Below are 215,539 nucleotides of genomic sequence, written 5' to 3'. Positions count from 1 at the left end.
TATATATATATTCAGACAGTTAGTGGCAACTGGTATGGATGAAGTAGAGTGTACAGTATTTGTTAATGATAGCTGAGAGGACTGATCCATTGATCACAGTTTGACTCCCGCTTGCCACTGTGGTATCGATCAGGACGTAACATGCACAGTGCCACAGACCGATCCATACTGTATATGCTCTATTATAGAAATCTAGTGAAGTGAAAGACTGAGAGTGATGAAATAATAAAGAAATTGATTTCGGAGTGCATACATGTGTGCCTATCAGCCTAGTCATTCTAGTTTTGTGTCAGACCCAGTGAGCACCATCCACTACAAAATCCACTTTCTCACCCGGGATTAGGCAGCTCTAACCCAACAGACATGATGCACATATTACTTATATTAAAGACAGCACCATATTAGAGGTTTCAGCCAGTGACTCTCATATCCCTTTTCTCTCGCTGACATTTCTTTACAAATACCAGCTTCTATTCACTCTGTTATTGCCTTCTTCTATTCAGCAATTCTCTGATTAAACAAGCTCCTGAAAAGACCAGGCACTGCTATCTGCCATTTGGCTTTTATTGGAAAACCACCCCTTTAATTAAATTGGCTGTATTACAGAAATATCAGGGATATTTTACCAGTATATCGGATAAAAGAGCACAATGGGTGAAAAAAATGGAACGTTGGGCTTTATGAGATGTTTTGAATGCAATTCGGTGGTGAAATGAGATAAATAATGTTGAGGAAGGGGCGATGTTTGGTCTTTTTGTTGAAGCCAATCTCAACGAGTCTCATCACAAAATGTGCGTCACAGCTGAAACTCCCAGTGTAAAAAAAAAAAAAACAAAATTCCTGAAGAACTTGATTTATTTTTCACTCCCTCCGTCTCCTTCAGCTCCATTTCAACCCCACACCTTTACTGCCATGCTTTTCTTTTCCCGCCTTATTACTGTGAAAGACATGGGATTGAGGTTGCCGTGGTAACCGGCCCAGTTTTGATTGCGGGAGACAGCTGCATGGTGAGAGGTTAGAAGAATGCTGCTCATGCCTCACAATGCGCCACGATTGATTTCCAGTCCTTCACAATTACTGGGCCCAGTTGGCTACAGCAGGTTACGGAAAAAATGTGTATAAAGACGAGGGATGTGTGTTGCTGTGTGTGTGTGTGTGTGTGTGTGGGGGGGGGGGGTTTTACCAAAATGCTTACACTTCAGCCAACATACTGTTATTGTCTTTCTTTTTTCCACCCGCTTAAGTGGAGGTGTTTGTCTGAAAAGAGATTCTTTTAGTTGTTGCCAGAGCTTTAACCTCTCCGGCATCCTATAGCTTGAGCTGGAGACAAGTTTGACAGGTGAGACACAGAACCTAATGTTATATGTTCTCCACACCGCTCCAAACCGTTTCCTTTGTTCAGGCCTTGAAACGCTGTTTGTCGGCTGTTTTTTCTCATCCGGCTGAAGAGGTGTCAGCAAATGAGAGGTGTTGTCAGACTTTGAATAACTGCTGTCCTTTGTAAAGACTTCATGGGGATCAATTCAAGTAGCGTTAGACACTTATAGTGCACATGCACGACGATGAAATGCTCCAACTTGCACATTCCCACACACATGTACCTACTCCCCTTTTGGAGTCATATGCCTATACTTTTCTCTCTCCAGTGCTGTTTCCCACTTCTCATTTCTTCTGTCGTCCCTCAGCCAACTTGGCATTGTATATGTGAGAAGCCAAGCAGTGAGCCTAATTGGAGTGTGTGGCTTCATCGGTGACAGTCGCCATTCTGTTTCTGCACGCAGCACACACTCCTGGAGCTCTCTAGCTAATTGAATAGTCTTTTATTAAACTGTGTTAATGTGAACTGGAACTGGCTGCTGGTGAATTGAATTAGACCCCCCACCCCTACTGCCAACCATACACATAAACATGTGCAGATCAGTGAAGAAACTGGATGGATGGAGGCTCAGCATGTAGAGAGGAAGCAGAGTGAGAGGTAGGTTTTTATTTTTTCACAATCATTGTAACATATGAACATTAGAAGATCTGCACTCAGTGTTGGAAAGTGAAGGTTCTATAAGCTGTTCTACAAATTCTGCAAAAATCTCATCATTTGAAGTTTAAATTTCTGTGATGAGATACAGTCAAGTGTGTGATTGAAACAAAATAAAAAGCTCTGACAGAACCAGATTCACGTGTTTCTTAAACCGTGCAATCAAGCAAATAAATCTGCAGCTATCTGAGTGACTTGAGTTTGCAGGGAGCGACGGGGATCATCAAGTCCAGCGGCAGCAGGAACAAAGAACCTGCTGCGATGTTCAACAAGCCTATAGCTGAAGGTGCTTCTCAGGGAGCAGCACATTTACCTGATCACCTTCATCAGCTGGAAACCATCCAACGTTATAAGCGAGTCAGGAGTGAGTTAACAAGGCCATGTTCTTTATTCTGATAACTCTTCCAAATTACTTTGGAGAGATCTGAAGTCTGGAACAACACCTAGAAGAGCTGTTAAAGAAGAAAGTTTTAATGTGTGAACACCTGATATAACGTGCTCAACTTGCCTTTATGTTGTTTTTTTGTATGTACATTGTCTAATTATTGCTTTGTTTTGGAAGAAGGAAGTTGGTGTGTTAGGGTGTCAAGAGAGGGGGCACGGTAGAGGTTCAAAAATCAAGAGGTCCTTCATGGGGCCTTTGTGCTGGCTATGATGTATTTGGGGTTTGCACAGGACTTTGCACCACCTTCAGCTGGAAGCATGAATTGGGATTTACCTTCCCCATGAGAACAGATAGCAGCGAGTCACATTACTTCCTGTCTTACTACGTAATGGTTTACTGGGCCAATTGAAGAAATCCTCACGCAACATGTGAAATGCTGATCTGTAGAAAGTGGTTAAATCAAAAAACAACTTACTGTCGTAGTAAGATACTACGAGCAAATGAGAAATGAGGGAATTTAAAGAGGGTGTAGAGATAACACGAGGGTCCTGACGCAGCAGGAGACCTGACCCAAGTGTCTGGTGCGAGGGTGGAGCAGTTTGTGAACTCTGCACTGTCATGGCGGGCAATGAACGAGGAGAAGAGCCACAAAGAGAGAGACAGAAGAACTCGTCAGTGAAGAGAATAAAGGAAAGAGGTCAAGGTTATACAGGACAGAGGGTGGGGAGAGACATGGGGATGGGTGAAGTTAGGATGGTAAAGAAAGTCCACTGAGGCCTGTCGGGGGAGCTTGAAGCACACAGCCCCGTCCTTTTTTGCTTTATTATATTACACTGGTGAAGAAAAGGAACGTGACACCCTCTAAAGTCATTACAAACCAGTAAGACTAGCTGAGAGGACAACGCAGCTCCTTAACCCCTCTCAGCACATCCATGAGTGTGTGTGTGTCTCTAAGGGTGTGCACACATCTGACCGGCTGAGCTGTTTGTGAGCGTGTGTGTGTGTGTATGCATGCACACATTTGCAAACCAAAGCGGCACGTCCCTTAATCCTCCCCCAGTAACTAGCATAAGCTACCAGCCTTATCTGTCCCTCTTCTCCCCCCACCCCACTCCTTCTCTCACTCTTTCTTTTCCTCGGGAAACTATTGTCCCTCTTCCCGTCGTGCACTTCACACCCCGAAGCTCCCTCCCTCTTTCATTCATGTTATTAACCTCCTCAGCCCCAGACTTTGATGCCTCATTATTCTGTGTTTAGGGTCTGGGATCTTCTCCTGCGACGGCAGCAGGGGATAACACGGATTTCACATTTCTTTGCTTCTTTATTGCCAGGCTGTGCACGGGATTTCAGAGCAGCTTTTCTGGGAGAAGAAAGATTGCTGCACTCGACGTTCACGCTGCCGGCTCCTGGCAAGGTGTGATATTGTGATATTATGCCAGTAAGTGTCACAACTACAGCCGCTGGGAACAGTGCAACAGGTCGGAGTGTGTCTGAGGTTGTGTTCAGTAAATGTGGGAGCACAGGAAACGATACTTCAGTAAGGACCTTAACCTTTAACTTCCTGCGTTTGAATATGTTGATAGGTTGGCTCACTTCCTGTTCAGTTGCTGTAAGTTGAACTATGTACTCCAACAATCCAATACAATGCAATTGTAACCCTGTACAAAGCAGTGTTTCAGTGAGCCCTTACCAAACTTTCTTCTTTCTTTGATTGAGTTTTGCACAATTTGTGCAGCTCCTAGTTATAGAGAGGAAACGTGTCCACAGCCTCTGTCATTAATACACTGGCTGAGCGAGGGACGTCGTGATTTATCGAACAAACGCTGTTAAAGGTTCACGATTTAAAGGAGTCTGTTGTTGAAGGTATTCATCAGCTTGAGAAAAGTAGTTGGTGCTTCACTTAATGTCTACTCTCACTTTGGGGAAGTTGTACTCATCGTTTGACACGACTAACAAACAGACTCACTTGTCCACCTCCATACATACATACCCTCTCTCTCTCTCTCTCTCTCTCTCTCTCTCTCTCTCTCTCTCTCTCTCTCTCTCTCTCTCTCTCTCTTGTCACCCAGGCCCTCAAACACAAACGTAGTGTCAATAATGGCAGGGTGCTGTTTGTATAATGATCTTATCTTCCCAGATAGAAGTGGTGCTATCAGCTTTGTCTGCCACACAAAGAGAAGAGAGGCAGCATGAGTACAAGTGGATCACCTCCCCCTCAACACACACACACACACACACCTCCACCTTAGTGTCGCCCTACAGACTTAACCCGTGACAGGCACTGGTTGTATCACTTGGACTGTGTGGTGAACTGACAGCAGTGAAGTGTTGTGGTACAGCACAAATTGAATATTTGATTTTAATACATCAAATGTTTCTCAGTTCTCCTGTCAACCCTGCTACTTTGTTTTTCCCGTCCTTGTTTGCGATTAATACGCTAAAAGAAATGCAGAATAAAAACAAACTCCACATGTGCCAACTCTCATCTTGTACCTGTAACCAGAAACCATCCGGAGAGTATAAATTAAATGCAGCCAATTTCCTTCCACACTGACAGTGTGATTTTACCTTAAACTTCCCATTAGCTGCTTTCACTTTAGCTATCAGTCACTCTCCAGAAAGGCTTTCTCTGGCCGCCGCCTGATGTGCATCAGCCTCACTGTGATCAATTTTACTCTGATGATAGGCATGTGGGCTGTATCCATCAAACCCGGCTAGTTATGACAGCAAGGGGAAATTAATATTTAGCTGCTTTCATGTACACGGCCGGATGAGACGTGATGTCGGTGAGTGCACAGGAGTTTGTGGATGCGGCGTGTGTGTGTGTGTGTGTGTGTGTGCGTGCGCTCACTCCCCTGAAGGCAGTGAGTATAGTGTGTTTGTGTGTGTGTGTTTAGTAGCAGATTAGTGACGGGGTGAGGGACCTCTGAATGATGTCCTCTGCCTCTTTACCTGCTGGCAGGGTGTCTGCCAGGTGAGAAGATGGCCAGTGCCAACAGGCCAACTGAATGCCAATCAGCACTGGCCTGGAGGTCATGTGTGGTCAACTTTTGTTAGGAGAGGGGTGGGGGGGATGATAAGCTGTTTTAATGAGCCATGTTTGTGTGCAGCTCCATATAAGATGTATGTGGGACCACGTTGACCTGGTTCTGGTTTAGGCAAGAGTCTGATTTTGATGCACTGTGCTCAGGTAGAAGGGAAGGTGGACCATTGTTTGCGGTTATTGGAGATGCTTTCGGCTGCCTATAGATGGCAGCATTACACTCAGAGTCCTGTGTCACACACCCTCTTAACTACAGTTTCACTGCAGCACGTAAAGAACTTCTCTGTGACACTGTTGATCCCTGAAGGAGGAGTCTCTTTTCACTCCGTGAGGAGATCAACACAGCTTGTAGCCTCTTGGAACTGGAGTCGCTGGAGTCTCATTTTCTTGCTTAAGGACACTACAGCAGGCCGGGTTTCCTGCTACCATGGATATGTCCAAAAACAAGGTCACATTTTTGAGCTGGTGTAAGCCTTTACGTTAGGCAGTTTAAAGAGACAGAGGACAGAGGACAAAGTCATTTTGTCTGTTAAGGCTTAGTTCAGTCTGTAAGATTATTCAAGTTGCACGAGAGGGATGAAAAGTATCACCAGCAGATACAGATATAGAAAAACAAGAGGCACATGTGTAACTACGGTGCTATGATTTCCTGTAGGAATTAAAACAGCAAGAACATTCAGTTTGTCGCGTTGGTTTCTGCAAATTCATCGAGCAAGACATAATGTGTTTATAAGTGAGCTTCAGAGTGGCTGGTTGTTTCCCTTTGTTTCCAGTCTTTGTGCTAAGCTAAGCTCGCCAGCTGCCGGCTGCAGCTCCATAATAAACTGCGTGTACCCACACACTTAAGAGAGGCATCAGTCCACCCATCTCACTTTTAGCCAGACAGCGAATACGCATTTCCAAAATGTCTAACTACTCCTTTAAACCAAAGGCCTGACTGATTGGCACACATCCCAGCACATAGCCCGCATAAACTAGGTCACACAATCTGTCGTACAGATGCCTCTACATTCTGTTTACTATCACCACCCATGAAATTGATTCTTTTTATCTGTATGTTTGTGAGTGTTTTTCTCAGCGTGACACAGGTTGCTCTCCCTCTTTCCCTCCATGCCTTCACCATACACTACCTGCTACGTCTATGTTGCGCCACAGATACTCATTTCATGCTTCATTTGTCGCCTCAGAAGCTCCGTTAATAAACAAGACCCTTTGTTGCAGACACATCTCTGCGTGCATGTGTCGGCTGTCAGACGACTTGTCTTTGGGTGCTTTGGGGGGGATTAGGTGAGGATGCATGCTCGTCAGCATCATGCTGTCGTGTTGATGGAGAGGAAAAATAATGTCAAGTTCATTACCAACTTCACCCATTAAGGGATTAGAACTCTTCCCATCAACAAATCAGTAAATCTCATTGTTCTCGGTCTGCAACAGTGGAGTTTTGAATACCACAAATCGTGTCGTTTATATGAGCGTAATCATGGGAAGCAGCTGAACTGCTATTATTTGTGTGTTATCTGCCCCTCTGTGTGTTTCTGTTTCGACATAAAGGAAGAAAAACATTACATAAGAGCTACTCAAGACGAGGGTTCACCTTCCATCTGCCCTAACACCTGAAGTGCACACAAAGGAAAGCCCATTTTTCCATTCAGCCGCTCCTCTCCTGGCACTTTACGCGTCTCAAGGACCGCGGCGCGGCTGCAGCAGTCACATTTTCTTAGCATTTCTCTTAGACTTTCTGTAAGATTATGCTCTTTCGTGGCACATTCACAGCTGGCTTTGTAAAGGACACACAATAACGCAGCTGAAATAAATGTGTCTATAATAATGGCCTTGATGATTTTCAGTAAGTAATGTAGGGTTTTGTTTTGTTTTTTAAAACATGTTTTTCGAAACAGTTTAATAAACTAAAGCAGACAAATAAATGATTATGAAGAGGATATCAGTAATTCATGCTGCTTTCTCTATTAGAAAGCAGTTTCCTTGGAGTCTAACAGTGAATTTTGAGTTTATTTTCTCCACTCAGACAGCATGAAGGAGCGTTTATATGTTGTGTTATTAAAAGGGAGGGAGCTGAGACAGTGACTAATCTATTTCCTTTCACACACAGCCGCCAGTAGTCAGCGCTCTATGGAGCTGCTCACTCATCTGTCCATAATGTTATCAAGACACATTATCTGTGTGTGTTTGCTCAAGCACTTGTGTGAATTTTAGGGGCTGGTGTTAAAAAATATTTGTGAACACTCTGGTGCGCTCCAGAGTGCACATTTGTGTTTCTCAGGATTGAAGATTGTGTGTTTGTGTGTGTGTTTGTGTGTCAGAGCTCCATCCATGCTGAAGAGCTGAATGCAACACGTTTTCCCTGCAGCCTGTGGTTCGATCTCACATTGTCAGCCAGCGGAGGTCAGACGCTAATGTGTGAACACTGGTCTCTCCTCTGAAGCCTGAAAAGCAGCGAAGCTTCTTGCTTGGACACGGCTGCACATCTCACAGCTGTTTTTTTTTTTTTAAATAATGTCATGCTATCTTTGCTTCCGTCATTTGTTTAATATATTAGTATATTCATTCATTCATTCATTCAGTGTTTGCAGTGAAATGCATGCTACAGGCAGCTAAATATGTCAAGCCTGTGCAACATTTACTAGCCAGAAATACATTTGGCCACAACTTGTTTCTACATCAATTAAATGTAAACTAATGCAATGAAAAATAAAAAGATTGAATTTCCCCCAAAGTCAAATCACTTTTTCTGGTGGGCACATATTTCAGTTAGATATTTCATCCTTGTGAGTGTGTTAAGACCCCTGACCTCAACCCCTACGTGACCCCAGCTCTGTTTTACTACCTTCAGCCTGCTTCCACCTACACCCGTCATCACCCATTAGACAGTGTGGTACACAGATGCCACAGGATGCGTTCTCCGTCGCCCTTTGACCTTTGTTTCACTAACATAATACACACATGGTATAGAAGAAACAGCAAGCCTCTGCTCAGCAGCTGCACTGACATGGCTGGAGGGGGACCACATCGCACATGTTAAACCTACTAACGAACTCAGTTAATGATGTGAAACGGGGAACAGATCACACACATTATCAAACTTTTCTGCAGTTTGTTTCACAGCTTGCTGCATATGTCAGATGTGATGCATGAGTAAGACATGGATTATGTAACCCTTGTCCAATAATAGGAATTTTGTCAGACAAAACATATTTCAAACAGGGTAGCAGCAGTAGGCAGGTCTTAGGTAAGGTGGAGAAATATTTGGGTGAGTGGTGAGTCATATGGCGCAGGTTCTTCTGCAGCTCCTCTCTGGATATTGGAAAGTAGCCTGCGCGCCTTGACTCATTCCTTTCTCGCCGGGGAGTCCTCTCTGTCAGACTCCGGGGGAAATTGACCTGTGAGTAAAGCGAGCATTTTTGGGAATGGTTATTTATTGAACTGCTAGAGAGGAGACTTGATGATTCACTGACAGGTTCAGTCACACACACACACACACACACACACCTCCACACATACAAGTGTTCTTTCACTGTGAGGGAACTTTTATGAAGAAAGAGTTGAAGGATCAAGGTAACTTGCCATTTTTCTTTCTGCAGTCAGGAGCGTTTTCTTTGTCTTCATCTTTTTTTTTTTATATATATATATTTCTCATCATGTGCTTATTCTCTGATTCGTAATGAACATTTCTGTAGTTACAACATGATCCGGTCTAGTCAGTACGGCTGCTTCTCAGGCCTCTTTAATAAGATTTTACCAACCTTTCTTTGATTTAACTTCATTTTGTTGCTGTCAGATGAAAGCACCGTGTTGCCTTTCAGGACCTAAGAAACACATTATTTGAATTTATCCAGTGGGGCTTGAAAGCAATGGATGGAAAATGTTTATGAGCCGGAGAAGACAAAGTAATTTAGTTTTTAATACCCGAGTTCTGAATCACCACCTACATTTTTAAGCGTGTGGAGTAGTGATAATGAAATGGAAATTCAGCTGACTTATCATGTTTAAACTATGAAGTCTTTCAACAGACATGACATCACATCCTTAAATTGTTTTTTTAAATGCTCCAATTTGTTCACCAGGTAGTTTGGAACTCGACTCTGGACTTTGTTTACTTGAGACTTGCAAAACAGTGACTTTAACCCACCTCTGCACCGAAGTCATAGACACACGAGAACTGGTGACTCCACACTGGGAGGCGGTAAATATATATAGTGTAAATATATGTAGTTTACACAGATATACAGACAGAAATTGAAAACCTGCACCAGCTAAAGCTAAAACTCACTTCAACCAGCCAAACTGAACTGGAGGAACAAAGAAACACTGGGATGGCTCGAGAGCACTTCATGATACCATTCTTTGACATAAATGCACCCCACCCTGGCCAACGGCCCAGCTGATCTGATGCTTAGCGACATGACCTTCACGTCTTGCGCAGCACCATGAAACCCCCCTGGGGTGCTCTCTCTCTTTCTCTCTCTCTCTCTCTCTCTCACCTCCTCCTGCCATGCTGCCTATTTGGGGCTCTCCCCTCGCCGGTCCGGTACTGAGTGTCACTTGCTATTCGCACACACATAGGCACGGCTACCTCACAACGCAAAGGTGCAGCCAAGCGTGGATAACACACGTGCACACACACACACACACACAAAATCATACTCAAGCATGCATACAAATGACAAATAGGGACAACATGCACACGGTTATAGAGGGGATGTCTAGGATAGACAGGCTGGGGGCAAGGGTGCACACAAATGTGTTGTGAATGAGAATCCTGCATAGATGCCATGTTGCCTGAGGTGTTAGAGCTGTGGTGATTTATATTTAGTGGTTATCAGTTCTCTTTAGACGCTCTATCGTTGATGCGATGTAAATCAACAGAACATAATGAGCTGAAGGGGCTTCAGGCCCCTGCCACACCCTGGTTATAGTGTGTGTGTATGTGTGTTAAAATGCTGTCCAGCACCAGGCTGACGTGAACTGGTCATTTACTGGACCATCCTGAAGACACACTTTCTCTGACAGCTTACATTATAATTCACGAGGTAGATGCTAGTCTCCTCCGCAGACGCACCATGTTTAACCTCGCTCAGGCCGAGACAGCAGAGAGATTCTGGCTCCTATCTTCTCGACTCGACCTGCAGCGTTATTGCTTCAAATAGTTTTTTTGCTAATAAAAATAACTGACACTTTATCAGTCAACCCTTTTAGGGAAATTCTTGTAGACAGGCAGCTGCGGTTAAGGCGTTAGGGCTTCAGGCTGCAGTCTTGTCCAGGGACACCTCAACATGCAGCCGCGAGGAACCAGTGGTCAAACCACCAACTGTGCTCTACCAACTGAATAACATCTGCCCCTATTGCTGTAAATGGACTCGATTGACAATAAATATCAGTATGCCCTTAAACAATAACCGAGAGTCAATGTCTCCCATCTTTGAGGCAGATCTGATCTCTGCATGACTCACAAGGGGGAGTTAGGCAGTGTTGTGTTTTTTTTAACGTGATCAGCCCTGAAAGCATCTGATTTGTGTAAAAAAAGGTATGAAAATAATCAGCAATTGTCTCAATGTAAACAGAGCTTCAGCCGTAGATGCCAACACTGGTATGTGGGGTTTGAAACAGGATGGGAACAAAAACACAGGAATGAAAAAAGAACCGACCCGACATCCAGCAGCAACTTTTGAACCTTGTCTTAGTTTGGTCATCCTTTACTTCCCACTGTCTGTGAACAATTACCTGAAACAACAATGACGTTGTTGCACAATCAGCAATTCAGAGGGGTTTATCTGTGCGTGTTTGGGCCTCTTACGGAAATTTTTTATTTTTCTGGAACACATGTTGCGATGTGCTGCATCTGTCTGGGGGGGGTGGGATGACCAGGTCAGATTCACACAGCTCCTCTCTGTTTTTTCTCCCAGGGTTTTAAAAAACTTGTTTGCAGAACCCTCGCTCGATTAGAAATCTCTGAGGGTTTCATTTTTCCAAGAAATGTCTAATTGTTCCACAGCTGATATGAAGCCAATCTGTTTTTCCCCTTCGTTTGCAGCGAAAGTGGAGCCAGCGAGTGCAAATTCTTTGGGTTTGTGCCTTACTGGACAAGATACTTGGAGAGTGGGATCTATGAATAGTCATCTTTATTCTGACCTAAAATCACCCAACACATTATGATGTGCTATTCACACACACACACACACACACACACACACACACACGGCTCAAAAAACGCAGTCCAGTTCATCCGGACACAAAGTCCATGGAAGTGCCAGACATCGCCTGCAGGCTCAAGAAAACTTGCTGTGTGTGTGTGTGTGTGTGTGTCAGTCAGCCTCTCTGTCAACATGCCTGTGCATCTGTGTGTGGGTGTGTTTGAAGGAGCCGGGCGTGACAGAAAAATCAGGATTCTTTTTTAACAACAGGGGGATTATTTTCGTGAATCCGGCCCAAGTTTCCATCAGTTGCATTAACGTTTTATTCACTAACTTCTCGAACATGGTGGACATTGATAATCCAGTAAACTAGTTTGCACTGGCGCTAGTATCTCTTTTACATGGTCAGACTAAGACGCGCTCCGGCTGGATACATTATTTGGATAATTCAATTGTGGGCCTTTGCATTTCCAGATCGCATTAATACAAAGATTTTAATTCTGTCTGTATTATAATTCAATCTGCAAGTGCAATAAACATGGCACCATCTAGATCAAGGGAAGCGATACTGCTGCGTGGGTTTTCCTTTTTTTTATTCCTCCATCAAGTGTTAAAGAGTCTGTAAAATACTGTATGTGATTTTACTTGGCCAAATCCAGTAGTGGAGGTTAATTGGGTGCCCTCTGTCAGTACATAAATGCCAGTAGCAGTGGTGAAACTAGGAAAGATATGCTAGTGAGCTGCGTCGGAACCAACTGTGTGACTGACCGGTGCACGCTGTCTATTGTATTCCTGCCCAGATCATTAATACCAGCACAGATCGAAATAGAAGCAGCCGTGTGTCGGTCATTCCTCCACACAACACGATGCAGAGTCAACGGGCTGCTTAACTAGACACTTACACTCAGTTCGGCGGAGGAAGGACAGACGAATATGGCAGCTCACCACCTACACGCGCTGGTGTTTTGGTGGAAAAACCTTGTGGGGAGGGAAATACAAACATTTCTTCCCTGTTTTCCTCCAGAATTTGCATCTTCAAATGTATTTTTATGATTACGCAGGTGTTTAAACGCAGATTTTCCAACTGTGCTTAGTTGGGACTAGTGGCACAAACTGTACTATACTACACAGTACGATATACAGTGTATGAGCGGCTGTGAACATTTCTTAGTGGCATGTAAACTCGTGGTGGAGAGTGAGCGAGAGTTTGTGCTCGGAGACAGGTGCATTCATGTTTAACTTTGACGCTTCATTCTCTCTTATATACAGTTGATCCGCTGCAGTTTCACCTTCTTCCTTTGTCCTTTCTCTCCCTCTCTGCAGCGTTCAGGTAGGACGCCGTCTTATTAGCTGAGTGCTAACAGGCTGTCTATGTTCCCATGGGGGTTTGAATGCTGCTGAGTCATCCTGTACAAGCTGAGCAGTACAAGTCTTCAGTCTTCTCAGTGACACACACACACACACAAGCACACATACACACACAGCTGGACGGCAAACACAGTCACCTGCTTGTACACAGGAACTTCTGATTTGCTGGATTCCTCTGGGAGTTTCATAGTCTAGGTGTATCGGGTTCTGTGTGTGTGTGTGTGTGTGTGTGTGTGTGTGTGTGTGTGTGTGTGTGTGTGAGGGGCTAGAGAGAGAGTGACGAAAGCTTTTCCTGCATTTTAGTTACAACTCATTGAAGCAGCTGCATGGAATTTGTTGACATATCCTCTCTTCACCCGATCCGTCTTCCTCTGCAGTCTACATCACCCGATTACACCATCATCCGGTTTGAAACGTGCTGCATGGCAACGGGTCGCTGTGGTGAAAGACCAATCACTGTGCTCGTTTTATGGATTGTTTGATTTTTCATGGCAACAGTCCGTCTTTTTCTGCAGGTTAAAGAATCGCACCCTTGAGTTGCTAATGCTTAATGACCAGCTCTGGCCACTTTTTCTCTCTAGCATCTGTAAAACGTGATGATTTGAAATTTGGGGTAGTGAGTCTAAAACTGTTAAGGTGGATGAATGAATTCTCAAAACCCACCAGGTAGGGAGTTGCCTCTACTGTATGGTTTGTTGGAGGCTGCATCCACTTTTACACTTGCAGACTTGGTTAGAATAAAGGGAATAAAAGAGAAACTGTTCTGGATGACATTTGGCAGAACAACAGGTCAGCAGTCATTTTTAAGATCTCCAGCTGCTGAATCAAACTGACCCCTCTCAAAGCCGGCCTTCCTTTCTGTTGCACCTTTCTGCTCCCACACATCACACGTTTACAGGGATAACAGTTGCTCGTGTTGTCACACAAAACAACTAATTTCCACCCTATATTGAGAGGAACAATGTGTTTCCCCAACTGACAGAACACTCACTTTACAATGTTAGTCTTGGGTTGTTCTCACTGGGTCTGGTCCATGAACTCATCTGAACAACATTTCTCAGTATCTCTTTCCATCGTACGAACATTTTCATCAGTTTACAAAAATTAATAACAAAGGAGGAGGAGAGAAATAAAGAAAGGTTGTTTGGGGTCAAACTAAATCCCCACTGAGTTTATGTGCCTGATAGATAGAGGCGAAGCAGCTAGGGATAGCAGGACGGAGGAGTAAAAGAGAGAGTTAGAGTAACAGTAAACAGTCGAATGATCGATGAACGCCTGACATGACTCAGCTCTCAGTTGCCGGCCAACATTTCCATGACTGGCGAGCCGCCTGCATGACGAAGACAAACGACCCGGCAATGAAGGAAAATGAGGATTTTATCACCCATTTCCCTCTCACACCGTTGCTGGCCCACAGTCCCCAGATTGTTTATGTGTGTGTGTGTGTGTGTGTGTGTGCTGGGAAGTTAACCAAATGTGTGATTCGCTTTCCTGACAGACTGGCTCATGGTCGTACGCAGGCCCAAGGGTGCAGTTTGGAGAAATCACTCACTCAGTTTGAGACCTGTGGAGAAATGCCCAAGGCCTGAAACGTCTATATGTTAACTATGATCCTGTGCATGCATGTGTGTAAATGCAAGGGAGCGTGTTTAAAAGGACATTAATCTCCACCTCAGATGTAATTATGTGTCCCAGGGTGCCTTCCTCTCCTCAAACACCTCCGCCCCCCGCCCCTCCTTCACCCTCCTTTCCTTCCTCTTGCATTCTCTTTCTTATCCAAGCTAAGAAAGCCAATCCTACCCTCCCATCTTCGGAAGTCATTATGGGATTAACTTATTCCCAGAGTATGGATCTCTCCCTTGGAGCCCGAGAAGGGGTTTCCCCTTTCTTTGCTTTCCAACACGCGGCTCACTCCAGCTGGAGTAATCAACCTGAAGCACTCCCGCTTCCTGCAGCCTGGAGCTCCGCCGCAGGGGAAATCACTTTTTTTTCGCTTCTCCTCACTTCACCCAAAATATTAATCTTCCCAAAATCTGCTCCAAAAAAAAAAAAAAAAATGAAATTAAGCATAAAAACTTTCAGGATTCAGGAGATGAGTCTTGTTTTAATCTTCGCCGTGTAAAGTAAAAGCTGTGGGTGACGAAGCCAACAAACAAACCGTCTTCGCTTTTGCAATGATAATAACTGTGTTCCTGCAGAGCTGACAGGAATCAAAAGCCTTGGAGGGGGGTTGAAGTGTGAAATCATCACTTCCTGTTTGTGAATCCCTCGTCCCGTCTGTCGGATAATGGCACCTGCCAACGTGCCAACAAAATCTCACTTTCTCTCAGGGCAAGATTAACAGCTGAAAGCAAAAGAGAGAGAGAGAGAGAGAGGTAGTTCTGACAGGAGGAGCCGTTCGTAAGGCACCTCGCCTCGACTCACCCGCACTTTATCGTGCAACAGATACACACGCGAGGCCTCTCGGACCTCCCACGGCAGTCTTCAGCGACAATGCTGCTGTGTTCTGGAAAGTGATCTCACATTTTAAGGAGCCGCAGCTCTTTTGTGATTCGGCCTCAAATTAAACGAAAAAGGAAATAAAGGCACTAAAAGTTATGAATCTGTGGTGTTCAAGGAATTTTTCAGGGCCACAAATGCTTCACTTTATGACCGTGGATGTAGAGAAGTCGCTATTCAGAAGGCCTTGTCTGTTCTCTACCATCTTCACAACTGTGCAGCTGTCTTCAGCCTTGCTTGAGGGCATAATGACCATGTGTCGCTGCCACACACACACACACACACACACACACACTCTCAGGCGCTCCCATACACACACAGCGCTATCTTCACTGTCACAGTCACAAGTTAGTGTTTTTCCAAATTGGGCCATGTGGCAGCCTTCTGTTATAAAGAAGCCACACATATTTAGGCGCAGGCTGAGCATTTATCTAGCATAATGTGATTGTGCTGACGTGCCCTCGCTCTCTGTGGCGGAGGGTCAGGGGGACGACATGGTTTGGGGGTCTGCCCCTCCCCTTGGGCCCTGTTTTTACTCACAGCAGTGCTGGCTTTTGTGTGTTTAAATGGCGTCCATCACGGAACCCAGGCTGATCTAAAGTGGCACCTCCTGGTCCAGGGGCTGCTACTCTTCCTCTCTCCTTTCCTCCTTGTTTATGTCTTTTTGGTACTGGCAGAAAAACAAATTAAACCACGTGCTCTACCACCTCGCCGCCGCCCCCGTGTTTAGGACTGTTTTGTCATTATGGCACCTGTCGATAGGTTTGTTGAAACAGTCCTGCTGGTATTACTTTACTTGACTATAAAGAATAAATAAAGTATATATAGTGCTTGTAAATGTAGTTTTCAGCTGAGTTCACCATATAACATTTGTGTGGTTAACATGTTGCACATTTACAGAACAACACATAAATAATGTTTCTGTCCACCTGATGAATGTGCGTTCAGTATTCGTTGTCTTTTAGTTCAGTGTTTTGTTTCCACTGACTCACAAAGGAAATGTCAGGCTGCTAAACTCTCCAATCTGTTCACTGGCCACTTGCTCAATATCTGCCCTTTGGTGCTGCTTCTAAAAACAACAATGACGCTTTACAAGTTAAGTTAAAATGTTCTTGAGCTGAAAGAGGCTAGAATGATTTTTAGAGCTGAGTCGAGTGATCATTTCTTGTGTTTGTCACTTCAAGAAGCACTTATCTACTGATACCTCCATCTTCCTTGCAAATAATACTTTTTCTTTGAAATTTGCATTTGCTCTGTCACTGTAGTCTGCAGTTGAATATACAATATAAATATATACATATATACGATATGAATATATAAATATCTTCTGTTAAAATAATAACGTGTGTCATGTGCTGCACAACGCGACCTCCTGCCACAGGCCGCCCAACAGCACAGCCTAGCAAGCTCACGACACAGCTGCATCCTCAGGGGTCTCTGGGATTGTGTGTGTGTGTGTGTAGTCCCACCTTTAATTTTCCTTTTCCATTAGGCCACAATTTCCATTACTTCCATCCACACCGATTCAGCATTACAAAGCTTTCAAGCACAAATGTCTCCTGAGTGACAGCATGAGAGAGGAGAAAATGCCAGTCAGATTGCTTCTCTAAGACTGGGCAGGAGAGATAGCGGAGCCAATCTCAGCCGACTGAGACTTTAAATTTTTTACTTACATAGATTTAGCTTTGGTTTAAGCACTGTGAGATGAGAGGTTACCCTCTCATCTCTCTATCTGCTACTCATTTTCTCTCCTCTCCTATTTTCCTTCTCCTTCCCAACCTATCCTGTGCCCCCTGCTCTGCTCTGCTCATCGCCGTGGTGGGTTCAGTTCTTGACAAGGCCCCACATCCTGCTAGCTGCTAAATGAATAATACATGCATGTTCTAGCAGCTCTGTTAGAAGGAGAGAGACAAAGAGAGCATATGAGCTGAGATGTGTGTGCTTGTGCATGTGCTTTAGTCTTGAAGCTCCTCCACAATGCCACGTCAGACCCCACTCTACTTACTTTAAGTCATTTAGAAGGGTAGGAGCCAGAGGTTGCTGGTGCAATTCCCATTAGGGTGGAATAGAGGCCAATGCAGCCCCTATTCTAATACTCTGTTTATGTTTGTGTGTGAGAAGTGTAGCAGCTAGGGTGCACCATTTATTCCGAGCATCACTAGTTCCCTTTAACCCAGCAGAACAAGGGGTTGCCCTACATTTTATCAGCTCCTCTCGTTCAGTTTTGACAGAGATCAAAGCAATGCGCCAGCAGCCAGCAGCGCATGCATGCATGCATTATCAATCATGTCTGTGGCTTTTTTGTTGTGCGGGAAAAATATAGCAGAACAAAGATCAAAAGGAAAAGGTCATCAAATCATTTTCTAGATGCAAGCGTTAGATTTACACATATTAAAACACAACGGCGCAAACAAATCCAAAAATGTGTTCGCCGCATGCAGGTCCAGTGTGTTTGTGCAAAAAGAAGCATTTCTTGCGAGCTGTCCCCTGACCCTAAAATTAGACGTGCGCGACTGTTATTTTCTCCACTCTCTCTCTAGCTCACTCTCTTCTAAAGACAAGAAATTTCTGGTATAAGCGTAGCATGTTATCTCAAAGGACACATGCAGAGTCGAATGATTTGCCTCTCGCTCTGAACTATTTCTACTGTTATTAGAAAAAACCGGAGTGAATGAATAGGAGCAGCATGGGGTCTTAGTATAGTTAGTGAAAGCAAGTGAGCCAGGCGTGTTCAGAGACAACATCCGCAAAGTGAGTTTTTTTAGGGTCTATACTGTGTTTAACCAAGAAGTGTATGAAGTGCAGCGTCAGCTCTCTGCAACACTCCAGGTTCAATGAAAGTTGTGGCACCTTGGATGGCAGGTTGCTGAGTGACGCGCCAGAACTTCACGTCTCTCTCGCACCAACAGCCAGCGTGTGAATCTGTCTAAACCAGCTCTGCAGCAGACGAACACAAAACATGCACAGACGCTTTGTTTCCAGGCAGACTGCCTGTGAGGGCAGCCTCGCTATTGGCAGCGCCTTTAACCTCGACACGCGCTGCACATGAACCAGATGCATGACGCCCGTTGTCTGTTAAACTTTCTCTAAGCCGACCTGTCACACACCAACATTCACACACTCGGCGTGGTAACAACTTCTGCTCAGCAAGTGTGTAGTTGAGAGCTGAAGTCCTTTTCCATGTCAGCCGTAGAATGGTTAATAGGAAACCTCTTAAAAGCTTCATTCTTGGACCCAACCTCGACAAAAAAAAATTTTTTTTGCTCTCTTCAAGAACCCCCCCAGCCCATCATCCTGAGCCCACTTTATTCTGATTGGCCAGCTTGCAGAAGTTATCCAGTGGGCCAAAAAGAGCTGTAGAAAAACCTACCCAGCTGAACAGAGGTGAGCAAAAATGTGTCCTTTGAGGGTATGTGGATCCAAAATGCACGTCAGTGTACGGAATGATGACATTTTTATGTAGGACAAAACCTACCCCAAGAAAAAGTCTCTGGGAGCCTCCGGAAAGATTTTATAGATCTGAAACTACATAAGATGACTGCTTTAAACCATCAGTGCCGTTGCTGCTCCACCTTTCATGCTTTTAGGTGATGAGTTTTTGATAACACACATTGCTCTCACACTCTTTTTTACGTTGCAATAAAATTATGTAGCTTTGACTATTGTCTGCCATTGAACTGAACAAAGGCTGGGCTAACAGCCAAGTGTGCAGTGGATAAGCGTAGTCGAGTAGACATATAATGAACATGAATGGACAGAGGACGTGTTTCACACTGCAGGTCTGCTGGAGCGAATGTTTTACTATGAAGGTCATCGGTGGAAATCATTTTAACTGTTGTGAATCCAAACTAGCCTGTTGAACGAGCAGTTACAAACTTTTCAATGCTGCTTTTCGAGTTTTCAGAGTGAGTGAGTATCTGATATCTAGTGATATTTCCAGAAATCCTTTGCTTAACCTACCTTATCAGATAAAGAACACGTGCTCGGACAAACGCTTCTCGTTCCCTAACATCTGTTTATATCAGTGCCAGTGAATCATAAACAAAAATCAACCCTATTTTGTCCCTGTTTGAACTTATCTCTGTGACACTTAACATATCAGCTATTCACCCAGGGGGGTAAACAGTCATTCACTACAAGAACAGCTTCACACATTCTCACAGTGAAAAAATATAGGCACTCCCCAACACGTATGAACATTTCCATATTTGAAAAACAAGGAATTTGACACGAAGGATTTGTTAAAGGCATTGATACAAAAATGTATGAGAACACAGCGCCTTACATTAAAGGTGTGTTAGTTGGAGCAACAGTAGCTTTATTTGGTGAAGCAGTGAACCCCAGGGGTGAGTGGTTTGACTCCCAGTTCCTCCCGGCTACTTGTTGAGGTGTCTTTGTACAAAACGGAGAAGTGCTGGCAGCTGTCCAACGACAATTTCCCCAAGGGAATCAATAAAGCTTGTGATTATTATGTTTACTATTATCTTTATGAGGCGAGGTAATGATGGGTTTTCATGCTGCTTTTTTCCTCATAGAAACATTGGTTTACTTGCTGTGATACGATGATGCAACAGAAACGCAGCTTTTTATGTGACTTCTACCAAATGCATGTTTTTGATTCACTGTAGACTATGATGTAGCGGGGGCTGGAGTGTGAAGACTGACAAGCCTGCCCAGCAAGCCAAGGTTGCTAAAAAATATAAGGCTTTATTTGTATATGAACCGGACAAACTTTGTTTCCATGGCAACTGCACTAGGAGATTTACGAGACTATGTGTGTGTGTGTCATAGTGATTGCTTTGGTGTGCATTGTGCCTTTGTGTAATGTCAGTACACACACACACACACACATCAAAAACTTAAAAACGTGATTTTTATTTCTGCAGGTTTTAAGATATGAAACAGTGTTTTAACAGAAGAACACACCAAACACAAAACAACCTTCATAACGAAAACTGTGATGTTGTAATGAATGTTTAATAGAAATGCAGCCATCTTTTCCAATCGCAGATGGCAAGCTCTGTCTTTCACTGGTGTGCTGCTGTGAGCTGCGACCCCGAAAGTGGGTTTAAAAGCATCAGAAGATTCAGCGGAGAGAGACGGGAAAACAGAGAAACTCTCCTGATTAACCAGAGGGAAGACAAGCTTAAAGCTGAGAGCAGATGCCACAGCACAACCTCGCACGCTTCAGCTGGCACAGCAGCTCGGCACCAACACAAGCAGCGGCATCATCACACAGTGGCATGTGTAGCCATACTGCTGCATGACAACCTGCTGCCATTAAATATGCTCCAACACAAAGGAGGTGCACGGCTGTAAGCTCCATCCTGCCCTCTCTTCTGCATCCTGATCACTCTGACTGCATCTACGCTGTTGTTTGATTCTTGTTCTCGCACACTAACCCGCGGTGTCTAATTTACCTTCCCCATCCCAAGTGCCTCTTAATCACTTGTTCTCTCTCTTTCCGTCTCTATCCTTCTCGCTTTCTGTCTCGCCGCCTCCTCCCGCCTGAGAATCCGCTGAGGATTCACAACAATAGAGTTGTAGACTGGATTAAGCAGTACAATGTCTGATGGAAGGGGTGTAGTGCAGAGAAATCAATGGGCAGATGTGATTTCCTAAGCTGCTAAACATCCTCTGACACGTCAACCAATTAGCTGTGTCAAATGGGGATATCTTTACTACGTGTGCAAGGTCATTAGATAATACGTCCGCAGCATTGGAGCTGTCTGTGGTGTGTGTGTGTGTGTGTGCGTGTGTGTGTGTGTGTGTGTGTGTGTGCATGAGATAGAAACCAAAATAAAGCTTAGTGTAGTTACTTCATCTCGCTTACCTGTCTTGCTTAATAACATTTGGGATTGCACAATTTGCAGCATGTCACGCTCATTGCGATGGCATTCAGTTTAGAGAAATGAATCGAGGAGCAATTTCTGCGTCATTTCGGTTTCACGCCATGAACAAATGCGGTTAGACAGAGAGCTGCGTTGGTTTGTGTGTTGCTCCTTTCAACACGCCCGCTGCCTTTCATTCCTCTTCTTTGTGCCGTCACAGGACACGTGCTGTAGAAGCTGAATATTCTGCACTGACAGAAACACCTAACAATGCCAACACGTACAGTAAAAGTGTGTAAGTGGACTCAGTTATGGTGGAGAAGATCTAAATAGTTGGAGTTGTGCTCACTCTTCAGATCAACATCATTTTAATTTGATCATTTACTCTCTTTAAAAATAAAAACTAATGGTTTGCTCCACTTAAATGTTTCATTTTATTGCTTTTGCTGGTTGAGGTCGGTTGACTGGATCGAATGTGCTGAAGTGAAACCTGGGAGCCACAGGCTGCGAGCGAGGCTTGTAAGCCTGGCTTATGGATGCAGTTATTTCTGACTGTTGCCTCGAGCTAAGACACAATGCCGACAAATACTGAGCAGCGCCCTCGATAAAACAGCCGTGGTGACACTTTCAAACTTTTTTAAGAGCATCTGGAGATTAGGTTAAAAAAACAAACGTGACCTCTACTACTTCTATAAGCAAGTTACCTCTACTGAAAATCAAAATATGAAAGAATCATTGATTGTAGCAGTTGGAAACATTGTATTTGCCCTATATTTGTCTGTATCATTACATATTTAGTGTAAGGTAATGCTTGTTGGCCGGTTGGGAGTTTCCTAACAAGCTGTAAACAGAGCACTGATGTCACTTCAATAAGTTGATGGGTAAACGTGTTAGCAGGCACTTATCTATCTGCTGATTCAGCAGACACAAGCAACAGTAGCATTTATTTGGGGTCGTGTTTCTGTGTACCTAATGGATGCGCCGCTAATATTCACTCTCCTTCAAGCTCTGGTTTTCTCTCCATCAACTCTGGAGGGAGCTTCTTTAGCTGCTATATGCTCCACTCTGTTAGTCTCCTGTGGCTTTATGCAAACGTGTGGCAGATTGTTATAATATATATAACTTGATTCAGCTTCCAACAGACCCAAAGCTTTTTATTTATTCTCTATATGGCACAAAGTACTGTAGTATATCACTAGTATAAGTTGTACAGAGGCAGTGTTGTGCTGTATCTGTTATATTGGATGATATTCACCTTTTTCCTGTTGTTCAAGTTCTGGAGGATGTAGTTTGACTGTACTACATCCAAAGTTATGGTCAAACTTCAAATGTCAAACATCCTTTCTGACGTCAAAATGTCATAATATAATATAAGTTAATTAACTGTTAATTGTTTTAATTAACTTTGTAGGTCTCATTGTGTAGCATTGAAATAATAATAGAAATCTCCAGGAGGAAAATTGCACTGCCGGGTCGAATCTTAGCATCCTAGCATGTCATGTTGTTTTCCAGGTTTGAGCTGTGCTTGGCTGACTGAGTCCAGGACAGCTGTGAGTGAGGGCCACTCACTGCTCTGTCAAGGGTGGAGACAGAGGCACTGAACTGAGGCCAGGCATCCTGTGCTATTCCTACATGTCACCTTTTCTCTGTGTAATGGCTTCCTGTGTGGAAGACAGCTTTGACCGAAAAGGAGAAAAAGATGTATATAGCCTATTTTATTCCCTGTGTGGATGTGTGTACACAGCTACTGAAGGATTTCTCAGGTAAATAAGAAACATAAACCCTTGAAGCACAATTGTACAATAACCTGATGAATAGATTGTGTAAAGTCTCCTGTGTAGATTACATAAGAAACACTCGGTGCTACATTATGTCAACCCATCAGTGGAAAGGAAACAAGAGTCTCTGATCTGTAAAGTGTTTTCATTTTAAAGCAGTGTCATTTAAAGCTTCACAGTGCTTTTTTATACTCGTTAGTTCAAGCGTTACTGTCTTAAGCTGCAGTGATGCTCTTGTCAAACAGGAGCAGAAATGTGCCATCAGTTGTTGATTTGTCCAGTGAATTTTTTGAATAATTCAGTTCCCTTTCAGTCTGCATCTTCAAACGGGCTATCACACTCACTGAAAATGGGTATGAAAACAGAGTCCACATCCAGTACGGAGAGGAGGCTGGGAGAAGAAAAGGTTGAGTAGAAATTACAACGTCATGGTGAGTAAAAAAATGTTTCTTAGGCCATTCACAGAGAGCATTTGTCTACAAAACTGTTTTCTTTGCAGGGAATTCATTCACACCACCTTTATTTTTCCCTTGGTTGAAAATCAAAGCCAAATTAGGTTACCTCAGGGGTAAATCTACCCATAAGCAAGAACCCACATCCTACGGTAATTTTATTACTTTGGAGTGTTGAATGGGGAACTAGAAAAAAAACCCCACTGTATGTGCAATCGAGAGCCAAATGCTGGAGCTACAATAAAATACGGTCAGTGAATGCAACACCACAGGCACACTGACTTTTATAAAATACAATAAGCCCCATTTAGAGTTTGTAAGAAACCTCATGTGACAGGGGAAGCAGTGTGTGCTGACACAGCAGCGGAAACAGGTTACTTTAACAAGTGTTGTGATGGACATGCAGCCTGTGACGTTAGTCTAAGCTTAGTCTGGCTGTCCGTCCACTACACACGTGTTGCTATTCTAAAAAGACAGGAATGGGCGTCTTCTGTAACATTTAATATGTTACAGCTGTTATTGAGCTTTGTTCAAGGGAGCCAGTGTTTCCAGTAGAAATGACTGATGCACCTGCAGGTTCCAGGTTTCCAAAAGGGATGTAAAACACTTCCTGCATGAGTTTCATCCTGGCAGTTTTGCATACGTACAAGGAGGCTTGTGTCAAAAGAGTGTCTGACACAGTTAACGAAATGAAAATGTAGTGGTATAAACACGGTCACAGGTGCAACGTTTTACGGCATTGACTGACAGCCTTTCAGGTGACCTAGACCAGCTGCAGGAAGAGACCAACTCCGGAGTGTCGTCTGCAGGTGGTTTGTTTCTGTGTCCATTTTTGATTTTTACCCCGAGGCCGCTGGGATGTGAACAGTGCTGTCGCTCTCAACATGGGATCCTGTGTCCTCTCCACCTTCTCAATAATTCAATGGAAAGAGGACACGTCAGCTCTGGTATAATTACTGTGTGAGGGTGACAAGCTCCTCTGTCAAGGGCAAGATGGGGCCGAGCTTTACAGTGCTGAGAGGCCCAGAAACAGTGCGTACTGTGACACTGTTGATGATAAAAGCTTCACCTCCCAGGAAATGAAGAAACTACAGATACTTTGTAGTAAATAAATAAAGCATTGTGACGACATCCAAAGCGTTGTTTTATAGTCCATAGACCACAAGAGCTCAACTTAGTGCCTAATTACTGTAAAGCAACTCCAAAATTACAACGGTATCAGCAGCAATCTCAATTTTACATCTGAAAAATGAGTCATTAGACACAGGTGCACAATTTCAGTCATGAACTTGAATATATCTGGGGTTTTGATACTGTTCTGCGGGTTCTCAGTGGTCAAGCGGTAACACAATCCATCACCGTTAGGTGTGTGAGATCTGATTTCGACTCTGGGTCCAGCTGAGATGACAGAGCTTGTTAATATAACACCAGCCAAAACCCCAAACTTCCTGCTCGGTAAATCCCTCGGCATAAGCATACCTGCCAAGATATGACTAAAACTCTTACTGTCACCGAGACCTAAAACCTGGCATGAGCAAAGGCTTGGCATAGGGCTTCCAGTGTAAGATGAGCTAGGCACTCATTACAAGTAGATGTTGTGACGCGCAGTCTCCTGTGGGCACCCAGGAAAGGTCTGGACCAGGACTCCTACTCTAAGTCCCTTAGAGTATTGATCTTATTCATCATAATACTGTATAAATGTTCAGCAGTTCACTTAAATTATTACATGAATCCTCCTGCATTTGTACAGAATCCTCTACCACCCAGTTCAATAGTTGTTGAGTCGTTGTGTTTCATAAAAATACCTACAGCCCGTCTGCTTCAATCATGCTGCAGTGGAAGCATTGGTTTTGCGTAAGGACATCAATAACTCAGCTAATCTGAAAGCACGCTGCTGCAGAAAGTGGTATAAATATTTTTTGACTTGGTGGAGGAGGATATCGTTGTGATCATTTTTATGCCATATGCTGTAATATTGTTTCAAGCCCACACACTGAGCACAAAAGTAGGACTGCAGTCTAAAGTGAACCCAAAACTGAAAGTACGTCTGCACAGACAGCCGCAAGTTGTACAACTAGAAATACTAGCACCTCCTTTTCTTCCCTTCTCTTTCTCTTCACCTCACAATTGTCCTCCAAATTTAATTTCAAGTGGGAAAAAAAAGCAAAAGCAAATATCAAAACAAAGCCAAGACACAAGTTCCTGCAGTTTTTTTTTGTTGTTGTTGGTTTTTTGTTTTTTTTTGATCATGATGAAACGTGTCGCGTTTAATCAAGAGGCTGCTGTTTGCTGGTCTCCCTGCCATGCACACCCCAAGGTGCACGCATTAAAAGCCAGCAAAGAAAAGCCACATTAAGTGTTTGATGGCAGCCGGGACGACACAAAGGGACCGTTTGTACTTAATTAGATTCCTTTTGCCTCACCTAGATTTTAATTATAATTGTGTACTTAAATTTCCATACAAAATAGTGAGGTGCCTTCTCTTCTGTAACATGGCTGGGCAGAGCTGCTAACTAGTGCAGCATAAAGTAGCCTACTGTCAACCAACAGCACCTGGGACACTAATGGAGCAGTGTTTGAAGTGAGGTGTGCTTCCTGGTAAAATGGGCTTCTAATCATATTGTACTTTTTATGTAATATCAAAGACATAATAACAGTTACATACATCTTAGAACTTCTGCTGCTAATTGACTCAGAAAAGAGGCACGGTGCGGCAAACTTCTGTTTTCCACTGCAATTACTCGTTTTTTTTTTATTTTTGATTCCAAAGATCTGTGGTGTTCTTAAAATTACACGAGACCTCCAGCAGATGTTTTTAACACCTAATGAGGTCCATCACAGCAGCAAAATGAATCGCTAATTTGCTAGGTTTTCACTGCCCTCCTGATCTCTTTCCATATTCATAATTAGAGAGATCAGTCTTGAGGCTTACCACTCTTTCAATGTGATTCAAACCTCAAAATTATTCACGAGCAATTGCAAAATTATTATATTAACCAGCCTTTTCATCCCCAGTATGACAGATTGCAGCCCAGAGGAAAACATTCAGCAGCTGAGCAGCTCTTACGCAGACAGGTGATTCACTTCTAATGGATGTTAATGTGGCGGACATGACTGAGGATATTCCCAGTGGTGTACACTTACATTTAATTGATAATTGAGGTCTATGAAAAGATGCACATTAAATCATGGCCAATGAGCCTGCCTATAAGGTTGCAGCAATTTAAAGAACAAGTCTCCAGAGTCCCTCGGTTTCCCACAACTGAAATGCACTCTGAATGAATAATTAAGTTGGAAATTTCCTTAACTCATATTAACTTATTTAAGACGTTACCATTTCAAACATGCGGCGTGTGCACGGTGTCAACAAACGCCACAAACTCCAGGTTGATCAGTCCTCTAACGACTTGATGTCCTCCTTTCAGTTTGATCAGGGCCACGATCATCAAGTTTGGAGATGAGATGATGAGTTTCACTTCAACGTATGTACTGTCATATTTGACACATAATTTACAACATGTTGCACAAAATAAATACTAAATGACTGATGTTGTCACTAGTTGAGTCACTGTGGCACAGGCAGATATTTACAGGAGGCAAATTGAGTTACTTGTTCACAAAGAGTATATAAGTATATTTTAAAACACACTGACTGCACAGTGTAGTGGTATTTAAGATGTTTCCCTGCCAACAAAATATTTTATCATATACATTTGATTTTGCCCATGGAGGTTGACACTCATCCAGCTTTGCTGTTTAAAAATGATGGCACAGTTATGGTTATTAAATAGCTGAGAGATTCATACTGACCCTCTATATGGATACTTTTAGACAACCTGGTACTTCTATTCCGTGCAGTGTGAACAATGGACCCAGTCAATCAGTGTCCCACGGGGAGACTACATCAGTGAAAACGATAGCTAGGTTCCTTGTTTTAACAGTATGTTAGGTCTGTGCAAACAACACAAAATTGTCAGGAAGGTAAAAAAAACCCAATGTTGTACATGTTTCATCAGTTTAAACATGCTATCGTGTTTTTTAATCTCTACAGACGTAGACAGATGTATATTTATAGCTGGTCTGATACACTGTGTAGCAGGGTGCTTTGCTTTCAAACTGGTATTTCAAGAAGTTTCTATCTGTGCTTATCTGGCATGCACAGATGGCGTGGTTCCATAATGGCTGAAGATCCTGGGAGCTGAAATGGGATTGGAGTGAGTGTGCAAACAGATCAGACAGGTTTAGCCAGATGATATCCTGTAACTGTGCTCAGCCATCTTCTTGTTAGCCAATTAATGGCTCATTACCTGTTTAGACAGAGCTGCGCCTCCTCAGGTTACAAGGCCACCAAAACCGCACTTCACCCGCTGGCTCAAATCTGATTAGTTTCACCTAATTGGCACAGATCCTATGTTTTGTATTTTTTCTGTCTTTTTTTTTTTTTTAAGTAAGAGGGATCCAGTTTCCCGGGCAGTGAAAAAGACAAAACACTGACTGCTGGTGACGCACACTGATCAATTTTCAGGTTTGACTTTCAGTTTGTTATCCATTAATAAAATAGGATGAGTGGAAACACGGGGTGACATCAGTGTGTAATCATTTTAATGTTGACTGCAGCCCACTGTGTTTAGTATTTCTTTACTATTCAGTTAGTGTAATTAGAATAGCTGCTGAATCTATAAATGGATCTGCATGCCGTTTTGTGCTTTGTGCATGTGGGTGCACAGTAATAATTCACACGTCCTTACTTACTGTAGCCATATACGGTGTGTTTGCATGTGCAGTATGTGTGCGAGTGCAAAAAAATGCAGCTTAGCGTGTTCTTCGTGTGTGTTTTCAAGGACAACCGGGGCCCTTTTTCTCTCCATGATCACTTGTTTCTTGTATCTCTCCGCTCACTCAAAATGTTTGTTCTTCTTGCCAAACACAGACCCATTAATAGTGCATGAATAAAAGAAAAAAATAAATAAATAGAGAGCAAAACAGCAGCAAACCACCAAACAGCTACGTGTAAATTTATTTAATATTCTCTGTGCTTTCAGCCCAAGCTGCTCGGCCTGTGCGCTGTCTAGTCAAATCATGACAGCCGAGATTAATCTAGCTCATTAGAAAAAAAACGAAAAAAAAAAAACTCCCATCACTGAGCACTGTATGCAAAACAACTTTTGGTTGTGCCCTGTAAGAGTACAGAGAGGAAGAAGTGTTTTATTTACGGAGCTTTACGGTGCGACATCTTTATTTTGACCATATCAAATATTCAAGACTGAGTACACAACTGCGTTTGAAGAAGCAACTGCCTATTTTGCATGTGGACATATAATCCTGGTTTTGCATAAAGCCAACAAGGAACACTGATGTGTTTCAGACTCTATGAAAATACTCCCATGAGGACTTACAGTTGGCCTGAAGTGGAAGTGGACGGACGTGAACTGCATCAACTCCGAGCTAATCAATGTCCTAGTGTTTAGGTGTGAGATAGAGAATAGCTTTGTCCAGAGGCCTTTCACATGGTAAGTGAGGCTAATCTCTTACTAATACTATGGCCAAATTTCTAATGGCAGACAGTGGGCTTTTGAAAACCAGTAAAAGCTTGGGTGGGGTGATCGACTCAGGGGAAATATTCTGGCAAGTGCTGAAATTCAGCTGCTCTTTTAAAACACACACACACACCAATATCTTTATCTTTCTCAATCAAAATTACACACTCGCCCTACCTCTATGAAACACACACACACACAGTCTGTTACACACACGTTGCATGGAGCCAGGTGGTGCGGTTAGTGCCAGATCTCGCTCTCTGCTCTCCTGAGTACAATTGGTAACCTGAGCTGCCTCTTTGAATAACTCAGTTATCCCAAAAAGCTTCCTCGCTGCAGAGATGCTACGTGGAACAGGGCCCCCAAAACACACTTTCTATAATATTCACTGACTGCGTGACTGAATATTGAAATTCAGCTCTCAGAGTCACTTTTGCTGCCTTGAGGTTGCATATCATAAGAGAAGAGCGAGAATTAAAAGTTGTCTTTGCAGCCTTATGGGCACGGTTTGTATCCAAAAACCTGTCATCAGTGTCACTCAGTGGAAGTCTCGTGTTATGAATGTGTCAGCTGATGGGATGCGACAAGCGGGCCCGAGGCCTCCTCGTTTTAATTAGGCAGCAGACATGTTTTGTGAAAATCACAATCAAACCCGTCTCCTACCATCTCTCAAGGTGTGTTTTTTTTTTTTATTCCATTTTAAACACCTCTCACTGATGAGGTCTCACATTCTGCCGCTGTAGATGGAACTTGCAGGTGGTCCGTCCTGCACTGAGGCAAAGCTGGGCCTGTCATGGCTTTGCTCACTATTAATGTCATTCAGTTGTCCTGCAAATATTTGTTGTCACCCTTCGCCCCCTCCCTCCCTCCCTCCCTCCCCCCCTCCCCACCACACTCTGTTTTCCCATACAATACTGCCTGTGTTTCTCCTTCCGCTGGTGTCCAGTTCTTATGTAACCTTGTCCCTCAGTCTTTTTCTCCCAGCATTACTGAACATTTATTGCAGCTACTCTGTTATGTTGCCTAGATGTTTGTTGACATTCTGGTGGAAGAGTCCTGCGTGAAATGAAATGATCGCTTGTGGGGGTAATTTAAAAATGAAACGGTGAACGTGAGGCTCCCACAAGACCTTTCAAATAGCACGGCAAGGGGGGAAAATGAGGCAGAGGAGGAACAAATATAATAGCATATGAGAAGTCCATTTGCTTTACTTGTATTTGGCCTCTGACCAATACTAACACACCAAAAAGGTGACACTGAAAGTAATCAGATTACAGTACTGATTGAATGACTGGACTTGCCTCTGCTGCGCTTACATAGAAAGTACGTGATTAAATAATAAAGTATTATATTTATAATAAAAGTACTGAGAATCCACTTGAGGATTGGAGACTACTACACACTCTGTCCCCTCTCTCACACCAGGCGTCGGGCCGGGGCGCCCTCTATGGGCTGTGTGCGGCACCGCAGCGGTGGAGCGCCTCCTCCCTCCTCTCCCTCCTCTCTCTCTGCTTCCTCCTCCCTCCTCTCCCTCCTCCCTCCTCCCCTGCTCCCTCCCTCTCTCCGCCGGAGCTGCATTCCTCTCTTCTCCTCTCCATTCACACGCAGGGAGCCACCGGAGAGAGAGCACCGCCAGCTCCGCGACCCGAGTGGAAAATGTCTCCAAGTTTGGGAATTTAAAAAAAAAAAAAACCATGGCGAGGATATGAAAGCTGAGGATCACTTGAATCTGTAAGTACCGTGAAAACTCCGGAGCACGGATCCTCTGCCCCCCTCCTCCACCTCCACCTCCACCACACTCAGGTTTTGGTGGAGCCGGTCGAAAAATTCAGGTTTCGTGTTGTTGTGTTTTCCTCTCTGCGCTGCTCCGTGCGGTGTGTGTGTGTGTGTGTGTGTGTGTGTGTGTGTGTGTGTGTGTGTGTGTGTGTGTGTGTGTGTGTGTGTGTGTGTGTGTGTGTGTGTCCACGAGTTTCAACAGCTTCGGGCACCAAACGAACCGGGCGACAGGAGGATTTGAGGATTTTTGTTAGAGAAGCGCAAATCTCCAGTAACTGAGGTGTGTGCTGCTGTGCGGAGCCCCGTCCTTCTCTCTCTGTGTGTGTGTGTGTGTGTGTGTGTGTGTGTGTGTGTGCGCGCGCGTCGGATTGATCCGCACCAAACTGTAAATGCGCGGATATTTTGGAGACCTCTCCCGCTAGAAGCCGACTCCTCTCACCGGGACCTTTCTTCCTGTAGTGTTTTGGCACCGAGCACCTGGTTTCTTGGACACCGTCTGTTAGTTTGCTCCGGTTTTGGTGCAGTGTGACTTCACTTTCTGCTTCTTCGTGTGATTTTGGAGACTGTCAGCCGCAGTAAACACAGACTTGGAGCGGGCGGCTCAGGGCGCGTTTGGCACAGGGATGCCTCCAGCTCCGGCTCCGGCTCCAGCTCCGGCACCAGCTCCCATAATTACAGGTATTCACGGAGCTGTCGCCTGGATAAAGAACCCGGGGAGACTGGAGGAGGCTGCGAGCCTCTCCACGAAACCATCGGCCGCTTGTTCACACTGTCACATGTGAATGTTTCCTGCGCCTGGCTTTCCTAAATGGACCTAAGGGAGGAGTTGTGTGTGTTGGATTTCTCTCGGGGGACGTGGTGCTTGCTTTAAAAATAAAAAAAAAGAAAAGAAATCGATCATCATATTGGCTTTGAAATAATTAGAAAACGTGTGAGTGGTGGTGGTGGAGGAGGAGGAGGAGGAGGGAGCGTTAATCTCTTAACGAGTGAGAGGCAATTTGTGAGCGTTTGTTAGTCGACAGCAATTGAATTCTCCCCTTTTGCTGAGCGTGGATGGAGTGGGGAGCTCTGTCCGTGGGTGTGTTGAGTGCGCATTGGTTGTCAGCTATTAAAATGCTCTCATTGCTCACTTGTGCGTGTTTTTTTTTTTTTCTGTTTTCTTTAATCAAATCCCCGCTAACCAAATCCGCCTGCCCACCCGGTCCACGGAAACACGCGTTAACGAGTCAGTATTAGATGAGCAGCGGCTCAGGCGTCATGTTCACCTCTGTTTGAGGGAGGAAGAGGAGGGAGAGAGTGGAGCCTACGGACAAACAAATCACTGCAATATTAATTTAATGTCTAAGTAGGAATCCCTCACCGTACTGCTGCGTAATGTCGATGGTTAATGTGGTCCTGGTAGCTGCGCACGGCGTGCGTTTGATCGTGCTGGAAGACATTCATGTGTCTAGTGTGTGTGTGTGTGTGTGTGTGTGTGTGATCAGCCTTCATCATAAACGCCATGACCCAGTTTTACCTGGCTTCAGTCAGGGCTTTATGTTAACAGTTCACGTGCTGTGGCCGGTATTCACATGCAAATGATGTGGGATTCAGCGGTGTTTGTTTAAGCAGCTTCAAACGGGCCAACCACAGGCTGACTGACATCCCAGCCACCGTGCAACACAACGAGAGCACCCAACTTACTCAGTCACAACAAGCGCTACCTTCCAGCCAAGGAGTGGCTGAGAGCACCTGTAGTCTGTGGGAAGGATTTAATGGCATCTTTTAATTCAGCTGGTCCACGTTGTAGGTTCCTCATGTGAAACAGTCACAGGCCACAATGATGATCTGTGAGAAACTGTCTCACCTAGTTCATCATCATGTCAGGATCTCACAACTCAATTCCTCTTTCTTTCCTTTTTTTTTTTTTTGACCTTGCATGTCATGTTACATGAAAGTTAGCAACCCAGCCAGAAAATTACAAGCAATTTGCCTCAATCTCCCCCCAAGTACAGATACAGATCTGCCCCACAATAGAGCAGCAGCGTCATGAATTTTGAAAGTCTGCCCCGTCTGCCGCCTCGCAGGGTAAATCTGTGATGTCCAAACTTTGGAATTCAAGCTGACATGTGCACTTTGCACCCCTCTGCTCCTGCCTTTGTGTGGCGTGCCCCCCTGTCGCATACCTCTGTGCTTTTTTTTTTTTTTTTTTTCCGCGAACCGCATATTTCGGGTCTAATTAGATTGTAGATGGATGACAAAGCAGCAGAGCTGTGCTCATGTGCAGTTAAATTGTGACCTGGCACCGTACAAGTGGCTTTAAAGATATTGTTTTATTGCATATGTTGATGAAGGACTAGAAAAAGGAACAAGAGGAGACGATTTGAATTAAATTATTTCACTCTCGTATGGGACTTTCTCAGTTGAAGTGAAAAACTACTTCGCTGGGTCGTTGAAATTGTTTATACATGTGAAGAGACTTTCAGTGCATAACTGTTCTCTTCAGGGTACACACTATACCCTGTGATTCATTGCTTTCATGCAGCAAGCTGATATATTTACTGTGTTCACGCCCGGAGTGTAGTATATGTGAGAGTGAGTGCACTGCAAAATCCAGATCCTTTCTCAGTTTGGTTACTATTTGACATTTTAAACCAGTGTGACAACCTTATCTTTAGGCATTTCCTCTTCCTGGCTTTTCTCTCTGCTGCTGCTGCTCCTCTGCTGTTCGTTCTTCCTCCAGTCTTTATATTTGCTGCTCAGGCTTTCTCTCCCTGTCGTCCTGCTTCCTTCTCCCTCTCTTTCAACGAGGAGCTCACTGTTATCTGCGTCTGCTGTGTGTGCCTCCTTCCATGCCACCTGTCTCCACCTTTTTCTTTCTATCATTTTTCTAACTAGTCTCCCTATCCTCTCTTGCTCTCTCCCCTGCAGTCGGTCTTAGGTTCCCCTAGTTAATCAGTCGTCAGCCAGTTCTCCAGTTAATTTCTGGTAGGCTGACCCTTCTTAACTTGCCACTGGCTATCCATACTATAAGTGAAAGAGGATCCTCCTCCCAAACTGATACAAGGAGTTATGTCAGAGAGTGTCGGGTGTGCCATGGTACAGTATATACTCTCTGTGATTGAGGGCTTCCTTGGCATGGCAGCGCTGTAATACAATATCTGCTTTCATATCATAGCTAGTGGAGATGGGGTGTTTTTATTACATAAGTTTTCATTTCTGTCAGTCTTGCTAAAGAGGTTACCCGTGTTGCTGGCGCTCTGCTTTTAGACTGTTTCATTCGATCTGTCTCTCACTCTCTCTCCCTCTCTCTATCCCCACACACACTTGCTTTTTTTTTTAAAACCACCATTCCTTCTATCCTCGCCTCAATCCCATCCTCTTCTCCTTCCTTTTCCTGTTGTCACCTCTCCATCTCTTTCTGAGCTTTGTCCAATCCTCCCCTTCTCTCCCCGGTATTTGAGTGTATCTCTGGGGTTTGTGTGGCGCCCTGGGGGCGAGGAGCCACACAGCAGCAGCAATATTAAAACGCACTAAAGAGGGACCAGCGGTGGGGCTCTACCCGAAGGCCCTGTTGTATACACACATCTACAGATACACACTCCCGCAGCTCTCATGGTGCTAACACCTCTCCAGCCGACAAGCCTTAATATGAAATAAACTCACTCGCCAATACCTGGCGGGCCTGTCTTGACTGACTGCTCAAATAGGAATGACCTCCATTTGGCCCGAATAAGAAGCAGGGATTGGGAGTCAGTGGGTGGTGTTGAACTGCAAAGTGCTGGTGCATTACAAATCATATCAACGGGTGAGTGTGCAGGTGAGCCAGCAGCATAAACCCTCATCAGTGCCAATCAGAAGTGAAGTAAAGGCAGATTGCACTATCTGCAAACCTCATCACATTTTTACGAAATGTGGAGGCTGCCAGCATTATTTTGGTCCCAGGAAACTGCCTGAATTAGAGCGGGTGCGTGAAGTGAGTGCTAGTGTGGAGAATTTGAAATGAAAGCTCCGTCTGTATTGTTTGATGTCTTGACCTTCTCAAAAAAAAAAAAGACTTCTTGTTGCATCCCTCACCTCAGACGTCGGCAAGTAAATATCACCTCTGTGGTGGCACAGCAGAAATGTCCTTAGCCAGAAAATGTCTCCTTTTTTTTTTCTCTTTAAGGGAAGCAGCCTTAGTTTCTACGTCGTGCTCATCCAAGTGAACTGTCTGTTATGTATAATTAATTTTCTCCTCTCTCCCAGTTTATTTTTATCGCCCACTTTTTAACCATTCCTTCAAAGCACCCCTCCCCCGCTTCCATCCTCCACAGTGCCTGCTGAAAGTGACAGCTGCTCGGGTACGGGGGATGCTTTTTGAAGCAGGCACTAAAAAGGCCACTCACTCAAGACGACTCGGTATAGAAGAATCTCTGCCGTTCTGACGGTATCAAACACATGCCTGTTAATCTGGCTGCAAATTGAAAATAAGCTGCGTTTCCACTGTAGTTTGCGCTGCCTGTTGGGGAACCGAATTTACATGGCCTCCTTTTGTTCAAAGGGTTGTTGATTAGTTTGACTGAAATGTAAAGCAGAGTGACGAGATTGACTTAAGTAGGACACGAAGAAATTCTCTTGTTCGCTGTTTTGCAGGCACTTTGTTTTATTGACATGAGCACTACAATGAAATTATTTCCTTGTAGAGTCAAATTGACAGCCTCTCATAATTTGAGGAATGGGCTCTCATCCAAACCAAAGAACGTTGTCATTGGTGGAGTTTGACCCTCAGTCCCTGGCAGGACACTGCTAAGATTGAGTTACAGTCGGCCTGAAGGATGTGACTGAAGGCCCAGAGACGCAGCATTGACCTCAGTTCCACTTCTGACCTGGTGAAAGAAATCCCACCGCCCCCGCCACTTGTGGGCACAGCCTCAGCATATGAGGTTTCCTCCCTGGCATGCTAATGCTCTTGTCAGCATTCTGTCCATCTCCCCTCCGACACTGAGTCAGACTGGCAGTTTGTGTCCTCAACTGTGGATGTTAAAAAGTGCTTCTCTTGTTGCATTTCCTCTCGTGGAGAACAACTGAGGTTTTTATATCGACCAGGAAGTCGCACTTCCCACAACATAAGACACCTTTACCTTGTCATCTGTATTGTTCTGTGATTTTGGTGCTATGATGTGCAGCTGCAAGTATAGGACAGTGTGTGGTGCTTTTATTATGCTGCTTATTCCTTCACAGTTTCTTTTCTTTTTTGCTGAGTTTCTGTACATTAAGTCCTCTAAAACACAGAGTGTTTGTTGTGACTGCACATGGATCTCAGGTCAGTCTTGCAACTTTGTCACTAACATCAAGTTAATATTGTGATCAAACAGTCACAGATTGCTTCCACATTTAGTTTACCTTGAAGCCAACGGCAGCTGTTATGTAATCATACAGTGTGGGTAAGACTCATTTACATTCTGCTTTAAAATTTAATTTGACAAGACTGGATCATTTATGCTCACTTCATCTTTCTAGTACTAGTAGCAGTTTCTGCTACTAGTTTCAGCTGCGTTCTTCTTAAGGGGACATAATATACTATACATGGTGGATGTACATGTGTTATCCCAACAGTGTTTCAGTTTGTGGGGGCATAAAGAATTTAAAGATGGTCTTCAAATTCTTGAAAATAGGTAAAAATTGAGAATGATGAGTGTTATATATATATGGTGCCACGTTGGGATGTTTCCCATGAGCCAAAAACATAAGATTCCACTGGTTCAGTGGAAATAAGCAGATCTTTAAATGGGTTGCATCTGGCCCAGCCTGTCAGAATCATCGGAGGAGAGTATATGTTGCTGAGGCTGATATAGTCTCAGTTTAGATGAGGGAGCCTACTGGTTGTTTACCGTGCTCACTAGAGTCTGTCTGCCTCTTCAGGCATGTTTGGCTTGTTAATGAGAACCACTGTGTGAGAGAGAGAGAGGAGGCAGCGCACTGTGGGTGTGTGCCTGCGCATGTATTTGCATTGAGATAAGGAGTGCATCGTCAGTGTGCATTTGTTGATGTGTACCCTGTATACAGGAGGATGGTATACAGAAAGAATCTTAATGTGTTTGTCTATATGTGAGCATGGGGGCTTCTGTAATTCCTAGACTGTGGAGAACATAGAACATGGAAGAGTTTACACAGGGAAATAGCCATTTATATTAGTGACTTCTTCATAACCCCCCCCACCAGCACCTCCCACTACCCATCCCTCCCTTCTTTTCGCACACACATGCACACACCCTTCTGGTTTTTGTCGTATTTACCACGGGGAACCTTAAATAATTCAGGCAGTCTGTACTCCCCATCCCTGTAAATAAGACTAATAGAAGGCAGGCCTTTGAAGAGTGCGTCTTGCCCAGGGAAAGCATTGCCATGGGCTACCCTATAAATCAGCTAGCTGCCCGTGTGGCCCCTTTACTGTGGCTGTGTTGGGGGGTAGCCAGCAACAACCACCATGTTAGCGGAAGGAAGGGCAACTTGTTCTGGAGAGGTCAGCATTATAGTGGTGTCATCCCTGAGGCAGTGCTGGCCATTGACACAGTGTGCATATGAATGTGGCACACAAGTTGTATCACTTTCCCTCTCTTCTCCCATAGTTGCATTCTGGCTTTGTGTGTGTGTGTGTGTGTGTGTGTGTGTGTGTGTGTGTGTGTGTGTGTGTGTGGCGACTCCCACATGGACACTCACCCCATGGCTCATAAACCACACGCTGTGATGTCAGCACCTGCATGTGTGTTTACCACATGGAGATATGTGCTCATTTATTCGTTTTATAAACCATTCTTTTATTGCTCTCCTGAGTGCCTGGCATTTTTTAGATGTGGGCTGGTGCTTCTGGCTAGTATGGTGTGTGTATGTGTATGGTGAGGTCCTGTGTAGGCAGACACTAAATGGAAACAAAAAAAAAAAAACAGAATGGGCAGTTAGCCTTCTTAAATCCACTATGCAATCCCACTTCAGCTGCAAAGAGAAGGGTAGATTTTGAGTAGCTTTAGTCCTAAATCACTTTGGAGCACTTTCCAGCCTCTCACCTCCCCATATTTAACTCTCGGTAGCCACTTTTCCACAGCAGGGCCAAGTGGGACCTGTCGGATTTTTGGGCCAGCTCAAAAGTTTTCTAAGCTCTGACTGAAAGAAGTATTCGTTTATTTGAAACTGTAACGGATGACAAATGGTTGCTGTTAGTAATAGATGTCCAGACGTGCCACAGAAATGTTATTTTGAAGAGAACTGGAACATGGAAAATAACGCACACCGGTCAAGCTTTAGAAGTAAGAACAGGGCTACTCACTCTAAAGCCTTAATCACATGTCCTCGTTGGAGAAATTGTTTGGATTCCTGGCATCCATCGTCTTGTGCCAAATTCAACTCGAATGTAGTCTGAAACTCCCCTTACAATAACAATACCTTACACCTCCTCCCTCTCCTATCCTCCTCTTCTTTCCACAGTCTCTTTGTCAGTTCCCTCTTTTGTCCTCTTCTCAAAGGGTTAAAGAGGGAGAAATGATGAGTAGCCCGCCGAGTCTGGCCTTCATTATGTGTTGGCATTGTGCCACTGCATAGCATGTCGACCATAGATACATGTACAAGGGACTTTTCTCTATTCACAAGCGCTACAGTTACCTAGTAATAATACCCTTATCTCCTGCAAATCAATGCAAATGCTTTCTAAAGGTCGTGAGGTCAACACTCACATTTTAGAGGCAGCCAAAAAACCCTCCATCAGATAAAGTTTAAAAGATTTGCGTTTGCATATCATTGCTTCACCACCTTGTAGACATTAATAAACAGCTTTGTGCAAGTTTTGGGATGCTTCAGAAAGACATGCTGTTTTTCTTCTACTCCCTTAGTGGAAACATGCTTGAGGACTGTAAAACCCCTGTTTCCCTCCATTTCTCCCTTACATAGCTTGTTAAGGGGAAAACCACTCTGTCAGGTTGCGCATTACATTGGTGGTTGCTCAGCCTAATTCTCTTACCATTCTTATGACTTGACTTAGATTTTGTTTGCTTGCCTTGTTCCTCACTTGTAAGTCGCTTTGGATAAAAGCGTCTGCTAAATGACTAAATGTAAATGTAAATGTAAATGTTATGATGCTGCCACACAGCAACGATGCAGGTCCTGGGGGTGCTTTTAAGTTGCCTCTCCCTCCATCACCCCCTGCAGAGGAGAGGAAATCAGAGCAGGGGGAATAAGTACTCCAGTTCAGACAATAGTGGACCGCCAAGAAGGGGGTGGGGTGTTGATTGTAACCAGAAAAAATAGAAGAACAGGAGGAGACCTCCAAACTGGAAGGAGGGGTGTGATGTGGGAGGTCAAAGGTTATACTGATCCCTACTTTAAAGGTGGAGTGGGGCTGTAGATGTTTTATTGCCCAGCCCCTCTTGTTGCTTTTTGCCCAGCCAGGGGTGAGCCTCTGAATTACTACTACTGTGTTGCGGGGGGTGGGGCATTAAAGTGGGTGTGAGTGCAAGCTACACATTGCTGTGCCACTATGGCTCTAGTTATGCCCCATGACCTTTAACCCTGGCCTACTCTCCCCCTAACAGGAGCTGTCACACAGGTCAGCGGTGTGCTAGCTCCCACTTGAAGAGAGGAAGGGTAATGAAGAGGGTCTTTATGTGCTGCTCGCAGCTTGTTCCCAACTGTTTTTAAATTTACCCCAGTGAGTCCGCTCTCTCAGCTGGCAGATTTTCTGGAGCGTATAAGGAGCCCAAGCATGTGACAAAGCAGCCAGCAAACATGAAGGAATGCGTCAGCGATACCATTCAGTTCTTGTCGGGCCGCCACATTCCAGATGAAATGGGGTGTGTAACTTGTGACTGGTGTGATGTGCTGATGCGTGGCAGCTGGGAGGAGTTATTTCCTTTCTCTCAAGGCCTCCCTCCCCGCCTCGCCGAGATCCGTGATGTCCTTGATTCCTGTAGCATGTGGAGGAATGTGGGTGTTCTAGTTGATTGGCTTGGCTCTCCATTGTTACCCTAGTGTGACCTCATTTGGCTCTTGAGATCAGCGTGACATGGCCCCTGGTGCACTAGAAGACTCTCTCTGCCTGCCCTCTGACACATGACAGATAGTATTTGTCCAAGTGGCACTTGAGGCAATGTTGACTGCTGAGTGTAGCTCGAAAACAATGGCATAAAACCAATGCTTAATTTTAGAACGGACAAACAGAGCAGAGGAGGTTACAGTTTCCAGCCATAGATACTTACAAGTGGAAATATATTTTAGAATGGATGATGGGTAACTTTCTGTCTTACAGACTACTAACGATTACTACATTTCAGAACCGTCGCCACATGTGCTGTACAGAAAACGTAGCACAAGCTGTTTTTAGCTCATTCAAAAGGCACACCTCATTCTGCCCTCGGCAATCAGTACTGCAGTCAAACTTGGCCACAGCACAGACACATTTTCAAAAGTAGCCCATCTCCCCGTCTGCTTGTAGCTGCATCAACATAAAAGCCTTGAGCGTTTAGATTTGTGAAAGGGCGGGATAAGAGAAATCTGAACAAAATGATGCCAGAGCCTGCACCTCGGCCAGGAACGGCTGAGGGAAAGGAAGACAACAGAGGAGGGAGGGAGGGAACTTGGCAGCACTAGCTAACTCAGAACAGCAAGAAGACAGCTTGCACCAAAGAATAATAATGTTGCTGTAGAGAGAAGCCCCTGTGTGCAAGGCAGGGCGGAGACGTAGGGGAGCATGGGGAAAGGAGGATGACAAAAACTCAGAAAAGCTGAGTCGAACTTTAATTAAGGACTGAACGCAGCACTGGAACAGCTGCTGTTGCTTGAGCCACCCCGCCACACCAGCTTTACGGCTTTTTTATTTAGAAGCGCAACAGATGTTGCGAGGGGGTGGCGATTTTTATCGGACGAGAAGTTTGGTTTCAGGGACGTGGAGGAAACTTAACTCTCCCACTCTTTAGACTGCTGATTTCACAGGATTTAGTGTGTAGTGTAGTTCTGCTGGTCACAGCAATGATGATTGTGACCATGTGATGTCTTGTTAGTCTAGCTACTCTATGTTACAGTATAGGACAAACTCTCTGTTGTGAGAAGTGCTACTGAACAATTCATTGACCACCTGCATGATTCAAGGAAAGCTGTTGAAGCTGCTTTCTGTTCTCCCACTACAAGCCTCTCAGTATATTAATGTCTCTAAATCCTAGGCTTTCTGTATTTGTATTCAGTGCTCTAAATAATGCTGCTTGCCACAGGACTGGACCAAATCTGTTGTGTATTAATCGTCTCTTACGGACTAAATTTAAATACGTTATCGTAGTCCGTTGTAATGAAACAGAATAGTTACAACCAGTGATATCCGGCCAGACGTTAACGAATTGATCAGCTCACAGTCTAGTCCAGAAGTCGACCTTCAGGCCAAACTAATTAGGACAAACATCAGAAGTGAGTCAACAGAACACTTTCTTTACAATTTGCATTATCAAGCCAAATGTGGCGCTCTATTGTCAGAGAGATCTAGCGGTCATGTCCGCACATGGTTCAGAGTGTTCACAGCATGTGTCGCACTTTGAGGTGCTAATCACACCAGCTTGTTGCTGCCTTCTCCTCTGATCCAGGTGTCTGTCATCGACGTGGAGGGGTCCCCCATTTGGTTGCAGCTCGCTCACCTTCCGTATCAGTTTGTTTGTCACTCTCCTCTCCTTTTCCCATTCTGTCACTCTCCTATGGAGGATGTGATGAAAATGGCTGTTTAATCATGCAGAGAGGTCAACCAATCAAAGGGCCCGGGCCGAGTGATTTAAGGGTCTATTCAGAGCACAGCTGGAGGGAAAGGGAAAGGGAGGGTGACAGGGGAAAGGGAGGGTGACAGGGGAAAGGGGGGGAGGGAGAGAGAGAGAGAGAGAGAGGTTGGGGTTTGATTGCTGTGCAGTGCAGGTGACCTCTCATCCACTTACCTCTGGTCTCGTTTAACTGATAATTGTCCCTGATAGATTGATGCACGGGCAGTGAGATGAATGGATGGAGCAGATAGAGGGCGAATAGACAGAAAGACAGTGGCATTAGCGAGCCATCCGCCCGCTGATGAGGTACGTACACACATTACAAACTCACACAGCCTCATCAACAGCAGTATAGACCCACTTCTTCCTCCCATTAACTTTGGCGAGCCGCTTCCACTAGAACGACCACGCTGTGTCTCTCTCTCTCTCTCTCTCACACACACACACACACACACACACACACAGAGAGAAATGCCGTCTGCAGACAAGGGAGCTCTCACCTGAATGTCAATGGGTGGAAATGACAGATGGTTGGGAGGAGCAGAGGAAGTAAAGAGAGACAGAAATGTGATTGTGTTTTGTCCTTAAATCCTGGCACATGCATCAAGTCCCCGAGGTTGGTATGCAAGCTTGGTATGTGATTGTGGCATATAGTAAATACTTTATCTGTGTTCCACTTTTTATACTAAACATGAAGGTAAAATCCCTTGTAAATGTCATTCACAGAACTCCCAGGCCCTCTTTATGCTCACTAGAGTTTTACCAGATCTTGTATAATTCTGTGCTCTTAAAAGGATTATCACGTTCGAGTGTCACTTAAGTGGTTGCACCAGTGTTTTTACTGTCGAGCGTTGACACAACAGTGCAGACCCAAAGATTTCTTTATGTGGCTGTGGAACATTAATGCCACAGGTTTTGCATCTCTGGAAGTATCATGACTGGCATTCAGGGCTGAGGGCACTTACGTGAGGGTGTTATCTGCTGTACTAGTAGAAGTGGACTGAAGTAACTGTGCAGTTGCACTAGTTGAGTACCAAAGATGACTAATCTGTATATGAGCAGCATCTTTATCCAGGAGTCGATAACGCACATTGAACTCATACAGACCTACTGAACCGCCTTGTTTATTTGTCTCACACCTGTAGCAGTGAATCTGCTTTCTTTCTGTGAAACGTCTCTGCAGAGAGCACTCACACGTGATGCAATGGTCCCTCATGAGTTTAGCTTTTGTTGATTTCATGTCTAAATCTCTTGTTATCGCAAGTTGTTTTGTTGTGAGCAGAACTTGAAGAACCGTCCCCGTGTCCCTGCAGCTCGTGTCAATCTACATGGAAATATACTGTTACCTTTTGCATGTCTGGGCTGGAAATGTTTTTCACACTAGCATTGAAGGGAAAGATTGAAGGGAACTTCTCCCATTCCTGACAGGGGTATTGCCTGATCAACTTTATTATGTCAAGAGTATTGACTTCAGCTCCTGCTCACACATCACCCTGACATGGCAATTTTTCTAAAGGTTTCTGGGTGAGGGTACATGAGGGAAATGGACGTCAGTCATTGCTGTCCTGTGTCTCTCTTTAAACTGTCTGTTTTCCTCTTCCTTGTCTTCTCGTTGCTTTTTTAAATTCTTTGTGACCTTCTCCCAGCAAGCAGAGCATTAGCTCTTGGTCAGGAGCCTCTCTTTAACTTTACACATTGACTAATCATACAGAGGTATACAGAGGCTGTTGCCAGTATCATTAAATTAACAGCCCACTAAGTAAATTTTTGTTTTGGATTAATTTGGTGTGCCCTGATGCACGATGCTGGCTTGTCCTGCTGAGATAGTCAGGCAGTTTATATTTAATGTGGCACAGCACTAAAGGAGAATTACACTGACCACAATACATTGCTTTTACATTGCTTAGGCATGTACTGTCTATGTCTGTGCAGGTTATTTCTAATTTTCTGTCTCTGGCAAGTTGTCTCAGCCTTTCTCCACAATCTATCTCCCTTTGCTCAGGTTTTCATGTCTGTATCACAGCTGCAGTATTTTGGAGTAGAGATTCTGTTACTTTGTGCTCACCGTGGTCCTGCTTGTGATTCTGATACAGCCGATGAGTTAGTATTTGCAGAGTACCACTCCAGCAGATAGCTGCCCTCTTTCTGTCTCTCTCACCCTCTCTTTCTCTTCCTCTCTCCCTCCCTCCCCTTCTATCTGACCTTGCGTTGGCGTGTGCTGATGAGTGCTGAGTGGATACACTCATAAGTGGTGGGTGCACGCGTGTGTGAGCGCTAGAGAAACCGTGGGAGCTCCATTTGTTGTGTAAATGCAAGCCGCTAATTGACTGCCGGGCACGCAGCCTCTCCTTCAGCGGCTGAACCCTGCCCTCCGCTGAGTCCCGGGGATCCTGCCAGGGGAATGTTTGCCCCCTCACACACACATCCCCACACACTCACAATACCCTCCCTTTTCTCTCTCTCTCTTCATCTGTCGAAGCAGGCCTGGCACTGGGCCAAAGTGTGGATGGGCACAGCACAGGCCTCTCTGTTTTCTCTCTGTCTGTCTCTCTGTCGAGCTCTTATAATGAAAAGCTACACAGCATTTACTCGTGATAACATGCTGCGCCTCTTGACACTCTTTTGATAAATATTCTCTTCTCATAAAGCACGAGCGTCTCTTTTTGTAATTTTGCGAGAGATTTGATCTCTGACACAAGCAGGCCACGTTGAGTCCTTATAAATAAGCACATGCATTCATTGCACGAACACATAATATCACAGATAGATGGAGTCACCCTCACTACGCTAATGCTCAGATTTTAGGCTTTAGTTAACGCCCCAGTCCGTAGTAGCCATATCAGTGTTGGGTTGGTAAGCTCACATGGCACAGTTAGTCCAACTGTTGGCTGTGTAGCGGCTTAGATCTCACACACATACACAGAGACACACACACACAGTGGTTTCTATGTGAGGCTGGCTGAATTAACAGACCACAGGCACAGATAATGCTCTTTTGACCTCTCTACTGATTGTTTGTCTCTGTCCACAAGTGTGACATGTTGGTACTGTGCCTTGAGCTGCACGCTCAAACAGACATGTACAACTTTTTGTTGGGAATGTTTTTGCTTGTTTTACTGTTACTACTCCTGCTTCTCTGAAATCTTTAATATTAAAGTTGTCGGAACATTTCTCTGTGCATGCTAAGTGGATCTGTGGTCCATGGAGACTAGACAACAATCCAACTTGTTTACATAGAGACAATGTGTGTATCATGGAGACTTATGAAGGAATTGTGACGGAAATGCAATCGTAATACCTAATTGGAAAAGTGCCCGCTCATACACACACAGGTTTAGACCTCCATTGCTGAAGGTTTCCCAGGCCAGTCCATTGTTCTGCAGAGGTAAACATCAGGGAACACAGAGAGGGACAGGCAAACAATAAACTGACACACTCTACCGTAACGCTCTGTTTAGACTGCAAACACAAAGGAGCAAGTGGGTGTCTCTGTTTGTGTATATGTAGGCAGCACCGCAGCTAACTGTTGCCCTGTGAAAGAAGAAGTTGTGGTGCACAACCTGGTGCATAAAATTGCACCGTACCACTTTTTGCACGGTATGCCTTCCCACGGTGTGAGGCATCCAAATGTCGGCAGCGCCACTTTCCATTCCTGTGTGTCTAGACATGCGAGAATGTAGCAGTTTGGCAGTGATAACTGGATAGAGTCAGGTCTATAGGTAGCCCACCTTTAAATATTGTTGTATTTGTTGTGATATTCACGCTGCCCTTCACACTGTGTGGTTATGGTATGCATGAGAATGGTACTTGACTTGAAAGTTAGGCTGCACCTAATTGTGGAGTGCTTTTATTTTAGGCATAAGATACCAACAAATGAGACACAAAGAGACAAAAGTAAGGATTTAACGTGAAGTTGGCCACTTATGCTCCAGAGACAACAATAGGATTAGCTGTCACGCCAGGCCGAGCCTTTTAAGCTGTTGAAAGGCCCTTATTAATGTATGGCAATACGGTCACCTGCTATTTTAATAGAATAAAATGCCTTAAAAGTGAACAACAACTCATTTCAGTATTTTGATTAAAGTATTGTATATTGTAATACAAATTATGGAACAAACACAGCATTTTGTTAAAGACTACTGTAAAGTCGGTGTTGAGCATGTCGTACACCGTAACGAGTGTCTTCTTTCTTGTCTTTGTTTACATTTTCAACCCGATGCATAGAGTCAGTGGAGCTATTCATTCCTAAAGCTGCTCAACAGGTCTGATTCACTAGTTTTACAGGAACAGAACAAGAACAAGTAGAAACAAACAACACAGGCAGAAGGAGACAGGAAAAGACCATCACTGTCGAGGAAGTGTTTATCAATCGCTCACCATTAAAACCGAATGTATTTCCTGTTTTGAATCCCCTCTGTAATCCCCACCTCTGCTCCGCAAATGCATTCACTGCTAATAAAGCTTATTGAATGGTATTGACTGCACGCGGAAGTGGGGAGGAAAGAGGGAGAGGCGGTAAAATGATAGGGTGGTTGGAACCAGGGAATGAAAAGCATAAAAGAGGAAGTGAAGCTGAAAGATCCACAAAAACACAGTGAAATGGTGCCGCCTCCCCAAGCTGCACCAGCATTATTGCAGCCTGACAGGCAGTGTTGAATCTGAGTCAGCAAGAGTGCAACTGGGGCCCTAGCCTATAGCCCCGGGGCCACTAGCAACACACACCCACAGACACAGTGTCAGACCTGTTGCCCTATTCTCTCGAGCCCTCCAGCTCTAGCCCTAACTATAGCTTTTCAGCCAACCACTCTTAATTAGTAGCTGCTGCCGCCTGCCCTGCCCCGGCGCCACTGTGGTAAAGCCCCAGCCCCATGTCTGTGTGTGTGTGTGTGTGTGTGTGTATTTGATGGGTTTCAGTTTGTGTTTACTCTGTTCATCAGCTGTGGTGATGCACGCAGACGCTCTGCACCGTGTAGGCACAGCCGTGCGCACTGCCCCATCTGTGAAAACGTGTGCAGATGCTGCAGGTGGAACAGGAAACGCAAAAGTGAAGGCCACATATCGCTGTGTTTTCTGTGCAGACGGTGTGGTTTTCTGGCACCACACGCTCTTTCTCTGAAGTCTCTTATTAATCTGTGAATCTATCTCCTGTTGCTGCTCGAGAGCGCTGCCACTTTTAGGCCGCCATCACAGAGGAAAACTAAAACGCTTTCTTAGTGGCACTTTGAGTTAGTGTGTGAGAGTAGACGTGCCCCGAGAGGCTTAGGAGACTCATTGAGTGTCAGGGAAATCTATATTTCCTCTATTTCCAATGTTCTGAGAGCACTTTAGGAACAGTTTGACTGTTGACTTTACATTTTCAGGAGATGGGTTCAGGATCCTGTTTCACTGTTTTTCTTGTCGAGGTTTATGCCTGTCAGGAGAGCGTTGTGAATATGTTTGTGTGCACATTTGTGTGTATTTATTGCCTAAATACTTGGCCATGCTTCAAGACCACAGGAGACAAAGACAGTACTGCACTCTTCCCTCTCCCTGCTTCACATCATGTCCTGTCTTGTTCACAGCACTAGCCAGTGGTGAGGGTCTTGGCCAAGCTGCGGATCAGACTGACACATTTTTCTCAGTGGGACCCCTCCCGAGTACAAACACATAGCAGAAATAATTCTGCCAGCCAGCTACCACGGCCAATCAGCCGCTAATCAAGACCATATTCCCAAAAAGAGAGTAGACTGGTTGAGCTCAGGACAGGAAATGCACACCGTTAGAAAACAGACAGTAGATAAAGTTGAACTAGCCCCACATGCATGCTTTCCTCTCACACAATTCATATCTGTTCCTGGAGAAACGCAGGCCACAACCCGGCAACACAGTCACCCACATTAGTGGAATTGCAGCCCTTTTCACTTTGAGGCTGGATCTAGGCCACATCAAGTCACGCTCGCTGGATGCAGCACCTCAAGCATGGCCTTTTGCCATCCATTCACACACAACCCCAACAGTCCATACACTGATGGATGACTCAGAAATCCATTGTGAAGTGAGAGATTTGGTTGTGCGCTCAGCCGGGAGCTTGTAAAATAAATGTTCACAGCGCAGCGTTGCAGTTAAGGCTTTCCAGGATTTCTCTTATTTGACATGATAACAGCTTTAAGAGGTTTTTGGTAGTGGTCAGAGTGTTTGTGGTCACCCTACATAATCTGTCCATCTCTTTTACTCTCCCTCTCCGTTATTTTCATCTCTTTTGAATCGGCTTAAAGAGAAGCTCCGTGTTCTAGTCTGCTTGTTAAGCCCCAGCTGTAGCTGCACAGTTTCCCTTCTTTATTGACAGACTGATGCGTAGAGTACCCCGAAATTAGATCAAAATCAGGCCGCTGTAAACCGGCTGCATCTGCTTTGCAAACCCAATGATTCACTGATGAGTTGCTCTCCTCATAACCATAAAATAAACTTAGATCTTTCCCATCTTTTCATGAATGACCATCTCTATAAAGACCAATGATTTTGCCTCTTGTGTACGTATGAGTCTACGTGTAGAAGGAATAATGTTTTTCTCATTTGTTTTTCCCCCTCAAGAGCAAGTTTTATTTGCATTTAAGATGCTAATGTAGCCTTTTGGGTGTACAGAAATGGCTAGTGTGTGCAGCCGCTTTGTTTTCTCCCGGTTATTCATTAGGTTTTAATAATTGCTGCCTCACACTGCTTTATATAAACACCGCCAGGAGAAATGGATTCACTTTGTTCTCTCCTTGGAAAGGTCAGGTCACGTAGTGAGACACCTCCCCGACATGCAAATTCACGATTCATGTGTCGCTTCTCTTGGAAAATTTGCTTTTCTTGGGCGATTGAGCTGAAAACCCTGTGTGTGTGTGTGTGTGTGTGTGTGTGTGTGTTTGTGTGTGTGTGTGTGTGTGTTTGTGTTACTACTGAATTTGAGGCAGCTGTTGAAATTCAAATGAAGCGTGCAGGTTGAGATTGAGTGTTCCTCGAGAGATAGAAGGAAGAGGAAAGCAGTGATCTTTTGAGGATCTCTCTCTCTCTCTCTCTTTCTCTCTCTCTCTGCTCGGGTATTTTGCGTAGAGGTCGCGAGCACGACTATGGTGACAGGTTCTTGTCGTTATGCGAGTCTTAACCTTCCCCCCCCTCCGTGAAATCACACAGGTTTTGACAAGCCAGAACAGATCATACAAGCCATCCTTCAGCACATCAAGGGAAGGGTCAGCAGACCTGCTAAGGAAAGTGGATTGCAGTATGGTGAAGGAGACCGGCTTAGTGCTGAATCCCATTATCAAACGGCGTTTGTCAAATTATAGGTCAAGGCCCACTTGTACCAAAGGCATATTAGGATGTGGTTTAATTCCACAGCGCTGATTTTTCTCTGTGTTTGGTAGAGAACAAAACGTTGTATCCTTTCAGGCATCAGACTGAAGGAAAAGATTGGACTTGCTCCCCTGGAGAGAATTCATGGATAGCAAGGATGGCAATGTCAAGGTGCACGGCACAAATCTTAAAATTTGAACTCTGACTTGTATTATAACCAACACAAGAGGTATTGAATAAAACCTATGCCTGTCGTATATAACTATACATAGCTGAAACTAAAAGCTGCCATGTCTGTGTTCCATCCCGTTTTGCACCGGTACCAGGCACCGGTAGATGCCACTGACTTCATTTTGAAGCCAAGACACCCAGCATGCATAAATACTGAAACATGTGCGATAATGATTCTTGAACAACGCCTCAGCCACATTTTCAATTTGCCTCCAAAGTGGTGGTGAGTGGCTGAAATATGCAAGGGACTGTGGAGTTATGAGTGGCAGTAGGTCTCTGGAGGACAATGGAACATGGCAGGTCATTTGCCTGCCCAATGCTGTTGTGATATATTTTATACACTATGGCAAAGTGGCCGACTGAGAATGCAAAGGAGTGGGTGGAGGGAGCGAGGTGTTTATTCAGCAGGCTGGAATGCATAAGAATGAGGGGAGGCCTAGTCAAGACCAGGGGGCCAGTAACATGTAAACGCATTTAAAGCTATGGAGAGCACAGTGTGTGTTGTTTCTTAATGACTATAACCCCCAATGAGTTTGTGTCTGCTGTGCACAACACCAATGTTTTGGGCCTGAGAATAAAATTGCCAGTTTCACACGTCCTCTCTGTAGAGTACTCGCTGCGTACCCTGTGTAGACAGAAGCGTGTGGTTCTTTTTGCATTCTGTTGTCACAAAGTTGCCAAGTGTACAACAAAACGTATATATATATATATATATATATATATATATATATATATATATATATATGTACCGTTGCGCATCCAAACGTTCCTATTTTGCTCAGTGTTGAGCAAGATGCTGATATATTTAGTTCTTTCTTTGGCGTCTTCTCTCCTCTCCTGCCCTCTTTTGCTGTTGCATTCCTCTCACTCACCACTCTTCCTCTCATCTTCCCCCGCTCCCACCAGTCTCCTTATCTCTCTTCCTGTGCTCACATTTCTGTCTTTCCAACATGTCTCCCTCTGTGTTTTTCTTTCTCTCCATGCCTGCTCCTATCCTCCCCCATGCTCTCCTCCTCCTTCCTAAATCTCCTCCTCGTCTGTGGTTCTGTTGCTGTAACGATACCGACAAGCTGTTCGGACACAGTTTTGCATTTGTCTCTCATCTGCTGTTTTTTTATTGGTATTATTATTCACCTTTTTCTCCCTCCCTGTGTCATTTCCTACATTTAGGTATGGCTAATGTAAACTTAGACGGACACAAAGACCATCGGATACCTGCAGAACACACACACATACACCCTGTTTACACTAGCTCCAGCTTTATTAATTGTTCTGTCTGGCAAACTGAAAGACAGTCTTGGTAATATGACCTAATGAACGTGTGCTCCCGTTTGCCGTGTGCTTTGTCTTCGGGTAAACCTCCCTGCTCCCTCACCTTCTGTGCTGTGTCGGCCTGACTCACAATAGCTGATGTTACTTGTCCTTCTGGACCGACCAGTCGGCCCAGCCCTTCCTTTTGGGAGACTTCCAAGAGCAGCCAGGCGCCTCGCAAACAACCGACTTTCTGATCATGACGCGGGCACGTCAGTCTGAAGGCTAAAAGGATTTCATGTTTCTGAAATGGGGAGGAATATTTTGTAGAAAAGTCGTTACTTACAGGAAACTTGTTACCCACGTTTCCTCCCAGTTTTACAACTAGTAGTAATTTGACACAATGGTGCACACGTGAATTTAGATTTTCGATTGCAGTTGATTAAACAATTGTTAACTGCGTGTTAATTGTTCAGTTCATAAATTCTTTTTACAACAAGACAAAGAAAAACAAATGAAAATCTCACGAATGTACAAATTTTAAGACTGTAAAAAAAAAAAAAAAAAACTAAATGACTGAAGAATTAATTAACTACTTGCTTCAGCTCTGGCAGATGTGCAGTGGTTTGGTTTAGGAAATGTCTCCTTTGATATATAAAAAAAAACTCCTCTTTAAACAGAATTAAAAAAATGTTTTCATTATAATTACCATAAGACGAAACAAAAAAAAGAAGGAAAGAGTCTGTGGGCGTTATGTTTAAAAAAACAAAACAAAAAGCAGCTAAGCCCCACTGTTAAGGTTACATTTCACAATAACAACGCTTGTTTATTAAGGTGATGCTGCTCACATGTGGAGGTTGTGATGTCTGATGAATATAGAGGAGTGAGAAGCTTTACTGGCTGACCTTAATTCACTCCTATGCCGAAATAATGATGGCCGACGTTAAACGTGTACAGCAGAGGTTTCACCCATTACAGAATGATTCCCAGCTAATCTTCTTTTTCAAGCTCACACACACAGATGAATTCTCCACCATTGAAGCATTTGATTAAAACTAAAATAATACGTGCAGTTCCTGGGAGAGTTGTAGCGCGGCACCATAAAGAGTATTGTTTTAAAGTACTTAGTCTAAGTTGAAGTGGTGTTGGCTGTAGTTATGTGACAGGCACTCAATTGCCCACTAGCTGAGAAAAAGTTTCCCTTTTAGCTAAACATGCACAGACCGCTCTCCTCTTATCTCTCTCCATTCCTCCTCGTTTCGCCTCGCCAGCTATCTGTCGGTATCGTGAGCTCCTCTCATCTCCCCCTTTTCTCTCTCTCTCTCTATTTCCATCACCTCGCCTTTTCACCTGCACCCTTTTCTCTCTCGTCTCCAGTCTGATTATTACAACCTTTCTCAGCCGATCTCCCTTTTGCTATTATATTTCTCATTCTTTTCCCCAGCCTACTGTCTCGTTCTATTTTTTTTCCCCCGCCTGTCTTGTGAAAAGATTTTAATCGGCAGAGATCATTAAATGTATACTTAAGTAATCGTTTCTGTTGTTAAAGAGAGAACGCGCGAACAAATCGAAACCTCGTCTTTACTGTCCGCATTGTAGTCACTACACCACACGTCAGCCTTCATCTCCGTCTGTGTCGCCGTTCCTATAGTGAAGCGGTGATGCATGCAGAGCTGTGTGTTGCGCTTCAGCAGGAATACAGTATGTGCTGACAATCGGGGATAAGACAGGAAATCGTTTGAGCTCACAACCTCATATTCTCTTCCCCTGAAAACTAAACAGCAGTGTATGCACACATACATTGTCTGTTGGCTTGAATATTCGCCGGTTTAAAACCACGCTCCTAAGCTTAATTGGCACTGGTCTTTCATGACTCTGATGCAGCGGCTCAATTAAAACAAAATGAATGTTGTCCACTGTGCTCCTGGACACGACAGTAGCTTTGTTGGTGTTCATGCTGTCGCGGATCATCCTGTGCATGTGTGATGAGTTTGACCATGTGGGTCAGTGTGTTTTTTTGGGATGCCTTATTTGTTGTCAAGTGCCTTGTGATTTTCATGCCTAACAAAAGCTTTTGCTGCGTCTTTTCTTCATATTGAAATATACAGCACTTACCGGTGAGGGCGTGCTCTTTAAAACGAACCCACTTGCCGTGAGTGACCTGCTTTAAATGGTGGAAACCCCGCTGTCTTTGCACAACATCTTACATGGTTTGTCACACTGTTTCTCTGTTGAGGAATTGAACCAACATTCCCCCGAAGCACAGGCATCAGCATTAACCCTGATGTCTTGCGACCCATTTGAGGACGGCTAAACACCATGTGACAGAAGCCACACGCCTGTCTTAAAGCATTTAGAGAATAGGACAAAGCCATGTGGTCATAGCCAGCGCTACGGCGAATAATACTCCTGAACAACACACACCCGGAAACGGTATAGACTTTAATGAACGAGCTGGATGAGGATGCTGTCCGAGTCAATAGTGAACCAGCACTGATACACTGTACATACCCATTTGTGTGTCAATGTGTGTATGAGTGCTTTCGCTTGTCATTACGAAAAACAAAACAGGATATCCATTTGGATAAATGCGTGCTGGGTGACGTAATGATTCAGACTGGGAGAAAAAGGGCAGCAGATGGTTAGTTTCCTGTCTCTTTGAATAAAAATAGGAAGTGAAGAACATATTGAGTGTGACGGGGCAGCAGGGAATTAATATCCAGTTATTAATTCCAAGGGTTCACATACTTTCCACTATCACTATGACTGTTGTTCTCAATATAGACATGAGCGATTGGAAATCTTTTTTGTTATCATTTTAGGCACTTTAGTGTTAATACTCTTACTTACTCTTCCTCTACACCCAATGTAAGCTGACCACTCATCTTACAGTGGCAGTGTTGGCGGGCCACATAAGCTCACTCTGGAAACATTAATTTCAAAAAGGGGAGGCTACATTTATGGCGCCATTAAAACAAAGGGAGACAGCGATTGTTTTTAATGTCTTTCTCCTTGAGTCGACTTCTCTCCCACCCACCACCACCACCACCAGCGCTGTCTTCAAATCCATAGAGAAAATTTACAATGGCACGCCTGTTTTTACAACACTCGACACTCTCTGGCAAGTTTTTTGACAACAGTGGAGCACAAGTCTTCTCCAGCACATGAAGTGTCAAGGGTCAATCAAGCTCATTAAATGGAGGGTGTAGAGAGAAGAGAGAGTAGAGAGAGGGTGTTGCTGCTGTTGAGGACAGTAATGTTTGGTAATGATCTGTTTCGGGCAGTACAGACTGCATTCCATTATAGTGAACTCAGCTGGGTGACTACAAGCAGCGCTATGGAGGAATACATCAGCTTTTGTTTTTACAGAAAGAGCTCAGCCTTTATTCATGAGTGTAGCAACTGAAGACACATTTTCCAGTACATACTTTCTTATTTTAAAGCTCTAAAACACGAGCAAACAGTAAAAACATGTTCAATGATATCCTTCATTTACCACTTTGGTCCCACTTCACTCTTCTCAGTCACTGAACTTGTCTTCACCCGCGGTTTCATGACATCAACACCTGTTCAACCAGCTTGGAGAGCCCAGACCACAACTTGATTGCTGGTGTGAATGAAACCCACAAGGCTGTTTTGTGGTTGACCTTCATTGTGACTGGCATTTCTAAGTGTTGATCCAAGTCATTGGGGGGGCCCCTTGTACACATATCTGGGTGTGTGATCGGCCGTGATGAAGCCCAGCTCCATTCGCGCACCACATTGTATTCAACTAAAATTTAAATTAAAGTGCATTCCTTTAAAGAAAAAGCTTAATATTCTTCAATGTGTTGAGACCATTTGTGTTTTTAATGAACAGGATAGAATGGTACACTTGACCCCTAGAGAGTTAACCTGTTAATAGACCTGTGTTGTGTTGTTTTTAGGCTGCTCATGGTGTCATTGCACAGGAAATACGGGAACTTTAGAAACGTTCCTGTGAGAATCGCCCAAAGCCTGGCTCTGTGCCTACTCTGGGTGAGGTTCACGCAAATCTCAATTACAGAGCTCTTTGTTTATCATAGTTTGTGTGTCTGAGGTGTTGGAGATAAAGCTGTCAGTGGTATAATGAAGCAGAACAATAAGTAGGTGATATAATTCTTTCATTTTATTGATTAGTGTTTTCAAATTGTCACAAAAATGTGACTTGCGTTTCCTCTGCTGTCACTCAAACGGCGGCGCCAGCAGTACTCAGGAGTTAGGCAAAGTAAGCTGTCGCCTTTTCTTTAGAGATACCTGTATGTGTGACCTTTGCCAATCAACAAGCTATAGTGACAAAATAATATTAAAGAAACATCATCTTCGACTTTCCTTTCTTCTTACTGTTACACAGCTGCTCGCAGGGTTTTTCCTATTTCTTAAGACATTTTCATGTGGTGTTAGTTACTGAGGACATTGTTTAAAATGGCAAAGTGTCCAGAATTACATTTGGATATTTCCCAGGCGTAGTATGAAGAAAGGGTGTGAAAACACATGTACATGTAGTTAATTGGATCAAACATGTGCAAATGTGGGTGTAGTTGTTAATGTGCAGATGGCTCAGTGCTTACTGTTTTGGATCAATGATTGTTCATTTTACTTAAAAGAAAAGGAAATTTAGGGTGTTTGAGTGTCAAAAACCTAAGATTTAATTATGCATTGCTCATATGTATTAATGAAATATTTGAACAACGTTCAGTATACTACGTGTGTGTCATCACTTCTTCGGATCATTCGTCTTTACAGGTGTTCTCCTGAACGCCACGCCAAGCAGAACAAGCATTAGCTTCATGCTACAGACAATAGCACAGGATCGGCGTAATATTACCTTGGTGAGCCAGTGAAATGTTGAACTAGCTGAACACTAGTTTTTACTTCAGCCATTGCTTTGTGACTCGATCAGGCACCCTTTGGCCTTGACCTAAATAGCGCCTACCTCTCCCACCTTTACACACTGACACACACTGAGACACACACACACACACACACACACACAGACAGACATGGGATTTGTCATGGCAAAAAAAAGACCCAGTCGCACAAACACAGTTGAGAGATTAAGAATAAACCACTAATCTGACGGGGCCTTCATCCGTATGTGTTTGTGTGTCTCTGTGCTCCTCTTTGAATTTTAAGCGATGGCTGCTTCAGCTCCATTTCATTCTGTCTTTGCTCCAAAGACCTTTTGTTTTTCCCAGGAATTTCACTCCAGAGAATACAAGCAAGGAGGAGAGAATATGTTCCCATGCTCGCAGTTTATTATGATCCACAAACATCCAGTGTTGGAGCAATTTGGGTTTTATTTGGGTTTCTGCACTGCTGTGAGTCATAGAAGGTGGAGAACATGACAGACAAGATGTGAACTCTCTGGCAAAAGTGGGAGAAAGAAATAGAGTGAAATGATTTGATGGAGAAGATTGGATTAGATGCGAAGATGGAGATGAATACAGTCTGTCTGCTCTTCATGTGTTATTTTAATGACAAGGGCTGCATGCCTGGGAGGCTCCCTGGGGCGCTCAACCCAGTGTTCACCAGCCAAGTCTGACAGTGCTCATAAACCGTTCATAGCACAGAGATGGCGTGCATCCCTTAGCCATCTCGAGATACTCAGGAAATGTTCACGCACAATACACTGCTTGATACTGAATAGCAGCACAATGCTTTCTTTATAAGAAGAGAAGAGATTTGAAGGATAAGATCGGGCACTCACACACACACACACACACACACCTGTCACAAAGATTATCATACACACACAAATATACACGGTATGTATTTGTTTGCCGAGGTGCTGAATTCCACACAGAGGTTTGTCTGCTGCGCGTTCCCAGTGGAAGGGAATGAACAATGTTGTCATAATGTGTGTAATGTGTGAGCACATGTGCGTGTGGTACATCATGCTGTTACTGCCTCCTGCTTCATCTCTCGCTCACACTCACACACACACACACACACACACACACACACACTATCTGACACCCCCTTCCTTTCTCTTTCTCACATTTGCAGGCAGAGCAGGGACAACTGTGCACTGTGACCTCAATACACAGGCACATATGCACATATTTGTATGATCGACTGCTACAAACCCTCATTACCTCAGATACTTGTATGCACAGTGCGTCTTAAGCAATGTCTGCCAGTGTAGAAATCTTTTTATTTAAAAAAAAAAAAAAAACACAAGTGTGTATTTGTGTTTATTGTCGTAGGGAACGAATGAGGAGAGGAAAAATCTGTGTGATGTCGTGCCTTCAATCTGTCTGGTTCCTCGGAGTGGCAGCTGTTGCACACTTATACACACACACACACACACACATGCATGTTCACACAGACACACATCTGCTATCCACACAACACATTGGGTGTCAGAGAAGCAGTTGTCCCTGCACTCACTGCTGCTTCAGCCCTTGAATGTGTGAGTGGATTGGCAGTTTCTACCTTTGTTCTTCTGCAGGCCACTGATTCCAGCCTGGGAAACGAGTAGAGGACGACAGTGGAAATAAGGGATATAAGTCAGATTCATTAACAGGCCGCGTTCTACGTGCTTGAAGTCTGTGCTTTATGTTTTAATGATTGTTATGATGTGTTTTATGGCTGTGTTGCTCATGATTCTCTCTCCAAAAAAACATTTTACAATCTCCAAATTCCATTATTCTATGTAACAGAGCTTGTAAAGTGACTACTGTAAAGAATTTATTCTTGGCTAACGCACTTTGGCAGAATTAATGGAGAACAAACTGAGGACGCTGTTTGAAGCCAGCAGCTTTTTTTTTTTTTTTTTCTCAACTCCTTCACGTCAAGGATAGCCGCTAGACAGGTCGAATCCAGGTTTTATCACTCCAGCTAGGTTCATAGCTTGAACGTCAGCCCAGCAAGGTGCTTTAAAGACAGGGGGCTCAATTTGTTCCAGTGTCTTACTTCCTAACACACACACACACACACACACACACACACTACTTTTGTACTTCAGAATGAGGCATTTGTTTTGGCAGGCCACCTGCCACAGAATGAGAGAGAGAAAAAGGGCATCGGCACTTGTCCTCCACTAAACTGATTTACGTTGGCACTAAAACAGAACTCATAAGGGCTTTTTATGCGCTCCAAGACTTGCCAGTCAGCTTGTTCCCCCAAGCCAAGGCAGGAAGGAAATGATACAAGATACCACAATATAGAATACCGCTTTATTTTCCGGCCTCTTTAAAATTGGCCTTACCTCCTTTGAAATGTATCTTGGCTCGCTGGATGACTTGAATATGATGTCGGAACAGTTGTTTTGGGCGCTCATGTTTCAGGTATTCTAAACGCTTTTTAGTCACCTCCTTTTTTGGTCATAAATTAATCATATAATCACACAAAGCTTGATATTGGATCTTCGATGGGCTCTGGTTGTACTGTTTCGGTTGTACTAACCCCAAGGGCACTCTAGTGAGAGTATCCATATTCAGTTATTAATACTTTTTTGCTGTCATTCGGCTGTTGGTGAAGGAGGATCTTTATGAACACATTTCCATGGACTGTGGCAGATGGGCTTGGATATTATTTGGTGGTATTCCAGTGAGTTTTTGCAGTAATGTTGACATTCTCTGTTAATCCTCAGCAGATAGAGTAATTGTTTTGTTGATGTGTTGTGATTTGAGGATGTGTTGTTGTAAGAGGACCGTTTTTGCTTCAGTGTGGTTTAAATATGTGGCCTCACCCCATCCTGTTCCTCTCAGCCCTCGAGGCAACCCCTGACTGGGATATATGTCAGACTGGTGGGCTAACCAGGCTGGAAATGACTAGCCTGCTCCATGCCTACCTGCCATATGTGTGTGGCTGAGCACAAGCCTGAGTGTCTATTTGTTCAAAGCAATGAAATAATTTAGAGAGCAACCCACACCTTCAACCCTTTGTGTGTTTATGTCTGCTTGTGAGTTTGTTGTCTGCCCAGGGATTGCCACCCAACCCTCCATCAATCCATCCATCAGTGTGTCGGGGGATGGTAATCCATTCTTCCCAAATGCAGATAGTGGTAGTGAGATTAGGGAGACCCTCAGAGAGGATTAAGGCTTCAGGGTTTGGCTCCCCCCCTCTATCTTACCTCCTCTCTAACCAGCCGACCCATCTCTACCACCATCGCCACACAAACCGGCTTCCTGCCGCCTCCTCGTGCTGTTCAATTCCATGTGCACCCCTCACCCCTCTCCATTTCCTACCCTGGGCAAATCTCCAATCTCTGAAGTGTGCTGGCTGCTGAGAGAAGAGGTGGAGGACAGATTAAGATAGAGACCCATTCCATTTTTGTATGCATGTCTTTTGATTTGCATATGCATAACGTATTGGATCATTCTCTGTGTTCTGTGCACTATTTAGTGTGGGGTGCATGCACATATAGCATTTGAGAGGTGTGTGTGTCTGTGTTCGTGTGTGTGTGGGTTGGTGTGCCCAGTGTGTGCATTTTAATCCATACTGCTCTGTCACTTCTCAATTATGCTACAGTTAGATCAGAGTAACTGACAGTGTGTGTGTGTGTGTGTGTGTCTTTTTCTGAGCCTGTGCTTAATTTGCTCACCCACATTTTCCCATTTCCTTTATTGTATTTTAATTCTTTCTTAAATCCCTTAGTTCTACCCTCTCTCCTCTTGCCCTTCTTCCAGATGTGATCCAGATGCAGTGAAGAGGGCAGAGTATTTGTCTGAATGCCGCCCTTACCGTTATAATTGACATGCCACTGGCAATAAATCAGCACAGCTGTAGGCCCTGAGCAGTGACCATTATTATAAGGACAGGTTTCGCTCTTTGGAGAAGCGAGCGAGTGAGAGAGTTGAGTTGTTCCAGCTCAACCACTTGCCTCTAGCTGCTGGAATTTCTTCACAACATGCATGAAAACGTACCACCACTCGGTTCCTTTGCAGGATTTCTGCCACAGTTAAACCAAATAATCAAAATAAAGTAAAAGAGCAGAAGCTTTTTCCTCTCTGTTACGTTTTCTACCTTATTCCCATTCCCGATACCCACGGGGTACAGTCCTGTCAATTGATAGGGCATTGCGATATCAAATCCAATCAACTTGGCCCCTTACAGCCTGTCCACTCCGATGCTTTCCCCTGTTGTGATAACAGTCTTGGCTCCTCTTATATAGGGGGTGCCTATTCCCAAAGCCACAGACACGCTCCAGCCCCAAAATGATTGACATGTTTTTCCTTGATGGTGCCAGATATGGCTTACAACCTTGTTCCAGCACTCTTCCCACCATTTCACTTTAGCTCTGGTGGAAATTAAAATTGAAGAGGTTTTGGAGGAAGGATAGGGAGCGAGAGTATAGCATAATAAAAAAAATCCTCTCTCCTTTTTTTTTCCTTCCCAAGAATTTCTCTATTTATTCTCCCCAGTCCACTCTTGTGTAAGAAGCTGACTGATTGACTATATCCTCAGCAGTCGGGCATGTCTGCCATGACTGGGAATGGAAGTGGAGGGACTGAAAGTGATGATGTTGGCAGCCCAATTTGTGCTTATTATTAATATATTATTCTGATTTCCTCTAATATTAGATCGGAAGTTTGTATTATGAAATTAGATAACGCCACGTTATCTTCATTTATGTATTTCTCACAGTGTGTGTTGTAATGGCATAGTCTCATTATTGGCATGGATAACAAGCAGCCAGAGAGGCCCCGATGCAATTTGTTGTGTGATTCACACTCTCTTACATCAAGCTGTGGCTGGCCTAAATGAAGAAGAATTACTGGAGGGATGCTTTTTATTTTGTTCAGGTTCTCTCGTTCTCGTTCTTTATCAGGCTCTCTCATTTGCTCGCTCATTCACTCTGCCTCATTGTATCTTTCCCTCACTTGGAAATGACAAAGGAAAATGAGGCAGCCGGCCTCCCCACGCGCCGCAACGCTTTAAATTGACATCTGCTCTCATCGCGAGGCGCGATTGTACCGTTGAGCAAGAAATTACTTTTTTTATAGGCTGGCTCGTCACTTTATTGCGGCTGCTTATGTCGAAGGAGCCGCGATCCGCGTCGAGTCGTTTTAATCTCGCAGAGTGGGGAGTGCGGGAATATCTGATAACTGCAGCTCAGGCCCTTCTGTCTGCAGTTGCTGTGCTGAGGTGCTTCGAACCACACAGATCCCTGGCATTTGGATTAAGCGCAGGTAGAACCTTGATTATAATGCAGCAGACGTGCTGCCTTTTCTTTGGCTCCCACTGCTCCTCACTCACCTTTCTGCTCTTCTCTTAAGTCTTTTGATCCACACAGTGTCTACTTCTCTCTGTTGCTTTTCTTTCTCTCACTTTTTCCTTCTTCATCTCCTTGATTTTTCTCTTACTCCTGTACATTTGTCTTCTCCGTTGTGGAAATTGGATGATACCACCTCTCCCTGAACCACACTAGCTTTGTCTTAGCTGAGCTATGGTTTGCTATTCCATGAACATCGCTGCTGCTATTACTCTTCTCTCCTGCTCATTCTCTCTCTCGCCCTCTTTCTCTTCTTTCTCACACACTGTTTGGGTAGTAAAACTGATGAGCAATTCAATGGCTGCTCCTACTGAGGTGTTTAATTCTTTACTTGCAAAAGTGCTTTTTTCCCCACAGAGCGTTTACTCACACTCTTTCTCTCACATATCTTCAATTTTCAAGGGTAGCTGTATAAAACATAAAAGAAACTGCTCATCAGCGCGAGCTTGGTAAACTCCCCACACTTCTCGACCTGCACGCTTGGTGTCTGCCAGACAAGGAATCTTGCTCCTGAGTGGCTCGCCAGGTCGGCAGTAGCAGGAAGAAACCATCCTCTTTGGCTTTTTTTCTCTATTTGATGTGGTTGCCACCCTCACACCCCTTCCCTGCCATCCTACATTTGTTGTATCTCAGCAGTGTGTCTCATTTTTTTCTGATTTAGTGTGGCCATAAAACATCCTTTGCGCAGACACTTTGATAGTCAAGGTGAAATTGAAGTGTGGGGTCCCTGGGAGAGTTGCGGCCTATTTTACATAATCAGCATTTACAAGCGAACTAATGTCTCGGTATTGCAGGCACAAGATTGGCCTGTCAAGTAGCAGCGCACACCCGGCAAACCTTACTTCTTATCATCAGTGTATTGTCACTAGAGGATGCCCTAAAGAGCAAATACTCCCAAATTACTCCTTCTCCCCCTGTCCCGTATCCCTAAATATCCGTTCTGTAAACTATTCCAGGGTTATAGTTTGTGCTGTGTGATATTTGTGAAAAATAATGGGTGACTCAATTTAATTACTACAAAATACACAAAATATCTACATTTTATATTTATATATGTATATCTGTCATTTACTGCTTGTCTTAATAATTTTGTAGGCAAATGCTTTCTACCTGGCATGTGTGCTTTTAATGTATTTGATTTGTTGATACAATAAATAGCTGGATGTGCTACTCAGTGTTGAGCCATATGTATCATGTTTATGGAGCCTACAGCAGTACCAAGTACATTTCAGTGAAGGGCCTAATAATTGTGTCTGCTAAAGTTACATTTGCCCTGTATGCAGGATATATTGCAATCAGAGAGCAGTTGTATCAAGTAGTCTGGTTCTTATGACAGCACAGCAGGTCGCTCACACATGCAACACTCAAGAAATGCAGGCATAATTACAAAAAAGTTGTAGTGGGTAGCATGTTGATACTGTTCAAACCATTACAGGAAAGCCTTTGAGCAGAGCAGCCTATAAATTGCTTGCTGTCAATGTAACAGTGCCCACTGGCGCTTTTACAAACACACGCCTCCTCCAAAGCCACCATGCTAACGTTGAAAGGTATGAAATATTAAAGAGTTCAGTGTTGTGAGTCCATAACTCATTTCAGCAAGACTCGCATTATGTGTACAGAGCCTTTAATAAATCGGCCCATGCCTCCCTTGCTATCTTCACTCATAATTAAATGCCGACACACATTTGCCTTCCAGACTTGATTTGATATAATTTATTTATCACTAGGGCAAATGTCAGCTTGAATTTTTTCTAATTTTGGCTGTGCAATTTGTGAGGCTTTTAGGCCGCTCTGCCTGCTTAATGCATAATCAATAGGAAATGTTATTTGGACGCTCACCATGTTTTTTCTTTTTGCCTTCCAGGGCTCCCACCTCGTGCCTCTGTGGGTGATGTTCCTGATGACGACTCGAAACGCTGAAAACAGGACAGCGGATCAGTAGGAGTTTTGTTTCCCTTTCCCTCCTCGTCGCTCTCTCTGCCAAACTGCCCTCCCTTATTATTTGACAGTAGAGAAAAAAAAGAGAAGAGAATCCTGACCTGGGACTTGGTACGAGAGCTTGTACTTCTCCTCCTCCTCTCTTTCTCCTTCCCCATCTCCCTAAGCTTTGCCTCTAGTCAGCCCAGACATGTGTCCACTTACACAGCCAGTGGCTTCACCTGGCCTGGGGAACATGTTTCTTGTCTTGGGGCTTTTGCTCATCACAAGCTCGTCTTTCAGCGGAGGCCAACCCCCACCCTTCAAACGATTTTCCCCTGCCGACTGGGGGCTCACACATCTGGCCATCCACAACAAGACAGGAGAAGTCTATGTGGGAGCTGTCAACTGGATTTTCAAACTGTCTAGCAACCTTACCAAACTGCGCAGCCACATGACTGGCTCGGTGGTGGACAATGAGAAGTGCTACCCTCCACCCAGTGTTCAGTCTTGCCCTTATGAACTGGCCCAAACCCCCAATGTGAATAAACTTCTTCTCATAGACTACGCAGAGAACCGGCTCATCGCCTGTGGCAGCACCTCACAAGGCATTTGCCAGTTCCTTCGTCTGGATGACCTCTTTAAGCTTGGTGAGCCCCACCACCGCAAGGAGCACTACCTGTCCAGTGTGGCAGAGTCGGGTACTATGTCTGGGGTGATAATCAGCTCCCCCCACAGTCCTACAAGCAAATTATTCATTGGAACCCCTATTGATGGCAAGTCTGAATACTTTCCAACTCTGTCGAGCCGCAAGCTCATGGAGAACGAAGAAAACGCTGACATGTTCAGCTTTGTCTATCAGGATGAGTTTGTCTCCTCCCAGCTGAAGATCCCCTCAGACACTTTATCCAAGTTCCCCGCTTTTGACATCTATTATGTCTACAGTTTCAGTAGTGAACAGTTTGTCTACTATCTAACGATGCAGCTGGATACACAACTGACTTCGCCTGATGCCAGTGGAGAGCAGTTCTTCACTTCCAAAATTGTCCGCCTCTGTGTAGACGACCCAAAGTTTTACTCTTATGTCGAGTTCCCCATCGGCTGCACTAAAGATGGGGTAGAGTACCGCCTAGTGCAGGATGCCTTCCTGGCACGGCCAGGCCGGCAGCTGGCCAACTCTCTGGGCATCTCAGAGAATGAAGACATCCTCTTCACAGTCTTCTCTCAGGGTCAGAAGAATCGGGCCAAACCTCCCAAAGAGTCTGCGTTGTGCCTGTTCACCCTGAAGAAGATTAAGGAGAAGATCAAAGAAAGGATTCAGTCCTGCTACAAGGGAGATGGGAAACTCTCATTACCCTGGTTGCTCAACAAGGAGCTCGCCTGCATCAACTCAGTAAGCTCAAACCTTTTATATCTGTTCTTTCATTTTTATGTGTTCTGTTTTGTATATTAATTTTGTATATATTAATTTTCTTACTTACAAAAACATAGAAAACATCGTTGCTAGTTGAATATGCAAACCTAAATATAAAGATCCGTCTTGATATCAATATGTTCGTGTCCCTGAAGCTCTTCCTTCTCTTGACTCGTCTTCATGTCTGCTAATTGAATACTGGCCCACCCAAGGACCACTGCTATGGGTCCTAAGTGATTAACAACATATAGTGTGAAAAGCTCTTCTTTCTTTCTCCTGCTGTCGTCTTTTGGCTTTTTCCTCTCTCCCCACCACCTCTTTGATTTAGTTAGACAGGGGACATCATTAGCCCAGTCCCCTGGATTTGTGAAATGTCACTCAGGAGTAGTACACGCACACTCACACACACGCAGGCATGCAGGCACGCAAACACAGTATAGATCTGTTCACAGCAGTGTGTGATCCTGGGGAATAGTATGTTTTTTTTTTAGAAACTGATCCATGGTGCATGGCCCTGCATGTATAAAAGAGGACACCGCTTACACAGACACACACATACGCTCCTCAGCTGGAGATGTTAAGGCACTAAAAACAGCAGCAGTTGACACTTCATTGTGGTGAACATACTGTATATAGCTGCTCACATCCTTTATTATCTCTGACCTTCAGTGCTTGTTCCTTTCCGTCTCTCCTTGCATACCCACTCTCTTCAGGCGATATCACCCTGAATTGTCTCATATCTCTGTTCCATCTATTAGTGACCACCTGTCTTGGCGACCCCCCCCCCCCCCCCCATCTTCCAGTCTGTGTGCTTTTTAAATTCACTCATCCATTCCCTCCATCTTGCTCCAGCTTAAGATAGCTTAATTGAAAGACCCCTTTTAAAGCTTTTTCTTTAAATGTCAGTGCACACCATTTATACCAGCAGGTGTCTTCGATACACACACACATACACACACACACAAACCATTCATAGTGTGTGACGTCTAATGGAGTGAGATAGTCAGAAAGAACTGCATTCTTTTTTCTGTGTAGGTTTTCATTAGCTTGAGTGCACAGGTGTGTTTTATGGGCCAGTGTAAGGGATGTGAACGACTCAGCCAAGTACTCTTTCACCTGCCTTTTTCCTCATTGTGGTAGTGGTTGTCTTCATTCTTTTGTCTTTCCTTGGGCCCATCACACTGACAAAAGCTCTGTGGGGAAAAAGCAGGGTGTCTCATTTATTTCAATTAGACCTTTGCTCTGATACAGCAGGAGCAGGAGCTCTTAGTGCTGTGGTATAAAATCATGTTAAGACAGTGAGTTTTTTTTTTTTAGTGGTGAAACAAACAGTGGATGTGCAGGTACCTAATAATACATCGTTGTATGCTGCTTACCTCAACAGCATAGAGCTAAATGAGGAAATGAATGCTGTCGTGTCATGTGGCTTTTTATAAGACGCTCACTTTTTTACATTTCATCTAACTGCCTTGCCACTGCAGCCTATAGACCCTATAATTAGATGCACCAGTGCATTTACTGCGGTGCCACAGCATTTCTGTTGGCAGTTTGAAAACTTCCTCACTCTGACCCCCGCGAATCTTACTGTGAGTAGTTTATTTGTAACGGCTGTTTTGCAGATCACATATTTGTGATGTGTGATTTAATATGTTTTATATATTACATATCTGTTGGATTCTTTTATCAGCCCTTACACGCCCTCTCAAAAAACGCTGTCCCATTTAAACTGTCACCAGTGGTGATGTAATAGCGTCACAGATGAACTGATTGGCTGACCCTGTGACAGCAGCAAGGCTGGAGGGGTCAGCCTCAGGTTAATGGCGCTTGCCACATTGCCCCTAAGCACTGACTTTATGTCAGCTGCCCACTGCTGGCCCTAACCTCTGTCGCTGCTCCAAGGATCCTCAAACTGACCTCAGAGGAGTGTCTAATAGCATGTTTCAGTGCAGTATAACCAACAGAATAAGCACATATAAACACAGTATTGAACAGGAGAAACAAAATAAAAAGATTGTTGAAGATGTGAATATGCACATTAACTACTTCAGTGGATATAACGCCTATGCCATACTTTGGTGTTGTTACTAATTTCCAAAGCAATTCTACATAGGAACATCGTGTCTTTGTTACTCTATTCACATTACCTTGATGTTTCTTCATTACAATTCAGAATCAGAATTTTATGCCAAGTGAGCAGTGACTAAAGCGTTCTTCATTTTCTGAGTTTGTACCAGCCACCTACTATGAGATGGTTCTCTGTGTAGCAGTTGGACTATAAATAAAGGACAGACTTTAAAAACTAAGTGGGAATCATTTTCCCACTTACATTTCTTCAGCTGATCCAGGTATATGAACTGGCAATCTCCTACCCCACAGCTCTCCAACCTTTAAGCTGCTGGTGTTTGGCACTGAGCTCCACCCACAGTTTCCCATCCACTTCAGGAATTCAAATGCCGCTCTCCAACCTCAAGGCTACAAATTCATAAATGCCAATCTCAACTATGTTTGACTGAGCAGTGTGGGAAAGGATCTGTAATGCGAGGGTGGAGAGTGAATATGTTAAAGGTTGACCCTGCAGTAGAGAGGTGGAAAGAAGCCGGGCAGCCAGGGAGGGAGGCCTGGACAGCTGTTAGCCACACGGCCATGATGGATGACCAGACGCCATGTCCGCTCCCCGTGTGGAGTTCATATTTGCTGTGGATCTTGATTTCTAGCCTGTGGCCGTTATTAGGATGATGTCTTTATGGGAGCAGCGAGATGGTGGCAAATACAAATGTTTACAAGCAGTACAAACAAAAATGTGTGTGTGTAGAATCACAATGAAGGAGACAGACGCACACACACCACTCATCACCTTAGCTTTGTTATTTAACTATATTTGTCTGCTGTGTGTGTGGCAATGTGTTTGTGTGTGTGTCCCTCTTTTGTCCCTGAGCTTTATTAGTGAACCCCTGAACCCTCTCCTGGGTTTCAGAGTGGATCAATACAAACCATTTCCATGCAAGGAGGAAAAACAGAGAGAGGGAGAGATGGAGAAAGAGCTGCTAAGTTAAAGCAGATTGAGAAGGAGATGGAGAAATAAGAAAAGATAAAGAGCGCAGTGAGAATAGGGGGCGAAACGGGAGAGAGGCATAGAGGTGAGAACAAGAAAGGAAAGAAGTTGCAGTGAAAAAGACAGACTGCAGCCATAACCACAGAGAGGGGTGAGAGAAAGAGGTGCAGGACGTGGGTTGGTATAAAATAAAAGAACTGCAGAGAGTCGGAGTGAAGTGAGGAGGAAAAGTTAGATGCAAAAGCAACATACAGTAGAGGCCAAGGGACTTTGAAGGATGGTGTGGAAGAGATGAGCAAGAAGAAGCAGTGAGCTAAGAATAGGCCTTAAGAGGAAAAAAGAGACGTAGAGAAAAAAGACTTGGAGAAAGGAAGGAAAAAGCAGCACTGCTGTTGACTTTGTTCAGAATACAGACAAATATGCAAGTTGTTATTGGCCGATTAGGTCAGATTTGTGTGTTTGTTCAAACTTCCTGCCCTGGCTGCTGATGCGATTCGAGAAGCTGCGGGCTAGATGAAGAATTGCGATATGTCCCTTCACAATATCAGCCATGAGGAGTTTGATGTGGAGCCATGTTTTGTGCCGCAGTCACGGCTGGCTAACTGTACTGTGGATGTGACGTCAATGCTGTGAGCAGCGAGCGTTCAAATTCTATGGAGAACGGTATTTAGCCGAAGAAAGAGAAGCAAGGGTGTGCTAGGAGGAGAGGAGAGGTGATTCACTGACGCAGGAGTAGAAGAGGGTGAGTGGAAGAGCGATAGCACCAGAAATCTTTTCACTGCCACTGCCAACAACAGCAGGAAAAAAGGGGCAGATGACTGAAAGAGGAGAGAGGAATAGAGGGAGGAGAGGAGAGCGTGATTGAATGCTGGCTGCTGCACAAATAAAATTGGTGTCTGTCACCTGGCCACCACACTGTCCTCTTTAGCAGCATGCCTCTCTGTCATGTCAACCCGGTGTGTGTGTGTGTGTGTGTGTGTTGTGGATCATCTGACAGGGGGTGTATATCCAAGAGAAGGTGCTTAAATAATGAGAACTCGGGAGCACAGCAGAACTCCTTTGGTGTGTGCGTTCGTGAAATATTGCTGAAATTACAGAGGTGTGCTCAAGTCCTGGGCTTCCTTTGCTGAAGGGGTCACTTTGCTGAGTGAGTTTAACGCACTAAATTCATCACGTCGAATGATGATTCCCAGCTGTTTTCTCTACAGCAGTCGATGCTTTAAAGCAGCAAGAAGTGACCTTTTAGGGTATTAAAGTGCACTTATGTAGTTTTAGAAAGACATTAGAAAGTCACGGAACTGTGCAGCACAAGGAGCTAACATGTGAAAGCTGTTCTTCTCTGAGACTCTTCAAGGTTGGGGCTTCGGGCTGATCAAGGCACTTTGTAATTGATGATGTTAGGCCTTGTGTTTCGGGCATACCATCTGTCAAAAACAACTCTTGTCTTGGGTTAAAATGCATTGAATTAGTAAATCTGTATTACAGATGATTGTGCATGCGTGAGGAACACAAATATAAGTATAGTAGCCAGTTTAATTGTTGGTCAGAGCGTGTAAATGAAATCAACACATGCAAAGTATTAAAATACCTAAATTGGGACTTGAATAATATGAAAGGAGAAAAAACACTGGACGCACCAGTGGTAGTGATCCCTAAATGAGTTTCATATCTGACACAAAGACTATTCACGGTGCTTTGTCTTGATCACTTGGAAGGTTTTGAACTTTGTCACAAGGCAATTCATCAATCAGTGAGATAATCACTCGTGGAAAAGGGTCTGTCTCACCTTTTGATGCTGCATAGACCAGCTGTTGTGTGGCCACCAGTGTCAAAGGTGAGATTTCATCCTAAAACCAGTGTGTGTGTGTGTGTGTGTGTTTGGTCCTGTCAGGGTAGCTGCCAAGAACAACATGGTTATTAGAGCATGTAGGGTCCGGTGTTGAGCTGAAGACTGGTTACAGTGTTCTGACCGATGCAAATGTTATAACCTTTACATACGTCCTGTAAATATGTCCTGCAGGTTCTGTAAACTAATAATATTTATCGAAGGAAAAATGACTGTGGCGTCTCTCTGCTCTATTTGATGTTACAACACATCCTGCATGTCCTGAGCCCACATTAAGTAAACGAGCAAGATTCTCATTACGTTGTTATAGAAAAGACAAAGTGGAATTGACTTCAAGGCCAGCTCCTAAACGTATTAAATCCATCACTATGAATATCATCTAATGAATGTAACTCATTTGTGGCCTTTGTAAAACACGGTTCTATTTCTGCAGACCTAATCTAAAAGGATGTGCTGGAAAATGTGTTTAAGCAATTAGACCTGATTAATTGAACCAGAGTTGATGAGCAGAGTTAATTGACAGTCTAAATGAGTTGAGGTGGGAGACTCCGATTGGGCGGGCTGTCCTGGACGTTATTGGGATTGTACGTCATGTTTCAGCTAACATTTTGCGATTTGATTCGAAATTAGGAGTTTGTTCATTTTCAAAGACAAACGGACATTTTTTATTTGCATCAGAGCAGCGTGTGTGCGTAAGCTTGTATCTGAGCTAACAACGTCACGCCCACTCTGTGCTCAAGTGTCCCTCTTATCCCATTATTAAAGGACAATAGAAAACCTTTTGGAGAAGACCCCGTGCAGACTGTGGGCGAGCTGCTTAATTCCCCCCCTCTCTCTCTCTCTCTCATGCTCTCTCTCTCTTTCATGCTCTCTCTTCTCCTGACCTTTCTCTCTTTCTCTGAGGAGTGTTTAGCTCAACAAATCCCCATCTCTAGCACTGCTCTAATGATACTAATTGTCGGTGTAATTATGTATTGATCTGTAGCGTGTGTGTGTGTGGGGGGTGGGGGTGGTGCGTTGCATACATCATTATCAAAAGTAATCCAAAAATGTGGGGCAGGGGTTGGGCTTGTACTGTGCATGCTAATGGTCTCTGTGTTGTTGCTTTAATGGAAGTTTCTTTTTTAAATGCCCACACCTGCTCCCAGCTTGGTTACTTAGCAGAATAACCAGGTACAATCAGAACAGATTGATCTTTGATATTTTATTTGTTCCTTTTTGACGTTCATGCTCTATTATATCCAACATTTGTTGTGGAAGACACCGCATACAACAGTTCATTGTTGATGAAGTTAATGAATCATATACACGTATACTGGTATGACATGCGTCTTAAGCTACCAGTAGGATTTAAATTTCTTAAAATATCTTTTTGAAACCTCTAAATCTGCTGACCCAGTCTTCCGGCTAGTCACTGAGCCGCTCCATCAGTCGGAGCAGTCGGAGGTTAAGTACTTAGCTTAAGGGCACCTGTGGTGGTTGGTGATGTAGGGAGGAAGTGTGTTTCTTATTCACTGTCCTCACACACACACACACACACACACATTTCCCAGCTGGTTTGGAGGTTTGAACTGACAATCTTTTGATCTGGAGCCCTCTCGATTAATTTTCGAGTGACTGTGCACTTCTTTGTATGCATTTATGGGTGCATTTCTTTCCCTGCACATTTCATACAGTATGAATTATTTCTCCTCTGTCTCTTCCATTCAGTCGGCTTGTGGTCCAAACATGTGGTGACAGCTTTTGGAAGCTGCTCTCTGAATAGGTGCCAGCTCCTTGAGGTTTCACTGTCTGCCTGGAGTGCACTCAGCATAGTATCACTGCGTGTAGCCCATGAATATGGAACTGATACAGTCATCTATTTTTCTAAATTATTAATTAGCAGGGATAACATAACATACTCTTTAAAAAAAGACAGTTTAGGAAGAAAACACTTAATAGACTATAAATTATTTGGACAAAAAAATGTCTTATAGGAGCCGTTTTTTCTCTGAGACACAATCAAAAACTTTTGTCATTTGATTATCCTAAACCTAAACACAGAGCTTGTTTTAGATGAATGAGTGTGTGTGTCTGTGCGTGTGTGTATGTGTGTGTATATATATATATGGCTGCTATACATCATTTCTTTCTTTTGCTGCTGATTAAATATTAATATATGGCAGACAGGACCTTTATACTTCTAGGACAATGATGTAAGCTGACTGAAATCACAGACAAACGCATACAGGCCTACAACCTCTGCAATATGAATGTGTAACTATGGATACCATCAGCTGATATGTTGCTCTTCTGCTTTATAAATCAGCACAAGGGCTCGTGCTTGTACACCTGCAAGTGCACACACACACACACTCCCGGACTCCGCAGCGCTACTCGTGTTTATTCCTTCTGAAGAAACTCCAACAATGCCACCATGAGTTCAAGGCCCCTGCTGAGACCTCTGCGTAATTTATGAGCTGCCCGCTCACAGAATCCTTCACTCCGCTTGGAGCCAGGCACATACACACACACATCAAGTAGAAGGCACCTGCATCTGCCAACGAGGTCTTAGTAATGTCCGTGTGTATAGCGTGAAAGCTTCATCACGTGATGAAAACAAGGTGGGAGACTGCGGGGGAATAGCTCCCATGGCTGATGCCTTGTAGTGTCTGTTTCTCTGCCCTGCTCTCTCTCAAATACACACATTAAAACTGTGTGTGCACCTTCCACGTATACAATAACAGCGAAACATGTCACTCAACAAATGGGCATTTGGTTCAAAACTGTGTGTTTGTGCCTTTTAGCTGCACGAGGACACAGCTGATAACTACGAAGGGCAGAATCATCTTCTTCTTTTTTTTTTCCCCCCCTCTCTCTGCATGCACACACCCGCATGCACAAACAAATGCAACCACACACAGATGAATTGCAGGCTTGTTTCGGAACCACGCTGTCAACATCAATACCGGCCACTTCTTTCCCTCTCCCCTGTGTCCTCTCCCACTCTTTTCCTGCCCTCCTATAACAAAAATATTTGGTGTAAAGTTTTCCTTTACAGGCGTGTTTTGAGTCAGAAACAGCACCTGTTAATACAGGCTGATGCCCAGTTTATTCATATGTGCTTATTGAATGAGTGGTTTTGTGTTCGCCCTACATGTTTACCTTCCACCTTAATAGCTGAAACTCACAGTGCTGTATTCAATCAACAACACCGCGTATGTTTCCGCACATAAGCCCATATTGTATTCTGCTGGTTCCATACGCTTCACTAAAAGGGGGGTGTTTGTTGATGAATTCAACGTGAGGTCGGCGTAATGTGCACCCAGACATATTTTCCTGACGTAATAAGTTAGAGAAATAGCAATCACAGAGGAATGGTTATTCCAGCATTTCCTTCCCAGCCAGTTTATATTTGTCGTCACTTGGTGTTATTGTGGGCTGAGCTGTGCGTTCGATGCCAGATAAATGACTGCATTTCATCGTTTTGCAATGTGAAGTGGATGAAGCAGCTCTGCCCAGGGGAAACTACCACAGCTATGACTGTTGGCCTGCAACACACGCGACTTCTAGCTAGAGCTCTTTTTTTAAAATTTGACAGTGAATGTAAGCTGAAAACTCAAATGTAATATATCAACAGTATGAAGTATTAAAACAATATAAAGGTGCACTCTAAGGTCTGTGTATTAACACTAACACCTCTCATTGGAGATGGCATCTTAGTGGTTCTTAGTCTAGTTTTGTCTGACTTATTTTGGTTAGTTTAATAAACTTTTGAGGAAACAAACAAACAACTCCATATGCTATATTTAATGAGAATTAGCCAAACTGGCTGTTGGTTTGACAAAATGAGACATTTTAAAATGTCCCCATGAGCTCTAGGAATCTGTGATGGACTTTTTTTTATTTTTCCCTGACATTGTAGATGTGGTTAATCCAAAAATGTATTGTGCATATTTCTAATCATCGTTTTGAATCACTACTTCTTAGTGAAATAATAGTTTAGATCTGATAGCAGTAGAAGACAGACAGACAGACCCCCCCCCACACACAAACACACCCCTCTTTCTGGAGGGTGTCTTGAGGAGAAAAGGCCAAGAAGCTTCCACTTCAAATCCACCAATTCATTCATCGTGCACCACATGCATCCCGTGAAAATCAAAACACGAAACCTCCTCTTGTGCGTTTGTACGACCCTGCTGCCAATGTCAGCGGAAGGCTGTTGGTTTAACTCCGTCATCCCCTGGAAGAGTTGTGCGTCTTTAAAAACACTGCAGTGCGTTAAATATCATCTCCTGCTGGTAGCCCTGCAGAGAATACAGGCCGGGCTATTCTTTCCATACTGAATATCAGCTCACGTTCACGTGGGAATCTTTTCAGTGCATTAAATTGCAGAGCTCACATCAGAGTGTAACCTCCATTAAAATGCTTTCCAACCTCGAGGGATCCGCCTTTTATTCCATGTTGATCTATGATGTTTAACCCTTCCAGACCTGCAGGAATACTATAGCACCTTTACCCTCCAGTGCTCTAGAGAGGTCTGCAGGATATTGTGTGTGTATGTGAGTGTGTGCCGTGTGTTTGTGTGTGGTGTTGTACGTTTACCTTTATGGACTCGAGGGGCTACTGTATTCAGTATTTTCAACCCCATAGCCTCCTCCATAGAAGATGGATTAACCTTATTAACCTGTTTCCCTCAGGCTGTGACGTCACAGAATCACTTGTGTGTTAAACGCTGATAGATTTCTTTAAATTGATGCCCCCAGATGTAGGTCGTATGAAGATGATGGGAATTGTGTTGTTTGTAGCCAAACCTGCGTGCACCAACAGACTAATGGAAAGATGCTTTTGTTGAATCCGTGTATACGTGTGCACTGTTTTTTTTTTTCAAGTCTACACTTGTGTGTTTGTCAGCGTGTGTTGTCTGCCAGTCGCCTTTGTTCTGTGGGAAGAAATTGGCCCCTAGCTGTCAGTGGTTACAAAAGAAAGTTGTTTCAGGTAATGGCTGTGTGTATTCCCATTTTGTTAAACTCACACACTCAAAAATACACAGGTTCCCATTAAACTCGCCTCTTTTCGTTTTTCTTTGCTTTTACGACGTGACATCATTGAACTGAGGGAGAAAGGAACAGAGGGCGAGAGAGAGCAAGATCTTTGTTGAACTCGGTTTACAGCCAGGGTCTCTGCACACTTAGACGAACATGTGATACAAGAGGTATGTGAGTGTCGGAGGGAGAGAGCAGTGACTGAGAGAGAAATGAAGACAAAGGGGGGATGAATGAAGAGGAAGATGCAGAGCGATTAGGCGAGAAGAAATGGATGGATGGGGTGGAAAAAGACAGGGAGGGGATATTGATGTTTGCTCGGTTACTGTAGCAGCTAGAAGGAGACAGAGGAAAAGAGTGAGTAAGTAGAAAAAGGCAGCATAACTGGTTATTGACATGTCCTGAGCTGCAGGCCATTTAGGGCGATTGGGAAGGAGAGAGTCGGGTCGGGGCTGAGGTGGCTGAGGGGTGTTATCTTTTTCTGCTGCGTGGATCAATCAAATGATGTAGTGATAAGACTGTGGTTTACACCGTAATTTACACACTCCCCCGGTGTGTGTACTTTTAGTTCAAGTGAACCGATGCTGGTGCCCATTCACTTCCACACTTCAGAAGTCAGTAGATATGTACGTGTATATGTGGTATTTTGTGGTTTTCTGCATTAATTAGTCATAAAATGTGATCTGATCTTCATCTAGGTCAAGAGTATTAACAAATATAATAAAAATGTGCCAAATAAATTCTGATCTTTTAATGTCTTTATTGAGAACAACCCTACAACCCTCACAGTGCTAATGGAGAAAGTATGTTAACCCTTAAAATAATAACTTGTCGGCCCATCCCCCATAGCGATGTTCGCTGTGCTCTTGGGATCATTTTGACTTCTTGGTAGAGTAGCCACAGTCCCAAAGTGTCTCCATTTGTAGATTGTTTGTCTAACTGTAGACTGGTGAGTCTCTAAAGTCTCTGACATCACTTTTTAACCTTTTACAGCTATATCTACAATGTTGATTTTAGATCCTCTGAAAGCTCCTTTTGGTGATGTGCGGCTCACATAAACCATGTGCGGAGCAAACTCAAAAAGGTTTCAGTGTTTTTTGTCAGTCGAAGTAGCTCTGGTCCACACCTCCAAACTATTTTTCTTAACTTATCCTAACACCTGGCTCTAAACAGATCATTATTCCAAGGGTTCACATACTTTTTATGGTTCTCAATAATTTTGTGTTATTATTTTAAGCACATTATATTTGTTAATACTCTTGACTTGATGAAGATCAGATCATTTTATGACAAATTACTGCAGAAAAATCATGGAATTCATGGTTTTTCTTGCCACTGTACCGAAGTGATGGGAACAAAAATACAAAATATATTAGTTTAACAAACCATTCATTGTCTGTGCCACTTTGACCCTACTTCATAAGCAATTGATTATACTCCGTGTGTGTGTGAGGGTGTGAGAGACTGGTTAAGGCATCATATGGGTCAGTGGATTGCCCGGGGCGATAGGACCCTTGTGACACTGGAATGCTGCGGATATTGTCACATGGTCATCAGCATTATCAGCATGTCAGTGCCGTGACTGAACACTTTACAATATGAGTGTTTTGCATGGTGGGACACTATTTAGGAGAATGCTTTGTGTTTTTATGAATGGCCCATGTTTGAATAGCTTATTTAACATCTCAAACAATCAAGAAATAGCGTTAAGGCACCTACATCACTCACTGTGCTCTCTCTCTCCTTGCTGCTTGTTCAAACAAGTAGCAAGTGGACTTGTAGATGACTGTGTTGCTTTCAAGTTGTGCTTTGATTGGTGTCCTTCTGGACCTCAGCACCTCTGTTAGCTGTCATTTCCTGCTCTTTCTATGTATATTTAACACATTGCATAAAACAACATAAACCTTTTGGTGTTTTAATTAGAAAGTGTTTAATACTACCATTTTTTTACAAATAAAACACCAGTTTTAGGGAAATAAACTATTTTAACAACTTTATTCTTTTGTTAGTCCTCTTGTCTAATAGTTTTTTTCTTCTCTCTTCCAGCCACTGCAGATAGACGATAACTTCTGTGGCCAGGACTTCAACCAGCCTCTGGGGGGGACCAGCACCATTGAGGGCATCCCCCTCTTCATAGATAAAGATGATGGCATGACATCGGTGGCGGCATATGATTACCGCGGCAACACTGTGGCTTTTGTGGGAACACGAAATGGCAAACTCAAGAAGGTAGGAGTGATATTTGCTTTTTCTGTATATGAGTTTCCCCCCCTCTCCTCTTTTATTTTTGGAGTTTTAGTTGATTTGGAGCGTTGTAGTTATGGGACAAAACTGGCATTTTGGTGCTGGTGTTGCCTCATAGTAAGACTGCATTCAATTTGTGAATATGGCTGCGTGTAGTTGTTCATTTACCCCAAGCACTTTGCAGACACTGTTAACACTAACTTTAAATGGACTTTTAAAGTCGTTTCCCATAATAGTGACCATTTCTAACAGGTCGGGAACAGTGTCTCTTTAAAACCTGTTCATTTAACTAGTAATTTAAAGCAGCTTCTCACTCATCGATTGTCATGTTGGTCACGTCAGACATAAAATGTTACTGCTGTGTCCCCTTGCCATTGACGGCCTTGCTTCTAATTTTAAGAGTTCACTTTCAATCATTCCAGCAGCTATGACTGGTTAATGGCTTTTCTCTTCTGGTCATCTGTGCGGCACTGACAAATTCAGGTGCATAGATAGAAAGGAGGATGGCGGGATAAAGTAATGGATGGAATTTAAGTTGCTGCAAGTTGGACTTTTTCTGAAGTTGATCTACATTTTCTCCCAGAGAATAATTAAAAAAGAATTCAGTTCAAAAATTAATACAGTACGCTCCGATAAATATGCCGTTTTTCCAATTCTGTCTATGTTATATGCTTAAGTTCAGCCTGACTATGTGTTAATATGCTGTCATATCATGCTTTTGTGGATATTTCTGTGTATCTAGTTTATGGAGGACAGAGCTGTCGGGGTAAATGGTAGCTCATTAGAATTCACCCTGTTTCCCTTCGCACTGCTCAAGACCTGTCATCCATTCAGTATTATGAATGTATAATCAGCCTGTGTGTTTGTGCGCTTTTAATGCGTGTTTGTGTATGCACGCAGTGTTTGTCACTCACAGTACGCATAATAATAATATGCGCTCTTGTGATGGCATGGATTTGTGTGTGTGTGTGTGCGTGTTTATTTGTGTTTATGAGGGAGCGAGAGACAACAAACAATACAATGTTGACTAAGATTCAGCGCTGTGAATTTGTCAAAGTGACACCCATTCACTTAGCTTGGCAACAGTCCCTTTATTTATATGGCCTATTCTCGCTCGTCTTTTTTCTGCCCTCTGTTTGAGGTATATGCGTGTGGAATATCACCTGGGAATGTAACGCTATATACTGTTTAGTATGTTATGTGTGTGCAAGTGGAGCAACAGAGCCAAATAGCCTGTAGGTTTTATTTTGGCTGCCTGGTGTGTAAAACGGAAAGCCCCAAAACAAGAAGTCTGCTCCAGAAAATATCCAGTTGGAATAAATAGAACAATATCTAAGACTCTATACTGGAGCACAGACATTTGCACTCGTTTTGATTTTAAGGAAGAAAGAGAGTGAAGAGAAGGTGATAAAAAGATGGAGGGCCGAGCCACTTCCAGGCAACTTGTGTCTGTTTCAGTTTAAGTTGTGTTTAGTTTCAGTTTAGTTCATGCTAATCTGTGTTCTCCAGGAGAAATCTAGCTGGGGAAACCGGGATTCTCTAATATGCTACCATCATTATGGAAACCAGGTTTCTTGTGTACCCAACGATTAAGAAATCAACTTAATTGAGAAAACCGACTGTAACCTGGTTACTTAGTTGCGTGAATGCACTGCATGACTGAGCGTGTTCCTGTTCTTAATCTTTCCTCTGGAGAGCACTGACGTTGAATGCTGTTTAAATAGCTGTGCCTGTGCGTGTGGGAGAGAGGAGGCTGGAAATGGCAAGAATATTGGTAGAATGCAAGAATGTGCTTTAAGAAGACAGTTTTATATTTAAGTAGCACTTTTAAGAGAAATAACAGAATAAAAAAGACAAAACTGATGCCTGGGATTGTTGCAGAGATAAAAAACCAACAACCAGTGTCTTCGAAACTGATCTTGTCTTCATCACAGTACTGGAAGATGTTTTCATCTTAGGTAAAGTTAATATTTCTAAAACATCTTTGTCACTTTGCTAGATTACAAGTACTTTGATATCTTGTTATCAACACACAGAGTCTATTTTTATCCAACTATAATGCTCAAGGTTGTCCCGAGCAACAAGACGGTGGCATAAACAACATGTTTAATGCACTAATGAAGTCCCTCTGTGCTAAGGTTGGACACACAGGCACACAGGGGAGGCTTTTACTAATGAGTCCTGGTTTGACGGGAGATAAAGGGAGAGGAGGGTAGATAAATAGAAAAGATGAAGCAGACAAAGTAAAAAGCAAGAAGAGGCAGAGGGAAGAAGAAAGCGATGAAGGGAGGTGATGTCCACTGCTGTAATTAACTAATTCCAGCGGTCATCTGGATACTGCTGTGGTCAAGGACACAGCAGAGGACTGGCCATCCGCTGCACTTCATATTTAGGATTAAAAACCTCAGTTACCTCTCGCTCTTGCTGCCATTGGTCACAGTGTGACTCAGATCATCAGTCAAGCTTCACATATGGTAGCATATCTCGCTCTGCTTTTTAAAACTGTGCATCCAGAGAGACCATGTAAAGAGATCCCCTCTGTCTGTTCAGTAAAGCAGTTACAGGTGAACACAGGTGAGTCGTCTGTTCTCTTGGCCGCTCCTGCACTTAAAGGCACTGTCGAGCGTTCACAGTGAAAGGGCATTCACCACGAGGAACACACAATTGCACACATATACACAGTTGGAATAGCTGGTCTGAGCACATCAGACATAAAAGAGGATCCCAGTCGATAATCCAATACCTATTGTGAGTGCTTGTTTTTAACGCTGCACACACATTTACACACAAACATGAGCTAGGATTCCTCAGCTGCTTCCTCCATTGGGGGTCGATTCAAGCCATCTGCTGTGGATGTGGATGTGGCCTGTGTGCCAGGTGGTTGGAGCCCCTCGTACCTACTGTGTGTCCATTGTAACTATGCCAGGAGCTCAGATGGGTGCAGTTAGTGTGAGGTGCTGCCCAACGCCCATTCATCTGATCATGGCATCAGTGAAGCAAACCTTCAGCTTCTGATGATGGACACAGTTACCATACAAATCTAGATTTAACGACTAGAGTTGCAAAAAACTAAACACTGTAAATCAAGATCATTGTTCCAAGAAATCTGTATGAGAAAGAAGTTTGTGATTGCAGCATAAAGGTCCTTTCACAGTTATGTATGAAGCAGCTCTCCCCTTGCGAAGGATGAGTGGATGACCAGCTAAGCCGCTGTAATGTAAACATCACCTGGCGGGTTGGATCTGACACATTGTAGTTGGTTTTCACAAAGCAAGCTTTGAGAATCCACAGCTGTTTTTGTGATGATGAAAGTTGTTCTTACTGTTTGGGGACATGTTTCATGACCAGTAACAGCACTGGTCACTCTGGTCTAAGGGGTTAATGACAAGTCACAGTTTGTCATTTGTATGTGTATATGTGTATAGTCATAGCTGTATTCCACTGTTGGTCGTGCCGCCATCACGAGGCCCTTGTGCAGTCTAATTGACTGATGATTGTTATTTCACTGTTGCATAATGCTGCCCTGTCAAACTCCCCCGTGTTTATATGCTTGGGTGTGTGTGTTTGTGGGCATGTGCGCTTGCGGTTTGCATTAAATGTGTATTTCCTCCTCCCGCCGTTTACATACTAGACCTTGACCCAAAAACAGACACACTGTGGGACCATACCAGTGACATCTGACTAATAGATGTAATCAGGGAGGTGTGATGATGAAAGAAGCGTTTTTGGTATCTCTTCTTCACGCTATGGTTTATTTGTATATGTGTGTTATCTTTCTCATCAAGAAGGTACTAATGGAAAAAATTATAATCACAAAATATGGCTTAGTGACTGTGTGTGTGTGCGTGTGTGTGTGTGTGTGTGTGTGTGTATATATTGTGTCATTACTTGGCTCAGCCAGCTGAGCCACGAGTTGTTTAGCCCAGGCTGCAGCACAGAGGCTGGCTTTGTGCAGGCGTTTGTTAGCCGCCGGTCATTAGTTCACACAACTGCATGTGCACGCGCACACACACACACACACACACACACACACACACGCCAGATGAGAAGGAGATGGGCAAAATTGAGATGTAGAAAATGATGAAAGGGATCAGATGTGGTAGAGGGAATAGAAGTAAAGACCGAGCGCTCAAGACAAAACAGATAATTTACACTTTGCATTTAACACTGCGTTTTTCCACTTAATTTAGCTCTTTCCCAGAGCGCCATCAGTCATCCAGTCTTATCAGGATGTTCCCAAATTAACAGCGAAATGTGTCATTTTCTGCAGCACTTTCGTCTCTCTCCTGACAGCACAGCTTATTACATACAGCCCCGTTAAGCCATAATGTGAGAGAGACAAGCCAAGCATAAACAATATATCTTTCTCATCATAAGAACTCTCTCTGTGCATGTAACCTAGCATGAAATGAAATGAACTAGCGAGGCTAGGTAGCATCTACAGGCTGAGCTAAAGGTGACTGAGTGTCCCAAGTTTGCACCCATGAGGGTAGCACTGCGTATTAGTCAGGTTTTGAGTGTGTATCCGTGTGCATGCATGCATGCATCCTCCTGAAGCATGTAGATATCAGTTGTCTCTCGTCATTGTCCCATCTGTTGGCGCGTCCTCTCCTGTTTTTACACTCAACCTTACAAAGCGTGCATCTGCATGCATTGCATTTCTAAGTAAAGACACTCTTAAGCTTGGTAGAGTGAAACACATTTATTCAGTGATCATTAGATGCACGTGAATCCAGGCCTTGAGCAATGCCACCTCTCCTGTATCAGTGTGTGAGAAGCAGCCATATGCAGTCGATTGTTGCGTTTCATATGCTTTAAAAGTGTCTGAAAGGCATCCATAACTCTCATTCTAACTAAAATAGCCAGTGTAAAACCATAGTTACATGAATTAGTAAAAGGAATCATCCACTGCTTTGTCATGTCGCCTCTCTGCTTCTGTTCTCTCTCTCTCATTTTCTCTGTTTCATCTGCTGCTCACATATTCTCTTTCCGCTTCGTCTTCGTCTTCCTCTGTGATCAAAGATTCCTCTCACTAATAATAGTTGAAAAGGTGAGAGAGTGTGTGTGTGTGTGTGTGTGTGTGTTGAGATGCAATGTAGTGATCTCTGTTTTCCTCTAATCATTTCCTTTCATTAAAGAGAAGAGCCAGAACACATACAGTGTACATACAGTAAAATGTACACGCAGTACAGGAAGTGTATGCATTAACTTGCATACTAAGTTTCACATCTTAGTAAATGGGTTGTAGGGCTTAAGCCGTAAGGGTAGACATTAATGAGAGGTCTTCTTAAAACATTTAATGCCACCCCATCTTCAGTGCATACACGCTGAATCCACCCACACAGGCTCATTAAACCAGTGTCTTTAACTCCACACCTTTATCCTACAAGAGCCTCATCTGTCATAATAATGATGCATATTTCCTACCTTACTAACAAGCGTCGGCGACGGGGAAAAGACACTGAATTACTGCAAGTTGACTGTCCTCATCTCGAAATCTTAACAAATACAATATCTCAATGCCAATTATCAGCCAGTAATTTCACCAGTGCCGTGCTAGATGTTCAAAGCAAATCTCTATTTGATGCAGGATATATTACAATGGGCTCCTGTGTTACCTAATGCAATGCATGAGAAAAATTCAGTTCTTAATAATATCACTTCTAATGCACTTTGACTTCAATCCAACAGTGTGTGACTACACTGCATGACACTCATTCACTACCTCTGCTTTCTCATCCTAATTCACTACTAGCAGGGGTTAATGAGGCAAAGTTAGGAGTAGATGAGAGAGATGGAAAGAAAGCCGCAAGAAAAGCAGACAGAAGGAAAGGAAAGAGGGAGGGAGATGAATAATAAATGTACCATGCTAGAATCCATTTTAAGGCAAGATTAGAAGAGTCTGGAAGCAAGCTGGGATGCTCACATGATCTAAGTGAGGACTAGGCCAGTTTTTTCTAGGTCATCTGCATTAGACATCTTGGGATAGAACATCAAAGAATCCCTGCTTTTCACAAAGGATGTGTTAGGATTTAGGTTGTTCTTCATTTCTTTATATCATATTTTGATTTGTCAGAAGGGTTTTATTATGGGATAGTGATTTATTAAATTTATTATCAGCCAACAATTGGATTTTTTTTGTAAACTCCCAGGGTCTTAAGGCCTCTAAATTAAATTTTTGGGCAGGTTTTCTACAAAGGGTCCTTGATGTTGACATGGAGCAATATTTCTGCCTGTAGAGAAGGGAATTTAGTGTCCTGGCATCGCTCTGTCCAACTGATGCAGCCAACAGCACACCTGGTGAATGGCACAGTGCCAGGGCTCCATAGGAGCACTCATTTTTGGCAAGAGACACACACACACACACACACACACACACACACACACACACACACACACACACACACCGACACCAGAAGGGATGTCATATCTCAAGCTAACAAGCCAAAATGAGCACTCTCATGCAGGTATATACAAATTTGGACACACACTGGGGTGCGTTGGACGGCAGCACAGTGTCCAGAGGGTTAGGCCCGAGTGGCACAGTGGGCAAAGATTACCTTTGGCACAAAGTGACTGTATCTCACGACACATACAAGTCTCGCACACTCATTTCCTTGTAATTAAGCCCAGCAGCTCACAGTATATACCTTGGCTTAGAAGAGATGGCGGTGAGGTGTGGCCATAAGCCCTTAACAACCACACACGGAAGCTACATTTCCTCGTAGCCTTTAAGTGTCAGGAATGACAAACTGTTTGCAGAAGGATACACTTGCATAGAAGAGGGCACATACAGTAACGGGACAATTCTCAGCACATCAGTGCTTCTCTTAAATCTCAGTAAATAACAGGATTCGAGGAGCTTCTTGATCTCTATTACTCCACGTGACGGGTGTAAATGAGTGTCAATATGTGAGTTACTATCAGATGAACTAATCTAGTGTGAAGAATGCCGACAGTACCAGATAAACATGCACACACGTGCGCGCTCTCCTATGGGAAGCGAATGCAGCGGGTTTATCAGATTACGCACTATCAAGCTAATAGATTCTTAATAGATTGTTTTTGATTAGTTCCTCTGGTTTAGTGACATTAAGATGATTAACGCCTGTGTGCGCAGAAACAAACAGAAATTCGTGTTCACCCGCATCCACATACATTTGCATCCAATATTTCATTTAATAGTGGTTTTATTGGAATACAATACAAGGGCATCTCTTTGTCTGCCATCACATGACCGCCGTTCGCTTTGGAGCATTTCAGGGCATCAGTGTTTAGGCTGGGCGATTTCTGTCTGTGTGTGTCTGAGACACACACAGACACACACAGACACAAACACAAGAACAACACCCAATGTAACAGCTGCCCGTGTTCATCCGTCTCACGCAGCACGCCGGCGTCTCCCGCCGTCTAACTAATTACCCTCCTGCCCCTCCTCCCTAGGGGGAATAGATTCTGCCTCGAGCCTCGTCACAGTGTTAGCTGGCTCGGTAACTTGCCTCCAGTCTGCCTGCTTTGAGCTCGCTCGTCCTCGCGATCACTGCTGGCCATATTGCACTGACCCTGTGGCTAATCCCGTTAGTGTAAAGGTTGGTGATAGCCAAGCGGAAAGCCAACCCCCCCCCCCCCCCCCCCCCCCCCCCCATGTTGGTCTAATGCCTTCTGGGTAATCTTTAGTGTAACAGTTGGCTAAAGTGAACTTAACTTGGGTTTCTTTGGCTGGTTTGTTATTAGTCCTTGTGTGCAGGGCAGCAAGTCCACTTTAATTATAGGGTTGAGATTTCATTTACTGCTAATTAAGAGGAGTAGCTGCTGTTCCAGTCGCGGCTTAGTTGATCGTTTTTAGTGTCAGCAGAGCTGGCAAAGAAACACCTAATGGCTCTATTACTGGTGCAGCTGACCTTGTGCCTTTACCATTTCCATCTACTAAGCCCTTAAAAATGAAGAAGCGGGCGTTTAAGAGGAGGCTCACAGGCACAAACTCATATTCACTTCCTCACAAAGGGTTATTTCTTTTTCACCGATTCCCTGTTTTCAATTTCCCTGCATTCTTCCCGTTCCTCTCACCAACCCGAGTGTCTCAAGTCTGAGAGACGGAGCTCATTGTCTCCTCTTCATAGTAAAATATTTATCCATCCTTTCCTTTGGTTCTGAGTCTTTAATTAGTCATGTTTGCGTCAGTCTCTCTTCTCCCTACCTCTTCACTTCCATCTTCTTTCACCCAGCCCCTCTGTTTTTCCCACCATCACTACTCTTTTTCTGCTCCTCTCTTTTCTCTGTGGAATTCGTCGTTAGCTGACTGACTGAGATGATTGCATCTATTCCCAACGCTTGCATTTGTTTGTGCATCCTCTTTCATTCCCTCCCTTGCTCCCTCTCCCAACATAGTCATTCTCTATCTCCTCCCTCTATCTACCTTCTTTACCCCCACCCCCACCACCACATGTGAAGCATGTAAAGGTGCACAGTCACTCCCGACAGTCTCCTCCATATCTTCTATATAACATTAATTGCACAGTGTTGTTCTAAACTGGCTAACACCAATTAAGCCCTCACTATTATATTTAATTGGTCATTTAGCTTGGCTACTGTTTGAATGCAGAGTCTCCCTGGAAATGGTTTAGTTGGCCTCCGACAGCACATGTGGCCATTTCAGAGACAGTTTCTCCTCCCTGTGGATTTCACAATGGCCTGGACAGCAACAGACACTGCCAAGAGCCAAGATGGAAGTGTGTGTGTGTGTGCGCAAGAGGGAGAGCGCGTACTAGGGGGGAGTAACAAATGGCAAGGGGAGAGATATTCTCCTGTTTACTCTTCCCCCTCTGCCACCTCTCTCACCAACCATCCTCACACCCCTCTCCTTCGCCGCTCCTCCATCCATGTGTTGTTGGTGGATTAAGCTAATTAAAGCACAGCAAACAGGGTCCCCAGAGACAGGCTGCATACACACATACACATTATTACACACATGCATTCGTTAACGAAGTGGAGTACACAGGCGCACACAATAGGAAAAACAGGACTGGAACATGAGAATATGTACAAATACACGTATAAGACATGTACAAGGCTTTACTTGAACTGCAGGAGCTGATAATGTTTGCATGTGTGGTAACTAATGACACCATACAGTGGTGATTATTATATGGTGCCATCAAAGCATCGTGTAAATACTGTATGGACCAGTTTGTTGCACTGCAAACAGGGTAAAAATCCTTGTGAAGTGAATTTCACTGGACTTCTGTGCTGATTTAATTATTGAATTATATGCGGGGAACTTAAATTCTGCATGTCACCCCACCCAATAGGCATTAAGATTTGTGCTTGAATCTAACAAGCTGCATCTTTAGCCTGTGTTTCCTCAGAGGGTTTAGCCGAAGGACTCCCAGTTATGTTTTATCATCCATAAGAGCCTTGTATTTATGGGTCACTGCCAGGGAACTAGTGACCCAGAAATAACTCCAGTCCCTCTCACTTTAACCGTAGCGTGTGTGCGCGTGCGCAGGATCCAAGAGAACATGGTTAAATAGTTTGCGTAGCGTTGCAGTAAGGGTGTTTCACAACGTGATGTCCAATCAGTGTGGGAACACCCATGTCTCTATGCATCTGTATTAACAGTACCTGCATTATTGGCAAATAAACTGCTCATATAATGTTTAGAAACACTCAATGTTCAGAACTAAATGTCAGAGTTTGTACTAGAGACAAAAGTAAATAATAGAAATGGGCAGAGCGGATGAAAGAATTGGCACAGGACGGAAGGAAACCTGTGATCCAGTAATGGAGAAAGACCGGAAGAGTGGGAACAGTGTGTCACTCAGTAGGAATGCCTTCTGAATGTTTCTGCTATCAGGATATTGGCTGTGTCTCTGGGAAACTGCCTCCTTACAGGGTAACCTATTGGATTACTGATAACCTTGGAATGGATATGGCCTGCACAGAGGGTGTGTGTACAAGAGGGAGGTGAGGAAGCACCAGGTGCATGGACTTCTGCCTCAGTTTCCTTCATGTTTTCTTGCACTCAGTTGCCATCCATTGTATTCTCTTATAGCTGAATCAACTACAGCTCTGACATTAAACATGTGTTTGGGTTAGGTTTTCAGTGTTTCCTCTGTATTGTATTTGTCCTCCTGTGCCATGGTGAGGGTCTGGGTTTGACTGCACCATTGCCCCTGTGAGAGACCTGTTTTATTATTGTGCGGAAGAGATCAGAGCATTTGAGCACACAAGAATAAACTCAGTCACCCCCAAGGACAACACAAGCCACCATCCAATAATACGGCTCCAGTAACATAGGGTCTTTACACCAAGTTGTCTTCAAATCCCCCAGTGGCGGGCCTGCTTCTTGGTTGCCATGGCAACAGCAGTCAGGGCAGCCTAGGCTAGAGATACTGAGGAAGAGGAAGTATGAGGAGCAAGAGAGAGAGAGTGTGTCGTAGGGAGCATTGATGTTTGTGGAGCAGGCAGGGGATTTGAACACAGCCACAACATTGAAACTGGGTTGCTGCGACGTTGCTAAACGTTAGAGCTGCACACAGCACAGTGCAGAGAATGCAGTTTCAACTGTGGTTGGAAATAAGTGGGCTTGTAGGTCATGTTTACCCCTGTGTGTGGTGTGTGCGCGCACGTGCGTTTGGGGAGAGCCAGAGTGAGAGAGAGAGAGAGAAATGTGAGAGACGGAGATGAAACTGCAGAGACGGCAAACTCCCTCATTAACTCCCCTGGCGTGTTCATTCTGTCCTCATGCTTGCAGCCTTGTGTGTGTTTGTGCGGACATGATCATCCATGATCATCTATTCAAAACAGAGTGACTGTGAACAGATTTTAGTCTTCGTTTGCTTTACACTTTTACCTTTTTATGTACATCTTGTATTGCAACATCAGTCAAAATATGTATTAACTCTTGTCGGTATGTAGTACGTGGATCTCTTGACAAACCATAGTCATTGCCTGTAAAATGTGAAAAAATTATAAGAATGGTGTTACGAAAGGATTTTTTTTATCCTCCCCTGTTGGCACATACAGTGCAGAATAGCACAGCAGACACTGGATGCACGACAAACAGGCAGTTAGTGTCAGGGCTTCGATGGAAAATCCATAGTTTCATTACAGACCCAGTGGTATGAATGTGGCCGGGAGGTGACCAAAGCTCTATCACGGGCCCTACGGGAGCCAAAATGGCTACATTTAGTGATGCAGTGGAGTGAAGAGGAGGCAAGAGGGTCAAGGCTGCCGCTGGGAGGGAAGTGTATGTTAGAGAGATAGAGAAAAGCAGACATAAAGTTCATGTGCAGTAACTGGCACAGCTTCAAATGTACCCTATTCACCTTCTGAGACGTCTGGCACAGTGGCCCTCTGTGTGTGAGTGTGTCAAGGACCTCTCAATCTTATGTGGCATTAGTGGTGGAGGTCACAACATAATACTTTTACCATGTGTACCATATAGATGCTTGATAGTGAGTTTCCTAGTGAGTTAATTTAACTTATATCCACTCACAAACACAGCATTAGTCAATGTAAGTGCTAAAAGTATAGACCTTTAAAACACCTTGTAATCAAATTGAAGCTATTCGAATATTATACTGACTTTTACTATACATTGGTGCATGTTTGCCTGGAAATGACCGCTAACATGACATAACATGATGCCTACTGAAGACAGAATTGTTTCATGCTAATCACAAATATTTTTTCCCTTCACACGTATTGCTCACTTTTGTATAACTAAAAATCAAGGAGTGCTTTAACGGCAGAAAGCCACTTAGAGTTATTGGAGAGGTCCTTGGCTGAGTCAATCTGAGAAAAGGTAGCCTTCCTGGCTATTGTTTGTCTCTCTGGGTGATTAGAGTTAAGAGTCAGGCTTTAAGGGAAATTAGCTTTCGATTGGCCCCTCTGATAAAGAGGTAGCATTGTAATTGTTAGTGACCTCCAGGACCAGAAAGTAAAGATCAGGTGAAACGTATCGTCCACAGTAATGTGGATTGATTTGAAAATGTTGTTTATTTGCTGAAAGTTGTCTGTCTGCACATTTCCACAGCAGCAGAAAAAAATGCTTAAAGCTCCTGTTCCTCTTTCGATGGCATCATACGGGCACAAAGTGCAGTATCATAACCATAATAACCATCTTAGTGACATAGAAATCTAACTTGTAACTCATTTGATAGCTTTGTATTTTATACTGTACATGTACACGATGGATACACACTGTGTACACATGGCTTAACCATGTGGTTCTCTAACCATTTGAACACCTTCTCATCCATCCATTCTACTGTCCACCTCCTCGTCTCCTCTTCTGGGCTCCCAGATGAACTAACAGCTGTGTTTTTGTCACACTCTCCCTTCCATGTGTACCTAACCAGATGATATAATGTCAAGCCTTGGCAAAACAACCCAATTCCTCTGGGGGAAAAAAGGTGACTGAGGGATTGTGGAGGAGACACACACACACACGCACACACACACACGCACGCACACGCACACGCACACGCACACGCACACACACACACACACACACAATCAGACTGATTGCTTGCGGCCACGACTCCTCTCCTTGCATCATCTCTCTAATGCATTGGTCCTGCATCAATGAGAGTGTATGTGTATGTGCGGCAGTTTTAGACATGCAAGGTTCTCAGTAGGCATACCCACAAGGGGCCTGTCCTGATGTTAGGAACCTTGGGTGTCCACTAAACCACGTGTTTGTCTGCTTGTTTACAGTCTCCTGATTCACATCCAGTTAAGTCTTGGAGTGATTCTATGCCACTGTTATCATGCAGGACTCCCATCAGACCACATTTGCACAAAGCCGACTTCATAAGCAGTCAAAGCCGACCTGCATCCTTCAGTGAAACAGTTTAGGAATAAGTAAATGGAGTACTGAATGATTGGATGCATGGATAGAAACAGCTGAAGCAGTGAGTGTGCAGTGTTTAAAATGCACACCCCAGCCCTCGGTTTAGTTCTCAAACACGCCGCTTTCTCATTGCTGACTTTACTGATGTACACGTTTTCTCCTGCTCCTCCGTTGTGACGCATACATTCACCCGCGCATGTGCACGCACACATACACAGCCTGCGACTAGTTCTTCATTCCTATCTCATCTCCTTGGAGAGAGCGACGAAGCCAGGAGCAATGCAAATTGGGTAAAATGTTCCGGAAAGTGGCTTTTCCCAATGGGACTTCTCAGCTCGAGCTCTGAGTTAGCACTCTCTCGCTGTGTGTTTGTATGTGTGCACGCCACACTTCTTGCTCTTGCATTCGTGGGTGTATGAAAGCAAATTGTTATGCATGTACTGTAAGCGTGTGTGCATTAAAGTGTGTACGCTGGGGTGTGTGTTTGAGTGTTTATTTCTTCCAGGCTGCTTGGAGGCTACAGACAATCTTCCATGTGACTTTAGGGTGGGACGAGAGAAAAAGTGTGTGTATAAAGCAAGACAGTGGTGGAAATTGAGGGCATCTCTCTGTCAGGCCTCATCAATTAGCTGCGATAAAAGTGTAGCTCGCTGTTAATTTGACTATTGGTATAGACTTGGAGAAAACGACAGCTGGAAGAGAAGGAGAGAAAGGGATGAAAAATTGCAGAGAAGAGTTTCAGCTGGGGGGAGATGTTGGCAGGTTTACAGACTATTATCTGATATTTGTCAGAGACGGTTCACAGTTTCTCAGAGATCCATTAGCTAATTACCTTCTTTTTTTCCTTCTCTGGAAATGTGATGAAATGGCCAGGAGTTATTGTCACTATAAGTAAGGCCTTCAGTCGTTCACCGCATTTTACAATGACGGGGGAAAAAAAAGTACTTCCACAAAAGCCAAATTTGTGTTAGTGATTGAAACGTAGCATTAGGTTCTGTAAGCTTCTAAACCTGACTGACTTTCAGATGAAGCCGTAGCACTGACTTTCTATTTAACTGCCACAAAACGAAAAAGTTAAACAATCAAAAGAATCCAGTTGCCTTTGAAATCAGGTTTTCCTACTTGTTGTAGCAGTTAAACTTTTGAGCAAAGCTGGCAGTTGGAACGGCTGAACAAGTCTTTCATATGTTGCCAAGTTCCTTCCTCGCTGAAATACTGCATCACATGCCCTCCTGCGAGTGTGAATCAAGCTTACCTCCAGATGAACTCCAGGACTTGGTATGTTTTTCTGGCATTAGCTGTTGCTCCCACCATGTCCGTTGCGGGGGTTGCATTGTGCGAGTTTGAATTTATTGCCCTCCATGCATGTGTGTGTGTGTGAGTGTGTGTTGATCTGTGTTTGTGTGCGTGCACACCCAGTTAGGGCGGACAGTGAAGCATTACCCCCTTTCATAAATGGACCATGGAAAACCTACAGGTTGGAGCATCTGCATGTGCATGTGTGTGTTGCTGTGTGTGAGCATGTGGGCCTTGTGACTTTGTTTTTCTGAATGGGAAGTTATTGTCTGTTTGTGACAAAGAGCAATTTACAGACATACATACAAACAGTTGATTCATGCAGTGGCTGACTCAACCTATTTGGCATGGTAAAACTTGGAGGATGCTGTAGAAGGAGACAATGAGACTGTGATACTTGGGTTTTACTGGAAAAGATGCAAAGAGAGAGAAAGAGAGAGAGGGAGAAAAGAAACGCAACAGGGGAAACTTGGAAGAAAAGGCGAGGGAATGGGAGGCGTTAGGGAAGACAAAACTGTAAATAGTTTCAGGAAGGAGGGAGGAAACGACAGAGAACGGGAACAGTCAGCTACAGTCACTGAGTGAACGAACATTACCCAAGAGATTTTAAGCCAAAGAAGTAAATTACCTTTTTGAAAACACAGAAGACCTTATTACTATCAGCAATATTGCGTTTTAAAGATGTGGGATACATTTTCATCAGGCACTTATCTCAGCAGCCGGGCAAACACAGCGCCATTAGACGTGTTTACATCAGATCCCTCCCTCCTCTCACTGCGCATCTCCCCTGTGTTGTCTCCCAGGAGGAAACCACCAAAGTGTGTGTTTTTGAAACGCAAAGAGCGAGCCACGCCATCTGTAACACTCATTTCTGAAAATACGGAAATAAGTCTAATTGAGCTTTTTAATTGTCCTTTAAATCCTGCTGAGCGCCCATGCTGCTGCTTAATGGTATATGTGCGTGTTTGTGTATTCTCAATGTGCGTGTGTATGTGTGTGTGTGTGTGTCCGGTTCTGCTTTTGAGTGGAACAAGTGAGTGAGCAAGCATATAGGCGCCTTCTGCTTATGATCCACTAATAGCAACTTGTGGTTACATTGTGAGGTATTTATTGTGCTGTGTTTTTGTAGTTTCACAAAACGTGTGTGTTTGTGGGCTATCGCTGTAAGGACCAGCATGAATTATTAACCATTGGACTGAGGACATTTTTACAAAGTGGGGACATTTTAGCCGTTCCCCACACTGAGAAGGCCGTTTGAGAGTCAGAGTTTGATCATATGTTCTTTTTTTTTATCTACCTGTAATTCAGTTTGTATACAGCTGATTGTTTGCCATTGTAGCAGTTCAATTACAGTGTGATTCACTTTGATTTTTGCATAATCCAATCACGTGAATTACACATTGTAGCGAAACAACGGAGGCTGCGAGAGAATGGATATTTAATTTCTGCAGATCGAGTAAGCACAGCTGGAATTGAGTCATCAATATGTGCGCGTCACTGTTTATTTAATGTTACCTGCAATCAGTCCTTATCTCGTTCAGTGCATGTTAGTGTAATTGTGTGCGTGTGTGTGTGTGTGTGTGTGTGTGTGTGTGTGTGTTTGTGGTTATGTGTGAGAGAAAGTAATCTAGGACAAAGGATTTCCTCCATTTTCTTTATCGACAACTTCCTGGACTCATACACACTTCCTGTCTCTATGTGTGGGGCAGTGGGAAAGAAAAGGGAGGAAGGGAAAAGGCAAGATAAGCTGGCAGATGTTTGTGCGTGTGCGTGTGTGTGTGTGTGTGTGTGTGTGTGTGTGTGTGTGTGTGTGGAGAGCAAGGGAAAGACAGAAAGATATTGGAGAGACACAACAAAGAGCTCTTCTATAAAAAGCAATCTTGTGACAGTCCAGTGCACTCAACTGACTGTCTGGAAACTTTGCCGTGCTCTCTTGTACTCGCCTATTTTGGTCCCAGGGTGAGCCTTCTCACCACTTCAGTATTTTCCCTGTGTATGTTTAAAAAAAGGTGAAACTCACTTCCAGTCATACCGTTGGCTTCATTTTTAAGCACAGTGCACTAAAGAAGAAGACTGAGAGAACCGCTTAGCAAGCAGGAGGACGAGGGGGCCGCTGCAGATGTTGTGCACATTTCACTGAGGTTTGCTTGCATTCGAGGCTGATTCTCCCTGTTTTCAGCCTGTGTTTACCATTTCTTGCGAAGACACTGATGAGACTGACAGACCTTACTGGTTGGAGGGGAAAAGAAAAACAGAGCTGATTTATCTTGATGTCTCTCCTTCTTCCTTCCGCTCTGTTCCCGGTTAGACTCTGATCATATCCCAGCCTTGTTCCTGATCGAAAGCGACTAATAGTCCGCGTTTTTGTCTCTATTTCTTGTCATCTGCTGTCTGCATGTATCCACTCTTCTTTCCATCTGGCTTTCTTTGACTCTTTCCCTTCTGCATTGCCCCCTTTCTTCCTTTTCTCGGTACCCCTGTTACGTCCCCACTTGCTGAAATGGAGGAATGAGCGTTAACCTAGCCGGGCCAACACTTTAGACAAACTCTCCCCTGTTGTCTCCCTCACTCAAACAGATAAACCACACGCACATTATCTGTTTTTTGTACAGATGTACAGATGTTGTAATTGGCAGCCAGCAGCCTCTGATTTCAAATGGTCTCACACTCTTGAGTATTCTTCTCTTTATCCTCCACCATTCCTACTTTTATCTTTCTGTGGTATCTGCGTTTATTTTTGTGCCTCATTATTCAAGGGTGCTTCTCTTTCTCTGTATACTACTTTCTCTGGGACTGTTCTAAGTTCAGCTCTTTCAACACGTTACAACATAATATTTTAGTTATGGTTTCGGTTCTGTAAATCATGTGAACACAGATTATCCGTGTGGGGAAACAAACTATGTGAAAACGAAAGACTCCCAAAACCTTACAAAGTTTGCAAACAATAGCTTTCTGGTTTCCTTGCTCGCGTTGCTGTTGATATGAACGTTGCTAAATGTGTTCATAATTGTATGACTATCACCGAGCCCTAGATGAAATTAGGCACCCACAGAAACATGCACCAAGTCATTTACAGCTTCTAATTGTCATAATTTGACAGGAATGTGTTTGAACGTGGGTGGGCTGTATCATCTGGATAGCTCTGGGTGTCAACCAAATATCCATCCTCACCTCCTCCCCAGAACCTGTATCCTCTGGATGGCCACATTGTGCTACCATGGCTACCTGCCAAAACAGAGGCGGGGCATCTGTCCTCCACCTGGTCATACCAGCTGCTCAGGCACTGCCGCTATGACATGTCTGGAGTGTGTGTGTGTGTGTGTGTGTGTGTGTGTGTGTGTATGCGGGTCTGTTGCTGTATGATTTAACATAGTATACGCTTCCTTAGCCATAGTCTATCTCTATCCGAGCCCGCTGTGACCCTGCAGTTACATAAAGCAGTAGTTGAGCAGTAGAGGTATTAATAGAAGTTATTTGAGTGCAGCATGCCGAGCTTGCAGCCCACATATAGAAGCATACGATGTGCCTACTCAGCTGGGCCCAGAGGCTAGAAAACTGTAGCCACGCTCTGATTCAGTAGTACCTGTTGTTTTTTTTTTTCCCTCAACTAGAATCCACTGGGTGAATAATTTATTATGTATTTTACTGGCAAGATGACAACATCTGCTCTCTGATTGTGTACTTTTATCTCGCCTCATTGGCTGAGAGACAGTACATAATGCCATAGAGATTCTTCTTTCCATAGTTTGGAGCAAACTCTCTGGAGGAGACAAAATGGACAGGTCATACCAGATGCCTCACATTCCTTTGTTGAGTCTGTGTTCACTGTTTACTGCACCAGTTATCACTGTGTTCTGCGTGCCGACATGAGGTCATCAGAAAGGAGTGGAGGTGAGGTTGAAGTCAACAAAGTACTCCATGGTTTAAATGCAGCGGCATAGCTGGTATTTAACACACAGGAAGACATGAGTCTCCATCCTCTTTCTCTTTAGAAGTACCTTTGTGCTTTCAGTTAGAACCTTTCCGGTAAAGTGACTTGTTGACCATAGGAAACGCTGAGCTGGCTGATTTTAAAAATGGAAAGTCAGATATTGAGAAATGAGGATTTTGAAACTTACAAAACCTTGAGAGAGTTCGGGGTGAAAAAAAATGTCTTCCTTATTTTTCCTTTCTATTGTCGTCATTTCGTGACTAAACTGAGACTAGGTCATGTCTCAGTTTCACCGTGTGCTCATGCACACGTCTGCTGAATGTCACCATGTATTTTCCACAGCTGTCCCTTCCCTCTGTCATGCTCGTCCGTGCACACTCACAGTGAAGTATTGAATGCATTTTAATAGGGTCCAGTTAGAGCTATGTGTGGTCTCTTAGTCCCTGCTCAGTCTCACTTTGTCATCCTTCAGTTGTTTAATTGTTAATTGCACCGCGCTGCCGCTCTGTCTCACATACACAGATAGAAAACAACATTTTCTCCCTCTCTCTGTCTGGGCCAGTCTTTTGGCTCTTGAATCAGTCATGCTCGTTTTGTATTTGGTGGGTAGCAGCCAAGACCATCCCCACGGACCATTACAGCACACCAGGAGAGCGGAATGAACCAGCGAGGAGGGAAGGCAATTTGAACTGGGCTGAGAGATGGAGTGAGATATGAAAATGTAAAGAGAGGAAGAATGCTGAATGAACAATACAAAGATTAAGTGGTGGAATAAAAAGCATTGCAATAGCTGAGAGCGTGTTCCTGTCGGTGGCATTCTTCCCAGTTCTCCTTTTCCTCTCCTCCTTCAGTTTTGGAGGTGGATTCCCGGCACCAAGCCCAAACCCAGGCCAGGGACTTTCCTCTGGCTTCTCCCCACAGAAGACGTAGCATTCTGGGTTAGAAAGTGTGTGGTCTTACCTGAGAGTGGAGAGATGAGGTGGTGAGGAGAAGGAAACAGTTACACATTTTACATGTTTTGACATAATGCTGGGTCAGGATTTGGTTTCACACAGTCCTTTTTCTTTTGCTTGGGTGGAGAAGCTGAATGATAAGTCTGGCTAAAGGAGTTTAAGAAGCTACACTCTGCTGCAAGTGATGACGTTGATAGTAATCTGCAAACTACCTCTGCCTCCTTACGGATTTATCACTTTTTGAAGATGTGCGAGAACAGAAATTAATTTCTTTAACACTAAGTCACGGAAAACTATACTTCGGAAACTCACCCCCATCAGTCAGATTTGGTGCATCGGTAACTTCAGCCTCATCCATTTCTCCCCAACTCTCAGCAGATGATGCTATATTTAGCATCGTGCATCATAGCAATAAAGAGTCCGGCTCACTGATAAACACAGATAAAGTCTAGTTGTGATGAGCTAGCAGCAGCACCTCAGCAAACACAGCAAGCCAACCCAAAGTTAATTTCCCCAAGTGCTTTTTTTGTCCCTCCCTGACACACTCACAAACTCCCAGCACTGAATGTTACAAGGCTGCTAGACCAGTGTCTTTTTGCGCCCCCCCCCCCCCCACCGCCTTGACGTATAAAGTGTATTGGTGGATAAGACAAAACAAGACTAGTGCATGTGTATACACGCCCACAGAGATGTTTTCGCACATACAGAAGCTTTAACACAGTCAGAGGTATGAACTAGTAGGCAGTAGAGGATTGTATTGAAGGGCGGGATTAGGGCAGTCATGTCAGGAATGTGCCTTCTGCGCACATACACACACACACACACACACACACACACACACACACACACACACACAGGTGTAGAACTGTTCGTAACACTACCTCAGCCTGCACTTTTGACCTCCTTCTACAGCAACGTATAAAGACACTGAAGAGGTTAGTGACGTGAGGATTAGTGCTGAGATTCTTGAATAAATAAAATCCTAAACAAAGGACTGTGCACATGCTTTTAAATTCTCTTATAGGAACATTTATTTGTGTATCACGAGCTATGTTTCAAAAGGTCTGGGCAAGGTCTGAAATGACAGCTGTATGCCCTTAGTATTCCACAGTGTTTTGTAAAACCTGTATAGACGGTAACTGAGTTAAATTGAGCATTTAAATATCATTTCACAATTTATTTTCATTGTTCAACAGTTAGGATCTGAGAACCAACTCGTTCTATGTTGATTTTTGTTAAGAAAGATTTCCTCTGTTATATATTAATGGAATATTTTTGGGTTTATAATTTGAACTATAAGATATTAACTTAGATTTAAATTATGTTTTTTTTTTTTTTTTTTCTGACAATTTCCCATCAACTGAATGAGAATAACAACAGAAGTGAAGATGAAAAGAAGAGATTAGACACGGGTGGGACTGTGGATGTGTGTGAATGTTGTGGGGTGGAGCGGTTCTTCTTACTGGAACACTAAACGTACAGGACTGTGTGCTGAAATGTGTACTGTGCTGGAAGACTGGCATTCACTGATTAAACACACAGACACACGCAAGACCAACCGCCGCTGTAAATCGCTCTAAACCGCACCATAAAAGCTCATTTTAAACACCATCTGCACTCCTCGTTCTTTACAACTGCCAGACATTATTTGTGCTGTGTGTGTGTTCTTCCATAACTCTCTTCCCCCCCTTCAAAATAAACTCCCCTCATTTAAGCCACCAAGTTTCCTATTGTTACTGGTAACATTATTCTTAATTCGAAACATCTTCTGTGTCGCCGACTAACAATGTTGTGGTTTTGCTGGTTTGTGCCCTCTGGTGCCCTCTGCTCATCTTGACTCTGTTTACGTCAGCTTCTCTCTTTCTGTTCCGTCTCAGTCTTTTATTTTCGATCACGGGTGTGTGTGTGTGTGTGTGTGTGTGTGTGTGTGTGTGTGTGTGTGACAGCTGAGTAAGGATTTTACTTTCTTTGCTTTGCTTGTGTTTTGGAAAAGAAGGAAGAGGAAGATGCTCCCGCTTCTCTTAAAGTGTGCCGACTTGAAGAAATGGAAAACAAAACAAAAACTAAAAAGTAGGGAAAAGAAGTTGAAAGTGAAGAAAAATGAGGACTAATGTAAAGAAGGAAGTAAAACGAAGAGAGGGGAGGATAGGGTAATGAAAGGGGTGGAGGAGAGGCAGGCATTTGTGGCCAGCAATGGTATTGGCACACACTTCATTGAGGTGTGGTTTTGGCCAAGCTCCCATTAGCCTCTTGTGTTACATCCATTATAAACATCTGCATGCGCACACACACACACACACACACACGGTTACATGACGGCGCAGTCAAAACAGGCCCACATCTTAACCACCATAGAATTCCTCCTCCATATTCTGGTCTTTCCCAAGAAAGATGGAAATCACTCATCCCTCCCTCTCTCTTCTTTTCTCTCTGCCTAAAAGATGCTATTAGAGGCACCAGTGGCCATGTAATCACTTTGGCTCTCCCACAGGAACACACACACACACACACACACACACACACACACAGACCCACGTACACCTACCTTGGTAATTACAGCTGAAGATGAGGTCCCATTCGATGTAATCCCAGTGAATGGCTGATGTAGTCAGTAAATGGAGGGTCAAGCAGCACTGCGTCATGTCACATCAGGAGCAGGCGTGCGCGTGCCTGCGTACGCTTGGTGTCCTTCGTTTCGTCGAGCTATTAATTGATGCCTTTTTAATGTGACTAATGACGATTAACTCTGTACACACAATTGCACACTGGGCTTTATTCGCTGTGCACAACTGTTCTGCTGCACATGCAAATTGATAGAGACTGTCTCACACACTTTCTTTTATGCAAACACCCGACACACACGCACACACTCAATACAAACACTCTACTCCCCAGCCAACTTCCTATGTTTGTATGTGTTCCACTTCTCTCTACAAAGCCACACGCACACACACACACACACACACACACACTGCTTAGATGATAGCATCTGTTCCCCCTCATTGCATTTAGCTCTTTTCCCAATCTTTGTTTTCTTTCCCACCTTCCTGTGTCTGATAAGGCTAGCAGCTTGTTAGCACAGCTCTCGCTTTTTCTCTGTTGGTTGGAGGGGTAGCAGTAGCTCCGATCGCAGTGTCACTGTGGTAATAAACTGCCAGGCTGGTGTTCTGCATGCATCTGTAGCCGTGTTCATATCAAACCTAGTCTTTAAGTCTATGTGTGTTATGCATTTCATATAAATGTCCTGGCAGCATTCTTTGATATGAGTGTAATATTGTTTCAGTTGACACGTCCCATAAGGAGTTAGTGTTGCGTCTCAGTGTAACAGGAGGTCTTTTCTCATTTGAATGGTGACACTAAAAAGGCATTCAATTGGAAAGCTCTATCTTTAAGTCTCATCTTATTGTATATGATAATGTTGTGGTGCAATTTCTTCCCTGGCAAGACAGCTGATAAAATCAGTCATAGTAAAGCAGCATGATAGATGTGGCGCTTTCCACACTCGCAGCTGTGTGTGTGTGTGTGTGTGTGTGTGTGTGTGTAACTCCATGCAGATTATTGAGTTAGCGTGATTTACTGATGGTTGGAAGATGAAATGCCGTCGCACCGTGTCTAGCGACTCACTACACACACTTATCCGAAGACTCCGAGCTAAACGTATTTAATTTGGAGGGAGTGAGGACGGAGGAAGGAAAGGTAGAGAGGACCCGAAAGGGAGGTGAATACGTGAGGGATGAACGAAACTAAAGGAGAGAAAGGCATCGAGGGAAAAGGAAAAGGCTGAGGATGCACGACACGGGTAGAGATAGAGGGGATATAGTGATGACAAGGTCTTTTAATTTCAGCGAGTGTCAGGATTAAAAGGCATTAACAGTGATGAATAGGTTTAATTTGCTGGTAAAGCAGCTCACTTTCTCCCTCCATGTTTACACTGTAGTGTACGTATGCCTGTGTGCCGGGAGAATCGGACCACATGTGGCTTGAGCTTTATTCCCTTTGTGTCTGTTTTGTTTTTCCTCACCTCCTGTTCATCCACGGCCTGTTATATGTCTGCGCGGCTGTAGCTGCGTGTGTGCATGGGTGTGTGAGAGTATGTGACCTTTTGTAAGCTCCACTGGTGAAAGGCCACGGGCTCACACATGAATAACCATGGTGCAGACATGCGGGTGAATACCAAAGCCAGTCAATAAGACCTGGCATAGCAAGTAACGTGATATGACAGAATAGACTGGATTACATGGCCGCGTATTTGAAGCCGCTGACGAAGAAAATGAAAGCTTCAAGGTCTTTGACAGAACGCGTCAGGTGCAACTTCAGAACAGCAGGATTTAAATATGCTCTCAGTTGTGTGGAGCAGTACAAATGGACAAATCTCCGCACACCAAATAACGGGTGTTTTGGGAAAATGCACTACAGATATTGACGGCAGATAAAGACCGAGGAGCTGATCTCGTGTAGCAACATCACAGAGATAAAAATAAATGACTCTTTTCCCAGAATTGTCTTAATGGAGCCGTGATGATAGACAAGCTCTCGAAGAAGTCACAGTTCTTTGTGCTGGTGGGTGTAGTAGACGAGAGGGTGCGTTACATTTGTGTCAGTAATGTGTAACGGCGTATGGAAGAATTACTTCCTCATGTGACAACACAATAAAGAGAAAAAGGAGAGAAAGGATTTTTTTTTTCCCACATGCCACCTCTCTTATTTGCCTCTTCTCTCCATCTAACCTTTTTAGTCTGTTGAACACTTATATTCTCTATCTGCTCGTATGAATAAGTAATATGAAAAAGCAAATGAGGTTTCCTTCTTTGTGCTTTCTCACAAATATAATTATTATTAGATTTCACACCACTGGAGCTCTTTTAAACTAAAATAAAAGAGAGTAAAGTTCACGCCTGCATCTGCGCTCCTTCCCAGACCTTAAAATAACCCGCTCCAGACTCACACTGTGTTTTGATAGCAGCCGCTTTGACATTCCACCGAGTGTGTGCGTGTGTGTGTATGTGTATATGTATATATATGTAAGTGTGTGTGTGTGTGTGTGTGTGTGTGTTTTAGTGCACGCCTCCTCCATCATTGTCACCATAGCTCTTTGTCTGTCTTTGTGCTTTGTGAAGCCAGGGCTGCTCGGTCTCCAAATGTCTAACCCACATATGGTATAGATTTACTCTGAGCTCTTCTATATGACGGCTGTATACACTGTGTGTGTGTGTGTGTGTGTGTATGTTTGATTATGGTGGGGGATTTGTCCCATAGATATATCACGGCGATCACTCGTGATCATGTGTGATGCTCCACCTGCTCCCGGCTTCTTACCACTGATACACAAACACCACCTAAGAGCTACAGGGGGAAAAGTTTCTATTAATGCTACATAAAACAACTTATTCCATTCAAACATGTTTCCCACAAATCAATAGGATACTCTTTCCTCACTACCAATGCACAAAAGCAATATTACAAAAAAAACGACTGTGTGTGTGTGTCTGCGTGTGTGTGTATGTGTGTGTTTTTCAGTACAGCTTTAAGTGCTCACTGCTTCCTTAGAGAGCCCATCCTCCTGTATCACTGTTAGTAACTGAAAATGGCCCTGAAAGGACACATACACTCAGCAAGAGGGAAAAAGGTGTATTTTCTCATGTTTTTAATGGCAACTGTTGCCATTTGAGAACACTTGATGGATTTGTTTTGTGTCTCGCTGTGCTCACATTCTGCCAAGCTCGGAGTGAGATAGGAAGTGAGTGATTTCAAGCCTTTATCTGAACGCCCCTGCTGCGGATAGAAACCACATCTTAAAGAGGGCCAGAGAGGTGTTTACATGAAGCTGTCATTAGGTAGGTAGTCTCCGCAGAGCCCTGTGTAATTTTGTCAGACTGTGTTTCATTGTGTGAAATAAAAGCCGACACATGGATGTTGTAGAATGTACAATTTACTCGTAAGCATTAAAAGCTTTCAGCCATACTACGTGATCTTCACCATCAGATGGTGGCATGAAATTGCAGATGTAAAGATTCTCCCTCTCTCTTTATTTTTTTAATCACTGGACTGAAAACCAGGGAAACATGCTCTGACTGCGAGGTTCATTTAGGACATATCACATGATCTATAGCAGCTGAACAAAGGAAGAAAATGTTAAGAAACCACAGAACTGATCACATGCTGCTAAAGGGATACTCCCCTCCAAGACTGCTAGATGGATGGATGAAAAGCAGATGCAATTTAAAGAGGCTCAGCTGAGTACAAACAAGTGGTATGTAACAATACACAATTGACTAGTGGACCAATTTCATCTCCTCTGTTCATCACCCTCTTGCTGCTTTCCCTCATTTTCTTTTGTTCTGCAGAGGGTCACATTGCACCCCCCCACTTCAGCAGGGTCCCGTAAACACACACCACCCTTATACACACATACACATTGGACCTTGCTCCACATCAAAGCCAGGAATGTGGGGGCCTGCTGCAATTATGCATGGGCAGACTAGTTATGTCAGGTTTACCCCTGTATGAAGGACATATGCACATGTACGTCTCTGTGTGTTTTTGTGTTTTACTATGTGCTACTAGTGAGCCAAGCATGAACCCGGTATGTTAAATGTTCACACACATCTCCACATGTGCTTTGAAATGTCAAAGCAAATATTCAGTCTACGTGCTCATGCTTGTATCTCTCCAGCAGACTGATGAGAACACCTGGAGCATCTGAAATTGAATTGATTTTCCTTTCCTTATTTAAATCTACTGGGTATTTTAATACTGCGAGGGCTCCGTTTCTTCTGCTCTTCCATCTTTTTTCTGACTCACTCTTCACTTTCCTTCCCTTCTTCCCTTGTTCCACCACCTTTTCTTTCCACAGTGCACCTATGGCCTAGAAGACACACAGTTGATGATCTCTCTTTCTCTCTGCCTCCAAGTCTCTCGCTTTCATGTACGCCAGCTCCATCAGTTGTCACTTGCGGCTATGACAGGCATCATTGTCATTGATGTGCCACTGTCTTATCGTTTAACTCTCTCACTTTCACTCCACCAGCCTCCCTATCACCAGCTGTAGCTATCCTCTGTGTCTATCAGAGCTAACCAGGCCTGCCTGGCACTGATAAAACCTGGCATTAGGGGCTTTTGGGTGGATTGCCGGGTTGAGGGAGGTGTTAATGCTCAGAGAACAGATAATAATAAAAAAAAAAAAAAATGGATGTTGCATGTTGTGATGAGGAGGGGCGATAGCTGGAAATGTTACAGTGCATGGATGGTGCCGTTTGGCGTATTTTGGCTATCTAATTTAAATATTAAAGCATTTTGCTGAGAAATACAGGGGCATACAAATTCCTTGTTTGGGGTATTTTGGGGAGTTACACTTAATAAAGATGCACTAGAAATTATTCTAGTTCTTCTAGTCATTTCTCGCATTAGATATTAGATTTCTTTAGGGCCACTGCTCTCCAGAGAGCACGACTGCTGTGGAAAACTCCAGCTACCACTTCATCTCTCCTTATTCCCAGTTTTGCTTTGCACACAAACAAGATTAACATTCCAGAAAGTAACAATTGTAGGTCATGGAAACACTCTTGAGTAGCAGCTATTAAAAGTCAGGTTTTGGAGTTTCACATCTGAGCCACAGAGAGAGGAGACAAAGACTATAGTTTGTTTGTCTACTCTAATTTATTCATCTGCTATTCTTTCCCTGTGGCTTTCTCTCCTCATTATTCTCCACTGTTAAACTGTGTGCTGCTGCTTTTCCCCTCTTCCTTTCTCATCACTTCTCCATGTCCACACTTAAGACGCTGGCTATAATGTGTTTAAGGTCTGTTAATGTTGGATCATACACATTGACAAGAGTGTGGAGATGGGGCTTTTTCCTAAAAAAAAAACGCACGGCACAGCATCGTTTTGCGAATCTATCCATCAGGCACTTAGCGCGAAGCTAAGCACTACAGAGGACACAATGAAACAGTAGCAGCATCTCCCATTATCACAGACTTTTGTATTGATTTCTTGATTTGGCGTACACATGAACTCATTCACAGCTGTGCGTGTATTTGAACAGAAACTGTGAATGTATACATTAATATAATGTGACAATAGCTGATTTGTATATGTTAATACACCACAGGTGGTCGTCCATCCATCCATGCAAACATTCATCCATCTGTTCAGTTTATACGTTCCATATTCCTTCCTTCTCTGTCTGTTTTTCCATATTCTCTGGCCAAGCTGCAGCGGCCCGTGGAATGAATTGATTTGAGCCGATTTATTACCTGTTGTTTTCACACGTCACCTACTCTCACTCACCCACTCGCCTGTTTTTGGTTTTTCTCACCCTCCTTGCTTTCTCCACACGTTGTTTTACGTGTTAGCACTGCATATGAACTGCATCCTCACATAAATAGGAAAGGGTAGGGAGAGAATAAAGAGCAAAACGAAGGCGTGAAAAAAAACAACAACTAACAGAACAAAAGATGGTGGAGAAAAAGTAATATTTGATAGGTTTAGTGTCTGTAAGACATGCTGGAATCAGTAATGACCAAAGCGAGGAGAGAAACTGTGACAAAATAGTCTTTGGGCATTTGGGGTTCAGCGGACTGGAAGATGCGCAGACAGACAAGCAGATGGGTTCAAACAGAGAATAGGAAGGCTGACAGAAAGCCAGACTTTTATTCTCTATATGTGTGTGTAAAACCAGTCTAGACTGGGACTGGTCATTAGCCAGTGAACTGGGCTTCTGTGTGTCTGGTTAAGAGATGGATGTGGCTGCCAACTACAGTGACTCTGTTTTTCTAAGAGAATGAGGGAGAAAATGATGTCGGGAGCCTACAGAACAAAAACTATTCTTTCACCTCGGTGTGTGTGTCAGCCGACATTTTTCCTTATTCCAGGTGTCTATACTTAAAGGCTGTGTTTCTGTGTTGGTATGTGTGCGTGTGCGTGTGTGTGTATGTGGTTGTCTAGATGCGAACCATCCATGAGTGAAATGTATCCTTTGTTTACGGAGCCATTATCTAGATAATAACATCCATATTTCCTCTCATCTCCAGTGCTTTATCACAGCCTCATGAGCTCTTCCTCTCTCTGTATTTTATCTCTCTATCTTTCTTTTTCTCTCTGTGACACACATTCACCCACAGGTCCCTCTCTCTGTGTGTGTGTGTGTGTGTGTGTGTGTGTATACATGTATATGTATATCAAAACACATATTAGCACATGCATATCTATCACTGTCTGCATGTGTTTTTACCATTCTATGATTTCTTATCCATCTTGGTGTGAACCTATTTGTGTGTGTGTGCATATGTGTGTGTGTAGAGTATCATTTCCCAGCTAGTCATTGCCTGCTGTCCCTTCCTTGTCACTATAGACTGATAGCAGTGCGAGTCGACAAAGCTCAGTAATGGAGAGCTGATACTTGCTCCCTCCCCCCTCCTCCCCCGTCGCTCGGTGCTTTTCATTTGCTGCTGAGAAGACTTTGGCTCACAGCCACCCCACCCAGCCAATCTCCTATCTTGTATCTGCACCATTACTTTCCATATCTGGGCCAATTGTTCACCAAAGCTCACAAAGAAAATTTGAGCGCACGTGTGAGAGGCGCGTGCCCGCTCGCTTTCACCAACGAGGTTAATGGTTATGCTTGTGTACAGGTGTGTTCATTGAAACCTGCGAGGGTAGTGCCTCGCTGTTATTCTCTTTATTCGGGAGTACAGTGTTTTCACACACATTGCCTTTAGACATCATTTGAGTTTTGAAGGTGTTTTCATTAGTTCCTCCCATGTGCAGAGTAGAGCTGTCTTTTCTGCAGCTGTAATAACACCATTATCTACTCAATAATCCATACGTCTTCCTCTGTAATCGTCACAATAATGATACACTCAATACTGTTATTAACACAGCCTTTCACTTAAGCTGTTTACATGTTTCTTTTTTTATTTCCCAACCACTATAATAATAACCACCTGTTGCTGCTCAAGTGAATGCAGCCTATTTTCTGGGGACACATACACAGACTCTACTGCATGTTTAAATTTGGCTTTGGAGGGAAAAAAAATGGATTGAGATGATTTTTTTTTTTATATGTATTTTTTGATATGGATATTGCAAGAAGAAATGAAAAGTGGATAAACAAAGATTAATGTGCCACAGTATTTCATTGTGTTGTTATTTCAGTGTGTCTGTGCTTGTATATGCAGCAAATATAGAGGAAATGAATATGGTGTATTGGATGTATAATAAAAGTGACATCATTTTCATCATTTCCACCTTATTTTCTGCTTTAACGTTGTAATGTGACAGTTATCAAGCCAGCAGTCGTTCCTGCCTGCAGCTTCTTCTTATTAAGACATTTTATTCTTCTAGTTTCATCCTTTATCTTTTTATTAAGACTTTTACTTTTGTGTAAAGTAGCTGTTGCTCTGATGTCTTATCACAATCAAAATGCAGCTACAAAGCTACATATTTCTGTTCTTTGTGCATAAGTACAGCAGTGCCAGGTTTCCTAATACTTAATAGGAGTCATTACAGTCATTGGCGACCTACATTACTACATGTATTTCCGACTTTGTGTGGTTTCTAAATTTGTTTTCCTGTGTTTCCCTGTAGATCCTGGTAAATTCTGTGAGTCCCAACCGCCCAGCAGTGCTGTATGAGAAGGTGACCGTAAGTGAGGCAGGAAGTGCCTTACTGAGAGACATGCTATTCAGCCCGGACCAGCAGTACATCTACACCCTGACGGACAGACAGGTGGGTTCAGTGTTGGTGATGCACACAGAAAGACACCCGAGCAGACATATGGGAACCAAACGGCAGCACTAAAAGTTACATGGAATATTGTGTGGTGTGGTGTTGGAACCATTATTAGCTTTCTCTTTGCCTCAGTATAGCAATTACCAAGGGTGATGGCAGAGGGCTAGCAATGCCTTGTTCACACATATGCCTCCAATTATGTATTTAGTTTTTCTGCACCCACAAGCGTGTGCACAAATACCAAGAAATGTCTACATAGGCCTGTGCCAATCAGATCACCATTATATAAAGAAATAACTATTAGTCATCACAACAACATGCTGAACCCCCAAACCCAAGGCTTAGCCTGATGTAAATATAACTCTAACCATAACCCTAAAACCAAGTCTTAACCCTCATCACCAGGATTGGCCAAAATGTCCTCAACAATGGTATTGACACATTGTGTGCACACAATGTTTTAAAGACATTTGACACACACACACACACACACACACCTGCTACAGACATTACAAACTTTACAGGTTGCCAATAATTAAGACATTGCACACACACAGGCATACAGTACAAAGTGTGTTTAAGGTTGCACTTGTGTGTGCGCGCGCGCCTGTGGTCATTACCAGCTCCACCGCTGCCGAGGACTGTGTACACTTTGATGGTGAGGAAGGGGAGGGGGTGGGGGTGAAGCGGATGCGGAGGAGAGTGTGTCGCATGTCTGTCGCTCCCCAGGCCCAGCTGCAACTCCCCTCGTTTTTCTGTCTCATTAGTGTGGTGAGTGAAGGAAGCAGAAATGGAGGGGCGGGGGGGAGAAAGGAAAGTGAGGTAGTACATGATGTGAATATGTCTGTATTTAATAGATCTAAAATGGGCTTTGGGAAAAGACTGTCTGATTAAAAAAGGGTGAGATGCTGAGGTCTGGTTAGGGAAAGGCGTTTGAGGCAAGTAGAGTCAAGCCGGGCTATAAAACATAATTTTTGCTAAAGGCCAGTGGTTCATGACTGGAGCTGCAATAATTAAAGTGATAATCTGCGATGCACACTTTGCATTTCAAATAAACTGCTGTTATGGCTGGGTATTGTTCGAGCCTAATAGGTGTCAATATGTGCGTTAATGTTGAGGTGGTTTAAACGGAAATACAAGAAAACAACCAAAATAAAATTAGAAAAGTTTAGAAAAAGATCAGGAAAAACTACAACTAAAACTACTTCTTGTGCAGATTTGAGATATAATACACAGACCTAGTTGTTCGTACTGGACTATAACATGAACAATGGGATCTATGTTTCCTCTCCACTGTCGCCTAGTGCTGCTCAAGTGGAGTTGTCGGGTTTTCAATATAATTCTGTATACATTTATATTTTGTAAGGTCTTAAACCTTAGACACTGTGAAGTGCCTTGACGTGACTTCATAACAGAAGTCACTATACAATTGAATTGAATTCAGTTAAAGCAGATTCAATATGACCACCGCCATTACTTCTTTTGACTAATACACATATACTGCATTAACCTAATGCCACATACTGAATCATCGTTTGTATTTTGCCATGTAATTAAATGATTCACCTGGAAACTGTTATATTGGGTGCTTTGATAAATTTGTGTGTGTGTGTGACTTGGTGGCCTACTGCACTGTAAAGGAACTAACACACGTGCTTCTTATAGACACTAACACAAGACATGAACATATGCTCAGGCTCACACACTTCATGTATACACACACACACACACACACACACACACACACACACACAAACGTAAATCCATTTACTCTGAAGGACATTTTGTCTCCATCCACCTCCCACCGAGCTCTTTTCTTCAGAACTCCCCCCATATTCTCTTTCGCACTCACACACACACCTTCATCTCACTGTGCGTTTGATCCCCATTAATGGTTTGCAGGCTTGGGTTAAGCAGAACGGGGGGATTGCGGTTGCCAGACCTTCTAGTTAAACCCCTTTCCAGCACTAATGACTAGAGGGGGCAATTCCCTTTTCTAGCCCTCCATCCTACCCTCATCTTTATCCGCTGCCCTCCATCTATCCAGCTATTGCCCATCTCTACTTCTATAAATCCATTCCTTGGCTACTAAACACACACATACACACACACGCACACATTTCCATCTAAGACCAAATTGAGTTCTCCCCTCTCTACTGCCTTCTACTGATCCCATTCCCATGTTTTTAATGATGTCTCACTATTGAATCCCCCCGTTCTCCCCTCTCTCCCCGTCTCCTTCCTCCACGCGCACACACGTGCTCGCACATACATATTTGTGTCTTTCTTAAATGAGGCACAGGTGGGAAATTGTGCATTTGAGAGAAGGATGGATAGAAAAATGGAAGGTTGAGTAGTTGAGCAGTGATGGTAGATGGTTGACTTTAGCTAATAGAAGATGCTACTGTACTACACACACACATGCACCTGTCGTACAGTGAGTGTCCAGGTTCTCAATGTAATGATATAACACAAAAATAATAATATAAGATAAGTCTGGCAGTCACACACTCACACACAGGCTTCAGACACATTTCTTAACAGTCTCCTCCACTCCAGCACCACTCCAGCACCGCCACTCCTCCCGGTGTCCATTCAGCTTGGCGTTCCCATTGGAGTATCCGTTGATCAGTCTGCATTGCACACCTGTGTCAGATTGCTTATAAAGAATTGTCATTGCTACTCTGTAAATGTGGAGTAGTTAGGGAGGCGTTATTAAATGCACAGGTGTCCATGCAATTATACACACACCGCACACACACACACAAAAATAAGAAAACATGCTGCATAAACATTAGAATCCACATCATATTAATCACTCAAAACACGCAGATTACGTGAGAGGGCAAATGGAAAACATTAACTCCTCTCAGACACACCCACACCTACTTATATGCATAAACACACTAGGAATGCAGTGTCCTTTCCTTTTTTCTTGTTTTCACATGAAGTAGATAGTCAGTTCTGATCTTATTCTGCAAGTGTGTGTGTGTGTGTGTCTGTGTCTGTGTGTAGCTGGGTGCCTACGGGGGTTCCTCAGACAAGCCAAGCACATTAAGGTGTCACTGGACATATCCACTGATGCGTAGCCAACGACAAGTCTTCCTTTCTCTGCTCACACACACACACACACACACACACAAATAAAGGCATAAGTGGTGAGTCAGAATTAGGGGCGAGGCCCTGTGATTTATGACTCGCTCTGTTCCAGCTATATTCATCACTGTCATTATTATCAATGGAGGATATGACAGCAGCAGAGGGCGGCCTGCTGTGTGTGTGTGTTTGATGCGACAGTATGTTATTACAGGAAATTTAAATCGGTTACTTGACTGCGGCCAGCATCGGATGGGCTTATGTTTGTTGTTTGTTTGTTGCTTTTTATTTTTGTTATTACATTCGAACATTTAACTTTGGGTGCTTGAGCTAAAGATCTGCACCAGCTGACATTTGGAAACAGTATTGATAAAGATCATGTCATTCTCTACCTACTTATAAACACACACACACACACACGCGCAGTTTGCCTGTTTATATCACCACTGTATTATTGTTGGTGGAAATTGGAATAAATTTGCTTCCAGAGTAGCAGCTTCATTTGGTGTCGCTGCTTAGCTGAAGTTTTTTTTTTTGTCCCTCTTTCCCCTGGAATGTAAAAAGCTTCACAAAGAACACTGTCACTCTTTTATCTCAGTACTAACTTTTTGAAGCATCTCTCTTCTGTGCAAAACTGCCACAGTGGTAAATCATCTCATGAAGTGTTGGCTCAGTCAAGACTGTCCTCTTCTGTTTTGAAGCCAAAAAGGTAAAAAAGCTGCATCTGAATTTGACGCTGCAGCTGCCACTCTTGCTCTCTTTGTAGACATACACACACACATCCTTGTGTCTTTGATGGCGACCGTGATATTGATATTGATGTGGGATGCAGTGCTAGTTACTTTCTGAAAGCATGAATATTCATCTCTTCTGGTGTGTGTGTGTGAGAGAGTTGGGGGGGGCTGTGTTTAGAGAGTGTGAGCGTTCTGGGAACAGACGAGAAGGACTTGGATGGCTTGATACAGTGGAGGGAAATTATGTATTATGTGTATGCATGAGACAGCCTCTGTTCAAGTGTCAGTGATGTTACAATGGGGTGGTACTGTGTGTGTGTGTGTGTGGGCACATAAAAGCATGTACTGTATGTCTCAATTGCATTTAGTACCAGTGATGCCTCGTGTGTTGATTCAACCACATTTGCACATCTTTGTAGGAATCTGCATTTGTAAACATGTGCAGCATTTAAACATGCATCTGTGTGTGTCAGTGTGTGTGTGTGTGTGTGTGTGTGTGTGTGTGTGTGTGTGTGGGCTCAACACCATTGTTTGACTTTCCATTCAGCATCTGAAAGAAATTTCTCCTTCCACACATTTCAGCAAGACCCTCATCCCTCCAAGGAATGTGTGTGGGGCCATGTGCATGCGTGCACACAAACACACACACACACACACTCGCAGTTATCGGGCCATTCACAAGCTTTTAGCTTCGAGTCACTACAATGGCGAACAATGGTCTGCATTGTGTTGGTGGCACTATCAACAAGCCCTCATCAAGTAATATCTTACCCATAGAGTTTCATCAGACATCAATCCTCTGGTGTGTGTGTGTGTGTGCGCGTGTGTGTGTGTGTGTGTGTCTGGGATCTGTTTACATTCACATATTACTGGTTCGCTGCCAATCTCGTTTGCAAACACATTAGCGCAGACTGACAACACACATAATAAGCAGCTGGTTGTATCAATCAACGCTGACATCGTAGTGAACTAGATGCAGCTAATCAGTCAGTTCTAAGTAGCTCAAAGATTAATTTTCCACAATTTATCAAACTGTGGCCGACTGAAGAACTCCTGAAGTTAACAAGCGCATAATGTAGCATTTAAACATCAGCCGTTGTTGGCTGACATTTTGCTTTATCATTCAGGGAGTACATTTATCTCCTAGCAACTGTGATTTGCTTTAGGTTGGTTGAGGTTTAGGATAAGAAGTCTTTTACCTACTTGCTATTTATTTTCTGTTTTGTTCATGAACTGAGCTCACAAAGCACCCAACTTGTTCATTTATATTCACGAGCATAGCTCCAGTTTCATCTTTTCCACTCACTGACTTGACAGGGTAAAGCTTGAATAAATGCTCACATGTCCCCTACTCCTTGAGCGCGCACACACACACACAAACACACACACACACACGCACACACAGACTTTGAGTAAGGAAGTGGTCATTGTTATGTAAATGTTAATAGACCTGGTGCAGTGAGGCAAAGATGTGAGTACAGTGACTAGAGCGGGAGGGAGTGGGGGTGTAGCTGTGTAGGTATATGGCACTCAATTACAAGAGTTCAAACCATTATAGCACCTTCCTCATCTCAAGGACAGACCACACACACACACACACACACACACACAATGCATGCTCAATATGGGTAATCATACATTAGTGCACGTTTCCTGTCTCTTTTTAGAACAGGACTCACATTTGTTTAAAGTACAAAATAAACTAGAAAAAAAGTTGAGATGCAGTTTTCATCAAATGCAAAATAATCTGCAGGTAAGTTAAGAATTGATTTATTGTTGAGCCTCTTTTCACGCTACACCAAGCACTTAGTCCTCAACTATAAAGATTTGTTGCACTGTTGTTAAGTCAAAGTAAGTTAATTAATCATTTCACCTTGGACCACAGAAAACTGACATGGACGTCTGTCACAATCAAATATTTACTTGAGAACATAATCTTGATATTGATAGATAATAGAAAAGAATGATTGCTAATATGATGTGATGAAATTATAAGGATTTCTTCTAATAGTAGCAGATAAATGTCGAGATTGACTAAGAGACCATCATTTACAAAGAGGGTTGGTTTCTGTGGACAGATCCCAATTAAATTGCATCCACTTTTCTCTCACTTGCATCTTTTCCTGCCATCTTAGTCCTGCCTACTAAAGATGAATGAAGACATGCAAGGAGAGAGGAACCTAGGAAATAGATTTCTGTAGACATGTCACATTCCTCTTCCTGTCTTTCCTTCTGTCTTCTGTTTCCTGGCTTACTTTACTTCCCTTTGACGTACCATTCTTTCCTTTGTTTTTTTTGTCATTAAAAAATAAAAAAATAAATAAACCAAACACTCAAAAAATGTGAGTGCTTGAGCCGCTGTTTGTGTGCGCCCCATCAGAGTAGTGTGCTCAGACACTTGTCTTGGGTGTGATGCTATCAGTCCTAATGGAAGTCTAGCTGTCACTAGATAGCTCTGTCTTTCTCTCATCTTTCTCTGTTTTACTCCGCCGTCTTTTCCCAAAGGACGGCGTGATGGATCAAACTGATAGGGTTAGAAAGCAGAGCGAGATGGATAAAGAGGTTAATGGTTTGTCTCTCCCTGTGTCTCCCCCTCCTCCTCTTTGTTCTCAATCACTATCAGTCGGCCGTACAATCGGTCCTCCTGTTGCTTGACAGTGATTGGGGCAGAAAGATGTGGCTCTGACTGATTGTCATGGAATGAGGCCAATCAAAAGCTGGCATAGCCCACTGAGCTGCTCCGAGTGGCAGATCAGTGTATCAGTCCCCATGCCTTAACCACAAGGCACACTGGGTAGAACAATCAAATGTCGCTCATGCATGACAGCGCAGGGAATTGTTTTGAAACTGAGTCAAATTTCTTTTCAAATTTATGCCCAGCAGGCCTCGTCACACCCAGTTATGAAATATCAAATGGGGAAAAGCTGATTGGAAAAGTGGAATAACAGATTTTCTTTTAGTATTCACTGTCAAGACATAACAAGTAGAAAGAGCACGATATTATTAAATACAGTGGAAAAGGAGTTCATACATAATTACAATAGCTGCAACTAATAATCATTTTCATTATTAATTTGTTTTCTTCCCCAATTAAAGTTTCCAGGAGCCAAACTGACTTTTCGAGATTGTTGGTTTTGATCAAGCAACAGTCTAAAACCTAATGAGATTCAGTTTACAATTAGACAAATGTTCTGCATTTTAGCTTGTTAAATATTATTAATTGTCAATCATATTAATTGTTAAGGGAATGCTACCCCAGTTTTACACATGAGCAGTTTACTCATTATGACAAGTGTTATTCAGCCTGTAAAAACAGGTAAAATGTCTGTTGTTCCTCTTTCCTCAGGCCTTGTCAAAAAAAAGAAAGTAATCCTCATGATGGCTTGGAGACTGTTTTTTTTCTTTTCTTAAAAAAACCTGTATTACAGACTTGAAGACTTGGGTTTTTATCAGGCGATGGGAGTCTAATAAAAGATGCTGTTCAGTTTTGTTATGGGACATGTAGGAACCAACTTATTCAGATTTGTTCTCGCAGTAATGACTAAAACTGATATGTTGCTTCAGTTATGACCAATATAACATTGTTGGACTACCCCTTTTATTTTCATTTTAAAATGCACAATCATTATTTATTTTATATTTGTTATTTTAAAAGTCAATTTTCTACAGCATACTTACTGTAAGTCCGTCAGACAGATTTATTTTTTTTCTTTTCTCCTTAGTTCTTTGTCCTCTTCCCCCCTTTTTTCCTCTGCTCTGTTTCCCTCTGTCTGTGTATGTGGTGGTGGGTCGCTGGCAGTGCTAATGGAAATGCCAGTTGTGTGGCTCCTCACTCCTCACAAAGTCCATTTGCTAAAGTGACAGAGTCATTTACCAGGCAGCCGGCCTCTCCCATCCCCACTTAATTAGAAGACCCCTAGGCCTGTCTACCTTAGCTGGTCACATTTACCCCTTTCTCTCGTACGTCTCTCTTTGTTCAGATTCTCTGTTTTCTTTGGTTTTTCAATCTCTGTCTCATCCTTTCTTTGTGCCTCAGTTTTCCGTGTTTGCTCTATCTTCTCTCTTTCGATCAGGCTCTTTCTGGCTAGAAGGGACTGAGTGTTATGGACAAATGGCAACGCAAAGAATGTAGCAAGAAAAAGTATGTGAACCTTTTGGTTTCAAGGTTTTCTGCATTGATAAAATGTGATCTGATCTTTATCTACTTCGTCAGGAGTATTAACAAACATAATGTGCCTCGTAAGTAATAACAAAAAAAAAATTTTTACTAGCATTGTGAGGATGAAGATCAGATCACATTTTATGACAAATCAATGCAGAAAACCACATACCTTTACTAACCACTGATTGGCTTATGTTGAAAGAGTTAATGGGAATGTTTATAAGTAATTATATTTAAATAATATTTAAGTATTATTATCAAGAGTGTACTGTCAGAGTTAAAGCCCATCTTATTGTCTTTCTTTTTTGCAAAAATTCTTTAAGTCAGCCTTTTATCATGTCATCATCATCCAGGGTTATCAATATCTGTTTGAATTATGGCATTATTTAAATGTATTTCAAATAATTGAACACTTTAAGTTTAACTCTCATGGTAGTAGCGATAACTCAGATGGAAGAGCAGGTTGTCTCCAAAACCACAGTGTTGGTGGTTCAATCCGTAGCTCCCTCTGGCCACATCTCAAAGTGTTCTTGGATGAGACATTGAACTATCTAGAAGCACCTTGAATAGCAGCTGTCCTTAACAAGAGCTTCCTGGAGGGAAAAATAAATTATTTTCAAAATCAAACTGTTTGAAGTTGCTTCTATATTAGTTTCAAGGTGCTTGAGAAATTACTCCTGCTGCTCAAACATAATCTTATCGTGAGCGCTCTTTGTGTTTGTGCTTTGTATACTGTATATATTGTGTCATTGCATTGCACGAAGAACATGGTTTGAGTTGTCATCTTTATTGGCCTCAAACTCACAATATGTGCACATACAAATGACAAATAAGTTGTTTGATCTGCCTCTTGTTATCACTGAGGTGGAATATAGAAGAAGAGATCAAAACAGTATTTCAGAAGAGGAAAAACAATAGAGTAGATGAATAACTGAGCCCAGTGCAGGAGAATAAGGATGAAAAGATAAATAAAGAGGAGAATGAGAAGGAGAGTTGCTCGATATGGAGAAATAGCAGACAAAACGCAATATGAGAGAGATAAAAATAGCAAAGAAGGCAGGAGGAGATTACAGGTATAACGGGAGCGCTGTGTTCTTGCAGCATGACACATACAGTGAAGGCCTAATTCACTTAAACGGCAAACTGTGGCAAACATTTGGTCAGATCTGTCGATAAAATCTCTGCAGTGTAACAGCAATTTAGTGTTTGGACATCATTCAATAAATGGAATGTGACAGGAGATGGTTTTTTTGTGATTGACCATTGTGCGGTTGCTCTCTCGCGTTTCATTTCTCATACGACACAACTTTTGCCCACCTTCACTCTCTCTAGCCGCCCTTCAGCACCTCATTTTCCTTTAGTCTCCGTTTGCTTTGCTGCTTATCTCCAATCAGTCAACACATCAAGCTCCTAGCCAGCCATTGATCTCATAAGCCCCTTACAATTCAGTCAATGCACACATGCTAACTGAGCTTTGATACAACCACCTCCCCCTGCCCCCAAGTAGGTATTCCAGCACTCGAAGATGCAGCTCACCTACATGGACAACCACCCGTTGAGACTCATGGTGCTGCATTGCACCTATGGGCATAGCTGGAAAACCTACTAGGGACGGGTCGACAGGTTCACTGTAGGCACGACACATTGATGCCCTGTTGTCCTGGATCATTTAGTGGTTATCTCTGTAGGAATGTGTTTGAATTATACTATTATGTATTAGTTTGGTACAATGCTGCCAGAACATATTAACCACAAAACGATGGAAGATAAACATAATTATTAAAATATGTGAAAAGTGTTCGTGAGATTTGGATTAATTTAATTAATTTTTTTACAGAACATGTTTCTATAATAGATCCCTTTGCTGCAAGACTAGGGCCATATAAGGTCAAGGCTTAAGCACAAGGAGTTTAGGGGGGCATGGGCGTTGACTAATTTCTGATTGACTTGTTTCTCTTCTGGACATCTCTGCTGTGCCCCCCTCTTCTTCTCCACTACTATAGACTCTCTCTGCATTTGAATGTTTAAAAAAAGCCGCAACAAGGCTGATCCTTTTATGTCTTTAGATTTAACAACCAATGAAAAGCTGCGCTGAAAGCTTTACAGGTCTCCGGGGTTTTGGGGGTGACCGTTGCAAAGCCTGTTAGCTGGATGTTTGAAGTCAGGTGATGGCGCTCTGTAAAAACAGACTGCAGAGGAAGGGTGGAAAGTTTATAACAGAAGAGATATGTCACGACATCGCTCTGTGGTCAGGATGAAGGATTGACAAAGAGCGAGCGGGAAAGGAGAATTCAGTTACAGTGGAGGAAGCTATTGTAAATAAGGAGATGGCAAGAGAGAGGAGATGGCGGGCTTGGTTTATAAGGTCATTTAAAGGAGTAATGTGGCAGCCTGTCGGGAATTGGCTTTCATTAAAAGAGCCATCGAGAGACACAGAAAGCGGGAGACAGCAATGGAGTGTGTATATGTGTCTGTGGGCAGGCAGTACTCCCAACACAAGCACACACACATTGTTTGGATCTACATGCAGTTATACAAGTACATTCTGGGCTCCAGTAAAGCATTTTATATCCCCATTGGGAAAAACAACCATCATAGCCCCCCACCACATCAACAGCTGTGTTCCACTCCCACTGAAAGAGCTTAAAGTGCCTCTACTGCCACTTCGGTAGGAACAATTGTGAACAATAGGCCATATCTAACATTACACAGGGCTATGATAAGGTTATGCTAGTTCACCAAGGATTCATAGTGTTACCATGATTTATATGGGCCATTTTCCTTAATCAGTCATAATGATTTATGAAGAAGAGAGGGGGGATTGTTGGTGTCCGATAATACGAGGAACAAAGCATTCATGCTCCTTCTTATTTGTTAAATCATTAAATCACAAGAAGGCCTGTGATAATATTTTTCCACCAAGGTGTCCAGTCCCCTATCTTCAACTAAAGCGGCTCTCTCCTCCTCTATCTATCCATTATCTGCTCAATCATTCATGCTCCTTTTCCCCCCTCTGTCATCCTTTTCCACACCAGTCCCTCTTTCTGTCCTTCTTACAGCTCTCCTTTCAGTTCAAAGCCAGACTTATATTCATTCTGACAATGACATAGCAGCAGTCTGCCACCATATCCCATCTACTCAGTACAATGTCCTCGCCAATTCGCCTTGTGTGTATGTCTTCTATTAGATCTTTTTTTTTCTATCCATCCACCCATCCATCCACCCAGCACTTCCAGTAGATGACTACTTTCCTCTCTTCCCCACTGCAATCGCTACCTTGTTCGTTTGCATCATCATCATCATCATCATCATCATCATCATCTGTCTTAGGGCTGAAAGCAAACTAAAAAGCTTTAGTAGTGAGGTCGGTATTGACTTTAGATTGGAGGAGTGATAGAATGTTTTAACCTCTCCATCCATATCTAGAGAGACAATTTTGGGGAAGTTAAATCTATCTATCTATCTATCTAGAAAGAGGGAGGAAAAAAAAGAAAAGATCAGTGACTCACAGCGTCATCCCCTTTACTCCCGGTTTTCCTTCCATCAAAACGCGTCAAAGTCAGTCTGATACAAGACATTTCAGATAATTGAGTTCTATCATGTCGTATCTATCTCATATTGGTTTTGTACTTAAAGCTCATGAAGGGATCTAAGCCCCACTTTAATATTTCAGCACTGCATTGCTTTGTCCGCCTGGTTTCCGTTCCACGTCTTACCAGCTTTACCTCTTAACCTGGGCCTCAGCTGTCTATCTGACATATAGGCAGATAGACTAATCTCTCCATCCATCTCTTTATCTAGCCCCTCAATCCCCTCTTCATAAAAAAATGTCAGCCTCTACTGGACTAAACACCACTGTACTCTCCACACACAACTTAAAAGGAGTTCTCGTGGTTTACTCTGTGTGTGCGCATGTGTGTGTGTGTATCGCTGCTATAATAGTGTTACCCAGGGGTAGGGTTGTTAAACACTGTTACTTACTGATCGACTGACTCACACTCTGTTGCATGATTTAAAACTAGCCTGCAGTGGCAACTTGATCCACACACACATCATGAAATGGGGATCAAGCCACTCATCAACCTGAGGCCTGTTGGTGAAGAAAAGTTAAATGCGGCGCTGACACTTTCACCACATGTGCACACATGGACACACAAACACGCGCTCGCACACACACACACACACACACTTTGTCACACTCTGGCATTCTGTGCATATGCTTGCAATCTGTCTGTCACACACTTAAACATACTCAATCTCTTGTGAATATCTTGAAATATACACACACTTTCAGACCTATTGGGACCATATTGTGAACCATCTGTCATCACCTTTAACTAGAGTGGAGGGCTTACTTGAACACTTGATCTTGTTTCTTAGGCAACATCTGTAGCTTATCACCAAGCTCATACTTCTAGTGTGTCTGTGAAGGACTGACACACACACACACACACTCAGACCTCGTTGCACAGGCTCTTTTCAGTCACTTGAATTCACTTTTCCACATACACACACTGGGGGTTTACCCTCTTGCTCCTCTGCCTCCTGTTGGTTTTTGAGGTCACTTGTCAATCACAGCACTGTTGCCAGGACCACCTGTAAGGTATCCCAGCATGCACTGCTAGGCCTCTTCTATACACGCTTGACTGGAAGCTGTCACACACCGCTGGACCGGAATCACTCACCAGAACACACATATGCACAAAGACACACTCTTATCACACACCGACTGTCTGTCTCAGACAGACACAAACACACACTTTGTTGAGCACAAGTCTGAAATTGAATAATTTGGATAAACTGTCAAATGGTAATCTATGTTTAACAGAATAAACTCTTCATTTCCCGAGTTAGTTTACAATGAGGATACTAATTACCGCTTCCCTGCTTTCCCCCTCTCCGTCTTTAGGTGGTGAGAGTTCCAGTGGAGAGCTGTGAGCAGTACACCACTTGTGGGGAGTGTTTGGGCTCCAGAGACCCTCACTGCGGATGGTGTGTCCTCCACAATGTGTAAGTATCACACACACTCACGCACACATTAGCATACTTCACCCGTTATTACGTTGTATAACCTAAAATGTAAAACACGTGTTTAGGCTTTTTTAGCTGTGAGTCAACTCAGGAGCTTTTTGTCAACCCAGAGAAACGCGATAATGTTTTAAATAACTGAGATTGACTTGACTTGATAATGTTGTCAGTGATTAGACCTACTGACACTGCATGGCTGTGTTGATTTTTAACAATGTGTAATAACTTGTGTAAATGCCTCTAACACCTATTAACTAGTCACATTATTATGATTCATAGAAGGAATGTAACTTGCTCAATTTCAATACCTCCAGCCAGGAAAGTGATTCATTTATCTGTGATTGACAAACTGTTTTAATGTGTAAGTGTGCCTCACTGACACTCTGGTTTATCTTAGTGGTGTTTACCTTTAGTTTGCTTTTTCTGTGCTATAATCAGAGTTTATTGTATGTACACTTTTTAATTCTTGTAAAAATTTCCAAGTAGTGTTTATAGCTCTAACTAAGCCATATGTTTGCTTTTAGATCACTGTTTATTTTTGATTTGTAACAATGAGAGAGGGGATTTAAAAAAAAAAAAAAAAAAAATCTGAAGCATAGTGACAGAACACTGTCTGTATGTGAGCTCTCCATTTTCGTCCTTTGGCTGTAGGCCCTGTGTGTGTGTGTGTGTGTGTGTGTGTGTGTGTGTGTGTGTGTGTGTATGTGTGTGTGGGTCTACAGAAGAGTGTGAGAGTAGTTACATGTTATTGAAAGGTGGCAGCATGTTAAACCCCATTTGGAACACCTTAAGCATTTGGCATAAAGCCATCTCACAGTGCATTAATTAAAGTTACAAAACATATCACCAACCTGTCGTTCCTCAGTACACACACACACACAAACACACACACACCAGCTGGGTTTCTTCATTTCAACTAACAGAACACAATCGCATATTTCAAATTACACACACACAATCACTTTGTTTGGGCACATTTTGACTTTGTGTCTTGAATTCAGCACTCCTATCTGATGGTGTTGCCAAATCTAGCTGAGGCCCTTGCAGACAAAATGGGCAAGCATTAATAGGCAAATTATTTATAAGCCTCATTTCAGCCCTCTGGTGTTTTTAGCCACATCTTATTAAGAGCCGTGGTGGTTTCAATCAACAGTGGAATTGAATACACACACACACACACACACACAGGTGTTTCTCAGCAAATTAACACACATCATTCACCTGAATGTAACACACACACACCACCAGAGGAGCTGTGGAAAGAAAAGAGGTCCGTAATGAGAAAACGTGTAAATACCTTGTGCATCTCTGCTCACGTATGTACAGTGTGTGTGTGTGTGTGTGTGTGTGTGTGTGTTAGTGGTTCTCAGGGGAGTGGTTGGCGACAGCTTTTTCTTGCTGAGCGCGAGTGAAGGCTAACTAAATGAGGGGAACGGGGGGAGCTGCTGCACGGAGGAGGCAGTTAGCAATTTTTTCTTCCTCCCTGTTATTGTTAAGTCCTCTCAGAGTGCTGCATCAGCACTTTCCTCTCACCACCGGGACCGGTTGTTGTTAGCACAAAGGTGAAGTGATAGCTAATACATTATGAATAGCTAATACTAAAACTGCTCCGATATGGGGCTCCAGGCTGATTTTTAGCAGGATCAGTTGGCTCGTAATAAGCAGGGGAAATTGCTGACCCCATTGATATACACCTGGTAGGAATTGTATCATTTTTACGGTTCAGGGAAACTTTAATGATTGCTTGTATATCTCCCAAGACGTTTGATTTGGGTGAAGCTATAAACTGAAAATATGGGGGGGGGGGGGCTAGATGTTCATATTGCTTAGTGGTTCTTGCACAAATGTCAGGGCCAATAAGGTAATGATGTAAAGGCCTACAGTAATGGCTGGGGAGAGCTATTAGACTATTTGTCTTGTATTATTGCTCCCATTTCTGTGTGACGGTGATGGCTGTTCATGTTTGTCATCTTAATATGATTGTCATATTAGCTGAACAGTTGCTCATATCCTTTCTGTGCCTTCCCTCCTCCTCTCACCTCGCGGATCACTCATTGATTCTTTCCTTTCCTTCTCCTTCATCTCTTCTCTTTTCATTCCCGTAACGATCCCGCTTTCTCCTTTCCCTTCCGTCTGTCCCGTTCCCCCTTCTCTTCCAATAGTTGTTCACGAAAGGACCGTTGTGAACGAGCTGGAGAGCCCCAGAGGTTTGCCTCCGACCAGAGACAGTGCGTGGAGCTCACTGTTCAGCCAAGAAACATATCCGTCACCATGTCGGAAGTCCAGGTACGTCTCTTTCTTTGTCTTTTTTTAATTCGTCATGTTTGTTGTGTCTTAAGGATACACACAATGTGCTGTGGTGACTAACACAGACTGTACACGTTGTACACGTTGTACAAGAAATCTCCACAGGGTATTTTCTGTTTTGAATTTCGGGGTAAAATCAATTCAAGATTAAATCATACATAAATTATATATACATTATAAAAGGTTTCAGCTCTAAGCAATCATTTATTATTGAATTAATACTTTAGTAATCTCTGCAATCAGCACGGTCAACAAATATGGTATAACATTTATCCTCATTAGCCCATGTGGGGCTCTGCTGTACAGGTACACTACATGTCAGTACTGGTGTCATGCCTTGGAAAAGTCCCGCTGTTCTTACTGGCAGTATTTTTCTGCTGGAAATATATAAATATACAAGTATATCCTAGCTTCTTTTACCTTCATTGCCACAATTTCATCACCCTGTGCTGCCCACCCCATCTGACTCTCCCCAAGACAGAAAACGACATGAAATGAAATGTCTAAAATATTTATTTACCGGATATTTCCTCTCATTCGCTGTATAAAACCAGGAGAAGTGGTTCTGAGTGGTGTCACCAAATTACAACTTGGATTTAATTGCTTTAAACCACGAGTGCAAGTTCTACCAAGTGAAGCCACCTTTGTTATTTTCAGTGTTTCAAATGTCTCCATTAGCAAATTGGTAGAAAAACAGTAGAGAAAACCTTTATAAACAGTAACAATAGCAGACGAGTCATGTAAAGGTTGCAGACTGTTACACCAGGGGTATAATCTTTATACATTTATTTCTAAGTCTATCAGTTTAACAGTTTCATTCCAGCCAGTGTAACCTTGCTGCAGTGACTGATGCATACATGCACACTCACAGGTGCTCAGCCACTTTTATTCTCACTGCTGTCATACATTCACATACTAGCACGTCCCTCTCTCCTCCCTCCTCTCTCCTCCCTCCGACACCCATTAACCCTCATGTCATATCTTATAACAATCCATGTACACCATGTCCTTCCATTGATCTTGTACTGATTGTCTCTCTCTTTCTCTCGGTGTAGCTGGTCCTCCAGGCTCGTAACGTGCCCGATTTGTCAGTGGGGGTCAACTGCTCCTTCGAGGACTACGTGGAGACGGAGGGGCGAATTCAGGGTGGATACATCTACTGCCTCTCTCCCTCCGTCAAGGATGTCATCCCAATCACAAGGAACAAAGGTCGGAACAGGAAGGGTGATGGTTGAAGTCATCGGGGTAGTGAGGTCATTGGGTGGTGGTGCCATGAGCAGGCAGGGCGGGATATGAGCAGTTTTGGTGACATATGAGGAACATTTAGGTTTATTCTCCTTATTCCATTTGACATTTTTTTCTAAGTCACCTTCTCTTGTCATAGTTTTCAGTCTTTTTTTTCTTCTTCTCGTCTACGTTGTGTATAACTGAGGGCTGATGTGTGTGCTAAGGAATCTTTTTCTACATTAGAGTAAGAGTCTAATGCTTCAATTCTCTGCACTGACCACAACTGAATTTTAATGTTAGCAGATGATTTGCTTAGTGTGTCTATATTCAGAATGTCCTGTCACCGCCAATAACGCTTGCCCATTCGCTTTCAAAGCCGCAAACAAACAGAAGTGTATAGTTATCTACTGAAAATAGAACTGTTTTTGAATTCCCATTATCATACATTATGCACCATTGTCAGTTTCATTTTCATTTATTGTTTTCTATCTAAACGACACTGGTTATGCTCCTAACTTCTTTTCAAAGCAGATACTTCAGTGTGGTTTATCTTTTTTTTTTTTTTTTTTTTGCTAAGACGTTGCACCTGTTTCATGTACAAATCTGTCACAGCACAAAGATGATGAAAACTTGTTTGGTATCTGCATTCAAAGCGCTGAAAACATGTCACATAGTGCGCTCCAAGTTTCCTCAAAGACACATCTCAGTTGTTCTTCAGCTGAGCCCATTATGCCCCATTATGAGTTCTCATCAGCTCTGGCATCCAAACACTGATTGGTGCAGCTATTTTTAATGCCACCCTGCTGCGGGTGTGACATGAGTTGTGTGTTGCTAAGCTACAGTGTTTCTTTGTGTATGCGTCTTATCTGTTGAGGTCACACAAGTGGAATTTGAATCTAAAGTGTGACATGTCGATGAATCACTTTAATATAAACCCAATTTGTTTCTGTTATTAAATAGTCATTACGTTTGATTTTGTTATAGCTGTTTGTAATTAGCTCAAGTCACGTGTTTTACGCAGTTTTATTTTATTGTGTGTTTTATGCAGGTGACAAGCGAGTGGTGAAGCTTTATCTCAAATCTAAGGAGACGGGCAAGAAATTTGCCAGCGTTGACTTCGTCTTCTACAATTGCAGCGTCCACCAGTCGTAAGTTACCCTACAACAAATTAATATTTTTGGATTAATTGTATTTTTTTCTTTTCCCCATTTGAGCCCTTATGTTTTTTTAAAGATATGGTCTCACTGCTTAATATCCCCATGGACTGTCTCATGTTACTGTCCATGAGAGATACAGTTAGACACCCATGTGCACACACACACACACACACACACACACACACACACACACACACACACACACACACACACAAATATCTCCCCACCTCTGCAACCTCCAAAGGCTTGTGTTACCACTGGAGTGAAAAATCGAATGTGCCGTATATGAGAAACGATTGGCATATGAGATGGTAATCCTACTCTTATTATAATAACCTGTAATACTCACTAATGATACTGCAATGATTAATTCATTACGTGATGGTCTGCCATAATGCCTCCCAATCACAGACTCTAACCTCATTTATACCTCTTCTCCACTTGATACAGCTCATGCTCTGATACTCTGTTTACACAAAAATGATAAAGACAAATATTGTCATTCTTTAATGTGGTGAATTAAGTCTCCTTCACACTCCAGACACCCTCCACTCTCTGCCCAGTCACAGCTCACTGCTTCTCCTAATCCACCTTCTGTTGAAAAACTCTACCACCCAATGAGCCACACCCTTAAGTCAGTCCTACCACAAGGCAGATGCACCCTGCCGAGGTAAAAGAATCCTCCAACTACTCCACAACCCCACACTATACCCTCCCTCCTGCCATCCGTGGCTGATCCAGGGGAGGCTGAAACGTCTGCTGGGGTATTAGCCTCAGGGCAGCAGATGGCTTGGAGGCCCCTGGGGTACTGCAGTGCTCTGTCCTAACTTCCCTCTGGATGTTAGATGAGCCTCCTTCGAGGATTGTCTGCAAACACACACACACACACCAATTGACATGCACAGCTACACCTCTCTCCGCTCCGTCATTTACTGCTTATTGAAGGCCTGAATGTCTTGGACACCTAATCCGTTACTGTGACCCTTAACCCGGCTCCCCGTGTCTCTCTGCTCTTGTACACAAATCCCCTGCCACAACAATGATGATTAGCTCAGCTGGTTAAGGGTGTGGTAGTTTACAATGTCAACCCATGGTTAATTCAGCTCCCATAAGAACCCTGTGATATTTGCTCTAGCTCCCAGTGCCTTTTACTACCCAGGGTAACTCTTGCATCAGATCGTGAGTGCAAATTGCTTCATGTTAAAATAGAAAACATGCAATTAAAGTAAAGGTGGGACATGTAATGGATGTATTAAAATGTGATCTCACATTAAAGAACCAAATATGATCTTGCAAACAAAGTGGAAGAAATGTATGAGAAATAACAGAGACAAAAGAGTTGGCCATTTAGAGATATTACCCCAATGAACTCTGATTAAATCCGCTCTCTAAGCTTATCTAATACAGGCTCAGAGTGATGTAATGGACACATTTAATGAAGTTACAGATATGGCACGTTGCATCTTCAGCAGCGGCTGTGATGGCGAAGAGAGATGTTGAGATAAGAATCCCATTTGGAGCTGGCACTGTGGCCTGCAAACCCTCAGTGCCCCCCGGGCGTCAGTGTGTGGCATCTGATGAGATCAGACTGGTAATGTCATTGGCGTAATGACTTCAGGCCTGCACGGCCACATGCAAGGCCCTGTTTCCAGAATGCCTGGTCATTCCTTACAGTGTCTACCTCTAATGGGTTCAGTCTCGAAATACTGCAGGCTTTTGCATGGTGAAGCAGAGAAACAGACATTCTCACAGCATGCTGAATCACATTTCCAAGCAGAAACAATATTATTAGCTGTGAATGAATTCCCGTGCATCTATTCTTGCAACCATTTCCTACAACGTGTACATGTGTACTGTGTATGTGAAATCCTAACGGCACTTATTGTAAAGCAAAAAAATGAGTCAACCTTTTGAACTGCCCCATCGTGCTTCCTAATAGTTTACTCTCTCACACCGATGCATGCTGCCCCTATCCCAAATAACACACACCTCCCGCTTATTTACTCAAGTGATTATATTGTCGCCTTTGCCTTTTCAAAAATGCCATAAATTTGCATAGTGCTATTAATCTAATTAGAATTCTCACTGTTTCAGTTTAAGCGTTGCCGAGATTGAAATAGAAAATCACCCACGGCCATGATTGCTCCTTAATTAAATATTTCCATACGCCTTTTCTCATTCCACAACCCCCCATTTATTAAAGATATGGAGAATAGTCTGCCAATGAATTGGAATGTTAATGTCGGTATAGGACTGTATGAAGCACCTTTACTTGTTATGGTTAATGTGGCTTGGGCAGCAACTGGGTCATTTGTTGGGTGATCAAGGGTTTTCTTAAGAGTAATTGGGGGAAACCGTCTATTGAATTTCACAGAAAGAGAGAGTACAGTGACAGAAAATGGTATAAAAGGCTGTAGATCCCAAAATGAAAAAACAAACAAAACAAAACAAGAAAACATGTGCACATAAAAAGATTCTGACAAATTATGAACACATCTTATTTTCTAAATGCTGCCACAGTTTCTGGGCCTGTGATGTGCACGTTCAGATTGCACGTCTTCTACGTTTTCTTTAATTAAACATTCAGACATATGTTAATAAAAAGGACGTGCACTGTAACTGCATTTTATCAACCCCCTCAAAATGTTAAAGGGATCCAGTACTGATGCTACATAAAGTACCTTTAAATTATTCACCTATACTCTGTTACAAATGAATTGTAGCCAATAAATAACTCATTTTCCTAAGTGCAGAACCGTCAAACACACCTCACTTGGAGAGCAGATTTTATTTAGCACTCCAAACTGATCGAAGAGAACAGAGAGGAGAAAATCACTTGCGTCTATTGTGTCAGGTTTAGAAAAAACACTGCAGCTCTAAAGCTACTGTAGCTCGATTAGCATCTGAATATGAACGGATGAAATTTGCATTATGAGCGTGGCCATACGGGAAACGCGTCTGTAGCCACTGAAAGCGTTTGAGTGGCGAGGGACAATAGGGAGCAATAAGAAAATACTGGGGGTCTGAAGAAATGAGCCCACCATGGGCAACAGTAGAACTATCAAACATCCCCACATGGCTCTGGGTGGGCTTTTGTTTAAAAGGAGCTTGCACCCACGTTAAAAAGGAGGTTTGGACATCCTAAGGCAACTCACGATGGTGAGCCCTGGTTTCTTTAGTGAACCAAACCACGAGCAGCAGGGGGTTGTCAGACAGGGCCCACCGCTGGCCTTGGGGCTGCGCAAAAAGACACTACCTTTTATTTCAAAGGGCCTAATCGTTAACAGTCACAAAAAGATGGTAGTGGTTACCTACTGATATTTTGCTCGTTAGTTCAAAGTCACTGCTACACTAACGAGGTTGATTTGACATGAATAATAGATAAAAGTCAAGATCAAAATGGTTATTATCTGGGCTCAGTGACAGATGTGTTGGCGGATGTTTGGGTATAAACTATACATTGTACTGTTCGCTGCTTGGTTCTGGTTACCTGCTGTGTTAAGTTGCTGTTGTACTGTATTTTAATGAGCACTGATCCACTGGTGGGGCCCCCACTCCACAAAAAAAAGATACTTTGACATTCAAAGTAGCAATTGTTGCCAAGCTAAGAAACGCCAATGAGCTGCACAGTGAGCCCGACTAACTTGCCTTGTGTTCATTTGTCTTGCACCAGTAGTGTCATGTGGTCTTTTGTTCAGAATTGACACTCCTCCTTTCCATTTCTCACCAACTCACTTGTGGCAAAACATTGAATTAAAACCCCCGATTTGCTCTTTGAGTCTGAGAACTGCACGCTAACCCAACCTAGCGTATCCTAATCACTTTTTCCTCCATTTGCTGGCAACACTGACAGATCTCCTTTTTGCTCTTGTGTGGTATTAAAAGGCCTGTTATTTCCTTAGTTGCACATTCCTCATTCTAAATGGACAGCTTCTCTCAGCACAATGCTAAATTGGCCAATTAAAGCGACAGTGGGATTGAATTAAGCTCCAGCCTCTGATCTCGCTCAAAAGGAGGAGTCCGGGCTGGAAACGATCACTTAAAGCGCGCACCTAACAAATGAGTGGCCCTAATTGATCCAAATGAATCCACGTCAGGGTTTGATGGATTCGTATATGGCCTCTATCTCGGAGCTCAAGAGTTAAAGCCCTAATTTTTCATGCAGATGAGAGGAAAGGTAGCTCCATTTTGCAGAGGGTTAAAACGCACTTCAGAGCCTGCCGGGAGTTTGCTCGTAGTGGTTCACACAGATTCACACTTGGCAGATGTGGATGCATACAATTTAGCCTGCATGTTGAGCTCTATCCACTCTTTTTATTGTTATGGATCTAGACTAGGCCTACCCTGGCTGTATTAAATGCAGTATTTTATTGTATTTTCAATAAACCATATGCTCACACAAACCATAATAGTTAAATGATTCACTGAGAAGGAATCGTGAAACTAAATGTTGAAGACAAAATGCTTTAGTAAGCTTTGTAATAAAACGAAACCATTTTATTTGTAAACTCATAATGGCTACATTAGATAATGCTGCGCGCATAAATGAGACGCCACATAGCGTAGCATCTCTCGAGGGCTGAGAGAGCACCAATAACACGAAGCTGTGTTGATAAACTGTGCACTTGAACCTGCCTGGCTCTTTTAGACACACACACACACACACACACACACACACACACACACACACACACACACACACACTCTCATACTCATTTCCCAACTTCCAAACTAACGTTTCCTCCTTCTCCCGTGAGGCTCCCATGCAGAGCCCTGTGGGCTACATCCCTCCTCCTCCTTATTTTCCCCCCTTTCTCCCACGATACCTGGCGTCTCAACCTCTCTGAGGGAAATCCACCTTCTTTTGATCTTTCTCTCTTTTCCTCTCTTCTTTCATCCATCTATCTCATTTTCTCATTTCAGCCTGTCTGTCTGCACCTCGTCTCGGCTAAAGCAGGTGAATTTAAAATGGCTGAGCACTCTTGGCCCCATGGATGAAAGACCGCTTTAGACAAAGAGCAGGGAGAGAGCTTTTTAAAATGAGACGGCAGCGAATAAAAGGGATGGATAGAGTGAGAGAAGCAGAGACGGAGGGACAGAAAGAAAGGCTCACCTCTGAATGGATGAGAGGATGGTACAGCAGAAGTGTAGAAAGAGGGAAATGTATGCAGAGAGTAGGCTGATTGTGAGGGAGCTCATTGAAAATGTTGAAAACAGAAAGATGCATTGGACGGTTACAAGGAAATGGTGGGAGAGGGACTGAATAAAGGAAATAAGGTACAGACAGTTGATAGATATGATGGAAGACAGGGGGGTGAAAGGTGAGAGAAAGAAAAGATTCAAGACAGGGTGGGAAGAAAAAGCCCAAATATAACCACCTGGATCCTCAAAATAAAAAAAAAGTAAATATAAAAAAGTAGTACCATTTCCTTCAAATATTCCTTACAACATACATCTTTATAATCATGCATGTACTTTTTATTCTGTAAACATCTGGTTTATAGAGGCATGAATAGTACAGCACCAGTACAGTCAGGTGCACTCTATCCATCTAAACTGGACTAAATCTGGAAACCACCACTATATTCCTTATTTCAGTTCATGTACTTGGTGTGATTACATGACATGACAGAATAAAATATACACTGCTTCTAACCAGTATGTCAGTTTGCTAGACACAAAAATATATTACTTGTTGAGAGTCACTGTTTTTTTTTTTTCCCAGATGTAAATGTTACTAGCTGACACTACCTCAGTCTGTCCTGTTTTATTAAGTCACCTTTCTAGTTTGTCAAATGAAGTCTAAATGCAGTAAGATAAATAATTTAGACTCCAGTCACAAAGCAGGTAACCCTCCCTAACTGGCTCCTCTCGTCTCTCTCTCTGTTCAAGCTGTCTTTCCTGTGTAAATGGCTCATTCCCATGCCACTGGTGCAAGTACCGTCACATGTGCACGCAGAATGCCAACGACTGCTCTTTCCAGGAAGGACGTGTCAACATCTCTGAGGTAAGATTCACACAAAGGATTCACACATATTGCTGCCATTTTTTTTTTTTACAGCGGGCCATTTTATAGTCCTAATGCAATTTTCACTGCACTAGTCTGGACATAAATGTGGGATAAGTCCAAAATGTTGCTTTAGTGTTGCTGAATGTAATTTTTGTATTACAGTATCTATGCATTTGGACAAATCTACCACAGTTCCTTGTGGTAACACCTACTTTTCACATATACTGTTTGCCCATTTCATCCCACATGCAAACACAAATTATAGCAACATAGGCGCAAATAGCATTTATCTACACACACACACACACACCTTTACACACATTTTCTGTGGCTTATGCCTCGGGGTTTTGTCACATCACCCTGCTGTGTGTGTCTGCTGTCTGTATGTGTAATAGTGGCTCTTGGCACAGTGACAACAGCTTGTGTACTGTGCTGCAATAATTCTGTCGTGGCCCATAAGGCCATAAGCAGACCGGGATGAATGACTGTCTATGGAAATGCTGCCTTGTTCTTACATGGCGAAATGCTGCATTAGCATAAAAGCTAATATCAGTTGTGCCGAGTGGCAGCTACGGTGGGCGACATGCAAGGCATAACAAGTGTTTGTCAACTGCTGTATGCATGGATATTAGGGATGGACACACAGCTGTGTAATGTTTTCACTGCCGCTTTCTCTTTCTTCCTTTCTCAGTTCTGTATATATTAACAGACACAGCAAAGGCATTCAAATGCATATCTTCTCAATGGACTTAGGGATGTAAATCCACTGCACTCCCGAGTAACTGACAGTAATGCTTGTGCTTTATCTGATTGACACCTCATACACATAAATGCACAAACGCACTTATAGACACACAATTCCACCCTATCTCCTTATGTTTGTGGTTTGACTCTCCCTGTTATCTTTATGCAGATTAAAGCTCCCCTCGTTGGCTGGCCTGAATCACTGGCCTTTATTAATTGGTCAACCTTTATCCAATTACTTTCCTCTTTATCTCTTCTCTCAACTGGCGCTGTGCAGAATCCCAAACACAAGCATGCTAAACTGCAGCCTCCGTGCCCATTCAAAACACGGGGCCCAGTCTTCACGCCTCACGGAGCTAACGTTAGCGGATTAGTGCACCCATCTGCAAGACACGGGGAGAGCGCTGGCTACCAAACTCTGAGCTGAGAGAGGCCAGAGGGGCAACGGATGGATAAACAGGAAAGGCCTGTAGTGATGAAAGGAAAAATAGAGGAAAGCAGGATGCACAGTGCAAGTAAACATATAAACTGAGTTGTAACATGTGAATGGTAGATGGCAAGGACTCTAGAACAGGGGTTCACACAAACCCATGAAAAAAATGAAGCACAGTTTTCATCAACAACCACTTCAGAGCTGTTAATAAATCCCAACACATATTTCCATTAACAGGTTTTGTAGTAGTTCACATGAGAAAAACCATATATACTGAGACAAACCTTGCTAAAAGATGAATATTCTGCATGCCCTCAGTGAGACACTTGGGCTCGCTTCTTGGAGATAATAAGATCAAGTCTTGGTGAAATGGGTGCGAGAACAACATAGAGAGTAGCATCCCAAGCAGCTTTCAGTGTGCTCTTTGCTTTTGATTTTGTGATAGTCACAGCGGAGAACCCTGACTCACAGACAGTGGCAAGAAGAGGTATGGGACCCTTCTGATGTTATAAAACATTATCTGATCTTCATCTAAGTAAAGAGTATTACCAAATATAATGTGTCTAAAACAAAAAACAAATGCAGATTTTTCATGTCCTTATTGAAAACATACATAAAAACCTCAGTTCTAGTGGAAATAGTATGTGAACCCTTAAATGAATAACTGGTTGCAGACTTTTACAAACTTGCAGCAAAGTTTTTAGAAAGCAGCGGCATCCTTCAAGGTGTCCTGCCATAGACTAAGCCCTCTCCTGTCACCTCATCTGCACATGAAACCACCAACCACATGCTGCACCAGAGTATCCATCATCTGCACTGTCACTCGCACTCACACATCATACATGCACAACTACCATACTTTGTGTTTTTTGTGCAATAAAGGGTAAACATTTTGACAGTGGCATGCACACACACACACACACACACACACACACACACACACACACACACACACACACACACACACACACACACACAGAGTCATTCATCATCCTTCTCATAGCTGCCATATCCATTAGTTGCGCTTTCAATGCCCCAACAAGTACAGCTCTTCCTGTAGGCTAGACTTATCCTTCCCGTCTCCAGGGTCTGTCTCTCTATCTTTACCTCATCCCTCACCACTTTGATGCTCATTCACCCCATCTTTTTCTCATCCTTCTTTTTCTTCACCTTGCTTCCTTGCTGTGTGGATTATATATTGTTAAGGGAAGGAGAAAGACGACAGATGTATGCCTCTCTTCTTTAACACCTCATGGTTTTGCCTCTTTATCTGATAGTGTAATGAGAATGGTTTTCTGTGCCTTCAGGGACATATATGTGCATTCACATGTGCTTGCACACTTGGTTTAGATCTCAGATGATCTTTTTCTTTATTTATTTATTTTTTTGCTGTGTTGTGGCTTAATCCGGAATACAAATAGGAGTGTTTAACATAAAAGCAAAATGGGCTCTCCTGACAGCATGTATTTCTCTGTTTCCTAGAGAAGAACGGTGTAGACAGAGCTCTACACCTTTACAGACAGTGATCAAAGGCCAGATAGACGTTTTCACACAGGGTTGTAAGTTAGCTGTTCCTTACACTTCTTTCATGGCCTGACAGAAAAATTAAAACCTTTAAAAGAAATAGTTGAAACAGAAATATGTCATCATTCTGTATTTAATAAACATTTGACAATTCTTCCACTTTATTCTGAGTATTTAATTTTTACACTTTGTTCTGACAATAACTGAATCTCGTGTTGCCATGGCTCCCACAGAGGAAGGTTTTTCCCTTCCTCCTCTGTTTTATGTTCGGTTATTTTATTGTTTAAATCTTTAATTCGTTCAACCAAATTACTGCGTAGAAAAAGGTTTTTCTTTTACTGTGACTCTCAGGCAAACAAAACAGAGAAGTGAAAAGAAAGGAGATGCAAAAAAAAAAAAATGTATTAAACAAGCCAACCGAGTGGTAAAAGTGTTGTTTGTTTGCTTGACTGTGTCAAGAGAGGTAAGAAAGAGAGGGATGGAAATGGATAGACAGAGTAAGCGAGGAGGAAATAAATATAATGAGTGACATTTCCAAATCAAATATGCATGAATCAACAATGCCTCCAATGGCACAACAAACAAATTCGCAAATTAAGGATCGACCAGGCGGAAAATTGCAGGAGAGGAGTAAGAGTTACTTTATTATAAAAACAAACAAACAAACAAAAAAAAAGCTGAGAGAGAGGAAGGTTGGAATAAAAGAAGGAAGAAACTCTACCAGCTCAATTATTTCTTTGCTCATATGGTAACATTTCCTTTTTCCTCCCTTTTCCTCCTTTGTCTCTTTTCCTTTTCAAAGGAACTTTCCTCTCCACTTTCCTCCATCTCCTACAATCCCTCACTCATCCTTTCTCCTTCCACACCCCTTGGAGAGAAAGTGCTATTCTGAGCCAAAGCCACGAGTGCCATTCAAGGTTCAGGCTGGTTGGGCTCAGCTATGTTAAGACATGCTTAGGTGTTTGTTTTGCTGCAAAGCAAGGCTCAGTCTCACTCGAGCAATCAAGGCGGCGGTTAACTTGATTGAGATTTGTGGATACAGCGCTGCCTCAGCACTCCCACCCCCTACCCCTAAACTCTCTGGCTGTCGCTTTTCCCCCGTTTCCCCTTCCATCTGGCTCTCCTCCTTTGCTTTTATACCTTACTTTCTTACAAGAAAATATAACAATGTTGGGCAGGACATACAAAATATTAACAATTATCTGTTTCTTCCAAATGTGATTAAGTGGTTTGCATTTATGTCCAAACACCAATTTCTGCCATGATCTAGCTATTATAGTCATCATGCTGTAATGTAAAATGCAATACAGTGTTCATTGGCATGAGCTTTGTATCAGCTAGCCTGGCTTTGTCCGAAAGGGAGGAGAAAACGTTTAATCTGTACAAAAAAATCAAGGTGTAATAATGACAATTCATGGTTTGCAGGGTTATATGCTGGACTAGGTCTTGGCTTAGAGTTGGTGCTCTAAGCAGCCATTTGAGATGCCAGAAAGGTACTAATCCTGGCCAAGAAAAACTCAGACTGCAACATAACCTGGTAATTAGTTTGTGTCTGAGGTTCTTATAGGTGGATTGTGCTACTCTGAACACACTCGGGCTATTTGTTTCCAGCTGTGTATCATTAAGCTAAACTGCATATTTACTTTGGAGATATGGCATTGAGCACTTCGTCTAACTCCTCTAAATATCTTTCCCACTACGTCTTAAACACACCCGACAATACACACGCACAATACAGAAGATGTGTAAGTGTTACTGTAGTCATCTGGCACTAGACACACACACCCTAGCTCTCATGTCTGTTACCAAATTACTCAGAAGTAATGTTAGTGTTTGACACATTGTCCCTAGACATTACATTAACGAGAGAGGCTCCATATAGACTGCACTCTAAACAAAGCTAGCACATGAATATATTTTCTAAAGCTCTTTCTTTCTGTCACACGCCCTTAACCAATTGCGTGTACTTATAGCACACAGCCTACTCACACATTCTTAAACAGTCACCACAACATATCCTCACTGCTGTTTTTTTTTTTTGTGCTCTCTATCCCTTACTCTCTCTCTCACACACACAAACACACACTCTCTCTACAGCCGACAGGGTTATTTGTGATGGAGGTGTGAAGGCCCCGGACTGTGACATTCTGGCGCACAGTGTTTGTTCTGGCTGGTACTCAGACACTGAGCAGAACACACACACACACACACACACACACACACACACTCTCCAGAGAAGGACATCCCACAGATTGTAGGCCAGAGCTGCTTGAGGGGCCTCAGTATGTGCATGGTTATACACGTGTGTTTGTCTGTACAGCTTTAACTTGTTTTTGTGTGACTGTCACTGGTTCTTATCAGCTAAAGCACAACCAGCAGCACAGGGCTGCAGGGGGCATGTGGGTAAGGAGGAGGGCGAAATGGGCGAGAAGTTGAATATTATCTACCCTTTCCTGTTTGCGCCTTTCCTTTCTCTCTTCCAGTGCCTTTATCTGTTAGTAATATCTGCTTTCACTCTTCCTCGGCATCCTTTATATTTTCCCTCCATCTTTTCCCATGCAGTGCCCTCAACCAAATCACATTTCACTGGTGTCACTCGCCTTTTTTCACATACTCCATTCTTCTCTACTTTTCCTCCCCACTTCTGCAATATTTCCTCTTCATCTCTTCCTCCCTCACATCATCTGTCATCATATACGACTTTGCATTTAATCTCTGTGGCAATCTTTCGCATTTCATTGTTTGCTCTTCTATTTAATAGTCAATTCATTTCCTCTCTCCACCTAAGGGCACCATGTAGTTCACAGCCGGACTCTCATAAACACACACCCACACATGTGTTTTGATCTAATATTGAGAGAGAACATCCCTAATCCATATTTAATCAAACGATGTCTGGAAGAAGGAACAAATAAATGAGAAAGAAGGGTGGAGGTGGGATGGATGCCCCCCCATCCCTCCCCCATGCAGCTCTCCAGAGTAACACAGCTTTTCCAGGTCTATATGTATTTCACTAAGGACAAACCAAAGACAGACAGAGGTGCTGTAATTGAGTCCAGATGTAAACAGAGAAAGAAGTGGAGTAAAAAACATAAAGAAAGACAAGAGAGAAAGACAAGGGCAGGAAGGCAAGTCGAGAAACTCTGGCAGTAACAAGCAGCAGATTACATTCAGACTGACGCAATTTATTTTCCAAATGTGCTCCATGGTTGGAGGGAAAAGAGGGAGCGAGAGAGAGAAAGAGAGGGAACATGGAGAGGAAGTGGAGGCGACAGGGTGAAGTAACCACATGCCTCCTTTGCCAGATGGACCTCAGTTGGACCGTGACTGGCTAGTGTTTAACCCTTGGTTTGGTTTGGTAGCGGTGCACCTCATTCAAGCGCTTTTTCAACTCCGACCGTTTCAACAGCGCCCCCCCTGAACTTTACCTTGTCTTTTTTTTCTTTCTCTGGAAAGTTCTGAACACTTATCTTGGTTTTTTCACCTCAGGGAAATCAGAGTGGGATTCTATCAAGTGTTTTGGCAACCTCACACATACATCTCTCTAATTTCTTAAGAGAGAAAATACAGTGAATTGTAAAAGTGTAAGTGTTTCTTTCAGTGTCGGTGATGTAATTCAGCCCTTCAGTCGTTTTGTAGTACTGTGTGTGTGTGTGTGTGTGTGTGTGTGTGTCACATATGCATGAAGATGGTTCATCTCTTCTTCTCTTTGTGGCTATTTTTAGCCTCACTGTCCCGCAGCTTGCCCTTTCGTCTCCCCCTCTTTATTATTCATTTTCAGCTTTCCCTTAAATTCCCTCAGTTAGCCTTGAGGTAGTAGAAGCATTCTTGCCTTGTGCATCAACCCTTAACAACAGAAGGCAGGGTGCGTGGGTCACCGTGGCTGGGAGACACTATGGAGAGAGCAGCCTGTCGTACCCTGAGTAGTATGCTTAGTAGACAACTATACAAGGACAGCATAGCTATATTTATGGAAAGGTGCAAACACACCTTTTTTTAAATGTAACGTTACGGCAGATTTGAAGGACACTCTTGGTTTAATTGGTTGAAAAATGTTAATCCCTTTATGATGCGGAGAAAACGTGACGCAGTCAATTGAGCTACTCATTGGAAAGAGCAAGTGTAAAGTGTAACATGCCTGCTAGATTATGATCTTTGATGTAATCCTCTGCCACCTAGCAAGACCCACTGATGCTGCAGAATCACTCCACCCCAACATGCTGCTTGCAACAATGCATACAGGATTGGGTTAATGAAGAGCTAATAGTAAGGATTCACGCAGATGCACAGGGCTTTGCAGGCGTTGCATCAGAGTGTTTCAGAGTTTATGCTTTTCTGAGTGTGCGTCTGTGTGTCACTCACAGGTCCCGGTGGTTTAATCATTCAGGTTCTATTAAATCTTCATTTCCGCAGCCCTCGCAGTCAGCCTGCCTAATGGTGAACACAGCTGAATATTGCATTTTCAGCATCAACCATCACTGTGTGTGTCAGAGAGAGAGAGAAAGAGATAAATGCACAGTCACCGAGAGAAAGAGTTGACGACAGTTGGGGATAGATGAGTAACACCGCGAAGCAAGCTGAAGTAAAAGCAAACTTAAAGGTGCAAGCAGAGGAGAGAGAGAGATTCAGAAGCAGTGACTGCCTGCTGAGATGCAGAAGCATACGGAGTAAAGAGAGAGGAAAAAAATCCTGTAGCGTGCTGTGTTGTCCAATCTCAGAAGACCAGCTAACTGTCTCTGTCATGTTGGGCTTTTCACCATGCTGGTTTAGTAAAGAGCCCTGCACTGATTTTGATTCCAACTTCCATTGTGCTGACACTGTTGCACTCTGACGGAGAGCTGAGATGGTCGGTGATATAGTGATGTACTCAGTAGAGTACTGGGTGTCACAGAGATTTTATATAGGCTGATTTAATAGTTTAAGGGTGCTTATTCTTTTTATTAACATATAAAGGCATCACATTGGTTATTGCCTCACATTTGAAGGTGTTGACTTGAGAAACAGATGAATGAATAGGATGATTTCTGTTCAGATCCTGTAGTAAAGGTCATTCCTTATGTCCCTATTAGAGTACGATAGACTGCGGCACTGATAGGAATTAAAACATAGGTACTAGTCCATAGTTTGCTTTGTTAGTGGCACAAATCCACATGTTGCTGTGCTCTGCAGATGTTTGTATAATGTTAAATTGCAACTCATCAAACAGTATTTCTGGATTAAACTGTGGATTAAATGTGGGACTGTCGCTTTAAGGTCCACCATAGCAGCATTCTGGCAGCAAAATTCGCAGTTTTACTATGTCGTCTGACTGAAACCTGGTGCTGTGTGCAGGGCTGAGCCATAGGCAACAGATAGGAGAGTGTATCTACGTCTGAAATCAAGGTTTGTCTTTGAAAAGCTGAAAAGCACAAGGTCTGATCGCTGCTGACATATCTGGGTTAGAATGATAACGAAGTGCCATACACCCCCACTCCCCCTTACTCTATGAAAAACCATAAAGAAAGACAAAAAGATTCTCTGGAAAAATATTCACATATATATATAAATATGACATATTGTTTTATAGCATACTGTCGTCTACGTCAAGGGGATAAACTGGGTAGGTTTAGCAGCTTGCTTGTAAGTCAAGGATGAGGGATTAGAAGATAAAATCGACATGTATGTGTGCCTGGGTGGTACATCAAAGCCTGCAGAGTGAGAGTGTATGTGTCTGTGTATTATATGTATTAGAGGGGCATGTACGTATGTAGGTAGATTCAGTCGGGCTCGTGCTCCGTGAGACTGATAATCCACACTGAATAACATTCCTGCCACTTGCATCTCATTTTAATTCCAACTCTGCTTTGCGCTGCTCGCTTTTCCCATTTACTCCTCATCGCTCCCTCTCCGTATCCCTCTCTCCATTCCTCCCTGCATCACTACTCTGCTCAGAAACGTAGGGCGTGGGTGGACAATCTCACAGTCCCTTTCAAGGTTCAAAGTCCCTTTTCTTTCTCTGCTTCTTTCGCTCCTGCAGTGTTCTACATGTTGCTGCCTTATTAAGTTGTTCCACTCTATCCCTGCTTCCCTCTCTCCCTTCTTCCCCCACAGTCAGGGTCTGGTTGGTCACAGAACATCTTTCTCTGCTAATGAGCCCGCCCTAACTTTGAGCGTGTATACACATTTTCTCACACACACTTTTATGGTTTCATATATGTACCACACCCTGTAGCTTGTATAGATATTAAAACGTACACACCTGTGCTATGCATCCTGTATTGACATTTTTGTAATGCACATTAGACTTTTTATAATTTTGCATTTACATTTTTTATTTGTATATTAATAAATACACACCTACATACATTGCTGCTAATCTTTATTAGCAGTGATTTAATGAGTAGGCTTTTTTGTCTCGCGCCTCTCATCTTGCGGTTGGTAAAAGTCCCAAACAAGTGGACACACCACATAAACACCCACACAACACACACTCAAATTAATAGATAGCAGCTGGCCAGCAGATACCCAGAAGGTACTTAAAGATATGTGGTTAAAGCTTTGACTGCATGATGTATTGTATGTCATCATGACATTATATTGCATGTACTGTATGTTCATTATAGAAGGTTTGAAAGCAGACAGAGAGATGTATGTCTAATTGAATTAAAATAAATTCTTCTAATATTAACTTTAACCAGTTATGGTATGTTAAAATATATACTTTTTTTTTTTATTGCAAAAGTAGTTCTGTTATTAATGAATTGAGCACTAACTTCCTGTCATAAGATGGACACATGGCTCATTTTGGTTTTATTCTCCAACATGAATTGTTAGTTCAGGGAAGAGGATGACAGTCGCTATGAAGGTTAGATGTTTGGTTCAGCCAAAACATGTGCCATGTGACCCATCATGTCACAAATGTTATTATAGATAAAAGGATCCTCCTAATGCCTTATGTTATAATATTAATGTTTGGTGGATTGCAACAGGCAGAGATGGGACTCTGTAGGTCAGGGTTACAGTCAGCTCTTTGGTTTCTCTGTCACAAAGCTTGGGGGGGGGCATGTCGACAGACACAGGGAGAGCATTCATATACCCCTTTGTCATATGAAGTGTGTATAACACACATAGTGCCCCTCTAATATGTACCATTGTGGCCCCCTTATTCCTCTGTGGCGGTCCATGCCATCTCTCCCCCTGGCTCCCCGTATCGCTTTACTTCATTATTTAGCATGTTATTTTTTCTCCTCCCTGATCTATGGTCCCCACATCACAGAGGCGGCTTATTAATTATGAATGGACTTGAGGGGAGTCGGGGTGGTTGAGGGAGATGGGGGTGGTTTAAAAAAAAAAAAAAAACACCAGACGCTCGCCTCATTACATATGCGCACTGTTTTTGGAGCTTTTATTAATTTATATCTTGTCAGGCTGTTCTAATGCCTTCAGAACTCTTTTGGCCTTTTTAATACATGTATTTATTTATTTCAGCAAAGCATCCAGCCCATGCTTCCATCTATCTAGCCTTCACTCCTCCTCTACCCCTCCTACAGTATGTCTTGATTGTAATCTCTCCCCTTCTGCATATCCATATCTCCATGAAAACATACCAACACTTGTCTGTCAATCTCATTACACTGTTTTTGATGGTAGTTAATAAGTCGCAAAGGATCTCGTTCACCTGCCAATTTTTCCATTCGGTGTGGAAGATGAAGTAGCTTGTACACAATCAAAATACAAATCAGAACAGAAAATGAAGGAAGGAACATTTTAGATTCGGCCTGATATAGAACAAGAGCTACTCTCCTTTGAGAAATCTCATGGTGGCGTTCAGTCAAAACAGGATCTGGGCGTTGGCAGTAAGACGTCAACAAAAATTAGGTCAAGTATTGTAATAAGATCGTAAACGATGGTTTTGGTTTTTTTTTTGTGTTTGTTTATAAAATAAGTATCAGAGTTCAGAGTAAGTATATTTCCACTTTCTACATTGAACTAATATTAATATGTACATTTTAATCGACATAATAATTTATGCATTTACTGTTACGAAGTGGGAACTGTGGTACTAGCTTTAGGCATGAAAGCTAATGGGGATCTTTGAGAGAAACTAAACACTGGAAGGTAAAGAAACCCTTCTGGCTACTAAGTTGGAGACCTGGACATCCTCCAACACTAACAAATGTGTCACAACTTTTACACTTATACACATGATGTACTCACAAATACAGGTAGAAATACAACCCAATCCAGTCAACGTGGGAGATCTTACTTCACAGTTAATGACACATACATTATCTCTATACCTCTCCCTCTGTAATGACCTTTGTTTACTCCGCTTGTCATTATCTTTGTGTTAATGAAAGAGAATTTGAATTGAACAAAGCAGTTGTGTGAGATATCACAGTGCTGTTGTAAGTTTTTTTTTTTTTTTTTTTTTTGCCATGTTCTGGTGTAGTGAAACCATCTGTAGTGTGCATTCCTTCACACGTGCTTTCCACTTTTTAACTACTGTAAATGTAAGACGCTTTTCAGTGCAACAAAAGCATTCCTGGTCTGGTGCAATTATTTGAAAGGAAAAGCTAAAATCACCCTTTTATATTACACCCACATACACACATACACACACCCCTCCTTCTCCCCTGTTGGTCTTCCTGAAATGAAACGGATGGAGCGTCACATCTGGCCAAGAAAACCACAGCATCCGTCTTCACAGATGAAATGAAAGCTGAGAAGTCAGGAAAAAGGGGGGAAAAGAGGGGAAAAATGCTCTTCTAGCTTCAAACGAATCCCCCTGGTGAAATATTGTTTCAGTGTTCTCTGCACTTTGTAGCTCTAATGCCAGCTTTGAACTGTTTTGGCACCTGTCACAGATACTGATGAAATAGTTTCTCTCTGCAAAGGACTTTTTCCTTTATCCTTCTGCATCCTCTTTTTCTCTTTCCCAAAACTCCTTTGCATTTTGTCTAGGATGCAGTTTGACCTTGTGTTTGGGGAAAAAAGAAAATAGAGAAAAAAAAGCAATATGATTTCTGACCTCTTGCAACATGTCACCTGTGAACTGTACCAGCACTTGTTCACTTCCTGTTGGCTTGCATTACCATTACAGTCAGATGTCTTTGAAGTACTGGGGTTGTGATTAATTTTATGCAGCAGCAGGCTGGATATATTTTCTGGTACATCCTTGCATACGTAGCTCCAAAAAACTCCATTTCCTGGTATGGTAAAAGTAAAAAGCTTGAACTACAACTTTTCAAAATCAGACTACATATTACTCCATTACTGTTTCAAATTTGTGCTGAGCTCTACCTTAAGATGGCAGTATAAAGGATTGAAAGTAGGAAAGGGATTCTATAAGGAAAGATCATTGCCAGAGAAAACGACATGCAGACAGCCAAGCTGACACAAAGTCGATAGACTGATGAATAAAATATTGGTTGGCTGCAGTTTGCGCTACAGGCAATGCTGGTTTCTGACATACTGGCTTCTACAAGGTAGCTTTAGCAGCAGGATGCTGAAACCTTTCTTTTTCTCTCAGACGATGCAAGCCCAAAGCTTTTGACATGAGCATCTATTTTACTGAGACAGGACTTCAAAAGCCACAAGTGAGAAGCAATCTCTACTTTCTTCTTTGTCTCTTTCTCCATCTCTGCCCCCACTCCATCAACCATTGTCTGAGGCTCCAGGCAGTTAATTAAGTAGGATGTTGTTGTGGGGCCTTCGTGGTCTGGATGAAGCTGGATGGATGGATGGAAGAGTGAATGAATGAATGGAGGGGGTGGATAAAGAGACAGGGTGAACCCAGCATTCCTCTCTGCCTTCTAACATCCCTAGTATCAAGTATCTTATATCACAGTTTCAGGTTTTCCTCTCTCTCTTTGAGACTCTGCTTGATTCTGTTCTTCCTCTCCTGTCCTCGCCTCACCACACCCAACTATCTGACTTTTCTGTCTCACTTTGCTGTGTTCCCAATTAAACTTGCTGCTTCATCTTCTTCCTTCACATGCCTCTTTATTCCCCTAACTCCCTGCTTCTCATTTCACCCATCCTTCACTACACCCCTTTTCTGTCTCCCTCTTCCTTCCTCCACCATTCTCTTCTATCCTCACTCCCTTCTTCTGAGCAGTTCATTTTGCCTTCTCTCAATTCCTCATTCCTCCCTTCGCCCACATTCCTTCTAGTTGATTACATATCAGGTCTTCTGTAGCCTGCTTCTTCCTCCTATAGTATTCCCCTCTCTCATTATGTTTTGTGCATGTATTTGTGTGTGATCAGACACACAAGGCCAGGACTAAGCAGCCTAATGAACAAACTCCGGCATTGTGCTCAGGCCCCGGGGACGTGCTGTAGCTTCTAATGTACAACAGCTCAGAGTAGAGCAGGGGAAGGAAAATTCACTGACAGGGAGCCAGCTATTTGCTTAAAGGAGAAGCTCCAACAAAAAGTATGGGCTATGTATTTCCCTTGTCTAAGCTCTTTTGACTTGTCAACATAAGCGTCTCGTCCTGTACAGCAGCTCTGAATGGTTGTGACAACGCTGGCAACTCAAGGTCCTTCTACACTCCTGTTACACAGAGCTGAATGGACAAAAGGAAACTTGAAGCTGTTTCTGTGATTTTAAGTCCCCTTCTCCCTGCGTAAAAAAATGTCCAGTTTACATTTCCTCTCTCCATCTGCCACATGTCTCTTATTCTGTGAGTCACTTAACAGCGTCTCCAGGTTGTAAAATGTGTGATTAGTCAGCAGTGATCTGGCTTGTTATCTTTTGCAAGTAAACCACTCTGTACTGTACAGGGTGGCTTAATTCCACCCAAGCTTTGACTCATGTTGTATAAGATCCATCACCACCTCCTTTTTCTTTTCTGTTTTGCATCTCTTCCAAATTGTGACATGAACACTGTAATGACTTCATACCTTCCAGCACATGCACACATGCAGATCCAGGAAGCATTATATCCTTATTGAATTGTCCCATCTTGCTAGTTTAACAACTTGAACACAACAACACATTATAAAAAGTAGTTGTCTCACACACACACACCCACCCACACTCCAGGGTTGTGTAGTTCAGTGCTGGTGTGAGCCAGTGGATAGGCTGTTTCCAGATGATCTAAACAAGACTCTGTGTGCTCTGGCCAGTATCACTGACTGATGTGCGTACACAAAAGCAAAAGCAAACACAAAGTACATGAGCTCATTACATTACATATCCTGCCTTAACAATGCAGCACTGTGGTGATCCAAATGACTTTATTGGGTAGATAATCTTTAGTGAACTTTACGAAAAGCTCTGTTGCTCAGTTGTTGTCATGTAACATTTGCCAGTATAAATTCCTTAGCACATATCGGTGTGTTACAGCACAGCTTTTTAAGCTGAGTGTGTTGTAGCAAATTAAGTGTGTAACCCGTGCCTTGCTGGCTTTTTCTTTATCCTTATCACTTAACAAGTGTTTTTTTTTTTTCATTACCCTTGTCTTATCTCTAACTGTTTGCTTGCTCTTCTACATAGAATTACCTCATCCTCTTTCTTACATGACTGTCTAGAGGAAAAAGGTTTAAGTATTTTTTTTTTTGTTTTGTTTTTTTAACTCTGCAGGACTGCCCTCAGATTCTACCCTCAACCCAGATCTACATCCCTGTCGGAGTAACCAAGCCGATCACATTAGCAGCCAAGAACCTGCCTCAGCCCCAGTCCGGACAGAGGAACTATGAGTGTGTCTTCCACATTCAGGGGGAGACTCACAGTGTCCCTGCCCTGCGCTTCAACAGCACCTCCATCCAGTGCCAGAAAACTGCGGTGAGTCTTGAGACAAGAATACTTTATATCGGACAAATTATCCATTAATTTTATTTAAGCTTGAAGCATTTAGAGGTATTACTTAACCTAATGAGTGCTACTAGGTAACTAAATCACGATCACAGTGAGGACATTGGCTCGGTCAAGGTTTAAGTGATGGCTTTGTAACGAATGACCACTTTGGACACCATGCTCATTGGCCTGATAGATCACCGTGCACTACCTGGACGCTGTCTTGCTTAAAGTCGAGATAAATGGCTCAATTCAGATTTCACACACTGAATTAAAGCAACAAACTGGAGAAATGGATACTGATGACAAGAGGGCATATTTGAATTAACACTGTATACACTCCTCCAAATCATAATGCATTATTATAGTTAGTGTGCTACATTATTTCTATTATTGATTGAGTGTGAACCTGGTCAGTCATCGTTAGTTTCATGCGTCTAGCATTTTTATGATGTATTTGTGCCCTCAGCTGGCAGAGATGAAGGGTGTGAGTGGAATTAGAGTGAGAGTGTTCTCAAGGATTTTTCAAGCTTCTAATAGGAGTGTGTGTGTGTGTGTGTGTGTGTTGTGTGTACATAGAGGATTTGCAGGTAGGCAGAGGTGTTTGTGTATGTAGGTCCATGTCTGTTTCGTGTGTTGAAATATGGCTTTGTGTGCATGTGTGTGTTTGCACGGCTTCAAACTAGCGTGATAGATAAGAGGTAGCCAGCGATGTGCTTCACTGAGGCTGAAAATGTGAAGAGGAAGTCTGTCTCTGAACCTAGTTGGGAGCGGATTGATCATGTTTACACCTCAACTCTATACCTCTCCCTCTCTCTTCACCCTTTCTGCCTGTAGAGCTCATCTTTCCGTGCCTCTCTCCTTCCCTCATCAGTCATACTTTCTTTTTTTCCTGCCATTTCCCTACTTTCCTCACTGCCTCTCACTTCATCTCTCTTACAGTCACTGTTGCGGTTTTGCCCGTGTCCCCGTCTATTTCTGTCTTGAGGTACAATGCGGTGCGGCAGCGCTGCGATGAGAAGGGAGCGAGTGCTGTTAATTTAGTTTTTTTTTTTTTTTTTTAATGACGGCGAGGCAGCTGTCGCTTCAACACGTCACACGCTGAACGAAATATTTGACAGATTAAAATAAACTAGGAATATCTCAAGGTTGTCATAGCTGACTAAGAAGCTTCAGCACCTTGTCTACATCCTACACCTCGTCCTAATAGTCCCAGTTTTATTTCAGTCATATAGCAAAGCACATGTATACTACACACCAGCCGCCGTGACAGCAAACATTTGATTTTGTCTGTATCGACAGGCAGCCATCAGGTGCCAACACACCTGGCCAGTTGTTTGTGAAGGCAGCACTAATTATCCAGCGACAGGGGCGTCTCTCCTCAGAGATGTCTGTTTATTGACTGTTTATCGTAGCTGCAAGACCAGAGCTAATCGGCGGCAAAAAAGCCTGGCCCCAGCCAAAAGCTACATTTTCTCCATTTGATGTCCACAAAGCAGACATGCTAGCAGCAATTAGCCTTGAGCTGTCAGCGCTTATCCCTTGTTAGCAATTAGCTGTGTCCGCTTGAGCGCGCGGTCAGATATCGATGCCGCGCCTTCATCACATCAGCGTGAATTCGGAGCTGGATTCAGCGTATGAAGAAGCTGCCAGCTGCATGAACTTGCCATTAAGACATAATTCACCAAGGCCTGAGCTTATGAGTATAATTATGTGTCATGAATTATTACGATGAGAGTCTTATTATAGCTCTGGAGCAGTCTTTTTAAATGAACGAGGGACTTAAATATTAGTTTATGCGTTTATAGACCTTCACATCTCTACTTTTCATGCACTCTCCTTCTTGTTTGTTTTTTTTTTAACGGTGTTTAGAACCAACTCGATGAATCATGTATGACTCTGCAGTAGGAATGGACTCGACTGGATCTGTTATGCTGTACACATATTTCTGCCTTGGTGTGTACGCGCACAGCTATGGGGGTAAGGGTTAATCAGTGTGTGCGCATGTGTTCATGTGTTCATGTGTATCATTCAATATACCTAAGGCTATAGATCCCAGGATAGCTGTGTGTTTGTGTGTGCAATTTCCATTATAGCACTTCAGGACGACTGTTTGCGGGGGCTTGCTAATCAATGGGATAAACACAGGGGTGCTTATGCACAGTTTAGTTTAGTGTTGGAGATGCACTTAAGAGTTTGCCACTGTGTCAAACTGATGCACACTCACTCATTTTTTTTGTAGGAAATGCAAGGACTGTGACAAGAATTTCTATAAAGTAAAAGATAAAGAGGGATGAGAGTGTAAGAGGACAAAGCATAGAATAGGGTACATGCAGATGAGGGGGTAGGGGTGGCAAGAAGAGATGTGATACTAGATAGCGGTGAAAAGCGGTTAGGAAATGGCGAAGAGAGGAGACAAGGGAAATTAGAGCATAGTAGACAATTTCAGGTGATATGAATGGAGAAAAGTGAGAGGGGGAGAGAGATATTGAAGAGAACAGAGGGACGGAAGAGATCAGAGAGTGTCAAAGTAAAAATCAGTTCAAAAGTCTCTCCTGAGGCCAAAACTCATTCTCTGCTCTTTCATACAATATCATCACACTATCCAAAAGAAGATCACTATCCACAAGATAGTCAGGATGTCCACAGTCAGAGCTCATGTTTAAGCTCCAGTGTCCCATACTCTTCTCCTTTTACACCGACCATAATGAGTCAATACTGTTATATAGTGTCCCCTAACAGGCGCTGTCAATAACCTACTCTATATATGACTCACACAATATATGATAGTGTAATTTCAGCTCTATATTAACCTTGTTGGGTATTGACTCTTTGTATCTGCTTATGGCGGAAAAACATTGGTGCTATGGAATTTCTGTTTAAGGCTACTGTAACATACCAACTGCTCCCAGAAGGCAAAGAGTAAGCTTATCGCAAGACACAAGAAAGAATGTAGCTATTGCAAGAAGAGACATGAAGCAAGTAGGTCACCTCATATTCAAGGTGTTAAGGCTGTGAAGAATCAAATGTTTAGATTAAGGCTTGTAAAAATTGCTCAAAGCTCTAAATTGTTATAATGTGAAAGTAATGGTTAATTTCCCTTTCTCACTTTTGAAGATGGGTCCTCAGCCAAACATAATTTAACATTTTTGGAACCTGCAAAAGTTGATGAAATGGCAGATTGTCCAAGGTCCTGTAGCAAGTTAATTGGAGGAAAACACTGGTAATTTTGCAATAAAAAGAACGAGTCATCTCCATATTTGTCAGTGCCAAACAAGCCCACATTACCACTGACACATACGGAGCCATCCCCCAGGCCTTATGGTAGCTGTTAACGCTGGTCAACAGCAACCAAAACAACAAGCTGGTTTCTACACTGGTTCCTTCCGGTTTTCTGACCCAGCCCAGGCAGCATCCTTGTGAATGGGGGCAAATCAGAGGCTGAGGTGAGGCCATAAGGGCCAATAGGATGCTAAGCTGTAGGCTGGGAACCACCAGAGCAGTCATGGGAGTGAATAAACACATGTACACATAAAGCTTCTACAAACAACCGACCACACTTCAAGGTCAGAGACCCTGATGGTGCACAGCTGGGTGTCGTCCGAAGGCCAGCGTTGAAAGAAGGGGCTTGAATGGTTCAAGTTTTCCTCTCTATAGTCCTTTATCTCTTTCTGTTCTTAGCATTTTGTCCATTTGTACTTCAGTGTCTCCATTTTTGCCCTCCTCTTCCCCTCTTTATCCCTCTTTGTTGTTTCTCCCTGGAGGGAAGGAATGAGAGGACAGATAATATCTTCGCAGGCCTTACACCATTACTTTCCGTCTGATAAACCGCTCGGCCACTCCATCACCCTCCTTCTCTCACTCCTTCACCAGCGAGAGGAGAAAAAAGTAGCAGACACAGGAACAGGGAGAGAAAATCTAGTTTGGGATAGGGTGTGTGCCTGTGTGTTATTCGTCTGTGTGTAAGCAGAGCAGCTGTTTGTTAAAGGAGAGATGGGAAATATCAGGGGTCCTGATGGCATCCAATTAAGGCAGATAAAATGATGATGAATTGCAGTGGAGCAACAGAGACGGACGCTCCTGTGTGTGCATGAGCACGCACAGACACAGAAACACAGCAAAATAAGAAAGCAGCCGTACTGATTTGGAGAAGATAGTGAAAAAAGAAGGAACAAAGAGGGAAGAACAGCAAGAAAGTTTGGAGGAGAAATTCCAAGAGAAAGAGAAGGAGTGGTGTGAAAGATGAAGAAGAGGAAGTGGGAAATAGGAGAAATAGGCTGCTCTCTTCCGATGGGAAATAAGAGGAGGCTGGCAGACAAGAAAGATGGGCGAGCGAGTGGGAGACACGAGGCAGGGTGCTGATGCAAAGTCATGTCTATTCTGACTTATTGATTTATTAATAGATATTACTGACTATAAAACCTAAATATTCCACATTATATGGAAAAAAAAATCGTAACTTTAAAAATCCATTATAACATACAGAAACATTTGCACATACACAGTGATACGCATGGCATAAACGAGGCTAATGAGGGCCTTGGCGCTGGTCGGTGGAGGGTAGGCTCAGCGGAGCGTGGTACAGCCTGGTCTGTCATGGCCTGGCACAGCTTAATGAGATATAAACACTAGACCTGCCACTGCAGTCAGGCACAGCACACACTGACACCGCTTTAATTGGCGTGCAGGCTCTGTGTGTACGCGCTGAGTGTGCGGCTGGATTGAGAGAGTTTGGGGAAACTCACTGGAATTTAAAGTGAATTGAGGACCAGCGTCACTGTGTCTCCATCTCACATTAGCTCTACAATAAATAGGAAACCAAAGTGTCACACATTAAAATAAAGGTACAGGGGAGTCGGTGTAAGTAGTGCATTTGGCCCGTATCTCTTTTAATAATGAAGCTGAGAGCGCTACAGATGGTGAGGTGCTGCCGTTATGTGTTTGAGTCAATGGGTCCGGGACTGGTTGTGTGACAGAGCAGGGAGGTTAGCGAGGGAAGAATGGCCACCAGAAGAATGGCACGAGTTAACGGAGCAGGGAAAAAAGAGCGAGGATACCGAAAAATAGGGTCGTTTCTGCAAACGACCAGGAATCGGCCTTTTGTCCGGAGAGAAATCTAGTGCGCTGTACACCAGCTTAATGCGTAGGCTGGAAAATACCAAACATTGGCTATGGCAGCATTATTTTTCCCTCAAGCCAGCACTTTTCTCGCTCTCCCTTTTTTCTTCTTTCCTTCCATCAATGAACAAAGTATGTGTTCGAGCATGTATCTGTCGTGTGTGTGTGTGTGTGTGTGTGTGTGTGTGTGTGTGTGTGTGTGTGTGTGTGTGTGTGTGTGTGTGTGTGTGTGTGTGTGTGTGTGTGTGTGGAAGAGATAAGCCGGGTAGCTGGGTCCGGCAATGCTCCAATCCTGTTAGCATTAGCGATTAGCACTGGCTAACAGGCCCCTATTATGAGTGGGGGCTAATTCCGTGCTGCCTGACCCCACACATACACACCCTAAGCTGTGGGACGGATTACTACTTGATCCTTGATTAGTAATATTTGCCTGTGAGTGTGTGTGTGTGTGTGTGTGTGTGTGTGTATTAAAGGGTATACATCTACTGTATGCATTGAAACGCACATTTCAGCATTCAGTCTGTGTCCTCTACTTTGCTTTTTGCACCGTCCCAGTGTGACGTCTGCGTCGCAAAACTATTTTGAATCTAGTGTAAGTGTCAGGTCATACTTTAGATGGCTGTCTTACTCAGCTCAAGAGAGCTTGGGTGAGAGCAAAGAGGAAGAGACTGACGATAGGTTAGTCCCTTCCTTCCCAGGTTTGGGTTTGCCCTGGGCTAATTTGATATTTTTAGCCATCCAGCTGGCGCACACCTTCAAAATGACTAATTATCAGGTCGTGACCCTCACAGAAGGTACCCATTGTTACTTCATACCTTCCTTCCCTCACCCCCCCTTCTCCATCCATCTATCCTTGCCTCTCCCTTCCTTTATGTTCAGTGACAGAGGCCCGACTCATGATGCCGATAGAGTTTTCTTGAAAACTCTCATGGAGCAACATTCGTTCAACCATTTGTATTTATTATTTCTGTCGTTCATGTTTTACCTCTTCAGATATCTTTACATACATGTCCCTCTTTTCGGCCCTACTTCTGTCTCTCTATTTTAGTTTCTTCTTGACTACTGATTTAATTTCATTTATTAATACTAATTTTCAACTATTTATTTATAACCATGGGGAAATTCTAGTTGGACAGCTGAAATAGATAATGGCACTACTACAGGGGTTTCATTGTTTAGTCCAGGGAGACAGAGACATGTGGCCAGGAGAATCCAGGAATTGAACCACCAAACTTTTTTGGGGGGATTAAATCGCAGAAGATAGAATACATTGCTTTAATGGCTTTATTTACATTTCTCTTCCTGGCCTTTAGAGAGTAACCTGCTTAACGTTTGCATTTTCATTTTGGAATTTGCTGTGTAGTGAATAAACCATGTACGAGGCGCATGTGTCTATTCCCTGAACTGTACATCGTGCAACAATGCTGGTTCAGTATGAAAGTTTAATAAGCCTTTGGTGCAATGAGAGGAGATGAGCTTTGGATCATAACCTAACCTTTCCTAGACCTCCCCATCCTCTGCTGCCCATTAAACACTCTAACACGCACATACACACTTCTCCCTAACGAAATATTCATGGTTTTGTTGAGTAAAGGTACATGTTCAAACACAGCCCAGTTCATCCTCGCTCAACACAGACCCCCCCCCACCCATTGAGGTTGGATGTGCAAACACAGAGAGGTTCCTTTAACATGCAAGAAATAGGGGGCAGGCATTGTTATTGTTTTAGCTCACCACCACCACCACCACACCTTAATTTTGTGTGCGGGTGTGTGTTGTGCAGGTTTTCAGGGAGGACAGTTGGAATAAAAGTTAAAATGTCCCTTTCATGAATCCTTTCAAATTTCAGTGAATATATATTTTTCATTCATTTTATTGTACAATAATGCACGATGATCCATTATCTACCACAGCTTCTGATATTATATGGAGTAAAATGATTAATGCATCAGTCAATAAACTAAATTGTCCAGTTAATCAATAATGAATGTAGTGTTTAGTAGCTTGTGAGATCTCTTGCATTTGGATAAACCGTCCAACATTTAAATGAGCTGCAACTTGATTGAATGTTTAGTTAAAATATAACTTAATGGGGCCTTTATTGCTTTTGCTGCTGCTGCTGCTGCTGCTGCTGCTTTGGTTTTTTCCAAATCTAATTTTTAAGCACCATGTCATGTTGTGGTTTTTCCACTTCAGCTACAAGTGTATTAATGTCAGAAATCCACCTGTTGCATAGTGTGAACAAGACTCACAGTCAGTTACTAAGTTTGAAGTGCCTTCATCTGCAACAACTTGTACAATTGCCAAATCTGAACCTGCTCTCAGTTGGACCTTTCACCCCCCGTCTCTCTCCCTCTCTCTGCCTTCCTTTTACACCATCTTTGTCCCAGTTGCTTCTCTGGCCTTTCGCTCTCTGTTTTATCTGTCTCATCTGTTTTCCACCCCTCTCACTTGCCCTCTTTATCTCTTTGCTGCCTTTATTTTATTTTTACTGTTCTCTGTGCAGTGTCCCTGACCATCTCCCTTTCTCATCCTCTTCCTTTTCTTCTCTCTCTTTGTCTTCACACTCAAAACACACTCATATATCCTCTCCACCTCTACCCAGTGAAGAAGTACTCTTGTTCCCAGGCAGACTGGGTGGTCTCTGGGTAGAGAGGGAAGTAGGGAGGGAGAGAAAAATTGAGAGAGTTCATATGCCTGGATCTTGGTAGAGAGAAATACTAGCTGACATCCAAAACATGTGTTGTGTGAGGGTCTTATCTTCCTGTGTTTGCATGTGTTTTTATTTATCATTTTTATTTCCTGTATAGACTATGTGATCCGTCTTTGATGCATTTGCTGGCATCCATCTCTGGAAACTGTCCCAAGTGCGAAATGCATATTTATAGTTCAGTGTGCACACGTGTTTCCTTGAGTGTGTTTGGAATATGCGATAAAGGTATCTGCTCCATATTTCCTAGTTTGACTGTGGGCGTTCTGTGGGATGGAGGCAGAGGAGAGAAAGTCTGACTGAGATTGATAGGGAAGGAGATTTGTAAAGAGGTGGAGAGAAGAAATAATGAGAGAGAGAGAGAGAGAAAAGAGGGGGTGGAAGAGAGGATTGCGAGAGAAGGAGAAGCAGAGGAATGTGTGAAAAGACCAAGGCAGACATGTCAGCGAACAAATTGAAAATGCCAATTTCACTTTAGCCCCCACCAGCTCAGCCCAGCCTCAGCCTCTTATTCCATGTGTAAATGAATGGTGTCCACAGAATAACACACAATCACCTCTCTCTATCCATCTTGCCCTCACCATTTCTCCTTCACCCCTGCCTCTGTATGATCCGCTCTCTACCCCCTTTTCACCGCCCCCTTTTTCATTCTTCTTTTTTTTACAATCTTTTCATTCATTTGCTCCCTGCACTGCACTTATTCCAGCTCAATCCATCTGTGTGTTTCCAACCAATCAGCCATCTAAACATTTTCCAGTCTCTTTACCATCACTTGTCACTTTTCTCCCATTCTGTTGCTGCACTTTTTCTGCACACTTTGGCTTTGTCTTTTTCGTACCTTCCTCTGGATGAATACCAGACGACTGCACTGCATTAAGTTTGGCATTCCTGTCGTGTTTGAGTGTCCTAGGATTCCTGGTTCAGTGGGCTTGAAGAAGAACCGTTCCTGTAAAAGCTTGTAGAATTTCAAAGTTTCTTTTGTATTCTTTGCTCTCTTTTAATAGTACACTTTACATTTTTAGTGCCAGTTAATCTACAGAATATTTAAATATCTCAGTGAAGCATTTGGTTTAGTGAAAGCCCACCAGTCAGGCCCTCACAGAGCATAGTCTTCAGATCTCTTGTTTTGTCCCATGAAAAGTTTAAAACCAGAAAAGGTAAATGTCAAAGAGAAACAGCAACTAGTACCTTTTAATTGATATATAAAATAATCTTTCAATAGAAGTTGTCTCATTTAGTGTTCTGCAGGCCAGTACCCAAGTTTCCTCTTCAATAGTTCATGTCTGCTGAATAAATCAGTGTCAAAATGTGTCTGAAAACACATTTTTCAAGAATGCCTCCTTCAAATGAACTCTAAGAGCAAAGTAGGAGTTATTCCGAGACACATGGGACATCCTCCTTCATTTGGATATTAGCGTCTGCATCTTCAGGGATGTAAATCACCCAATCAAAAAAGTGAAGAACAAATTAATCAGTCATTCACACATTGTGACATTGCCGTGTCCTCTCATTTTCTTATCTTCTGTATGCACATTTCTCAATCCTTTCACCCTCAAATGTATTCAAATTCACTATTATTACAGATGTCAAGATAAATCTCACAGTATCACACTGGAATGGATGATATCACATAATGGCAAAGTTGTAGCTAGATTCAATCTGTGAGGGCCCCATAGCCTGAGGCTCAGGGCTTTCACATAGGATTTTATCACCACTCTACTAGAGTAGAATAGTCTTGCTATCTCTCACCCCAAGGCTATTGAAGATAGTGACCATGGCAGTGGTAGTGAAAGTGGCTGGACACCCTTGAACTGAAAGAGGCATTAGGTTAACGTGACCTGTCTCAAGTCTTGTGGCCTGAAAGCACAGGACAGGCAAACACTTGCTATCTAGCATCTCTTTAATGTTGTATCAAAGACTTCCAATGAATAGAGTAGTTATGAGTAGTTATTAATGCAAAGTGCGTCTCAGCTTGGAGGGTGTGGAGTTCCTGGTGAATGAGGATTTTCAGATGATTGTGTGGTGCGGCGTAACTTCTGAAGCTGCATTTTATTTGCCAGTGATAATCACCGTTGATAATTTATTTGTTCGGCGGTTGGGACGGGTCTCCCAGGAGCTCTTTTGCTGTTACTCCTTCAGTTAACACACCGCCATCACATCGCCGCTTTTGAAGCTTGTTGTCTCATTTAAAACGATTCCATAAAACTGATTATGCCAAAGACGAGTCAATTACATTTCAACTCTTATTAGTTCAGGATGCAAAAATGAAATTAGATGAGAATATTATTGTTGGAGATATATTACGCTTTTCATTCATCACTGGAATGGAATGAGTCATACAGTGATGGGGATTCGAATCTCTTAATCAACTCAGTGCTCTGCCAGGCGTCAGCGGATGTGCTGCGTGTTAAAATCACAATATAGCCTGTCTCTAATCATTCATTTTTATGGCCCTTCAACTGTGGGAGCACTGCAGGGTATGACATTACTATGAGCCACTAGCAGAATGGAGTTAGCTGCTGCTGTTGCTTTTCCCATATGAAGTTTAAACTTTATTAAATGACACAGGGTGCTATAGTGATGTTGTTTATGTAAGAAGAATATTGACTTAGATTGGATGCTTATTTGTATTGTCATTGTTTATATTGCAGTATACCTATGAGGGCAATGACATCAGTGACCTGCCGGTGGACCTGTCCGTGGTTTGGAACGGAAACTTTGTCATTGACAACCCCTATAACATCAAAGGTGAGTTTGTGCCTGTGCTACTAGTTTGACAGATATAACAAATAAGAACTACTTGTTGTTGTTGTTTATTTATTCTTAATTGTTTATTGTTAGGGCACTGACTGTTACTGATTGGTCTAGGGCTGCTGTTAGACTTTGCCTTTTTATTAGGTATTCGGTTTATTACTGTGTCTGAAGCTTGAATAGTAGGTGCTGTTCACTAGTTGTTTGTCATGCTCAACCCATAATTAATTAACAAGATGAATTTACATTTCATTACATTACACATTACATGTCAGCAACCACTCTTAGGTTGAGATGTATTATTCAAGTATGTTCCTGTACATAAAATGTATATCTGCCTTTGCATTTTGGTATATAATAAATATTTACATCTTATTCTCTATACAAAGAACCATGTGGGTAACGATCAAAGACGTACACATACTCAATGCACCACTCTGGGAGAACACAATGAGATCATGTCTGTTGGATATAATTACTGCTAGGACAGTCTTTATAGTGCTTTCTGCATAATTATTGTCGCCTGTACAGCTCAGCAGGGGGCTGTAACATTATTCTCATGCTGTGAGGCACAGTAACCTCATCGTCAGCTACCATTGCATTCGATACGGCCTGTGGATGACACGCGCAAGGAGTTTTGTGCGGCAGAGGGAGCTGCTTTGTCTAGTCCCGTTTGTTTCCCTTTGATGGCTAAGGACACAGTGAGGAGCCAGGATTTTCATGTAGTATTTAAGACTAGAAATTGTTACATGTGTAAGATCTGTGAAGCTGTGATTGTTGCTATTATGTCAGTAATATAAGGTAACACAACAGAGCCATTTGGTTTCCATTCATTGATGTCACTCCCTGCAGTCTAAATGTACCAAGCAAGCTGTTGTAGTCTCAGATTTCAAATATTTTTCAAGCCAGTAGCCATCACAGATATTTTATAGTCATGTGCTTGTGTCATATACAATACATATGTGTATTACATTCATTGAGGCAACATAAAATGTGTTATGAAATTGCAGGTGTTATACGCAGCAGCATTAACCATGTATAATAACAGCAGCATGCATCCATGTTATATCAAGTGTACTATAACTCTCCTCCTGTGCATTCGGAAGCAACCTTCAGCCCTAAGATATTGGTCTGTCTGTCTGTCTGTCTGTCTGTCTGTCTGTCTGTCTGTCTTTACTGCCAACCCCACTCCCTATTTCTCAATCATGATAATCAGCTGGTAGACTGTGAGTGACGCTCACTTATCTTAAATACTGATATGGTAATGTAATTAGAGAAGTGTCGTTTAGCAGCCATTAATTGGTACAGGGTTGCTTTAAAGTTGCTCCATGACCAATGGGATTTGGGGATGGTGTAGCAGAGAGAGAGAGAAAAAAAAAGATTTCACTGTACTGTTCCTGAGGCCTTTGGGAAATAATGCCTTAACTCAACTTTGTGTCCGTGACATTGAAGAAGTTTTGTAATTTTTGCATGGAAGTTCAGAAACTAAAAAACATAGGAAACTGGTACATTTTCAAAAAACGCTTAAGGTTGTTTGTCTACTTAGTTGGTTTGTTCTGTAGTAATTTAACGCAAACTATTGGGAATTAACCGTGAGGTTATTTTATTCTTGCTTAGACTCATTACCCTCACTTATAATCTCATGCTGTCTCTCTCTTCTTCTTCTCCTCTTCTACAGCCCACTTGTACAAGTGCTATGCATTAAGGGACAGCTGTGGTATGTGTCTGAAGGCAAACCCCAGGTTTGAGTGTGGCTGGTGCGTGCAGGAGAAGAAGTGCTCCCTGAGACAGGAGTGCACTCCTCTAGAGAGCACTTGGATGCATGCCACCACAGGAAACAGCCGCTGTGCGCACCCTAAGATCACCAAGGTAAGCTGTGATAATAGTGGCACGTGTTCACACATACTGTACTTATACCTGCTCGGTATGCTCCTGAGGCTCAAGTGAGTGCACATATGCCAGTACACACACCCACCTCTCTGCTGGATTGAAAATGTCTCAAAGTACCCAAAATGCAGAGCTGTAAATCCAAATGTATACTGCTGCACATCTGTATGATTCTTAACATACATGTTGAATTTTTTTTATTTCAGTATAAACATTGCTCAACTCACTACATTTAAGTAAAACCATTTTTTTACAGACACTAAGGTCTGTGAGACCAGCCTAGTCTAAAATCAACATTGCATACAGATGCTAAATCCTAAAGAAAAACTCTTACCACCACTAACATTAAAGTGTACGTTTCAACTGCTATTTGGTGAGTGTGTCCTAGCAACTTTCCAAACAACAAACAAGTCAGGTTTTTGTTAGGGCAGAGGTCAGAAGGGAGGAGATCAGTGACAGTAGGCCCTTTGTAACATTCTGTCATGATGGCTTCATGTTCGCTAAATTTTGAAACTGAATACCTGCATTTTTGACACAAATGTGAGGGTTACCAAAGCCAGGTCATTAGTAAAAGTAAGTTTTCCAACGGTGAGAAGAGATGTTAAACCCCTGCCTGTGCTGCGTCACTGTTTTGGCTGCAGTGAGCGAAACGGACATTGTAGGAGGGAGGGTTCGGCAGGGAGGATAGACAACTTAGAAGAATTCACCATAGCTGCAACTACAACACAGATGGGCGAGCCAGGAGGAGGCAGTTCACACACACCAAGACTGAACTCACTGACATGATTAGAGATGATGGCTACACACACACTTACACACCTGAGGAGGCCAAGATGATGGTTGTCTAGACTGTGTGTGTGTGTGTGTGTGAGAGAGAGAGAGAGAGAGAGAGAGCGAGAAAGACGGAGAAGGAGAGAATGTGGAAGCGTGTTAATTGTGTCCCGCCATGGGTGCAGAATGTGTGCGTGTTCCTCTGTGTACATCTGACAGTCTGGGTGAGCTAAGGCGTCTAAACACTGCGGCGTACCCATCTGTCGCCACCAGTAACAGTGGCAGTGGTCCTCGTCTGACTGTGACCTGGGTCACCCTCTCTACAGCTCACCACTGGGACTGACGCACATGTGTACGTTAACACAAACAGCAAGGCTTGAAAGCCATTCACCGCTGTGTGAGACATGTTTTGATGTCCTATAGTTGACATCATTCTGCTTGTTTACTCATCTGTCCTTTATTTATTGTTTTTTTTTTCTCTCAGTCGTTCTCTCCAAAGCTTTCAACGCAGCACTTTTTTTCTCTTTAAACCCAATTATATCTATGAAATACTGTATATGTATGGTTTATAAGAGCATGTCCATTTCACTGATGTAAGGCTGCATCCTTCAGAGCATTTCCTGTGTGACACAGGTTTAATAGAGCGGTAATGCTCTCTCTCACTTCATGCTCCCTTCACTTATCTCTGTGACCCAAGCCTGCAGAGGCAGTTGGTTAGTGTGTGTATGTACTGAATAGGACAGATGGGGGGGGGGGGGGGGGGGGGGGGGGGGTAGTGTGTAGGATAGGGCGGTTAGTCTCTGTGGGTGTGCACATGCGCATATACAAGCATGTGCTCTTACATGCATATTGAGGGGTGAATCCTGGCCTCGGGGCAAGATGTCGGTGGCAGTCAAGAAGCAGAAGAGCTTCAAAAACAGCAGGGGGGGAAAACAGACTGCAGGTTTGAGAACACAGACGGCGAGACAAAGAAGAAGAAGAAGAGACACTGGAGGAGACATTATCACCGAGTCGCGCCGCCAACCTCACCTCTCCGCTCCACCTTTGACATTTACAGCGTGACATTTAATGCCAAGAGAACATCTGCAGGCGACAAAGAAAATTTCTCCCCACTCCTCTGCCTTCATTTCATCCTTTTCCATCCTAGTTCTCCCAAAGAGCATCACATCCGACCACACAAATTGAATATTGCTCCATTTCTTACCATCAAATCCCTCTTTTCCTGTTTGATCCCCCTCTTTTTTTATTTATTTTTGCTTTGTCCTTTGTTCGTTGATGCAGCATGCTAGCTGCTGTGTGGCCATTAGCTAGCGGATTAGCCGCTAATTTAATTTGGACCGGAGAATGCGTGTTCGGCCGAGAAGGAAACACCAAAGGAGGGAGAGAGTGTGAGCAGGCGTACACGCGCTTACACGCAACATACTCGCAGCGTTCAAAGCAGCACGTGTTAAACCCATTTGATGTCATTTCCAAGTGTGTTATTACCCATTTGACATTGTTCAATAGTATGCAGCTGGGTACCGTTCCACTAATAGCACAGGCACCTAAGTACTGTTCTCAAAACACAGCAATTGATGTTGTAGTCTCTAAATGATTGGTTTTTAACATTGTAAGAATTTGGCCATTAAAGTACAGCTCTCACTGTGTTATTTTTTTCCCCCTCTGGACCGACATTGTGCACCAAGATTAATTAGTACTGCTTTCACAACAAGCTGTTTGACTGTGAGCATGCACCGGCACGCTTTGTGTTCGCAAACTTTCTGCAGAGAAGAAGCTATTCCCATGCAAAATGTTTAAAATCACATGAAATAAGGTACAGCAGAACAAAGCGTAACTTGTATGGTAGCCTTAAAATCACACTCGCAGCCACACGGATAGTGACACGCTGGCCTGGCGTTCTGCAGCAGTGTCCTAGTACCGGCCTTGGATGCCGCCTGATCCTCCATCATTCATCATCTTCTGTCTGCCTGTTCCTAGGGGACAGCAAGAGCATTACAGCTAGCCCTTAGAAACCAATTAAAACACAGGCCAGAATATGTGTGTGTGTGTGGGGGGGGTGCATTTTTAGTATCTTAGCATGTGGCACACTTAAGTGCTTTGTGTTTGTGTTTTTGTTTTTTGTTTTTGGTGAGAATGTTTTATGAAAAATACTTTGTCTCTTGATAATGATCTATTTTTGCATTGAAAAGCGTGTGTGTGTGTGTGTGTGTGTGTGTGTGTGTGTGTGTGTGTGTGTGTGTGCGTGCGCGCCTGTCTTTCCAGTCACATTTTGCAGCTTGTGCACTCACAAAGCCAATGATCTTTCCCCCATGTATTGTTAAGCTTCAATATTGGCCTTAGCCAGACTTTATCTATTTGTCTCTACTTCTCTATTCTGCTCATTCTATGTTTTTTAAAATCTTATTTAATGTACTCTCTGCCTCTTAATATCTTCTTGTTGCCACCTCCAACATCCCATTCCTGCATCGATGGAGACGTCTTTCCCTTTAGAGGCAGGTGTCCTCTGCTTTGTCTCAGATATCTTAAGATTTTATTTTTCACTGCGCCACATGCAGCTATTTAATAGTAAAAGCATTCAGTTCCCTTCTTCATCACTTCGTTGTCTCCATCATTGTTTGTGACTTTTTGTTTTTGAGAGGCTTTCATATCACAGATAAACTTCAGAAACCTTATGCTATGTTCATATCATCTCTCTGTGTCCCCCTGCTTCCCCCCCCCTTACTCCTCCTCCTCCTCCTATAACTAGCAGATGCTATCTGTGCACTGCTGCTCAGCCAGCCACAATAGGCCTCACACAAAGCCTCCAACATAACGGGAACACAAGTCGGAGACGAAGAGAAAAAAAAAAAAGGAGTTTGAATGGGTGTAGAGTGCTGTGACGGCGAGAGGAGAATAGAGCGAGTGTTTAGGCTGGCGGCCTTTATCAAAAACGTCTTTTTGTTTGTGTTGTTCAGTTGTGGATGTAACAACAATTTGTGTATGTGTGTTGTTGTTGTTGTTGTTGTTGTTTGGATTAGCCAGTGCTTATGGAGAAGGAGAGATTTGATTAACATATCTGAAGATTCTGACTGGCGCACTGCTTTGTGCCACCCGCTCTTTTCTCTCCAGCTAAAATCTAGGCATTCAGGCACATTGACAAAGAGACAGAGAGTGAATTAAAAAAGACACAAGTCTGGAGAGGAAGAGGGAAAGGGCAAGGGAAGAAAGAGAGATGTTCATCAGAAGGCTAGCTGCTGTAAAATGGAAAACACCTCTTAATTATATCACTGTGGCATTTCAGTTGTGGCCTGCACGACCATGGGCTTTGTTCCCATTGTGTCTTTATGTTAGTGGTGTCTTGAACACCTGTGGCTTTTACTAGCCCGCCACCATTTATATAATGATGTTAGACTGAGAGGTCCCTGTGAAGGTACCAGGTGGAGAAATAAAGTTTTAGAGCAGGTTGACAGAGAGGATCTAATTTATCTGAGAGACGGCAGATACTCAAAAGAACGGTTTAACATTTCAGGAAATATAGTTTCAGTATTCTCTTGAAGTTGATAGAAAGATTGATATTAATCTCATGTCTGAAGAATGCCAAAGGTGCAGGCGGGAGTTGTTTGGAGTTACCTAACAGTAGGCATTGCTGGTCAGTACATGTCATACTCCAAGGGCCTGTGTAAAAGAACAGAATATGTTTTTCACATTTTAAGGCAAAAGAAAATGAACATGTGCTTTGTGATAAAGTTCAACTTTGGCCAAGTTTGACAAATTAATCCAATTGTTAACCAATTGAAAATTGCCTTGACTGTGCTGACCTTTAAAGGAACAAGGAGAATTAGAGAGTGCCATTGGAGGAAGCTCTCATATACGATACTGCCCAGGTTGTAGTCAGTTGTTAAATGGGAGTGGATGATTCAAATCTAATTCCGTGAATTAACTGTGTTAACCTATATTCCAGTTCACAGCTAAGAGCACAAGTACCAACTGTGTCACCAAGCTTCCAGCACCACCAATTGTGTGCTTTTTCATGCAAGATTAGCAGAAATTAGTCAAATCTGAGTTCACCAAGAGTTCTCTCTGCATATGTATATGTGCTCGTTAGTGTTAGTGTCTGTATATTGTATGCTATTGTACTCTACTAAATGCTATCTATTGACTCTACACAAAGCAGAACATTTTATTCAGATGTATATTTGTGAGTGGTGTGCTTGGGGAGAAATCAGGAAGGTCCATTTGTTTAATCTTTTCTTCATGGCAAGTGAGGTCAAAGTATGACCTTCACCGCTCCACGACACACAGCTGCCAATGTCTCATCCCCTTTACCCTCCTCCCACCCAGTCACAACAAATGACCCTACCCCCCACCAGGTTCTAATCCAATTAGATTTAGCCCTAATTAGTAATGACTGGTGACCAAAGGGACCATTGTCTGCATTGGGGGCATTATGAATGGGACTGTGATTAGAGACTAGGCTGGCCTCGGGTAGCCATTAGCACCTCCGCACACCTTTTGCAGATCTCTAGGGGAAAGACGGGGAGCGGAGGTCACTTAGCGCAGTAATTATATTCAGTAGATTAATCGTCACAAGGTTAAATGAGAGATGTAAATGGGGGCTTGATGGGTGGGTCTAGGTTAAGTGTGTTAGTTGACAGGTTGTGAATGTTTGACTGAGTTGAGGTAGACTTAATGGATCCAAGGTCATTTTTCATTTCACTTAATGAGGTGACAAGTATCTGATTCATGCGGAATGGTAGATGACCATAATGACTTAAGTAAACTGTGAAACTGATTAATTTAACTGGGGGCATCCATTGTGACATTCAGTGACGTACATTTGTTGTTGGTAGAAGTTCTCACATACTGTATATTCTCACATATACATTTTATTTATGTCCTCTTTCATTTGTTCTTCTAACCAGTTGTATCCAGAGACGGGACCCAGACAGGGAGGAACCATGCTGACCATCACGGGTGAGAACCTGGGTCTGCAATTCAAAGACATCCAGACTGGAGTTCGTATTGGCAAGGTGGCCTGCAACCCTCAGGAGGACCAGTACATCAGTGCTGAGCAGTACGTTGACACCAGCTCTGTCTGCACCTCTTCACCCTCACCTCATACTCTCAGCCTTCTTGTTCCTGAAACTCTAGTTCCTGCTTGTCTTTGCCCAATAATCATGCAACACTAAGTGCTAACCAAAACACTACACTACTTTTCAGACCTCTCTTTCAGTTAAATGCTTTCTCCTTTCAAACATGCTTGTTCATGATGGGCTTGGTACTGCTAGTCTCTGTACAAGAGTAGACTCATCTGACTGCAGCATAGTTTACATGGAACCTTTTATTCGCCTGATAATTAGAATAATAGCTCAATCAAAATTGAATTACTTCATGTAACCACCTTCATTAGAATTAATTTAGCCGATTCTGCGAGAAATTTAATGACATTTGAAGTGGGTGGTATATATCCTCTAGAAATTGCTCCACGGATAAGCTTGTCATATGAATAGTCCCTCTGATTAAGTTATATTTACTGCTTTCTGGGAACTTCTGAATTATGATAACTCCCGTTTAATAACTTCATTTTTATATTCTGGGAAAAGTTTTACTCGTGCACCAGCAAAAAACAATCAGAGTTGAGCCTTCTCCTCCAGAGGTCGAGTCAGCTGGACATGACTGAACTCTCTGTTTCACGGTGACTGTAAACAGGCTGCCTCATTGCAATAATTTACTTAGTGCTCATTTAAGTAATATCATGGGAATCATCAATGAGATTTCATTGAGAATTGACAACCACAGCCAGTGAGACGCCAGTGCTTCCTTATAACTGGGCCTCAATATTGGGCCCCTCGGTGAAAGTACTAGATGAGTCACACTCTCTGTTTTATGTTGAAGGCAGCCAAAGGCAGAGAAGATGCAATTTAGGATGAGAAAAAACCGGGGACGCTCATCACAGCAGGAGGTGTCCCCAATATTCTATTTTCAACTGTGTAGCTGTCATTTGTACACAAATGCTCCGTTTGCTGAGTTGTGCAGCACAGTCCCAGCAGATTTTGTTTTCTCTCTGCCCCTTTGCTAAGAAGGAAACAGAAGAAATGTGACTTTGATGGTTTGACAGTCAGGACAACATAATGCTGTTCAGATCTCGCCTGCGATGACAGGTGTCCCCAGAATGGGTTTAGAAATGTGCTAGTGACATGTCAGCATTAATTTATAATTTATAACCTCATATATTGTCATATCCACATGGATCGTGCAATTTTTCTGCACTTCACTAGCCATAGAGCAATATTAGGTGGTTCTTTGTTGTAACTTTTTCTTTACCACGTGTTCACTCTGTGCTACCAATTACATCCAAAACCACCAAGATGTCGATGTTTAACCCGGTCAGTCCTGTTACACGGCATTGGCCTGTTGCCATAGCATCTGCAGGAAGAGGAGGAGGGCACGGCTAGCACTGAGGCTGTCATGCTAATTAAAAGTGATGTTAGCCATACGGTGCCATTAGTGGCCCAGTTGCTCTCGTCATCCCCGTGACCCTATCAGAGCTATAGCACACGAGACAGGACAGGGTTATAGGATTGACAGCACAGGTCAAAGGTCAGCTGCTGGAGGGAGGGAGAAGAAGGAGGTGAGCTGACTGTTGGGCAAAATGTAGACACATTGTTCTTGCCCTGGCTTTCTGTGTCTTTCATGCGGCCCTTGTACTTTTTCTAGCCTGCACACATTCCCTGTTTCTGTGATTGAAAGGTCATTCACCTCAGTCATTAAATATTTACTGGATGGATTTGATTCCACTTTTAACAAAGTAAAATTATTGCCACTAAAAAAACAGATCCCAGTATTTCTCCCTTTATAGTTTTATTAGTAGTTTCTAATGACATATACCTAATTTTTATAGTGGCACATTCAACCTCAGTTATTTGATTGAGTGAGTTATAATTTCTAATGTTGTCATCTTTACAAATGCAACATGAACTTTCTGTCCTTCTAACCACATAATAACAGTTCAATGTAGCCACCTGTCATCTGTACGATAATGATGCACGGGAAGCCGAGGTTCCTAACTGAGAACTGCCCTGCATTTTAATCACAGGCCCCTGTCATAGTGAGAGACCTGAGAGTAAATGAAAAGGAAATAAAAACAATATAAACACACAGCATCGGAATGTGAAATTCATTGTCGCTGCAGTGCCGCAGTTGCCATGACCACCTGCAGGGAGGATGGAAGCAGGAGAGTTAATAACTCATCTCAGAGAGGGGGGAAGGGGAGCAGAGGAGATGTGTAGGATATGAGCTTGTTCAATTAATCAGCCTCTCTCTCTCAAATTCTTACTCCTTCCTTCTCTACCTCGCTCTGGCATCTGCACTCTGCACCCTTTCTCCCTGTCTCATTCGTTCGCTCTGGCTAATTAACAGTCAAGTGTGTCTACAGAGGGTGAAACATGAAGAGTGTGTGTGTGTGTGTGTGTGTGTGTGTGTGTGTGTGTGTGTGTGTGTGTGTGTGTGTGTGTGTGTGTGTGTGTGTGTTCGTTCTATGCCTTGGGCTACACAGCCACTCCTCCCTTCACTCAGTCATTTGACCAGTAGATTTTCATTTGGCCAGCCAGCGCCCAGGGCCAAGTATGAAGCTTATGGTTCTAGAGTATGCTCTAATACAGACGCACACACACACAATTCCTTATTTTCTACGCACTGCAGATTTACACTAATAGATATTTTGTTGCTTCTTATTATTTTTATGAGTGAGGGTAAAAAACGGTTCATTCTGTGCTGTTTTTTGACTTGGTAGTAGAGAAATGTTGGACTATCATCTGTTGTGTATTGTTTTCCTTACTGTTTTCTTTGCTTAATCCTTGTTCAGCAAGCTCTCTTTCTCACAGCAATAATTTAATACTATCACATTTTTGTATTGGTTTTTATGGCAGTAATGAGTGAACTTGTCTCTCCACCTCTGCGTTTCCCTTTTTTCAGGATTGTGTGCCGGTTGAATGACGCAACAGGTTACAGGGTGCAGGAGGCTCAGGTGGAGGTGTGTGTGAGGGACTGCATTCACCCTGACTACAAAGCGATCTCAACCAAAGCCTTCACCTTCGTGGTAAGCTTCGCTGATTCAAGATACAGCTAAGATACAGTTTAATGGTAGATTTGACATTTTTGGACATTTGTAGCAGCCATTATCCACTGACCAGTCCTCTCCCTGTATGTCCCTCTACACATGTAGTCTCCATATTTTACCCGTGTCCATCCTTCTACCGGCCCGTTGTCTGGAGGAACCAGGATCACTATTGAAGGGAGTCATCTGAATGCAGGCAGCGCCGTATCTGTGAAGATTGGACTTCACCCCTGCCGTTTTGAGAGGTCAGCAAGTCTAAGATGCTCAACACATTTACAGTTTTTGTCACTTTATAGTTGTCAACGAAATTAGTGTTTTAGATCATATATAATCGATAATTCTTTTGGCAGTATTCATATTTTTTCACTTCAAAACTTTGAATACTGGTTTACACTGACCGGGTATGATAATTAAAGTCCTACTTAATTTTATTCCAGCATCTAGCATCTGATATTGAGTACTAGGAAGAAATATAAGAAGTACCATGTTGCTACTGAGTCACAAACGTCCTATTTGTAGAAGCTGCTTTGACTGGAGAAATTAACAGCTCGAGCATCCATTGCACTGTTAGAGAGGGAGGGACTGTGACTGTGTATAAAAGCTTTCCAATGTGTGGCCAGCATTGCTGTTTTTTTTTTTTTTTGGTTTATATCTGCTCTCAATGCACGGTTTTGGCACCCCCACCTTTTCTTCCCACCTATCTGTTTCTTCTTCAGTCTGCCATCAGTCTTTTCTTTTTAGTAATTATAGTAGTTCCTTGTTAAAATCACCTCCAGTGCTGCAATTGTAAGAATGACAGTGTAGCTTTTCTCTGGGAAGCTGATATCATTGTTCACTTGTGCTGTGAATAACGTAAGTGCATGACCCCCATTTTGTCAAAGATATGACTATAATTTGAGAGGAACGATATGGCATTGCTCAAAATTGGTAACTCACATTTTGCCTGCTTTGAACCAGTGTTTGAGATTTGTAATTTTTCACTTGTTTTTTATTTTTTTTAAGAATAATCTGCCACCAGCATCTTCCGTTGTCAATTACTCAGCAAGACATTGTGCCAGGATTTCAAGGAGAGAGACATAGATCCAATTTGATATGACTCTAATTCAACGAGCCAAGAACTGTATTGCTTCTTTAAGTCCCTTCTTGGCAAAGTGACAGCGAACCGAGTTCTGGACTTAATCCACCCATGTATGGTGTCTGGCAGATGGCAGAGAAAAGAAACCTCACAAAAAAGATTTATATACTGAAAAGACTTTCCAGGCAGAGGTGTTCTAGTCAAAATCACAATAAGACAAATATTGTAAAAATAAAAAATAAAATTGCATTTTTCCAATTTAGCAGGAGCTTTAGTGCAGGGTTTCTCTCATTCCTGTTTTCTGTTGTTTCTTTCTTTAGAGCAAAGTCTCTGTAAAGCCTGTGTTTTTATTATAGTGGCTTTCTTCTCACTGGCAACAAGTGACAGGTTAAACTAATGAGCTTGGACCTATCAAGTTCTTTTTATATCATATCAAAAGAAAAAGTAAAGGCCAATTTAAAGCTCGGTAGCACATCCTGAGAAAGGTGAACATAATAGTCCTGGCCTTTCATTCACTGAGCAGCAATAACCTTTATGGCCAAAGTAATGAACTGGTTGAGTCCATCTCTTTAATGTGTCTTGTATTCAGTGGGGCCTCTGCTTTAATCAAAACCTATTTACCCCGAGTCACTCATCCTCTTATCTCTCTCTGCAACCCCTTTTCTTTCCCTTTCTTCTCTTTTTTGTCTGTATCCCCTCTTGGCTTTCTTTTGTGTGGTCGCAACCTTGTCAAAAATACGTAGCCGGCACCACAGGCACTCGCAACAGCAAAGATTGCCATGGTAACGCAGCACTAGTGGAATGTGGATAACCTGTTTTGTTTTTCTTCATTATTCTATATTGTCGTTGATTTATTGTTTATCCTTATCCTCTCTTCAGTCCACTCGTAGTCTGAAGATACTGCTGTAATTGTCTCTTGGGAGACGGCAGGAATCCCACAGTTTTCCTCCGTTTTTACCCCTCGTTCTCGATTTTTGCTCAGTTTCCAAACCCCACCCTGCTGCAAGCCACTAGTATAGAGCCTCCAAAATGGGTTTTCACTCTTTCATCTTCTCCATCATATCCTGTCTTTCTGTGGATTTCACTTTCACGGCAGATAAAAGGGGGGGGGGGGGGGGGGGATTTATGTACAGATCGGCTTGCTCTTCTCATGCTTAAAATTCACGCTGCGCTGCCTGCCATCACACATGCACAATGCACACACACCCACGTACACACACTTACAATGCACTGTAGAATGTTAGCATATGACGATAGACACAACGCTCATACTTAAACGGTGCTAATCTTCAACCTGCATGCAGGATTTATAGGAAAATTCACAGCCCTCCACACAGTGAACGGCCTGTTCAACACACTGTGTTTATCGGCGTACATGGATAAGTACACACAACTCACTGGTAGCCATCTCCCTGCTGCTTGCCCAGCAGTGTTTCCCCCTTACAGGGGGGAGGGCACAGTGGAACGAGCCACTGGAGTGGAGCACAAAGTTTCTGGCAGTGGCACAAAGTTTCACAGCAGGTCACAGCTGGTTGCCTGTCTGCTAGGGAGGGAGTTACATCACACAGAGAGACGACCAGCCTGATCTGCCACTTCAGATCTATCAGCCAGAGAAAGCGCAGGAGGGAAGGAGCAACAGACAGAGAGAGGGGGAGCTTTGAAGTACAGCACTCTGTGATTCAGGCTGATGAAACCATGGCTGGACAGACTGAAAGAGTTGACTGTGTCACCATTATGTGTGTCTGTCTGCTTTTTTCGTAGCATGGGATAAATAATTTATCAATTATTTAAGGAATGACGTTAGAATGAAGATTTTTTTTTCCTGCACACTTCACCTCAGTTTTTTTTTTATTTTGCCTCTGAGTCTGTCAGAGTCACCGCCCCAATACTTTAAATCCTTTTCAAGAGCTTCGACAGTAGTATAAGTTCTTAGAGCACACAGTCCATAGAGGCTGTCGGTGAACTGACAGCGTGTAACATCTTTCTCTTATGTCTTTCTTCACTCCCTTCCAGGAGGAGTAGCAAGGAAATAGTATGTGTAACCCCGGCGGGACAAGCCCCCGGTACCACCCCAGTCATGGTGGACATTAACTCTGCTGAACTGAGGAACCCAGAAGTCAAATTCAACTACACAGACGATCCTACCATCCTGAAGATTGAACCTGACTGGAGTATTGCCAGGTGAGTAGACATGTTTTTCCGAACCTACACTGGTTGTGCCAAAGATGTGCATTTTCTATGCAAGTTGATGTGATTCTGGGTCAGAGATGTCATGACTGAATGACTTATTCATTACCAGCTACTACAAATAATGCACATGTCGACTTGGACTGACACTGTGTCATTTAGTGTAAAGGTCTGAACATTTGGTAACATTAGGATAATTGCTGTACTTGCACAATCTAGTTAACTTCATCAAGGATTATCATAAAAGACATTAACATGTCAAATCATAGTTCATGATCTGTGATATACATCGAAACAGTTGTGAGTGACAGTTCTGCTTGATATGAATCTACGGAGACAAATGCATCAATGCATCATTAATCCCTGGTTATGGTCCACCGTGCCTTAATGCTTTTTTTCCAAAGAGCATTGCCAACTAAATGGAAATATGAACTCTATATACTGTAAAAGATGATAAATGTATTATTTTGTTGGCATATTGCCTGACTGGGTCTGCGATAAAGGAACAAACATAACGTCCCTCTGTATTTTAAGACTGTTCCTGCTTTTCAGGGGGATATTATTTATTCTGTTTATCTTTATGTTTCAAAAGTAAATCTTTGAGAGCAACAGTAAAGGAGGCTCCTGAAGGAGTACTCTGCTAGTTGATGAGCTACAGCAGAGATGTATCTGTAAATATAACTTGACTTATTGAAATGAGACTACATAGCCACAGGAAGATTTCCTGTGCAAACACAAGCTGTGTAGTAGAGGAAGGGGAAAAAATATGCTTGGAGCTTCCAAATGTTAATGGGCTCACTAGCATGACCTACAAACTCCTCTACTCCTCAGCTCAGAAACGAAGCCACCACAGAAACACGAACACTGTTCACTGTCTCATTTACTGCAAAGTATAGTTCCAGCAACTTGCATCCAAATAGTTCCTATATCTTACTATATATAAATGCTTTTGATGCATCTACCTAAAACTCTAAAATTAAAGCTGGTATTAAAATAGTTGAATTACTGGTGTATTTATTTGCGATTATGTCCCATATGACATTTTACCACCAGACACATTGTCTGTTCAGGCAGCGTAACAGTCCACTGCTGCATCATCACAGGGGATTGAGGTGAAAATGGGAGTTACGTTTAAAACTCTGCAGGGAGACAAAAGTCTCTCATCATGTGAAAGAGGTGTGAGCGGATGAGAAGTCTCATTTGGAACAGAATGAAACAGAGGCTGAGGGGTTAGGCAACGGGAAACGAGAATGAAAGTGTTGGCTCCAGCCTTGGGGGGAAATAACCTTGGCACTGGACTTGTGTTTGGTGTTTCACTCAGCGCTCCCAGAGGAGGAGGTGCAGGGTTCTCCAGGCCAATCATGCTTTTATTTACCAAGCTATTTTGTCACCACTTCCCCTTTCGTGACCCTGTAGTAGGGGTTATTTCACACGGTACAGAGCCTGCTTTGTCCAATCACAAATCTGGCATGACGGAGACTTGTTGCCCTCCCTTCACGAGGATGTTCTCGGACTAACGACACACATACACACAGACGCATTGCAAGAAGTCATCTTGTTTAGTAAACTACATTATATAGTATACACTGCATGTGTGGAACAGATTTCTGCCACATATTAATAAAAAGCAGCTTTTTACAGATATAGAGCTACACATCAACAGCTCTATATAATCATTCTTTTGTTTTGTTTTGGTCATTGACTGATCATGGCAGTGGGCTTCAAGCCTCACTTTACACCCCCCAGCCCCCACCTCCCAATCCTTCTTTTTGGAGGTTGTATACCAACTTATTTAACTGTTGTCTGTTGTCAGAACAACTCACATCAGATAAAGTTCAGCCTCTTAGACCAGCAGAGACTGCTGAGAAGGCCAGGCGGGGGACTCTTACCTATATTACTCAAATCTCTGCTGGTCAGCGGCACATAGACCTGAATAGGTCACAGGTGTAAAGGTTACAGAATATTTTGGATTACTGACAGTGGAGAATATCTCATGCTGTAAAATACTGCAGTGCTTTAATACACTCTGAAACCCCCTCCACCCCCAGGTGCCTGAGAGGTGGCATAGAGAGGCCGAATGCTCCCTTTCTGCAGAATAATGCTACATACTCGTTTGTTTCCTTGCTTCCAGCCTGCATTTTCCTTTAAACAAGCTTTTAACATTCATGCCAGAGTTTTAGTGTTGCTATCATTACCTGAAAATGGGCTTCCATGAATAAGCAGGCGAAGGGCTACAGCAGGAGTGAGCATTAATGGTAAATCGCCAACTGGAGGGCCCTCTTGGTCCCCACCGAGAACAGATTTATTAACATTTATGTCAACAGATAGACCTGCAGAATAGTGAGTGCTCTTGGACCCTGCAAGAAAAAGGTGGAGCAGGAGAGACATGAATATGTGACACACAAGTAGACATAGAATAGTTTTTTTCCCACAGCACCATTGTATATTTGTGTTTGTTTTGAATTTCTCTATAATGTGACTTGTTATATCTGTTTTTTTAGCGGAGGAACCATGTTGACCATTACTGGAAGCAATCTGGCAACCGTCAAGGAGCCTAAAATGAGAGCCAAGTATGGATCTGCCAAATCAGAAAATGTAAGTGGTTGGACGCAGACACCTGCATGCAGTTTTTATTGACAAAACCAAAAAAGCTGTGACTTGACTTGGCAAGTGAGACAGAGGGAGACCAATACAGGCACACAGGTGTCTCTCTCAGCTGTCTCCCTCTTCTTCTCTGTGGAGAAACTGATTTTCAGACTATACACACGCTCCTGGGACACAGACGCCCACACCTGACCCATCGGTCAACCAGCCAAGGGCCCATTTTCTGTTTGTTTTTGATGTTGAATTTCCTTTTAGCAGTTTAACCTTTGAAATGTCAACCAGCAATAAAGCAGCTCTGGCAAATCCCCCTCTCTTCACCTAACACCATGGGGCTTAGCTAACCTTTCTCCCACTTCCGATCGGAGCTGAAAGTAAAAATATCCCTTCTTTTTTCTTTGGCCGTCTCTCTGCAGTCATTTTTATTTTCGCTTGGTTAATGTTTCTATTGACCTATAAACCGTTGTTCTGTGTCTTTCCACACACCTTTTGTGTGTGAGCATGTTAGTATGTGACATATAGAACATAATAGAAGGCTATAACACACTGTGAAACTATGCAAAGGTCTCCTAAGCCGTGCTGTGTTATCGTTAACAGCCACTGACTGACCTCACTTGTTTCTTCGTGTGTCATTACAGTCTAATTTGTTCCTCAGTGACTGACATAAGTGTCGAACCCCACAGGGGATTTCCCGATCATATCAACACTGATTACAACACTGATGTTATTAAGCCAGCCTCTTCCTCTTTATGGTGACATTTAATCACTCTCATCACATAACCCAGTTTCAGCTGTTGCATGTATTGATTATGTGTTAGTTTACATGATGATTTACATGTAAGAATTTTATGTAACATTATAGTTTCTTTCCAACAGTGCAAACTATTTAAACCAGTTACAAAGGTTGTCATATTGGAAAATAAATCACCTCAATACACCTTATGTCTTCCACTTCTTCCTTTTCCCTCTTTCTTCTTAATTTGTTCCTCACTCTGTCTCTATACATTTATATTTGCCCCCTCTCTAGAGCTGCACAGTACTCAACAACACCGTCATGTTGTGCCTGGCGCCCTCTGTGGCTGGATCGGAAAAAGGCTTCTCTGAGTCCGGCAGCAGTCCCGACGAGATTGGCTTTGTCATGGATGATGTGCGCTCTGTGCTGGTGGTAAACGAGACTTTCAGCTACCACCCGGACCCTGTGTTCGAACCCTTGAGCCCCTCTGGCATGCTAGAGCTGAAGCCCAGCTCACCTCTCATACTCAAGGTAAACTCATCTGTTTTGGACTTGCCTCTGTCAGGCTGTCACATTCTTTCTGTTTTTCTTTATTTTATTTTATTTATTTTTTTAACGTCGGCAAAGACCTCTGTGCCTCTTTCGATTTCTCTGTTTGTGTTATTCTAATCATGTTTTCTTATTGTTTTTTGCTCCTTCCTCCATGTTTGCGTCAGCTTTCTCATTTCATTTTTGCGGGCTACCCTCTCATCTTTGATATAGCAGGTCAAGCTTGGGTGGGAAAGTATGGTTCTGGTTGTTTTGCATTAAATAATATTGCCGAAGATTAGTCTGTAAAGGTGTGGAGAAATCTTAAAAATCTTAAAACATGCTATGGCTCCAGGATAAATAAAAGGTTAGCTGAGTGTTAGCACACAGTTGACATAGTATACAGGATACAACACAACCGATAAGACTCTGGCTGGCATTTAAAATGATTTGCTCCAAACATTCCTGTACAGACACTTTGCTCCCTTCTTCCTCTTACTTTCAGAGTACAGCCTTGAAAGATGTTATTTCTTCATGTGCAGTCTCCAATGGGTTTTACAGACCTGTAAGAAACATGTCCTCTGAATGCCCCCTTTAAAATCAGGTGCAAAGGACAATAATGGTTATGAAGTGAACCCATGCGTTGCTGTGCCACCTGCTTAGATTTCTATTAGATAACTTCTGAAGAGAGACAGCCATGTTTATTCTAAGCTATAGTGGTAGTGCCCATCTAAATGCAAAGCGCATTTGCCCCACCCCTGCATGCAGACTTCTGTCATTTCACCTATCTCCTTCAACTTCAAAGCCTTTCAAGAGCGAGAGGAAAATTATCATACAGTTTCATGGAAAACTGAAACCTTTTTCACCCACAGCCAATCGGAGCGTTTCAGAAATAAACAGTCACGCCTCTCTCCCCTGTATCTTTAAATATAATTCCATTATGAAAAGCTCTGATTGCCCCACTGTGCTCCGGGTAAAGAATTACAGAAAAAAGCAGCACAGAAACTGCATCCTATTAAATAATTGCATATAAATTAGACGCTCATTGAGATTTTCCAGCAATTAATTCCTCCCACTCTGCAAAGCATAGTGTGATAGTAGAAGAGAGTTAGGTAGCAATGTAGAGGAGCAGGCGGGCTTTCTGTCGAATTTATTTACTGTACATCTCAACACTCTTAATGCAATCAACACATTTTAGAGTGGATGAAATAATCTAATCACTTACCACTACCTGAATTCAATAAGTTCAATTTTTAACTTAACAGAAACATCATAGACTTGAATGGTTTGGAAAAGTTGAATGTCTACAGGACTCCAAATGGACAGGACACCAGGACACTTCTGCTTGTATTGTCCCAGGTTTTCCATTATTCAAATCATGATCTAGCTTTTTATAGACCATGTAATTCATGATTTGGGTCAGTTTTATGAAGAAGCACAATTTCTATGGTCCTTGCAGTTAAAAGCACTTTAATGCAGATTCAGAGCTGCTGAGCTGCTGACAGACACCTGCCAGCGTGTTGTTACATTTTTCTATTATTCTGTTTGTGTAGATCATCCTAAAATGATACCTTCTGTGATTAACTGGAGCTTGTGTGTGTGTTTCAAGGGCCGTAATCTAATTCCTGCAGCCCCAGGAAATGCTAAGCTTAACTACACGGTGCTGATCGGCGAGACGCCCTGTGTTCTCACCCTGTCTGAGAGCCAGCTGCTGTGCGAATGGCCTAACCTGACTGGAGAACACAAAGTTACTGTAAGTACAACTTTAAAACTGTTGACTGAAGGCTTTCCCACTGTTTGATGTGTCTTTCTCCCTCACATTAGCCTGATTTGTCACACATGGCATTTATGGCAGCCATGGTTAAGGGTTTGGATACAGCCATACAAATGCTGAGAATGAGCATAATTGCTCTCTAGGGTATATTTTATAACTGAAGTGCCTTTTATTTCATCATTCCTTTTCATTTTCTTTCCTCTCTAGCTCCTGTTGTTTCTGCTGTTTCTGCTGTGCTGTTCATCTCTCTTCTTTCTGTCAATCCACTTCCTGTCTTTTCATTCATTCATCTCATTCTTTTCTCCTAAATCTCTTCCATTACTCTAGATTTCTTGTCCCCAATTCACATAGCTGCGCACACACAAACACACATCTCGCCTCTTATACCGTTGGCGGCGTTTGCAACCATATTTATGTTTTAGAGGCTTTTGATCGGTCTCGTTTGGCTGCCATCCTCATTTGGATTTGAACAGTAATCATATTCAAGAGAGACCAAAAAATGGCTAGTGGGCGTGAGAGGTCTGTGTCTATTTTTACCCTCCTCCGTTTGGTATTTCATAGACATAAGCCAGCTGAAGATGAAATAAAAGGAAAAGGGATGAGGGAAACAAAACACGTCCCAGTGTTTATTTTTTCTATTCTATTCTTTTCTATTCTATTCATTTTCTATTCTAAGCCAAAACTGTTTTGATGTGATATGGTTTAAAGTCGTGTGTGTGTCTGTGTATACTTGTATGTGTTGCACTGGTTTCAAACACAGTCCAAGGCAAAGATGCTGACTCCCCCACCTCAGACATAAAAAGGTTTTGGGGTACAAACAGTCAGGCTTGTTGGTATAAATGAAATATGGGATTTAGAAATGAAATGCACTTTTTTTATTATTATGTTGGATTTATTGTGGTTAAGGCCAGGTATAAGCCCAAAATTGGTAATCATTATGTAGAACACTGCAGTAGCTCTAGCACATATAGATTTTAAATGCTAAAATAACTATCAGCACTGTCTCTGTATGTTTATCACACAGTGTAAACTATGTAGCTTCAATGTTGGCAACATTATTTTCTACTTGATGTAAATGAAAGTTGTGTACAGCTATGACTTGGAACCGTGAAGGAATCCTGATGGAAACCAGCCTGTGAGTCTTTGTGTGGTATCTCTCATCCATCCAAACAAGCAAACAAGGGTGTAACTTTTCTGTGTATGTCCATATATTAGGTGCGTGTTGGAGGCTTTGAATACTCACCAGGGACCTTGCAGATCTACTCAGACAGCCTGCTCACCCTGCCTGCCATTATCGGTATCGGAGGAGGAGGTGGCCTGCTCCTGCTGGTCATCATTGTGGTGCTGATTGCATATAAGAGGAAGTCGCGAGATGCTGATCGCACCCTCAAGCGACTGCAGCTGCAGATGGACAATCTGGAGTCTAGGGTGGCCCTTGAGTGCAAGGAAGGTGAGTTTGGGCAAAGTCAGTAAGCATTATGGCGCTGATGCTAACTACTCAACTCTGAAATGACATAATTTTTTAACAGCCTTTTTTTTTTTTCATTTTATCACTATGTATATTCTGCACATTTCTATTTCTTCTTCTCCCTCACTTCACTTCTTCACTCACATGCCCCCAAATAACTGTAAATGTAAATTCACTACTCTCATTCTGTATTTCTGTCCATTTCTCTCTGCTTTCTCTCTAACTCTCTACTTCTTGCTCCCTCTCACTGCCAACTGTCCCTCTGCTGTTAGGTGGCAGTAGTGTGTATGTGTGTGCGCATGTGTGTCGGGGTGCTGGTGTGTTTCCAGAGAAGTACTTTGATCTGAGCCAGCCACCAGATGTTGGCTCTTCACCCCATGAGGGAGCCGCCTGGCTGGCCTCACTATCATCCACGCTGAGAGATGCAGGGAGAGATGGAGGTTAGATAGATGCAGGGCACAGAGTTGGGAAAGTGAGGGGTGGTAAGGAAGGAGGGATTTGGCGACGATTAAAGCAGAGGGAGCCATAGAGAGAGACTTGCACACTAGTACATTAGCATATATTAATTTGGCAAGAGACAGCATGGATCCAGAGAGCCTAGTGATGCCGTTACTAGTTAGTCTGGCAAGAGAGAGAGAAGCAGATGGGGAGAAAGAGAGAGCATACATTTCATTCAAATACATTTATTTTAGAGATCACTTGTTGAATTGTTTTAGTGTACCTGAAGTATAACAACCCATACTTACTGTAGCTACTAGTAGGGATGTTAGCGTCAGATTAAGGTGTGCTATGGCTTTTTTTGCCATGCAGACAAATACGAGTGTTGGATCAGACTGTGTTTCAGCACTACAATGGATTAGATTGATACCAGTGTTCAGGTTGTTGTAAGTGACCACCAATTTTACACATCCAGTGTCCTTACAGGTAGTACAGCTAGAGCTATCTGAAACATCCACATCTGATGAATTGCCTCTGGCGATGTCAAATGAGCCAGCATCAGTGTGAAAAAGAAAACAAATCAAAATAAAACAGCACTCGTGCGTGGAGTTAGAAAGAAACAAGCTGAACAGACCTCTATAACCCGTCCCTCCTCTCTGATTGAGACTTGAGCCTTGAGACTAACAACTACCCGTGTGGCACTTTAATACTGAACCGTCAGCACTTGAGTTGCAGTAATACAGGCACCATGTTTTGACAAGGAAGGGGACAAAAGCACACACAAAGTAAAAAATACAATATGGTTGGTTTTAAATTGTTGATTATGTGTCTAACAGTGTTGTATATGAGCATTTAAACATTTCTTTCTCTTTTTACACTTTAGAGCACGTTTGTTTTCTTGCGTCACCTGTACAGATTATGACTTTATATTTTTTTTAGTATGTGCTCAACTACCTGCAGTCAAACAAACACAAGACACATACGGCATGTGAAATAATGATTGGCTGGGGTGCGTGGTGGTGTGTCCAGGTGCCCTGACCCTGTCTCTCCCCTGCTGTCACCACTGTCTGGAAGACGACAAAAGGATGGATGGAAGGAAGGGCATGGAGCGAGGGAGATAAATAGGGTACTTGTGAGAGGAGAATGGGGGGAGGAGGGTCAGAGGGGTATAGAAGAAGTAAGTGAAAGAAAAATAATGAGAAATAACAGGAAGTTCAGTATAAAAAAGATTGTAAATGGAGTGAGGAAAGGAAGATGTGCATGAAAATGATGCTAGATAAATATTTGTGGAAAATGATGGATCGACAAATATGAGGAGGAAAAGTGAAAAGAGGCGAAGAGTAAAATGTGTTAGAGAAGGTCAAGAAGATAGATATGGAAGGAGTGGTTCGAAGGTGGACTGAACTGCTCATTTTCTCAATAAAGTGCTTGTTAGAAGTCAAACAAAATGAAGCAGTCAAGCAGAATGTTGACTTTAAAGATAGATTGAAGGAAAGATGGAACAAGGTAGAGAAATAAAGGCTGATTAGAGATGCAGATGGTGATGGATGGCACGAGGGTGCTAACAAGAAGAAAAGCAGAGATGGAGGGATGTCGTCAGAAGAGAGGCAACCATCGGGGAGAGAGTGACCTCTAAGATATCACATGGAGGAGACGGGGAGAAAAAAAGAGAGATAGGAAGAGAGAGGGATAGGGTGACACAAGCCATCTGTTTGTCTGGGCCTTGGTTGGTTATCTGTTTGGGTTGTGTGTCCACGTCTTGGTGTATTTTAGATGACGCTTTACGGAACACACACACACAAATACACACAGTCAAGCTAATGGAACCATATAGCTGTATACCCTTTCTATAGGGAGCGCTATAAAATAAAATCAAGGCGGCCCACCAAAAGCTTTAGCTATGTGCACTATTGTATGACATATCAGTGGGAGAATGGATTTGATCCCATTTGTTCTGTCTAGATGTGACTCTTCGAGCCACTGGAGTGTACAGATTTGGGTCAGTATACACAGAATGGAAAACGTGTAAAAACATTGACATATGCACCCACATAAATCATCTGGGCACTAGGTTATGTGTTCACCTATGGGGCAAGACATGAAAAAGTGCGGGTGTGTGAGCGGCTGCAAGAGTACAACCATGTGAGGTGGCAGCTTGTAATGTGTGCACACTCACAAGCTCATGTTTCTGCGTGCAGTTCCTTCCTGAACTCCCCTCCGGCCACAGAGCACCACAACACTTTCCTTTTTATCCTCCATCTCCGCTCTCAGCATAGAGCAATCACATGATGCTGCTTTTCACCACTACTCCTCCACACTCCTCACCTTTTTCCTGAGTTCTACCTGTGCTGCCTTTATCCTCTGTAAAACATGCCATTGTGCTAAATGTCAAACTGAAATCTGTCAGTTATTATTATTATTATTATTATTATTATTATTATTATTATTATTATTATGAAAGGTGTCACAAAAATCATTTATAGATACCTGCATATAAAATATATTTAAAGATTATATCTCTTTCCATGTCTTCTTTGTGTAGCCTTTGCAGAGTTGCAGACAGACATCCATGAACTTACCCAAGAACTAGACGGAGCAGGAATCCCCTTCCTGGACTATCGCACCTATGCCATGAGGGTCCTCTTCCCTGGAATTGAGGACCACCCTGTGCTCAAGGAGATGGAGGTACGGGTCAGTAGAGAGCACCCCACACACAAGCACACTCACAGAGTGAATGACACTTGTACTATACAGTATGTATGTACAATTGGATATGTCATTTAAAGCAAGGATTTTGGTGAATAATGGAAAGAAAATTAAACAAATTTATCATCTGTCAGCATTTGGAGGTAAATAAAACTAGCAATTTTGTTGACATTGGGAAAGTTGGGTTTTCAGTGTTCCTAGAAAAAAAACAAATAGTTTCCCAGAGGTATTGTGTTTTTCTTTACACTGATATCTGCACCTTCTAAAGCTTTCTACTATTCGTGTGTGTCCTATAGTTCAATCATTATAGAGTATAGAAGGCTAATATTTAAACACTGGGATAATTAAACTCCACGTTGAAGTTTCTTTTAGACTAATTTTATGTAGCGGAGTGGGGACAAGAATCATAGATGTACAACATGCAGCTTCGTGGTTCATGCTCCAACTAGTAAGAAATATAACTTTGGTGTAAATAAACTGTAATAAAGTGAGGGGTTGGTTTTGGGCAGTGAGCTCCACTAAGACTTGGTACATGTGATAGATTGCCTCTATAGGACTGAGCCTGTTTGAGAAAGCAACTGTTCGTTTCTCAAGAGGGAACACACTATCACTCACATGAATCCAGACTGTGTGGATACTGTAACGCAGCATGCACACGTACGCCCGTCATTTCTCTGTATACATCACACACCGCCACATACATCACGTGGAAATCCACACTGTCACTCGGCTGACATGCATGTAAGGTGGCGGGTGCACGGACGGGGCTTTGAGACGTACACTATCTGCTCATGCTATCAGCTGTATTCCAAAGGGATAGTGTAGCGTGTGACATTGGATTTTCATTTGTATGGCCCAGGCAATCATGGACCACAGTAGTGCGCTAGCAGGCAGATCAATTTCTTATTACAGCATGAAGCTCACATTTTCACTTCAAACCTTCATTTCTCTCCTCTCCCTCAGAGGGGGAGGACTGGCCATTACTTTGAGAGAGGAAGAGAGTCAGTTGAAATGGGGGGGAGCAGTGAGGGATGGAGGGAGTTAAAGAGGGAGAACTGGGAATAAAGAGAAAGCACTGAGACAATAATACGCAGAGAGGCACCAGTGCAGAAAGCCTTGTTTTATGGATGTATAGAGAAGTTGGAACTGCATCAACATGCTTTTGCGGATATGTCTGTGCTTTGAATGTGCGACTCTGTTTCCCGCACTTCATCGAATCCAATCTAATAGACTTCATCTAATATTTCTCATTTTCACACATACCCATAAAACCATTTCTAAACTATTACTCACAACCAATTTCTTCTTCACATCCTTCTCCTCATCCTGCTCTCACCTTCTTTCTCTTCCTTTGTTCTTTTCTACATTTAACTTTGTCTTTCTTTCATCTTTCTTATATCCCTCCTCGCTTTTTTTTTTGTCTATCCCCTATTTTCACATCTCACTCCTTTTCGCCCAATTTCTTTCTTCCTCTACTCTACCTTCATGCCCTTTCTCAATTACTGCCTCCCTTTCATTTCCTCTTCACAATGTCTCACGAATGGCTTTATTTCCTCAATCCACCACCCGCTCCCTACCATCCTTTCCATCATTATCCTGTTCCCACTCCTCCAGGTTCCTGCAAATATGGAGAAGGCTCTGACATTGTTTGGCCAGCTCCTTACCAAAAAGCACTTCCTGCTGACCTTCATTCGCACCCTGGAGGCACAACGGTCTTTCTCCATGCGGGACCGGGGCAACGTGGCCTCCCTCATCATGACAGCGCTGCAGGGGGAGATGGAGTACGCCACAGGTGTCCTCAAACAGCTCCTGTCTGACCTCATTGATAAAAATCTGGAGAGCAAGAACCATCCAAAGCTTCTACTCAGGAGGTACGAAAAAGTGGGAGAGTGGTTTGAAACTAGCTTGGACTTAGCACGAAGACAGGTCATACATGCGCAGAACATTTCCCCACTGGGGGTTCAAGTTTGAGGTCATGTTCCTTTTTTGTGTGCATGTGTGTACAGGTTTGTCATTCTCATAAAAGGGTTAGTGTGTTCTTGGAAAAAGGCACCTTACTGGAAGAGGACACCTTGACTATACAGCTTTCAAGAAAAGAAAAATATGAAAACAACAAAGATTGTTACATGTAACTGTTCTTGTCCTCCTGTTGTCATGACAGGATGAGGAACCAAGCAGTTAGGTCATTACTAAATTAGAAAGAAAGATTAAAATAATACAAAATTGAAGTTGTTGCTCTGCGAGAATGTCAAGCACTTTGTTTTTCCATCTAGCTGCTGAAGCTATGAAGCAGCAGTGACTTTTAGAGGCATGTGTGACGTTACCTTGTCTCTATCTCTCAAACCTGTCCCTGTCAGAGAGGATTACACCCCTGAGCACACACACACACAGAGTCCCAATGGAGCCACAGTCAGACAGATCCCACTCTCCTCTCCTACACAAGCAGTGGGGAAGGTAGAGGGAAAGAGAACCAGGAATGTATGGATAGAGGGGAGGAGGATTTACAAGGGATTGGGAAAGGGGCAGTGCTGCAGTGGAGAGAAAGAATTCATGGTGAAAAGAAGAGAGGAAGATGGAGAACGGGGAGGGGGTAATGGTGATTGACAGAAAGGGTAGGAAACATGTCTAGAGGGAGGCTTTGACTGCAGGCAAATTGATGGAGAGAGAAACATATGGGGGAGATGGAGAAGAGGAAGAATAAAAGGGGCCATAGGAAGGTAGAAAGGTGCAATATGGAGTTAGAGTAGATAGGCAGCGGGAGTAAAGAGAAGGAAAAATGAGCTACTGCAGACAGCCAGGCGAGGAAAGACACACGTATTTAAGGAAAGACATGCTTAGAGAAATGGCCTGTCTCCAAATAAATTGGAATTAGACATTAAATGATAAAAAGTTATGTTTTTTTTCTTCTTTCCTCCTTCTCCTCGGAGAGATATTTAATTAAAAATCTAATCAAATAAATGACTCTCAGCCAGTGTGCCTGTGTGAAGCCTTTTTCAATCCCCTGTTGGGGCATATGGTCACAACACGCTGTCCCTGCTAACTACACTAGCCTCGGGAGCTGGCGTTAATAAGCTCGGCAATTATTACACATGGTTTACCCTGTTTTGGTCTTTTTACTGCAATAGATAGGCTGTAGAATTTATTTTTAGACACAGATAGAAAAGAACAGGAGAGAGGCTTAATAGTCGACTCCCATGTGAATTTCCATCTCCAGTGGGGAAATCAGGTGCATTTGGTTTGATTTGGCCATTGTAGGTTCACAGTCACTGTGTGTGGCCAGAGAAGCTGCATCACCACCTCTTCCTGTAGCACATTTCTAAAACCTTTGGAACAATGGTTCATGGGACATACCTGCCGTGAATGAGATGACATTACAAGTCGCCCTCTATCAAGTTCCAACATGCCCAAAAGCATGTTCTGTCCAGGTGCATTCGCCTCCTTCATCCTCCAATCCTCCGTTCCCTGGTTGCCTTATCTTTCAGCTGGTATATTTTGCTGACAGCTGTTCAAAAAAATGCTGCTCCACAAACACCAACCAGCACTCAACAGTCAAACAGTGAGCCTTGCGGGAGCGTAGGAGTTCACGTCTCGTTCCTGCTACAGGCCTTCACTGGCTTCTCTACCACACTGGCCTAGTTTTTTGTGTTTCTTTTTATTTCCTTACTATTTCTCAGTAGTTGAAAAACAACTTTTCTGTGCAAGGTTGGCAAGAAAATATCTTCTCACACTCTCATGTGCTGCAGCTTTCTTCACCTTTTAGAAACCTGTGCAATATTAATGACATAAAAGGGACACATTGTACTAGAGGTAAAAATTGAATCTTAATCACACAACGCAGTAACAGTAGAAGACTAATATGAAAAGGAAATATGGTGAAAGTGAGATGGGGGAATGTGAGGACAAAGACAAAGAGGGAATAATTTTATTTATTTAGTTATTTATTTTGGACAACCTCCACCCACACACACCCTTACTCTCCCTTTCAGCTGTTTAACTAATTAGATGCAAGTCCGCTAATTACAATGCCTTTTAATTGCCCTGTTTTCATTTCATTCGCTGGTTGTTCACATGTGTCTGCACAAGAGCGTGCACGTGCAGAGGTTCCCCTTATTACACGGCAGTTTTGTGATTAACGAGAGAAGTTAGCGTATTATACTAATCGCTGTGTTTTTAATGAAGATGAGTGGGTTTGCTTGAAGGGGAAAAAATGTGTGTGTGTGGGGGGGGGGTGAGTGAAACAATGAAAGAAATGCAGGGGTTTGTTTTGCCAAGTTAATTTGTTTGCATGTGGTGGTGGTGGGTGAAGGTGAAGCAAGAAAATAGGATGTTTGAAGGCTAACTGCACAACGACTGATAATGTCGCGCGTTCTCTTTGATGTGTGAGGCCTTTTCCACCTCTGATGAAAGTGTTGCTCTACACCCACAGATTGTCTGGGTGTTGAAACAGGCATCAGATTGGAAAGACTCCAAAACCTTCCCTAGTCTGTTTATTTATTTATTTATTTTTAAAGTTTATGTGCTGCTCAGTAAGGTGGTGGCAAAAATAAAATCTAATGTTTGTTTTTTCTTTCTCCCTCCTTTCACTGTCATTCTCTGTTTTTCTTATTGTGTTATTTCCCTCTCACCCTCACCCGTTCTCCTTCTCCTTTCTCTCTTCTCTTTCCTTTCATCTCTCTCCCAGGACGGAGTCTGTTGCTGAGAAGATGCTCACCAACTGGTTCACCTTCCTGCTTTACAAGTTCCTGAAGGTAAAACTGTCAGTCACATACACACCCACAGACGCACACAACTTCAGAAGCAATACTAATACAGGCAGGTGTTTGAGAGTAGAAAAATGCCTCACTAACACACACATTCACAGCTGCAGAATTAGATAAGGTGGAGGCAGTGGGCTACCTATCCCTTACTCTTTTGCCTTTCATGAGGTAAATTCTTCTTTCCCAGAACTGAGAAATCTGCACGTCTGAAGCGCTGTTCAGACACAGCTGGTCATGTTGTTGTGATTGCTATAGACTGTCGCACTAACCTGTCCTTCCTCTTTGTGTCCCTGGCTGGACCCTTTTAGAATCAGTGTGCGTGTGTGTGTCTGTGTGCCTGCATATTCTTATATCCCCCCTTAGAGCTTTGGGGCTTAGCAAAAGAGGAAACCAGAGATGATACAGAAATGCATTCTCTCATTTCTATGCGTCTGTATGTTTTCTTTCTCTTTTCCAATTCCTCCTCCTCTGATATGGAATCACAGGGAAACTTTTTGAGGCTTAAACTGTGCTAAATTCATGTTTCCACACTCAAATGTTAGACATTCAAACACGGCTGCAGCTAATCAGTTAGCAGCGGGGCCTTAAACCCTGCCAGGACAGACATTCTGATGGACAGTAAACTAGCCAAGCCCCCGGGGGTCCCAGTTAGCATCTGTTGGTGTGAGTGTGTCAGTTTGAGTGAGCGTGCATGTGTGTGTTTTGGCTCCATATGCACAACTGGACAGCCAGAGTTGGGTTTAGAAACAAGGGAAGATTTTGGGATCCTTCAGAACAGCTGTGTCTGTGAACTTTAGAAAAGACACAAACAGCAGTGAGAGAACAGGGAAAGGTGGTAGAATGCAGAGGAAAACCTGGTTAGACAGAGGAAGAAGAGGCAGAAGTGATTACAGAAGGATGAAAGGAAGAGAAAAAAGGAACAAAGAGGATAGGAGAATGGGAAGGGGGAAATGGAGACATTGGGAAAATGAGTACTGAAGTGAAAGCTTGGTGTAGCCAGCAGCAAGGTTACCAGCCGAGCTTTTATCTAACCTCTGCAATTCAGCACCTCTCTTTCGACTGAGTTTTTAGGGTCACATAAAAGAAAAGCCTGGAACAATTTCAAGGTTCAGCCAGGTGTGAATAGAGATGGGTAAAGGTCAAGTAGTTGTTCAAAGGGAGGAAATAGATGGAGCTTTTACCTACCAAAGGGAACAAGAGTAAGAGCAAATCCTTTTATCCATTACCCCATTCTAGGAGTTCATTTGTCCTTCTTTGCTCTGGCTTGTTTGAGTGAATGGGGAGTCACAGGGTAACTCTGTTTCTGCACCCGGTATGTTGCTTTGGGTAAAACTTCAGATTTCTCTTGTACAATATAAGGATACATTAGAATTGTGGGAACAGGAAACTGAAATCAAAACATAGGAAAAGTAAATGTGCGTCAGCCTTTTACTAACTTGGAGCAAAAGTACTGTTTATCCACACTAGAACCGGCTGATGGTGACAAAAGGGTTGAGATGCAGCATGCATGCTTTGTATGCTTCTAGACAGAGCGGACGTCTGCCACGGTGTTATGTTTTCTCCATAGGAGGCAGGTGGTGCTAGATTATCCCACAGAGTTCATCTGACAGCTCAGCAAGATGACTGACATGCGTATGCATGAACGTGCCCAGCTGAGGGGCGGAGGGCAGAGCTTGCAGCACACTTCCTCTGCCTCCAGGCACAATGTTGCATGTTGAAGGGTTTTAAAGAGGAAAATATGAATCATTAGTTAAACAGCATTCATTTGAGAAATATTATGAGACCAGGTACATTTGGAAATGTGAGAAATGGACAACTTTTAAGTGGTAATTCCAGTTTCTTGTATCTTTTTTCAGTTATAATCATTATTTACTTTATGTAGTTGGTGAGACCTGAGAACAGCAGCAGTGCTACAAAGAGCTGTTGCAAACAAACCCACACTGTAGTTCTCAACTCTTTAGACTTAAGATCAAACCAAGCAGTGTCCTCTAGTGACCCCTTTTTTCAGACTCTTTATTCGTGAGCTGTGAGCAGTTTAGACAAAGGACCATGAATCTCATTAGAAATGTCAGTGGCCTCATTGCTGTTAGTATTTTAGCACTCAGCTTTAACAAGTATAGTTCTGCAGGTCAAAGTTGAACCAGAAATCAGACTGTTGACAGAATCATTGTATAGTTTGGCTTTGTTCCCTATTTCAAATGAATTTTGCTAACCTAGGTCACCGACATTTAAACTTCGTGCCCCATCTGAGGTGTTTTCAGCAATGATGCTACACTCCTACAGTATGAAAATTAGTTTCAATCTGTAATAAACTAGAATTATGTTTGAAAGAGGAGCCGAGACGTTATAGAAGCTGACAGTACCTACTTGGCTGGCCAGCAGAGCGATTGACTGAAAAAGAGGTAAAACAGAGAGAGAGAAACTACGGAGAGCGAGACGGGGGACCAACATCCCAGTGCTCGTTGCCTGGTTGACACGTCTCACACACCAAAGTGCTTCTCCAAGCGTTTTTCACCCCTCAGTCGTTAACCTTCTATTAACTCCTCCATCAATTGCCACTCACTCACACTCACACTTTCTCTGATTTGTCTGCTCCTTCTTCTTCGTACTCACTCACTTACACACAGAGAGATGTATAAAGGGTGTTTTTTTTTTTTCTCCGAAGAAGAGACACAGGGGATGAGGCTTGAATGTGTGAGAGGAGAAACGGCATGGGTGTGTTGTTCTCTGTCAGTTTTCAGCAAGCTGTTAGCCAACACAGGCCATGGCCTCGTCCTTTACTGCTCTGCCTGTGGCTGGCTTAAAGAAGATTAGAAATATAATTGGAGAGTTGCTCAGCAAAGCTTTTGCACTTTTTGCTGTTGTGCACTTTTTTTAGAGGTAAAGTTTCTGCTCAGTTGCATTTGTAGTTTGCTATTTAACAATCTGTCTTCCTTCTGTTTACATTGATCCTCTTCATGCCTTTCACTTCTACCTGTCTCTCTCTTCCTTCTCCACCTCTCCCTCTCTGTTTCCAGGAGTGTGCTGGGGAGCCTCTCTTTATGCTGTACTGTGCCATGAAGCAGCAAATGGAGAAGGGTCCTATAGATGCGATCACAGGAGAGGCACGCTACTCACTGAGCGAAGACAAACTCATCAGACAACAGATTGACTACAAGACGCTGGTCAGTATAAATACATAGCGCAGTGGACACTTCACCAGATATTTAAACACTGGCCACACTAAAGACCAAAATTAAGTAAATAAATAACAATGAAATAAAATAAGATAGAAGCCAGTAGGAATTGTTGTATTTAGTGTTTATTTGCAGATCACAGGGTCTTGCTGGTTTACACTGTGCATTGACTTACTGGTATTCAGTGCCCTTTACCCTATTTCCCTTTGACCTCCACCTTTAGACACTGCACTGCGTAAATCCAGAGAATGAAAACGCTGCAGAAGTGACAGTTAAGAGCCTGAACTGTGATACGGTCACGCAAGTGAAGGAGAAGCTGCTGGATGCTGTATACAAGGGCACACCGTACTCCCAGAGACCAAAGGCCTCAGATATGGACCTGGGTAAGGAGAGGAAAAGCTGCCATGTGCACGCACACACACGTATAGACACAGAGCACAGGTGCGCTTCCACGGGGGGTAAAGGAGAAATCCTTTCAAGAACTCTAAAGCAGGAGGGGGCCCTTCAGACCGAAGAGGTGATTCTGTAGAAAAATATACGAGGACCCAAAAGTCACTTGAATTATGCATGACACCCATGCTGAATTGTGTTAAGTAACTGAACAGTGCTAGTCACAGCATCTTGACTTTTGGTGTACCCAAGTAGGGGTCATATGCACTGTATTCCCCGTGTCTGTCTTAGTTTCCTCATATTAAAAAACCATAAACAAGCTAACAAGCTCTCTTTCTGTGAATGACAGAATGGCGGCAGGGCAGGATTGCTCGCATCATCCTTCAGGACGAGGATGTCACCACTAAGATAGACAATGACTGGAAGAGACTCAACACACTGGCTCACTATCAGGTACTGCACTCCTCGAGGAACATAAATCCTATATTGTTGTGTGTTTTGTTGCTTTCTAATTTGTTCAAGTTCATCAGTAGGTTTTATGGTTGTTACTGTTGGAGATACAGTAGATTTCAGTGCAGTGAAACAATGTTTTTGTCATGTGTTCAAATCACATTTTGTTTCTAAACAGGAAATAAGTTGAAGTTTGTGTGTTTGGACTAATTTCTTGCTGCTGGACTTTTTGTGCAACAATAACTGTTGTTGAAAATCCTGTTCCAGGTGACAGATGGCTCAGTGATTGCCCTGGTGCCTAAACAGAACTCAGCCTACAACATCTCCAACTCCTCCACATTCACCAAGTCCCTCAGCAGATACGGTACGAAAGAAGGTGTGTGTGTATGTGTGTGTTTTGTAAGTGTGTATGTCTGTGTGTATATATGTGTATCCTCATTTACTAATGTGTGCAGATCTCTCTAAATAAACCTGTTTTGTGTTTTGCTGGTGGACTAATTGTTCCACCTTTTCTTTAAACCATTATTAACACACTGTACCCAGTGAACCTACTGTTAAAATACAGTTACCTGTATCTGGACACAAAAAATCATTATCATTTACACAATCACATTTATCTCCTCCAACCCTTTTAAGACTCTGGTTGATCACAGCACAGTCCAGCATAACTATGAAGTCCGATGGAGGTATCCTGCCATAAACATAGTTACTTTAATGTTTAACTAACTAAAAGTACTTGCTGTAAGGTGTGTCTAGATTGTTGAGCCACTAAAATCTAATTTGTGATATTGGACTATATAAATAAAATCTGACTCGATTCAATGTCTTTGTTTGCTTAAGAACAACAACCTGAATTTGCTAACAAGTCAAACAGATGACATCCTGCTACATAAGATCCAGACACTAGTCTACAGTAACTGTCCCTGCGCTCTCCCACCATGGCAAACACATAATACTCAATAACACCCACAATACACTTACCCTATACTTCCCTGTTCCACATTCTGTCCTGACATTTTGAACCTCTCAATCCCTTCCTGCTTTGCCACGCAAGTGACAAGCATTCAAACTAAAAGCGCAGTGCCCTGTGTCACAAATAGGGGATCACTGTCCAACAAAGGGAGGGTGGGAGGGAGCAGGAGAGAGAGTGACAGACAAATTTACTTGGGAATGAAAGAGTGACATGCAAGTAAAGGAAGCTGTCACCTTTCAGAAATGCTTTTAACTTCACACAGAGACTTTGCTCTCTGTAGTTGCCCCAGATTTTGTATTCATGTGTGTTTTTCTTTCTCCCTGTGTAGCTTAAATTAGTTCTCCTTGAAATGGTAATTAAGAGAAAATGATACCTTCATGACCTGCAGACTGGCACCAAGTTATGAGCTGCTTGATTTATGTATTCAGATTATATTTATCTGATAATACTTTTACCTTATCAACCAAAGAACCCTGGTTCAGACCCACAGCAAGACTAGGCTCAAGAAATTGACTCCCAGTTAAAGTGGAATTAGTTGAAATTAGGTTGCACCTTATTGTCAGATTTGAGCACTGTTTGTCTTGTGGCAAAGCTAAATTTGTTTCCTGCAAATTTTTACTTAATTTACAATTAAGCACACAATGTAGCTCAATATTATAGAGCTCCAGATCAGCAGTTCAGTACATGACTTTAATATCTGAACTTCCTAAAGAGGCAGAACATTACACTGGATAATCCTCCTCATATGTACCTTCCTAAAAAAGAAATATTTCCAAATATATGTACAGCTATGCATTTGTCTTATGCATTTGTTCTGTCCTACCATTATTGTTGTCCTCATCACTCACTTTTCCTCATCTTGTCCTTTACCTCCTCATAGAGAGCATGCTGAGGACAGCCAGCAGTCCAGACAGCTTGCGCTCCCGAACTCCCATGATCACCCCCGACCTCGAGAGCGGAACCAAACTGTGGCACCTGGTCAAGAACCACGACCACTCAGATCAGAGGGAAGGGGACAGAGGGAGCAAGATGGTCTCTGAGATCTACCTGACCAGACTCCTGGCCACCAAGGTACAGACAAGTTGGATATTGACACACATGCCCACACACCTTTAGCCAAAACCTACATGCTACCATACCGTCATGTGTCCCACTTCTACCAGCACCCTCTGTTGACCTTTGTTTGGTACTGGTCTCAAAGCTCATTAACATTTTTCATAACCTTTTGCACAAAGACACACATATGCGCAGGCATAATGTGTGTCTTAATTAGGAGGTTGACCTTTGACTATTGAGTTGTGTGGTCGGTGTTACTGGGCCCTCTGTTGGTGGCCTCAGGGCTTATTCAGTCAGGCCTTTACCCTGCGATCATTACTCACCAAATTTCTAGACATCCAGACCTAACTGTGGAATCCATGCTCAGGTTTTTAAGCTGCAGGTCTTTCGATGGTAATCTGAAAGATTATTTGGAGTTGGGCCCAGTGTTTCTGTTTCCTGGAGAGAGAAAGATCACTAATCATCACTTTTTTATGACTTAAAAGTCATAAAATGCAATTCTTCAAATCTCACATTTTCTATATTAAATGTTAATTAAATGAATTACAATGAGATTAAAGTAGCATGAACAATTATATTAGGATTAATAGACCTACACAGTTATGTAGCCCGCAGAAACTAAAATGTCCATAGAAAATTTAAAAAATAACTTGCTTCTCCAGTTCAGTGACCAATCGAGATGAAACAAAAAATAAATCATTAAATCAATCACTCACTCAAATTTCCTTCTGATTTCCTCAAAAATAAGACTCATTCTCATGCATCTTTCTTGAGTTGACTCAAGCCTACTTACATTTACTGTATGTATCTGCACATATCTGAGTCAGAGAAATATCTGACATGGATTATTACCCATTAGTTATTAAGAAGTGAGAAATAAAGCAATGGCTTGTCTGGTAAAGGTTGAGAGGGCTCCATATAAACAACATGCACATGGATCTCAGCTCCTCAAAAGGAGCACTAATGCAGACTGTTATACACATTAGCAAATAGTTTATGAACACAAGCACTGACACTGCCAGTACATTCCTCCTATCAATGTTAGGCTTTTGCTCTCATTTGCAAGTACTAACTATCCCGGTGATTCAGCTCAGCCTTTTCCCCAACGTTATACTCATTAGTTTGGGATTTCCATTGTTTTAGCTCCAGGTAGGAAAGTGCAAGGTTAGCGGCATCGATGATGCCTCGATTGGGAAATGATTAACATGCAAGCCAGAGGAAGACAATGGGGGTAACTTAGAGCGCTGCAGTTTGTTCTTATTTATTACAGCCCCCACAGCTTTGTGTACTTAGGAAGCAGATTTGTGGCTGTGTGAATGAATACAAAACTGCACATTCTACTTCTGGCTGGTTTAAATAAGGTTTTGTAAAAGGCGGCCTGGATACTTGAAAACAAAAAAGAAGGTACTAGTGGGAAATATCAAATGATTTCACCTTTAGAGTTTGTGAGGTTTCAGAATCTCCAAAGTTGTGTGATGTGGCAAAAAAAACAAAAAAAACATTGGAGAACAGCCTCAGGCTGAACTCTCATTGGGACCCTGAATACTCTAAAAACACTGAGCACCCAGCATAGTCACAAACACACAGAGAGTTGGAGTACTAAAAGCAAAGCACTGTAATCCCCACACACCTGCTACTGGCAGCCATTGCCTACAGCCAGACCATCGCCAGCAGTGAGGAAATGTGCAGGCAGAGGCAGTGGTTCAGTGGTACTGTAACTTAGTTCACTCCTTAACCAAGTGTAACTACCAATGATAGAGATACTTACCCTACAATTAGTATGTCTGCTCTTTAAAGTTGTTTTATACAAAGTGGTGTGTAGCCTCATAGGCTCAAAGGTCTGTAATCACAGCTCAAATTACACAGACGTGAGCTTGGAGGCTTTTCCAGAACATTTTCAGAGTTAAAAGCGACATTAAATCATATTACATCCTCTATTAGCACACACTCTTCATTTCAAAGTAACCAATCCAGTGTTGCTTCTCCTACTCAGGGTACACTCCAGAAGTTTGTAGATGACTTGTTTGAAACCATCTTCAGCACAGCGCACCGAGGCAGCGCCCTGCCTCTCGCCATCAAGTACATGTTTGACTTCTTGGACGAGCAGGCAGACAAACACTCAATATCAGATCCTGACGTACGGCACACTTGGAAGAGCAATTGGTGAGTTGGTGTGTTGATTGTTGGTAGTATTTGGTAGCTGGTAGGTGTCTCATTAGAGGTATGAAAAAAAGTTGTTGTAGTGTGAAACAAATTAGACTGTAAGCCAGCACTTTTTACACTGACGGTGCAGAAGAATGAACAGTGTTCTTATTTCCCCTGCCTCGGGTGCTTTATCACTCATCCTTTGTTCGGCCAGTGAATGCAGCTTCATTCTCCGAAGTCCTCTCTGCACCTTAACAGCTTGTCAAGTCATTCAAAGTCTAACTCTTCTTCTCCCTCCTTCCACCTCATCCCTGTTTTCCAACCATCCTTACAGTCTTCCACTGAGGTTCTGGGTGAATGTGATCAAGAACCCACAGTTCGTCTTTGACATTCACAAGAACAGCATTACGGATGCCTGCTTGTCTGTGGTGGCTCAGACCTTCATGGACTCATGTTCAACATCAGAGCATAAACTGGGGAAGGACTCGCCTTCCAACAAGCTGCTATATGCTAAAGACATCCCCAACTACAAGAACTGGGTAGAAAGGTACATGAACAAATATTAAACGTGTTTTATCTTTTAGTGCGTTTCCACAGAATCGGAGAGCTTTAATTTGTTTCGGTTTGCATCTCTGCAGGTACTACTCTGACATCTCGAGGATGCCGGCCATCAGCGACCAGGATATGAGTGCCTACCTAGCAGAGCAGTCCCGTCTGCACGCCAACCAGTTCAACAGCATGTCAGCCCTACACGAGATCTACTCTTACATCGTCAAGTACAAGGACGAGGTGAGATATCAGCTGTTAAGATAACAGTTTACCACCTATTGAGGCGTAAATATGCCAAAAATAGACTTATGACACTAATAAATGGACATTTCTTAAAAAATTTGTAGCTCAGAGCAGCAGAGTTGTGTCTACGTCTGTTCTTGTTGCATTCGCTGACCTCTCGCCCTTTCTCCAGATCTTGTCAGCTTTGGAGCGGGACGAGCAGGCGAGGAGACAGAGACTGAGGAGCAAGCTGGAGCAGGTCATCGACACAATGGCCCTGACCAGCTGAGGACCATCCAGAACCCTCCATCTCCTTCTTCTCTTCACTCCTTCTCTCCATCTGTCTCTCCTCCTCGCTCCTTTCATCCAGACAACAAACAAAACTCAAACCCCCAACAATACGACAGACGAACTGCAAAAGGACTGAAGCAGTACACTGCAAACCGAGGGGGTTACGGCAGAGATGGGCGGACGTGTGTGCGCTTACATGTGTATGTGTGTGTTTTGTCTGCAGCCCCATGCAGTGCGAGGGCACGTGTCTTTGTGAGTGACTGGGACACTGGACATTTTCACACAAGCATACATGGACGAACATGTCGGCTGACAGCATTTGATTATTGTGGATGTTGGTGTTTGTGGTTTGCTTGATTTTGTTTTCCAGGAGTTTTGTTGCGATTGTCAGGAAAGATTTGACGACAGCCTGAGAAGGAACTCCATATATGGCATCTTTAGCAGGATGGACCAATCTGTGATGAGCCAGTAGAGAGAGGCTCTCTAGGTCACGTGACTTCAACAAGTGTCACAGATTTAAACGTTTTTTTTGTTTCGTTTTTTTTTTTGTATAAATGTAATCAACTGCCCACTCTGTGATCTCTCGCCACTTGTATTACTGCTGAATTTGCACAATTTACAGAAACGTTACAAAGGAAGACTATATAGATATTATATATAAATACAGCTACATTTTTAAAGAAAGATTAGGGAGAAAAAAAATAGTTTTCCTTTTCATTTTGAACCGGCATACACAATAAAAATAGAACAATAAAACATGATTTGATATTTGAAGTACAAAAAAAAAAAAGAAACAACGTAGACAAAAAAAACGCTGAAAAAGAAAAAAAAGTCGTACTGTGCCATGTTTTCTTTGAATGTTGTTTAGTGCAAAGACATTTTGTTAGATGGAATGTGCTACCGTATGATTTTAAATATGAACATGCCTAGTGACTGAAGAGAATTGAGTCATGACCCGCATCACGAGATCCTTGTTAAAATGGCGGGAAATAAGATAGCTGTCCATCTTGAGTTCACGGTGTCATGGTTACAAACATGAAGTTGCTGTTGTGATTCAATCAGTGCAATCTTTTGGTTTCAGGAAACCAAATATATACTCGCAGGATTATTGCTTTATCATGGCCACGTCGGTGTCTGGCGCCGCAGCCGATTCTCTTCTTCAGGGGTCAGGAAGTGACGAGTTGGTGGATCACGGTAATGTGACTGAACAATGAAGGAGCTACATTGCACTACCTGAAATACTCTCGTTTACCACGTAGCCACCGTATCTAACCGTTAGGATTCCACTGGTTCTGGGTTTATCTTTACCATTCCTTGAAGGGTCATTAATTTTCCAACGCAGTCCTGTTATAGCAAAGCAAAAGTCTCGGTGCTCTCAGACTCTGTTTACGTCTTTGCAGGAGCCACAATAAGGTCAGGTTGCACTTAGCCAAACCCCTCAGTGATGAAGTAGGAAAAGCTGTTTTCAGCCAAAAGCCACTTCTTTTTCCCCTCTTTTCTCAAAGTTAATAATCAAGTCGAGGGGCAAGGAAAAGATATACAGAGTGTTTCTCTCCACCTCGAACCTATCTATGTGAGACAGGGGTTTTAGCTTTTTATCCATGGGGAGGGGGTATAGAAAGATACAGAGGTGAGACACCTCTGTTCATTAGCTACACAAGGCTGAGTAATCCTCCCCTTAGCCTGCAGCTCTTGTTTCAAAACTAGCCTATTGCCATTTGTGGCTTAAGCTTTTTTTTTTATTATTATTATTACTGCTCTTTTAAGAGGATTTCTTTGTTTCTCTCTTTTTTTTTAAGTCTGGAAGTCTGAGGTTTTGACCGTGTGGTGAGAAATAATGTTTCCTGGTTCTTTTTCTTTTTCTTTTTCTTTCCCTGCTTGCCGAAAAACCAAACTGTGGTCTGTATAATGTTTTTGTTGATGTTTTCATTTGTAAATTGTATAATTTTTCATGAGGAACAAAAGCTGTCTGCCATTTTTCTTTTGTAATCAGGTTGAGTTTTTCTGTTTGTTTATTTTCAACATGTAAATTGTACATTTTACGGTACACAGAAGACAAAATTCTCTTTGGTTTGCCTGAAGTTGAAGTACTTGACCGAAATCGAGGTTTATTTTCTTGATCTCAAGGATCGAAATGAAATTGTTGCATCAGATGAGCATCTGTGTCTTTGTGATGGAAATGTGACTTGCTGCTTTAACTCTTGTACCTTTGTGTTTTGTATCAGACTTTAGGGCTGTCATTTTATGCTGATCATAAATGCTGTCGCTGTCCGTTTTTTACGCCAGGTTCCTTAAAAAACTTACAATCTTCTCGAACATCCAAATAATGGTGAGCTCACTTCCCCAAATTAATGTTAATCCACCGCTTGGTTTGTGTCGGAGATGTGACATTGTTGTATACGGCTGCATATACAGTATGAGCCCACTTCAACTGGAAATCCATTGGGACTTGATAGCGTACTTTCTACCTGCCAAAAACAGTCTTGAGGGACCACTGTGCCCATGTTAGCATAGAAACAGGATTGAAAACTCCACTTCACATTTTAAACATTTGTTTTTCTCAGTATACAGCTGGCTTTTTTTTTTTTTTTTTTTTTTGCTGCGTTCATACATTTTAGTGCTCTTACTGTAGATCATGTGGCAAGGAAATAGATGACTGCTGAGACCAGAGCTCGGCGGAGCTGTTAACAGCGGCCCTTTGAATGATCTGTGTGAGTACAATATACAGTAGGGACAAATCTGCTCACTCTCCGCAGAAGCACACAAACAAAATCTAACTGAGGCTGCAGTGTCCAGTTGGAAAAAGGTTTTTAAAGACACGCAAAACATTCTCAATCCATTCTCAGGTTCATGCTTCATTTGTGTTGTTTTCTGGGTGGAATTTGGATGATTCAGTGACTGCTGACGGCTTGTTAGTCATTTGCATGGCTACTTGCCTTTAAGATTGACCTGATTTGCAAGACTGGACACATGTCGAGAGAAAGTTTCCATCTACTTCTCTGTCCTTTACTTCACATTGTTTAGATAATTGACCTGCATTTATTGTTACCAAGGTTGTTTAAGGTATGTCTGTTGTCTTTGGTGTCATCAGGAGGAGCCAGCATCAGTTGCTGACTTAGGACTTGTCAAACAGAACAGCATGCTGGCTGTAGTTTGACAGAGACTTGCTGGGTTTTACGCTGTTTTTCTGTCAAATCAGAACAAATTAACAAGTGAAATTTACTGCGCTGCCTTCAGTGTGAGCGGATTCAGCACATTGTCATGTATCTCATGTTTAATTCTCGGCTATTTTGACACGGTTAGTCACAAATTTGCCTTTCCAGACCACAGCTGAATGAAATGTCCTGGTATCATTCCTGATATTCCTAATCTGTAAAAAAAAAAAAAAAAAAAAAATACAAAAAACTTTTTTTTTCTGGTCAAAATGGAAGTTACATATGATCCAAGGAAACAAAGCATATGGATATCATAGTTGGCAAAGGAATTTTAATACAATACCTGATACATTTTTAGAGTTTCAGACTTGAAGCGACTGTCACACGTTTGCAGGTTAACATTCATTGTGTAAATATTCTGTTATTTCCTATTTTGCAGATTTACTACTTGTAAATAAACACACATCAAGGAGAGATTAAACATTTTTTGCTAAATAAAATGTGGCTTGGAATTTTTTCACATATTTTTTTTCATCCAGCACCATCATCCGGTTTTAACAAATTTAAAATAAACTTGTTTATTGCTAAATCGTATGCTAACTACTCATGCTAGAATCTACCCATAGTTCATAGTTTTTAAAAAAGTTATTCTTTTTTCTCTGTTATTTTTTTCTTTGAGGCTACGTTTCCAGCATGGCTGCATTTAAAACTTCCTTGTATCCTTCAGTGTAACACTGAATAGATTAGCATTTTATGCAAATTGTATTACACAAATGTTGTGTTGCATGTGCACTTGTGTTGAAAGATTTCCTGTATTACTCAGCCCACACCAATTCTAGCTTCTTAATGGGCTGTATCATTTAGTATCAAAGAATTAAGGTTCAAAATGTTCAGCGTCAAATGAGACCTCCTTGTCAGCCTGCAGCATGATAGCTTCCCTCCTCTGTCTCTCTGCCTTTCATAACATGACTAGCATCATTAATCATTCTTATGAGAATGTACTTGAGTGGCGGCATGTTCTCCGGAGGCGTTAATACTACCACGTTTACCCCTTAACCATACATCATGCTTGCAGTGCCCTCTGCTTTGCACGGGCACTTACATGAAAGAGTGGCTCTCGGTGTATAATGCAGCAGTGTGTCAGCTGGCTCGGATAGGATAGGCCTGGGACTTTCATGGCATGCATGTTGCTGAATAGGAAGACGAGATCAGAAATGAAGCACATACGAAAGAATCTAAAACCACCTTGTCCTTTTTTTCATGGTCTGCCTAAACCATCAGCACTTCCCTCCCCACCCCCAGTCAGCGAGCCCAGATAGACAGAAAATGTTATCGTTCGCACCATGTGTAACCAGCCGAGCTAATTCAATTAAAATTCCATCCAAGGAGGAACGCTGAAATTGCGTAATGGTCGTGGCAGCACTGAATCTCGTAATGATCCTGTCAAGAGGCAAATGATCTTGCAGTGCCAACATTATGATAAATTCCTTACAAAGCACACCCCATCCCCACCCCCCTCCACCGCTCCTTGCATGCAAGAATCTGTTGCCATAGTTAATAAAGCCATGATCTACAGTATATTTGCCCCCTCCCCTTTCCTCTTTAATCTGGTTTAGTTACAATTGAAGAGAGGGCTCTGTGTTTTATCACACGCTGAACCCAGAGAAATTGGAAGTCTATTTTAGTTGAAGAGTCCTTTGGTATCTGTCAGTGTGCGTTGCATCAAGCGCCTGGCGGAACTGGGGCACCGTGAATGGCAGTGGTATCTATAGGACCCCTAAATCTGGTGAGCGGTTCAGTTGCTCCTGGCAAGGCAAAGGTGACAGCCGTGACCGGTCGGGGGCTGCTACCAGATGGATTACTGTCACTGTTCTTAACTTATGGTGCACAGAAATATTTGTGCATGTGTGAGAGAGAGTGTGAAGGAAAGCAGTGGGTGTTAAGCGCAGGTGCTGCCAACCTTCAGCCCACCACAAACAGAAACACAGTCACACCAGGAACATTCAGTAAAGATGTGGCCTGTGCTGCGTTACATATAAAAGCATCCACCAGCAGCACTCCAGGAAGTGGATAGGTGAAGTTAAAGTTGCTCTAATTAGTAGATTTGTATTAACAATCGTTATGTTTATATGAGTATTTATGTGAAATTCAATTTCTGCAGCAAAGACTCCTCAAATCTGACTCCGCAGTCGCCCCAGGCGGCTTCCTTTAGCAAAAAGGCACTAATGTCTGTCCCTCACATAGTTTTGATAGTTTAATCAAAAGCTAGAAATGTCCTTTAGAAAATCAAGGCAACCTATCAAAGCCAGTGATTTAAGGGAAACTTTCAGCATATCTGAGGCTGAGTGGAACTTCTTTCTCTCTGCTGACTGGTTTGTTAATTTCTCCACAGGTAGAGACCATTATGGACGGTGTCCCCTCGTCAGGGCCAAAGAAAATCCATTCCCTGCTACTCAAGGCCTCCTGATGTCTGATTAACACAAATGGGTTGACAATCTATATACTGTGAGTGTTGCTGAGCTTTGAAAGAGCTCATCTGTAGCATCTCATTCATGATTTAATGTGTAAACTGAAAACTTTAGACATTTTTACTTCCTCGTTCGACACATTGCATCATTTTCTGCTTGAGTCAAACTGCTACAAAACAAAAATTCACTCAGCTTGACGTTCAAGAGTCACCTTGTTCACCTTTTGATCTTCTCTTCCTCCCCATATGCACACATACACCCACACAGAGGACAACATACATCGTCCCTGTGGAGAGCCCCTGCTGCGAATACGAGGAGGTGGTCTGTCTGATTCGCCTGTCTTCCCCTTCAGGTGATGGGTCATGCCCTCCCCCCCACAGGATGTGGAGAAGTCTCTCCGATTAGCCCATCCACCCCACATATCCGCTTAAGTATGGAGAGATCAATTGTGTCTGAGTATTTGGGCATCGCTGCGCTCGTCTGTGGCTGTGTGTGTGCAAAATTGCTCTCACGTGCCCTCAGTTTATTATCAGCTCCGCGTGTGCATGCATGGCTGGTTTGTGTGCAGTCTGGAGGTCAGAGAGGTCAACTGCAGACTTCCCACACAAGACACTGTCAGTCAATTTAATCACGACTCAACTAGCTGATGGTTCACAGCAGATTGATAAAATGCTTTGGAATTGCTGCTAATGGCTGCAGTCCACAGTGGCCCCGTCTCTGTCTTTCTGCCTCACGCGCACCAACACACAAACCCTCTCAACAAACACACAATACAGCCCCCTTTTGATATTCAAATGTGTGTCTGTGGCTGCAATGTTTTTTCTTTCCCTGTGTCTTGCAGCTTCAGTGAACCAAACTTGAAAGGCGCTGGTTTTCCTCGGAGAATAGAAAGAATCTTTTTAGGTCTGCTGTGGCATTACGCTTTTGAAGGGGCACAACAAAGAAGTCAAATAGATACGTACACATTTTTTTCACTTTGCTTATTTTTTCTCCAATTATTTGAATGACTCTTAAAAGAGCAGTTCTTTAGACAATAAGTTGAATAAGTCGCTCTGTTATTTCCCTGCTCGGTAATTAGTTGCGATGGGTAGCAGTCAAAATAGATAATATTGCATTGCATGTTCCTTAAAGATAACAAAATGGAATGGATGAAATGGAAAGAATATGTTTACATTTAGTTTCGTAGTCCGAGACGACGCTATAATAAATTATTTGTGGTGATTAGGCGTATCAGAGGATGCCAGATGCTTCTTAAATCCCTCAAAGATTAAGACTAAGCTTTGCCCTTTAACCTTCACATTCAGCTTGTCTGTCGCCCTTTCATGTGCGATCAACAGAGCAGTTCTGAACATGCTACTTTTGCTCACTGCCTTTACACAACCACCGTCCTTCCGCGCATTCACCGCTGTTCCTTTGATGTCAGATGGTTGCGGTGCGTCGACCCCAGCGTTCATGAATTAATTAATCGCTTCTTGGGGACGTCTGAAACACAGCAGCTCGTGATCAAGTGCATTGTGGGAGTGAGATAAGGCACGGACATTGCTTGGCAATGGAACTGACATGTGGATCCTTAATTAGTTCAATTAATTAACCATGGGGGTGAGCTCTGGTGTGTGTGTGTGTGCGCGTGTGTGTTTGAGCATAACAGAGATGACAGCTACCTGAAGATTGAGGTTTAACTGCTGATGTAGAGTTCTTCCCCAGGTTGTGGCGGGAAGATAAGTGAGTAGGTTAATTAAAGTATATTGGGGCGGGCAGTGGTGCTCAGGGAAGCTGTGTTACCCCTGCTGGTGTAAGTGTCGTCCAGCATCGCTTCCTGCCTACAGGAGGAGATTTCTTATTGACCTTTAAATTTCATAACTGTAGATGCCACATGGGATGATGTTGTCTTCATGATAAACCTCAAACCCAGAAGTTATTGCCGCGTCTCTCAGTCATAAACCACAGCTTGGTGCCGGTGCCCTCTGGTCTGCGGATGTAATTATTCACTGTGGGTCCTGTGTGTAATCTAGTCATATAAACATTTGACATTTGCTAGTACTAACACCTGTGGCATTATAGGAATAGTTCATCATTTCTCTGCTGAGAGTTAGATGAGAAGATGGATACCGCTTCCATGACTGTACATTCAGTGTAAGAAGGGAACTTAAGATAGCTCTAGCATGGGAGTCTAATTCAATCCACCTCATTAAAACCAGCTGTCTCTTTAAGGCGCCCTTCTACGCTTGTCACATTTAAAGAAGTCCCCTGACTTCTTAGAAGAGGCTCAAAAACCTTCATAATCAAATATCACTGCACTGCTGATCTGTCTATTCAATGAACTTGGCTCAAAGGAGGATTTGACTGCACCGCTCCATATTAAGATACATTTTGCAGCATATTTCTGCTGAAAATAGAACACACTGTTTCCTTAAGATAAAGCCAGGAGGTAAATTAGCTTAGTCTAGTATCAATTCAGGAAAGAGGGTGTCACAGCTCGTACTAACCACAACTTGCCACAACTGTTGAAATGTGAGTAATTTTTGTTTCTGCTCCAGGTTAAATCCAAATGAAATGATAGAGGAGGTTACGCTCACCTGCTTCTGTTCTTGGAATATCAAACGTTTTCTTTTTTCTCAGGACAAACAACTCTTAGGTTCCCCAGGACCGGTATATGAACTGACAAATGTCAATATAAATCACTGTATTACATTTTCTTAGATTATAAGTTTTCTCCAGCATCATTTTCACTATGTGGCATCAATCAGCTGCACTTTCAGTGACTGGGTTAGTCTGGTGAAACTGGTCTGATCCCCTCCCAGTCTGCTGATCATTCTTCACTGCAAACTGTTCTTTGAATGATAGCACTGCTGCTTCTGCTCATCTACAAGTCCACCCAGCTGCCAAATATTCAGAAATGCTTTTATGTACTCTAGCAGGGATATTATAGTGTGTATTCCCTGGTAGATCGTACATCACCTTGTGCAGAAAGTACATAAAAATCACTCTATTCACTACCAAAGACCATAAGACGTCTTGCTGTGCCATCCCCCCTCAGTACAATTACTGAGAATGAAGAATGCACATGTTGTCCTGACTGAAACACAACATGTTCTCCAGTACCCTATTCCAGTGCTGCATGCACACTGTCATCTAAAATTCGCTTTTACAGCAGTGCAACTGACTGTGGGTTTTCTTGCAGTAGTTTTTCCATAAACAAAACAAAACAAAGCAATAAAATAAAAAATAAATAACACAGCACAGTTCAGATGGCCTGGAAAAAAAAAACCCCCACTGCAGCACAGACAGGTAGATCAAGGCAACAAAGAGTGAAGTTTACGGTGCACAATTCAAATACTGCAGGACTCCTGGTGCTTTTTGCCATTGGCCATTAATTTTTTATAGCCCCTGTTGCTTGTGGCTCCTGCTTTCCCACCTTTGTTCACCTAGTTCAGTTTTTCTAGTGCCACAGCTTTCAAAAAGCCAGCAGCTGTGACCTTCTCCTCTCTGCTCAGAATGAACAGCATTTGTATTGCAGGGGGAATAACTGATGGAAAGGAGGAAGAGATGGAAGATTTAGAGCTGGACAAGGTGGAGGAAATTGCTACTCAGATGGATGGAGAGGTGCCTTCAATGTCAGGTAGTCATGGTAACCTGTTAGACAGGAGTCATCACGGGATTTGTGGGAAAGAGTTGAGAGTGGTCGTAACAGCTGGTTTAGCACATTGCACCTCACACTTCACGCCAAAGCATTTTGTCTTCAAGCAGAGGGGTGTTGGGGATAAATACATCACATCGGCGTCACCGTGTAAAAAGGAAATCATACGAAATACATAGAAAATGTAAATAATCACTAGGTTTACAACTATTTACTGATAATACACATGATAAAAAATAACTCATTAGTACATCAGTGCACAACCATCTGCATACATTACCACAAATCAAAAATGAGATATCCCTATTAGTCAGGGTTGAGTGAGAACCAGGAAGCTAAAACAGGCAAGAGTTAGAGCCCCAGAGGGAAATAGGCGAGAGGAAGAGGCAGCAGGTGTGTGTCTGATAATGACCAGGTGGAGGTGGCTGGGCTCCGTTTCCCTCCATCGCTCCACAGAGTCCTGTGGGGTGAAGAAGTGGAAGGAAGAGGGAGAGAAAAAGAAAGGAGAGGTGGAAGGAGGTGAAAGAAGCCCAGGGTCCAAGGGGAGGTGCTGCCAAGATGAGATCCTATCAGCCTCTTCCATAGTTTCCTCCACCTGAGCTCTTGTCAAAGCCAGGTTTCTGAGCCAGATCGATGACCGGACTGCCAGAGAACAAAGATGAGCACAGACCTGCAACGTGGTGCCAGAGTGAGACATTTTTATTAGCACAACTAGTGATGAATGTTCCTGTTTGAGGGTGATGCCCTGAACGTGACACTTTATTTTATATTCCAGTCCATCTGGGCGCATGCGCAGGCTGCGACCTGTTGCAGAAAAAGTAGAACTGCTTTGTCTCTTCTTTTTTAAACTGTTAAATATGCTGTTTAATGTTGTTAAAATGTGTGAGAGGGGGTGTGCGCCAGCGGGCGAGGCGGCAGCCTCTGTCGCCCATTTCCCTGCCTTCTACCATCCTAATGAATGTCCGATCCCTTTAAAACAAAACCAGTGACCTACGAGCATGATTTCAGGGACACATGTATCAGAGGTCAGAGACCTGGCTGGGAGAGAAGGACGCGGACAGCTTTTGTGCACCTTTGCGCACAGACCGAGATCCTTCAACTGCCGACACGTCCTGTAAAGGTGGTGTGTGTATTCATGTGAATAAGAGATGATTGTGACTGTAGTTTATATCCACTCTGAGGTGAATGTAAACACTGCCTCTGAGCGCATCCTACAAAGGCTTCAGAGGCTACAGTCGCTTTGCCCCGATGCCCCTAACTTTATTAGGGAGGGGAAAGGTGACCACTAGAAAAGTAGGGTAGAGGAAGCTCTGATGGAACTTCAAGGCGGCCTGGACAGCACTGTGTGGCAAGAATTCATTGAATCATCCCAGGATATTGATGAAGTAACAGATGTGGTCATCTCCTGGATCTCTTGCTGTGAGGAAACCATAATTACTGAAAACGTGATTAAGGTCTATGCTAACAGTAAACCATGGGTGAGCCAAGAACTGAAAGTGCTGCTTAATAAGAAACGACTGCGAGTGCTGCTCTGTTCTGTGCTACAGTGCTGCCCCTTGGGGACAATAAAGTTATTGGTTAATTGATTGATTGATTCTGTACAGTACATAGGTTACACTCTGAGTAATACGCCTATGTCTCCACAGATGTTTTGATGTTTCACAGCAGAAAAAGCACAGGTGTAACCAATAACATCAGTGATGGCTCAGGTACATTTATTCACTCTTATTTATACCTGCTGTTGTTAGCCCTCTTGTTTTGCTAGCTTCTGGAGGTTATGTGTAAAAATGTACTCGTGCTATTTGCTGTCCCATCTCCATGCAGTAAAATCTGGCAGGTCGATGAATCATTTTGGTGATTCTGTGACGTATGGTCAGGAAGAGCTGGGTTGTGAACCGCTAACCCACAGTTGAGGGGCACCTGCTCTATTAACTGAGTCACTTTTGTTCTATTGAGAAATCATTGTTCTATTTAAAATCATACAGAATAATACATTGCTATACTATCATTTGCATTTATTGAATGAAATGTAGTAAAAACCATAGTGCAACAACAAAACATAATAACATCTAAATACAGCACAGTTCCATTTTCAAAGAAGAAAGGGCTTTGTCCAAGTTTCATAAAAGAAAGACTCAAAATGTCTTCCTGATCCAGATCACCTTTAAAGTGTGATAATTTGTGTCTTCAACACGATCTATCTTCAAAACATTTTCAACAACGGGAACAAACTAGTTGTTAAATGAGAATTTCTGTGTTTGTTCTCTAACATCAATGAAACGTGAAACTTTATAATGTTTGCTGTGCTTTCTCTAAACTCAGACAACTTGACGCTGTGCTAGCCTACATTCACTGAGGCGGCCTTGGAAAATTTCATTGCTCAGAAATAATTAGACCTCTTTAAAGCATATATATAAATGTGGGGAGGTTACTGGAGGTGATGATAGTGGGAAAAAAAATCATTTTGCAGCAGTTTTACCAATTATTGCTGAGTCCAGGTGTCTTGTGATCGACCACTTGCTGGAGTTTATATCAAAACAGTCTGTTAGTAGGATCTCAAATAACAGATTGGACGTGATGCAGCCTCACTGCTGCTGTATGACAAGACAGGTTCGTTTTGATATCCGATTCGTAATTATTACTGCTCTTAGAGGCATATTTTCATAAAACTAACGATAGCGCTCTACACTCCTTTCACGCAGTGTGCCTGATGTGACATGTTGAGCTGTGACTGTGTGATTTCACAGTGTGTCTGAGTGTTTGAGACCCCATGTGCTGCCACCTAAAGCAAGCATTCACTGACAGGGTCCACTGCCTCTGCCATGGTCCATTTAACGGCACCCACTTCACTATCATGTCCAGGTCACTGCCTCTGTGGACCATACACACACACACACACACACACACACACACACACAGACTGCAGACTGGTCTACATCTCCAGTGCATGACTACACACTTTAACACGTATTTAAAAACTGAAATTATTTGTGTAAATCAATTATAGTTATCAGTTGATTATAAATTGATTTATTTCAATACACAGATGTGCAAAAAAAAAACCAAACAAACTTTGGAGTATAAAAACCTGCATACCTGCAGAGCAACAAGGACGTGCTGATCTATTTACAGTATATACAGTAGGATCACCGTAAAACTCTTAATACACTGTGAAGAAGCAAATATAGAAATACAGTTTGACAGGTGAACACTTACAGAAGATGTACCACACAGTACTACAACAGAAATGACTGAATTAATTAAACTTGCACATTAAACACACGCTGATGTGAGTTGTTATCTCCTTATAACATTGTCACTGTTAATATACTGTACCTCTGAAGAACTGTCAGATTTCTCTCGGTGGACTTTATTGGCCCTGGAAGATTTTCTCTTGTCTATGCAGCGTGCTCCTCTGTAGGTTTCACCTTTCCGGTCCACAGATTGTGAACACTTGATGCAGTCACCAGCGGCACAGAGCCAGTAAATACACTAACAAACATGTTTCGCATTAGAGTGAGCACAGGTTAATGGCTGTCTAATGTTATGCCACATTGGAGAACGCTGGGAAAATCCAGACTTTCAGTTGCTGGTTGACGTCTGGATGATTTAAGTGATGAATTACTGTTTGACGGACAGGAACACGAACACTCCCACTCGTTACTGCTCTCACTGTGAGCATGTTACAGCTGCTAGCATCGTTGTAGACCCATTCGCTTATTGGATTATTTGATGCAAGAAAGGCCACTTTCATTTACATTTGCAGAGTCATGTTTTCAACGCATAGTGGGTCATTGATTTGTACGTTAATTGGACCAGTACATGCTGAATTGATTCTTGTGTGATTTTTTTCCAACTATTAAACTGTCACAAAACTGAGGCTGTTTAATGTAGCCTTGATCGGAAGAGGAAAGAGTACCATCTGAAGGTTTAGGGTTCACCCATATCATGTTATTTTAATAAACAAAACTAAATTTAAAGTCCTTAAATGTTTGAGCACTAGTGTATATGACTTTTTAGAAAAAGCCTATTTGGTATCTGACAGTCGTGTGATACATTTCTACGAATCCCGATGTGCACTCATTTCAAAGTGTAGAACTACGTTGCTGAAATGCATAATTCCCCATGTTTAATCCTTGTTCCCTCCTTGCCAGTAGTTTTCTCATTTGGATTTATTTTTAGCTTAATACTTTGACAACAATGTCATTACAAGACGTCAAGTAAGTGCATCCATTAGTCTGAAAGTGCCAAATTTCCCAGAAAGGTTAGTGTAGCTGCATTTTGGAAGCGAAATTGAAAGTTGAGTCGAAGTAGCGTGAGAAAAGATGAGTGTAAAAGGAAGTTTGTAGAGACTGCTGCGTTTTGTGTCAGTATAATGTTTTTCATTTTCCCAGGGTGGGACCTCAGTGTTTCAGTGGTATCACACTCTTTGACAACTCGGTGCTTTCTGCCTTGATTGTTTTCCTGCTTGGCAGATATGATGTTTCTTCCTCCTCATCCAGCCCCCCCACGCAATCTCTTTCTAGAAAGTTTGTTATATATGCTTTTGTTCAGTGTGGTGTGTGGGGGGGTGGAGCAAAAAAAAAAAAAAAAAAACACTTGTCAGATTCAGTTTGAAAAAAGTTTTATTTTTTCTTCTTCTCTTTTTGCTCCCAGCAGAAGAGAGAAGAAGTTTGTGACTGAAGAGAGTAAAGAAAGCATGAGAAAAACAGTCCTATGATGGATGGTAAGGCACAGGCAATTACAGACAACATACCAGACAGCGCACACAGCGCAGAAATCACACACAAACACACACTCAACAATATATTCCCATACATTCAACTCACTGGCAAAGCGAGATAATGGTGAGTTTCTTTCTTTCTGGAAAAGCCGATACACTCTAGTTAAAATCCATTTAAGGCTGTCTGCTTGGCATGCTGATAAACATACTGTACAGAAAGTGCACGGATGCACCCACGCACACCCATTGCTTCCAATAAACTGTCTCCCACATGCAAACACAAGATGAGGCACAGCCAGGTCTGATGCACTTGTAGCTCTAGCGCACAAGGGCCACCTGCTCTATCAGTCCAGCTTCAATTACACCCACTTACACTCATATACACAAATGAGGGCACACAAGGCAAGGCAGCAGCCGTGCTATTGGTTTTCAAAAGGTATTCCTGAGCTGCAGAAGGGAAGGGCTGTAATGCAAGGAGACAGATTCAGGTCACTCACTCACTGCTGGGATGAATATAGAAGGAGAAGGAGAGAAGATGCTGCATGTTGGAGAAAGTGAAAGAGCAGGACGATGAGAAGGAGGAGAGACCAAGGAGGCAAAAGGCAGGATGCCTCGAGTTCTGTCGGAGGATGAAATAAATATGTTAAGTTTGTAGGAGAAGAGAGAGAATTCAGAATCAGACGAATCAGAGGGAAGACGAAGGGGAGCGGCATAATGGACGAGGAAGGGGATGACAGAAATGAAGTGAATATAGTCAATAAAGGGAATGGATAGGAATATGAATGAGGAGAGACAAAACGTGAACACGAGGACGTTTTGAACCACGGTGAAGCGAAAAGAGAAATAGAAGGGAAGAGAGCACAAGGAGGAGGAGCGAGAAAGTAGTGGCATAAAAATGGAAAAGGTGTAAGAGAGGGCAAGCAGCGTCAGATGAGGGGGGAGGAGGGGGGAGAAAGCGGAGGGAGATGGTAATTGACATAGAAGGAAAGTGACAAGCGAAAAGATGAGTATGTTCGGAGGAGGGGAAGAGTCAGAGAGAAAGAGAGAATTACGATTGAATGAGAGACGGGCGGGGGGGGGGGGGGGGGGCTTTTGAAAGCAATGCAGACACGAGAGAAGGAGAACAGGCTGTCATGCAGGGCCACATTCAATATACACGACTCACGAGTGTCTTAAATCATTGAGCAAAATAGCCTGTGTAATGACAAAGGATTGTACTCTGCTCGCACATAATTCATGGTACTGTGGACCGCCACGCCCGTTTGGAAACTCAAGTGCAAACTTGACTCGAGTTTTCTTCATTAGTTTCAGGCTTTTCCCCTTTCCCTGTTCCACTGATGTTTACAGGCCCTATGAAATGCCCTTTGTCTTGACTTGAGCGTTGATGCCTCGTGTTCTTCTTACTCCATTAAGATCGTCGTTCAAACGACGAGTTTCTGGCTAGAAAAAGGCTGCACTCTACAAGCGTAAGCATCTTTTCTTTTCCCTTTTTCCTTCATTTTCTGAGATGTGAGCAAGCAGATGTGATGTGAAAAAGAAAGTAACACAGGCTAAAGCCTCTCTCCTTCGCTGCTGCACTCCCACTCCCCACTATTTTAGTCAGGCGTACTACGCAGGGGGGCCTTTGTTCAGCAAGGGTGTAGAATAAGACAGGTGGGCTAGAAATTCAAACACTCTTTCCAATTCGAGCAAGACCAGAGTATGACTTAATATGGCTCGCAGCCTATTATCATGACAAAGACTTCTGAAATTCACAGTGACGAGCTGCTGGTGAGTTTGAGTGAGAACATTTAAATGTAAATCTGAGCACTATTCATTAACGATCAAAACAATATTTAACATACAGGTTACGTTTGTTTGCGTTTATATTTTTGTTTGTTTGCCTGTAAATAGTCAGTGCACACTGTTTTTCTCTTTAACATTTCACACACCCTTCAAGGCAGCACTGTACATTTATCATAACTGTTTCTAAACAATAAAGTTACATAACAAACTGCAACTGTAAAGATTGTTTTATTCACAGCAAGCTACAAATGCATTAACGTGTTGTGGATATTACAGCAGTATACTGTGATACTGATGTCACAATAAGGCGCAGCAGGATTAACTTTAGCAGAGCAACAGAGGCAGTGTTTTATCTTAACCGAGAACCAGCCCATGCAACCTTTGGGTGCAGGTTGCAGTGAAGTACTACCTGCTTGATGTGATTTACTGTGGTTAGTGTTCTGCACTGTAGCAGCATGCGTACGAACCCCCACTCAGTCTGTGTCATGCTGTATGGTCATAGATCCTTAGACAGGGTGCATAGGCTTCAGCTATCGATTCTGACTTAGCAGATCTGTTGGTGATCGTTTTTTTCATAGCTGGAACAACCACGGGCTGATAAGAAGAAAACAGCAGTGTCCTGTCTCAAAACAGACGATTAACGTCTGTTCCTGGAGATTTCTTTGCAGCTTTGCATAAGGTTTCACTTTAATTCAGTGTTTCATTTATTCTTTTATTCTTTTATTCTTTGCTATTAAAAAGAGTCTCTGCAGGTCCATGTAGTAGAACCTTTGACACTGAAGGAACACGGTGCTGTAAGTCAGCAATGCTAAAGGAAAGGTTGAGAGATGAAGGGTGATGTGATGTAGCCTTTGGCTTAATTAAGCACATAAAGACAGAAAAAACATATAGAATGCACTTTATGTTGTTAGGTGGTAAATTTAGAAACTAATTTAAACCTACGCTTTTTCTGCTACTGTTCAAGTTGAAGAAGTTGTTTAAACCCACATTATCTTACGGGCTATTTGGCCGAATTGGAATCATCCAGAATCTATCACAGCTTTTTGTTTAACTACTGTCATTATATTCAATATTTACTCTCTCAGCTGATGTGATTATGAAACACTGCTGAAATGTATAGAAACAGAATAAAATAGCCAATGGCTTGGAGGATAAAAAACTAAAAGCTGCCGACTCATGACTTTGTGTCCTGTAATTTGGAACAACCAAAATACACAAATAAGCCCAAAGACCAGTTGAAACCATGAAGTGCTTTAAGAAACAAGAAGAAGAATTAAAAAATCTATACAGAAACTGACCTCTTCTTTGTATACAGGCAGAAAATGGCTGCCTGAAATAGTTCCTGTTGAAAACTAACAGTTACATTGATGCGTCTGGTCTCCTTCGAAAGGTAAAACTGTAGTTTACTAAATTAGTTTAGGTCATACTGAACTAAACTAGTTCAATCTACATAAAATGTGAAAGATGTGTCCAGAAATAAGTTTGGGGTTTAAGGGGTAAAGGAAATGTAACAAATAATAATATAATAAAAAATAAATGATATTATATAATGTTCACCACTTTTGTCCGTTTCCTAGCTGAAAGAAGGAGAACTGAGTTTCATTTTTAAAAGACATCTTTGTTAGTGCAGAACCTTCATTTAGGGCTGCTGCTGCTGCTGGACCTCGCCTCATGCTGAATGACATGAAGACAGCTTTTGATCCTAGCACAGATGAACTCAAAAGGAAGTGTTGCTTCAGCTGGAATTTCGTTTCTATTTGAGTCCATGACATCTGCCTCCGTGCAGCGCGCGTGTGTGAGAAAAAAAAGCAGACCTACGCACACGTTTCAGGGAGCACATACCGCTACACGCATTCGTTTGTGTGTGTTCCTGTCTGTTTGGATGAAGGTGTGACCTCTGGCTTTTCAATAGAGAGAAGGGAGAATTAGAAGAAGGAGCAGAGCGAGGGATGGAGAGACAGATAGAGGGCTTGATGAATAGATTGGTCAGGAAGAAATTGTCTCGACAAAGGAGAAGAGGAATGGGGTCATTATGTCTGTCCTCACCTGTGGCCTCCAGTCCCCGCACACATGCACAACACGCTCACACACAATCCCCCATTTCATCAGCAGCAGCAGCAGCAGCGCTGCCGCTCCCAACTTCTGCTCAATCCACCTTTCTTTTCTTTCTTTTTCCAACTCTACTCTGTAACCCAGCTTCTTTTCCTGTCAACTCCAACTCTGATTGTTCTTGCCCGCATAGTTAGGAGCTTTTAAAACGTCGCCCTTTCCTGTCTCAGTTTCTCGGGAAGCGGGAATCCAGCCATCAAACTCATCAGTGATTTCTCTTCCCCTCCCATCAATGTTAAAATTGCTTGTGCCAATTCCCTTCCCTGCCCTTTTACAGTCGTTTTTTTTTTTTTGACTCCCTCCTTCCCAGTCCCCCATTTTAGAACACAGAATAGGCTGTAATCACATCCAGTGGACCATGATCACCCTCTCTCCTCTTCTTCTTCCTCTTCCTCCTCTTTGCCCCTCCCTCCACTACCGCCACCCTCACTTTGGCGAGGCGGGTCACGCCTCTTGAGGCAGCGGAGCAGAGAAATTGCCTGTTATCGAGGGTCGATTTTTCATGCGCTTGTAAATTGCTTTGTATTGACACTCTGTCAGAGCGGGGTCGTCACACTGGCCCGGGCCACTCGCCACCCCGCAGTTGCACTGCTGATGGTTGGGGTGCTTCCACCGGGATTCAGGGGGTCACGAGGGGTCGCACAGTAAAATGTATATGTGTGTGTGTGTTGGAGTGTTGACTCTAATCTTTTCACTGCATGATGAGTTTGTGTTCAAGTCGTGGATTTCTATTGAGATGAGTTGAGAAGGCAATAAAATAAAACATATTAGGATGTCCTAATATGACTTGATGATAGTTTTTACTCCCCTTTATTACTGATACAGCACATGTAGCTCATTTTGTCCATCGTTTGTTGTTAAGTTACTAGAACTTCAAGCTGTTGAGTGAATTCGAAGCGAGGCTGACTACACGCTGACTCATAACAGAACTAAAGGAAAGCATAACATAAATCACAAACTTGAATTCACTTGATCTCTTTGAACATTTTTAAACAGTATTACTCAAAAGCCTTTTCACAGTGAAACCCTATGATAGGCTTTCAGCCGTACCTATGATTTCAGCTGCCTGTTTATCTTGCATCACTCTCTTTTCTGTTTTTCAGTGTCTTGTTGCATATTTCTCCCCGCTCTTCCTAACCCGTCATAAAGTCTAAATCTCTCACATGTCCCCTGTCATTCATGTTGTCTACTCTTTCATCTTCCCCACCTCTTATACACTCTCTCTTTTGTCTGTTTCTCCTCATTTTCTCCTTTGTTGTCACACAAACTCCTGAACTGCAGCACTGAGGTTTAACACATTGCCTCCGTGCCGAATGTTTCAAACGCGTTGTGATTTGCCTGCTAATAAGGGAGCTAATGTATTTTTACTTCTGACTTATTTTTACTTACCGGAAATGCTTTGTGCACCATTATGCCTTTTTGTGTGTTTTCTCTTTGGTTGCTTTCTACAATAACACTGAATGGGAATCAAATAGCTTGCTATGATTAAAACACCGTTTCCATGCTCAGCAGCACTGCACACAGGTAGAAGATCCTGTCAAAACATTTTAGTATATTCATTCAAATGTCGCCTCAGCAGTTTTATTCCTACTTTATGTATTAATTTCAGTCCACTGAAAAGTTGAGTCTAGTTGGCACCAATATATCTTGGGATATATTACCTTGGTGCATAAGATAAATATGTGGGAATGCCACAACCAAATAAGGAGGAATGAGGCTCCTGGTAGTTCAAAATTAGTTTTATTTATACCATATGTTGTGTATTCTTAGCTGACGTTCTTAAAGTCATCTTACCTACTGTTAAGGCTACGTTCAGGACACAGAAGCGGAGGGTGTGGGACCAGTCCCATGTTTGAGATCTAGACTCCACTCAGTCACTGGGACTGACGTTAAGCTGGCTGCTGGTGGTCAGTACATTTGTCCAAATTGGAGCTGGGATGCTTGTGAAGCCGGGAAGTCTCATTTAATTTTTCCGCAGGTGTTAAACAAAAGATTGGAGCTGCACTGTTTGCTGTGCAGTACTCTGGTTTCCTATAGATTTGACATATCAGCCCTGAGTTAGATTGGTGTAACCTACCTTTAGCCCAGTGACAGCAGCAGGATCAACTCCAGCTATTCCACAACATCTACTGTATAAGCGGTTTAGACAATGGATGGTTGTGAGTCTGGAGGGTTTTATGTTGTGTACAAGAAACTACTGCTTATTTAAACCCCCTCTCTATGAAATTATGTACCTATGCAACTGCATGAATTCATAAGCCATGTACAAAACCTTAGGTTAGCAGAAGTGTTAACGCAATATACTGGAGAAATTCTACCTACACGCTGTCATTATTTAAGTGGCAAGTTGAGCAGCAGGTTCAAATCTGACCGACTGCTGTAGCCTACTAATGACGCAGAAGAAACACCAGAAGATTTTTCTTTTAAATTGAGTTATTCCTTCGGATCTAAGGGAACCAAAAGGATTGGGTCCTGGGTGAGTGGGTGGCAGCAGACATATATTCATGTTTCTCTGTAGCCATTGGCTTGAATGTGGTGCCATCTCTCTGGCAAGCGCTGCTGCTGTCTGTGTTTGACACCCACTCTCTTGGTAGGGTGGCACAATCTAGACTGCACTGGCACAGATCTCACGCCAAGCTCTTTCCCTGTGAAAAGATGGAGCAATGAGGAGATGGTTAAAATGCTCACAAAGAGGCAGAAGTGGAAAGAAGGTGCTGAGGAGAGATAGAGAACTATGAAAGGAATGAAAGAAAGGGATGAAAGATGAGTGGACATATAAAGGCTGGACAGGAAAAAGAAGCAATGTGAGGAATCACAAACAGTGGTGTTGAAAAGGAAAAAAAAGGCACCGAGTGAGTCCAGATGCGGTGTGAAAACAGGGGGAGAGAAAAAAGGCAGAGACTGATAAATGGGTAGAGAGAGATGAGGAATGCCTGAGAGAATTTCTTTCTTCCTTCTGTTCCCGCCGATGTAGAGCCAAGCCAACCCTCCTGGCAGACGTCTCCTCCTCCACCCTGTCCGCTCCACCTGCTTCCCCTCCCTTTATCCTCCCGCTGTCCTCCTGCCATCCTCCTCCTCTGTCCTGTATGGCACACAGCTGCTCATCCACTCCCCGTGCATTAGGAGTCATCCACCACGAGTGTGTCCTGAAAGAACCCTCCAATCTTCAACTAGCTCGTCTCAAAGCGCATTAAAGCTGCGCTGGCCAAGACACGGCATGTGAAAATGCGACTCATTTATTAATCTAACTGAGAGAGTCCCATGTGCATTAGTTGACGAGCCTTTCTGCTAAAAAAAGAAATCTACACATACGCAATAAAAAATAATAATAAAAAACATGACTACTGTAAGTTGACCTACAACCACCTATCCTCTTTTATCAATGCTGGCCACCATTTCAGATGCAATTTTCATTGATAAGATATAGTTTCGAAGTTAAGCTGCAGTAGATATTTATCTATGTAGGTCTGTGACGTCCTGTTTTTGTAATTCCCACTTTTTAAATCAACTTGTTCAACCATTTCTCTAGCTGGGAGAAACAGCCATCAGTGGGCATCCAGCCTATTTGAAACGGTGCAGGCTGAATTTCTGAATAATTAACAACTGGGTTCCTGCATTTTTTCTCTGCTAAGTCATTCTTACTGGTAAGTAATTCTGTCAGTTCCAGGAAAGAGAGGAATCAAAACTTCACAGTAAGATACTAAACCTTCTCCAACAGTACTGTTTGAGTGCTAAGTCCATAGAGAGTCGGACTAACAAATAGCTGAAAATGCTGCCATGGGGATTTCTGCTGCCTTATCAGACAGGAAAAAAAGGGGGAATTTAGGTCTAGGAGTTTAACAACTCCATATTACATAATTTCTGAGTAATGAAGTCATTCAGTCTTTTGGAAATTCAAGCTGTTATCTCTCACTGCCACTTGGGACTACAGAATTGCAAATTAGGCTTGTGGAGTCTTTAAAATGTACAAAAGTTGCATGTTGTTTCTGTAATTCCCTTAACAGAATAGGTTGTTCTGCAGAGATAAGGGCACTCTGGGTTGGAGGAGTGATGTCAGTGTGAGATTGAGTTGCAAAAAAACAAAAAATGTATCTAAACAACTGGCAAAATACTGTGTTGTACCAGAATACTATATGTTTTTTGCAATGACATGTGTCTTTCTGCTTTGTAAGGCAGTTGAGTATGTATTGCCAGATATGTAAATTTAAATTTGGTTCTTCTTTATCCTGGTTAAAATGGGATTGCCATTTTAAAATGCAGTTTGCTGTAATGTGCTGAAAGAAACACATAGTAACATGATTGGAGATATGAAAAGTACCCTACTTTAAAATGTCAAAGACATCATCAGCAATAGGCCACAAGTGCCACTTTCTGTGTGTGTGTGTGTGTGTGTGTGTGTGTGTGTGTGTGTGTGTGTGTGTGTGTGTGTGTGTGTGTGTGTGTGTGTGTGTGTCTGTGTGTGTCTGTATGTGTGTGTGTGTGTGTGTGTGTGTGTGTAAGAGAGTGAGAGAGGCAAAGAGAAAGCAGGTTGTTGAAAGTCGGTAAGTGCTGTCATTTTTCACCCTCCACAGTAGATTGTGTGCTGCTCTGCAGCTCCCCATTACTTATCAGTGTTATATAATACAAGACTTTAATTTTTTAACAGATAGATGTGAGTCAAGAGATGGAAAACAGTCATGACAGAGTGAATGAGGCACAGAGGAAAGGTCTTATAAGGA

At 42.9% G+C, this 215,539-nt stretch overlaps 1 protein-coding gene across 5 annotated transcripts; it reads left to right on the top strand.

The window, feature by feature from the left end:
* The first annotated feature begins 30,661 nt into the window (after window positions 1–30,661).
* LOC113154282 (plexin-A1) lies at window positions 30,662–193,662 on the top strand. 5 transcript variants are annotated; one of them, XM_026348383.1, is made up of 32 exons: window positions 30,662–30,805; window positions 62,493–63,938; window positions 75,928–76,110; window positions 105,746–105,886; window positions 118,791–118,891; window positions 121,072–121,195; window positions 122,272–122,425; window positions 123,492–123,591; window positions 129,493–129,607; window positions 143,881–144,081; window positions 154,573–154,669; window positions 156,351–156,541; window positions 162,232–162,383; window positions 165,284–165,407; window positions 165,534–165,670; window positions 168,514–168,681; window positions 171,189–171,282; window positions 172,316–172,552; window positions 174,159–174,302; window positions 175,539–175,773; window positions 178,772–178,914; window positions 180,550–180,806; window positions 183,617–183,683; window positions 186,710–186,856; window positions 187,092–187,251; window positions 187,608–187,711; window positions 187,976–188,072; window positions 189,562–189,752; window positions 191,731–191,900; window positions 192,217–192,429; window positions 192,521–192,671; window positions 192,847–192,942. In XM_026348383.1, the coding sequence occupies exons 2-32, from the start codon at window positions 62,757–62,759 to the stop codon at window positions 192,940–192,942; spliced, it is 5,676 nt and encodes a 1,891-aa protein (XP_026204168.1). In that variant the 5' UTR covers window positions 30,662–30,805; window positions 62,493–62,756. The 5 variants fall into 5 exon arrangements, with proteins under 5 accessions (XP_026204168.1, XP_026204166.1, XP_026204167.1 ...); XM_026348381.1 differs by having other exon boundaries at window positions 187,976–188,084; XM_026348382.1 differs by having other exon boundaries at window positions 178,772–178,920.
* Window positions 193,663–215,539: the final 21,877 nt, after the last annotated feature.

This window comes from Anabas testudineus, chromosome 5 (genome assembly GCF_900324465.2).
Source record: "Anabas testudineus chromosome 5, fAnaTes1.2, whole genome shotgun sequence".
In the NCBI taxonomy this organism is placed as follows: domain Eukaryota; kingdom Metazoa; phylum Chordata; class Actinopteri; order Anabantiformes; family Anabantidae; genus Anabas; species Anabas testudineus.
Note: the sequence above shows the minus strand (reverse complement) of the source record. Positions and strands in the feature narration are given on the sequence as shown.

What these genes read in the sequence shown, in the direction of transcription:
- LOC113154282 (XM_026348380.1), top strand. Translation starts at nt 62,757, where the DNA reads ATGTGTCCACTTACACAGCCAGTGGCTTCACCTGGCCTGGGGAACATG. An exon ending in CGCACCCTAAGATCACCAAG is followed by an intron (nt 156,542 to 162,231) that starts GTAAGCTGTGAT and finishes TCTTCTAACCAG; the next exon opens with TTGTATCCAGAGACGGGACC. An exon ending in GCTCACCTCTCATACTCAAG is followed by an intron (nt 172,553 to 174,158) that starts GTAAACTCATCT and finishes GTGTGTTTCAAG; the next exon opens with GGCCGTAATCTAATTCCTGC.